Below are 243,793 nucleotides of genomic sequence, written 5' to 3' on the forward strand. Positions count from 1 at the left end.
TCACCCGAATTTCAATCTGTTCAGTAGACCAAGAAACTGTCCTAAGACCCTGGGCAACCATAAACACCTGTTCTTAACAACCTACTGTGTAGTCACAGCAGTCAAAACAGGTTGGTACGTGTGCGATCATAGACGCATAGATAGATGCAACAGAATTGAGAAGCCAGAAATAAATCCATCCACCTACAAATAGCTGGTTTTCAAAGAAGAGTAAAAATCCATTAAATGGGAAAGAGGTCACTCTTTCAATAAGTGGTACTTGCAAAATTGGATATCTGTTTGCAGAAAAAGTAAACCAGATACATATCTCACACCATGTACAAAATCCAACTCAAGGTAAAAAATCTGAACCTAAAACTATAAAAGATCATAGGATTAAAACAAAGAGAGAGCTCATCTGCTGCACAAAACCTCTTCAGAGTATTGAAAATAAGCGACGTTAGAGGAAAAAATATGGGCAACTTATAGGCATTAGCTTATGACATAAATAGATTTTCAGATACACAAAGGCAAAACTGCCCAAGATAAACTAAGTGACTATGACCTCCTACATATCAAACACTGTGGTCATCAGGAGATTTTTCCAAAAGAGTCCTAGGAGAACCTAATGTCTGAAATGTATAGAAAACATCCACAACCAAAAGACAATCAATTTCAAATAAGCAAATGACATGGACAGGCCCGTCTTCAAAGAAGGCATTCAAGGGGCCAAAACCCCATGAAAAGATGCCCACATCACTGTGTATAATATATAAAATATAATCACATCATTAGTCATTTTTTTACAAAGCCGCCATTGAGTAGGAAGTAAATTTTTATGGAAGCAGACTGCCTCATTTTTCTCTGGCAGAGTGACTGGTGGGGTCAAACTACTGACCCTGTGGTTAGCAGCCCAAATTGTAACTGACTAGGCCCCAGGGCTCCTTTCCTTGCTTAAAAAATGATGGTGGCCTGGGAAGGTACCAGGAGGAATGCAAGTGTTAAAGGCACAGTACACCTTTTGTTTGCATATGCACCTTGTGCTGTATATTGCCTTGTCCTTTAACTAAGTTACCGTGTGTCAGTTTACCAAACCTTCCCCTCCCATTTATTTTTTGTAACAAGGAATTGTTTGCTTGCAACATCAGTAAATATATATATGTATGCATGTATGTGTGTGTAAGTATGTATGTATATATATTCCTACAACAACAGTAATAACATGCAAGTGGCTGCACAGGTAGTTATGTAAGCTGCACTGGAGTAGAAGGGCATATGAAGGTATAGCATATACGGGTTAGCAGCGGATAGTCCTACATTCATATATGCACATGCCACGATTACGCAGAAGGCTGCAAACCACAAGGTCAGCAGGGCAAAGCCACCGGTGGTTCCTTGAGAGAAAGACGAGGCTCCTACTTCCCAAAAGAATTCGTCTCCATACTTTGTGGGGTACCAGCCCCCACAATCGAACAGGTCCAAAGGGCAATTGTACAACTGAGGGTAAAATTAAAGAGACACCAGACAAGATAAAGCACACAAGTACCCACCTGCAGGACAGCCATGACTGCAGGAGCCACATCCCCGCACAGAGAGAGAATAGATTTCCAACCAAGGCTTATATACAATCCAGGGGGTGCAAGTCCCCCTAATTATAGGTAACCACATGTGTTCCAGGAAGGGTTTGTACAATAGGCCTATGCCCAACAGGAAGGGGACGAGCGAGGGGTGTGCACACAATAGGAAGGGGAGGCACTAGAGGCATACATGTGACAGGAAGGTGTGCACGTAACAAGATGGACTCTAGAGTCAAGGTGGCAGCCTAACGCTGGTCGTCCCTGAGTTGGCTTGATCTTAGTGTCTTTGGGCTCTCCGTCAGGGGAACAATCCATCTTTACCAGAAGGAGTGGGCTCTGGTAGGGTAGGACAGACTATGGGTCTGATTGCTCTAGATCAATGGTTTTCAACCTTCCTAATGCCATGACCCTTTCATACAGTTCCTCATGTTGTGGTGACCCCCCCCCCAACCATAAAATTACTTTCGCTGCTACTTCATAATTGTAATTTTGCTACTGGGGTGAACCGGGTGACTCCTCTGAAAGGGTTATTCAACCCCAAAACGGGTCTCGCTCGACCCACAGGTTGAGAACTGCTGCTCTAGATGGCTGATACCCTTCAGGCAGATAACCTTTATGCAGTTGACATCCAAGTGTATAGTCATTGACCATGTCTTAGCAACAGCACATTAGGTTTGGCATATAATATGGGGGGACAACCTGGGGAATAACCTTTATGTTTCCCACAAAACTTGTTAGGAACAGGTAGTTATAGTTTCCCAGTTTTCATATGGGGTCACTATGAGTCCGAATCAATTGAATGGCAATGAGGTAACAATAGAACTGTGGTAGTTACATAATTTCATGTCAACTTGATATATAAAAATATAGGGGTGGAGTCTAGCCCATCAATCAGGTCGCAGCCTGATGGCACCTCCTTGTGGGCATGGCCTTCTCTTAAGAAGAGCCCTGGGAACCACTGGCGGGGGGCCACTCTGAGGCCTGCCAGAGACCTATGATGAACTGCACCATGGGAGCCACATGGCCTTGTACCCACCAGCCTGTCATCTTCCTGCATTCTGCATTATTGCACGTGGCTGCAGGAGCCTGAGTGGGGACTTAGGAACTAGTATCGGACTTATGGACTCGAGTTGGACTGAGCTGGGATGTTTTCCTGATATACAGTTACTTCTTGATATAAAGTTCTCTCTTACACATATATGAGTGTCACTGGATTTGTTTCTCTCGTCAACCCAGGCTAACACAGCAACAGGGTGCACAGAGGACACCATCATGAAAACCTCTTAGCCATAACCAAGCATTGAGAAACAGGGCTTGCAACCATAAGACCACAGTCTCTGAAGAAATATAAGTCGATTGATTTAACACAGTTCAGATAGAGACTGATGGAACCTCCAAGACATCCTTCTAAATTAGAATTGAAACTACTCCCAGGTCACCTTTCAGCCACAGAAAAGACAAGCCTATAAAGGGAACAATAACACACAGGAGGAACATGGTCTTCAGAACAATGGAAGACCACAAGGCAGCATTTGTCCCAAAGACAAGAAGGGGCAGGAAAACTTGTCAAATGGACAAGGGATCCAAGGTGGAAATGAAGGAGTACGTGCACTTAAGGGGATTGCAACCAATGTCACAGAACTATCTGTGTATAAATTGCTCAATGAGAAACTAATTTGCTCTGTATACTCTCACCTAAACAATGCTATTTTAAAAAGAAGAAAACGCAGAGATGGTGAGAATTTGGCTCCTCACTTTGGACATGTCATTGGGAAAGACCAGCTACTGAACAAGGACATGCTGTTTGTTAAGACTGAGGATCAGCAGAAAACAAGGAAAGCTCTCAATGAGACAGATTGACCCAAGAGGCAAAACAATTAATTCAAGAAAATAAAAAATATGGTGCAGGACCAAAGTTTCATTCTTTAAGCATTAACACTATGACTTGGAATCAGTGCACAAGAACAACAGCAATAGAAAAGGGGGGAAAACAGTATAATCATTTTGATTTATTAGAAAACTCATTTGAAAAAAATTAATAACTATTTATAATTAGATCTCACACTCACTGTCAACTCATATCAACTCTATAGCCCAGGGTACAACTATCCCTGAGATAGTGGTTCTTTTTGGGAGTAGAAAGCTCCATTTTTCTCCCAGGGCTGGTGGTTTCAAACTACTGACTTGCAGTTAGCAGCTCAAATCATAACCACTACTCCACCAGAGCACCTTTAATTCTCATGGCAAACTAGAAATGTAAGAGAATATTCTTAAATTAATAGAGTATCTATTGAAACAATTGGAGGGTAAGTTATATGGGCAATGAAGGCATTTTAAAGGCCTATAATAATGTATTCTCCTAGCATCCATCTGGGGTCTTAAAGGCTTGAAGGTAAACAAGTGGCCATCTAGCTCAGAAGCAACAAGGCCCACATGGAAGAAGCACACCAACCTGTGTGATCACGAGGTGCCGAAGGGATCAGTTATCAGGCACCAAAGAACAAAAAGTCATATCATTGTGTGCTCACCTCCATGATATGATCGCTGAAGACAAATGGGTGCATAAGCAAATGTAGTGAAGAAAGCTGATGGTGCCCAGCTATCAAAAGATATAGCGTCTGGGGTCTTAAAGGCTTAAGGTAAACAAGCGGTCATCTAGCTCAGAAGCAACAAAGCCCAGATGGAAGAAGCACACCAGCCTGTGTGATCACGAGGTGTCAAAGAGATCAGGTATTAGGCATCATCAGAACAAAAATTTTACCATCTTGAATGAGGGGAGGAGTGGGGAGTGGAGATCCAAAGCCCATTTGTAGGCCACTGGACATCCCCTTACTGAAGGGTTTCGGGGAGGAGACGAGCCAGTGAGGGTGGGATGTAGCAACAATGAAACATACAACTTTCCTCTAGTTCCTAAAGGCTTTCTCCCCCACCCTGCCCCACTATCAATATCCCAATTCTACCTTGCAAGTCTGGCTAGACCAGAGGATGTACACTGGTACAGATAGGAACTGGAAACACAGGGAATCAGGGCGGATGATCCCTTCAGGACCAGTGGTGTGAGTGGGGCTACTGGGAAGGTAGATGGAGGGTGGGTTGCAAAGTGGGAACCGATTACAAGGATCTACATGTGACCTCCTCCCTGGGGGACAGACAACAGAAAAGTGGGTGAAGGGAGACGTTGGACAGGGCAAGATATGACAAAATAATAATTTATAAATTATCAAGGGTTCATGAGGAAGTTGAGGAGTGGGGTGGAAAGGGGGAAATGAGGAGCTGACGCCAGGGGCTTAGGTGGAGAGCAAATGCTTTGAGAATGATGAGGGCAATGAATGTACAAAGGTGATTTAAACAATTGATGTATGTATGGATTGTGATAAGAGTTTTATGAGCCCCATAAAACAATTTTAAAAAACAAAAAAATGTATTATCTGTTTGCATTTGCTTTGAGTTGATAGCTTCTGCTTGTTTCTAGGACTCTTGATGGCACTGGGCCAGTTCTGCTCTTCTGTCATTTTTCCTCCCAGCCTTTTGCTCCCGTGTCTTCTCTGCTTGGGATTCTCGGACCCCAGACTTGCTGGATTATTGCAAACTTCTGATCATTGTTCAAAACCCAATTTAGCTTTTGCTTCCTTTTTGAAGTCTTCATTTTCCTGCAGATCCCATTAACCTTCCTCTGTATATTTTTTATCTTCACACTGTTTTAGCTTTACTAATTACATATCAATTAACCCTCTAATTTATATTTTAAGCACAGAAGAACAAATGAAAGCTGCAATAAATTTCAATATGTATCATGCTTTAGTACTATTAGGTTCTCATCACCCATACAAAAGATAACCGTTAATACTTCTAACTATTTATGAAAACAATTTCAAAAGATTGTCTAGATATACATTCTGTTACATTGGATATTTAGAAAATGGGATGTTTGGGATAAATATTGACTAAACTATTTATTTCAACATACTGTTGAACTATATGTCAAAAGTAAAATTCTTATAAGTAAAAATGTCCAGAAATGATCTCTATATTTCTCCAAGTCTACTAATTCTCTAATTCCTATTTAAGACAAGATATCCTATGGAGGGAAGATTTTCTTTCCAAGCATATAATAATGTATATGTAGATTCCAAATAGGATGATGCATGAAATGCATAAAGAATACAAGGAGCTTGTATATATGTACCACCAGCTTCAAATAAAACAATACCAATGTAGGAGAAGTCCCATGGAACCCCCTTCATTGATCATTTTCTCTCCCTCTCTAAGAGAGATAGCTACACTGTGATAGATTATTTGTTTCTTTAATTTCCATATTTTTTATTATATTACTACACATACATAGCTAGGTGGTACATGAATGCAGGCTGTTATCAAATAATAAAATAAATGCTCTTATGAAGCTGCTTTTCCAAAATCTTTCTTTACTGATTAAAAAAAAAATAAGAAGGATTTCCCGGTATCTGTTATGAACTCTAGACACTGAAATACTAGACAGCCTGGTAAAATGCTAGCTGGAAGTCTCAGATCTAATAGACAGCGTGCTTGTGTATTTATTCAACCAACCAGTTTTCTAATCCCTATTAGAGAATAATGAATTCTGTATGAGTTGATCATTTGTGTGTGCTGCCATTTCTAGGTGCTGTTGAGCTGGTGACTTCATGTACAAAAGGATGAGACCCTGCTTGGTCCTGGAGGAGCCTCTTACTCCACTATGTTTGAGCCGCTACTGTAGGCACCATGTATGCCAATCCATGGCATGGAGCATCTTCCTCCTTTTCACTGACTCTCTACTTGACCCACGCATGAGGTCTTCTCCCAGGAATTGGTCCCTTCTGTTACCGTGTCCTAAGACTGTGAGCAAAGTCTCACCACCCTCACTTGTAAGAACTAGTCTGTCTGTACTTCTTATGAGACCCTTTGTCAGGTGCCAGAAAAACCGAGGGGAACATGGCATGGTTGCCAGTCACAGAGAACTCACAGTGTGAGACGACACTGTAAACAATCATGACACAATATGACATAGTCAGGGCAAGGTTAGAGATCCCGAGAGACTGCATGGAGGAGACAAAGCGAAATCACGGACAGTCAGCATGTCTAGTTCCCTAAAGAAAGCACCATCTGAGTTGAGTCCTTGTTAGACATTTTTCAAATTTAATAATGAAGCATCTTGGGAAATGAGAATCATGCTAGTCTAATTGAAATTCAAGATTATTTAACCAACATAGCTGAAATTCATCTCCTGAATTTTTTTTCCTAAGCTGAGAAAACCTGAAGCTCATTCCAGTGTCTGCATTCATTTTAATTTCTCACTCACCTTTTCCCTCAGTACTTATGCATCAACAAGTTTGAGTTCTTATGTGAGTAGAGCCACATCCCTTATGTCAGCTACTTACTCTGAAATAGGCCTCAGTTCCCGTGGAGCTTGTGTGAATACCACACCCTCCTCTGCTCCCGCTTTGTCTTTAAGCACCTTGGACAGAGATTGTGCGTTAACAGCGGACCTCAATGCTCTGAGAGGGATTCTGTATATGTCGGTGCTCCGTCCACAGCCGGCAATTTCTCCATCTCAGACCCTGGTCCCTCTCATTTTGTTAGCTTTGCTTTGTAGCTCTCACAGCAGCGGGCCCTTTAATGGCTTGGACAGTTTTTGTTTGTTTGTTTGTTTGTTTGTTTGTTTGTTTGTTTGTTTGTTTCTGAGAACCAGGATGACCATTGAGTGCAACATGTCAAAATCATGAGCAATGGCATTCACAGACTCCCCACCTTCGTGCAGGCTAATAACCTTTGTTTCACTTCCACATCAATACTTCTCCCTTGCCTCTAGCTGCTGCATTTGGGAGCCATTATGAAATTCGTAGTCATTTTTTAAAAATTAAACAGAGAGAAAACACTGCAATTCCTAGAGATGTGCTTGGATAGAGTCTGTGAATCAAAAAAAAAACTGATAAATGGTAAATTTGTAGATAGAAAGTACACACATAATCGCCTAAGTAGGGCTTTAGTCGGACCATCGAAACATATGTTTTATAGGTTATATGTGTACTGTACCATTAAACATCTGGCAATACAATTTGCTCTGCATACAGGAAAAAATAGATACATGTTGCATGGTGGAAGCTATTGCAGTCAATAGGTCTTATTCTCCGATTGAGATTTCTGAATTCTGAACACCTATTCTATCAACATTGTTAGTTCCCAAACACCACATCAGTAGGCAAAAATCAATGCTATGTGAAAATGCTGACATGCGCTCACAAAGCGATGTGAAGAATGCAAGCTCACTGGCATCCAGTCAATTCCAACATGCATTAACCTGGCAAGTATGGCTGTGCAGTTGTGAGTGAATATTATTGAAAGTTATGCCCTATCACCAGCCCCCATTATTTATGTAAATAGTGTCCAGTCACTTAAGAGTTTAATATGTACAAGTCAACAACTCATGCATGGTGCTTCATAACTGGCCTAAGCTTAGATAATTCTCATTTCTCAACAGTGTGTTCAATTCGCTACCATTGGCTAAAGACACAGTCAGTGCATAGCTGTTACACATTGGGGTGCTAGCTACAAGGTCAACGTTTCAAAACCACTAGCCAGGTCAGCAGGGGAAGGATAACGCTTTCTACTCCTGTGAAGATTTGCAGTCGAGGAGATTCATAGCGCAGTTCTACCCTGTCCAGCTGGGTCTCTAGAAGTCAGAATTGACTCAATGGCAGTGGAAGTGACACCCCAGGGGGTGTTTGATCATGTTCTCTAATGTAAAATGATGTCTGTAAGGTGAACATATATAAACCATGTATAAACCATATAAACATATGATAACATATATAGCAGAGTGGCACCACTCACTATTACTCCTAGTGATCCCCTTGCAGCATTTTTGCTTCCTGTCCCAGCAACCCTGTGTTCCTCAGGCTTGGAGGTCCTGGTCCCAAAGAAAGGAACTCTCCCACCTGGAAACACAGCACGGATTCCACTGAACTGGCAGCTGAGAATGCCCCCTGGGCACTTTGGACTTCTCATGCCTTTGGATCAACAGGTCAGGAAGAGTGTCACCATACTGAATTGGGTGATTGATCCTGATTACCAAGGAGAAATTGGGCTGGTACTACATAATGGAGGTAAAGAAGAATATATCTGGAATCCAGGAGATCCCATAGGCCGACTCTTAGTGTTACCATGCTCTGTTATTAAAGTAAATGGTAAGTTGCAGCAACCCAATCCTAACAGGACTCATAATGACCCGGACCCCTCAGGAATGAAGGTCTGGGTCACCCCCCCAGGCCAAAAACCACAGCCAGCTGAGGTGCTTGCTGAGGGCAAAGGTAATACAGAATGGGTAGCAGTAGAAGGTAGTTCTACCTATCAATTACGACCATGTGATCAATTGCAAAAGCGAGGCTTGTAATTGTCAATGTATTTTCTTTGAATGTGATTATTGCATATATTTCCTTTGTTCAAGTATGTTATATCAGATATAATTTGACTCAGTGTGTTTTCATTTATATGCATGATAGATGATTGATGATAAGTATAAGTGTGATTTCATTAATATCTGGAAATTATATAAGTATGTATGGGTAAAGAATTGTGTACAGGTGCCAGATACATGAATGGATTTGGAGCTTGCCCCAATCAAAGAATAATTAGTTATTACTTCATGGCCTGACTTGAAGAGATCACTGAAGATATGAGTGCTATTGAAAAGGGTGGTGAACAAACTAGGTGGTGCCCAGATGTGATAGGTCATTTTGTGTCAACATGGCTCCTGTAGGAACATGTGTATGGGGTTTAGCCTGTCAATCAGGTAGCAGCTTGATGACCTCTTTTGGAAGCAAGACTGAACTAAATGGCTCTTTGAGGCCAGTCCCTTCTTCCTTCTCCCTGGTGGTCAGACCAGCATGCTGCCTCAGTTAGCTGCCCTGCACATGGACTGTGCTACCTGTGGGCCCAGCCAACCCATGGACTGTGGTGGACCATGTGGCTGTGCCATGCTGTTCCCACCTTGCCATGCCTGCTGCCTGTGGCCAGACTCTGCTTATCTTGCCCTATCTCCAGATGCCACTTCACCTCCTGCCAACCACTTCTCATCGCTACACCTTGGGGGTCCACTGTGACCCACTTCACTATGCTGCGCTCCTGGATTCTGTTGTGCCTTGACGTCTCATCTTCCTGCTGTCTACTTCCTTGGCCTTGGACGGGGGAGCTGGCATGAGTTGGAAGGGCCTTCAGTATATTAACTGTCCTACAAAAGTGAGGTGGACTGAAATCTTGGTACTGCTGTGTGGACTAAGTTGTGATTGTATTCCTTTAGGAATTTCTTTTTTTTTTTTTATAAGTGTCCCGGTTTTGTTCCTCTAGAGAACCCTGCCTAACACACCAGATAGCAGAAAGAATATTGTCTGGGATCTTAAAGGTTTGTCTTCAAACAAGTAGTGAGGGCTCAACTAAATCCACATGGAAGAAGCACATCAGCCTGTGTGATCCAAGCACTGTAAATAATATTAAAATCCAAAGGAGAGAATAGCATCAGAGCTGACATTGTGAACACCTGGTTTTCAGAAGGCCGTGGATGATAGCAGAAGGCCAAAATCCATTTGCAGGGTCCACACTGGGATCAAACCTTGAGTAATTCCCTTCTGATCAAAGTTGAGGTGTGTGACTAGCCTTGTTATCAGACAGAGGGCTGGGCAAAGCTCTAGTATGGCAGACGAAGGTAGGTTACAATGCAGTCACTCATTTGATATCTCTCTTGACTCATTTTAAAGTTGTTTCAGTTTTTTAAAAAATGAAAGGGAAATACCTGTAGATGAAACCTTTGTTTGATTGATATAATCTTCTGGAATCAAAAAATAAAACTAGAACATGGAACCTCTAGTGCATCCCCTCTGACCATAGACCAGGAGGTGACTAGCACAGCTATAGTGCAAACAACACTGGAGAGTGGATTTTTGCAGGTGCAGTTGGTCAAAATTTAGACCCTTCTCATTTGATCTGCCCAATGATCCAGTTAAGTTTGTTCTAGTTTTTAATATTTTCTGCTTTCTTTTCAATTGAAGTTTCTAATCTGCTGGTTTAGTTGTTTTTTGTTGGGGTTTTTTTTTAGTTGAATATTTTTAAATTCATTTTATTGGGGCTCATACAACTCTTATCACAATCCATACAGACATTCATTGTGTCAAGCACATTTGTACATTTGTTGCCCTCTTCATTCTCACAACATTTGCTCTCCACTTAAGCCCTTGGTATCAGCTCCTCATTTTTCCCCTCCCTTCCCACTCCCTCTTCCCTCCTGAACCCTTGATAATTTATAAATTATTATTATTTTGTCATGTCTTATACTGTCCAACATTTCCCTTCACCCACTTTTCTGTTGTCTGTACCCCAGAGAGGAAGTTATATGTAGATCCTTGTAATTTGTTCCCCCTTCCTACCCCACATTCCCTCTACCCTCCTAGAGGTTTTTAATCTGTTATCTTGTTAGTTTTTAAAATGTTTGTCTGTATATAAAATCTGTATAGCTAAATCTATAGAGATAGTAACTAGACTAATGGCTTGTTGGGGTATGGCAGGGGAGGTTGGGAGCTAATAATGATGAGTGCAAGAATGAAAGAAATTTTCTAAATTTAATTATGGTGATGATTTTACAGCTCTCTTTCATGTTTTTGAACACTTGAATTGTTTGATATATGAATTATTTGCCAATAAAATAAAAAAAGAAAGTTGAGTTCCTGGTGGCCTTTAAACTTTAAGTGATTGAGGTCAGATCTCCAACTGACTTTTATATAATTCACTGTCCAAAACCCAGAATAAGAAAACCAAACTGCCAACTTGTTCCAGAGCGTTGCCCTCCATCACAAACTCCTTATGGCATGCTACAAAACACATGTGTGCACACGTGTAATGCAGCCTAACACTGTCCTTAGATTGACTGATATAATCTTCTGGAATCCAAAAATAAAACTAGAACATGAAGTAAACTTAGCAAGTGAGCTCTTGATGGTCACTCCCAGTACAAAGATGAAAAATACATATTACAATCATCTCAAGCCATGGACCAACTGATCTATTGATAAAATCAACCTACATAAGAAATCAGAAAGAAAGTTAAAATTAAGTGCTCATCTGTCAATGAAAGAATGCTCTAATTTTAATAGATCCATCATTTTTGCATATGGCCTCTGTGGTCTAGTAGAATACATATTGAAAAATAAACTATAAGGTAACCGGCTGAAGCAGCCTGCTGTTCCATAGGAGAGATGAGACTTTCTACTCCCATAAAGGTGTAGTCTAGAAAACTCACAAGGTCCATCCTGTAGGGTGTCTACGAGTCAGAATCAAGTCAATGGCAGTGAGTTTACTTATCAAGTGTATATAAATCATGATAAAAAATGAAGTGTAATGTTAACTATTGATCCATGGATAAGCAGAAATTTCTCTTATCTCTAGCAGTGAATAATGCTACAGCTATGCATCCCCGTCTTCATTCTCACTCCTCTAGAACTTCTTATTTACCCTTCAGAATGAGTGTCTTCACTGTAAAACTTAAGTATGATCAAGTCTACCTTGTCTTAAAAGCCTTTCAGTAGCTTTCTGACCTTGAAATAAAGTCCCAAACCTATCACAACGCCTTTCGAAATCTGGCCTCTATTTAGTATTCCATCTCCATCCCTCTTCATTCATCACCATCTCATACCCCTGCCCCATCACAATTTCCCACCAAGGACCGAGATCTAAGCTGTTGCACTCTGTTCCCTTTGTCATAAAAATGCTTCATAAATTTTACATCCTTCGAAACCAACTTGTTTATTCCTCCAAGCAGCCTTTCCTGATCTCACAGATAGTAGTTAATTACCACTCCATTCTCTCCTGTATCTAACACATTTTATCACTGTAATAATTGTATTGTAATATAACTAATTTACATCTTTGCCTCCCATACTCTATTACAATCCTTACAGACAAGAATGAAAAATTCCATTCTACACATGTCATATCTTGTCCCATATTAGGAGGTCAAGGTCAATTGAATTGAACGAAAAGTGCTGTTCTATAGCCATGTCGGACTGACTCATGGTGCTGCAAAAGAATATTGAAAATACCATTAGCTGCTAATAGGGCAAACCAATCTACCTTGGAAGAAGCACAGTCTTTAGCGGCAAGGAGGGCAACGATTTCTCTTACAAACTTTGGACATGTTGTCAGGAGAGACCAGTCCCTGGAAGACATCGGGATTGTTAGATTTGAGAGGAGGCAAAAAGAGAAAGACCCTCAAAGTGATGGACTGACACCGTGGCCGCAACAGTGGGCTCCAGCCTCGGGACAATTGTGGGGCTGGCACACGACCGGGCAGTGTCTTTCTGTTGGACATCGGGTCACTCTGGGTCAGAACCAACTTGATGGCACCTAACAACAACAACGATGACGACAACAACGACAATGACAACAACGACAGAGCCATGAGGAATCTCTTCCTCAAGTAAATACAGTAAAACTGGCAAAAGTTCGAATATGTATAAGGTGGAAACTTGTCAGGAAAGAAAATCTGTCCATTAACATTTCAGGGTATGAAACATCGTAAGACCACACAAAGGTGAAAGGATTGCAAGACTGGGAGAAACAGAGCAGCCCAGCTCTCACAAATATCACCAGCTTGTTGGAGTTTATTCTGTTTCAGGCCCGTTTGGGTCTTGTTTGCTGATTCATAATGTACTACTTCCTGGATGGTGAAAGGGTTATGTACGTGGTGAGAAACCACTTTGTTGGTGGGTTACATCTACCCAGAACTATGTAAGACGAAAGGCCCAGGAAGCGTCACCGGAGAGTCCAGCCATCAAGAACGCGCTGCCGCACACTTCTGCTTGCGCACAGATGGGCTCACGGTGAGCTGGAGACCACTAGACAACAACTGATTTTAATTCCTGGTTTGCATTTACATCGTCATTTTAGTACTCAGCATCCCCATGGTGAAACCAATGAGAGCATGGTTATGCTTAATATAGGACCCCTTATAATTTATACTTTAAATTATAATATAATTATAATAGACCCGATTATATGTTCTTTCATATAATTGAGGTCGTGGCTAATAATCCTCATTATTATTCATATCTGCTATTGATTAGGTGTCTAGCATGGGTCTTTATTCTCCTATATGATTATCTAATTTGATCCCCCAAAACAAGTCTTCCACACTTGTTATTTAAGTATATGTTTTGATGTTGCCTCTGAGCCACTTAAGAAATAAATACTTTAATTGGTTATTTACTTTGCAGCAGCATTCACAAATTATTTTCAAAAACATGTGTCCACTATCCCCGAGGAGTGAAAGTCAGGATTCAGACATGAAAATATATTTAAGACTTTTCCCTGAAAATATTTGCTCCAAGGAAATTTAATGGCTTCGCCGAGTGAGTCTTCCTGGCAAGGTTTAATACGTGAGTGGATTAAAAGCGTGATCAAACGGCTGTGCTGAGAGCGTGGAGAGCTTCTTGACTGTTGTCATGTAGGAATAGCTATTGGAGGGGTCAGTTAGAAGCAGAAATGCCTAGCGTGGTAGCCTCTGCCTTGTTTGACATACTGATGCAAAAATGAGTATTATTGATTAATTTTTTAAAAAGACAATTTTCCAGAGACTAGATTAGAATCTGAAAATGCTATTAACCTCACAGCAATGGAAAAGACTCTAACTTCGTTTGATGGAGGCAGCTGAAGAGAAATTCAGGTTAGGGGCCAATCACCTCAAAGAAATTAGTTCACTTTACCAGTTGCAGTAGCAAGCAAATATGTCTGTGAACATCCTTTGATTGGATTTGATGCTTCTGGAAGCTCTGAAATGCCAATGGAGGAATATGTGCATAAAGGTTAAGTTCTTAAAGGCCCCTATTTCTCATCAGTGGGGTTTAGAGAAGAAAAGAGGGAGTATCCAATGAGAGCATGACCAAATGAGGAAAATCCTTTAATGATTCAAACATGTAACTTATGGATTTTTAGCAGAGGACCTTTTAATTTGTTCCTCCTCCAAAACCCCCCACACCCTCCACACCCCCGCCTACTCCATTGTACTTAGGTGGACGGTGGAGCAGAGAGGTTTCATGGGTTCTGACAATTTGAGGACCAGCATTATAAGTGTAAAAGTTTGAAATGAGAATTATCAGCAAGCTATTTGGTTTTAAAAAGATGAAAATGACTCGTAAAGGTAAACTAAATTAGCTGTGCATAAGATCTATTTTCTACGAGAAGAGCTAGAACAGAGTTTAAGAGATTTGAATTTTATGTTGGCTTTTGCTGTGATTTACTCAAACTACTCAGCTAAAAATTAATTCTGTCTTCATTAGCGAATGCAACCAATAATTCTATAATGAAAATTATGCTCTTCGTTCCATGAAAATAGTTCAGTTGCTAACAAGAGGGAAAGACAAGGCTTTCTACAGCCATCCCACTCCGTCCTGTAGGGTGTCCCGGAGTCAGGATGAATTCAATGACAGTGAAAACGACTTGCAGCCAAATACGGCCCCACAGTGAGTTCGGCATCCTAGTCGGCCAAAGTTACGCATTAAGAACAAATGGAATAGCAATTTGGGGGGGCCTTCTAAAATAATTAAATACTCCATAGTTTAGGTATAACGAGCAAAATATTTTAGAGTTAATAGCTTGGCCACTGATTGCCCTGGATTCCTAAAATCCAAGTAAAAAGCATAAAGCAAAACAAACAAATAAAACCATTCTCAAGACCTTTTGGGTTCTAACTTGGGTGGAAGCAAAGTAGGCTGACTTCTGATACTTAGGCTCACTTTAAAGTCCATAGACAGAGGTGAGAATACTAGCCTGAAATTGGATGCAGTTCGCCAAGTTGACCAAGGAAGACATTCTACAATAAGTATTTTCTCTCCTATCTTGTTTGAAATGCTGTCCATTACATCATGTCCCATGAATGAATTATGAGCAAGAAAACCAGGGGAAAAATACCCTCACTTTAGCAGAATATCCCATCCATTAAACTCCATATGCTCATTTGTGTAGCTAGTGCCTGCCCCCCACCGCCCCCCACGAATATACAAAGAATAAAAATTTAAAGGCTTAGAGAAAGGAAGCGAGACTAGGGAAAGCACGTTGTTGTCAGGTGCCATCAAACTGCAGGTTGCATGTCCTAGTAACCATATGCACAATAGAGCCAACACCGCTCGGCAGTGTTATGTCGGAGCCCAGAGCGGCAGCCTCTGCACCAGTCCATCTTGCTGAGCATCTTACTCTTTTTTTACTGACCTTCCACTTACCTAGCATGATGTCCTTTCGGAACAACTGGTATTTTCTGATGACATGTCCCAAATATATGGGACAATATCTTGCCATCCTTGCTTCTAAGGAGCATCTGGTTGTAATTCTTCCAAGACAGAAATTTTGTTCTTCTGCCAGTCTAGGGTACTTCCAATATTCTTCACCAACACCCTAATTCAAATGCAATGATTCTTCGGTCTTCCTTATTCAATGTCCTAGTTTCACATCCATTTGAGGTGATTGAAAATGCAATAGCTTGAGTCAGGTACATCTTAGTCCTCAAAGTAACATCCTTGCTTTCCAAGAATTGAAAGACGTCTTGTGCAGCAGATTGACCCAACGCATGCAGCAGAGCTGCCCAGTACTCTTCTCATTCAAGTCTAGAGCCTCCCTTGAAACTTCCTAGTGAGGACTTCTTGCTCTACCATATGTTCTAGGCAGACATTTGGCATTGACACTGACCTGCGGTAATTATTTTCTTTTTGTGAGTTTAAGTAATACCTTTGTAAATTGGTTATACTTTACTAGAGCTCACTGCCATCGAGTCGATACTGACTCACCGTGACCCTATAGGATAGGGTAGAACTGCCGCTGTGAGTTTCAGAAATTGTAACTATCTCAGAAACCCACAGGTGGTGGTGGTGTGCGTGTCGGCCAGGTGGGTGTCAATATGAGTCAGCATTGACCGAATGGCAGGGAGTTTGGTTTGGTTTACATGTTACAGGAATAGAAAGCCCCATCTTTCTCCCAAGGAGCAGTTGGTGGTTGCGGACTGCTGACCTTGGGGATTGCAGTCCAACGTGTAAGCACTATGCGATCATTGTAGATATTAATTCCATTGTCCACTCTACGTCTGCTGTGCCTCTCATCATCTGGGGAAATTATTTACTTCTTATTTTCCTCTGGAAAATCACTCTCTCCCCTTCTCTGAGATATGTGCTTATTATAGAAATGAATCTAATTTTAGTTACATAGAGGTGAGGAAAAGGCATGGAGGCCATATCTGATCTGCTTCAGCTCCCAAAGGTGATTGCCACAAGGCAGAAGTCATATATACATGCCTCCTCTTTCCATCCTGCTCTACCCAATTCTCACATCAACTGTTTCCCCCACAGCACTCTCCATCTGTGGTTGAGTTCATCAAAATGGCCACACCTAACTCACAGACAATTTTCACAAATAGATGATTTCGGGAAGTTAACAGATTACAATTCAGGTGAGAAATGCTCAGGATCTAGTTGTCCAATGTGGACACCTTCTCTGGCATGCTCAGCAACAAGCTTCTTTCTCTCTGGTCCTCAGTCTCTTCATTTATCTTCTGTCTTGCACTGTCAATGTTACAGAACTCTTCTAGGGCTACCAATGAATGCCCAAAGGGCATGTCAGTTCACTATAAGCCTCAACTCAAAGGCAGCCATCTCAAGATCCATGGATCAACAAACCCTGCTCCCCAAACTAATTTCCCAGAGTTACCCCATCATCCCACAAGTCAACCTCCTGCCAAAGTCACTCCACTTTAATTGCACTTGATCTGGGAAGTCCACCTCTCTGTCTCATGCTCTGCTTCCTGGTTCTACTGCTGCAAGCTCTCTGGTGTCAACGCCACTCCTGGATCAAAGAGGTTCAATGTGCAGGTATCTTGGGGTTCAAAGGATGGCCCTTCTATCTTAGTGGCAGCAAGATCACCCATTTCCTACTTCTGAGATGGCTGATTTTATAGCCAGCAGTATGGTAATCACAATGAACTTTTAACAACCATTCACAGCTTAAACATATGATCATATCAGTATCAACCCCAGCCCCCAAATCAAAGATCATGTGGTGGGAGTAACAAAAGCTTGGGCAAGGAGAGCCATATTAAATAGTAGTCTTGTGGCTCACACTAGATCTGTGCAAATAGCTTTTTTCCCTGGCTCAAGATTTCATGAGGTCCAAGAAGGCCCAGTCTGTTGACTTGATAGATATAGAATTTTTTTCCAGCTATACTTGAAACTTAAGAATATTGACCTGTAGGTACCTATTAATATATGGAATCTAAGAATAAATTATCATAAAGAAAGGTAGAGCCAAGATTCCACCACAGTAATTTATTAATGTTTTTTATTGTGAATTAGGTGGGGAGAGGTGTACATTTCAATAATTTTTATTTGAGGAAAGTAAAAATGCATTTTTTCCAGAAAAGTTATAGAATAGAGATTTGTTTAGTAGAATGACATCTTCCTCTCTCTGTAGTGTAACTTAGATGTTTTATTTGAAAATTTCTCCTCAAAACTATTTTGAAAATTAAGATTTCTTTGATACTAGATCATCCACTGTCTTGCATAAATTTAGAAGTGTTCTTGTCTTTATCCCATAAGCTTCAATCTAAGTAGAAGTTGTCAAAGATGATCTCACCTAACTAGAAAATAAAATCATATTAAAAAGCCTACATCATGCCTAAAATGGGTGATTGGTCAGTCTTTGGTACTCAGCAAATCAAACAGGCATGAAAAAAAGTCATGGGAAAGGTAATTGAAAGGTCATGAATTTTTTCCCCCACAAACATTTTGAAGACCTCCCATCCTCTCATAAAACCAACTACAAATATATCAGACATTTGCTTGTAAGCAAATACCAGAACTGAGTGAAGAGGGAAAAAAACCCCACAAGCTTTAATTCTCCTTTTTTCGGGGTCTGTACCTCAAGTATAAGAGTTCTTCAAAAGATTCATGGAAAATGAAATTAACAGATAAAAATAAAGATTTGCTTCCTCAAGTAAGTTCCATCAAGTTCAACGTAGTTCTGTACGTGATACCAGCCATTGAGTCATTCCTAGAGTATGGAGGGTTGGTGGCAAGAGCCAGAACTGCCTCCACTCTCCATTTTTAGTTCCCCTATTCTGACACCAACCATCCCTCCTCCAACACTCCACGTCTATTCTGGGTTTGATGAGGGCCACGAAAAATTCACACACAATATTCACAGTTAAGGGAGATTATTAGGCAAGTTAACAGATTATTGCAAATCAGGATCAGTAAATAGTAAGAATACAATCATTGATCAGTTTTCTCTCTGGCCCTCAGCCTTTCAGTCATGTGGTCCCTTGGCTTCTGACTCCTGGACCAGGAAGACTGGCACCTGTTGCTCTGTCTCACAGTCACATAGCCTCGGGCTAGGTGAGGAGAAGGCACATAGAGTCTGTGCTGTTCCTCTGAGTCTCCACACTAGGTCTCTGATGAATAATCATTAACTTAATTCCTCAATAAATTTCATGGCATTTAAATAGGAGATCTTGTAGAACTTTGGGAGGAAGATGAGGTTTTCTGCTCCCATAAAGATTTGCAGCCGAGGAAGGGCAGAGGGGCAGCTCTGAATTGTCCCATACAGTTGTGAGAAATAGTCAATGACTATAGTCCTTGTAACTATCACTCCGTATGTGATGTGGCTATCATCTCATTTTAGAGGGGGTTCTCCTTACAGTATGAAGTGTGTGTGTGTGTGTGTGTGTGTGTGTGTGTGTGTGTATCTTTAGCCTCTACAAGAGGGCAGGACTTAAGTCACCATCCTTTGCTTTCCAAGCTGAAGACCAAAACCACACCTCCAAATAAGAGCCATCTCAGAAGCAGGAACACAGAGGATTCCTAGGACCATTAGCAGACCACATTGGAGATCACGGTCTGAAGTAGTGGAGGCTGAGATCATAGGTAACCTACTCTCGTTTTAAATTCTGATATTGAGTTTCATCATTATGTCTTCCCACAGATACCATCTATTTGAGATAGATAGATAGATAGATAGATAGATAGATAGATAGATAGATAGATAGATAGATAGATATTTCATCTGATACTGTCCATGCAGACAGTTACCATTTGTGCTGTTGAGAATAGGTATTTGCAATGAAAAAAATCATTGGTCTTCAAAATTTTATCATGAATTCTCCTGTTTCTGTCACCAAGGCCTATTTTCCAACTACTGTCCTTTCCTCTTTGTTTCCAACTTTTGAATTCTAAAGGCCAACAATTATCCATTCATCTTGATCATAATAAGTAGAATTCTTCCATTTCTTCATCACTAGTTTGAGTAGTTGATGCATGAATTTAAATAATAGTTTACTAACTGGACTTCCTTAAAGACTTACTGATATTCTCCTATCACAGACAGCATTGTACTTCAAGTCAGTTCTTGAAATGTCCTTTTGAAATGTTTCCTTGAGTTTGTCACGACACATCTTGAATTTGTCATTGCAGGCATAATAAGCCATAAATTGTTCTGATACAGAATGGCCAATACAGGACATTTCTGCTCACTAATGGCATAGATCTTTATAGGCCCCATTTCATTTTTTATTAAATTTTCCTAGATTCATACTTCACACATTCCTAGTTCCGGTTATTAATGGATTTTTGCAGCTGTTCCTTCTCATTTTGAATTTCCCCCCCTCAGCAACTGAAGTTCCTGAAACCTTGTCTCGTCTACATAACTAGGCTTGACAAGACTTTGAGCAGCAAGCTCTTCCCAGTCCTATTTTGAGTGCCTCCAACCAGAAGGGTTCATCTCCCCTGACTGCTGGACCATGCCGCCTGACAATATCTGACAATGTTTTGCTCTGATTCAGAAGACTTGCAGTGGCTAATCCCACTAGTGGACAGGCCGTTCTTCTTTCTAGTCGTTTCTTCATCTAGAAGCTCCCCTGAGACCTGTTCACTTTGCATGATCTTGCTGGTATTTAGCATACAGGTAAAGTAGCTTCTAGCTTCCCTGAAGAAGGACATCATGCTTGTGGGTCAATGAAGAAATGGAAGTCAATGAAATGGGTAGACACAGGGGCAGTAAAATCAGCACAGAACAGGGCAGTGTATCACTCTGTGTACAGAAAGGTGCTATGAGTCGGAATCAGCTCCACCGCACCTAACAGCATCAACACAAACAGTGGATGCTGCCACTGGAGATCCTGCCTGATCTCTCCCCTATGGGCTTTAGAGCCAACATTCCCAAATGATGAACTGTGGAACCCTGATGAATAGCTAAAGGCCCACAGGTGTCTGTGGAGATGCTGATTCACTCCAGCATTAGGATGGGCATTTGACCTCACAAAGCATTTTCTAGAACTCCTCAGAGATGGATTGGAAATTAAGGTCAGGCACACCACATGAAATTCGCAGCTGGAACGCAACATAAAAATTGACAGCATCCAGCATTTACTGCTCCTTTGCAGCTACCTGAGCATCCCCAGGGAGGTGATCCACTCCCAGGAAAGCTGCGTTAATGACTTGGGGCAGACCACAGTACCAGTGGGCTTGCTCAAGAGGTTTGTGGAGCTAGAAGGGGTTACGCTCCAGAAATGCAGCCCACAGAGATGTTCCATTTTCCTTTTTTTTCTTTTTTTACATTTTATTAGGGGCTCATACAACTCTTATCACAATCCACACAAGATGTTCCATTTTCACAGGAGGTGCAGAGAAACTTCTGGCTGACACAGTTCCAAGCCTGGCTCTTAATTTCTGTCTCAACATATAGCCAAGGTTTAAAATGGCTACAGGGTATACACATCTGCAAATTCTGAAATTTTGACTTACTGTTTTGACATTTTGAAAAACAGGTATTAAGATAAACTCCAATGTATTTGAATTTACCAGAAGAAACTGTAGTACAACATTTGAAATTGAAAAACAAATTAGAGCTGTGGGATCCTTTAAATAGTTTAACTACTAAAAAATTTGAATTGCCATCAATATCGAGTTTTGAAATACACTTTTTACTTGTGACTCTGTCTGTGGGAAAAGACTATGGTGAAGCTCAGTATGAGCACCTAAAATGAGGCGAGAGGCCAACTGTGGAACAGACCATCAGTTGCTCAAATGTAAGTTTAGGCTGAAACTGAAGAAAGTGTTTTAACGTTCATGCATCTCAAAGTATGGCCTTGAGAATCTCCCACCTGAATTTCAAGTTTCTCAAGAACAGATTTGATACACTGAGCAATAATTTGATACACCGACAGAAGACTTGATGAGCTGTGGGATGACATTAAGAACATCGTACCTGTAGAAAAAAAAGTCATTGAAAATACAGGACAAAAAGAAAAGATCAGAGTCAAGGTTAGAAAGGACTCCAAAACTTGCTCATAATCGGTGAGTAACTGAGGCTCATGGAAGAAATGATTACGTAACACAGATGAACAAGAAATTTCAAAGGGCACCTTGAGAGGACAGAGTAGTATAATGAATGTGAAAAGACTTAGGATTAGAAAACTGAAAATGAAGCTCATGCTCAGAATATCCTAAACTGGAATAACTGAAGAAAAAAATTCAAGCCTTGAGCTACAGCAATATTGGAAGATTCTGAGTCGTGAAAAAGAGGAAGGTTCTCACAAGATGGATTGACACAGTAGTTGCAACGATGGGGCAAAGCACAAGAACAGCGGTCAGTGTTGTGCTCTGCGGTGCCTGGGATCACAATGCGTCAGAATAACTCGATGGCGCCTCACAACACCACGGGTGCTTCCAGCACTTCACCAGCTTGTTGCAACGTTTCATTTGGTATTCCGCCACCTCCTGGAGCCTCGTGTTTGCCTAAAGCCTTCAGATGTGTTTCTTCCATTCCATTGATTCTTTATCTTGCGCTACCTCTTGAAATGGTTGAAAGTCAACATGTTCCTTTAGGTACAGTGACTGCATTCTGTCCATCTTCCATTGCTTCCCGCATTGTTCAGTATTTTGCCCATGTTGTTGTTGAAGAAAGCAAAAGGACATTAAAATGGAAAGAAAGAAAGAAAGAAAGAAAGAAAGAAAGAAAGAAAGAAAGAAAGAAAGAAAGAAAGAAAGAAAAGGTCAATGTGGATGTCAGAAGAGACTCTGAAACCTGCTCTTTGTTGTAGAGAATCTAAAGCAAATGGGAGGAAGGAATAAGTCAAAGAGCAGAACAGAAAATTTCAAAGGACAGCTCAAGAAGACAAAGCCAAATATTATAATGAAATGTGCAAAGACCTAGGACTAGAAAACCAAATAAGAAGAACTCACACAGCATCTCTGTGTGAAAAAATTCAAGAAAAATTTCAAGCCCATAAAGATTTACCCCCTCAGAAATCCAAAGGGGCATATCTACTCTGTCCTGTAGGGTCAGGGTCACTATGAGTTGGAATTAACTTAATAGATGTGAGTTTGGTTTGGTTTTTGTACCATCCTTACATAACAAAGAAAACATTATTTATACCCTTCCAAAATACCTCTATTTTAACCCTTGATAGGAAAAAACTTTTTTTCTATCCATATCATTATGTAAAACATATGTAAAACATTATGTAAAACAGATTGGGAAAGACTTCTTTAGATAGACTTTGATTTATAACAGTTTGGCTTATATGTAAATGTTTATACGTTAATTGTAAAATTACAAGGTCCTTTTTTCACTATTAATTGTGGTTTTGCTGAATGTTTATAGAGCAAGTTAATTTCCATTTAAGCAATTGATATGTATTTTCTTTATGACATTGGTACATGAGTAATCCCCTCAAAATTTCTTCACTGTTCCCCCCTGAGTCCCCATTTCCATGAGACTTTCTTTCTTGCCCCTTACTGCCTTCAGCATCTTGGTTTGGGGGAAAGGCCTCAAATGGTTGATTGTATTAAAAAGTAGGTTTCTTTCTGGTGTAATGATTCACCTTATAAACCTGTTGTTTGGCTAGAGCCCCAGTGGTCCAGTGTGTTGAGCGTTGTCCTGCTAACCACCAAGTCAGCAGGTTGAAACCACTAGCTGTTCCTCAGGAGAAAATGAGGCTGTCTCCCTAAAGATTCTCCCTCCAGGAACCACATGAGGCAGTTCTACTCTGTCCTACAGAGTCACAGTGAGGTGACTCACGAGAGATGGATTTATTGATTCCCAGGGAGGCGTTGGGCTCCATGCTTGAAGGGCCATTGATACTGCAGTTTGCATTTGATAAGAGGGTGGTCTTGTGAGGAAGTAGCCCAATTATTCCAAGTCTTCACCAGTATAGTGTTCCGAATGAGATGATGCAAATATGCAACTTTGGTTTGCACACCTTTAGCATACCTTTCCTCTCTGCTAGTCTGTCGTACTATGGAGGCATGCATGTCGCTATGATGTCGTGAGCTATGCCACCTGCATTTCAAATACTAGCAGGGTCATGTGGGGTGAAAAGGTGTCAGAGAAGCTTTTAGGCTAAGACAGAATAGGAAGAAATACCTGGTGATTTACTTCCAAAACCAGCCAATGGAAACGTAATGCATCAAAGCAGACTACTGTCCAATGTAGTGCTGAGTCCCCTCTACATTGGAAGGCACTAGCCGATAAGTACAACGAAAGAGCCAAGCATACTAATGACCATGCATATGGCACAGGCCAGGCAATGTTTCATTTTGTTGTCTATAACAAAATGCTCTGACCATAAGTCATAGCAACTGGATGGCAGTTAGCATGATCTCAATTCTAAACAATGTCTACTATTGGCTGGTGTGAATCTGGAAACTGCACAGCTTTCTGTTAGATCTTTTTAAAATTGAAGTTTCATTCTGAGTAAATATGGATAAAGGATTGGCCCAATGAATGAATGAATGCAAAGTTTGGTTTAACTCAGTCATCAAACACGATCTGAAAAATGTAAGCCCCAGAAGAGTAAGCATTACATTTCATTTGCTTATCAGTTAATCCTTAGTATACATTAGACCTTTGACACAACACAAGTTATCCAAAAAGTCAGTTGAATAAAATGCATGCGCCACATGAAAGAGTTTCAGTTAGGCATCGGCTGTATAAAGTAATTATCAATAGCAATAGCATATTAAAAGTTTGGAATAAAAAATGTATGTGCAGATTAGCTTCATTATACATATCCAAAGGTAATATTTTAATAAAATTATTACTAGGTTCTTTTGGAATTAATTTTCCTGTACAATCACGTGCCGATTCTCAACATAGTTCCTGTTGGCACTAATTTAACAACTCCAGGCTTAGGGCCACCAAGTCCATCCTCACTCATAGAGACGCCATCGCACAAAATAGAAGCCCCCTGTGGGTTTTGGAGACTGCAGTTTTTTATGGAAGGAGAAAGCCAAGTCTTTCTCCCTTGGAAGACCCGGTGGATTTGAACTACTCACCTTGTTAGTAGTCCCAATGTGTAATCACTACACCACCATGACTCCTCCTTTAGTGCTAATAAGAACAACAAAAATCGCTGCCATGCAGTCCATGCTGACCCACAGCGACCCCTATGGGTTCCCAAGACAGTAATTGTTGTCAGCAGTGAACAGCCCGTCTTTCTTCCATGGAGCTGCTGCTGGCTTTGATGCTACCAAGCATACCGCAGCACGTAGTTGGCGTTAATTTAGACGTTGCAGAAGAAAGAAATAAGTATGTATAAATTCATCCCCTGATCCTTCCTATGGCCATCCAGGAATCTAAAATAAGAACAGACCCTGGGCAGGATTTAATTCAGAGCTTTCGACTCCAAATCACAACGCTCTTAGTCTAAACAATCCACAAAAGTCATGGTTTTCTTGTAAATGAATGCATATACATGTACACTTGCATACAATTCATGAATATTTATACAAACTGAGTACCTATTATTATAACCCTGCTTAGAGTCTGTTCTTAGAGTTTGTAATGTCATCTTGCCTTAAGTAAAGCCCCTTCTAATGAGACAATTCAGTATCTAAAGCCTGTAAGATAACATCCAGTAGTTAGCCTTAAATAGAATACTGTTCTTTAGCAAATATCATCATAATGAGATGCCTATGTATTTAATAAATGTTCACAAGAGGAACCAAAGGTTAAAATAAAAATCCATGTTTTTTTAAATAGTCTAATTGCTTGCAGAGAAGCTAAACCTTAAAGACCTTTACCTTCGACTGTAGTAGTAACTGTTTGATTTGGTTTTTAATGTTCACAAATATTCTATAGGGGATCCAAAGTGCTCCCTGTATAAACATGTCATCTTCCAAGAAGTCGAGAATAATGATATCTCCATTTCAAAATAAAATTAGGAAGAGAGGCGTATTTACAACTGCCACCTGAAATACTCAGCCAATTAAATAGCTCCAATGTCTATTATAAAGACACTCCTGTATACTTTATATTTTCCAACTGCATCTGTCTTTACAAACCCCACATATTAATTGATCCATTTATGTCCAATATTTCTCTCAATTTAAAGACATTAGTCTTCATCCTTGATCTTTTTGATCTGTCATAATGATATAATTGCATTTTTAAACAATGTGAATCTATTTTGTCTGCTATATCATAGAAACCCAAACATCACTTCCTATCATCATATCAAACACATTTAATCAAAATATTATGCTGAGTTGCTGGTAGTATATGTAATAATAAAATAACCATATCATATCCTTGCTAAACTCAAATATTTGATGTCAGAAATTACACAAATAATTTTCATTTCCTTTGAAACTAATCATTTGTTCAAAGAAACTGTCTACCAAGGTCTAGGAGTCTCAAATAAATATTTCAAAATATTTCATTTGACATACATAAATTATTATTCTTATTATTACTCTTGTTGTTGCTGTAAGCCACCAGGTCAATTCCATCTCATAGCTCTCCTACAGAGTAGAACTGCCCCAGGGTTGCAGAGGTTGGCCCTCCTATCTTTCACCTGTTCAGTTAGCAGACGGGTGCTTGACCCAGTCCACTGCCAGGGCTCCTTTTTCTCCAGGAACCCAATTAAACCCGGGACTTTACCCCTGATCGTTACAGCTGCTCTGTCTCTGTTCCTGGAGCATAACCTAGTTCTCCTGAGAGATGAATGAGGAGGGATCCATAAACAGACATGGTCTGGGGAACAGAAAAATAGTGATAAAAAGATGAGATGCCAGGTGACCTTCCCTGCAGAACCTCTCTCTGCCACTAGTTAACTGGGTACTTCTGAGCAAGGCTTACCCGTTCTTGGTTTGCATTTTCTTATTTTAAAATTCAACTATTTGAGGATTTCTGAAATTATAATTGTACTAATTAAGGCAGAACTCACTCTTCCATTCACTTCTCTTACTTCTCCATAATGCCAAGAAGCTCCAGTATGTGTGACTTTCAAGTCTGCAAAGCGACTCTATCCCTCCAACAACCTTGAGTCTACCTTGGAGGCCTACATGTGATCCAATCCAATCTCAAAGCTAGAGAGCCCATTCCAACTCAAAGTGACCCTGGATGACAGAGCGGAACTGCTGCATAGCATTTCTGAGACTGTACAACTTTATAGGAATAGTAGTCTCATCTTTCTTCTGCAAAGCTGGTGGATTTGAACCACCAACCAGGCAGTCGGCTGCCCAAAGCTTAACCCACTGAGCCATCAAGACCATCTCAACCATATATTATCCAAAGAGAGACTATGAACTCCAGAAGAGGTAATAGTGCAACCTCTCTTTGAATACTGAAACTAATACTTCTCTTTGTAGACTTCTGACCAGGAAGTACAAATGAAATGGCTTACATAGACAAATACTACAAGGTCACAAAATTCAAAACAACTTCATTAAGGAGCTTAAACCAATTCTACTACATGATTTTTAATTCACTAATTTTTTATCAGTTATGAACACTAGATAAAAATATCAACAAATTAAAAAACAATTAGGCGTATTTACATATGTTAATATAAAAAGTTTGCATGATTCAATAGGTTGTATAATTCCACTGGTGTAAAAATTCTATGTGTATAAAATGTATACGCACTGTGGGTACAAAATTAAAACACAGTAAGCTATGTGGAAATGCTGACATCAAAAGTAATGGTGATGGCTTCTCTGTGGTGAAATATAGAAAATTTTGCATTTATTTTTCATATTTTTCCACAGCATTTGAATCTCCTTCAAAAGTATGCCTTAGGTTGTGTTATCTTTTTTAAAGCTAATTTATTTGGGAGAAAGGTAACTTCTGATGAAGTTTCAATATTCTAGACTGATATTTTATGCAAATTGGTGAAACTGGCTACATGGTGCTTTACATATAGCACTCAGGTTAATTTTAAACAATTACATTCTTATTTCAGTGGAAATTAGCAATCAAAAAGCAAAGGAAAGGAAATATGTCAATACTGTTCCAAGATTTAATCCTAGTATGATTAAATCATAAGACAATAGCTGTGAAATAGTTGAACTTTTAAAAAATGAATATATGCAAGTATTATAGGTAAAAGAGATCATTTGTTGTGGAAGGATTTTGATGTTAATAGTTGTTTTTTAAAATAAATATGGGAGAGAAAGACAAATAACCATAGGGTTACTTATGTCTTTTTTTCCAATTGTGCATAAATTAGTGTCTTTAAGATTCAGCATATTCTCTGCATTTCAAGAATTATCTTTCTATCCTCAAATGATGTTATGATATTGAAAAAAACGGTTGTACCTAGCATATGGCTTATTTTAAAAGAGTTCAGTCATCAGACCAAAACAGATTGGACTCAAAATCTATTTCTGACATACCAGCAATGTAACTTCCCCAAAATTACTAAATCTCTGGACTTCAGTTTATTCATCGATCAAATATTCATGTGTACTTGGAGAGTGGTTGGGAGGGTTTCAGTTCTTATGTAAATCAAGCTCCTGACCCAGCACTCAACAATATGCACACATTATGTAAGCATTGCTGCATTGTCATGGTCACGCCCACCTACATAATCATGACAACACTCAGGTGGTACCAGGCCCTGTTCTAAGCACTTTACATAAATGAACCCATTTAATCCTCTCAAAGAGTCTCTTCAGCAGGTACTATTATTAAGCCCATTCTGTAAAACTAAAAACCAAACCTTCTGCTACCAGACACTGTTTTGTTTTCATTTTTTAATCATTTTATGGGGGACTCTTATAGCTCTTATAACCTTCCACACATCAATTGTATCAAGCATATTTGTACATATGTTGCCATCATCATTTCCAAAACACTTTTTACTTGAACCCTTGGTATAAGCTCCTCTTTTTACCCCTCCATCCCCCACTCTCACACCCACGTGAATCCTTGATCAATTATATATTGTTATTATTATTTTGTATCTTCAAATGTCCATTGTCTCCTGTCACCCACATGTCTGTTATTCATCCGTGTGTGTGCGCGCGCACTATATATCCAACCTTGTTATGGGTTCTCCCTTTCTCCCACTTCCCCCTCCCCGACTATGCCCCTATCCTCATGATCTCACTACTCCCACTACTATTCCTGAAGGGTTTGTCTGTCCTGAATTTGGTAGGTTGAGAGCTCTTACCTGAACCAATATATGTTCTCCATTCTAGCCAGATTTGTAAGGTAGAATTAGGTCATGGCGGGGGGCGGGGGGAGGAAGCATTCAGGAACTAGAGGAATGATGTGTGCTTTGTTGGTACAATACTGCACCTTGGTTGAATCATCCTTTCCTTATAACCCTTTCATGGGAGTATATCCAATTGTCTACAGATGGGCTTTGGGTCTCCACTCCAAACCTGCTCATTTTGGATCTTTTGATACCTGATACCTGATCCCGTCAACACCTCATTATCACACAGGTTGGTGTGCTTGGTGAGCATGATAGTGGGACAGGAGGAAGGTAAAAGGAAATAGAGGAACAAAATAGGAGGCAAAGGCTATTTACAGAAGTATAGCTATCCGCTTGTATATATGTAAATATATCATTTCTAATGAAAGGGACAGAGGCCAATGTACATATATGTATATGTTAACTATTAAGATAGACAGACTTTGGACCTCTACTCAAGACCTCCCTTAACATAAGAACACTTTGTTCTAATAACCTGGCACTCTTTGATACTCACCTTCCTGACAAGTTCACTGAAGACAAATTCAGTGCATAAGTAAATGTGGTGAAGAGAGTGGATGGTGCCCGGCTATCAAAAGATATAGCATCAGGTGTCTTAAATGCTTAAAGATAAACAACCGGCCATCCAGTAGGGAAGTAAATAAGCCCACAAGGAGTCTAAGTCTTAAAGAATACAGCAGCCTCAACTTTATCCTGTGGAATGGCAGGTGGGTTTGTACAACCCATCTTAGAGTTTGCGGCCCAATGTCTAGTCCAAAGAGTTGCTCACTCACTGCCTGTGCTAGTTAAATAATCTGGTGTCAATTTGGGACCTGCGAAGATTAAGAGTGAAGGGGTGGAGTTTAATCTGTCTATCAGATCATAGCCAGTGAGGTCTCTGTGTGGGCATGGTTTTCTCCTGAGAATTCTAGGAAATCTAGATTTTCTTCCTTGGAGGCAGAAGAGATTCTCTGCTCATTCTCTGGGAGACATTGCAGCTGACAAGACACATGGAAATACACTAGTGCCCTGAGTTGGAGAAGCCACATGGACCTACCTTGAAGCAGACAGAACCCTGGACTTGGAGAAGCCGTGTAGAGACCCCTGCTATCACTGAGATGCTTACAATGCCACTGGATCTACAAGACTTCCCACCCACTGGCCTGTGATCCTCCTGCATTCGGCATCATTGCATGTATTTTGTGAGTCTGACGAGGACTTTATAGATTGGTATCGGACATATGGGCTAATATCGGACTTATGGGCTTGGACTGGACTGGGTTGGGATGCTTTCTTAATGTACTGTTGTCTTTTATATAAAACTATGAGTATCTATGAATTTGTTTCTCTAGTCTACCCAGACTAACACACTGCCATCTAGTGAATTCAGACTCAGGGACACAGTCACTAGGGCTCCTTAATCCCCATTTTACAAATGAGGAAACTAAGGCCAAGACAGGAGTAGTCACTGGCTGAGTTCGCACATTCTGACTCTTTACCACAGATCTTTGCTGCCACAAACCCAATTCAATATGTGTCTTCTTATGGTCATACAATCAGGGTAAGGATGCTTTGCATGATTTATAAATACTGTTATAGCCTCTTAACAGGCTGTGATTTTATATTATAATAATTAATTCCACAGTTTGCTGATATATTTAGCAGATATATAGCCTGATATTTAAACATTTTCATGTAAGTGGCCTAATAAATCATTGTTCAAACCTATTAGTGCATAAAATACTTCCCAACATTCACCCCTTGTTTGACTGTATTTATAAAACAAACCATTGCCCAATACCTAGTTTATTTCTACATAAAAATTAATTTCCACACCTTTTATCAAAAACATTCATGGATGAAAATGGTAAGAGTGATCATTAAATGACCACCCATAAGCCTCACAATAAAATAATTTGTGCATTATCATAGTATATAATACCTCCAAATAAAAAAGTATTCAGGTTATAATTTTTACAAATTACAGTAAAAGTAAAATACAAGGATTCTCCAGAGCCACATCAATATGTAGGTAATACTTTTAAATATATACATACATATATTAATCACAAAATCTCAGTCGGGGTTTCATATAATATGGTAAGCATTTCTTTCAGAAACAGGAAAGTAGCATATCTGCAGATAATGGGAAGCAGAAAGCCGAAGGTCAGTGCTCCCCATCAACCGTGCTGCAGATAGGAAGAAAATGACCAACATCTTTAATCTCGAATTGAGTAAAATCTTCCTCTTTATATATCATTTAAATGAGAAAATGCTCATCTCTTTCCATTCTTTTGTGTTGGTCTTTTAAAAATAGAATTGTGAGGCTCATAGGGTCCTCTGTTTCTCAAGGCCTGGACCAAAATGAATTTATAAAAATAAATGGATAGATTATATGCCATTATCCTGTTCTCAGCAGAAATGGAAAACAAATTAGTCAAGAGGGTCCAATAATAAACAACTTCTTACCTATCAAGAAATCATCGGCTCACCTTTGGCAATGGGGCCGAAGGTGGCGCAGGAGCTTCAATGTCATGCAGAGCAAAAGTTCCTTCTAATGCTTTTTCCTAAAATGACATTTTTGTGCCATGTAAGAGCTGTGCTCCCCAAATTAAGTGCAAAAAGCAACCCAGTCACTATGAAATTGTGGTTAGGAGATTAAATTTTTAGCATATTGTATACCATTAGACATACTTTTAAAATTTTGTCCATAAACAGCGATTCCTCTATCTAAGCATTCTTCCCCATATCTAGGTGCATTGACTAGTAAATCACAGTTTAGTCTCAGTGCACACTGAGTAGCAGAAGGTGTCAAAGTCAAACAAAGACCCTAACTGCAGGTAGTCTAATCCATCTAGCTGGGCACTCTATGAATGCCTTATATTCTAGTTTGTACTAACATAATGTGATTGGTGCTTCTCTTCTATTGGGTACATTTTAAACCATGAACTGAAATCCTCTGAAATATATTCTATATGGTTTTAAAATGTGTGCGAATGTGTGAAACTGACACTGAGGGGAATATGACCAGAACTCGATTCCCTAACTTATAACAGAGGGAATCTGGAAAGCTAGTATCCCACGGTAGGAAAGCCACTACTTTGATAAGTTAGATATAAAGTTCAACTACGTTATCCTGCTTTAAATATCATTCCCACCAACTCCCCCCCTAACAGCTATGCTGCCTTAAAGTGAGCACGTGGTTGTTTCTCTCTGCCTGTAAATTATGGCATTTCTCAACCTGTGGGGGTCGAACAACCCTTTCACAGGGGTTGTCTAGATTCATAACAATAGCAAAATAACCATAATGAAGTAGCATCAAAAATAATTTTATGGTGGGGGGGTCACCACAACATGAGGAGCTGTATTCGAGGCTGGCGGCCTGAGGAAGGTGAAGAATCACCACTGTGGAAGCAGACATTCCTGTTATCTCCTCCCACCATGCATGCATCCCCCTCATGCCTCCCCTCAATGCAGGTATTAGGTTTCCTCCCCTGTGAGCTAAGGGACTTTACTGTGGTTACCACCCACCTTGTGACATATATAACTATTGAATATGCATGTCTCATGGATACCTACATATATCCCAAGACAGTAAAGACTCTCTCTCTGCACGGGCCAGGACAGATCATGGCTGTCCAAGAGGTAAGCATGTCACCATGAAATGAGTCTGATGCCTTGATTTTACTCCCTCTCCTATCTCTCCTTTTCTTTATGACTTTACTATGATCTGCATATATTATAACCGTACAATTGTGCCTATGGACCCTGCAGTCATTAGAGGCTGGTTTCTTCTGACAGGCGAACTAGGTGAAACAGAAGGAATCCTGGTGGCATGGATTCTCGTCAGAAGGTTGGTGCTTCGAACCCACTAGGTATTCTGTGGGAGAAAAGTCTACTTACATAAGAGATCCAGCCTTGGAAAACCTCTGAGACACTGATGGTGTCCCACAGAGTTACCATGAGTCAGGATCAATGTGATTGCAGCCAGCTGGGTTTTGAGGGGATGAACATAAGAGCTGATGAACACACACGTATGGGCTTTCACAGCAGAAGACACACTGCACTTAGAATAACACAGGAGTGAGGCAAATGGGATGCAACCGAAGGTGAAGTTTCACTTGGATATAAGTATAAAAGCCTTTTCTGTGCCTGCCCTAAAACCCACTTCTGTGTGACGTTTCATTTGGGCAAAGAGAAGTCAAAATCAGAACTCAGCACAACTGACTTCTAAATTGGTAAATCTATAAATAAAAAAAAATTTGCTTTTAGAGTATGATTCATGTTCTGCACTCAAGAAGCAGCTACTATTTCTCCTTTCAGCTCTTGCCTACAGTTGCTTTGTATAATCTTTTTTTTTCTTTAATCATTTTATTGGGGGCTCGGACAACTCTTATCACAGTCAATGCATCCATCCATTGTGTCAAGCACATTGTACATTTGTTGCCCTCATCATTCTCAAAACTGTTTCTTTCTACTTGAGCCCTTGATATTAACTTTTCATTTTTCCCTTCCCTCCCCTATCCTCCCTCCCTCGTGAACCCTTGATAATTTATAAATTATTATTTTTTCATGTCTTACACTGACCAATGTCTCCTTTCACCCCCTTTTCTGTTGCCTGTCCCCCTGGGAGGGGGTTATATATAGATCATATATAACACATAAATCATAGATCATACATATATCATGATGTAGATCAGTTCCCCCTTTATACCCATACCTTCCCCTTCCCCTCCTGGTATCTCTACTATCATTATTGGCCCTGAGGGGTTTATCTGTCCAGGATTCCCTGTGTTTCCAGCTCTGATCTGCACCAGTGTACATGCTCTGGTCTAGCCAGGTTTGTAAGGTAGAATTGGGGTCATGATAGTGGGGGGGGGGGAGGAAGCATTAAAGAAGTAGAGGAGAGTTGTGTGTTTCATTGGTGCTATACTGTATGCTGACTGGTTTGTTTCCTCCCCGCAACCTTTCTCTAAAGGGATGTTCAATTGTCTACAGATGAGCTTTGTTCTCCACTCTGCACTCCCCCTCATTCACATTGACATGATTTTTTGTTCTGCGTCTTTGATACCTGATACCTGATCACATCTACACCTCATGATCATGCAGCCTGGTGTGCTTCTTCAATGTAGGCTTTGATGCTTCTGAGCTAGATGGCTGCTTGTTCATCTTCAAGCCTTTAAGAATCCCAGATGTTATATATTTTGATAGCCGGGCACCATCAGCTTTCTTCACCACATTTGTTTATGCATCTGCTTTGTCTCCAGTGATTGTAGCAGGAAGATGAACATCATGAAATGCCAGGTTAATAGAACAAAGTGTTCTTGCATTGAGGGAGTACTTGAGTTGAGGCTCACTGTCCATCTGCTACCTTAATACTAAACCTATAAATATATGCACATAGATCAATCTCCCCATTGTCATGTATAAATATATTTACATATGTACACACTTGTATTTAGACCTCTATCATATTCAGCCTTCATTTGGGTTTCAGTAATTCCTCTTGGTTACATTGCCCTTGATCAAGCCCTACCAAGCCTCCTACACCCTCCTCACCATTGATTTTAGATCATTTGTTGTTCCTGTCTCTGGGTTTGTTAACACACACTTCCTTTCCCTTGCATCCCCCTCTCCCATGTCCCCTCGGAACCGTCAGTCCCATTGTTTTCTCCTCCAGATTGATGTATAATCTTAACATAGGTGCTAATTTCTCCAGGAACTATATCAGGAAATTAGAAATAAGGAAGCTGTAGGTAAATAAAGATGAATACATTAGAAATAAAAAGGAAATATAAGAAATAAATGACAATGGCGAAGTAGCAAGAAAGAGCTGAAAAATACAAAGCCGGCTCAAGAATTTTCACCAGAAGATTAAGAAATCCATTATCATGAGGAAAATAAAGGTCAATGGGCCTTGGAGGCAACATCACAATGCAATATATAAATTGATTAACCTGCTGTTTGTTTATATAAAGCAAGAAATGATAAAAGGTACTGTATATATTCGTGTATAAGCACATTTTTAATGCAGTTTTTGTGGTAAATTAGGTGCCTCAGCTGATATTCAGGTCGGCTTATACTCAAGTATATATGGTAATTCTGAAAACAGTTTATTCTTAGGAGACAATAATTCATGATTCAGAAAACCTATTTAAAATTATTCATTCCCCAAGAAGTCTGGATGGTTAGTCTTTGATATGAATTAGGGATTATATCAACTAGACAGTGTGAGTAAGGGTAGAGGCGGAGCTCAACTTAGTGGCACCCTGATGACACATCCTTGAGCAATAAGCCTTCTTGTAGAAGTGAGAGATTAGCAGAGTCAAATTCTCTTTGGCCCTTCACCTTCTGCTGGAACTGGAATTTGCACCTTGTTCCTCAAGCTGCTTTGCCTGCTGATTCCAGGAGTTGTCAGTGGACTACCAAGAGTGGATCCGTTTGGCTGGCTTCAGACCTGTGAATCCACTAACCTGTGTCCCCTGCTGCCTCTGTTTCATCATACTGCTTCCTGATCATCAGCTGCCTTGAGGCAGAAGAAGCCTGACTTAAACCCAACTGCATTTATCTATTTCTACAACTGTGTATGCCATTTCTTGCTATAAATCTTTCAAAATACAACACATACAAGCCTCAGTGGTGTTGCTTCTCTAGAGAACTCAACCTAGCACATACTAGTTGTAAATAATTGATCTATGTCAATACAAAAAAAACTTACAGGTTTTTTGTTTGTTTTTAAACAACGTGATGCACTTCAGTACTGAACTGGAAACTTCAGGGAGTTCGTTGAGATGGGAAAATATGTTGACAGTGAGTCAATTCTGATACATACTTAAATGCACTGCCACCGAGTTGATTCCGACTCGGAACAACCAGATAGGATGGAGTAGACTGTCCCTTATAGGTTTCTAAGATTGTAACTCTTTTGTGGGACTGTGAAGACTAATCTTTATCTTTTGGATTAGTGGGTGGTTTTGAATTGCTGACCTTGTGGTTAGTAGCCCATCACGTAACCCACTATGCCACAAGAACAAACCAACTCACTGCTTTCTAGTCTATTCTGACTTGTGGTGACTCTATAAGACAAGAAAAGAATTACTCCTTTTGGGTTTCCAAAGATGCAAACCCTCATGAGAGCTGAAAGTTTTGTCTTTCTCCCATAGAACTGCTGGTAGGTTCCAAATGTTGAACTAGAACAATCCAGGAATATGTAAAAATTTTACTGCCAGCAGCCCAAGTAACGCACTACACCACGAGGGCTTCTTAGCAACCCAACAGGACACAAAACAGCTCCACTGAGTTGCCAGGGCTGTGTCTTTGTGGAACCAGCCTGCCCCATCTTTCTCACAGAATTCTGTGCCTTTCTATTAGGAGCTGAGTGCTTTCACCATTGCACCCCCAGGACTTTTCCCTTGAGATTAGTAGGAGTGACTTTAGGACATGGAATCAAGCAGTTGATAACAATGAAAGGAAAGGTGATTTGAGTTAGCTAAGTTGAGTCGCTTAACTTCCATGAGGACAAAGTCATTAACTTCCAAAGCCGCTGCCATGAGTTGCTTCCAACCCATACAAACCCTATTGAACAAAGTAGAACTGTCCCCACAGGGTTCCAGGGCTGTCAATCTAAAGGAAACAGACTGTCATATAGTTCTCCCGAAGAGCAGCTGGTGGTGCAAGCTGCGTACCTTCTGTTTTGCAGGTGAACACTGAACCACAGCGCCCCAAGGGCTCCTTGAGCAATACCTTACAGGGATAAAAATCGGAAAGTGATCTTACTATTAAATAATGAACACTTCTAAATATAGGACGTTTCTAAGTAGCAAGACATCGTGATGTCAGATTTAAAAACAAATTTATATTAAGTCTTAAGAGAATCTTCCAGGAATATATAAAATTATATTACTTATTTATTGATATTCAATTTTATCTGTTATAGTTTCATTTAATATTCTTGAGGGGAGAATTCAAAAGCACAGTGGTATTGATCTCTTCTCAATTTATTTATAATTTAATCACAAGCATAATTGAACTTTATTACACTGATGATTTTATTTTGAGCTGAATAACATTTACCCTGACAAGAAAAGCAATTTGAGTCATAGGGTAAGATTTGGTATTATTCTCTCACACTGCTTGATGGGAGAATAATGATACAGGGTTTTTTTTTAGTGATAGAAATGCTTAGGTGCGCAACTTGATGATAGCTATCCAGCATTTTGAAGTCCAATCTAACCCAGGGAGTCATCCTAAGAAAAGGAAGAAATTAATAACAATGACTATAAAATAACATGCATTAAAGCAATGTTTTTCATAGAAAGAAAAGAAAAAAACTCAGGTGTAGTAGAACATGGAAATTTATTCAAAAACTGTGGCACATCCATAATCCATGCAATATTATATAATTATTTCAGATATTAACTTGTGCCTATTTGGGGAAATATTTTGTGATATATTATGCTAGATAGAAGAAATGGGATAAAAAGTCATATGCTTAGTACATGGTATGATTATATGCACAACATTATTCCATTTTTAAAAGGTATTTATGTGTTTTAAAAGGCTCTAGAAACATATACAAAATGGTAGCATTAATTACACCTGGATTATTTTCTTTATTTACACAATTTTTTATGAGTATATATATTTTTCACTATAGTGAGGCCGTCCAGTGGTGCAGTGGGTTGCACACTGGACTGCTACCCACAAAGTCATTCATTCAAAACCACCAGTCACTCCTTGGAAGAAAGATGAGGCTTTCTACTCTCGTAAGGATTTACAACCTTGGGAACTGACAGGGCCTGTTCTACCCTGCTCTGTCTCTATGAGTCAAAAATTGACTCGATGGCAGTGCATTTGGATTTTTGTTTGCTTTTATGGTAGAGAAAAATAAAATAAAAATTTAATGTTTTACTGCTGTTAAATATACAAAGGATTAAAAATGTAACTTAAGACAAAGGTATTTCATGCTAATCCAGGTTTTCCTATTTTCCCATAAAGCCACTGTCTAAAATAAATTTAATTTGCCCAATTTGCTGACTTTACCAAAACTAATGTTATTTCTTATCCAGCAATACAGTTTTGATCTTTTAGAGTGAGACTAAAGAAGTAAATTGACCCTTGCCCTCCATTCAGATTGGTCAAATGCTACATATCTCTGGAACCAGTTTAAGTATTTTCTCCTCCAAGTCACCGCTGCCCATCTTCCCAGCTGGGTGACTTACTGTCCTGTGAGCCCTGAATATCACGCACACTTGACTGCTGCGTACCCCACACAGGATTATAATGATGGGCTGACTCAGGTACCACTTCCCCAGACAGTGAGATCCTAACGACAAGAATCGGGTACACTAGCATTTAAGCCCCATTTGGCAAGAGGGCATACAATAAATATTCATTGAGTAAGTTAACTAATCTACTGAGCTCTTTCTCCATCATTCAGTTATGTAGGGGACTTTACGAAGAGAGACTGTGGAACAAACCCTTTTAAGAGGGTTGGCACACAGTTTAAAATATCTGTCTGATTCATGAACAACTATCATCAACTAGGAAAACATTAAGTATATCTTTTCTATGGAATTTGCCTTTTCAAAAATTATTCAAAGGAAATACATAAAAATACCAATGCACAGAAAAAAATGAGAAATGAATGTCTATACATTTCACTATTTTTACATTTGCACACTTTCCCAGGGTTCTTTTTCATTTATATTGAAATAATTACAAAAAGTTGAGAATTCTATATACCTTCCAAGGAAAATAGTCAGATGAGGGCCCCTCTTATCCTGCAGACATGACTTTACCAGCATGAATTAACTAGGCACATATGACCCTAATTCCTCTTTAGAGAACTGACATTAAGGATATAATGCAAAGTGCATGAAAAACTGCATTAATGTTCATAAAGCAGCATTGTTAATAAAGTTTATATCTATAAAAATACAAACTGCAAATAGCTCAATGGTCAAGTAACAGATTTTTCCACAAAAGGACTATTAAACAGCATTAAAAGTTAGAGTTCTTAATAGCGTAGGAAATTCTGGTACTGTAGTACTAAGGAATGGGCTTGAAATACAAAGCGGACTATTCAGCCTCAGACCAAATCATTCAGCTATATAGAAGGATAGACTAGAAGTAGTCCACAAGGGAACTGAGATGAGGGTTTGATTTTCTTCGTTTGTATTTGTCTACCATCTATCCTTTCAAAATGAGCATATGTTGTTGCTGGGGGTGTTGCAGTCCATTTGGGTTCACAGCGACCCCGTGTGACAAGGTGGCACTGCCCGAGCTGGTTCCCTCGGCAGTAATCTTTGTGGAAACAGACTGCCAGGTCTTCCCCTGAGGAGCCTCTGCTCCAGGTGAGCAGCCTTCAATGAGCCGCTGACACTGACCTATTGGGTCGTCAGGGCTCCTCAATACACACCTATTACTTTAAAATCAGGAAGGCGGCGACTATGTGAGGGCTTCACAAAGGTCATGGGAAAATTCCATGATCTTTTTATTCCATGTTTCTTCAAACATTCTGACACCCCTCCTACACAGAAGCATGTACCAGAAATGATAATATCCTTCTCTAGCTATTAAAAGGATGAGTAATTTTATTTCCTTCTTATGATTTTCTGTAATTTCAAAATAAATATTCTGAAAGTGAGACGGAACTATTATTTTGTAGCCATAAAAATAACAGCCTATCCAGAATGTGTGTGATGATTTAATTAGATTTTACTAGAATGTTGTTTATACTAAATATTAGACACATCTGAATACTTTAAATTCTCAAAAGAAAATAAAGTAAGTTTTACTACTTCCAAAATATGAGATATGTTAGCCCATCATATAGGATGATATTAGCTTAATATCATTAGGCTTTTTAAAATGGGTTACACAATGATATAAGTACCTGCCACTTTATCTATAAGCAAGAAAGAGAAAAAGGGGATTTTCGTGAAAAAGACAGACTGGAGAAAAAGATTAAAACCAAAATACTTTTAGTGACAATGGGATCAATCTTAATGCTGTGGGTAGAGTTGTGCTTTCAGCACCTTCATTTGCTAATGTAACGGAACACAAAATTGAAAGAAATAGCTTCAAACAGCCATTCATCATCAGGACATGAAAGGTACAAAGTATGAACCACGGAAAATTAGAATTGGACAAAGATGGCGTGGTTGTGCCCTATACAGTATGTGCCTTTTGTTGACTACCTTTACGCATATAAGTGTTCCCCAGGTCTATTCACATCATGAGGTGCTTCATGGTTTCACCATTGCTTTTTAGTGTTGCATAACATGCCACTTCATGCACGTTCCATATTTCTTTACTGAAGGGAGCAGACATGGGAGATAACCAAGCTCAGGAGAGCAAAGGGAGATGAAGCAATGGATGAGAGAGTTGACAGGTGTTGACTTGGGTGAAAGGGAGACTCCACAAAAGGGAGAAGAGAATTCGGGGAAGGAAGGGGTAGGAAACAGGGGTGGGTGTAGTTGATGTTCTACAATGTAAACCCTGGGCCTAATTAACAATATAAAAATAAATACATGAATCATAATAAGCCAATACTATTTTTTAATTAAATAAAATGCTTGACGACCAATATTATAGGCTTTCAGTAATGGGCTAGCATTAGCCATTTTGAATTGGACAATTGTCTGGTCTACTATAGCAGGAATGACAAATTGAAGAGGAATGGAGTCACATTAATCATCCAAAAGACCATTTCAAGACCTACACTGAAGGACAACACTGTCAGTGACAGGATAAAATCCATGAACTTAAAAGGAAGAACAGCTGGTATGGCTATTACTCATCCTTAGGCACAAACTACTAATGCCGAGGACAATTAAATCAACAACTTTTACCTACGGTTCTTCCCAAGATGGAAGTTGATCAAACACACCATCAAGATGCATTGATAGTTATTAGTGAGATGCAAAAATTGGAAACAATAAGGAAAGCTAACTGACAGTTTTGGCTTTGGTGATAGAAATGATAACTATGTATGGTTTAAAATCAGGGTTATATCCTTTTATAATACTATTCAAACTTTATGATCTGCAAGTAATCTACATAGACGGTACAAGGAGCGGGGAGAAGGTAGCATCAGGATCGGAGGAAGACTCCTAACATCCTGAGGTTTCGGATCCCTCAACTTTACTTGCTGAGAGTGAACAGGACTTGAAGCACTTAATGATGCAGATTAACGACTACACAGCCTTAGTCCTGGTCTTTAGAAACCCACTTCCCACACTGGACCAAGAAGCGACATCGTGATAAAGGAAGAAAAGATTGAAGTTTCCAAGGATTTATTTTACTTGGGTCCATAAACAACACCCAGTGGGCAAATCTGCTGCAAAAGTTCACTCTGAACTGTTAAAAAGTGGAGGAAACCTCTAACGTAGCTGAAGTGGTGATTGTATAATTCCCCATGAGATGATTAAATGATTGTACTATTCAATTGTATGATATGTAAATGCTGTACCAACAACACTGTTGGGGAAAGTAAATAAATAATACAACAGAAATAGTTAAAAAGCAAGGATGTGACTTTGAGATTGAAGGTGGGCCTGACCCAAGCCATGGTGTTTCAATCACCGCCTATGCATCTGAAAGCTCAATTGAAGAACTGATGTATCTGGATTATGATGTTGGCAAAGCACATGGACTGCATGAGTACCATGGACTGCCAGAAGATTGGTCTTAAATGAGGGCCCACCAGGTTACTCCTTAAAGGATGAAAAGACTTCAACCGAGTTAGTTTGAACATCTTATCAGGAAGGAGCAGTCCATGGAGCAGGACATCATTCTTAGTAACACAGCGTCAGGAAAAAGAGGAAGACCCACCACACGATGGCTTAACAAAGTGATTACAACAATTGGCGCAAACACAGTCATGATTGGGAGGATGGCATTGATTCTCATTGTCTCAAACTGAAGGTCAGACATAGAGACTTGTTCTCTGATTCTCCATGGTGTCTTCTGCCGTATTGTGAGGCTGATTTTACAATTTCAAAGCGTGCTGTTTACAATTCGGTGGTCTACATTTTATTTTTGGAGTAGTTGGTATATGGCTACAGTGATAGGTTTGTTGTGCCAACTAGGTCAGTAGGAACACGTGAGCCGAGTTTAATCAGGTTGCAGCTTGATTAGAAAACAACTCAAATAAATAAAGACAGCTGCTTCCATCCCATCTCGCTCTTGCTCCCTGGTGATCAGACCAGCTGCTTCGGCTACTTCTCTGCCTCAACCTGTCTGCTATACCACCTGTGGGCCAAGCCAAATCATGGATCAGGTCACTAGAGTTTAAGGCTCTTTCAAGACTTACCTCGTCATGCTGCTGGTGTGTACGTTGCTTGAGCTTGAGGCTGGTGGACCCTGTCCACGTGCTGGAACTCCAGATCTGAGCTTGAGGCTGGTGGATCCTGTCCACGTGCTGGCACTCCAGATCCCATCAGGCCCTGCTTTGCTAAGCTCCCAGCTTCTGAATGTTGCTGATCCACCCTGCAGTCTGCTGCTTGTGGGCAGACTCTGCCTGCCTTGCCGGAGAGAAGGCTCCGCTGTCTGCTTACTTATCTTGGACCTTATGTTGCAGCCAATGTGAGTTGAAGGACTTCCAGTATATTAACTGTCCATGAAAGTGAGTTGAACTGGGACCTCTGTACTGCCGTGTGGACTAATTCGCTGTTACATTCCTTCTTGCTGTATAAACCTATCTATCTAATCATAAGTGTCCTGGTTTTTTTCCCTAGAGAACCCTCCCTAACACAACTATCTACTTTTTTGTGGGTGCTGGGTTGGTTCTGACTGGCAGTGCCCGTATGCATAACAGTATGAAACACTGCCTAGGTCCCCAGGAGCTGGAGTCAACTCAACAGAAACTAACGATAGCATCTGTATTCATCTAAAATTGTAAAGATGCTGATCATGCTCTGATGAGACCTAACTTCGCTGGGCATTGGTGGACATAAGAAACATTTTTTTTAACGGAGCGCATAGTAGAGTTCCTGGCTGGTGGGGTCATTTTGGCTGTCCTTTTTCCTCCCCAGGAAGGATTCTGTCCCCCTACCTTTCAGCCTGGTGGTGTGGTGGCCTAGATTCGGGCTGCTACTGCAAGGTGGGTGGTTTGAAACCGCAAGCCGCTCCACAGGAGACAAAGCTGAGGCGTTCTGCTCCTGTAACGAGTTTCAGTGCTATAATCTGACAGGGTCCTCGAGGGTCCTAGGAGGGGTCTCAACTCCATGGCAGTGCGTTTGGCGTCCACCGTTCACTGGTGTATAGAATCTACGACCTATTCAGGCATGAGCTGCTAAACAGAGGAAGCCACTCCGTGACCTGGATCGGTCCAGTGGCTTTGACAATGCGCTCTAAGATAACAGTTGTGAGGATCGTGCTGGGCCAGGCAGTGTTTCCTCTGGTTGTACGTGGGTTCCCTATGAGCTATAGTCAACTCATCAGCACCCAACAACCCCCACTGTTCTATAGAGCATTGGTTCCCAACCTTCCTCGTGTCGTGACCCTTTCACACAGTTCCTCATGTGGTGGTAACCCCCAACCATAACATTACTTTCACTGCTACTTCATAACTGTCATTTTGCTACTGTTAGGAATCGTACCATAAATATCTGATATGTAGGATGTATTTTTATTGTTACAAATTGAATCAAACATAATTAAAGCATAGTAATTGATCACAAAACAATATGTAAGTATATATGGTGAAGTATTAGTGTTTTCCAATGGTCTTAGGTGACCCCTATGAAAGGGGTCGTGGCCCACAAATTGAGAACCGCTGCCCTAAGGGCACCCTAATGACAAACAGATTAAAGTACTAGGTTACCAATTCGAAGTTTGGTGGTTCCCCATGAGCCACTCTGCAGGGGAAAGGTGTGTCAGTCTGCTTCCGTAAAAACGTGTGGTTTGGAAACCCTAGGGAGTATCCTACACTGTCCTGCAGGGCCGCTGTCAGCCATAATTGATTCAACAATTGGATTTGGGTTTAACCTTTCTATTGAATGATGGGACGCGGGGGAATTAAGATCAAATTAGTGTTGCCTTCAAAAGATGTTAGGGGTCCCCTTCAGAAATGTTAGCATGTGGTTGGTCCAGCACTGGATATTTCTTATTATTATTTATTGGGGGGGGGGTGTCAAGCATCTGCTTTCCTTGGAGCACATAGAAGATTTCATCAATATGGTATTTAGTTTGTACCTTGCTTCATAATCAGTGCTTTTAAAAAGTCTCACTAAAATGTGGCCTATTTTACACAGCACTTGGTTTGTTGGTTTTTTAAAAGACACTTACATACTTTATTTTCCACCCTCTAGAACTTAAAGTAATTCAATATTTTCTCCAGTCTGAGAAAAATCTCACCTGTCAGATTTCTACTGTTTCATAATATTTTGCCAGGCTTGGAGTTATTACAATTATTTGATTGCTGTGAATGCAGCAGGAAGTAAGGAAACTGCTTATTTCAGTTTACACTATAGGCTGCAAGTGTCAGATTGCTGAGTAAGAGTGTCTAAATAGCTGTATGAAGCCTTTAAATCAGTCTGTTTGGCAGTTTTAGAGTTTCATCTATTATTAACTGTGTTTCCCTTCAGAGTCGTTCATTGGTATGTTTTTGTTTTGTTTTGCCTTTTTGGTGCCAACTCAATGGCATCATCTCCTTTAACCTACAGTTCCATCAAAAGGAACGGGCTGAGCAGCCTTAGTTAAATCAACTCAGAGAGCTTGTTCCTTTTCATCCCTTTCCCACGGAGAATACAGTGTCTATTGATTTCAAACGAACCCTTTGATTCAGATCAGCTCCGCAGGGTAGAGAGCAAGCGAGGAAATGAGTGGTCGTTAAGAGTGTGAAGCTATTTTATAGAAAGCATCTGAGGCAAATCCCATCTACTTGCTCTCTTCGCGTCAAGTCCACTCCTTAGTGCACCTGTTATCACTCAGCGGCTATGTGACCTTCCACATGTCCCACCTGCGAAAATACCACTAAACCAGCGGCTCGCAAGCTCAACACTAATGATATCTGGGTTGGATCATTTTTGGGGTGTGGGAGAGGTTTTGTAAATTACTCAGTAACATCCTGACGTCTAGCCACAAGATCCTAGTAGTTTCCATAGTGTGACAACCAGAAATGTCTGCAGGCATGACCAAATGTCCAACGGGCAGAACTGCGCCGTGTGGAAACCACTGGGATAGACCAGCGGTTCACAAAGAAGCGTGGTCCTCGAATCAGCAGAACTACCTAGGAATTTATTGGACGTTAAATTGCAAGGCCTGCTTCAGACCAATTGAATCTGAATTCTGAAGCTGGGCTCAGCAATTAGTCTCTGTCCAAACCCTCTAAAGAGTTTGATACATGTTCTAGTTCAGAGGTTCTCAGCCTGTGGTATGCTACCCCTGTGGGGTTCGAATGACCCTTTCACAGTGGTCACCTAACCGTCAGAAAACACATATTTCCGATGGTCTTAGGAACTGAAACACCCCTTCTCTCTCCTTCTCCAGGCGGGTTTCTTATGTCCACCAATGCCCAGGCATGCCCACACATGAGTACCCGGTGTGAAGACTGTTCCCCATGATACACGATGCTTCAAGACAAAATTTCATTTATTTGTCATTAGAAATAAATATTTCACAATATATAATGACATATGTTTTGTGATTAATAACTAGACTTGAATTATGTTCAATTTCTAGCAATGAAAATACATCCTGCATATCAGATATTTACATTACAAATCAGAACAATAGCAAAATTACAGTTATGAAGTAGCAGCGAAAATAGTTTTATGTGTCTCCAGCCTCCTGCCGGGTCTCTGCCCCACCTTGCCTCGGCCCATGCTGTGTGCAGACCTGGCTGGTAAGATCATGGTCATCCAGGAGCGGAGAGATGCAGAGTGAAGCCAACAAGGCGAAAATCAGCACACTGAGGTCAACACAGAGGGGACCCTCAAAAAGTTCAGAGACGGCTTTGAGAAAGTACACACGAAGTTATGCAGCTGATCAACTCTCTGCGTCACCCCATGAACGCCTCTCCCTCAGTAGGAAACGGCCCCTCTCCCCCGGCTCCCCCCGCAGCCATAGTTGCCATCCCTCTGTTCACGGCGTTTATCATAAGCATCACCACCAATGGCTTCTATCTCTGGGTGCTACATTTCAAAAGGAAAAGGACAGTCAACGTGCTCTTATTCTTTCAGCTCATTTTTTCCTATTTTATTTCCACGTTGATTCTCCCATTTCATGGCCACCAGCTACCTTCAGGACAACCACTGGAACTGCAGGACGGCCCTGTGCAAGATCTTCGATTGTACATCGTCTCTGGGAATGTACACCTCTGTCTTCTTCCTCTCCGCCATCAGCCCGGACGTTACCTTCTCACTCTGCACCCGGTGTGGTCGCATGAGCACCGCGCTCCCCGTTGGGCGTCCAGCGTCATCCTGGGAGTCTGCACCTTTGCGGCGCTCCTCGGCACTCCCTTTTTGCTTTTCAGAGAGACACATGGTAACCGTAGCGGAACCCTGATCTGTCCAAAGAACGACGCTGTGTCTCCTAACCGAGAGAGCGAAGAGATACGGACACTGAGGAAACGGGTTCATGTGGTCTGTTTCACCAGCCGCTCCTCGGTGGGCTTCCTTCTGCCGTTCTTCATCATCACCGTTTGGTATGGGAGAGTAGCCCACGAGATCAAAGAGAAGGGCCTGGTGAAGCCCAGCAAACCCTTCAAAGTCACTGCCATCGTCTCTTCGTGTGTGCTGGCTGCCCTACAGATCCTCCGGGGCTTAATTCTCACTCAGGACCGCTCCATATGCTTTCAGTTTGCTCTGATGCTTAGTGATAACCACTTCGTTCAATGCTGTCTTTTCCCCCACACGCTACCTCTTTATCAGGGAGAACTTCCAAAAGGTTTACAAGAAGCCCATTCTTGCCCTGTTTGAGTCATCATTCAGTGAGGATTCGTTTCCAGAAAGGACACAAAACTTAAATTCGGGAGCTATGTTTTAAACTGTGGATCCTTTGGCAAATATGGATGCTGTATTAATTCTTCCATGAGAGCAATCTATCTATCTATCTATCTAACCCCATACATGAGAGTGATGGCTAAGCTGTACTTTAGTTAGATCTATGAGTATTAAAGAGGGCTCTAAGAAAGCTAAATAAATAAATAAACAAACAAACAAATAAGTGATGCTGTAAATATAATTCTTCACCTTTGAATTATAAAGCTATACTACCAGCTCCTCAGCCCTCTTTTTAATTCATACCAGATCCAAGTGAGAAGGAAATCTCATTCTTACAGCTCCTTTATATTTAGGGGATAGCAATTCTTTTGTTTTTGTTTGTTTGTTTTTCCTGTCTAGTGAAAAAATTTTTGGATCATTTTACTGGGGGCTCATGCAGCTCTTGTCCACGCATACATCAATTGGGTGGGGCACATTTGTACATTCATTGCCCTCATCATTCTCAGAACATTTTCTCTCCACTTGGGATAGCAATTCTAAACAAGCCTTATTGCACCAAGGGCCACACATTTCGACCTTGTTATATGTCCGTCTAATATAACAATAAATGTCTTGAAAATAAAATTTTTAAAAAAGGATGGTCGAGAACCACTGCCTTAGGATAAGACGGGGAAGTGCTTTGACTGTGGCATTCACACGTGGTGCTTTTGATTGCATAACAACAGTTGCGGGAATGCTGCCGAGCTGGACATGCGTAGTTTTGTTCTGTTGTACGCAGAGTAGCAGGGAATTGGAATCTTGAATCCAACAGAACAGCACTGAACACTTTTCATTTACGCAGCCATGACGTTTGGGTGAGTGGATGAGGGCCAAGGCACTTAGTAATGCTTTATCTCGTCTCAACTTGAGCATAAAGCACTAGATCTGGCTCACACCGCTACCACAATAAATATTTGAAGAATTTGTCTCACAGCTCCCGTTAGGCAGGGCTCTCTAGAGAAACAAAGCCAGGGCTTTTTTACTGTAGGAGGAAAGATGGGCCACCTCAGCAGTCCCTGAGACTGAACCAATACTATCCCCACAATGACTTTAGCAAACCTGGTTCCCCTTGCTTCTGCAACATCATGAGGACATTTATGATTATAGAAGTTTATACAGCATGTAGGAATATAATAGCTAATTACTGCATATGCTCGAGTATAAGCTGGGTTTTTCAGCACATTTTTAATGCAGATTTTGTGGTAAAATTAGGTGCCTCAGCTGATATTCAGGTCAGCTTGTACTCAAGTATATATGGGTAGTCCACACAGCAGAACAGAAGGCTCAGTTAAACTCACTTCTGTGGAACAGTTAATATACTGGAAGTCTTTCAACTCAGGAGGACTGCCCAGTCCAAGGTCAAGGAAGCAGACAGCTATGTCTTCCCTGGGGCAATACAGGCACAGTCTGACCACAAGCAGAAAACAACAGGGCAGGCCACCAATAATCAGCAGTTCAGAAGCTTAGCAAACAAGGCCAGATGGGATATCAAACTCAAGCAATGCAAGACGATCAGATCCATCAGTCTCAAGCTCAAGCGATGTACACACCAGCAATATGGAGAAGCAGGTTTAAAGGAACCTCAAGCTCCAGAAACATAATCCACGGGTTGGCTTGTCCCACAGGTGGTGTAGCTCACAAGTTGAGGCAGAGCATTCTGGTCTAATCACCAGATAGCGAAAGAGAGGGGCAGGCCTTGCTGAGTCATTTATCTCTTTGCCCTCCAATCAAACTGCTACCTGATTAATCCTGCATGTTCCTATTGGCCAGGTGGGCACAATAAACATACCAATCACATCTCCTAAACATATATAAACATTATCCTGATAATTATTTTCTAACAGTGTCATTGGTATATAATTCACACATCATACCATTCAATAGTCCAATCATGTTTAGAATAGTTGTACAAATGGCAATTCTTAAAGATGTTTCAAAGCATCTGGTGTTGGCATTTCAATGGTTTGTTTCACTGTAGAGCCAGAGCAATAGTGGTCTCCAAAACAAACAGTCAAACCATTCCGTCAGAATGTACTATAACCAAGAGCGACTGATGTTCTTCTGCGTACTAGGTATTAAGATGGGTGCACTGAACAGGACTAGAAAGTAATGACACATGGAGAAGTGAGGTGGAAATAAAAGAAGTTGCTTCAATCATTCTGAGGCAAACAACCCTTCATTTGCTTTAAGAATGGTTATCTGATGGTTATGTTAACACTGCACATTAAAAGTAGCACCTGAATTAAAAGGCATTCTTTACAAGCCTAACTAAATGGAGCGAGGTGGTAAAGTCACTAACCTCAGTTACATCTTAGCCCCTGGAATATGATTAAATGATACTACTTGACGGGCTTAGTTAGTAAACAATTTTTTTTTACACAGGAACATCAGGGGATGCCCATGAGTGTGTTGTTTTGCTGATTGTGGTAGTTACACAATTTCATGCCAACCTCAAGACTATGTAAACGTGTAGGGGTGGTTTTCAACCTGTCCATCAAGTCACAGCTTGATGGTGTCTCCCTGTGGGTGTGGCTTTATCATAAGCAGGATCCTGGGAACCTCCCCTTCTCTGTCTACCTTCACCTTCCTGTTTCCAAGTCACTCAAACCTGCCAGAGCCACCATCACTGGATCCATAAAACTTTACACCCACCGGCCTGGGATAGTCCTGTGTTCTGCATCACTGTATGTGACTGTGTGAGTCTAAAGAGAGACTCATGGGCTAGTATTAGGCTTGTGGACTTGAGTTGAACTGGGCTCAGATATTTTCCTGATATGTAAGTCTTCTTGATAGCAACCTCTTTCTGACATATATGAGTCACCAAACTTGTTTCTCTAATCACTCTGGCCTAACACACCAATCTTCATTGCTGTCCAGCACATTCCAGTTCATGGATGACCACGTTAATATCAGTGGCAATGATCACAAATAGCATGCTAAGTTCTGGGTTTTGTATCATCATTTGAATGTTTTCCTTGCTTGAAGGTCTTTTTTAGAAATTAGTATCATATGTTTAGCAGCATTTTTACACACATATGTATTGCTGTAAATACTTTATATGCATGAAGAGTTATACTGTAATTACGTCTAGCTTAAAGCCTGAATCATTTGTATGAGGTCAATATCATATGACCACTTTTCATAGTAGAGTACTTCCAGTTCAATTAGGCTCCATAATGTTTCTTTTGCAATATTTTTTTCTATCCTCTGGCATTTATAGTACTAGTTCAAGAAAATTTAAAAGGTGAACAATATTGATTTTAAAATTTGGCTTTTTAGATACAAATATCTCCCTGGGTATTTTCCACATTAAACAACAGCATGTACCAAATTATATTTATAATTGACCTTAGCTCCTCGCTTTTAAGAAATCCATTTGTTTAGATTATTTACATGCTGAACTAATACACTATTGAATATGTGATGATGATATATCACAAAAAGATAAAAATGGTCAAATGAATTCATCCTTTAAGTGATTGTATACGGCATAATTAGCTAACCCGCTGACCTGCGATATTCCTGTATTCTGCATTATTGCATGTGACTGTGTGAGTCTAGAGAGGGACTTATCTGAAAGCTTTCCATAATTGGAAATATTAGACAATATAATTATATAAATTATGGTGTTCTTTCACTTTCCAACTAAGGTTAACTTCATTGGAACATAAGACACAGCAAATTTTTAAAGAATATACCCAGAAAGACTGATGGCACTCCGAAAGACAAGGAACATGTATGTGCAGGAAGTGTTTTAAGAAAAACCAGGGTGTGGGTCTGGTGAAACTATTTTCATGACATTGATGAAACTCAGATCTGTACACCTGTGACCTGGTTCTCTGCTCGACTCCCAGGAAACTCTCAGTGTCAGGCTGCTCTCTCAAGAGAAGGCAAGTCTTCTCAGTCAACAGTCATCCAACATGACTGGATACTTAGTGTTTCTGAGCATCATGACAGATAGATACCTCAGGGCGCTGCAGTAGAAATAAAAGATATGGTCCGTGACATCAAGGAACTATCCATTGTACTGATTAGCAACACAATAAAAATGGGCTGAAATTGAGTTTCCAAAGAAACCGAAATTCAAACAGTATAGATAACACATGCAGGCTGCGGTGGCTCAGTGGGAGGGAGGCGATCAGAATGTTCTGGATCATGTGTGAAAGGAGCAAAAAGATGCGGAAGCAATGAGCTACAGGAGGGTTTGTCAGAGGGCAGAAAGAAATCCTGAGGCAGTGTGGGTGGTGCTAGAATGCACAGTAAGCTATAGGCCCTATGCTGCTCACCTATCTTTTTACATTACTGCTCACTAATTGTTCATCTTGCTGGTGTCCACCAGAGCAGAAGCATGCATGCTTTTACTTCCATTAACTCCTTTCTTGTGGGGAAATGCCCTTCCATAAACTGTGCTTCTCAAATCATGGCTTTCTAGTAACACAAAATTAAGGATAAAAGATACTACTTTTAACTTCCATCTAACTTGAATGAACTGTCATAAATAAGTGTTCTTTGCCCTCCAAACACCATCCCCCCCAAAACTGAAGGCATTGTTGTTTTGCTCAGTCTAATATAAGAAAGACCACACTCTGAAGGGCAACAGGGATCTCCTAGTCCTCCATTCTCTCATTCCACACTTGGAGAATGAAAATCCTGAAATGAGAGTGAAGAAGCAAGACTGTTTTAGATGCACGTCCCTGAACTTGACTGATGTTGAATGTCTTTGGAGCAACAATAACAGTGTTTGTACGGTGGTGGAGGTGGTGGTGGCGGTGGTGGTGGAGAAGGAGGAGGAGGAGGAGGAGGAGGAGGAGGATTCAGGACAGAAGTGAACTGCACCTGTAGAGCTTTCTCAACTGTAGTCTTTATGGGACCAGGTGTTTCTCCCCTGAAGAGACAGGGCCGATTCTCACAGGTAGCCTTTGGTTAACAGCTGAGCACATAGCCATTGCACCACAAGAGCTCTCTATTGAGATTGTTCACTCTGTGGAAACACTATTAGAAGCTTTTGGTACATATCGTTTAATCCTTAAAACCACTAATAATTATGTTTTCATTTTATAGGTAAAATCATTGAAGCCAAATAAGTAACTTGTCCAGGTAAACACAATGCGTGGGCAGTGTGGTGGGAGAGCAGAAATGCAGGCCCTGCAATGGCAGAACATACCTCTTAGCCATGACCTTCCACTGCCTCTACATAGGTCAAGGTGCCTACCTCATAAACATTCATCTTCAAATTCTAAATGAGTATAGTACCTGTTCTCTCAGTTCCTTCTTAAAGCTACAATAAGGGTTCATTTGCTTATGCCTTCCATTCTAGTATCTCTTCGATTCTAGTAGGGAATCTTAGGGCCAAAGGACATTCCTTCTGTCCATCCATATCAGGTGCTAATCTACTGCTGTTCTAACTTAGAGACATCATTCCTGAAATTCGGTTGCTCTACTCTTATTTTTGATGCTTAAATCATCGTTAGTCTCTGCTATTGTCATCTCCCCAAAGTAGTTCATTTTACCTGGTGAAGAGAAATGTTCGTGAAAATTATGTCCTAATATCCATCCAGGGAAATGGAGAAGAAAAAGTTCATATATTAATCACAGAACAAATCATCTCATTCAAACAAATAATATGCACATTTTTAAAGTTGTTCACAGCTTTGAAATCTGCCTTAACTCTAATTCCACTAGGTACCTACTTACACAGGTTCCGTAGAGTCTATCTCTGCACTTTCACCCATAGCTATTTCTTTTAAAAGTCGAATTTGAGACCTAAAAGGAAATTTAAAGCTAATTGAAGGTAAATTCCATTTGAGAAATGAGAAAACTGAGGAGCACAGATGTTACAGAATTTGCCCAAGGCCCCTGAGCTACACTGAGAGGAGAGGGAGAGCCCAGCTCCGACATTCTGGTCTCAGGCATGTGCCCGACCTTCCATTGCCATGCATTGAGTTATGTCGCTCAAATAAATGTGTTGTAAATCCCAGCCCCTTTATGTGTGCTCATAATCCCCTCTGGGAATGGGATTTCTTTGTTATATTGCTGGAAACAATTTCTTTTATGTTACTACACCCATTTCTTCTTTGAGATTTAAAAGAGCGGGCTAAGCAAGGAAGAAAAGCCAGAATGGAAAAGGGAGAGGCCAAGTCCCGTGGTCATTAGCAAGGCGCAAAAGCTCCAGGAGACAGGGCCCTTCCTCCGTAGACTACAGAGATTCAAAACTGTTTCCTAGAACTACACCCTAACTCGCGATTTCTGATACTCCAAAATGTGAGAAAAAGTCATTTCTCTTTCTTAAAATCACTCATTTCTGCTATTTCTATTTCAGCAGCACTAGATGACTAAGACATCCATCTAGCCCTGACTTCAAATACCTATAGAGCAGATGGTTTCTGGATTTTGTTTTTCTACTCCTAACTTCTCTGCCCTAGGAACCATGGTGACTCTGTCAGCAAAGCATCGGGCTGCTGACCTCAGTTTCTGGGGGGCAAACCCACCAGCCACCCCAAAGGAGAAAGATGAGGCTAGCTGGAAAAGGGCTGCTGTTAGTCAGAACTGACTCCATGGCAGTGGCCTCGTTTGGTTTCTTCCATGATCCAATCTTGCATTTTCAGCTATGTATTTACGAGGATGTTACCATTGAAAACTTATTGTTAGCCCTACCAAAGATTCTCTCTTTTTACTGTTTCTCATTTGCCAATCTCAATGAAGGTACTGGGTTCAGTGACTGTAGTGGGCTACAGGAGGACGAAGGCATGCAAGAGATGGTTTAGCTGAGCTCTGTTTCCAACCAGAAAAATTAAATTATTTTACATTCTATTTAGAATTTTAATTTTCCAAAATTGATCATAAGACTCAAGGAGTCTTTTGCACTTTTTGTAGTTTTGCTTCAAACTAGAAGGGGAAGTCCTCTACTGGATTGCACGTGGTCCAAATAGTTTTGTTTGTAACTGAGATCCAAGCACCAATTATGGATAGTGTAGAGAATATTTGCCCGAAGGATTTTATCTGTGCTTGTGTATCTTGGCAAACCATGCAACAGTTCACCAAGAGGTTATAGAAATACTTAGGCATCTAAACTCAAATTCAATTCTTCCTTCATTGTAAATGATCTGGAATGACAGTAAACCCCGAGTTGCTAAATAATTGGAAAGACAGCTTAGTTCAAAACATCACACTCTAGCACCATGAGTCTGTTGTATGCTTAAATCCTTAGTAAAGCAAGGTTTATGCAGCAGAAAATCTGTGCCAAAAATCTGAGATTGCATGGATGGAGATTCAGTGGTATAGTCAGTCCAAGCTTTATAAGAATGCAGGTCTACATCATTTAATCTGTGCCAAAATCTGGTCCAGAAGGAGACAGGAATTTATTCAAAGACCCAAGAAAGATTAGCTTTAAATGGGTTAAACTGAAATTCAGTCCAGCTTTTTAGATTAGTAGATGAGATGGGTTTCATTACTCCAGCTCATTCTCTCTCTCTCAATCTCATTTTTAAGAGGAAGGAGAATAACAAGTTACTAGGCTTTTTAGTTGTCACTAACAATGAGACTAGGTTAAAGGATTCCTGGTGGCATCGTGGGCTAAGAATTGAGCTGCTAATCACAAGGTCATTTGTTTGAACTCACCAAGAGCTCCATGGGGGAAAAAAACCAAGACTGTCTACTCCTGTAAAGACTGAGAAGTTTCTGAAACCAAAGGGCTCAATTCTACTCTGTCCTACACGATCTCGATGAGTCAGTGGCAGTGAGTGAGAGCTTAGATTTATCCATTGTCAACGTCAATAAAGACTGAGAAAATAAGAATGAGTTCTTAAAGCAGCTAGAGGTGTGTCTTCTTGTACTAACTACATGAAATGCAATATTTCCAGGCTAAAACAGTATGATAATTCTTGTGAACTGAACCACTGACTCCAGGAACCGTATTTGTGTTACATTAACAGAAAACCAGATACAAGTAATCTTTTTAAAGAAAATTTAATATTGAATATGAAAATTGATACAATTGCTAGAGAGTTTTAGAAGGGAAGAGATACTTGGGTGGACCAATTTTTAAAACAAGGGTTTAAAGTTTGATCCCCTCCATCCCACCCCACCCCACCACCCCCTTTGAATGTGAAGCTCAGAGCTTAGCAGAGAAGATGAAAAGAGAAAGAGATGTCCACATCCAGCAGAGCCCTGGATCTGAGCAGGTAGAATGGAAACGGTCCCAGCAGTGTGCTCAATAAAACCCCAGATAAAAAGAGGGAAGAAATGTCCAATAGTATGAAAATGGAGTGGGGTTTGCTTCTGAATGAAATGAGGTTACAGAATATGTGGTTTCAATTCATTGAGAAGTAGTGAATGAACCTAAGGCCCCATGAATTTAGAAAGCAAAATAAAAATAAGGTTTAGGGTGGAGCACATAGAAAGGGCATAGTGCTTACTGGATTCCTGGAAGCACTCACGTGGGAAGCAGCAGCAGCAGCTCTCAGTTGTCTCCTGAAGGGAACTCAGGATCAGGGTGAAGCCTGTGTGTTCACGGGTGTGCTTAGGTGGGTGTGGTAGTTACAGAATCATCTGTCCATTTGAGAGGATTAAGAGTGAAGGGGTGGATCTAGCCTGTCAATCAGGTGATATCCAGTGAGGCCTCAGGATTCTGGGAAAGCCTGTATTGATATTCTCTCTCTCTCTCTCTCTCTCTCTCTCTCTCTGATCACTCCCTGCAAGGCATCCCTGAGGAACCACATGGACCTACCCTGATGCAGCCAGAGTCCTGGACCCGGAGAAGCCACATGGAGAACCTGGCCAGTGCTGAGATGCTTATAAGGCCACTAGATCCACAAGACTTCCCACTCTCTGACCTGTGAGCTTCCTGTATGTTGCATCATTGCATGTGTTTCATGAGTCTGGACTTTATAGATTGGTATAAGACATAAGGGCTAATATCAAATTTATGGACTTGATCTGGACTTGGCTGGGATGTTTTCTCAATATCCAATTGCTCTTGTATATAAAATTCTCTCTTACATACATGAGTGTCCTGTGAACTTGTTTCTCTAGGCTACCCAGACTAACACAGTGGGTGAGAAGCACCATTTCTAAGTTAAAGAGCTTTGGGGGCAATGTGCTTTAGGTCAAATATCAAATTCTGACTAAATGAGGTAGAACTGAGAATGCTGAGGCTCTTAGGAAGGTAGGGGGAAAGCAGAGGATTAGAAAGATGAGAAAGAATAAAGGAGAAAAACAGTAAAATATGCAACACTTTTGGTTCAAACCTTATTTTAAAATTGTTTCTGACTTTTACCTTTACATAATGCTTAGCACATGGAAAGATCCTACAAACCTTCATAATCTGAGGAGGCGTGGCAATCATTGAACTCCTTACCAGCCTGAAGAGAGCTCAAATGACTTCCCAAACCAGGAACCTCCTGCTTTCCCGGCAGGTCATAAACATAGGAAAGAGGTGTCAGAGGAGGGATAACAGCTGATGACAGTAATAAGACACCATCTTACTCTTTGTCTGCTGTGCACTCCGGTGTATTTCCCTGTGCTTGATTCAGGGGATAACGAGGTGAAAATGAAAATGGACAGCATAAACTTAAATAAAAATAGCAAGTTTTCCCAGGAATCTCCAGCAGGGCCTTGGAAAGCAACCAAAAGAAATAAAAAGGATTTTTTTTAAGGATACTTGGAAGGAAAAAAAGTGAACAATGACAAAATGTTGTTTATAATGTATGAAATTGGAAATTTTGAATAGATGATTATGTAGGATAAGAAGAATGAAAATTGATAAAATAAATGATAGATGAGATCAATCAATCCCAGTTTTAACCTCTGTATATAACACTTGGAAATCACAAGCCTTTTATGTTCAAAAGCAGCCCAATTTCATGCATTTTTGTTTATTTGATGGTTTATGGATAGACCACTAATAAGTATTAAGTTTATATAAACTCTATGTCTCACAAAAATAAATTCCCAAAGATTAATATTTTTAAATCCAACAGCAAGATATATGAGAGGACTTAAAAAGATGGACTTAAGAGACAATGCAGTATTCTCATGAACTTTTTGAACCTCCTTCTTAGGATGTGACAATATAGCCTACGTTTTTAATTTGTGAAAGAGCTTTTCAAGAATGAAGAAAAAGAAACTTTAAAGCACTTAATTACATGTCCTCACATAACTCTCTAGAATGTTTTACTTTATATAGTACTAGACAGTGTGGTACCCTCCTCTTTCTGTACTGATGTGCCCATCATCCAGCTTCTGGGCGAGGTGTGGCTAACAGCTCACAGCTGCCCCCCCCCCTTCTATGAATGGAGAACCACCCAAGAGAGCTACCTCACGTGGGAGGCTATGCCTTTCAACACCAGACCCAAACTCACTGCCACCCGTCAATTCTGATGGATTGGAAATCTATATGGGACCGAGTAGAAGTATACCATAGGAATATCAAGGTTGTAAATCTGTACAGAAACCGACTATCACATCTTTCTCCAGAGGAGTGGATGGTGGGTTCAAACCACAAACCTTTTGGTAAGCAGACGAGAGTTTTTACCACTGTACTACCAGGGCATCTCCTCCAACACTACCACCTTTGAAATCTTGGGCAATCGTTAACTGATCCAAGAGTTAAAAGGTTGCCCCTTTGTCTCAAGACAGGACTAGCTATTTATCACAATTTTTATTCAAAGCTTCCCTTGTGGGATAGAGTGAAGGCAATCTCTTCCTGAGACTCCCATCCCTGCTTAACTTATCCCCACCCTTATCTTGCCTCCCTCACTCTCACTCACAGGGGGGCACTTCAGGGAATCCCTATCTTGGGCGGTGCTTCTAAAGCAGTCAATATAGAATTAAATAAATTGAAATGAACCATGCACCTTTCATCCACCCTTCCTTAATTGAACCTAAACTTGCAAAAAAAATCACCTTATTGTTTCTCACAGTGCTTCCAGTTGATACAAAGCCAAGGAAAGCTGTATGTGTCTAAGAAGGGCCTTGACATTATGGCCCTAAATAAGGTGACATGGTTTCTGTAGCAGACATGTACTCTCTTAAAACAGAGACACTTATTTGTGCATTCCTTCATCATCTGTACCCAAAGGAGCAAATAGCTCCTGCTTCATTTCTACTTCTCTTTTTCCTTAAATTTCTGCTTATGTTTTGTCTCAAGTCTTTCCAAGTAAGATAAAGTTATTATAATCAAGCATCTTCCTCCATGGCCTGTTTCCTCCGGCCCTTAGCATAGCCTGCTTGTGACTCGGAGGCATATGCCACCTACTGGGTTAGACTGGGTTGTTCAGAGAAACAAAACCCATCACATCCATATATGTACAAGAAAGGAATTTATATCAAGCAGTGATTTTATAACAAGAAGGAATTCCACCTTAGTCCAACTCAAGTCCAAGGGTTCAATGTTAGCTGGAGCCCCCTTCAGACTCACATAGCCAATGAAGCTGAAGTGGGAAGCAGATCGCAGGCTGGTGGGTGCAGAATCCTGTGGATCCAAGGCTGGTCGGAACATGGCAAGGCGCTGACAGCTCTCTGAGTGGGGTGACCCATATAGGACCACCCCTGGAGGCATACACAGAATCCAGGCAAAGAGGGAGGTTAAGGGAAAGAGAGAGACAGGTTCCCAGTGTCTCTCTTATAAAAAGGCCACACTCCCAAGGAGGTATCATCAGGCTCTGACATGATTGATAGGATGGACTTCACCCCCACTTTCACACAGGTTCTCACACAAGTTTATGTAAAATCTACCCATCATACCCACCCACATTTCCCATTTGTCAGGCATTTGGGGAAGTTGCCATTGCACTGTGCTTCCACCTAGTGCAGACCTATTTAATTGTCTGCACTGAGAGAACTGTGCCTCAACTCACCAATTCCACCACCGGAATCCACATGGGACATTTGTGTCCCATGGAGTCATATAGAAATCCATATTGCCTAAAAAATCCCTTTCCATTATTTCAGTCTGCTTTTAGCTATTCAGACTCTGTGTGTGTGTGTGTGTGTGTGTGTATTAATCCAAAGTAAGTAATTCAACCATGAAAAGGGTAAGATAAAATTTATTCTGGGCAACTCTCATCGCTGCTTCCTACCAATTCACCGTGTTCCAAATCTACAGTGATTTTTCATTTAAATAGGATTATTTTGCATACTATGGAACTGTACAGGCCTGGCGGGCCATGCAATTTGGCAATTATAACCACCCCTGTGTAACCACAACCATAATCAAGCTCTAGAGCATTTCTGTTATTCCAAAGAGTTAGTTCCCTTCTCCTCTGCAGTTAGCCCGCCCCACTCACTTAGGGACATCCTCTGTTGTGCTTTCGCTCACCACCTGTCAGCTCTGCTGTGTCCTTTGTTTCTTTGGAATGGCTTCCTTGACGTTAAATATATATCAAGTCAGAACCTGGTTGACACAAGCAGTTGTGATCAGCTGATAATCTAAAGCTTGGGAGTTCAAACCCTGTCAGCAGCACAGCAGAAGAAAAGACCTGGAGATCTGACTCTGTTAATGTTACAACCCAAGAAAAAGTCTATGAAGCACTGTGTCCCATAGAAGGTCGGTATGAGGCAGGGGACAATTTAACATCAATGGACAATGGCATATGCCACTTAATGTCCATGATAAATTTGATAAAATAGCACATTACGTTATATGGATGTTGTGTGGACACATTAAAATCCTTGGGGAGCCTGCTTCTGCATATCCCCGTTGCACTGGTGCTGTTGCTGCGGAAGCTACCGGCAGAAGTCAGAGGATGGGCAGTAGCAGCAGTGGTGGCTGCAGGAACAGAGTGAGAAGAAGCCAATGGAGAGAAAGCAGAACAGGGCCAGCCGTACCTTCTTTTCCATCTACCTGCCTGCTGGATAAAGCCCAATAGCCTTTGCCCAGAGCCATGTCTTTTGCTTCACCAACCTGTACACCTCAATGTAAAGAAACCCAAAGTTTCACAACTAGACCAATAGCTAGCATCATGGTAAACTGAGAAAAGATTATAGTTGTCATGGATTTCACCTTGCTTGGATCCACAGTCAATGCTCCTGAAAGCAGCAGCCAAGAGCACAGGCAACTCAATGCACTGGGTAAATCTGCTGCACAAGATCCCTGTCGAGTGTTAAAAAAGGAGAAGTTTATTTTGAGGACTAAGGTACACCTGACCCAGCCATGGCATTTTCAGTCACCTCATACATATGTTAAAGTTGGACATGGAATAAAGAAGGCTGAAGAAGAACTGCATTGGAATTATGGTGTGGTGAAGAACATTGAAAGTACAATGGGCTGCCAAAAGGACAGACAGATCTGTCTTGGAAGAAGTCTGACCAGAGTGCACCTTAGAGGTAGGGATGGCAAAACTTCCTACATCTCATGTTCTTTAGATATGGTTGCCAGGAGCGACCAGTCACTGGAAAAGGACATCATGTTTGTGAATGTAGAATGCAGCGCAATAGGCTGACACCGTGGCTACAATGGGCTCAAGCATAAGAACAATTGTGAGGACGCACCAGGACCAGCAGTGCTTCATTCTTCTGTGGCTAGAGGGCTGCTCTGAGTCAGAACCGACCCAATGACACCTAGTGACATTTGATCCAATGCTTTAATTTCTTGGGAATTAAAAGATTTTTTAAAAGAGATATGTAGTATTTTCAAAATTATATTGCCCTCATCATTCTCAAAACATTTGCTCTCCACCCAAGCCCCTGGCATCAGGTCCTCATTTTTCCCCTCCCTCCACACTCCTTCCTCATGAACCCTTGATAATTTATAAATTATTATTTTGTCATATCTTGCTCTGTCCCACGTCTCCCTTTACCCGCTTTTTTGTTGTATGTCCCCTAGGGAGGAGGTCACATGTAGATCCTTGAAACAGGTTTCCTCTTAGTGGATATTTTTTATCTTTCACACAATTGAGTACTAATACCTTAGTCTCATTTTTTATGCTTACAAATCAGATACCCCATAAATATTCATCGGCACAGATGATTCCCTACAGAATTCTTTCCAAAACAATAATTATGCAAATTACTGATTGTCCAAAGGACTTAATTTCTTAGCTATATGCAATCTGAGCTAGCCTAAAGACAAGTTAATAAACAGTCTTTAAAATAAATGATGGAAGTGCCTTGTATCTATAATCAGTGATACTCTCTTAAAAACAGAATGAACAATCTGTGAGGCAATTTCTAATTTGGTAAATACATACCACACTCTGACTACCATAAAATAAATGCAATATTACAAACATTGCAAGAAATTCAGCATATCACAAATACTGTGGTATACTAATAGCTCCTTCGATTATAGCAGACGAGTAATTTTCTATTTCCTCTTCTTGGAAGACCATTGTTTATCTACTTATGCAGTTAACTCCACTAGTATTTTAATCCCACTAGGGTATTAAAATGCTTACTTGTATGCATTTCTTAACAAAAAGAAAAGATTTTCTACTTAAAGTATAATTCTTTCTTTGCAGACCAATTTCTTTCTTTTTTTTGCTAAGAGTCCTGGGAAGCCTTAAATTATATAAATTCACCAATTGTCAAGGCCATTTCATTGCTACCTGATAGCATATGTAATTGACCATAGGGCAGCTGAATTGTGATTTTTTTTTTAAAAAAAACACATAATTTAGAGATAACCTTTAAAAACTAAGTCGGTAGACAAAGAGTTACTATAAGTCACGAGAAAAAGAGAAGCAGAGAACCAATTGGAGCCCATGCCAAGAACGCAGTACTCTAGGACGGTACCACACCTAGTCAAAACTATTCAATAAACTTCTATTTGACACCGCTGTTTCCTTGGGAAATGGTGCCTGCCTTCACAGAACTTGAGAATAAGAAAGTGATATAATACAATATATAAATAAATCTTCTCTGTCAACTCTTGAAAATAGAGTGCCTAAGGCAAACAGTAACATCATAATAAATGGAGAAAAGTGTGCTCTTGACAAGGATTTTGTCTTGCTTAGATCCACCAATAATGCTCATGGAAACAGCAAGTAAGACATCAAAAGATGAGTTGCAGTCCTTCCTCGGCTCCGGCACGGCGCGGGGGACGCACTCGGCTGGACGCGCGTGACCATGTGGCCCAGGCAGCTGGCTCGCGCCGGCGCGCCACTCCTGCGGGTGCCCCTGTCAGGGTCGTAGGCAACCTCGTCCCCCAGTGCCGGCCTCAAGACGCTGCTCCCGGTGCCAACCTTCGAAGATGTCTCCATACCTGAGAAGCCTAAGCTCAAGTTTGTTGAAAGGGTACCACTTGTGCCGAAAGTGAGGAGAGAACCTAAAAATCTGAAAGACATTCGGGGACCTTCAACGGAAGCCACCGAGTTCACAGAAGGCAATTTTGGGATCTTGGCGCTGGGAGGTGGCTACCTCCGCTGGGGCCATTTTGAAATGATGCGCCTGACAATTAACCGCTCTATGGACCCCAAGAACATGTTTGCCATTTGGCGAATTCCAGCTCCCTTCAAGCCCATCACCCGCAAGGGTGTAGGGCAGCGCATGGGGGGAGGCAAAGGTGCCATTGATCACTACGTGACACCTGTAAAGGCTGGCCGCCTCATTGTAGAGATGGGTGGGCGTTGTGAATTCAAAGAGGTACAGAGTTTCCTCCACCAGGTTGCCCACAAGCTTCCCTTCGAGGCAAAGGCTGTGAGTCGCCAGATGCTAGAAGAGATGCGGAAGGAGCAAGAGGAACGGGAAAGGAACAACCAAAACCCTTGGACCTTTGAGCGCATTGCCACTGCCAACATGCTCGGGATACGGAAATTTCTGAGCCCATATGACCTGATGCAGAAGGGCCGGTACTGGGGCAAGTTCTACATGCCTGAGCGAGTATAGTGGCCGTGTGAGAAATAAATGGACATGGGTGATGGAGGGAAACGGAATCTGTGTGTCTCTTCCCATGAACTTATATGTCAGGGCTTTGGGGAACCCTTGAGCAGTAAAGCTATTACTTAGATCAGAAATTAAGGAGCAGCATATAATTACTGGTAGATGATTTGGGGAGGGGTATGTGTGTATTTATTGGGGTTTTTAAGTACCTATATTTATAATAAAGTTTGAGCATCATCAGGAAAAAAAATGATGAGTTGTAATAGGTAAAGACCCCTGTAGAGGATTGAAGAGCAAGGATGTTACTTGGAGGACTGAGGTGCACTTAATCCATGCCATGGTATTTTCTATTGCCTCATCGTCTGCGTGTGAAAGTTTAATAATGAAGACCAAAGAAGAAATGATGCCTTTGAATTGTGCTGGAGAAGACTATTGAACATATCATGGAATGCAAGAAGGACAAACATCTGTCTCAGAAAATGTCCAACCAGAGTGCTCCCAGAGTGCTCCTTAGAGGCAAGGATGATGAGAAGTCATCTGACATACTTTGGACACGTGAGAGACCAGGTGTCAAGAGAGACCAGTTCCTGGAGAAGAAAATTGTGTTTGGTAAAGTAGAGGGGCAGCAAAAAAGAAGGCCCTCAATAGATTGGCACGGTGGCTGCAACCACTGGCTCAAGTCTAGGAACCATTGTGAGATGGCTCAGGACCAGGCTGTGCTTTGTTTCACTGTATGTACAGTCACTATGGGTCAGAACCGGCAGGCAGGCACATAACAACCAAATAAACAAAAGAAACGATGACGTAAAAGAACTGAACAGAATGTTCCAAAGTGTACCGGATATCAGACAAGGGAGACGGCATCTAATAAGATTGGTAAGGGCTTACACCTTTCCCAGGAATTTGAAATGTTCCATCATTGGGTGGTCCCTTTCTCATTAGGACCAAACTGCTGATCTACCAGCACATAGCCCAGATTCCATCTCCATTTGGTCCTTACAGAGATTGCCATCCTACTTACATTAGTGAAAGCTTCCGTTCCAGGAGTCCCTTCAGGTCTAATACTTCAAAATGCCCAGACCTGAAGTATTGCACCCTAGAAAAGAAGACCCTGGGGCTTTCGTGATTCAAAGTACATTATAAGTTCATAAGGACACCCCTTGTTGTAACATGACCTTGGCACAGTGGGTTGTGCATTGGACTGCTAAACACTGCGCTGGGATAAGAGATAAGGCTTGCTGCCCCCATAGAGATGTACAGTTTCAGAAACCCTGGGGAGCAGTCTGTGTTGTCTTATAGGGCCATTGTAATCAAAATGACTTGATGGCTGTGGGTTTCCAACATATGTGATTTTTTGTGTGTGCTGATGTTGTTGGAATTAAACAATCAAATCCACGGACGTATTTCAATTCAGACTCAATCTCCAAACAAGTATATTTAGAAATCTCTGATCCAGTTGTTTGACCTAAATATGTTTTCAGTTTCTGAAATTGAGATCTCAGTTCTTCCAGCTTCAAGACTTTGGTATTGACTCATTTACCAAATGAAATTGGTTAGGAGGAAGCAGGGACTCCCTTGAACCCACGGTATTTAAAAGACCCCCTTTTACCAACCATTCAAAGCCATGTGAACTGTGTGAAGACCATTTAGAAGCTATTAAAACAATCAGCCTGGGGATTTCCGCTTCCAAGGCAGGCAGGGTCGGAGGAGCAGGATTTGCCTTCATGCCTAAAACGAAGAGATCCAATATCAAAGAGGCAGCACAATGGTGCACAATTCAGATGGCTGTTTTTAACGCCCATTGATTTGCCTTCTCTGGGGGTATTTGAGTTGTTGAAAATTCTATGGGTCTCAGCAAGTAGATACATTCAAATAATTCAAAATCAACCAACAGAATGCTTACTCTGAGAGTAATTGGTAGTGAAGCCATTTTCACAAATTACTTCCACATTTAAATTAAAAAGAAAGAACTTGAGAAATTAGGAGCATCTTATAATGGTGGCATTTCTCTTAGATATTATAGAAATACTTCTAAAAATCAAATACCTTTGTAATAAGAACTAAATCTACCTTCACTTTTACTAAGTAACATTCAGCTTAATGAGTGAACGTGAGCAGGCCCCCTCCCTTTTTCCTCTCTCATGAACATTTCTGTCATTCTACATTCGAAAATTCTATTTACAACTGTCAGGAAGAGCCGACATCTGCTCTCCATAAAACTTCCACATGCATATGAAGTGATTGAAATACCAGAACTTGGACCCGGCGCCCCTTACTCCCCACAATGATATCATTGCCTAACTGCCTCTACGGATGTGAAAGTTGGGTGTTGAATATGGAAGACCGAAGAGGCATCGATGTATGTGAATCAAGGTGCTGGTGAAGAACATTGAAAGTACCATGGACTGCTAAGAAAACACAGATTTGTCTTGGGGAAAAGACAGCCAGAATACTCCTTGAGAGTGAGGCTGGGGAGACTTCATCCCATACATTTCGGACATGTTATTAAGAGAGACCAAACCCTGGAGAGGAAATCATCCTTGGGAAAGAGCAGGAGCAGGAAAATGGATTTGCACAATGGCTGCAACAACGGGTTCCGACATCAGAGCAATTCGGAGGATTGCTGGCATTGCTTCACTCTGCTGCTCAGAGTCACCTGGGGTCAGAGCAGACTTGACAGCACTTCACAGTAGTGACATCACACCTCTGATGCAACCGACCATTTTATACTTGCCATAAGCAGTCGTTTGGCCTTTATCAGTAAACTATCATTTCTGGCTGCAAGAATCACATCACCCACTTTAAATTTCCCACAGTACCTGGGGTGGTGCTTGATTCATAATGTGTGCTCTATAATTATTAATACACCACGAAAAGCAAAGCAATTATGCCAATCAGTGAAGAAAGGCTGGATTGTTCAATAAATGTCATTGGGCTGTCATCTAAAAAATAACGTTGTAGCTGTACCTCGTATTCTATATCAGGATAAACTCCAAATGGATCAAAAACTTAATTGTAAAAGTGAAAGCATCAAAGTATTAGAAGAAACTGGGGAGATATGTTTTATAACCTTGGTGTCAAAGAAACCAATTTAAATATGGCACACAAGTTATACATCAAAGAACTGACAAATTATACAACATGAAAACATTTCAAAGTAATAATCTTTATCATAAAACCCACCACGAGCAATGGCAAATGAAAAATGATAGGCTGGGATAAATATCTGCAACTTGTATCACAAACCAATCAACAATGAAGAGTACCTACATTTTGATAATAAATCACCTAGCAAGCAACAGGCAAATAACACGCACAGGCAGTTCATGGAAAACACAAATAATTCTTTAACACATAAATAAAAGAGTAAAAGATAAAAATTAGGACCACACTAATAGACCATTCTTCAACTATCAAAGAGCAAAATTACAAAGGATTCATCATATTGATTGGCCAGGCACTAGAGAAACAGAAATTTTCCTAGGCTCCTAATCAAAGCGTACATTCACACAAACTCGGTGGAGGGCAATGCGACAACATTGATCAAAATTACAGGAGCACATACCCTTTAAAACACTTCCAAGAAATGTCTCGTTGAAAGTACCTATCTATAACAATAGGACTGCTTATAATAGCAAAATTGAAAACAATCTAAATATTCATGACAGATGATTAACTAAATCATGAAACATCCATAAAGGAAAATGTATGTGACCTTTTTTATTTTTCAAGAAAAAGAATAATTGAACTCTTTACTTGGGCTATCCTCTAATCACTCAGCGATACCCTTACTTGAAAAAGCCAGATTGAGAACTATAATTGGCCAGGCTATCATGTTTGTATACTTAAACCTGGGAAAGGATAGCAGAGGAGAGAATCGCCCTCTCTGTGCTGGCATAAGTACAGCTATCTATTTGATGGGACCCAGAAACAGGTAACAGTGGTTGACTCTGGGCAGGGAAGCAGGAAATATTTCCACAATATTTTCACTGTATATGCCTTTTGACTATGAAACTTGGGAATTATTTGATTATCTAAACTAAAAAATAATGTTATACATCTTCCACAATACCTAGCAATGCTTGATGTATAATGTGAATGTATCCCGGCTGAAAAGGTGGATTAAGATTAAGCTGGTGACCTCACCAGCTGCTCCATCAAGAAAGGGGAAGCTCTGGACTCTCACTCATCAAGACTGACAGCCTCAGAAACCCGAGATGGGGTCAGTATGAGTTGATTTGAAAGCAGTGGGCAGTAGGGGGAGTGTGCAGAAGGAGCCCTGGTGGCACAGCGGCAGGAGCGTGGCTGTTAATGGAAAGGCCAGCAGTTCAAACCCACCAGCATTTCCTGAGAAGGAAACACTTGGAGACCTGGCCCCTTAAAGACTAGAGCCTAGGAACTCCTATGGGGATGTTCTACTCTCACATATAGGTTCACTATGAATCTGAATGCATTTAACAACACACAACAACATGTTTAATTAGAAGATCCAAATACAACTTCAAATTCAGAAGAAGTTAGTGGAAATATTTTTTTAATCCCATTTTCCCACAGACTTAAAAAAATCATTTTATTGGGGGCTCATACAACTCTTATTACAATACATACATACATTAATTATGTCAGGCACATTTGTACATTCATTGGCCTCAACATTCTCAAAATATTTGCATTCCACTTAAGCCCTTGGTATCAGCTTCTCATTTTCCCCCTTCCTCCCCACTCCCCCCTATGAACCCTTGATAATCTATAAATTATTATTATTTTGTAATGTCTTACACTATCTGATGTCTCCCTTCACCCACTTTTCTGTTGTCCATCCCCACAGGGAGGAGGTTATATGTAATTCCTTATAATCGGTTCCTCCTTTCTACCCCACCTCCCCTCCACCCTCTGGTATCACAACTTTCACCACTGGTCTTGAAGGGATCATCTGTCCTGGATTCCCTGTGTTTCTGGTTCCTACCTGTACCAGTGTAGCCAGACCTACAAAGCAGAATTGGGATCATGAGAGTGGGGGCCGGCGGGGTGGAGAGGAAGTATTTAAGAATTAGAGGAAAGTTGTTTGTTTCATCTTTGCTACACTGCACGCTCACTAGCTCATCTCCCCGTGACCCTTCTGTAAGGGGGTGTCCCATTACCTACAGATAGGCATTGGGTCTCCACTCTGCACTGCCCCTCATTTACACTGATATGATTTTTTGTTCTTTGATGCCTGATACCTGATCCTGTCGACACCTCCTGGTCATACAGGTTGGTGTGCTTCTTCCATGTGGGCTTTGTTGCTTCTCAGCTAGGTGGTCGCTTGTTTACCTTCAAGCCATTAAGACCGCAGATGCTATATCTTTTGAAAGCCAGGCACCATTAGCTTTCATCACCACATTTGTCTATGTACACATTTGTCTTCAGCAATTGTGTTGGGAAGGTGTGCATCATGGAATGCCAATTTAATAGAACAAAGTGTTCTTGCATTGAGGAAGTACTTGAGTAGAGGTCCAATGTCCATCTGCTGCCTTGATACTAAACCTATAAATATATGCACATAGATCTGTTTCCTCATCATTCTATATATTTATATATGTATAATCCTGTATTTAGACCTCTATAAATGCCCTTTGCTTTCTAGTTCTTTCCTCTATTTACTTTTACTTTCTTCTTGTCCCACTATCATGCTCAGTCTTCATGTGGGTTTCAGTAATTTCTCTGTTATATTGCCCGTGATAAATCCCTACCAGGCCTCTCAAACCCTCCTTGCCATAATTTTGGATCACTTGTTGTTCCCTTGTCCCTGGGTTGGTCAACACCACCTCTTTACCCCTATCTCCCCATCTCCCATGTGCCACTAAAACCATCTGTCCCATTGTTTTCTCATCCAGACTGTTCATCCAGCCTATCTTATCTAGATAGACCTGCAGAGATCATAATATGCACTAAAAACAAGGCATAGCAAGACAAAGGGACAAAAGAGAACACAACAATGACAACAACAAAGAAAAGCAATGACCAAAAATAAATAAATAAATAGATAGATGAAACATTTTAAAGAAAAACCTGTAAATAGTTCAAGGTCTAGTTGTTAACCTCTAGGAGTGTCCTCCAGTCGAGTCCAATAGGGTGCCATGCTCTGGCCCCAAAGTCTATCCTTTGCACGCCCTCAGATCTCCCTTCTCTGCTCCCCCCGCTGCTCTGCCACACACCCTCAGTGATTTTCCTCCATGTGGTGGGGTCAGATCAGGCCAATCCCAACACTAAGTCTTCAGTGTTGTCTGCCATAGGGCCATGGTTCAGCGAGAGACGTCCTGTCTCATAGTGGGATCGGTCATATGGTCAACTCTGTGCATTGGCTGTTCATAGTGGGGTTATCGTCCTCCTGGCTTGATGGGCCAGGATGTGCTCCACTCCCTCTCCCTCCCCCTTCACTTGCTCCCATGTCCCATGGACTTTTTGAAACACCCTCAGATTATTTTCTAGTTATCGGGCGGGGTGTAGGATGGGGCAGGGGAGGTTTGGTTCTATCTTCTGAATAATAACCTGAGGCTTGTTTTGAAAATTGTATTATAGATAATATTGATCAAAAAGTCTAGTTGCCCCTCTCCAAAGAATTTTCAGAATATGGTTGTTTCCAAACAAAATGTAAGATATTATTTTCAAGCCCTCTGTGAACATTATTCTTTGTCACCTAAACTACAGTGTGTAAAATCTCTAAAACCCTCACCAATACAATTCTGACTCACAACAAAATTTTAATAAGTGATTTATTTGTCCATTAAATAAATTCCAGAAGAATGGACCTGATTTTTTATCCTCTATGTCTTAGAGTCTAAGAGGTCCATGGTTGGAGCCAACAATACATTATCTTGAGAACAATTACAACAGCTCTGCCCCTGATTTGTTAATTAATCATAAACAAAGCACAGACTTAACTTCTCCCCTCAGTCAACAAAGCCTTAAAATCAACATGAATTCCAGAGATAACCAATTGTAATAGAGATGGACTAGTGACATGGTAAGGTGATGATGTGGTCAAGTGAAGAACTTACACACTATTCTATATGAAAGCAGGGCTACTTCGTTTTAGCCCTTGTAACAGAACTTCCAGAGAAGCCACCAATTTGTACTTTTGTAATGGACAAGCTATGGACAGAAATAAGAAAATTAATTCAACAAACTCCTTATATATGGTAATATTATAGACATTCCTTTATAGGTATAACATAGTATTCTGTAACCCTGTAATGTCATGTGTTTTCAGTGAGAAAGTGATGGACATGGGCAACCAGGGAGAGCAGTGTTGGAATCCTGGCTCCAGCACTTAACAACACAGTGTGCTCCTTAGTCAAATGTGATCGCGCAGAGCACTGCATCTCAGTCACCTGATCTGAAAAATAGGGATTGGAAAATATCTACAGTTTTTTCTAATTGTAAGTGAAAAATATACAAGCTTAAATGCCAAGATACGCAAAATATAATCTAAATTTGCATTTATTACTTTACTCTCCAAACTCACTGCCATTGAGTCCATTTTGACTTTCAATGCCCCTATCAGTCAGACTGGAATTCTCCCACAGTGGGTTTCTAAGTTTACAACTCAAATTTCTCCCAAGGATGACCTGGTGGCTTCAAGGTCAGCAGCCAATATGTAACCCACTGAGCCAGAGGGCTCCTTCGACTTTAGCCTAATAAACCAAATAATAATGTCTTTCTGGAAATTTTTCCATTTGATCTTTAAATCTGCAGTTAATTGAGAAAATAATACCATTTATCACAGTCATCCATTCCTGTGAATGTGGCCAACAGAAATGACCAAATACCAGGTTACTAAATTGTACGTAAACATTGGGACTTAGAGTGGACTCTGATTGCTTCCAACTGTCACCATCTCTAATTCATTCAAGGAATTCTGGTTCCCTAGGAAGTTTATTTATTTAACCTCAGTATGTATCAATTTACTTATTATTTTATATGGTATATGTATACTTAATGTTTATATATTAAATATGTACATAAGTATGCATTTCTTGGGCGGAGGTGACGAGGGTAAAGGGAGGCTAATACTAAAGGCCAGTAATGCAAGTAGTACTGGCATTTTGATCATTGTTTGGCCTTGAGCATCAGGTGGAATGATGTCTGGGTGCTGGTGTTATTTATTCTTTTCTACTTATTAGACTCGGAAGAGTTGATTTTATTTGAAGTCTTTTTTTCCTTTAATCTTCAAAACAATATTGGAACATGAATCATCCCACCTTATGGGACTGTTCCTCCCACACAGGAAGAACGCGAGTGGGTTCGCTGTTCTTCCCCTTACTTGTGCGATTTCATTCACGGAAGAGAAATATTTAAGAACCAATTGTTCTTCATTAAATAATTGCAAAATAATTAAATATATTAAGAGATATTTAAATGTTGAGTATCAATTCATAAACATTAAGAAGTCACCAAAAGGAGTCACTGGCAATGAAGAGTTATTCAATCATCTAAACTTCTAGGAAGGCATGTATCAACACTGAGAGCATTGTGACTTGTGTATTTATAGTTAAATTATCTCTGATATTTAAAAATTCTCTCTAAGTCTTTGAAGTAAAGGAATATTGGAATCAACTCAGTGGCAGGGAGTAATCATTTCAGACCTTTCAAAATTAGTGTGAAATACTCAAAGTTCTCACACATCCATTATCCCATCTGACCTCAGAGTAAGTTGCATACTGTAAATACACTAAGTTAAAAGAAGGAGAATTGGGCCTGAAAAAGACAAAAGATTTAATCCATGGCACTTGGGTAGAAGATGTCATGCTGAAGCCACAATGTGCATCTTTCTCACATTAAATCCACTTTTTAGAATATTGCACTGAATTCAACAATTTAACACTTCTCTCCTTGTGTTAAAATGTACCATAATTTTTTTTTGTATTTCAAGTTGATCACTGCATACTCTGTAGGCGATAGTATGAATAACTTGAAAAAGTTCACTGTTGTCAGGTACAGAAGACAGGCCTGTGGTGAGAAAAAATTTTCCCCCACCCCTCCCTTTGTATGTATGTACTAAATTCTCCAATTCCACTACATTTAAGATTTAATAATTAGAATTATCAACAAAAAGGAGAAATCAGAACTCCTCTCAAATGGGTCACGCCTCCCATCTCAGGCCTCCGGATGAAATGTACGGTAACTATTTTATGCAGCAGAGCAAGAGTTCATGAAATATAATTGCTACATTTGTTACTCAATTCGTGAGGCTAACACTGTTCTAAGCTTCCGTTAAAACAATTATTCTAACAATTGTGATTAAACCAATCAGATAAATATTTTAATTTTTGTACAGCAGTCACACAGGGAGTTAAATTAATGTGGATTCACTTTCCCTTAGAAAACCCAATGAGGTGCCAAGGAAAAGGTCATTTTCATTAGCTGATGTATTACAAGTCAAACTTTTTTTCACTAAAGCAATTTCAATAATACATTTTTTAATAAAAAAGGTTAACATACCTCAGAAATTATCCAAGTAAGTAAAAACAATATTGTTACAAAGTTATAAAACCCTCTGCTATCAGGTCAATCCTGACTCACACTGACCTCTCTTGCGGGTTGCTGAGGCTGCAGATCGTCACAAGAGCAGACAGCCCCGTCTTTCGCTCTCAGATCAGCTGGTGGCTTTAAGCCAGCGGCCTTGCAGTTAGTAGTCCAGTGCTTACTCAACACCACCACCAGGAGCATGAATGTAAAGACAGGAAGCTATCGTTTCTCCACATGATCCTCCATCCAGGTTTCTGTGCTTCTGAAGGTGGTGTTTCCATCTCTATAACCCTTCCTGGGAGAATTTTTGCACTGGGGTTTTGTAACACATAGAAATGGCATTCAGGGCATCCCCGGGGGACTCAAAGTGTGTTCCGTGTCCGTGTTGTTTGAGTTTGGAATGCAAAAGAGAAGTCTGAAGGGGACAAAGCAGGGCTCTGGGATGGACGAGGTAAGGTTTCACAAAGGAACTCTCCTGGGAGAGACCATTGGACTTCCAGGGAATGAGCGGGTACATTGTCATCAGGGGGAAAAAACAACATTGGGAGTCAACATCCCTGGTCTTTTTCACATTGATGCAGTTTTCAATTTTCTTCAAACTTCTTCCTAATAAACCTTTGTAATTATCATGTGCCCTTTAAGACAATCTCTCAAGATTACCCTTTTGAAAGAAAGAAAACAATCACTGCCTCCCTCAGAGCTGACCTCTCTGCCTTAAATTTAACTGGACCAGCAGATCCCCTTGGAAACCGCCGGTTTGATTGGTCCTTTTTTGGAAGGCACATGAATGAGACCAAGACACGTGGATTACTTCTAGAAGCCACTCACTGTGTGTGGCCATCCACTGATTGCAGAGGCATGTTTAAAACACTGTATTTTGTGTGGAATAAACCTGCGTATCTGTGAAATGGAATTGTAGTAGCAATCATACATTACTTACCCTCATATCTGCAAAAATATGTGCTAAAGGGCTAACTTATTGGCATAGTTAGTTTCCAAGGACTAGGTTATTATGTGACAATCTGCAGTGTGCAAAAATGAAGAATGGTCACAGCAGATAACAAAATGGAGAATGACTATATCATTATTTAGTGCCAAATTAAGTCATTCCATAATTTCTCCATAATATGACTATAATAACTGCCAATGTACATCATTACATGACAGCCAAACCACTGAAGCTCATGGTCCAAAGAAGCTGACACATAACCTTAACCATCAGAGCCAGTAAGATGCTTATTTCACACCTCAACCTTTATGACTGCTAGACATATGACTTTAAATGTGCAAATAGTTGGATCTTTACTATGGTCATCTATATGAGATGCTGGCTAAAGAGCGAGTCCTTAGGTATGAAGTAGGCACAGTAGTGTTCTATGAACTCATATTATATCATAAATAAAAAAAAAGCATTCTTTAAGAACAGATACTTTTCTTTTATGAAAAGCCACACTGGGTCCATGGCCCTAACTTGGTAATATGCTAGTAAATGTTTGATAACTGAAAATAATCTCAAATTTGTGGCCTTTGACAATCTCCCTAATAAAGTCACTTTCTCTATGACCAATCAGGAAAAAAACAACAGGAAGTTAGGTACACAGAGTGGAGTTAGAAAGTCTCACCTTCAACTCTCAGAAGCCAGCAGAAGTCTGCTCCAGACCCAGACCGCAGACCTAACGCAGGCCTCCTGGAGTACAACTCAGAAATGTGTTTAAAACAGCGCGTGTTTCTAGGAACGAGTGGATTAGCTTATTGTACAACTCTGGGCGTTTCTCAGCTAAGTAAGCCATGCCATCTGACAAAACCAGGAGGTGGGGTATTGGCACAACTGTTAACCCAAGGGTCCTTCTAATTGTATTAAGAATATCTTGTTTTTGAATTAAAATAAACACCAAGGCATCCCTTTGGTATATAATTATTTATAAGACCAGATAAGCTCTGAGCCTATCTGATATCTTCATAAGCCAAAAACACAGTCTCCTTCATGAAATAGTCCCCAAAATGCTAAGAGATGGTATCTAGTCCAACTCCCTCTCTCGAGAAAGGGTAGCAATTTGGTATTATGGCGAGTCCTGTTACCCACTCTCACGAAGCACTCAGACCAAAACACAAACTCGTCCACTCTTCACAGGAGTAAAACGCCTCTGCTTTCTCCCACAGACAGGCTGGGGATTCCGAAGGCCGGCTGGGCAGTTAGCAGCCACCATGCGGCCCTACATCACCAGGGCTCCTTGGATCGCTGGCCGGTCATTTCAGGGTTTTCTGAATCGAACTGTGCATTAGAAGCCAAAAATAAAACAGCGCTCATTGTTTCCCCCAAACATTACTCTTTCACAAGATCTTATAACCTTAAATCTTTCCACCTGCATCTATCTTTGAAGACCAGGAAGGGGAACGGTTGTTAACTGTCTTTCCTGGGGTTCCAGCTTCCCTGGAAGCCTTAGGAAAAGGATCATCGGCAGCTGGTGTACGTGGGAAGTGATCTCCGGGTGCAGAAGTACCGGATGGAGGATGGAGGATGGAAAGTCCATACACAGATGTGTTCGCCAGTTGGCAACCTCTAGGAGAAATAAGGACTGAATTCCTAAAGTGCTCTGTAAATCCCTGGAGGTACAAACAATGTGCTGGGCTGCTGGCCGAAAGGCTGGGATTTGCATCCACCTAGAGGTGCCTCCACAGAAAGGCCTGGGGGGGATATCTGGCCTCTGGGGCATGCTGGGCTTGGGAGGGGGCTGCGTTTATGACCTTGTACAGCAAGGTCAAACAGAGAAGAGAGCCTCTGTTTCCGGATCCAAAACTCAGATTGGAAGACTGACACGTCCTGGACAACCCCCCCACCCCTTCCCAGTTCTATTTGAACCCATGTGAGGTTCTTCGGAAAGATCTAGAACGGGAGTTCTGCAGGTGTGGACATGGGTGCGTCCTGACAACATCCGAGAGGCTGCTGACCGAGCACTAAAGGCTTTCGAAGGTGTGGACAAAGTCACCAGTGGCTCCTGGATCAGGAGCCAAAGAGCAGGGCCTGGCAGGACAAGAGCAGCGTGGAGCCGACTGAGAAAGAGCGAAAGCAGCAGCAGAAGGAGGAGGGGACCCCACGATGGGAACGGGTGACCCCACGTGCTCACACAGACAGGGCCGCAGACACGACGCCCGGGCTGGACTGCGAAGTGAAAGGGAAGGAAGAGGCCAAAGAGATGCGTGCGAGACGGACGCTCAAGAAAAGGCCAAGCGAGAAGGGGAGCGACGGGACAGCTGGCGACATTTCCAAGCAGACCCAAAGGGGAAGAAAGAAGAAAACCCGGACCTTCCCGAGACCACCAGAAGTGACACTGGAGCAGCGGCTACAGCCACCACCGCTGGGGCAGCGGCCGCAGGAGCTTCCCCAGCCGCCTCCGGTCCTGCTTGGACGGGCTCTTCTCTCACCGGCCTCCACTTAGAGGAGCACTTGCTTTGCAGCCCACTTTGTTTATATCCATCAGAATAATTATTTTGTATATTTAGAGGCTCAGTTTAAAACAAACGAAAATGAAAAAGACCTTGCCCACTCGCTGCTCCCGGGGCAACCCATAGGAAGGTGCCGCCCTTGGGGCTCCTCCTGTCCCCTGGGCCTGGACTTCACGTTTGTACTTCACGGGCTGGTGCCGGCTGGAAACGTCCCGTCCAGTGGAGTTGGCGGCTTACAGTGGTGTTGCAGTCACTTCTGCAGAGACAAGCCTGGCCCGCCTCAGGGAGCCCTGGTCTTCCGTTGCTTGCTTCTGGGCGTGCTGGCCTCTGGACATGAATCAAACAGGGGCGGCCCCTCGGTGCCCTGACGCCCCTGGGTGTTCGCCATGTGCCCTCCTAACCTCGCCCGCGCCTCGGAGCCATCCAAACCTGTTCACGTTCCAGAGCTAGCTGTCCCCAACCCAGGTCCATTGCATCCTAGCCCATCTGTGTGCGTTTGCAAACTTCTGGAGGTGGAATACCTTTCTATAGCACGCCCGCACCCCAACAAAGAAGAAAGGCCTGGTGAGTCCTTCCTAAAGAGCAACCCACGAAACCCCATGGAGCACAGGGCTATAGACACATCTGAGTTTCCATGAGGCAATGTCAACTCAGCAGCCAACAGCACCGAGTCTTACTCTGGCAAGGGAGGGCGGGCTCTGGGCAGGAAGCAGGAAATAAGGGACCCTCACAGAAATCCAGGCTGCCCTATAGGAAGCCAGTCAAAGTCTGTGTGCCCCGGAGCCACAACCATAGCTGAAACATTGTACAAACGGGGTCCTGTTTAATAGGTAACAAGCCAGTAGTTCCCGCGTAGTTTGTGGCTTCCGTGATCTTACTCTTAGGATTTAGAGACCCCCCACAGGGGCTGCCGCAGAAACACTGGGTCAATCCTCAGACTTCTCTACACTTGGAAATGGCCAGAAGCCAGTCCAAGGAAAGGCAATCTTGATCACAGGGAAACGGCTCATCATAAGTGAAAGGATCTTTTCTTTTAGAACTCTGTCTCTATGAGCCACAGCACACAAAAGGGTTCCCCAAGCCAGTCAGAAAGGACCATAAACCCTGTGGTGACCTCTAGAGTAGGGAGATGATGGCTAGCCTGGAGTAGGGAAGTTGTTGATTGCAACTCATAGCCGTCCCCATAAGGCAGGGTGCAGGTGCCCCGGGGCTTCCCTGGACTGCAGTCTTCACTGGAGCTGATCGCCAGGTCATTTTACTACAGTCATGGGGGAGGGGTTGCAAGGCGCCCACTTTTCAGGCAGAGGCCAGAGACGGGACATGGCACAGCCCGTGCAGCTCCTTGGAGGGAGAGGGGCACATTTACCAACTCTTAGACGTCTACCTGCAAAACGACTCTTGAAAAATTTCAGAAATACCTAGAAAGATGAGTTTTAGAAAATGATACCAGGTCACTAGCAGCAGTTACTCAAGTACCAGGTCACTAGCAGCAGCTCTTACTTACTAGCACAGTGATCTTGTCAAAGTCACTCCCTGGCAGCCCCTTCACAGAGACAAGCTTTGGTAAGAAAAAGGAGAGCCTTCCGGCTAGAGCCCACAGCCAAGCAAAGTGGCCAGGCTTTGCACTCCGGAGCCAGATTGCTTTGGTTTAAACAGCAGTGACCTTGAACAAGCTCTTCAATATCTCTAACCCTCATTTTCTCATCTCAAAAATGAGGATAATAATAATGTCTACATCATAGGTTTGCTGTGAGAGTGAAATGAGATAATGTATAGGAAGCACTTAGCAAAGTGCCAGCCACTTAGCGAGTTTTTAATGGACATTACTATTGTTACCACATTCGTTCTCGAGAGAACACCGAGACACCTACAACACAGCGATGGGTTTAGAAAGCAAAGACATGTCTGAAGTGCAAGACACACGCCCAGTGCAATTGTTGATCTATTATTCCCTCTCTCCCTGTAAGGAAATATTGAACTATGTGTGTGTGCGCGCACGAGCATGCGTTTATGCAGGTATTTATGAATATGTATATATATGTGTTTATATATATATATGAAATCAGATGTGGTTAGAAAGAACATCTTCAATGGACAGGTCTCAGGAAGGGTGTGAGATGCGAAGAAACTGTTCTCAAGATCCCGACAGTGAATGCAAGTGTGCCTTCTTTCTACTAAGCAGCCCGGGACACAGGAATTGGGGAGAGCAATTTGGAAGCGTCTCTCCTATGCCACGAGTTGCTTCCTGACACGCAACAGGGTGAATGTGGGAGCTTCCCGTCTGGACTTAGAGGAAAGTAAGAAAGCTGCCCTTTCTTTGGAAAAGTGACTTCTTCAGACACAAAATATGGGAAAACTACAATAAAAATCCCTGCTGCCCTCAGCTTTCGGCCGGTACATGAGAATACCCTAAGGGTCAGTACTAACAGAGCAAATGGGATACATTTAATTATAGTATGCAATATTATGAAGTTAAAAATCTGAGAATAGCTTTTGGCCTGATTATCACTACTGATGACCACAAGATAAGAAATAAAATATGCTGAAGAAATAGCAATTTTGTTTAGAATGCTAAGTATTCTAAAATCTGTGAATACCAGGATTAATAAAGTTTGATTTAGTGATCATTGTCGTCATTAGAGATATACAAATGGAAAGAAGTACTGTATGATGTGGTAGCCCAGTATCACAATGTTACATTCAATATTATAGGAAGCAACTAGAGATGCTGATTTTGGTTGTTGCCAACAGGGGAATCTCCCTGAAAAGGCTCTCAGGATCAAGTTGAAAGTAAAGGAATTGGAAGAAATATGAAAAGCAATATACTAGTCAATATGAAAAGCAGTATATTAGTCAATATGAAAAGCAGTATATTAGTCAATATGAAAAGCAGTACATAAGTAAATGAACTGTAAAATTAGGCCTGAGAGTTATCACTAATGACTTTTGAAGTACTTAAATTCTTTCATTCTAGGTTTAAATTGAAGCCACAAAGCCTCCAGCATACATCAAAGCCAGACAAAGGAAAAGGAAGACAAAAAAATAGAGGCTTCATCATTGTGGTGTTGGCGACAAATATGTAATACACAATGTAGAAGAAACACACCAGAAGGCTCCTTAGAAGCAGGGACTTCCACTTACTTTGTTTGAACAGGTCATCAGGGAAAAAACAACTGCTAGAAAATGGCACCAAAATTTGTCAAGTGAGGAAGGAGTCAGTGAAAACACGGGAAACCATCACTAAGTAGGACTGACAGAGTGGCAGCCACAAGGGACTCAAATATACCAAAGACCTCGGAGACGGCTCAGGACGAGGCAACATTTCCTCCTGTCATACATCAAGGCACCATGAGTCAGGGCACATTTGAAGGCAACTAACCACACGTGCACTCTTAGAAGCAGACACAGCCCCCCAAATCACTCAAATCGTTCCTCCCAGGTCTATACACACCGTAGAGATTGTTTGGTGACAACATCATGTATGAGAGCTGCACACAATTTATGTCCAGACAGGTCTTTCTATTAACAGAATTTTGAACACTGGGAGCCTAATTGCAATGATAACAACCATTAAAATTCAGTGCAACTACAAGATTAGAATTTAAAGCTGTGTAATAAGAGATACCGGATTTTATTCTTTAAAAAAATCCTCAATGTAGGCTTATCTGTAAGATTTAAATATTTATGCACAAATTTGCATTTTGTTGAAAATCTATTAAGTAATCTAATAAAAATTCTCTAATAAGTAATCAGTGTATTAAGGGGAATTTAAATGGAAGAAAGTAATTTTTTTAAAGAAAGTAATTTTAAATGACCAAGCATTCTTAATGAAAATTATACCTTTTAACTACTTCTTTTCTAATTAATAAATGTTTTTCTGAAGTTCAAAAGAAGCCAGGTGTTCAAAATTAAAACAGAGTGCCTATGACGTCTACACATTGTTACAGTAACCTGACTCAGGGCTTCAGGACTCGAAGGGGGCTCCAAAGGTCGTCTGTTCAGCCTTCAGCATCCTATCTACCAAATGGCCATCCAGCATGAAGCTGCGGGTGTCCAACCCTTCACGTCTCAGAGAACTTTCTGCCTCTCATTTTATCATTGAAGAATTTGGATTATTAGAATTTTCTTCTAGTCAGCCAAAATCCAAACTAAATTTTTAACTTGGGGGGAAAAAAACACACCTAAAAGACCAAGTAATTTAATCACCATTGCTTGTATTTGGAGTAGCATTCTAATCGCGTAAACAACTTTTGGGTTTTAATTCAATTGTGATTGGAATGGACAAACTACACAACACACTTGGGGTCAATTCCCAGGAAATCCCTGTTTTCATCAGACCTCTGAGTCTCGCTGTGTTCTTCCTCATCCCCTAGAGCTGCCCTTCAGAGCCGACAGCCAGCCCTGCCTAGTATCGGGTCTTGAAGAACAACAGTCAGGAAGAGAAGCCCTGTCTGAGCCAGTGAGAATAAGCATACTAGTGGCAAGGTTTCAGAGGTCTGAAATCGATCTGTCAGCCAAGATCTAATGTTCCCAAGCCCCAGGTAGGACCTTTGCCCTGTTATTCATACCAAGTTTCTATTTCTGGGTTTCCAATTTATTTAAGCTCCCTGTCTTGAACCCAGTCCATACACCTGGAATCCCAACCATTCACTCTCTGTGGAGCCGCTCTCCTTCCACAGGGATTGGACTCCAGGTTTCTGTACATTCAGCTATTGGCTCTAGATAAGTCCTCACATGTTACCTTTAAAAAAAAGTCTACATTTTTTAAATAGCAATTTGCCTCAGAGTTGAGTTACTTCTTCATGGACATTGGAAAATACACTTCCAACCAGACCATGTGGTAATCCATCCTACTACCATGTTTATATCCCTTAGGAACAGCATAAAGTGTAAAAGGTCCAGGGCCAGCCTAATATTCTTGTCCTCACCTGGTCTGGGCTTATTCCATTATTGAGGTCCTACACTGCCTGGTACTAAAACCCCGACTAGGCTATCAAATCAGAACCAAAAGCCACTGCTACCCAGTCGATTACAACTCATGGCAGCCCTATATTGGGTTTCCAAGATTGCAAATCTTTATAGGAATAGAAATCCTGGTCTTTCCCCTTTGGAGCATCTGGTGGTTTTGAACTGATGATGTTGCAATCAACAGCCCAACAGGTAAGCCCTATGCCGCCAGGACTCCTTGGAAAGCTTTACAGGACTAGTTATCTGTGCCGACTTTTAAAAGAAAGGAGACCAGCTGCTGCTCCACAGGGGGCAAACCTAGAGGAAGAACCTGAGAAATCACACTGGGTCCAGGTGAATGGACAATGCAAAATCAGGGCCAAGGCAGTGCTTTCCAGAGTCCTGGCACCATTCTCTTACCACTGGCATTCCAACTGCTGCTCACTATCTGCCTTCAAGTTTTTCTTAGTCTGTCCTGTAAGATTTTGCTCCAAAATAATTACCTTAAGAACTCTAAGCAGCTCCCGAGGGAAGAAACCTAGAGTAAGCTGTCTTTTTTAAGAAGCGAGAAGAAGTGATGGCTCACAGAAGTTCTGAGCTCCCTGGGCTCCTGAGGTCCAAACGGCAGTGCCTTGCTATAAGGTGTAAGTCTGATGACGACACAGCATCAGGGTCAGAGGCACAGGAGGTTGGATGCAGGACTAGATGGCGGCTTGCAGGAAAAAAAACAAAACATCCTTTCCATTTTCACCTACTCTGCATTACCACAGTGACCTGTTTTCTGTGCCTTCAGGCTTGTCCCATTAAATGGATTTGCCACGATGCTCCCACATCATCTTTCTGAAGCACATCATGTCACTTTCCATCTTAACCACACATAATTCTCATTATTGGTAGAAGGATAAAATGCATACTCCGGTTTGACATCTAAAAGCCTAAACATGAGGCCTTACTCACCTTCGGCATGTTCCCTCTTATGCTGAGAAACCACTCAGGGACTGGAGGATGTGAAGAAGCAAGCGTTATCAGGGAGGGAGGGAGGCAATATGCAAATGACACCGCCTAGCTTGCTGACAGTGATTTGAAGAGGATTGAAGCACTTGCCGATAAAGATCAATGCTGATAGCCTTCAGTGTGCATTACAACTCAATATAAAGGGAGAATTCTCACAGCACACCAATAGGTAATATGATAAACAGAGAAAGAGTGACGGTTTCGATGATTCATCTTGCTTGGGTCCACAATCCACAATAAATGCTCATGGAAGCAGTAGTCAAGAGCTCAAGCGATGTATTGCATTAGGTAAATTTTTGGCATAAAACCTCTTTAGAGTGTTGTAAAGCAAGGAGGTTACTTGGAAGAGAGGTACACCTGACCAAAGCCATGGCATTTTCTATTGCCTCGTGCGTATGTGAAATTTGGATATTGAATAAGGAAGACCAAAAACAAATCAATTCATTTGCACTAAGATGTTGGCAACGAATATTGAAAGTGCCACAGGCTGCCAAAAGAACAAATAAATCTGTCTTGGAAGAAGTACAGTCAGAATGCTCCTTAGGCAAGGATGAGGAGACTTCTTCTCCCGTACTTTGGACATGTTGTCAGGAGAGGCAAGTCCCTGGAAAAGGACATCGTGCTTGGCACAGTAGAGGGACAGTGAAAAAGAGGAAGGCCTTGGACCAGATGGATTGACACAGTGGCTGCAACAATGGGCGCAAACACAAGAACAATTGTGAGGACGGCACAGGACCAGGAAGTATTTTGTTCTGTTGTTCATTCTGTTGTTCTGAGTCAGAATGACAGCAAAGCTCCTTCCCTCCTGTGTTAAATAAACACTTTTATCACTTTGTCTATTACACTCTTTGATACTGTTCTCAATCTTTTCTCCATGTCTTTGCCTGTGCGTGTCCTTTATATTGAAGAAAAGGACTATTTATTTATTCATTGGTTATCCAGTCATTCAGCACAGCCTTCCTGAAACTGGCACAGGAAGATGATGCTGTGGTCACCCTGCGAACATATAGACACAGAGAAAATACTCTCTCTGTCTGGGAACTTCAACTTGAACCCGGACAGCCGGGAGAGATGACCTAATAAGCAAACTAAACACAGGCTTTCTTGTGCTTGCTTACTTTCTAATCTACAGTGTAGAAAAATTTCAACATTTCTTTCACTACAGCAAAGATTCTGCTTTCAGAGTGACTGGCAACTGTCCCTCTCCCAACTTTCCCACAGACTGCTTTTCAAAGATCCCAAATGTGGGTTCTGACTCATTTATGCCTATTTACTCATCCATAGTGAGCCATTTCACATATTTTCATCCAGAGTGAACCATTTCACATATTTCCTACCAAGCACATGGTGAAGCCCAAGTAAAACAATTCACTACAGTTTAAGAAGCAAGATTAGACCCATGCACACCTTGCGTATTGGGTAATACACTCTGGCCAGCGTCACCTTCAAAAGGAAAATGCCTGCCTCCCCTGCCCGCCCCCCAGGACAATTTTTCTCAGCTTGTGTGGCCTAACAGAGTCAACTGTGAATATTTATTGGGGGGAAAATAAGAAGAACAAAACAAAAAAGTTCCCAGACTCACGAAATCAGAACCTTTCGGAATGGTGCTGAAAGAGCTTGAAGGTTGCCTAAGCTGATTTTGATGCAGAAAAGAGTTCAAAGACCTCAATCAGGCTGGTTTCACAAGCGGGGTTTGGTGCAGGATAATCCAATACTGCTGTCTGGGGTTGTGTATTCAGCCCCACAGGTGAGGGTCTAAACCAGAGCGAAGCAAGCATCCAGGGTTGCAGTTGTATGAATGAGACTCAGGCAGAACTTCAATTCAAATCAAGAAAACATCGGGATTGGAGGAAGACTAGACTCTACCCTAAGCACACGGGGCATTAAGCTTGGGGAAAGAAGATTATCTTGAGAATTCACTACCTGGAGATGCTCCTAAACAGCAGCATTAACTAAAAGAGTTTCTTCGGCCCCTTCCATACATACTGAATCAGAATCTGCATTTTAGCCTGATTCGTAGGAATTCAAAAGCACCCTAAAGTTTGAGATGCACGCGGGCTGGGTTCTGGATGTTGGTGCTGACGCTGGTCTAGACTATGAGGACCCAAGATCCTATCCCACAGCAGAACAGGGTGGATGGACAAAGTGTAAGCAGTGACACCGGGGTAATTGTCACGTGATGGCTGTGGAAGAAATCGAATCCAATGGACCTCCACTCTGTAATTAGCTTAGCGTCCTGGAAACTGACAACACAGTCTACTGGTTGAGCCCTAGACACTCAGGTCTCAACCAGAAGACTCTGCTGTTAATTCTGTCCCAGCTCTCCCTGCTGCCAAGTGTCTTAACTTCTTTCGGCTTCAGTTTCTTATCTGGGGTAGACGACATCTGCCTCATACTCATGAGGACATGGTAAAATATTATTTTTCCTTGCATTATGGGTATTCTATAAATACTAAGAAATAAAGTGTTTAATAGATTATACATCTAGTGATTGGTTTAATTATTAATTTGTTTATTTAAAAATTCTCGTGGTCACAAGTGATTTGAATCGGATTTCGATAATCTATTTTAAGGAAGACCAGTGTCGTGGTGGATTATGCATTGGTTGCCAACTGCAAAGTCAGCAGTTCAAAACCACCAGCCACTTTTACTCCTGTATAGAAGTACAGTTTGGTAAACTCTTTGTATAGTATCACTGTGAGGCAAAATCAACTTAAGTGCAGTGAATTTTTAAATAATTTATTTTGAGAAGTATGACTGAAATCTTAGTAGTTGGCATGCATTCCAAGTATAAGATTTAACAGAGTATTGACAAGTAGCTGTCTCCTATAGGATGCATGAACGGGCTGTACAAAGTACGGCATTCTTAACCTTTTTAGAAGTGATGACAAATTGGTGGCTATGAAATGTCAGTGTTCGTGTTGTCCCCAGACACTTTTGAACTATATTTTTCATGGATTATTTTCATTAAACTAAATATAAGTGAGTTCATGTAGCAATAATTTTGTGTTTTTCTATGCTGGAAGGTTGAAAATAAAATACCGAGGAAAACATCCGCCATGATGCACACTCCAAGTTCAGAGAAATGCATCAAGCTGGTGCTCGCCACCACACCTTACTTTAGTCTAGTGCTTTCTATTGTTCAAGATACTTTGCCATCTCTCACCTTATTTGTTCTCTGAAACAACACTACACAGACTAGAAAACTTTTGTTATTCCTATCACACAGATGGAGATTATAATCATTAATGCCACTCAACTGGTTTGTGGTAGAAATGGGATTAGAATTCAAGATTCCTAATTTCCAACCACCTTTTCTTTTTATTATCTCTGCTCTTTGAGCTACCTCCAACACTACTGTCCCCACTTTATTGCCCCCAAAATATCTGTCTGTGGAGGCCAACTTGAAAACAAACCTCATCCAACTAAGCCTAATTCCCAATCCTAACCCAGCCAAGCATCTTTTGCCCCATCCCCCACCCCCCAAAAAAATGTCCCAAGTATCACAAAGACAGTTAATTCCTAGTCATGAAAACCTTTATTTTGTTCAAGTAACTTGAAGTTAGTCTAGTCCCCTCTAGATTTTAGAAGTCACATTTGAAAGTATCACTGCATTCCAATCTTATGTGCAAATATTTTAAAGAGTATCGTACTTGAATTAAAGAAATAGCGCAGATCTTATATTGAAAAATACAAACACTGACAGCTTATTAAAAAGATTAATATTTAACCTCCTCCCAATAACCTACATGCTCTACCAAGAAACATGTCCTTTTTAAAAGCTCATAGCAGTTAAAGATTTGAGTCTGTCACCAAACTTAAAAATAACACCGTGAAATGTTTTTCTTAAATTAGTGTACGATCATAAGTAATCACAAGTGGCTCCGGATAGTCTAAAAAAGTTATACAATTTAGGAAAGGAAAGTTGTACAATTTAAGACAAAACAATCTTAGCATCATTCAAGAAAAACTGACAACCCCAAACTGACAAGCGTAAGCTCCAAAGTTGCACTGACAATCCACTTCCTTTCATGCCCAGATTCTCTTAATATCTCCTTTGATTTTCAAACCTTCCCTCAGAAGCAATTGGAACACAACCATAAACTAGCTCAATCTCCATTTGGGCATGTAACCCTTTTACAAACACAATTACAGCCAAACACTATTGTAACCTGATTTGCATTTGCACTAACTATGTTACAAAGCCCACTGAGAAAGCCTGCTATGCATACTAGACTTGTTCGGGGATATATTGCAGGGCTGCAGTGAGCACTAATTAGAAAAGTTCTGTCTTTCCCCTCTGGTTCATGGAAATGTTCAAATGCCTTGTCTGCTGCAACTTTATTCAAAAACAGTTTTCAAACATGTGATCAGAGCTAGGCAACTATTTCAGGTGGTATGATTCTGTTTCCAGAGGTGGACCAGGCCGGAGAAACAAAGTTTCAGTCTGAACTTCGAGCTGTCTTTCCTTTGTTATTGTGTGTTACAACCTTAGCTTTATCCAACTGCAGACTTTTATCTGTGAATATCTCAGTCCTGTCTTGTGGAAAACTAATTACTGAACCACTGAGAGCTTCATAATGTCCTGCATTTAAGTCCTGAGCATCATACATAATGCATAGGCAGCAGCCTCTGCACTCTGATTACAGAACACTGTCATTAAGTGAGCAAATTAAAGATGTGAATAATTCACTGGCTGAGCTTATTGTCAGTGCTGCATTGTGAAATTAGAATTTCTAATAAGTACTGCAATTTTTTTAACCCAATTAACACAGAGAACATCTTGAGACTGATTAGTACAATAAAAATTATTACCTTATTCTTTTGCTTCACAACAGCCAAATTAAATACTGTACTTAATTATGCAGCATTCAACCCTTCTCTGCTCAAAGGGGGGGAACCCTATCATTTTAATAAGAGTTCTAATATTTGTATGTGAGCTAAAAATACAACACATGCATCTCTAGCTGTCTTTTTGCAAAGTTTTTTTCGAGTCTAAACAGCAAGCAGTATTATCATCAATGGTGGATTCTAATGACATGAGTCTATTCCTAAACCAAATATTTTTTTCCTCAAAAACAAACAGAATACACAGAATTGAGAAAGTAACTAACCTACCCCCCAATTGAATGGAATAGATTATGCCTCCGCTTTTACTTGGTCCTGTAGATGCACATTAACACAGATTTGCCCCCATTAGACTGTTTATGATTGAGGCAGAAAACACACATTTTGCTTAGTAAATGAAAAGATTAGGAAAGAAACCCAGTAACTGAAAAAGTAGATCTTACCTCAGATGCTCATTTAGCACACAAGGATCTGCCTACTCCCGCCAGCAAGTAGCAAAGTCCAGTTTGGGCTCGGCATGGTGATCCTCCACAGACAGAGTGTCTGCTGCCATGTTCAATCAAGAAAATCATCACTTAAAACGGGGCTTTTGTCTCCCAATATTCCCTCCTGCTGCCCTGTTTGCATTGAAGCCCAGGGAAGCAAGCACATCTGGCTGTAGCCCCTGCCCCTGGCCGCAGCTGCCTCTGGAGAGCTACCTCCTCCTTTCCAGCCCCTCTTCCTGGGCAACTTCAGCCCCTAAAATGGGGGCGAGAAACGATGACATTGCAGGCAGATATGAGCCTGTTTGTTCAGCCTCTGCAGCCACCTCCTTCCTGTCTAGATATTTTACAGAAAGGGAATGAGAACAGAGGGAAACAGCGAAGGTGCTCTGAAAATCAGTCAGACACAATGCAATTGGGAGATGGAGAGGAGGCACAGGAGAGGGAGAGAGCTGGAGTGTGTGTGTTGGGGGGGGGGGCGGCTGTCAGTGCAGATAAATCTGCATATGGAAATTAAGGTTATCCTGGGTACAGTTTTATTTAACTAGGATCTACTGGTTTTTGTTTTGTTTGGGGTGTGTTTTTTAATTCAACCAGAAGGCTAGCAAAGGAAAGAGAGGGGAAAACAAGTCAGTCTTCAAATCAGAGTGTAACTTCTAATTCAATAGGCGATTAAGATCACCTAGCAGCTGCAAATAACAGCTTCAGAAGTTGTGGGAGAAAGAAAAGACACCATGAGAAGACAGGACATTTTTTTATCCCTGCTTTTGTTTAGTGAAGAACAACAAAAGAGAAAAGAAAAGAAATTAGGTGGAGATAGGACAGCCGTGAACAGGGAACAGGAGGAGGGGAAAAAAACGATTCTTTCATGGTCAGGGTAAAAATTGCCCCATAAAACAGTGCAGAACCACATAGGACATAGGCAGCATCAAAAGTCGTTAATTGGCGTGATAGGTGATAACCAGTAGCAAATCCTTGTGGTATTTTCATTCCAAGGTGTAGTGCTTTTTAATGTTTCTTTTCCTTTTTGTACCTTAAAAACATATCTTTTGGAACTATGACACATGGCAAAGTGCCACGGGCCACCATCAGTTCACGGGGGAGAGGGACACCAGTCACCTCTGCTTTCACCGTGTCCAGGGACGCCACCAAATGCTCCCCAGGTGCTGGCAGGACAGCCACTGGGTGAGGAGGAAGCCATAGCTCATGCAGGTACGCAGAAATCTGTGTCTGGGGAACTTGGCGGTAATGTTACTCCCCACCAAACATTATGTTGTTGTTGTTGTGACTCAAAACAACAACAGACCGAAACACTGCCCAGTCCAACATTATAGAGCAACTAAATGTGGCCAGCATTCTCCTGGAAAAGAGAAATAAGATGGCCAGGGCATGATCGTCTCCCCGCCGAATTTGTATTAAGATGTGTGGCTGTGATCGCTATCCGGGACGGTCAGGGTTTGAATAGAGGTAGATGCCCTTAGGACCCTTGGGATCATTCGCAGGGTTGGCTGAATCTTTAAAGACAAGCTGACCAGCTCTAAGCATTTTTTCCCTCCTTTTGGATCTTAATTCCCTTATCTGTAAAATGTCCATATTACATACTTTTTAAGCTTGGGGGTATATTGGAGACTAAAATGAAAACAATTCTTTTTTTTGTCTGGCTCATCGTCATCAATTGCTCAGTAAACACAGAAACTCACTTCTACTTCAAACGGCATCTCTTCTGTGAATCCTTCCTTCCTCAAGGTCTGCAAACAAACAGAGGCTACGTGTGCCAATCGGCTGCCCTCCCCTCTGCTCTGACCTGATGGCTCTATCCCAGTGGCTCTCAAACAGGACCCAGGCCTCCACCGTGCCCACAACCATTTCTACGTGAGAACTGCATGTGGCAGCCACTGTGTCCATTCATTTCATCTCATTTCTCATTTTTCACTCACCCTCTACTTCACTGAACAAAATGTCCTTCTCCATGGATCGGTCCATGCTGATAACTTGTCCAAAGCGCATGAGACAAAGTCTTGTCATCTTTGCCTATGGGAAGCAGCTCTAAGTCTTCCAAGACAGATTGGTTTGTTCTTTGGTCAGTCCATCCTATATTCAAGATCCTTCCCCACATAATTCAAATGCATCAATTAGTCAGCTTTCTTTATTCATTGTATATAGCTTTTGTATGCATAGAAGGCCGTGGAAATTACCACGACCTAGGTCAAATGCACCTCACTCCTCAGACTAACATCTTGCTTCTTTTTTTAACACTGTGAAGAGGTCTTTTGCTGTGATTTTCCCCAAGAAAATAAGTCATTTAATCTTTAACTTCTGCTTCCATGAGCATTGATTACATATCTAGATAAAATGCAATCCTTGAGCACTTCAGTTGTTTAGCCGTTTATCATGATGGTGTGAACCATCTATTGTCTTTTTGCTGAGCTGCAGACCGTACTAAGGGTGCAGTCTTTGGTCTTCATTATTAAGTGTTTCAGGTCTTCTTTAACTCGTTCCAAGCAAGGTAGCTTCCAGCCTGTCCTAGTTGTAAGTGAAGCTTCCTCCAACCCTAACGCTACATTCTGTTACATATAGTCCATTTTTCCTGTTATCTTTTAGTCCAGCTGTGAGGACTGTAATCTCCTTTACATTGAATCGTAATCCATACTGAAGGCTGTGTTCCTTGATCTTCATCATGAAGTACTTCAAGTCCTCCTAGCCTTCAGCAAGCAAGGTGGAGTAACATGCACATAGCAGATAATTCATAAGCCTTCCTTCAACCCTGATGCCACATTCTTCTTCCTCTACTCCAGCATCTAGTATTATCTATGAAGAATACAGCTTGAATAAGTATGGTGAAAGGATGCAGACTCAACCCACAACTTTCCTGATCTTAAAACACTCAGTATACCTTCGTTCTGTTTGAACAATTGCTGCTTGGTCCTTGAACAGGTGCTGCATAAATACCATGAAGTGCTCTGGAATTCCCGCTCTTCTCAATCCTTCCATAGCTTGTTGTGATACACATAGTTGAATGCTTTTGCATAGTGAATCCAGCACAAGTAAACATCTTTCTGGTTTTCCCTGCTTTTATCCAAGTTCCACCTGACATCAGAAATGCTAACCCTCTTACCACTTCCTCTTCTGGATCCAGCTTCAATTCTTGGAGCTCCCTGCTGATGGACTGCTACACTGTGGTTGAATGACTTTCAGCAAAACTTTATTTGCATGTGATATCAATGATGTGATTTAACAATCTTCACATCCTCTTGGGTCATATTTTTTTTTAATCTGTACAAATACGGATCTCTAAGTTAGTCAGCCAAGTAGATGTCTTCCAGATTTCTTGGCATAAAAAAGTGAGTGCTTCCAGTATGTCATCACTTTGAAACATTTCAGTTGGTATTCCAGCAATCCCTGGAGTCTTGTTTGTTTTTGCTAATGCCTTTCGTGCTGCCTGGTCATCTTCCTTCAGTACCACTGGAGCTTGATCATATGCCACCTCTTGAAACAGCTGGATGTCAACTAGACCACGTTGGGAGAGTGACTCCATGTATGCTTTCCATTTGCTCTTGATGCTTCCCGTGTCACTCAATAGTCTTAGCTGATGGATCTTTACATATTACCAGAATTTCCAAGAATTATATATCCAGAAACATTGTTATTAGGGCATTATCAAAGAAGTTAAAGGGACTTGTAAAGACCAGAACACCCTTTCAAGAAATACTTTGAGATGTGCTTTGGACAGAGACCAGCAACAGTAGACAACAACCTGAGATCAACAAACATGAGAATGTAAAAGCCCTCAATAAAATGATTTATTAATTTTAAAAAACCGTGACAATACCGCCCAGGAGTCAACACAGATATGGAAGTATCCAACATAATACAAAGCTTTAAGGCTGGAAAAGGGGAAATTTTTAAAAAGAAAAAAGGGAACCAGGGGCATCGATTTGTAAAAGACAATTGCCAAGTAAAGTAAATAGAGGGAACAGTATAACCACAGAGCTTTCAAAGAGAATGGAAGTCAACTAGATACCAAGATAAAAGAGGCTATTTGAACTTGGGAAGTTTAATTAATAAATTACAGGGTAACCTTAAAGAAAAGAAATAAATGTCATCAAAGCAAATAAGAGGAAAAGAATAAACTTTTGGTAAATACTAAGACAGCAATAATGAAGAATATCCCAAGAAAATTCTCAAATTGAATTCAGCACAGACTATTATGTGGACTAAAAAAACCCAGCCCCACCAACACACACACACACACACACACACAGAAAAAGGACAGCAATAAATTTACACCTATCAACAATTACATTGAATGTAAATGGATCAAATGCAGAAGTCAAGAGACAGAGTAGCAGAATTAGATCTTAAAAACACAAGATACATCAATATGTTTCCTATGAATGTAAGAAAATTAACCCCTTGATTAGACTGTTGCACAATCTTATCCAATGTGAAAATTATGTTCCATAGATTCACCTTTGGTCTTTCCACTATGGACCAGGGAATTCTGAGCCAAAGCAACTCAGTGGGACAGAATGGAAGTGCTCCTTCGATTTTCTGAGGCTGAAGACTTTATGGAAGCAAATAGCTTCAACGTTCTCTCACAGAGTGGCTCATGGTTTTGAACAACCAACCTTTCAGTTAGCAGCCATGTGCTTAGTCCAGTGCATCACCAAGGTTCCTTACCTATGATGTAGCTATTGCTAGAATGAAGGAGGCCCAACTACACTTAATTCCAACTAACCCTACTGGACTATTAAGTAAAACAGGTCCATGAAAATTCAGAAAAGCTGTGAATATGAAATGAAGATACTTGGCAGAGTAAGGAGCAACTGCTGACCTGGCCGTGAGCAGCCCGGTGTTTGACTAGAAGTGAGAAAGGAAGACTTGGACAAACAGTGTGTGCACACGGGGCAGAAGAGGGATTGCGGTCAGTGTCCCTCCCTTGCTTTGCCGCCATCACGTTGTCTGGAGATAGGGCTTGATAAAATGGAATTACATGAACAGTTTAAGGAAACCTCATCTGAAAGAAATCCATCGTTCTGTCCAGAGCAGTGGTTCTCAACCTTCCCAATGCCGTGACCCTTTAATACAGTTCCTCATGTTGTGATGACCCCCCAACTATAAAATTATTTTCTTTGCTACTTCATAACTGTAATTTTGCTACTGTTATGCATTGGGTGACACCTGTGAAAGGGTTGTTCGACTCCCAAAGTGGTGGTGCCCCACAGGTTGAGAACTGCTGGTCCAGAGGATCTGGAGAGAGGAGTTCTTGGACGTCAAAGTTGAGGGCAGAAATTCTGAGGCAAAAATTGGAGAAGAGTGTCATCTAATTCTGTGTATGAACCAATGAAAATGCCAGACTCATCCCTGAGGTGTGCATGTGTGAAATGTAAACCAAAAGCCTAGCAATAGCTTTGAGAATGGAGCATGTATATAAGGCCAGGCCAAATGAACTTTGTAGCGGTATTCAGAAGGGTGGGCCCAAGCAGTATAGTAAATAATGAAATAGAATTTATAGTCTCAATCTAACTGTATGAATAACACAAGACACCCCCAAATCCCTCACTATTTACTGGTGGATTTTCAGTTTTTCAACCCAAAATTTAAAATATAGGAGATAAAGTCCAAAATGATGGATTATAAAAAGAACTTGCAAAATCTGGCCAATGCTCAAAGGACTATGTAAACAACCGATGTCAACTCTAGTATGATACAGATGTTAAAATTATTAGAGGTCTTAAAGAAGTTATTACAACCACCCACCAAGAGAGAAAGCTGAGTACTCTTGAAAGAAGTAGAAATACAGATGCTTTCAGCAGAAAAGAATAGAAGATAAAAACAGAAACACATAGAACTTTTAGGACCAGAAAAGACAATATTTGAAATAAGATTTCCCTGAAGATGGGTTCAATATCAGAATGGAAATGAGAATAAAGAATCAGTGAACTTGAAGATTTCTCAATAGATATGACCCATTTTGAAGACTGCAGAGAAAAAATATATAATAAAGGGGAGGGGCTAATAAAAAAAAGGAGACTTGCAGACCTGTAAGCAATATCAAAAGAAAGAACATTTACTCCTGTCTCTGGACTCACTGAAGGAGATTGGAAAGAGATTTGCCACACACACACCAACTTTTTGAAACCATGGCCCAAAGAGTTCCAAGTTTAGTGAGAGAAATACTTACTGATTGAGAAAGCCAGTGAGATCGGATAGCAGCAAGGCCTCCCTCCAAGGGCACGTGATCATTGTGTGGCACTCCAGGCTGTTGCAAATGGCTATAAGGAGGCCCCTGAGTAGACTTTGTTCCTATTGTCAGCACTCTGTTTGCCTCCCTGTGCACACAACAGCCCAGGCCTATGAAAAAGTGCAGGACAGACCTCCCTGGAGATCAGTTTGGATTTGCCTGTCCCTTAAGCATTGGCACTGAAGACTACAAATGCCAGAAAGTAGGCTTCTTATTAGTTTGCTTGTTGGTTAACAGTTTGCCTGATATATAATTCACATAGCATACATTTCCAGATAGTTCAAATACATTCATAAGAGTTATGCAATCATCTCTAAATCAATCTTAAGACAGTCTTGCGTGTACGCATTGTTGTGAGCTCCCAATTCCCCATCAGCCTCCCCTGCCATGCCCCTTTGAATCGATTAACCCAGTGGTTGTCTCTATAGATTTACCTAATCTGGGTTCCACACAATACAGGGAAATAGACATCCAAAACATGTAATTGTGCTCATGCAGAACCTGTATGAAGAGCATAAGTGAAGGTGTGCACTACAGTGTGTCCTTTCACTGTATGTCTTCAATCTGTATACTGAGCACGTAAGCAGAGAAGTGGGTTTATATTGAACAGGAATGAGGCTCCAGGATTGGAAAAAGGCTTCTTAACAACCTGTGTTATGCAGATGGCACACTTTGCTTGCTGAAAGTGAAGAGGACAATTCACTGATGAAGACCCCAAATTTCAGCCTTCAGTTTGGATTACAACTCAATGTAAAGAAAACCAAAATCCTCACAACTCAACCAATAGGTAAGCAGATTTTTGTCTTGCTTAGATCCACAATCAAAACTCATGGAAGCAGCAGTCAAGAGCTCAACAATGTGTCAGTTGTATTGGGAAAATCTGCTACAGAAAACTTCTTTAGAGTGTTGAAAGCAAGATATTACTTTTAGGACTGAGGTATGCTAGACACAAGCTCTGGTATTTTCAATCACCGGAAAGCATGTGAAAGTTGGATGTTGAATGAGGAAAGGAGAAGAAGAATCAATGCATTTGAATTGTGGTACTAGTGAAAAATATTAAAAGCTCCAAGTACCAAGGGCAAATAAATCTGTCTCGGTGGGGCCAGCCCTATGGTCCTCTCAGCATTGACTGCTCTGAACAGGAATATCATGGTCAGGGCTTGGTGAGCCAGGATGTGTTCCGCACTCTCTTTTTCTCTCCTTCCCTCTTAGTTTGCTCCCGTGTACTCTGATCACCTGTGCCCCTCTCCCCAAGCTGTAGGTTCAGTGCTGACCTCTGTAGTGCCAAGGGTGTTTAAGCTAGAACCGTAATACAGCAAGACGATCTTCAGTCTAGTCCAGTGTAGAACTTGGAAGAGAATACGTGAAGATAGACAAGGCTGAGGAGTTTGTAAGCTAGATCATGGAAGATATCTTGATCAGAAATAGAAACGGAGCTCTGTAAGCTGGAAAGATGATGAGGGCAGAGGGAACCAGTCAAGTGAAGAAAAAGATGCAAGAAGTTGTCACTAGATTTGGGGCAGGGGGTGAGACCTCGGAGCCTGCTGCTGCTAACAGACTGACAGATGCTATGAACCAGTAAAGGTGATGGGATGTTTATGAAAATGTAAGAGAGACACTACATAGGATGCATTTTTCTTTGTATGGATTATATTCCATAGACAAAAGGGAAAAATAAAGCTATATAATATAAAACAAAAGAAAATAAAGTTGAAATGTTTAAATGATAGAGAGAGAGCCACAGCCTGAAAAAGTCCTCTTGATTCATGACTCATCAGACCTAAACATTGGTCTCAGTGGCTATATAAGGAGGAGAAATAAAGGTGAAAATGACATGGATTCTTTTGTGACATGCAGGTTACTTTCAAACATAAGGAGAGGGTAAGTTTTCCTGGATATGGAGGCGTTGTGGCCTGAAGTAATACGTATGGAGGTGGGCAATTCTCATCGGAGAGTGAGGTAGTTAGTTTATTGTTCCAACCTGGCCAATAAACACATGTGGGGTTAATTGAAGGGCAGAGGAGTAAATGATTCGGTGAGCCTTGCCTTTTGAATTCTTGGGTTTCTTTCTTTGTGTTGGTCGGACCAGGGTGCAGCTGCCTTAGCCAGTTCCCTGCTTCAGCTGGCAAGGCTCACTTCCTGCAAGAAGACACATGGAGAAGCCACATGGACCTATCCCAGTGCAGCCCTGGGTGCTGGAGCAGCTGTGTAGAGACCCCTGCCAGTGCTGAGATGCTTACACATTCACTGACTCGGCTTTCCTCCTGCAGTCAGCATCATTGTGTCTGTTTTGTGAAATGGAGGAGGACTTTGTGGATTGGTGTCAGACAAATGGGTCAATGGGTTAATGTTGGACTTGTGGGCTTGAGCAGCACTGGGTTGGGATGTTTTCTTGATGTGCACTTACTCTTTATATAAAACTCTCTCTTATACATGAGTTTCTGTGAATTTGTTTCTCTAAAGTACCCAGACTAACACAGAGAGGAGAGGGGCCTTGAGCGAGTGCATCTGTTGTGTTACCACCTCCGTATTTTGTCCTGCTTGGGGTAGCAGCACCTTGATTTCCCTTTGAAGAAATACCTCTCATTCACTCCCTTTTGTCTCAAAAGGGTTTTAACTCAGCCCTGTGCTAAGCCTACACTGATTGGTTCAAGTGTGTTAAGAAGCATGACTCATTGCCATGGAGTCAATCCTGACTCTGCCACCCTTTAGGACTGGGCAGAGCTGTTTCTTAGGGGTTTCGGACACTAACTCTTTACAGGAGTAGAAAGACTCTACTTTCTCCTGCCGAGTACCTGGTAGCTTTGAACCTACTAAGCTACCAGGGGTCCTAAAGGGCCTGATGGTTTTAGCTATTTACACAAAGCATTTACTGTGCCAATTCATCTTCACTGGCATAGATTGGTTCCTGGGGAAGGACATCATACTTGGTAAAGTAGAAGGGTAGCAAAAAAGAGCAAGGTCCTTGACAAGATGGCTCGATGGACACAGTGGCGGCGACAACGGGCTCAACCATAAAGGCAAGAGTGGGGACGGAGCAGAGGGGCAGCGGTTCATTCTGTGTGGAAGGCAGCTGTGAGTCCAAACCCACTCAGTGGCACCTAACACAACAACAAGATTCAAAGCAGCAGCCAGAGGGCTAGGTTCGCCCACAAATGGTTTTTCTTCATCAGTAAACATTCCATTTCTACCAATGGAGGTTCGAATACCATTCTTACAGGGTTTTAACATCCTGCAGATCACCCCGGGGCTCGATGCTACCTTCTGTCTCATCTCAAACCTTAACACATGGGGACATGAAAGAGGAAGAAGGGCCACTCATATTGCACTATTTGGGAGGTCGTCCTTGCCTTTTTAAGAGAATTACCATGACTAGCTTGTAAAGTACAAATCTAAAAAGAAGACTCCAAGAGCGGTGAAAGCAGCTTGCTTAGAGAAAGATTAAAACTAGGCTTTGAAGTCGGATGTCTGTGATGAAAACATCCTGGCTCTTTCTATCACACCTAAAACCAATTCAGCAGAACCTGTATCCAAGAAATATTTATGGAACAGCCTCAAGGCACAGTTGCTATGCTTTGAAGCTATGAAAGTAAGTAACAGCAGACATGGTCTTCTCTTGAAGCTTCGAGTATGGTGCACAATGTAGATCTTGTCAGAAAAGTACATAGCTGAATGTAAAATTGCACCTGGAGTAAGTGCTTCTGAAGTGAGGGAAAGGATGCCTAGAAGCGAGGGGCTTACCATAATTGAAGGTCAAGAACAGCTTCCCTGAGGAGGTGAGGTTTGAGTAGAAGGATGAAGGTTATCCCGTAGAGCTAAGAGTGACAACCTTAGTATGCTGCAGGCAGACAGAAGACTATGTACAAATGCCATGAAGGAGAGGAGGGGCTTAAGGGATACCATTATGGCGGCAGGACAATTACCTAAAAACCCATGGCTATCCAGTTGATTCTGACTCCTCATGACCCTAGATAGGTTTCCTAGGAATGTAAATCTTCACAGGAGTTACCAGTCTTTCTCCCAGAAGACCTTGCAAGCAGCCACTCAAAGTGAAGCCAGGGCTGCCCAGACAGTAGCAGGGAATTCCAATTCGACATGCTGCCAAGGAGGTAGCTAGGAGTCCGAACATTCAACAAAGTTCTGTCTGAATCGTAGAGTAATACGTTTAAGAATAGGGGAGATGTTGATGTTACCATCTTTGCATTTGGGACAAAATCATTTAGGAGGAGTGTGGAGAAGTCAGGGGAGCAGGGGCTGTGAGCATTGATTGAAAATTCAAGAAGTCATTGTAGTTCTGAGAGATATTTAAAGCTATTCATAGCTTTGGTTGGGAAGGTAATGAAGCAGATGGAAATAAGGATTTGAGAAGTATTTAAGTAAAATCGAAACATTCAGTAATTGAATATGGAGATGGGAAAGGCAAGATTGTCAAGGCAGACTACTCTTTAGGCTTTACATAAGGTGTGACTGTGTGCTGATTCATAAGCAAAGAAATTCCTGCGGAGGTACCTGGCTTGAAAGACAAAAATAGTATCTTCAATTCTTTAATATTAGAAGTCACATGTGAGTTTTACTTTATAAAATAAAATGTATTTTGAGACATCCATGAGAGATATCAAGTCTGAAATTAAATACACTGGTCTTAAGTTCAGCGGAGAGATTTCAGACAGAGAGATAAATTTTGGAATAATTTGCATCAAGTTAGTACTTAAAGCTGTGGTGGGGAATGAGACCGAACAGGGAAAAACGTAAAGTGGCATTTTAGATGGGCCTATCCCCATTTGGTTGGACTGACAATTAATGCGACTATGCAGATCCTTATGGAGCCCTGGTGGTGTAATGGTTACGCATGAAGCTGCAATCCGCATGTCACCAGTTCCAAACCACCGGCAACACTGTGGGAGAAAGACTGCGCTTTCTGATCCGATAAACAGTTATAGTCTCAGAAGCCCACAGGGGTCACTATGAGTCAGCATTGACTCAATGGCAGTGAGTTATATAGATACTGAAATCAAGGCTTGTTTTGTTTGCTTTTGTTAGTGTGTGGGTGGGTGTAGTTGTTATCTACTGTTTTACAGTAATTACACCTAAACTTAGTGACTGGAAACAGCAAAATTTATTCTCTCATGTGTTCTGTAGTTTGGTATTTCAGGTGCAGCATAATTGGGTGTTTCCATCTTTTATGGTTGCAACAAAGGTGTTGTCTGGGCTGCTCTTGGTGGTTACGGTCAGTAGTTAGCTATGCCTGGGCATTGTCATCTCGATGCTCTCCAGGGTAATAATCCACTTTCTGGCTCACTCAAGAGGTCAGTGAGATGGAAGTACATAGCTCCTCGGGCTGCTCACCAGAATTAGAACTTGGTTACTGGTCCTCGGAGTCTCTCTAACACCACAGTTTACTTCATCAAAACAAGCAAGTCAAAAAGGCGGGAAGGAGCACGGATGCCAGTGACAGCCAGTGCTAACAAGACAGAATCCACAGCCTTTTGCAATCTAGTCATGAAAGTTACACCCCATCATGAAGGCAGTGTTTTACTAACAAGAAACAAGTCCTTAGCTCTAGCCCACACTCAAAGGGAGGAGGTGAGCCAGGGGCATGCCCATCAAGATGTCGGGTTATTGGTATCCATGTTAGAAGCTGGCTACCACCTGTTTAAGGAAAGAAGTCCAACGCGAGGAAGAACGCAAAGGTCAAAGGTAAAATAACAAGATGTATAAGGGATCACATGCAGAAAAGGAAACTCATAAAGACACAGAAAATTGTGAACAAAAGGGGTCGACAACTCATTTTGTTGTTTTGCTCAAAATCGTTTCAGACCCAGGTGGTGTGTTACATCATCATTTATTCAATTCTGCGAACAGTGTTATGAAAATCCCATTAATTCTATAGGAAAGTTACTCCTTCCCAGCTAACTTAACTCCCGATAAGTATTGAATCAGTTGTCTAATCATGAGATCCATGCCAGCGAGCAGCAATTGGGATATTAGGAGTTGACAGGGTGTTGTGCAAAATTCATTCAAGAAATCCTGTGGGTCATAAGAAAGCCAGCTTAGATGGCTTCTATAATGCTTCAAATGTAGACCAAATAGATAACCTATGCAGGAATGACCAAATAATAGCATTAATAGCCCACGCAAGTATAATTTTGAAGATAAGTAAAAAAAGGTTGTAGCAGAGCAATAGGTTTGGCAGTTAGATTTTATGTCAACTTGAACTTATATAGGGATGATGTCCAACCTGTCAGTCAGGTCACAGCTTGGTGATTCCTCCTGGGAGTGACCTTTTTATGACAGGCACTAGGGACCCCTCCCTCTCTCTCTGCCCTTTGCCTTCCTGCTCACTGGGATTCTGTGCCTGCCTCCAGGGGAAGCCCCATGTGAGCTGTCAAACCCTGAGAGATGTCAGAACCCTGCCATATTTTCATTGACCTGTATCCACTTGACCGCAACACCCACCAGCCTATGATCTTCCTGAATTCCTCTTCACCTTCCTGCATCTTCAGCCTGCAGCTCCGTGAGTCTGAAGAAGGCCTCAGCTAGGGTCAAACCTGCGAACTTCAGTTGGACAGGGCTGGGGTGCCTTCTTCATATAAGCTTACTTCTTGATATAAAACTATTTCTTATTGATAGGTCTCACTGGTTTTGTTTCTCTAGACAACCAAGCCTAAAACAACAGGAAAATGCCAGATTCAGAAAAGTTTGTGGAGTTAGGAATATCATTACAGACATCAAATGGACCATTCCTGAAAGCAGAACCTACCTAAAGGATGTTTGCTGGGACTTATTGATTATGTAAAGGAATAGTCCACATATGTGTATCATAGCAAAATGATGGATACTATTATGAGGAATGGGAATTCCAGAACATTTAATTTGCGCTTCTGAGGAAACTGTACATAGATAAAAAGGCAGTAGTTCAAGGGGATATTATATCATTTAAAATAAGGAAAGATGTGCATCCATGCTAGGTCATTTCATCATATTTATTCAGTCTATATGAGTACAGATATCATTTTGAGGATGGAAATGCTCCTGACCCAAGTAATGGTATCTCAATCTCCTCATTTGCATGTGGAGTCTAGACAATGAATAAAGAAGAAAATTTGATGCCTTTCAATTATGGTATCTGGCCAAGAGTATTGATTATACTGTGGAATTGGCCAATATACCATGGAATATGGTGTTGGCCAAGAATATTGATTATACCATGGAATTGGCCAATATACCATGGAATATTGATTACACCATGGAATTGGCCAATATACCATGGAATGTTGATTATACCATGCCAGAAGAATGAACACATCTGATTTGGAAGAAGTGTAGTCACAATGCCCCTTAGACATGAGGATGGTGAGATTTCATCTCGTGTACTCAATACTCAATGGAAATCATATGGTAAAATTGAGGGTCAGCCAAAACGGGAAGACCATCCATGAAATGGATTGATGCACTGGCTACAGCAATGGCTCAACATGGGAATGATTGTCAGGTGTCCCGTCCCGCGGGACGTTCACCGTGGGTCCTGGAGGAGAGAGTGGGAATTGGGGGGGTACAAGAGGCACGGAGAATGAGGACAAGACAATATCCTGATCAAGTCCTGTTTTAATGAACAAAGAGTCACAGCTTATAAGGGCCAGCCAAGGAAGGGAGCCTCAGTGCACATGCAGATTAGGCTACCTTGGCAACAGGCCAATCAGGGAGTTCAGGGGAGCGTGCCCTGCCCATGAGTCAGTAAGGGCTTACAGTCTTCAATTAGGTACGCAGAGGAGTGGCATGTACATGCAAATCAAACATAGGGGAAGACGATCTTTTGCCCAATCAAGGGGATGCAGGACACGGGTGCATATCTAAAGAGCATTACCCCTTGTTTGCTCAAGCTTTACAGCTGCAGTGCTCTGTCACGTAGGCTGGGGTAGAAGAATGCCCAGAGCTCAGGCTAATAAATTCCAAGTAATGGCCGGGCCTCATGGCTCAGGACAGTCAGGATGTGACAAGACTAGTCAGTGTTTCATTCTGTTGTCCATAGGGTTGCTATGAGTTGGAACTGACTTGATGGCACCTTAATAAGAGATTAATTAATATTTTCAATGGTACAGAATAAAAAATATAACAGGTTAGCTACTTCAGTAGATCCTGAATAATGCCCAATTGGATAAGATAATAGAACTGGATTCAGTAGTGGTCAGATTTTACAAAATTCTGAATCTAATTCTAAGCTTAACCGAGGTAAATCGATCATGTTTCTTGGTTCTTCTTAAGATGTAAAAAGGAAATGATCTTAAACTTGAAAAGAGATATCACTTAAATTGGTTATAACTTTCTGAAGTGAAAGGATTTACCACTAGAATATATTCAGCAGCATTTTTTGAGCTTTACTCCTATAAACATGACATGCTTATAAAACATTTGACTTGGAATCTGATAGCTCAACACCTAAGAATAAACTAGCAAATTGATGGTTTGAGAATACATTTAAAAGGAAACAGCCAGATAAAATAGATTCGTTCCAATCCTATCACATACCCTCGTTGTTTTAACTTGGTAAGGGAATGTTGCTGGAGAATAAAAATCATATTGGTTGCACTCTCTCTAATAATCAAAAGAAAGAAATAGAGAAATTACCACAAATATCAAGTGGTCATTCATCCGTGAGGCAGTGTTCCCCAACTTTTCTATTACACTTCTCTAATAAATTTCCCGCCTTCCTCAGCAATATACTTATTTCACACAGTAGTCCTTTTCAAATATCTAACAACTCTGCTCACTTCCAGTTGAGGTATCATAGAGATGTTAGTTAAAAAGAGAGAAGTTTCTCAACTTGAATCAACCTAATTCATCAACTTTATCCATCTTTGTCTGCATACCTTGCACTTCTGCTGCTGCTGTGAAAAATTGTCCCTGATCCTATCAGAGGCTAATGCTGCCTTGTATGTGATGCATGCCATCCCCTCTTGTCTGCTCAATGTTGTGCTCTTACAGCCTCCCACCCCCTGTTGATAGCAATCTTCTCTTTCCTTTTATATCTAAGAATGGTCAAAACTTAGCAGATATCTCTGATAGATATCTATCTTCAAAATACCATATTTTTTCTTTTTTTTAACTGTCATATCTTTTTAAAATTTTAATAAATCATTTTATTGGGGGTTCCTAAAGCTCTTATAAGAATCCATATATCAATTGTTTCAAGCACATTTGTATATAAGTTGCCATTACCATTTCCAAAACATTTTCTTTCTACTTGAGTTTTTGGAAAATACCATAGCTGGATATAATTTACTTATCAGCTGTATTTGCAAGAAAACTTACATGTAAAATTTCTGTTTGCTGATTTTCTTCTCATTTTCTAGCTGAATAACTCCAATAAAATTAATGCACATCCACCACTAAACAACTCAGTATCAAAATTGACCTACAGCTTTCCAAGCCAATAATTAAATTGTGTTCTTATAACATGAAGGTAAGTCAAAAAGTGTTACAAAATTATAGAACCCTTATTAAACAAAAATACAAAACTATGAAGCTTTTGTTTCATGCATATTCTTGTGTATTCTCCATCTAGGTTTAAACACTCCTGAAGATGGCATTTCCTGCTCATTAAGCACAAGGTCAGCAATTCAAAACCACCAGTCACTCCGAGGGACAAAGATGAGGCTTTCTACTTCCATAAAGAGTTATAGTCTTGAAAACCCACAGAAGCAGGTCTGCTGTGCAGCAGGGTCGCTGTGAATAAGAATCAACAAGATGACACTGAGTTGCTTAGGTTCTTCCCTAAAGAATTCTGCAAGATGAATGTCTTCATCTTGTATGTGAGGCAAAGTCTCTCCATCCTTTCCTCTAGGGAGCATGCTGGCTGTACTTCTTCTAAGACAGTAAGTTGTTTATTCCTTCAGCAGTTTATGGTGCTTTCAATATTCTTCACCAGCACCATGATTCAAATGCATCAATTCTTCTTCAATCTTCTTTATTCGATGTCCAACTTTAAACGCCTATGAGGCCAAGACAGCCTTATTACTGAGAGAGGTTATCTGTAGTTGACTGATCACAAAGATATTTTTAAACACTTCTTACTTGGAATAAACTCATGCAAGTATAAATTGGAATGCTAGTAGCAGTACTTTTTCACTTACCCTCATAGCTCAGTTATCATCAACATATGGCATAGATTACCCATCCTGGCACGAAGTACATCTCTTGGCTTCAATGATAGATGCCACACTACATTGCATTTTCCTGAGGACTGGCCTCACCTATACCCTTTTAAATCTAATTTTTTTGTTAACATTTGATTGTAAATTAAGTGAATCTATAAATCAAATGTGGGAGTATTAAAATCTCAATTGACTTGAAATTATGTAACTTCCATAACTTTTTAAGGGAATACTTTTTAATTTCATTGAGAAGTGTGTGTAATTTTTACTGTAAAAAATCTTTTCTGTCTTTTGTTAAATTTTCTATAACATTAAAAATTAGGTATTTTAATGCTATTTAAACAGTATTGCTTTCTAAATTCTAATTTTAATTTGTTCACTGCTCAACTGCAAAAATATCATTGATTTTTAAAATATTGACCTTGAATCCTGCAATGGTGCTGAATTTATCTTAGTTCTAGTACATGTGTTTATAGATTCCTTAGGATATCCTACATAACTAATTATGCTGAGAATAAAGTGAGCTTTATTTCCTCTTTTCTAATACTTGTGACTTTTATTTCTTTATCATTTTGGCTAGTGGCTTTCAACGTGATGCCAAACAGAGGTGGAGAAAGCAAGCCATGTCTCAATCTCAGGGAGAAAGTATTAATTATTCATTATGAAGAATGATGTTAACTGTAAGTTTTACGTAGATCCCATTTGTCAGATTAGGGAAATTGTTTTCTAAGCTTGCTGAAAGTTTTTATTTTTAATGCATTTTAATTTTTTTGAAATAAGTTTTTATACATATACTGAGATAATTTATATTGTTTTTCATTACATTCATTTTTATACTTTCATTATTTTCCTCTTTTTTTTCATTAACTTTAATTTGCTAGGATTGTTTCCCTAGTTTCATACTTAGATGGAAGTTTAAATTAGTAAATTGATCTCATATTCTGAGCCATTTACTGATATCAATTTAAAATTTTAATAAATATATTAAAATTTTATTTTATATAAAATTTTATTTTATGTAAACATTACATATACAGATTTTATATGGATGTAAAATATATAAAACATGAGTCCACTTATGAAAGAGAGAGAGGGACCAGCCCCCATCCTGGAGCTCTAAGCCTTGAGGGCAGCATAGTGGCATGGAGCAGTGATACCAGAGAGCACGATGGGACTGGGGCCAAGCGGAGCTATGGCGACCCCTCCCCAGAAGAATGTAATGCAGAGGACAGTACTGTAGCTATAGCTTGGGGAGAGTGGCACCTCTGTCCAGAGCATACAGTGTGAACTCAGAGGGAAAGAGAGAGAACATCATCATGGCCCACCAAGCCTGGAGAAGATGTCCCTGTTCAGAGCATCCAATGAACAGAGAGGACCATTGGGCTGACTCAGACCCATGGCCTATAGGGTACAGAACTGCAGACACTGTGCAGAAGTGTGACCTGCCTGCCCCTTGCACAGTGGAGTGGGAACCATGTAGGGAGTGCAACAGGGCACCAAGAGGAGAAAAGTAACCAAGTCCCTGAGGAATCCTGAAAATAGATTTCTGACTCAGGGGACAGGGTTTGCTCCTCATCAGAACTGATTGGAAAACACTCATAAGGATCAGCAGACAGACCTGGAACTATCTATTGGTTTTGTTTGTTTGTTTGTATCACCCTGTGTCTAACTATATAAGATAGGTAGGACAAACGATCCTGAGAAGAAAACAACTGGGCCAGAGGTTCCAGGGGACATGGGAGAGGAGCGGGGTGGGAGGGGGAATGAGGAGCCAACAAACTCAGGGTTAAGGGAACAACAAGGGATCTAAAATTGATGGTGAGGAGGGTAATTAATGCCTGGTGGGGTTTGATCAAGTGCAATGTATCCCAGCAGAATTTCTGAGAGCTGAAATGGAGGGTGAGCATGATAGTGGGACAGGAGGAAGGTGAAAGGAAATAGAGGAAAGAAGTAGGAGGCAAAAGCTATTTATAGAGGTATAGCTATAGCCATGTATATATGTAAATATATTAATTTGTAATGAAAGGGACAGAGGCCAATGTACATATATTTATATGTTAAGTATTAAGATAGCAGACAGACTTTGGGCCTGTACTGCAGGCCTCCCTAAACACAAGAACACTATTATAATAACCTGGCTTCTTTGATAATGACCTTCCAGAAACAATTGTTGAAGACAAAAGGGGTGCATAAGCAAATGTGGTGAAGAAAGTGGATGGTGCCCAGCTATCAAAATATACAGCATCTGGGATGCTAAAGGCTTGAAGTTAAACAAGTGGACATGTAGCAGGGAAGCAACAAAGCCCACATGGAAGACGCACACTAGCCTGTGTGATCAAGAGGTGTTGACAGGATAAGGTATCAAAAGATGCAAAACAAACCATTATATCGATGTGAAAGAGGGGGATGGAGTGGAGACCCAAAGCCCATCCGTAAACAATTGGACATGCCCCACATAATGGTTACAAGGAAGGAACGATTCAACCAGGGTACAGTATAGTAGCGAGGAAACACACATCATTCCACAAGTTCCTGTATGCTTCCTTTCCCCCACTACCATGACCCAGAGTCTACCTTACCAATCTAACTAGACCAGAGTACACACATTGGCACAAATAAGAGCTCCCTGACACATGGCATTCAAGACAGATAAGACCCTCTGGAACAGTCATGGGAGTAGTGATATCATAAGGGTAGGGGGCTGGTAGGGGCAGGGGTAGGAGAAAGATATCACAAGGTTGGATATATCGCCCACGCTCCAGGGTGGGATGAATAACAGAAATGTGAGTTAAGAGAGACAACAAACAGCATAAGACAGGAAACAATAATAATAATAAATAATTGATCAAGGATTCACTAGGGTGGAAGGGGTGAGGGAGGGCGGAGGATCTGATACCAAGGGTTCAAATAGAAAGAAAATGGTTTCCAAATGTTGATGGCAACATATATACAAGTATGCTTAACACAATTGAATGATGGATTGTTATAAGATTTGTAAGAATCCCCCAATAAAATGATTAATAAAAACATTTTATTTTATGTAAACATTTAATATAAACATCCTATATTTAATATAAATATAATATATGTTTATATACATATTCTATACTTATATAAAATTTAATTAAGATATTAAAATATTTTGGTAAATGTATGTGAAACTATTATCATTTCATCAGTTTTCACATGTACAACTCAGTGGCATTATTTTTTGTTATCATGTTGGATTTTCTGTATTTTCCACCAGTTTTTCCCCTAAAAGGAAGCACTTACTCTAATAAATTTTGCTAAGTCATTTTTATTTTTAATGAACTCAAAATGCTGTTTAATTTCTCTAGGGACTTCTTCAATCACTGATTATTTAAAAGTGTGCTATTTGCAAACTTAGCACAGGAAAAGACATAGAAGACCCAAATATCAAGAAGAAGGGGTGACATCACAACAGATCCAAGCAAACAGAAAACAAGAAAACAAAATTACCATAAAAGACTGTACATCAACAAATTTGAAAAGCCAGGAGAAATGAACAAATTCCTAGAAACACACTATCTACCCAAATTAATACAGACGAATGTAGAAAACTTCAACAAACTCGTAACAAAAGAAAAAGTCCTGAGGCACCATCCATCAACTGCTATCCACTCTGGACTCAGAACATGCAGTGGTGGGTAACACTGCCCTGGGGCAAAAGTCCAAATTGGCCAAGCAATCCAAACGATATGATGGCGAGGCCAGCCTGTGGGAAGTGACTGAGCAGGGCACTGAATTAACCGAATAAGGAGAGGAATCTTTTTTTCTGTTGCTTATGAAAATGTTGTAAGGGCCTTTAGGCTATCTTGGAGGGTTATCTCATGCAGTGAGCAAAATTTGGAAGGTGCTGATAAAAACAAAAAAAGCCGATGTCTGGAAAAGAGAAAATTGAGACTGAGCGAACAGAGAGCTGCAATGTTGTAATGCTTCTTGTGAAAAAGTCTTGCTCCCTGCACTTCCCAAGCAGAAAATGAAAGATGACTACATTTAGGTGGCTGAGGTTGCTGATGGTGATGACAGGAAAAGTATTGTGGATGAGTCACAATCAACATACCGAGAAGCTTTTGAAACCAGTAAAAAGGAAATACAGTAAATGCTGCCTATCAGATTGGTTCTGACCCTTAACTTCTCTGTGTTCTAGTACGCGATTCTGAACTTCCCACAGGGAGCTGCTCTCTTGCAAAGACCGCTTTTGATAAAGCCATATCGGAACTTGAAATATTAAGTGCAGAGTCATACAAAAACAGCTGCTTTCTTCATGAATGATGTTCCTGATGTTCTTCTACAGTTCATCCGGTCTTCTCTGATTATTGTTCAATGCATCAAACCTGTTCTTCAGATGTTCTTGAAATTCAGGTGGGACAAACTGAAGGTTGTGTTTTGGCTCTTGTGGACTTGTTTTAATTTTCTTCAGCTTTATTGATGGTTCTGTTTCACAGTCAGCCTCTGGCATGGTTTTAGCTGCTAATATTGAGTTTCTTCACTGTTTTTTCCCACAAATGTAATGAATTTGATTTCTATGTATTGCAACTGGAGAAGTCCATATGGCTAGTCGCCTTTTGCATTGTTGAAAAAAGGTAATTGCTCTGAACAAATTGTTGGTCTTGCAAAATTCTTTCATGCGCTCTCCAGCTTTTTCCCTAACACCAAGAGCATATACAGTTCTACAACTACTGTTCCTTCCTCTTCGTTTCCAACTTTGACATTCCAATCACCAATAATTTTCAAGACATCTTGATTGCATGTTTGATCAATTTCTGAATGAAGATGTTGGTAGAATTCTTCAGTTTCCTCATTACTAGCTTTTGTGGTTGCTACAATAATGTGAACAATAGCTTTATTGATTGGATTTTCTTAAAGGGTGATAGGTATAATGTTATCATAGACAGTATTTTACTTCATGATCAACATTTTACAGTATCCTTTTGGACAATCAGTACCTTTCCTCTTGATTTTGTCATTCCTAGCATAGTAAATCATGTGCTTTTCTCATTCAAAGCAACCCAAACCAGTCCATTTCAGTTCACTAATGCCTAGGGCACTGATTTTTTCATTCCATTCATTTTCAAATGATTTTCTTAAATTCATACTTTATATTCCAAGTTCTGATTATTAGAAGAGTTTTGCAGCGGTTTCTTTTTCTTTGAATTGTGTCGTATCAGCAAATAAACACCCCAAAGATTCTACTCCCACAATCTTTACACCACTCGTGACCATGGTCAACTCTAATTTTGGCCAGCTACCCCTCCTCAGTCACATTTTGTGTGCTTTCCATGCTGAGGTGCCCATCCGCAGGCACTATCTCCTACAATGTTCTTCCATTCCTTAGGCCTGCAGTATCTGACAATGTTTCAAGGCTATGCATACGGGTTTCAGCCGTTACTTCCTCTGAAGTGGGCAGCGGAGTCCTTCTACATCGTCTGTTCTTAGTCTAGAAGCTCCATTGTTCACTTTGGGTGCCCCTGCTGGCATTTGAGATACCAGCAACATAGCCTAAATCATCACAGCAAACCACAAGCCACTCCAGTATGCAAATTGACAGACAAGTGGTGGTTGATGCAGTGTTGTTATCTTTAACTTTACTATTTTTCTATCTACCTTTTATGTCAGTTATAGAGAGGAGTACTGATATTCAACTATAATTACTGATTTATTTCATTTTCATCATGATTTGCTTTTTATGTATTTTGAAGTTATTAGATATGTGAGCAAACCTTGAAAGGGTCCTGTTCCATATCACCACAGGAAAGCTAAAATTCCAATAAAGCCAGTGAAGCAAACTTTTTGGTTTCTTACTGCATCTAAGTTATGGTTTACCAACTATTGGCACAGTCCTGGAGGTGTAGACGACACTTTGAGCTGCTAAATGCAAAGTCAGCAGTTTGAGCCTAACAGCTGCTGCAGAAGAAAGATGAGGCTTTCTGTAGCCCCACATCTGTTCCAAGAGTTACAGTCTTGGAAAACGAAAGGGGCAATGATAATCTACCCTATAGGGGCACTGAATCATAATTGGATTAATGACCGTGAGTTTTTCTTCTTTGGTTTGGTAGTTTATTAAGTGTATAATAACTTTGTTCGTTTTCAAGTTTTTATTTGTAGGGGTTAGAAAAAGAACCACATATATGGTTTAATAGGATATTGTTGTTGATTTTTGTTGTTGTTGATTTTATTTCTTGAGATGGACTGTGTAAATATTTACTGTGTAAATATGTTTCTTATCCCTCAAATCTACATAAATAGTGGTCTGAGTGGCAAGAGAGAAAGTAAAATTGAAATGGAACCTTTGGTGACAAACAAGTTCATCTTAAACAAACAAAAAAAGAAAGTTTGTAATATTCTGAGAATCACCAAAATGTAACAGACAGGAAGTGAATACATACTATAGTAAAAATGATACCAATAGACTTGCTCAAGAGAATTGTCACAAACTTTCCATTTGTAAAAAGTGAAGTGTATTCAGAGGGTCTTCAAACAGCAATGCCATCATCTTTTCATTTAATTTTCTCATAAAGTTTTAAAAGTTCCCTCACTTTTATAATTTTGTTTTGTTGTAAAAATTAACCCCTTAATGCCAGATCCACTCTCCATTATTATTCAACCTGGACTTTATGCTAGGTATCTGAACTTGATAGTCGGTATTTTTGCCTTTTTGATTTTGGCCAGGATGAGACACCAGCTGGAACTTGGAGAACAGAGGGGAAGGATGTTTGGGTACATAAGTACCTCCCTGCTGAGCTGCAGGTTGCCAGCAGGAGCATCTCTTAAACACACAGTTCTTTCAGGTGAAAGCCTACAGCAGTCTCAATGAACTCTGGTAATTCTTGCACTTCCTTAAATCAGGATGAAAATGGATCATTTATTAGCCCTTTAGGACTGTTAGCAGTAGTGGGTTATGCGCAGAGCTAACCAAAAAGTTACCGCTTCAAAGCCACCTGCTGTCCCACAGGAGAAAGATGTCTACGCTGGTAAAGACTTAGTGTCGGAAACCCACGGGGCAGTTGTTTGGTTTTAATTTGCCCTACGTGCTTCAGGATCACTCTTTGTTTTCAGTTTACGTTTCACGCCCCAATAACACACCTTTGTAAATTGCCCTTTCTTGGTACCTTTCAATCCATCACCTTTCGCATGCCATCTTAACAGACAAGGACATTGGCTCACCTAGCCCAATTGTCAATAGATGAGCTGTTATAACAAAGAGTTACGATAGATTCCCTAAGCAGTAATCGATGCAGAGGTACAGACAACTGCTGCCAAACTATGGTAGTGGTACAGGCAACTGAAAATGCAAACTGCAACAGGGTATTTGAACCCACAATCCGACGGAAGACACCCTCCACAAGTTTCAGGACGTTGAGAGGGAAGAGGTTGGCGTGGACCCGGAGCGTGAGCGAGACAACTGTTCTGGGCTAACTTCAGGGACTTGAGCAAAGCACTCCTACCCCAATGCAGGTGGCCTCTCCACTCCCAGAGAGCAGTTCCGCGTTTACAAAGAAAAACAAAAACCCCACGCGTATCCCGGCAGGCAGTCGCAGGCCGCCATTTCTCGCGAGAGCAGAGATTTCCCCAGCCTTCCCCGCAGAGTTCTCGCGAGCGTCCCGCCCCCGCCCCGCCCGTTCCGGCTAGTGGGCTGCGTCGTGGCTCCGCCCTACCGTGTGCGCGCGCACCGTGGCGGGAATTTTGCTCGTTTCAGGCTCGGATTCCGGAAGTGATATCTGGACCCCTGGGGGCGGCACCTGGGAGCGGGAAGAGCGGCTGGTGAGACCCGGCCGGTGGATTTGGGGGAGCCCGGGGAGTTCACCTGTGCGGGCCTCGGCTCCACGCCTCTCTCCCCCGGCGCGTCTCACCCGGGGGCCTGGGAGGCCTGGGGGCCGGCGCCCCGCATTGACCTCTAATCGCCCGCCGACCTGTGAGGGTGCCTTCTGCACCGGGCTGCGGGGAAACGGGCCCGTGGCGGCTTTGGGTGCCGAGGTTGCTGTTCGGCCTAGTCAGAACCTGGATCTGTGCTTGCAACCCCTTCCCCCCACCGCCCTGCGGCCCGAGGCTGCTCCGTGCGACCTACAGGACGGATTTTTAAGTCGCTGCCAGAGCTAATCGAGCGAGCATTTTGCCTTAATTTTGACAGCGTTAATTTCAGGTAATGGGAAGGTTGGGGATTTGGCTTCTCAATTTGGGAGCGGGGGAGTAGGGTGTTCTCAGTTGAGGTTGTAGCCCTCAGTCTCGGCTCTACCCACCTCTAGGAATCTCTTCAAAATCGGGAATGGTGATCCCAATAATCCCCTTGCATTTCAGGACATGAAGTAAACAATGGATAACTGTTCTGCTGGGTCGACGTTCCTGACCGACAGCTTGGAGTTGGAACTTGGGACCGAATGGTGCAAACCCCCATGCTTTTCTTGTGCTTTTGATGATAGAGGAGGAGGAAAAAGTTTTTCTGGAGAGTCTTACCTTTCTAGCGGCTCCCTTAAGCGGTAGGTAACGAAGAGAGACTTTGGGGTTTTCCCTTATCAGATTATATTTCATCAATTTGTTCGGAATGCTAATTAATATAATTTCTGTCAAACTTTGAGTTTCACCAAAAGTTGCTTTGAAATCAGTGGAGATCCCCTTGCAGAGGGATCTAGGGGAGGAGACGAGCCAGTCAAGGTGCGATGTAGCACCAATGAAAAATACAACTTTCCTCTAGTTCCTAAATGCTTCCTCCCACTCCCCCACCCCCACTATCATGATCCAAATTCTACCTTGCAAGTCTGGCTAGACCAGAGGATGTGCACTGGTGCAGATAGGAACTGGAAACACGGGGAATCCAGGGAGGATGATCCCCCTCAGGACCAGTGGTGTAGTGGGAGGGTAGAGGAAGGGTGGGTTGGAAAGGGGAACCGATTCTACATGTGACCTCCTCCCTGGGGGAAGGACAACAGAAAAGTGGGTGAAGGGAGACGTTGGACAGGACAAGACATGACAAAATGATAATTTATAAATTATCAAGGGTTCATGAGGGAAGGGGTAACCAGGAGGGAGGGGGAAAAAAAGGACCTGATGCCAGGGGCTGAAGTGAAGAGCAAATGTTTTGAGAATGATGAGGGCAATGAATGTACAAATGAGCTTTACACAATTGATGTATGTGTGAATTGTGATGAGTTGTATGAGCCCCTAATAAAACTATTAAAAATGTTTAAAAAAGAAAGTAAATGTTTAGAAAATAATGATGGCAACATATGTACAAATATGCTTGATACAATTGATAGCTGGATTGTTACAAGAGCTGTATGAGCCCAATAAAATGATCTTGAAAAATAAAAAAGAATCACATGGGTGGAAATTAATAGACTTTCTATTAGAGAGTATTCCAAAGTATTTGGGATACTGAGAACTTCTTCCTCATGGTAACATGCTGTCCTATCCCTTTACTACCTCAGTTTTGGTGTTGGGTTTGGGGCATTAATTTCCCATTTACGTCTAATGAATTCGGAACTGCCTCAGCTTTTTGATATCATGCATGGTTTTTGTTGCTTCAAACCAACCCCCTTGCCACCATTCAGAAAGTTCCTGTAGGGTTTCTGATACTTGATATCTTTCCAAGTGCAAACAGCCTCAGCCAGCCTTTGAATTGCTGACCTTGCCTAACCAACCTATGGCACCAGCAGGGCTCCTATGTGGGAGTCTACTTCCTTCTCCAAAAAACCAAACTGACTGCCACAGAGTGGATGCCTTTTCAGAGCGAATTTCTACTCTTTACAGGCCCAGCCTTTGAAGAAGACTTTCCAGTGCTCCAGATTGTGTAGGTTCACAAAAGTATTATTCTTCAAAGTTGATGTACTAGGCAGCTATGTACATATTGCAGTGAAGCTGATAATCTTGAAATGTGGTAGGAATACATATTTGAGATCTTTAAAGAGATTACCTAACTTGATTTTCCTGTATACCAGACATGGCACAGAATCACTTTTAGCTGGTGTTTTAAAAAGTTAAATGCCCTTACACAGGATGAAAGTCTACCAAACCAAAAGCAACAAATGAAGATAAACACAAATATGCTCCATAAGCTCTTTGTGTATTTTTCACCTTAAGTTATACATCGTTCTTTAGCTGTACTTTTATCACCATGTATGGCTACCTCTTTAATGTCCTCTCTGTAGTAATCATAGTTATGTAATATATGTAATGGATTTCTTGACTTCAGAACATTTTTGGTATGTCACATAATATAGATTCATGTAATATTAACACAGACAGCATACTATTTATGAGATTAAATTGGAATTTTCTTTTTCTTTTCAGGCTAATTTTGAATCTTGATCCTTTACCAACCAATTTTGAAGAAGATACAGTAGAAATATTTGGCATTCCGTGGGTTACTGAAACTGCATTAGTTAATTCATCTAGAGAGCTTTTTCATTTATTCAGGTATGTTTGCTTTCCAACAGTTTTGGCATGTAATGCACATACAATAAAATTCAGTAGTTCAATCACATCAAGAAGAGTTGTCCAATTACATCTCCACAATCAGTGTTAGTGTTTATTTTTATAACTGCCTTTAAGTGTAAAAGTCATTCCTTTTTTTGGTTAAGTTAGATGTCTGGGTAGTTTCTAAGGCAGAATGAGAAACCACCCAGTAAGGTAAGATGAAAGGGAGACATCCACACTTGCAAATGCATTTTTTTCCTTGTTTGCTCTGTAAACGTTAGGTCGAGCTATGCTTGTTGCTTACTTGATTATGCACCAATAGTAATAAATCAAGCAGCAGTGATGAAAGGTTTTGATGAGTTACCTTTTTAGTGATCTTTCAAAACCTTTATCTTCTATCTGATATGTATTATAGATAAATATTGAAGGCTTTTCAGTATGGTATCATTTTTTACAAAACTTTAAAGTGCTCTTGCTGTTTAATATCCATAGACTTAAACAATAGAGAATCAGCCGAGATTTTCCAAATATTTTTATTTTAGATTGTGAAGTAGAGATAGGATTTGTTTCCTATTTGAAGAACATGTAAAATATTTCAATGAAAGTTTTCAGGTACAGGAAAATAGTCCGGTATATTATATTTTCATTACCTACTTCCCTATCTTTTTAACTTAACTATTTAAAAGCAAATTCTAGGCATCATATTATCTCACTTTTGAAAACTCAATCATGCATCTCTTCAAAGCATGCACACACACACACACACATATAACATGGCATTGCCACAATTAATAAAACAGTATCATCATTTAAAACTGGTTCATATTTAAATTTTGATGACATTTTAGAGCCATTATTGAGGGAAAAGTATTCTCTAAAACCATATTAAGAATATATATATTTAGATGGAAATGGAAAGGTGGAAGGATTTCCCCTATATACTTCTGATGGCCTTTGTGAGAAGATATTACTGCGCCTGTATGAAGTTGCATCTACTCTACGATTGAGGAACTAGGCTAACAATATTCTGTAAAGCCAGTCAGTCAGGATCTAGGTTATAAGAAGACCCCGGAATTAAGATGGAATGTCATCTATATAGCTTTGGCTGAAAGCTCCAATCTACAGTACTTTAGTCCGTTTCTGAATTTTTGTATGATACAATTTAACATTTCATTTTAACTGTTAACCTTAGGTGTTTTATAAAACTATTTTAAGCTTGACAGTTTGGGAAGGTGAGACAGTGGCATATCTCATCGTGTCTTAAAGTTTTTGCTATTCAGTGCTGACCCTTCAGTAAACATTTAGTAAATATTAATTGTCATCCAGAAATGAGAATCATTAAAGCTAAGTATTCAATGTGGGAACAGTAACCATCTGGTAAATTCTTATTTCTTTAAATTAGGCAACAACTATACAACTTGGAAACATTATTACAAGCCAGCTGTGATTTTGGTAAGTTTTTGTAGAGTGTGTTTAAAGGCCAGAAGGAATGCTACTCTGCTGTGGTAAATTGCACACAGGGCCACGATGACTTCATTGGGGGCCCAGAAGTAACACGGTGGACATGTTCACTTGGCAGTTTAGTAGGCGTTGTATTTGGCTTTCAGAAAAAGTATGGTATTTTGTTGTAGCTTAGATTTACAATGGCTTTCCAAGTCTTTAGGTCTTAAGGCTAAACTTCCTGAAGTAAATTCATACTTACTTCAGGAGTAGAGAGTCATATAGAGAATTTATAGAGGGATGAAAAGAGCTAGACTTCCCTATCTCTCTGTTGTCTGCTTGTTTATTTGTTTGCTTTTGGCAGGTAATAGAGTGCTGCTTTTCCCGAGATTGGCATAATCGTGTAGTAAATGGAAGAGCAGTGTGTTTTGTGCTGGCTAACTGCTATTCTTCTGCATTTTTGGTAAAATGTACTTTAAATCATGGTGCTTGATATTTGTGGGTCTCACACCTGACAATAGTTCCCACCTCACCAAGTTCTTGTCAGGATTCCTAATGCGTGCCAAGTGATTAGACGAATGTCTATTATTAGTACTGATCAGGTGTCAGAGACCAACAGGACATAATTTTGGTCAAATACTTAGATGTGTTTGCTTCCTAAAGCAAGTTACACACCTTATGAGGGACAGATTGGCAGGATCTCAGTAAGAAAAGGCAAAAAGAAGGACTTGCACTTGCGTTTGGGTTGTATTGGCAAGTTTTGGGGGATGCTTAAAGGGACTAGCAGTCTGTGCTACATTGGATGCTGTCATTGAAGATTTGCTATGTTAATTTTTATCTAGGAAGTGGGATGAACAAAGGGCATGTAGGGAATTTATTAGTAAAGAAGTAACAAGTCATGTTAGCTGGAAGACTAGAATACTTGCTTTTGTTTGTGTTCGCATAGTGCCTATGTCTGTGTCAGATGCAATAGAAGAAATATCTATTTTTGGTCTTGTTTCACTTTAGACACAGAGTGGCTCTGTATGAAAATTGTTTATTTTCAGCAGAGAATAGCTTGTTCTGACATGCTGACAATCATCGGTCTGTGTATCAGTATATTTTAAGTGGTGTTTTCCACTGTCCCTGCTTCATGTCAAGTGCTAGGGAATAAGAGGAAAACTATGCAGTCGAAAAGTGTACAGTTGAGTAAGATGGACAAGCAAACATAGTAGAGCAGGACAAATGGAGAAGGGCCGTAGTGAAGGCATGAAACTGCTGAGTTCATCGCTGACTGATGCCAGTTCTGGGTCTTCAAGGATGAAGAGGAGTTAACTAGACAAAAGGTTTTGGGATAGGATGATTTCTGGGCAAAAGCAACTTTATGTGAAAAGACATTGAGGTGTGTAAAGTCAGTTAAATTAGGAAGCAAGGGAGTGGGTAGTAGTTCTTTAAGGTTGAATTAGTGTGTGGAAGTGATGAATTTGGGAGGGATAAAATCACATTTACCTCTTTGTTAATTTTAATCATGCCGAAGAGTTTGAATTTTATCTTGAGTCCTCGTGAAGTTTCTAAAAGATAGTTGTGGAAATCGCAAATCATGTTGACTATAAAGAATGGTTGAAGTAAATTGGGTTCATGAAAGCATTCTGCAAGACTCTTCTTGGAAAAGCACTGAATTTAATAACTATGACTGAGGACTATTTGTTGAAACAGTTACACTGAATTTTAGCTGTTTTTATTACTTTAAACTTTTTAATGACATCTGTTGAACAGGTTAGGAGTCTTTGACATTAATGCAATTTGGCTTGTCTCCACCACAAATCTATGTCAGGGCATTCTTTGTTAATAACGTGGGTAGCTAACTTGCCTGTCAACTTTCCCCAGAAAGCCATAACATTACTGTTACTTAATACCCCTGTGTGTAGTTCTTATTCTAGACATTAAGCTTTCAGAATTACTTTTCCAGTTGTGGCAGAATGACATAACATGCATATTTTGCTGGTGTCTGTTCTTAAATATAGCTGTTGGCATTACTGTTTCTCAGGTTGAGAACAGACTATACTTAGTTTTCTTTATGCTACCTTGTGAGGGAATCTCAAAGAATGTTTTCTATTTTAACTATCATAGGAAAACTATGCAAATAGTGCAGGTATTTAGAATGCATAAATCTTTTTTCAACAATTTATATATTTTTTCATAGTAACACATGTACATAATTTAAGAACTCAAATCTAATTACAAGACCTAAAAAAATTAGCAGTCTCCTGACCGCTCTAAGCAATGACTTCAAGCTCTTTTAAGCGTTGGCTGTTTCTTCTGGTATTTAATTCTATCTTTTGAAATAATGTGATTAAGCTGCTATTTCCTGACCTTGGGCCTTTACCTCACCTCCAATTTTAGACACTATCTGTTGACCTCCAGATGGAAGAATTTGACTTTTTGTTACCACCCCTTTAATCTTCCCCATCCTTGCATTATAGGTTGCTTTGCTTACTTATATATGATTAAATAATATTTAGTATTGACACTAATATGACTAAATTCTATACTCCTTTTTGTATATGATTTTTAAAATAGAGTTAATCATTTCTCATTTTCATTTGCTTTATATACCATAAATTTACCCATAAGTCTCTGATCAAGCAATAAAAGTACTTTTTATGTCAAATGTGTCAGGAAGTCTTAGGTTCTTTCTTTGGAAATATATATATTTTTCTTCATTTTATTAAACATTGTTGATTTTAATTGGAAATATTTTCTTCTTCATTCTGATCTAAAGTGGATCCTGGGACAATCCTTTACAATTAACTGTCATTTTGCTGTGCCTTATGCCCTTGACAAAATCTCTCTCTACCCTCATTTCTTTTAAAAGGATGAGCACAAAACTGGTGTCTGTGAGACACAGGTTAAGGATATCCCAAATGTTCAACTTTTTCAAATTGCATCATCTTAATCATCAAGTACCGCTCTTCCTCAGTCCTCTTCCCTCGGTCCCTGGGTTCTAGAATTCCGCAGTGCCGTGTAGAACTCATGAACTGTCGAGGAAATGGTAGACACTGTTCCGTAGGCAGACAAGTTCCAAATCTGAGAGTCGGGTCAGGCTGGAGACTTAACTTAAACTGTGACACATGAAACTATAAACACAGGCAGAGAGGCACATTATAAAATGAGGACTGGTTGCAGCAAACCACAGTGGAGTAAGATCACATCATTACACAACTGCCAAACCACTGGAAACCCATGGCCATGCCAAGTTGACACAACCTTTACAGGTCCATGCTCCCTGTTTACAATGGCAGCAATCTGTCCATTCCCCTTGTTGGGCCACAAGCATTTTCCTTGCACAGTCTTGTCCATTCATTATGTGGAAGCCACACAGCCCATGGGTTAAGAAAAACTCACTGCCCTCAAGCCAATGCCAACTCATAGCGACTTTATAAGACCGGGTAGAACTGCCCCTGTGAGTTCCCGAGATAGGCCCATCATTCTCCCAAGACAATGACTAGATAAACCACATTAAGTATTACATTGAAACAGTTTCTCTTTAACTGCGGATTTCCTCACTTTGGAGCCGCACATCCTTCAGCAGTTTACGGAAAAAGGGTCATTTAGAAGTCAATAAAGATAGTGTAAAACTTTGTGAATTTCATGTGATGCATGACTGTTAATTACACGTTTATCAGTTTTGAAATATACTGTGTAAGCCACGCTCCAAACACAGTATCTCCAATGAGACACAGCATTTCTGGCATTTCAGAAAGCCCCTTTTCCTCCCCATTCACTGAAGCAGCCATTGCTCTGATTCTGTGTACAGAATGTACACCACGAACATGTGTTTCTGGCTTTTTTCACTTGACACAATATTGTGATTAATCCATGCTTTCTGCATCCGTAATTTGCCCCCTTTAGTTGCTGAATGTTCTGTCCTATGAATATGTAACACCGCTTTTTCATTTACCTGTTGGGCTTGTTGACCGTTTCCGTTTTTGCCAACTCTGAATAAAGCAGCCAAGAGCATTCTGTGTTTGAAACTGATTGTGAGTTTGGTGAAGGGCTACAGCAGATCATCAGTTTTACCTCCCAGGGTTCGTACGTAGTGTATTTCCATTCATCCACTGCAGTTTCCTAATGCATCTGTGCGTATTCCTCATTTCCCTGCTTTTTCTGTTTCCATTCTTCTGTTCCTAACCCTTTGGAACTTTGCCCTTGGTGAAATGTTACTCTTGATTTTAAAGACGGCGTTGGTTTTTCTAACGTAGGAGGTGAGTTCAGGTCCAGGCGTGAAGGATGACTAAGGACCATAGTGCTGGGGACTCTGCCCATCTCGTTCTGACCAGTAAGCCTAGTGTCAGGATGTTGAGCTCTCTTCCACGTTCTCCCACTCTATTTGGAACCTTCTAATGCGACCCCTTTCATAGCAGTTGGCAGTGGCAGCTACTCTAGTTTTTCTGGAGACTGCTGTTTTGTGTGGTCCATTGGCTCATCAGACTAATTGTTTTCGCATATCTTTTATTTTTCACCAGTTTCCTATCCTCTGATGGAGAAAGTCCAGTAATTGGACCTTAGATGGCTGCTTTTGAGCATTCAGAGCATTTTTATTCAAAGATTTTTGTGGCCATTAGGTTTCATCAGATGATCAGGCCTGCATGCACTATGTTATATTTTATTATTTGCCTTTTCCATTTCAACCATTCTAAATCCATGTAATATCTATGGTGACCCACTGATGAGGGGTTTTTTTCTGCATTTTTCACAGTTGTTAGTATTTTGGGGGGATTGATGTGTTCCTTTTCTTTTTTTTATTAAGCATTTTATTAGGGGCTCATAACTCATCACAATCCATACATACATCAATTGTGTAAAGCACATCTGTACATTCTTTGCCTTCATTTCAAAGCATTTGCTCTCCACTTAAACCCTTTGCATCAGGCCCTCTTTTTTTCCCCTCCCTCTCCCTCCTCCCTCCCTCATGAGCCCTTGATAATTTATAAATTATTATTTTGTCATATCTTGCCCTGTCTGACGTCTCCCTTCGCCCCCTTTTCTGTTGTCCGTCCCCCAGGGAGGAGGTCACCTCTAGATCCTTGTAATCGGTTCCCTCTTTCCAACCCACTCACCCTCTACCCTCCCAGTATCGCCACTCACACCCCTGCTCCTGAAGGTATCATTCACCCTGGATTCCCTGTGCCTCCAGCTCCTATCTGCACCAGTGTCCATCCTCTGCTCTATCCAGACTTGCAAGGTAGAATTCGAATCATGATAGTTGGGCGGAGGAAGCATTTAGGAACTACAGGAAAGCTGTATTCTTTATGGGTGCAACATCACACCCTGACTGACTCATCTCTCCCCTAAACCCCTCTGTGAGGGGATCTCCAGTGGCCAACAAATGGGCTTTGGGTCTCCATTCTACACTTCCCCCTTCATTCACTATAGTAAGAATTTTTTTGTTCTGATGATGTCTTAAACCTGATCCCTTCGGTATCTTTTGATATCTGGGTACCATCAGCTTTCTTCGCCACAATTGGTTATGCACCCATTTGTCTTTAGCGATTGTATCCTGGAGGTGTGCACCCAATGATATGATTTTTGTTCTTTGATGCCTGATAACTGATCCCTTCGGAACCACATGATCACACAGACTGGTGTGTTCTTTCATGTGGGCTTTGTTGCTTCTGAGCTAGATGGCCGCTTGTTTACCTTCAAGCCTTTAAGACCCCAGACGCTATCTCTTTTGATAGCTGGGCACCATCAGCTTTCTTCACCACATTTGTTCACGTACCCACTTTGTCTTCAGCGGTTGTGTTGGGAGGGTGAGCACCACAGAATGCCAATTTAACAGAAGAAAGTATTCTTGCATTGAGGGAGTATTTGAGTGGAGGTCCAATGTCCTTCCACCACCTTAATACTAAACCTATAAATATAGGCACATAGATCTATTTCCCCAACCTCATTTATATTTGCATGTGTACATGTCTTTGTCTAGACCTGTATAAATGCCCTTTGCCTCCCTGCTTTTTCCTCTATTTCCCTTGACTTTCCTCCTGTCTCACTAACATGCTCCATCCCCACCTGGGTTTCAGCTATACCTCTTTGTTACATTACCCTTGATCATTCCCTACTAGGCCTGCCACACCCACCTCACCACCAATGTGGATCCCTTGTTCCTTTGTCCCTGTGTTTGTTAATACCACTTCTTTTCCCCCACCTCCTCCTATCCCATGTCTGCTCCCCCCACCCCCGTGTTCCTTTTCTAATTTACAAAATGAATTCTTTGTCTTTTTCTTACCTTGAATTGGAGGTGTCCATTCAGTGGTCTGTTAGATGTGTTCTGTGACTGTTTTCTCCCAACTGATGGCTTGTCACAATTGATGATCATAGTTTGATAAAGTTGAGTTCACTTCTTGTTTTGTTTTGTTTCGTGGTCTGTGTTTTGAGGTTCCTAAACCATCTTAGCGCTCACCATTTTATTTGGACTCCTAATCATACTGTTGTTCGGTGCCCTCAAGTCCATTTTGACTCAGAATGACCCACATGACAGAGTCGAACTGCCTCCGTAGGATTTCCTAGTCTGTAAAAGATAGCATCCTTGGTAAAGTAGAGGGTCCGTGTGAAAGAGAAGGACGCTCAATGAGATGGACTGACGCAGTGGCTGCAACAGTGAGCTCAAATGTAGGAACAATTGTGAGGATGGCGCCGGGGCAAGGAGAGGTTCACACTGCTGTCAGTAAGGTTGCTATACGTTGAAACTGCTTGGTAGAACTGAACAGCAATAGTCTTTATGGAAGCAGGCTGCCAGATATTTCTCCCACAGCTTCTGTGTGGGTTTAAACTACCCATCTTTCAATGAATCACAGAGTCATCAGCTGGCACAACCAGGATTCCTTGGATTCCATATTCAAACTAAAGCCAGACTCATCGCCATGAGTCAATTTTGACTGATATCAACCCTATAGGAGAGAATGGAACCACCCCTATGGGTTTCTGTGACTTTAAATATTTATGAGAACAGACAGCCTCATCTTTCTCCCATATTCCATAATAGACCAAACCCAATTCACTGTTATCCATATTGCTGACTCATGTGGACCACATAGGACAGGGTAGAACTGCCTCAGAGTTTCCAAGACTGTAACTCTTTATGGGAATAGAAAGCCCTGTCATTTTCCTGCAGAGTGGCTTATGGTGTTAGATTACAGACCTTGTGAGTAGCCTAATCACTATACCACTAGAGCGCCAATTCCATAATAGAAATCAGTAAATAGTATCTAATTATGCGTATAAAGAAAAGTCAGGAAATAAGAGTTAGTCCAATTACTTAGGTGGATACTAAATTTAATGAATTAGAATGCGATCAAATGATAGAAATAAAAATTTAATGAGTTAATTTAATATTTGCTTTGAAAAATGACTCTACCAAATTAACAAACTCATTGGAGAGAAGAGGTTCTTTTATTTTTTGTTGCTATATAGTCCAAGATACATATAGTGATGACAGAATGTTTTTCCATATTGTATTTGTTCTAGATAGACCTTTATTCAATATTGCTAACTGATGTCAGCCACTAATTATTTCCTCCCCATCAGTAAAATATATTAAAAAAAAGAAAGGTGGAATTAAATACCAGAAGAAACAACTAAGGGTTAAACAAATTGAAAGTCATTGCTTTTGGAAAAATGTTAAAAATCCAGTGTCTAATATGTAGGTATTTCCACAACAAATTCATACTTATTCTCATCTTGGTTTTGCCAGAGAAGTGCTGATATTTGCTCATTTGAATTTCAGTTTAGAAATGAGCTTGTTTTATATTTAGGAGAGATAAGAATTATTGCCTATAATTCTAATCGTCTTTTCTCTGATTTTGTTTAGTGATTGCTTCTAAACTCATTTTCCTTAGAATAGGTGTCAATGTTTTCAACATAGTAGTGACCAAAGTATGTGTTGTTGAAAAAGACGTTGAAGGAAGTGAGGGGAAAATGGCATGCAATGAGGTTGGGAGGGAGACAGAAACTACTCGTATTAATAGGTCATGCATGATCTTACAGACATTTTGAAAGAGTTAATGTTTCAAAAGTTTGATGAGTGGGATGGCAATTGATATGTGGCATAAGCAGATCATGTACTTAGTCTATAAAGGGGCAAAGAAGGAAATGGGGAGACCTCTTAGGAACCCTGTTTCTGCAGTTCAAGCACAAACATAATGTGGGCAATTTCAAAGTTTAATTTGGGGATAAGCTTAATACGACTGATGGATAGCGACAAGAAGTTCAAAGAAATGGAAGAATAAAAAATGGCATATGGGTAACGGTAACATCATTCGATGGAGATGGCCTCAGCAGTGTGAGTAGGTTTGGGGAGAAGTGAAAAGGTGACTTGTTTCCACTAGGAGCAAACCAAGTATTAATGCCAGTTAATGAAGTGCAAGGGAGAGGCCTGGGGTGTGGCTAAGTCTTTTGGAGTCGTTATTAGTTAGAGGAGGGGCTCAGGACTGAGTCCCGAGCAGATTGCATTTGCGTTTAGTGGCGTTGAGGATCCCTTGAAGGAGAGCGAGGCGAAAGGACAAGTGAGGAAGAAAGCAGGAGGTGGTGGCAGGAGAGTCAGTGTCACCAGTGCTACTTCAAGCAAGGGCAAGTGACTGCGTAAATGCTGCCCAGTAAATGTGGAATCACAGCGCTTTATGTGGGTTGGTGCGGGTCAGGAGCCAGATGGGAATCAATCGAGAAAGTTACACAGGACACAATTACTGCTGGAATGGCTTATGATTCTTTATCACTCACTGTCCATTGATTAATTATTTAATGATTAACATTGTTTGTTTTGATTTTAGGGCAGATATCAATCCTCCACAGCAAAGCAGATAATATTAGGCAACAGTGTGTAGTCTTTCTTCAGTATATTAAAGTTTTCATCTTCAGGTAGGATGTCAACTGAGACACTTGGAATATTGCTTGAATTTCTAACTGTCCTTGTACTCCAAGTATAGCTTAAATGTATTTAATGTATTGAATTTTTTGGTAGGTACCTGAAAGTACAAGACACCGAGAGTCATGTTCCTGTCCATCCCTATGAGGCTCTGGAGGCTCAGCTTCCCTCAGGGCTGGTGGATGAGCTTCATGGACTTCTCTTATATATTGGACATCTGTCTGAACTTCCCAGTGTCAATATAGGAGCATTTGTAAATCAAAACCAGACTAAGGTTTGATTTGTCTTTCTTACTTTTGAAATGATCAAAATTGCCCCCCACCCCAAGAATGCTTGAGAGTGAGCGGATTTAGTCCAGAGTGCAGCTTCTGAGTGTGGTTATTCTCCCATCTGTTCGGCCTGGTTCTCTTATCTGTGCAGCTCCTTGTAGGTTACCATTATTGCAGGGTTGTGTATATTTGGGGTTGATGTTTTAATCTTCACAAATATGTATCTGACTGTCTTGTGTGTTATTAAGAACATTTTCTTCCAACCACCCATTGGAAATTGTCTGTGCCTGCCAGTTTGCTGTCCTACTTGAACTTTGCTTGCAGAAATTCATAATGGTCGCACTGTTTCACTCAGCTGGCACGTCCCCAATTCGATGGCTTTGTTTTTGTTTAGCTTCTCCTGCTTGTTACTCAGTCCGTTTGTCTACCCTCATTCTCAGGGTTCCAGAATGACCACCTGTCACTTTTCATTTGTTCTCTTCAGTCTTTGTGGTAGGGGATTTGGGTAGCAAATTTGGTCTCTTAACTTGAACTTCTTTTTTAAAAGAATCATTTTATTGGGGGCTTGTACAGATCTTATCACAGTCCACACATATTTCCATCGTGTCAAGCACATTTGTACATATGTTGCCATCATCATTTTCAAACATTTTCTTTCTACGTGAGCCCATGGTATCAAACTCATTCCCCCCCACTTGCTCATGAACCCTTGATAATTAATTAACTTGAGCTTTTTAATGGTATGACAATAGCCCCTACTTTGTGGCCTTTCAATGATATTTAAATGTTTAATACATAGTAATCCAAAATTCTCCTTAAAATTATTTCGAGAACTTTTTAAACAGCAGACATTTTATGCACTAACTAAATGCTAAAAGAAAGTTAAGAAAATAAGTGTTTTTCAACTGTCATCCATTGCCTTGTAGCTTTAGCTGAATCAGAGATTGGTTAGAAGAAGGCACATTTTCTATGCAAGTCTTAACTGAAGCATCCGGAAATAGATCTTGCTTTCAGAGATCTTCAGTGAAGGAATCCTCTAAGAACAAAGACAAGAAATGTTCCCTGAACTTTGGTATCGTAGGCTAACTGGTTCTTTACCTGTGCTAATGGAAGAATGCTGCCATTCTCTGTAGAATACCTAATGAAGTATGAATTCTCACTGTCCCTTAACAATGTCCTTCACAGCTCTTTCCCCCGTCGTGGCATTTGTTACACCTCTACTTAGATATCCACTGGCTGGTGCTAGAAATCCTTCATATCTTGGGTGAAAAATTAAGTAAGTTTATGAATTTTTATTTATGCTTTTAAATCCAAAAGTTTATTTTAATGTTTTCTGAAGTTATGACAAGTACGAATGCATTCTGATGGTTGAAAAATAAAGACTCAAGTGGTAACCACAGTAAGAAAGTGAAAGTCCCATTCTCCTTTCCCAGAAATAACGCTGGGAGCAGCTAGGTGTCTCCGTTGTGCTCATTCTTATTCTCGGTGCATTTGTGTATATAAAACAGTGTTGGGGTTTGGCTTTTGTTTCCATCCACAAGTGGTACTGTGTTGCTGTTTTGGTCATTTTGAAGTTTTTTTGGTATCAGTTCAAGTTAGCACTCATAGTCCAAATTGATTCTGTTGATGGATTAGATATTGTAAATCTACCATACCTTATTTAGCCATAGCTTTTTTAACAGGGTTGCTATACTTTAGAATTGACTTATTGGCAGGAAGTTTGATTAGGTTTACTGTAAACTGGTAGTTTAATGGACTGGTGCTCTGAGGGAGAAAGCGCTGACAGTCGGCTTTCATAAAAGTTACAGCCTGTGTAGTAGGTAGTTCTACTCTGTCTATAGGGCCACTATGATTTGGAACTGATTCAATGGCAGTGGTTCTTTTTGTATTTTTGAGCTTTAATGTTTATCTTTTAGAAAAGTGAACTTTCCTGTGCATATACAAGTGAACTTCCTTGTATATGCATGTACATTTATACTTCTTCAAATAACATATACAAGCTTTTTTGTGAAACAGGTTCTTAGATGTGGAAAGTTTACATATTATCCTAATAATTTATAGACTTTCTTGTTCACTAAGTCTAACCAGCTTATATGAACTAACTGAATGTGTCTATGTATCATATTATTGTATTAGTAGATATTATCATTTTTTATCTAATAATCAAAATTAATATTGACTCATTTTTTACTTGGTAATTTTCTGATTACTAGTTAGCTGCTAACCACAAGGTCAGAAGTTCAAAACCACCAGATGTTCCCCAGGAGAAAGATGAGGCTTTCTACCCCTGTAAAGTTTTATAATTTTGAAAGCCATGTTAAGGTTGCTGTGAGTCATGTGACTTCATGGCAATTGGTATATGGATTTTATTTTAAATAGTATTTCCTCAGCTAAGTGCCTATGTAGACTTACTCAGCTAGCAGTACAACTTTTGATATCTTGGATTTCTGGATTTTTATGCCATAAAAATTATGTGTGATCAATTTATTCCTAATATTTTAAACACTTATCGTATATACTCGAGTATAAGCCGAGTTTTTCAGCACAAAAAATGTGCTAAAAAACGGGTTCAGCTTATGCACGGGTCACTGGTACCCCAGCGAGGTGTAACTGGGTCCCCCTTATCCCCCAGGTAACGGGAAAAGCGCCTGTTATCTCGTGGGTGATTGCGGTTTCTCCACTGTTCATTCAAAGCCCCGCTGACACTGCAGGGCTTTGAATGTTTGTTTACTCACATCTAACCAATCAGAACCGTCCTTTGACGTGTATCTTTGAATAAGCCTTTTAAAAACCGTGTGCGAAGGATGTGGCATGAATGGATGTCATCTGGTCAAGCCCGACTAACAAAAGGAGGAAATCTCATGAAGCCTGACATAGAGTTAATAGCAAAGTGGGTTCGAGAGGCATGGGAAGATATTCCAGAAGACATGGTGCGACGTGCCTTCCAGAAATGTAGTATTAGTAATGCTATGGATGGCAGTGAAGACTGCGCTTTGTATGAAAATGACAGCAGTGATGGTGATGACGGCAATCTCAGTGAGGACAGCATCTATGATGACCTCACACCAGCTGAAGCTCTGCATTGGGATACGGATGATGATGATGAATCCAGTTTTGAGGGATTTTAACTCTTTACCTTTTAGCTTGGTTGCTGATTGAGCTCAGGGAATAGTACTCTTTTTTTTTTTTAATAAACATTTTATTAGGGGCTCATACAACTCTTATCACAATCCATACATACACATACATCAATTGTATAAAGCACGTCTGTACATTCTTTGCCCTAATCATTTTCTTTTTTTTTTACATTTTACTAGGCGCTCATACAACTCTTATCACAATCCACACATATAATACATCAATTGTATAAAGCGCATCCACACATTCTTTGCCCTAATCATTTCTGAATAGTACTCTTAAGGTATCATTATTGATACCTTATTGTTTTTGTTGAACCTATTTTCCACTTACTGTGCTGGTTTACTAATGTTAAATGACTTGTCCTTTTATTTGTTTTTTTATTTAAAATAAATATTTAAATACATTACCCCACTAATGTCTCAATTTTTAGTAATTTTAGTTTCATTTGTTTTTATTATTGAAACTCACCAATAGCTTCTTCATTTTTCACCCTAGGCTTATACTTGAGTGAATCAGTTTTTCTGGTTTCCTAGGTAATAATTAGATACCTCAGCTTATACTCGAGTGGGCTTATCTTCAAGTATATATGGTAGTTATTTGAAAACATGCGTGGCGATTTTCTAATTGCTTTAAAGAAGTAACCACAATAAGAAAGGTTTATTAAATGGTACTTGGAGAGAGCCTGGAAACAAGACAGGTCACCAGCAGCTCTACTGGAGCCACCCACGAAACTTCTGCCAGGGTTCCCGTCCTTGCCGCGTGTGCTCAAACCTGCACAGCCTGATCCGTAGACACGGCCTCAACATGTGCCGTCAGTGTTCCCATCAGTATGCGAAGGACGTTGGCTTCATCCAGCTGGACGAAGTGATCTTTGAATGGGCTATCCAAGACAACTACCAACAGGAGGAACAATGCCAACTATTTGTATATAAAATAAAAAAAATTCAAGTCTGCGGAAAAAAATGGTACTTGGAAGAATTGGAAACTTTTATTTATTTATTTTTGTTTTGATAAATCATTTTATTTGGGGCTCTTACAACTCTTATAACAAACCATACGTCAGTTGTATCAAGCACATTTGTACATAGGTTGCCATCAACATTTCCAACACATTTTCATCCTACGTGAGCTCTTGGTATCAGTTCTTTTTGCCCCCTCCGTCCCCACCCTCCCGTCCTCGTGAACCATTGATAATTTATAAGTTATTTTAATTTTCATATTTTACACGATCTGCTCTCCATTCACCCACATTTCTGTTGTCTCCCTGGGCAGGCTGGAGGGGCGAGGATTGCATGTTGCATGTCGATCATTGCATCCCTTTTCCCCCACACCTTCTCCCTACCCTCATTGTATCACTACTCATTGGTCCTGAGGGGTTTGTCTGTCCTGCATTCTGTGTGTACCAGTGTACATGCTCTGGTCTAGCCAAATTTGTAAGGTAGAACCTGGGTCATGATAGTGGGGGTGGGGTTTGGTTGGGGTTGTACTAAAAAACTAAGAGTAAAGTTGTATGTTTCATTAGTATTATACTTCACCCTGGCGAGCTCCTCCCTTCCTTGTTGACCCTTCTCTGAGGGGATGTCCAGTTGTCTACAGATGGACTTTGGGTCTTCTCGCCGATACCCCTCGTTCACATCAAAGTGGTTGTTTGGGTCTTCTCATACCTGATCCCATCGACATCTCCTGATCACATGGATTGGTGTGCTTCTTCCATATGACTTTATTCCTTTCCTGCTAGATGGGCACGTGTTTAACTTCAAGCCTTTAAGACCCAGATGCTGTATCTTTTGATAGCCGGGCACTATAAGCTTTCTTCACCACATTAGCTTTTGCTCTCATTTTGTCTTCAGCGATTGTACCTGAAAGGTGGGAATCACACAATGCCATGTTATTAGAACAAAGTGTTCTAGCATTGAGGGAGGAATTGAGTAGAGGCCCAATGTTCATCTGCTACCTTAATACTTAACCTGTAAAATATGTACGGATAGATCTATATCCCTATTGTTATATATTATTATATATTAATATACTTACAGATGTGTGTGCCTATGTTTTTACCTCTATAAATACCTTTTGCCTCCTAGTTCTTTCCTCATTTCCTTTTATATTCCTCCTGTCCTTCTATCATGTTGCCCTTCATTCTGCTCTCTGTACTTCCTCTCGGCTACATTGCACTTGACACACCCCACCAGGCATTCTGTGCCCTCCTTGTCGTCGATATTAGATCTTTTGTTGTTCCCTTATCAATTGGGAACTCTGAAAGTGATGTTTGTATTTGTGTGAGAAAGGAGTTGTCCTCAAATTTGATGTTTTACTGCAAAAGAATGAATAGTTTCCCATTTTGCTCAATAGATGATATTTAAAGATACGCAATCAGTTTTCTTTTGAAATAGTAAATTCTACTTTAATTTAAAACACTTTTATTACTTTTTCAGAGCATGTTGTATATGGTCATCAGTTTCTGAATCTGTCAGGTGACAGTTTAACCAATGTCAGTTTGTTTGAAGAACAGTGTGAAAACCTCTTTTGTGATTTAATGCGCCTGTCGCTCAGCAGGTATGACAAGGTAATGCTTTAAGAGTTTATTTATATTTTTGACACTATGTGGCACTAGTCGGCCCTTAATGCATGTGGCTTAATCCAGAAGACGTCAATTTAAAATAAATCTCAATTTTAAATTAACTTACTAATGTCTGATTGCTGAATGGGAAAAGAATTTCAAATTAAACATTCAATACAGGCTATATAATTAGTATCATAAAGCTGTCTAAAAAAGGTTTTTGTTTTTTTTAAACTTTTCCCATGCTGTGGGAAAAAATGTGATCTTGCTTGAAAACTTAACTTTTTAATCGGTGAGTTCAAGTCTAATGACTTGTTGGTGTTATGTAAAGTTAATTGTAAAGTTAATGTAAAGTGTAAGGAAGTTTTTGTTTGCTTGTGTTTATTAATCTAGAACCATGAGGATCAGAACATTTTTACTACAATATGCTCCTCATAGGATGCTTAATACAGTGATGATTTAAAAGCGTCACAGAACCGGGGCTTTGGACCAGTTTGAACCAGTTCAATCATGGCTAATACAACAATAACCGAATAGACCCAAGTTGAAAAATCTGGGTGTCGCGAAATGACATCTAGAAAGACAAAGCTATGGGATGCAGCCCTAGAATAGCAGCCTCGGGAGAGGTACAGTAAGCCCTTCCAGGGGGTGACGGTCAGGCCTGTAGAGAGCCGGTCTTGGAACTGAAAGCAGCAGTTCTACTCTGTTCTCTCTCTCTCTTCTTTGTCCTAGAGCAGTGCTTCTCAACCTTCCTAATGCCACGACCCTTTAATACAGATCCTCATGTGGTGGTGACCCCCCAACCATAACATTGCTTTCGTTGCTACTTCATAACTGTTTCAACTTTGCTACTGTTATGAATTGGACCACCCCTATGAAAGGGTCATTTGACCCCAAAAGAGGTTGAGACCCACAGGTTGAGAACTGCTGAGAGTGGCGTATATTCAAAGTGGTGTGATGGGCCAGCATCTTTGAGTGGGGCCCCATTAACCTGACTTCCTGGCCAAGAGACTAAGTCACTAAGTATTTGTTGTGCTTATATTCTGAGAGCGAGGTTAAATTCTGATTCCCATTCCAGTTCACCTACATTTTACAAAATTGGAGTGGTTCGAGAATCTCTTCCTCCACCATGACTGAACAGAATATAAGCAGGTTGAAGCCCTGCATGGAACATAATCATTTTCAGGAGATGGGCATTTATATGCTGTTATCACTTGTTTGAGATTGACACCACGGAAACCAGGATGTACAGCTTTTTAAGATTCAGAGGCAGATGGTGGTTTATGCATTTACTAGCACCACCTTTTGAATGTTTAAAATAAATTAGTGGATTAAGGCAATATAATATCCAACAGTTAATATTTTACTACATATTAGAAATAGATATTTAACATCTGTGAAATACTGAATACATTGTGCCAGAAGTTTTGTTACACTTATAAATTCAGTACACAATCTGTATTATTTAGAAATGCCATTGAGAAAATTTTCATTAGAAAAAGTGGTAAATAATTTTGAAATTGCTTATCTTGATAAATATCTAAAATTTCTGTTTAACCTGTTTTTTGTTTGCTTTGCTTCACAAAAAATTAAAACTTTTAGAGCTTCTCATTAGCTGTCTCTCTATTGTAGTGATTGTTATTTTCAGTAAAGAGTTACTGGCATACAGCCTTGCTCATCCCTGTCTCCATTCCCCGTAACTGCTGTTGCTCAGCAGTGGCACAGTGTAACAGTTAGGGCAAACTTAGTGGCTTAGAAAGCTTAACGTATTTTCTCTCTAGCCTTTTAAAAAGAATTTTACTGAGCACTGGATTAGTAAATTAATTAATGATTAAAGGATAAATGTGTTTGAAGTTGAAAATAAAAATTCATTTTGTACTTTTTGATATAGAAAGGCTTTTTACAATTAAACAGTTTTTATGTAATTGAGCATCTAAATCATCACTTATGAACACCTCATTTTCTTACCACAGGTTAGACCTTCAGAAGTGTTAATGAGTCATCATTGCCCATGTCCATGCATTAAAGAATTATGGGTTCTGCTCATTCATCTTCTAGACCATAGAAGTAAATGGTCTCTCTCAGAAGTAAGTTTGGAAATTGACATATGATAGTTGTTATTCTCTATTGAATTTATTCAGTAATTATGGCGAAGGAAAACCTTTAAGTATGGGGGTCTTTTTTTTTTCTACTAAGGCAGCAGATAACAACTACCAAGAAGACAAACTGAATACTGTGTACCTATTACATTGTAAGGAGCCCTAGTGTAAGGGCAGTGAGTCATTTAATGTGGCTCTGCTAGCCACAGCCACTTTGCTTTTCCCACCAACGACTTTTTCCTGCCTGGACCTGGGAAGTAGGTGGAGGAAGAGACTGACAGGACTCCCTGGTGTGCCATCCAGCGGTGTATGATTTGAGCTTCTGAGAAGCAGGAGGAGGAAGCGCATCATTACCATCAGTGCATCCTCTGGACCCGAGATTCCTGCCCAGTGAATCTCCTGGGCACAGATAACAGCTATACCATCCGAGGAGCTGCCACAGAACATGCAATAGAATGATGGACTTACCAACCTATGGAGCTAGTAAAACTGGGTGCATTTGCACAAGAGGCTGGCTGTGGAGTGGGATGCCTCCGGGCACTAGCGGGAAGTTAGCCCTGCTGACCCAATGGAAGTACAGCCGTGTTTCTGGGCTGACACTTCCTGGGATGAGTTGGTACCTGCAGTGAGTATCCAGGAACTTAATTCAGGATGTTGGGCTTGCTGACCCAAAGCTAAAAATGCACAACTATTTTGAGCTCTAAATAATGTAGCTGAGATCCTTTGGTCTGCGAGTACTGGATTGGTGTGACTCTGGGCACTTAATTCAGGGAATTGTGTTTGCAGACCCAAGGAGTTTAAGCTGAATACCTTGGGGCTGAGGCTTATAGCAGAGTTGTATTCCCTTTGGGCATTTATTAGCAGACATAGCAGAAATTTGTAACAAGTCTTGATAAAAACCCTGAGCATTCCTTGTTGACATTACAACTTGTTAACTTCTCAATAAACCCTTTAATCCTGAAAATTTGTGAGTTCTGTGGAGTCAAGGCAATGGATATTAGAACCCTGGAAGGTAGAGAGTTTTAATTCAGACGGTACACCTGGAGAGTGCAAACAGTAAGCGCAGTGGATACTGAATGGAAGGGCGGTGATTCAAGTCCATCTAGATTTATCTTCAAAGAAAGACCTGGCAATGTATCTACAAAAAATCAGCCTTTGAAAACCCTGTGGAGCACAGTTGTATGCTGACACATATTGTGCTAGTTACATACTCTGGTGTCAATTTGAGACTTGAGAGGATTAAGAATGAAGGGGTGGAGTCTAGTCTGTCAGTCGGGTCACAGCCAATGAGGCCTCGGTGTGGGTATGGCCTTCTCCTGGGAATTCTGGAAACTCCTGGGTCTTTTCCTCCTTGGAGGCAGGAAACACACTTTATCTCCTCACTCCCCGAGAGACTTTTCTACTGACAAGACACATGGTGCTGCGCCTTGGGAGCCAGAGAAGCCACATTGACCTACCCTGATGGAACCAGAACTCTGGAGCCAGAGAACCATGGAGAGACCCCGTGCCCTGGGAACCAGATAAGCCACATGGGGATGATGTTTACAACTCCACTGGATCCAAAGACTTTCTACCTACTGGCCTGTGATTTTCCTGTGTTCTGCGTCTTTGCATGTGTTTCGTGAGTCTGAAGAGGACTTTATAGATTGGTGTCGGACATATAGGCTAATGTTGGACTTAAGGGCTTGGAATGGACTGGGTTGGGATGCTTTCTTAATGTACAATTACCCTTTATATAAAACTCATATGAGTTTCTATGGATTTGTTTCTCTGGTCTACCCGGACTAACACACATTTGGAGTAATGATGGGTTAAAATCAGTTTGTGAGCAACAGGTCAAAACCTTATATTTAAGCCTAAAATGAATAATGCATCTAGCAGAAATACAAAAGTTGACTCTTATTTTCCCAAGTACATTTTTTTCCTTCCCTCTGAAATCTTTTATACTGAAATGTGTAATATCCTTTAGCAATTAAGGAACTATATTAAAGGGTGTAGACTTCATAAGCAGAGGTTAATAGTATTCAGGTTTACAACATCTGAGGGAGGGAGGGAGGAAGAGAAGCACAAAGATGAGGCCTTCTTGCTCCCTCACCTGTCTTGAGTCAGATCTTCAGAATGAGACTATATTTTACTGCAAGTGTTTTGAGGTAGTTGTGTGCTGTTGACCCTGTTCTGACTTGCCATAACCCCGTGGCCCAACAGCTCCATAGGTTTTCCGTGGCTGTAATCTTTATGGGAGCTGATTGCTATTAGTAGAAGAAGAAAAACATCCTTAAGCTGATGTAAGCACATAAAATTTCTTGTGAAATATTATTAAAATTGGTTATAATATATGGAAACTACTTAGGCCTTTCATGGCATGTTTAATTTCCAAATTTTGTACAATTTGGAGTTTGGCTACTGACAAATCACAAATCTGAAGTTTTGCAGATTTGCAAATTATGTGTGTGTGTGTGTAATTTTTTTTGAAGACGCCTTCGAGGTACAATAAGTTAGGAATTGAGCTGCTATCCAAATGGTTGAACTCAGCAGCTGAGAGAAAGCAAAGTCAGTCTGCTTCTGTAAAGGTTTGCAATTTCCTAGGAAATCGTTTTACTCTGTCTTGTAAGGTTGCTATGAGTCAGAATCAACTCAGTGGTGGTAGGATATATATTTTGAGTTACTGTTTTAGCACTAAATTTAATTAAATAAAAGTTTATTTAATTTTATCTATTGTTGAATAAAAAGTTGGCAGTCATGGGCTAAAAGTCACCTTTGTGTTGGAGGTAAAAAGCCCAACTTGAAAGTGAGCAGGATAAAATATAAAGTAAGAGGAAAGAGATAACAATTTATGGAAATGAAAAATAAAATCATTAGAATTTGAAAGTCATTTGATAGGCTCAAATGTAGATAGGATTAATGAACTAGAAATTAACACGGGAAAAGTTATATGTAAGGTACAAAGACAAAGGTAGAATGGTTCAGGGAAGTAGAGGAGACAGAATGTTTTTTTATGTAGTTAGCATGTATATACATATGTGACAAATTTGAAAGAAGAAAGGGATAAATGTATCAGGGGATAATAATTACCCCTTGACAGAGAAGTAGATGGACTGTGGCCAGTTGCAGAGGTTATCTACAATATTAGTAATTTTCTGGTTCTCTTTCTAAATTTTGTTGGGTATTTTGTGTACATTAGGTACAGCATTGAATTTACTGTTTTAAACATTTTTTAACTGTTCGATTCAGTGTCTTTATACCTGATTTCTTTCATGTAGCTTAATGCTTTCAAAGCTCATCATGGCATCATGAAGTACTAGAACTTCGTTTTTTATTGCCTTATTCCACATTTTGTTTATTCATGCATCTTTTGATGGACACTTGGATTCTTTCCACCTTTTCTATTGTGAATAATGCTTCAATAAACAACTATCTGAATCTTTTTCTTAGACAAACAATTGTTTAATTGAAAAAGTATCTGAGTCTCTGAATTCAACCCCCCCCCCTTTTTTTTTTTGAATCTGCTTAAGACTTTCTGGGTCATATGGTACTTTTATGCTTAATTGTTTGAGGAATTAAACTTTCCCCTAGTAGGAGTATCATTTTATATTTCTGTTGGCAGTGCATGAAAGCTCTGATTTCTCTACATCCTCACCAACCCCTAAATTTTCTGGGTGTTTTTGTTTGTGTCTCTTTTATTGTTAATTGTGTTTTTCAATAATAGCCAGCCTAGTGGTTATGAAGTGCTCATTGCGTTTTAATGGAAGTTTCTTAATAATGTATGGTGTTGAACGTTTTTTCATGTGCTTATAGGCTATTTATATATCTTTAGAGAAATGTTTAAGTCATTTACCAATTTTTTTCTGTTGGTGTTGAATTGTTGGAATTTTTTACATATTAAGTCCTTACCAATTGTATTGTGCAGTCAGTGTTTTGTTTTACTTCTGTATTTTCTAATATACATTGAATGACAACAGGATTGAATTATCAGGATATGTTACAAAGTTCTGTCATATCTGCTAATAAATGCCCAAAAGGTATACCACTCTGCTATAAGCCAACCCAAAGGCATTCAGCTCAATATCCCTGGGTCAGGCCTAGCCCCCTGAATTAAGTGCCCAGAGGCATTACACCACAAAAAGCCTAAGCTCTAAGGGATTAAGCTCCATTCCCATGGGTCAGCAAGTCCAACTTGTCCAGTGAAGTGTCCAGAAGCAGCTCACTCCACAAATCGGCCTCCAGCACAAAAACACTCAGTTTTTTGTGCTCTCTGGGTTGGGAAATCCATCATTCTGTTCCGCTCTTTGACTCCTGGTTCTTCTGCTCCTCTGATATGTATAGCTATCTTCTGGACCCAGGGGTTCTCTGCCTAGGAATCTGGGGTCCCAAGGCTGTGCTCTGCTCCTGACTCTGCTGGTAATGAGATCTCTCCTCCTCCTTCTCAGAGGGCTCAAGCTAATACAGCTTGATGGCACTCGCTAGGGAATCTTTGAAATTATTCACAGGTTAATCCTATCAGTGGCTTCCCCCACCTTCTAACCACACCCATGTCGGAAACGTCCTTTTGTGGGAGTTGGAGACTGGCTAACAGAGCCACATCAAAGCATTCACTGTACTTGGAATGTAAGAGTTCCAGATATTTTCTATCATTCCACCTTCTTGGTAAGGTCTTAGCGGCACAAAAGTCTTTTAATATTGTAGATGTTCAACTTGTCTTTTAAAATTGACATAATTCACAAATAATGATTCAATAGTCTAATCATCTTAACAATTTGTCTTTTTCTTGTTTTACTCCTGGTTTTAGTGTCATATCTAAGAATCTATTGCTAAAACCAAGGCTCTAATGATTTATCTTTATGTTTATTTTTAAATTTTTTATAGTTTTACCTCTTATATTTATATCATTGGGTGTATTGTGAGTTAATTTTCATATGTAATATAGTCCAACTTTATTCTTTTGCATATGGCTGTATCTTTTAATAGAGATTATGTTCAATTTGTAGATTACTTTGTAGTAATGACACCTTAGCAACAGGCCACTTCCTAATTCATGAAATACATTTCCATTTATATAAGTCATCTTAATTTCTTTCAGCAATTTATTATGTTTTTCAGTGTGTTTGTTTTTTATCTCCCTGATTAAATATATTTGTAGATACTTTATTTTAGACAGCATGTTCTTAATCGCTTCTCGTCCTTTTGGCTAAGATCAAGTGTAGACATCATGTTCTTAATCCTTAAACTCATGGCTATTTTTATTCCATGTATCGTATATTATATGTTTTATATTCTCATATATATATCATACTTTGTTATAAACATAGATGGAAAGGCCGAAATTAAAGGTGCTAGGAATTAACTACATCTTACTTGAACTGAATCATTGCCTCTTTTTCAATAGTCATTTTGGAACTGGATGAATCAGCTTCTTAAAACACTCCTTGAAAAATCAAGTGACCGAAAACGACCTCTGCCTATAAACCAGTGCAGAGATCCATTAGGCTTTAGTTGGTGGATTATTACTCATGTAGCATCATTATACCAGTTTGATCGCCATGGAGTGCCAGATGAAATGGTAAGATCTTGTTTTTAACTTTTAATTATCACTAATACTTGTTTCCTTATACACTGATACGGAAGTGAGAGATCGGAAGCAATAAGAAAAACCGTAACACAATAGAAGAGATACATTCAGCCTTTACATCTAGAAGCTGCAGTCCTTATGGACATTTTGAAAAATGATGATAATCTTGTTTTCATTGTTAATTTTTTTAAAAGTGTCAAAGCTTTGGGCTACACTTGTGGCTCTGCTAATAGTTTTGTGGCTTTCAATAAATTAGACCTTTTGACCATCTGTTTTCTCATAAATTCTCCAGATTAAATCGGCTGATTATTACACAGGTTTCTAGAATCTGTAAGAAAGCCACAGGGAAAGCATATATCTCCAGAAATGTTCTTGTGAATAGTTATTGATAAACCATTTCCTTAGAATCACACTCACTTCTTTACAAGAGCTTTTTGCAAAGATAATTTATAAAGAAATGATGTGAAATTTGTTTCAAATAGAAGACAGATTTTAACTAGTATGTCAATTTCTAGTAGAAAACATGTTTTGGGTTTTTTTTTTTACAGTGTTAGGTAAAAATCTCCATGACTAAAACCATCTGGTGGATGTATTTATCTGACGCATGTTTTTATGTAATTTCTTCTGCATTAAAAATTAATAATGCTGTGTATTATTTCAACCCTCCATTTCCATAAACTAGTTATTTAGAATCTGGAGTCATTGTGCATAGTTACTTAAATTGGCCTTTTTTATGGATTAGGAGCCCTGCTGGCATAGTGGGTGCTCATAGAGCTGCTTAACTGCAAGGTTATCAGTTTGAAACCACCAGTCACTTCCCAGGAGACAGACCAGGCTTTCTACAACCATAAAGAGCGACAGTCTCAGAAACTCACGGGGCAATTCTACCCTGTCCTCTATGGCAGTTATGAGTTAAAACTGACTCGATGGCGGTGAGGGGTTTTTTGTTTAAATGGAAGTGTTTTCCCAAATAGCCTCGCAGTCAGACAGCTGTGAGCTTTTTTAAAATCTAGATCTCTAGATCTCAACTCTTGAGATTCTGATTTCATACATGTGATGTAGAATTTTTGATTCCTTACTTTTAGAAATTCCTTGGTCTTTATCCATTACCAGATATGAGAATCATTATTTCATGAAATTTTGGCTTTGACAAATTTTTTTTTAACATTTTATTAGGGGCTCATACAACTCTTATCAAATCCATACATATACATACATCAGTTGTATAAAGCACATCTGCACATTCTTTGCCCTCATTTCTGTCATCTCTAATCAAATCAGTCATGAAATTTGAGGGCCATTTTGTGCCCTCCACATGATCCTCTAGTAATAAAATGGAGTTGTGAAGTCAGATAACAAACCAGGAAGTGCTCTGAGAGAAGTTCACACACAGCTCTGTACCAGTGTATTTATGTATTCTACTCGCTTACTGAAAGGAATCAATGGAAAGAGCTTCTCACAGAAAAGCACAGCTCTTTATTTCTGTAGGTGAGTTCTTACTATACTTACACACAGTAAATAATCAACAAATGTTAAAAATGACCATTATTACTGTAAAATTTCTTTTACTAAGTATTTATGGATTTGAATATGATAATGTTTCAGTTATTCGTATACTGGAACGACATTAAAGGAATGAAAAAAATTTATAAGTCTTAAGGTCTTAGCATTCTTATTTCTTGTCCCATCTGACCATTCTTCCTCCAAGTACATTTCAGTTTGGTCAATGTCCGTGAATGTGGTAATTAGTTCAGTATTTCCGAGTTCTTATTGTGTGATGACGTCACCATAGTAAGTACGAACAAGAAGTCATGTGAAATAGATTCTACTGCACCTTGCTTCAGGGAACATTCTTTTAGGTCATTAATGCTTGTTGGAATTGCATTAACATTTACTTGAGTTAGTGGTATATTTCAATACTGATTGATAATTGATCCTCAAATAATTCCAGTTTGGTAGGTGGTTTGATCCCATTAATACAAGGAAGCTTCAAACTGTACAAAGTGCTCTGCTGAAATTACTCGCTTGTTTTTACGGATAATTTCAGGAGATTTCTGCTGCTATTATTATGTAAATTGTATTTATTATAGTATTAGAATAAAATGTGTATCTTATTTTAATATCATTTTATCAATTCTGACTCATGATGGTAAATGAACTGTGTTTAAAACATAACCTGGTTCTTGTAGGATTTCTAGCAGTTCCTGTGTGATTTTCTTTTGCCAGATTACATATATATCTTAAAATCTTAATTTTTAGAATTATATAGAAGACTTTAAGAAGAAAGATGATCATGATTTCAAAAAAGAACCTTTTGTACTTGTACGAGCCCCCAATAAAATGATTTAAAAAAAAGACTTTTAAGGGCCCCCCCCATAAAATGGTTAAATTTTTAAAAAAGAAAGTAAATGTCTAGAAAAGAATGAAGGTAACATATGTACAATTTTGCCTGATGCAAGTGATGTATGGATTGTAACGAGTTGTAAGAGTCCCCATTAAAATGATCTGTTAATTAAAAAAAATACAAGAGATGTATAATATGTCTTTGTATATGTAAAATAATTTTTGTCTTGTTCTATCCGCAAAAAGTCCCAATTTTAGACTTCTTAAAGAATTCTAAAGAAGAACTCAATCTGCCAAGTAATGGTTGCTTGTATTATGGAGTGTTGTCCTTGGTTGATAGCATTTACAAAGTATTTAACACTGCGCAGTAACAAATTTTATCTCATAGTGAGGTTTTCTGAAGTAGTTAAAGGGTGATAATTGTGTCCATTTTACAGGTGAGGAAAGCGAGGTGTACATTAGGTGCATCCTACCTTTGCCTTGTCACTTGAATAAAGTTCGTATCCGGTTCCCTCCAGGGTTGCCTTTTATGAATAGGTCCTTGGCAGGGTCACCTAAAGGAGCCCTGATGGCGCAGTGGGTCAGTTTGGCTGCTAACTGGAAGGCTGGTGGGCCAAACATACTAGCTGCTTCACAGATGTGGCCCTTTGCTTCCGTAAAGGTGTAGAACCAATTCTACTTCGTCCTGTCGGGTTAGTATGAGCCAGATTCAACTCCATGGTAATGGGTTTGCTTTGGGGGGACAAAGATAAAATTGTGTCCCAATTTTCCAGGCATGGTACCACATGCTGCCTGTTGCCTCATCCTACTTAAGTAGTTTCCCCTTTTAATTTCTAAAGTTCTCTCTGATTCGTTAATAATTTATGGAGTCATTCTGATCTGTGAACTTTGAGACATTTGCCTCATTCCTCTCAGATTATAAGGGATGTATTTGGATCTGAATTTGAAAATTGCCTGAATTGGTTTTTTCCCTTGATCTGATGTGTTAGCATCACCAACTCTAGTGCGAAAATAGTGATGCAGTGAGCATGCTTCATTCCATTAAAGGGGAAACTGGTGTGTGGGGATGACATGCAGGAATCAGGGATTTGTATGTTCTTCAGCAGAGAAGTGCCTCTAGTCGTGAGATAACCATGGAGGTAGTACAGGTTGTAAACATAAACTGTTTTGCCCTCAAGGTTAATGTGTAAAATCTTTACATTTTAAATGGCTTTCAGATGTGGTTAATTGTTTTTAGGTTGACAGTTTCTTAACATGGACTTCTGCTATAGGTAGGTTTAAAGTACAAAACTAGCCAATTTCGTATTAGAGGCCCATTAGGAAAAATGTTGGTGTCTCCCTTCTTGTACGAGAGGCTTTAGACTTCCATGCATTTCTGCTTAATGCTTTTCTCTCAGCCTGGATGAGGATGTGTTATCCTCTCACAATCCCATTTATCTAGTTGAAACAAATAGGGTTTAAAGAGTAAAGTCACTTTGGGGCTTTCCCTTCCCTGAACACAGTGCAATCAGTCACGCTAGCGGATGCTCATCTTTGAAACGGCAGAAATGACGCCGAGATCAAAATGTGAAATACAACCTTTGAATGCGAGTTGCACCCAGCTAGCTAGGCCGCCGGATGTGGGGGAGGGAGATTTATCGGATGTGGAAGATGTCACCTGCATAGTAAAGCTCAAGTGAATATCAGTTTTGATGGGGGCACAGAGACTGTGAGACATAGCACCAAACTGATGACTTACCTCAGTTTTATCTGCTTGGATTAAGTTAAATATAACTTAATAGGTAGACCAAAAAACCCTGTAATAACCGCTGATGAAGTTAATATTTCCTGTTAAAAAACCTGCTTCCCTTTGATACACATTTTCTTATTTGATTTTGACATGACATAATTGTCATTAGTCCCTTCAAAGTAAAGTTGGATTTGGTTTGAAAGGTCGCTCCATACTGACCCATATAGTTGAAATTCTTTGGGCAGGAGTGGTAAAGCTTTCTATAGTTCTTGTAGCTCGAATCCCTTAATAGAAGAGAGCAGCTGTACTCATTAGCAGAATCGAACTGTAAAACTAAAACTTTAATTGCATCAACCCTCTCCTGTTCTTTCTTACCTGGCAATAGGCATGACATTTAAACAATAAAGAATTACAGAAAACAGTGAGTTGCTGAAGCTGGAGGGAAAGCATCGCAGGGCAGAGAAAGAGCAGTTCCCGAGCCTGGAAGGACCCGCTGGCATTGGGGCCCCTCTAACTCAGATATGAGTCCGTGCTCAGACCGTGCATGTAACGTTTCTTGCATTGTCTGTGAAATGGAGAAGTGTCCCATGAGGAAATAGGTATAGAGCCTCACATGATGCCCATACATATTAATTGAACAAAATAATTTCTGAGAGTTTGAAGGCCATCGCCAAAATTTGAGGCCCTGCATCCCAAGATCTCCCAGAGTTGTGACACTAATTTCAGATTCAGGAGTTTCCCAAGGACCCACAGAACTCATTGGGAACTATTGTATTCATACTTATGGTTTCTTACTGGGAAAAGAGATTAAAGCCAGTCAAGTGACAATGTGCATAAAGTAGCGTTCCAGAGAAATGCCAAGTGCAGGATGTTGGTTGTCTTCTCCGTCTGGTATCAATAAGGTACTCTCGACATTGGTTTGTGACAATATACACAGCATGCTGCCAGCCAAGAACGCTCATCTTCGCTAAATATTCAGTTTTTATTAGGGATGCATGACCTAGAAATGGTTGGCTGATTGATTAACCACATGGTTGATTTTAATTTTGAGATGATTGAAATCATGTGATCCAACCCCTCGATCTTGTTTTAATTGCATTTCATGTCTTATTTTGCTTTCTGCACCTGTGGGGTGGGGGTAAAAAAAATGCTTATTTCTTGGTTTTTCTTGGAGGACCTCTAGTTTTTACTTAGGAACAGCTTGTATTTAGACCAGTAACTGATTATCAAGCAAACTGAGTATCTTATAAGAAGGTTCTCTGGGCTTTCTTGTTGGAAAAGTGGAATTATTCTGGTCTCTGTAAGGATATTTTGGCTCTGTGAAAGTCCCTTTTAGTGTTCTTCCTCACTGTAGAGACTCTTCCGGATCGTTGAGATACCCGAGAAGCGACTTGACTAACAAGGGTGGCACTCGCCAAGCTTTCCATTCTGTGGGCAAGGTTAAGGTGCCTTGTTGACTGGCCCAGGGCATATGGGGCTGTTGCTTTTTATATTCATGGTCCTTTAAGGTTATAATAGAATTCTGGAAATCCCTTTCACAGAACAGGATGTAGCAAACGCAACCTAATGTACATCGCACATGTATTTCATGTCTTTTGAAGAGAAAGTGTATGTTGCCAAATGTATAAGGGTTTAGTATATATTTGGATTTACCACACACATATCTTGATAGTTGTTACTGACTTAGGTATTGTCTGTTTAAAAAATTTACTGTATATAAGCGTGTGATTTCACTCATAGACAAAAGTGTCCAATCTATGTATCCCATGCTTTCATGTGTTGTGGAATTACCTCTAGAGTTTTTTTTTTAATATTTCTGTGAAATATATAATGACCTACTAATGCAGGAAACCAGTGATAGCAGTGAGAAGCAAAGGGGCAGTGTCAACTTGAAAGTAAAACTAAAGGTTACTCAACATCACAAATGTGGAATTAATGAATGCTATTGCTTACAATTTAGCAATTTCACACTGGACAATCATGATGATCCTCAGAAACAATGAAAAATTCTCTAAGTTCATCCCCTCACAGAAGGGTCACAAGGAAGGACAAGTCAGCCAGGGTGCACTATAGCACCGACGAAACACAACATTCCTCTAGTTCTTTAGTGCTTCCTCGCCACCACCCCTGCCCGCCCCCTCTACTATCATGACCCCAGTTCTGCCTTACCCATCTGGCTAGACCAGAGCATATATACTGCTACAGATAGAGGTAACAACACACAGAATCCAGGACAGATAACCCCCTCAGGACCAATAATGAGAATAATGATACCATGAGGGTAGGGGGAGAAGAGGGAGAAAGGGGAACTGATTGCAATGATTGACATGCTAACCCTCTCCCTCCACCCTCCCCAGGGGGACGAACAACTGAAATATAGGTGAGGGGAGATAGCAGATGGTGTCAAATATGAAAGTAAAAATAATTTTTAAATTATTAAGGGTTCACGAGGGTGGGGAAGGGAGAAGAAAAAGAGCTGATACCCAAGGGCTCAAGCAGACCAAAAATTGCTTTGAAAATGATGACAACATATGCACAAATGTGCTTGAGACAATTCATGTGTGGATTATTAGAAAAGCTGTGAGGGCCCCCAGTAAAGTGATCTATTAAAATTTAAAGGTGAACTTCTCCAGGTTGTTAAAAAATTGGCTCCAGTGAAAGCTACAAGACTAATGCAAATGCAAGAGGGCCCTGCGCTCGATATGGTGACATTGCTACTGATGTGGCGTGTGGGCCAAACACAAGAATGAATCTGAATCTCCCTCTTAGCATGTTGGTGATCAGTGCCAAGGCAGGAAGCTTGTTTGAGGTGCTTGTACAAAAAGTTGGCCCAGACCAAGGTGTTTGCCATGTCCAAATCATAAGCAGCCCTGTTTCTTAGAACGCATCATGAATGTTAAGCGATCCAGGCTACAGTAAATGTTTTTCTAAGAAGTATGTTGTAAAACTCTTTGCCATGGTATTAGACATTCAAGAAATTGCAGCTAATGCTTAATGATAGAGAAAACATTTGTACTTCACATCTCTCATTATGCTATACTTTTAAATATATGTAATAAACAGTGGATGTAACAGCACTACCTTCCCTTTCTAGAGACAATTGGAATCAAATTGGAACTTTGTGGAAGAGCTGCTGAAAAAGTCCATCAGTGTTCAGGTATGCATTGAAAAAAAAACTGCTGAATTTTAACTACAGATCTTATTTGGAAGAACCAAGCAATCTATTCAGATGATTTTAAAAAACAAATTAGTTTACCTTGTAAAAATGGGAGATAGAATCCTAATTTTGTGTCTGAAGAGTGAAGAGTCACTGAAAAGTTAGTGTCTTTTAAAAAAAAAATTACTATTAACAGTTAAAGGAAGGACAAAGATAGTTACTCAGGTTGGCAACATTGACAAAATGTGTTCAAAATAAGTGGTAGATACTTTGGAACTATAAACCAGGCATCGACTGGGAGATAGTGAGTCTAGCAGATATAGGGAGCTAGTCGGGGGCGTTGGAAATTCAGCTGTACCCCCATCACAGCAGGAAGGTGACTTGCCGAGCTGAGCAATTTGTCTTACAGGCTTGAGTCATGCTCTAACTGATAAGGTCCTGTTTCTGAGCACTCATTTCGTACCTTATCATTTTTCTTTCCGTAGTGTAGTTAAAGTAGTGCTTCAGGGCCCAGTGGGCAGACTTGACCTCTTTTTAAAATAATTTCAGATATGGTGTTCATCACATCTTTAAACATGTTGTATTGTAGCTCAATAGGTTTGTTCTTAAGGGCCACAGTGCACATTACCCTTTATATAAGTTTAAGAAAAATCAAGTCAAGAACATTTTTAAGTTTGGAAAATAAATTCCTATTCTGTTAATAGAAGTTGTTTAAAAATTACTTTTAAAGAGAAATAACTGAAATGTGCTAGTGTAAATTTGCATTTACATGACATGGGGTAGTAGTCATATCTCTGGAAATTAGTCTTAGTAACTTTTCGTTTACCTGCTATCTTTTAACACTTAATATTTTGCAGTAAAAGCAGGTGTGAATGCACTTAGTTATGACTGTTTGAATTCTGACTTAAAAATTCTAGCTTAGATTGTGGTCCACAGACATTGCAAAAAGAAACTATCAGAAACAACACAACCAGCACCCTTTTAAGAGTGCTTTATCCTACCACTTTGAAAGGTTTTGTATATTTTAACTTTTCCCTTTTTTCTCATTTCTCTCAAATGGCTTCCTTTTACTTTTTGGAAACATTGCTTTAGTAACTCAAGACGTTTCTCACATAGTTTATATTTAGAGAATGTAGAGACTCTGAAAACCAGTCACCATTTGCATCGTTTCTATTAGCTGTTGAACTGATCTTTCTTCCTTAGCCTAGTTCAGAAGCCTCTTTGTTAAAATGGAGTGAAATAAAATGTGCTGGTGTTTGGACGGTGTTACATTTTGCTGGCCAGTTGCTGCATCTATGAGCAGTTTTAAATTCTAAATGAAGTTGTTTAATTTTCTTTAAATTTCTCTCTGGCCCAGGTAGAAGCCAATAGTAAGATTCATCAGACAAGCAAAGACTTTTACTATTTGTCAAAGTCCTTGCAGTTCTACCAAACCTAGCCGACCTTGACTCACAGTGCCCGACGGGGTTTCCAAGCTTGTGACTCTTTACTGGAGCAGAAGTTTCAACGTTCTCCTTTGGAGCAGCTGGCGGGCTTGAACTGTTCTCCTTCCAGTTAGCATTGGGTGAATTTAGGGTTCCCTTCAGCTAAGTTTGAGTTAAGAGTATTAAGGAGCCTCTGGATATTTATATTAGCAAATACATATCCAGTAATGGTAAAAGATCAATAGGATGACACTTTGTCATTTATTTCTGTGGTATAGAAAAGTTTCTTTACTAAAAGTTTGAAAACTCCGTACAACCCTTTAATTGCTTGGAATGATAATATTTGCTTGCCTTTGGATTATGATTCCATATAATTTTGATTTAAAGGGAGGAAACTTGTTTCAGGAAAAAAATATTCTTAGTTCAGATGTCTTGCTCATAATGCTATAAAACTTATTTGCTATTAAAACTTACATTACTATGTTGCATAGTAAGCACTGCCAACACTAGTATTTCTAATGATAAAGGTTAAAACTACTTTGTAATAAATAATTCTGGAAATATATAGTGACCAACAATTTGGGTCTGTCTTGAGGCCTGAGGTTAGCACTAGGAAAATCCTGGGAAGGCAGATAGTCGTGCCAGAACAGTGAAAAGCTGTTGGGTTGCTTTATTGACTTGGGTTAAAGAAAGCGCCGTTAATCTAAGAAACTTTCCGTGTGAATATAAGTGCGGCATCAAGTAAAAGTAACCTCTTTTGTTTGGGAGAAAAGGTCATTATGATACTTAGAAGAAGTACTTCATTTTCTCAGGAATTCTCTGAAGTTGTCACATGCCTTGATTGTATCAAATTATATTCTTTAAGTAGTCTAAGACGATTTGCTGGGGTTCTTGAAACCAATTTAGTGGCTGCAGTAGGTGGTCATAAAGAATATGTTTAGACAGAGCTATCAGTTTGATTATGTCTGTTTTTCCCCTATTGAGGTAAGTGCAAAACTGACCGTGCTCATGCTGTGACTGCATCTCCAACAGAAACCCATTGCAATAATAACAATGAACGGCCCTGCCCCAAATAGATCGCAGTTCACATACCATTGTAGTTTTAACTAAGCAAATAATCTGTTTAACATAGTTTTCTGTCCACCTAAAGATGCTCTTTTAGGAAATAGATGCCTAGCTTTCCTTTAGTAAAGAAGAGGCTATGTTGTTCAGTCTTATTTCATAGATACAATGGAATAGATATTTGCTTTAGAAACAGAGACTGAAAATAGTAAACATTTATTTCTTTAAAGTAACACTATTGTTTTCATATGAAAAGGGACTCTCTTTTTAGGTTCATAGTATTTCTTTATAAAGACCAACTGATTTTCTGAGAGCATATGAAAAACAAAACAAAACTTGCAATCAAGTCAATGCTGACGCATAGCGACCCACGGTGGATTTTCCAAGATAGTCATTGTGTACAGGTGCAGAAAGCCCATTCTTCCTGAGAAGCTGCTGGCAGTTTTGAAGTGCCGACCATGCGGATGGATCACAGTCTAGAGTGCTTTACGGCCATAGAAGGGTATGTGAGGAGATCCTAAGCCAGCCTGAGAATTTTGAAAGGGTTAACTTAGTTGGTCAAAGACTCTTTAATTTGGAAATTCTAAGACCAGAAACCACTCAGAGAGTGATGAAATCAGAACATTATGTGGTAGTAATGTTCCAGTTACTAAGTGACAATCGTAATGTTTCATGAGCAGAGGGTCTTAAGTGGAAGATGGAAGTGCGGCACTCTGTAGTCTCTTTCGAGGTGGGCTGAAACATAACAGCCCAATCACTAGCTTGAAAACAGACCGTGTTCTCTTGGTGGTTTCTGGTAAGCTCTGGTGGGGCAGTGGCCGGTCCACAAGGTCAGCGATGGAAATCCGTGGGAGAGGGAGGGGCCTGGCCATCTCATAAACTGTTGCGTCTCAGAAACTCACTGGGGCAGTTTTACCCTGTCCCATAGAATCATGACGAGGCAAGCATCGACTGGATGGTAGTGAGGGCTTTTGTTTTTGAGAGTTTTACATAAAGGAATGTACCTACTTGTTAAAGAGTGTTTCTGCATAATGACTAGGCTAAAAGAGAAAATGTTTTCATTTTCACTTCAATGAAAGAATTTGACATGAAATATGTCCAAACTTGAATCTTTAAAGATGAAGATACCAAAACCAAACCCACTGCCAAGGAATCACTTCTGACTCATAGCTGGGATTAAAGAAAACTTTGCCTTTTAAAAAAGATAAAAGACACAAATTCCACGATGTGATACCCTCTTGCTTGGATGCAGTGGAAGAAGCATGGATCCTCACCAGGATCCTCACAGGGACCACAGCGATTCAGCTGGAGCACATCTGAAGCCATCTACCGTTACTGTTTATACACACACACACACACACACACACACACACACACACACACACCACTTATCAAAAACTTGAATTTTTCAGTGGATTTTCCACTAACGTTTTAAAGCGCGCACGTGTGTGTTGTGTGTGTGCTGCTGTTGTTGCTTGTTTGTTTGGTATCCTGGTTCAGGCTCAGGCTTACAGGTGACCCTACTGAGGACAGAATGAAACACTGCTTGGTCCTTGTCTCATCATGATGTTTGTGCTTAGTGTTGCGGCCCCTTTTGTCAATCCTTTCTTTTCCCTGACCCTCGGTTTTACCAAGCATGCTGTCCTTTTTCAAGGAGGAGTCTCTTCAGACAACGTGACCAAAGTATTGAGACAGAGTTTAACCATCCTCATTTCTAAGGAGCATCCTGACTGTCCTTCTCCCAAGACAGTTCCGCTTGTTCTTTTAGCAGTCATGCTACTGTTAATGTTCTTTACTTCCTCACTCATTGTTGGCCTTTTACATATATATGACATGATTGAAAAGACAGGGTCTACGTCAGGTGTCCCTTAGTCCCCAAAATAATATCTTTGCTCTTTAGCACTTTAAAGAGATGAAGATGTAGAACTAGGGATATTACTGCTGACCTTAGCTGAATCTTACTTGAAAGCAAGGTATTCCAGAACAAAACATTTCTTGTGTTTTATTAATGTTATAGGTTATAAAAAGCTATAGATAATATTGGGAAGAATGGAAATTCTAGAATACTTAATTATGGTCATGCAAAACCTGGACGTAGACCAAGAAGTAGAGTTATTCACTGCAGTGTGTCCTTTAATTTCTTGATTGCTGCTTCTGTGATCTTTGACTGTATGTCCAAGAAAATGAAGTTGTTGACAACTTCAGTCTTTTCTCCATTTATCATGTGTCTATTAATACAGTTGTGAGGATTTCGGTTTTCTTTGCATAAGCGTTATATTCCAAACTAAAGGCTGTAGTCTGATCTTTATCAGTCAATGCTACAAGTCCTTCTGGCTTTCAGCAAGCAAGGTTGTGTCATCTGGATGTTGCAGGTTGCTAAGGAGTATTTCTCTTATCCTGATGCCATGCTCTTTTTCATGTAGTCCATCTCCTAGATTTTTTTGGTCACCACGCAGATTGAGTAAGTATGGTGAATGACACAGCCCTGACGCACACCTCAGCAATGGTATCCTGATCGATGTATGGGCTTTGCATGAGCACAGTTAAGTGTTCTAGAATTTTTAGTCTTCACAGCCTTATCCATAATTTGTTATAATAAAACTCACTTCCATCGAGTTGATGCTTGATGTAATAGCAACCCCTGAGGGCAGGTAGAACTGCTCTTAAGATTTCCAAAACTGTAATTATTTATGGGAATTTAAAGGCCCCCTTTTCCCCCATGGCGTGGCTCATGGTTTTGAACTGCTGACCTTGAAGGTTGCTGTCCAACTTATAGTCACCAGGGCTCCTTTTAATTTTCTTCAGTTTCAGTCTGAACTTACATATAAACAACTGGTGGTCCTTTCCACCGTTTTCTGCTGGCCTAGTGTTGGATGAAATTCCCCACCGTCGGTTTTCTCATTTGCAGTCGGTTTGATTCAGGTGCATTCCATCTGTTGAGGTCCACATGGATAGTTACTGTTTTGCTGTTGAAAACAGGTATTTGAAATGAAGAAGTCATTCGTCTTGCAAAATTCTATCATGAAATCTTGAGTTAGGTGTTTTAAAATCACCAGAACCATATTTTCCAACTCCTCATCCTCCTCCTTCATCTCCAACTTTCACATTCCAATCCTCAATTATCAATGCATCTTGATTGTAAGTTTGATCAATTTCAGACTGATGAAGTTGGTTGTCTTCAATTTCTTAATACTCTTTTAGTCTGTGTGTGTAAATTTAATTAATAGTTTTATTGAGTTCCATAGGTATATAAATATTATCCTGTCACAGACAGCATTGTACTTCAAGATCTTGAAATATTCTTTCTGATAATAAATGTGAAGCTGTTTCTCTTGAATCTGACTTTCCTGGGACAGTGAACCGTGATTGTGCTTTTCAAAATCTTAGTTCCTTTTATCTCACGAAAACATAGGTATTGATCTTTATGCATTCCATTTCATTTTTAATGACGTCCAATTTCCTTGATTTTGTATTTCATAAATTTTGGGTCCTGATTGTTAATGGATGTTTGCACCTATTCCAGTTCATTTTGAATCATGCTTCATCAACACATGGCCCCTGCCCCCCCCCCCCTGCCATTTTTTTTCTGTATCATTGATGTTGACTTTACGTTGAGGACGTACTTCTTACCCAGTTGTATTTTGAGTGCCTACCAATGGAGGGGCTCATCTACTGGTGCTTGATCTGCAATGTTCTACTTGTAAGGTTTTCAGTGGCTAGTTCCTCAGACATGGTCACCATGGGTAAATTGCTGATATTTGAAGTACTGGGGTTCAGCTTCCAGCCTTGCAAGAATATACAACCCATACTACTACGCACTGGCAGGCAAGTGTGGTGTTTATGCGTGGTATGCAAATAGTAATAGCGTGCTTTAGTGCCAGCCCTGTGCCCTACAAATCGCTGTGAGCCTAGGTGTGGTTTAATGTTTTCAGAATAGCCTCAAAGAATGGTAGCGATGTAACCTGGCCTCGTTTTGGTTTGCTTAGTCTGTCTGAGAGAAGTTAGGTCCTGATGGCATAGGGGGCTCCGAGGTAAACTGGTAATGGAAGGTCAGCAGTTCAGACCCGACAGCCGTCCCCAGAGGGAGAAAGTTGAGGCGGCCAGCTCCTGCAAAGATGGGCAGTGTCAGAAAGCCAATGGACTAGTTACCTTCTGACCTGTCGGGTTGTGAGGAATTGGAATCAACTCTGAGACACCGGGTATGACTTTTAGAAGCCATGTAAGTTCTTGGTGAAAGGAGCCCCCCAAATCTGGCCTCAGCTGTGTTCATCAAACATCCGTGGAGGGCCTCTGACAAACGAAGTATTGCGTCAGTCCCTGGGTAGACGATAGAGATTATTATCCCAGCCCACCGAGAGAGCTCACGGACTCCTCAAGTAATCTGTGTCTCTGATGTGAGTACTAAGCCCGTTAGGTCAGAGGGGTTCTCAAGCCTGTACTCTGTAGAAGCAAACGGCCACATCTTCCTCCCATGGAGCGGCTTGTAGATGCGAGTCCAGTAGCTTCTGACTAACAGCTGATTGCTAAGTCACTGCACTACCATGACTCCTAGTGCTGTGGCTTACGGGGGCATGGTGTGCTTGAAGCACTTCAACATGAAGATCAAGGATGGTAGCCTTCAATATGGATTACTGTATATACTCATGCATAAGCTGGGTTTTTCATCACATTTTTAATGCAGTTTTTGTGGTAAAATTAGGTGCCTCAGCTTTATATTTGGGTCAGCTTAGACTTGAGTATATAAGTACATCTTAAGGTAAAACCGTGCACGCACACAAACACACCCACACACACACCCTCATGTATTCTGCCACCTCCTGCTGCCTTGTTATGTTATATATTTCTTAGCAGTTATAATTGCTTGAATTTTCTTGATGTCTCCTTTTTATTTCCTCTCCAGAAGTATAAACTCTCTTACTACATAAACCATGTCGGACTTATTCCTTGCATTATGTCCATTGGAGCCATGCCCGGTATATGCTGTGCTTTAAGTTCAGGGGTGTATTTTTAGCAAAGAACTCAGCTGGCGCTGTTAGGTAATTGTTGGACTGCTACCTGCAAGGACATTGGTTCAAACTCCCTGCTCTCAGAGAGAACAATCCTGCTGAAGATTTACAGCCTCGGATATCCTACATAGGTCACCATGATTTAGAATTGACTTAATGATGGCAGGTTTGGGTTTGGGGGTTTATTTTCCAACAAAATTGTTACTATTTTTAGTGATCATCCTGAAGTCATCTTGTTGATTAGGACTAATAGTGAACTGTGTGTGTCAGTCTGGGTGGACCAGAGAACTAAATCCAGAGGCACTCGTGTGTGTAAGAGAAAACTATATCAAAGAGCAATGTACTTTAAGGAAACATCCCAACCCAGTCCAGATCAAGTCCATAAGTCTGGTATTACCCCATATGGCGATACTAGTCTGTAAATTCCTCTTTAGACTCACACAGCCCTGCAATGACTCCTAATGCAGGAAGATCACAGGCCAGTGGATAGAAAGTCTTGTGCATCCGATGGTGGTGGAAGCATCTCAGTCCTGGCATGGGTCTCCTTGTGGCTCTTCCAGCTCCAGAGCTCTGGTGTATCAGCGTAGCTCCATGTGGCTTGTCATCAGGAATATGAAGCAGAGAGTGTATCTGGTCTCCAGGGAACTATTTATCTCCTTCATGCCTCCAGAGCAGGTCATCAAGCTGCGACCTGATTGACAGGCTACACGCCACCCCTTCGCAAGGTGACAGGAGATTATGTAACTACCACACCATGTGTGTTGAATTAAATATGGACAGGATTTCCCCCCTTCCTTTTCTTCCCACCACCCTTCTACTACAAAATAATTTGATAGTACATGTACTCTGTCAGTCATCTCCATTTTATTTTTAAAATCATTGGGTGCTCATAGAACTCTTATCACAATCCATACAGACATACATTGTGTCAAGCACATTTGTACGTTTGTTGCCATCATCATTCTCAAAACATTTGCTTTCTGCTTGAGACCTTGGTATCAGTTCCTCATTTTGTCCTCTCCCTTCCTACTCACCCCTTCCCCCTCCCTCATGGACCCTTGATAATTTATTAATTATTATTATTTTGTCATATCTTACACTTTTTGACATCTCCCTTCACCCACTTTTCTGTTGTCCATCCCCCAGGGAGGAGGTTATATATAGATCCTTGTAATCAGTTCCCCCTTTCTATCCCACCTTCCCTCTACCCTCCTGGTATCGCCACTCTCACTGGTCCTGAGGGGTTCATCACTCCTGGATTCTCTGTGTTTCCAGTTCCTATTTGTACCATCCTCTGGTCTAGCCAGATTTGTAGGGTAGAATTGGGATCATGATAGGTGGGGGTTGGGGAAGCATTTAGGAACTAAAGGAAAGTTGTGTGTTTCATCGTTGCTACACTGCACCCTGACTGGCTTGTCTCCTCTCCTCAACCCTTCTGTAAGGGGGTGTCCAATTGCCTACAGGCGGGCTTTGGGTCCCCAATTTGCACTCCCCTCATTCACAATGATTTGATCTTTTTTGTTCTTTGATGCCTGCTACCTGATCCCATCGACATCTTGTGATCACAATAAGAGCAATTTTTGTAATCTTGTTAGAAACATTGACCGTGTGCTTCAATAGGACTTAACCATTTAGATATGAATGCATCTTAATTATTTGATAATTTGTAGCACTTCTTTTATTCTGGTTCAGGTTTCCTATTCCATTCAAGTATGAAACACTTTAGAATTTTAAATAACTAATAACTTAAAAACTAGGCTATGTAATTTTTGTTTTAGAAATAGATAAATGGTATAAAAATTAGGATTTGGAAGTATGAGAATATGTCAAAATATATATTACTAGCAGGGTTCCAGCTTATACACGCACAGGTTTATTTCTAAGGAAACATGTTTAAACATGGTACAACATGGCTGCAAATGGGTCTTTCTTGCTCATCTTCGTTTTGGTCAGGTGCCTTCACAAAATGGTTCAATCAGAAGAGGGGCTTCCAAGGGGGTCTGCTGGGCCAATTAAATGCAAGGCAGAGCGGTCAGCTCAGAAAGTATGCCAACAGCTTTTTGGAATTCCCCAGGGGTAATCATGGTAAATTTGCTCAGTGAACACTGGAGGATCACATGGGCTTATTAGGAAGAAGTTCTACGAAATTTGAAAACTACTTGCATGAGGAAAAGACCAGGAAATTTGGTTGTGGGGAGGAAATTATTTTTTTAACAACAGTGCAAGGGCTGTCCTACAAGAATTTGACCGGGACTCTCTAACTTGTCCATCCCATGTAGTTCTGATCTTACTCCCTCAGACTTCTTTCTGTTCCCCAAGCTCAAAGAATGCTTAGAAGGAAAATGGTTTGTGTCCCCAAGGATTCTTAAGGCATCATGTTGACATGGTAAACAAAGAACACAGTAATCTTTGGGAGAAGGTTTGAAAGATGGAAATACCACCTTCAGAATTGTATTGACTTAGATGAAAGATATGTTGAGAAATAATAGCTTTAAGTCTTGATCATTTTGTTTGATAAAGGCTTTTATATCTTTGATTTACCCTTATATACTTTCTGCTGATTTAGCCCAAATCTAAAGATATGAATGGGTATGCTTTGGCAATTTTTACTCAAGTTCTTTTTAGCACAAAGTTTTCAGTATAATATTAAGTGATAATTTTCATGTTACCAGAGCCCATTTACTCTCTCATAACGTCAGTCTATTTTTTAGGATGGCGGTATACTAGAAGAACAATTGAGAATGCATCTTCTCTGTTGCTTGCAACTTTGTGATTCCTGGGAACCAGACATTTCAATAGTCACCATTCTTTGGGAGTATTATAGTAAGAATCTGGTGAGTAAGGTGGATTTTTTTTGTCCCCCAAATTTGGAGAGTTTGTACATGAGATTAGAGGAGTGATTTTTATGATTTAATTATGAATAGTTTTGGATTTTTGTGAGTTAAAATTTTTGGTCAGTATTGAAAAGGAATAACATCCCTCCCCCCACTCCCAATATTTGTTAATATTTGTTTAAGGGAGAGAAAATAGCCAAAATTGCAGCAAAAAGATATTTTTAAAATTCTCATTTATAAATGCTTTCTACATGATACTATCAGTTTCTGTGACATACTGAACAGGCACTGCTATTGTGAATAATGCACACTCTTGATACCTGCATAGCTGGCAGACTTTTGGACAGATACACATGTGAGGGAAAGAGGTTTCGTGAAAGCCCGAAAGAGGGGGCATCTAACCTAGTCTGTGAACTTGGAAAGACTTTAAGAGGCCTTCCCTTTGAACTTTGTCTTGGGGGAATTAGTAGATATTCAAGCATGAAAGAAGACCATCTGGGAAGGAGTAATAAACACAAATGCAGAGTAGAAAAGCATGGTCTGCTCCTGCCGTGTGAAGTAATTGTGAATGATGGGCTTGGGATGACTGGAGAGGGCAAGGAGATGGACTGACCCTAGCTTGTAATAGGTTGAAGACAATCAGCAGCTAAATTCTGATTTAATAAGTTATTCTTTTAAGCAATGAACAAAAGTGCCTTCAGAAAACTATAAATGAAAACATAAAGTATATATTAAACACATTGCTATCTAGTCAGTTCTGACTCATAGTGACTCTAGCACAGAGTAAAAGTGACCCAGCGGATTTTCAAATCTCCGATCTTTGTGGAAGCAGACAGTTACATCTTTGTCCCTCGGAGCCACTGGTGATTTTGAACTGATCTGGTTCACAGCCAAGTGCTAAACCACTGACCATCAGAGCTCCTTACAAACCAAATACCTGATGAGAAAGTAAATGTGAAAGGAATGATGGAAAAATGGCATTTTGTACATCCAGTTAAATAAAGCATCTGGGCTTCAGTTTATTAACCAACTCATGAATGACTACCAACAAGATGAACAGACTAATGAGAGTTCATTCAAATGGCTGACAACCTGATCAATTATTAACATTGGTAACACAAAAAAAAATCAGAACCGTAACCAGATGCAAGAGCAAAGTGAGGCTTGTTATTCTCGTAAAGAATGACAGTTTGGGAAACCCACTGGGGCAGTTCTCCATTGACTCGATGACAGTGGGTTTGGATTGTAGACTTTTAACTAGATACGATAGACGATACTCAGCACTATCAATGAAAGATTCTTGTGGTAAAACCTCATCAGGATTTGATCAAGTCAGTTTACAGAAAAGAGACTCTAAATATATAATTGACATAGGAACTGCAAGCAGTTAAATCCAGAACATGGGAGATTCTGGACAACAACTACTTGATTTCCCCCTCCTCATACCTAAACTGTAAGGGAAACGTAGGGAAGCTAGTATAGAGTAAAAGCTTTAAGGACATACCAACCAAATTCAGTGTATGTGCTTAGCAAGGTTTGCTTGGTTTTGATGGATTTCATCATAAACTTTTTAAAAAGAAAGAACTTCATGATGCTCACCTTTCCGACATGATCGCTGAAGACAAAAAGCGGGTGCATAAGTAAATGTGGTGAAGAAAGCTGATGGTGCCTGACTATCAAAAGATAAAGTACCTGGGGTCTTAAATGCTTGAAGATAATCCAGCGGCCATCTAGCTGAGAGGCAACAAGCTCACATGGAAGAAGCACACCATCCTGTGTGATCGTTAGGTGTTAGGTGTGATCAGACATAAAAAAAAATCATATCATTATGAATGAGGGGGGAGAGTGCAGAGTGGAGACCCAAAGTCCATCTGTAGGCAACTGGACATCCCCTTACAGAAGGGTCTCGGGGAGGAGACAAGCCAGTAAGGGTGCGATGTAGCAATGATGAAACATATAACTTTCCTCTAGTTCTTAAATGCTTCCTCCCTGCCACTATCATGATCCAAATTCTACCTTATAAATCCACCTAGACCAGAAAATGTACACTGGTATAGATAGAAACTGGAAACACAGGGAATTCAGGACAGATGAACCCCTCAGGACCAGTGGTGAGAGTGGCGATACTGGAAGGGCATAGGGAAGGTGGGGTAGAAAGGGGGAACTGATTACAAGGATCTACATATAATCTCTTCTCTGGGAGACGGACAACAGAAAAGTGGGTGAAGGGAGACATTGGACAGTGCAAGATATGACAAAACAATAATTTACAAATTATCTAGGGTTCATGAGGGAGCGGGGAGCGGGGAGGGAGGGGAGAAAATGAGTTGATGCCAGGGGCTTAAGTGGAGAGCAAATGTTTTGAGAATGATGAGGGCAACGAATGTACAAATGTGCTTTACACAATGCATGTATGTATGGATTATGATAAGAGTTGTACCAGCCCCCAATAAAATTATTTAAGAAAAAAAGTAAATCTAAAAAAAGAAGGAACTTGTTAATACTTTTCTTGACAAATATTATGCTAATGAAAATAATTATTTGGTCTACTGTCTTAAAATTGAGTTGTGAAAGTTTATTCTGGAAATATTAAGTAGTAGTAAAGTATTATTTTCTGCTAATTTTTAATTTTCCCAGTAGAGGAGGCTTAGTATCTCACCAAAAGGATGTTTTATGCGTTGTGTTATTCTTAATTATATTTTTCGTTTCTCTTATATGAAAGACCTAAAATTCTTTATGACTATCAACCTCTGGTCTTTCTATTTTTAATTGTTTTATTATAACATAGCTAACAGGAAGCTAAGCTCTAATCATTTTTGTTCCAACACACCTATGTGTGGTATCTTTATAATATGACTAGATCTCGATAGTTCAAAATTTTTTGTCTTCTCGCAAAAAAGCCCACATGGAAGAAGCACACCAGCTTGTGCGATCACGAGGTGTCAAAGGGATCAGGTATAAGGCATCATAAAATAAAAAAAATCTTACCATAGTGAATGAAGGGGGAAGTGCAGAGTGGAGACCCAAAGCCCATTTGTCGGCCACTGGAGATCCCCTCACAGAGGGGTCTAGAGGAGGAGATGAGTCAGTCAGGGTGCGACATAGCACGGATGAAGAATACAGCTTTCCTCCAGTTCCTAAATGCTTCCTCCCCCCTCCCCCTACTATCATGATCTGAATTCTACCTTGCAAGCCTGGATAGAGCAGAAGTTGTACACTGGTGCAGATAGAAGCTGGAGGCACAGGGAATCCAGGGCGGATGATACCTTCAGGAGCAGGGGTGTGAGGGGCAATGCTGGGAGAGTAGAGGGTGAGTGGGTTGGAAAGGGGGAACCGATTAAACAGATCTACATGTGACTTCCTCCCCGGGGGATGGACAACAGAAAAGGGGGTAAAGGGAGACGCTGGATAGGGCAAGATGTGACAAAATAACAATTTATAAAATAAATAGGGTTCATGAGGGAGGGGGGAGGGGAGGGAGGGGGATAAAAGAGGACTTGAGCAAAGGGCTTAAGTGGAGAGCAAATGCTTTGAAAATGATTAGGGCAAAGAATGTACAGATGTGCTTTATACAATTGATGTATGTACATGTATGGATTGTGATGAGTTGTATGAGTTCCTAATAAAAGGTTTAAAAAAAAAAAGACATTTGGGGAGAATACAGAAATTTGAATATTCTCTCATGTTAAATACTACCTTGGAATTTCTATTTTGAGGGAGATATGATAACAGCTGTGTCATTTTTTTATTAAGGTGGGTCAAATTTCTGTTGAGCTCAGTGGGATTTGTAGACATTCCTTTTTTATTAAGAGATTTAATATGCTTCTATCTTGTTTTGCCCCTAGAACAGTTCTTTCAGTGTTTCCTGGCTTCCTTTGAAAGGCCTTGCCAGTATTTTCAGATCGCCGTCGTCTATGCTTGCAATGGTGAAGACCTGCTGTGGTGAGACTCAGGACCACAGCCCATGTGCATGGAGCTGCAGTTACTCCATCTTCCTCTGCATTGTGGCGAAAGTTGTCAAGAAAGCAATGAAGAACAATGGCCCTCAGCCTTGGAAGCAAGTCAAAGGAAGGTGTGCTTTATCTCTTTTGTGGGATAACCAATGTACCCTGTTGTCTTTGAGAAGGTGTTACTATTTGTATTTTTTATGTTGACTTCTGCTTAGAGTGTTTGTGATTTACCCCTTTAAAATGTATTCCTGAATGTAGGATGGCAAAGCAGAGCTTTTTGATCCTGCTTGTTTTTGTGGTCAGGATTAAATCTAATAGCTATCACTTGTTGAAAGTTTTCATTGTTGGCCTTGTTACTGCTGAAGATTGAAAGTCCATATATTTAAAAGAATATTAGGGAGTCATTCGTTTTTTTGTCAAAATTTGGGTAATATTATTATGTAATCTGTTGTATGTCATTTTATTAAATAAAAGTAATAAGAACATTCCTAAAATGTGGAATGATAAGGTATCAATTCAATTTTATATTCTTTGAGTGTAGTACTCTCACAGTCATTGTTTCCATGAGTGAAAACTGATCAGAGTAGAAGAGACCCAGATAATTAACTCAAAGGTTCTAATTTGGGGCTTATGTTTTGTTTTCATTTTGAGAGTGGTGTAAAATAAGCCTCTGTTACAGTAGCCTGCCTCCGCATTGCCTCATGGGTTCTGAGTTTGAAGTGCCTTCTTGTCTTCTGTTCCCTTTGACTACTAGCCACTTCTCAAGAACTCTGCACAGGACACCACCATCTACCACTCCTCCAGCTCACATGGCAAGAGGAGGTCTCGGGGCAGAATATTTCTTGTTCTATTTGATCCTCACAAGGAGTGATTATTGCATAGTTATGGTGCTGAAGTTTGGGTTTTTTAGAGACTATGTACATTTTTTTAATGATAACCTTTCAGTTAAACTTTAGTAATGAAATATTAGGGTAGGTTTTTCCTTTTCTATCACTTCATTTTTTTTGTTTTAAATTCTTAATGCATTTTATGGAAGACATAGCAGAATATTCATAGACTTTATTACTAAAAGAAATCATGGAATGCATTCAATTGCAAGTCTTATTTATTAGATAATTTCTTTTCATTGAGTATTATAATGGGCATGGATATAAAGATAATTAAATAGGTCTTTACTTTCAGGAGCCTATCAGCTTGAGTAATTTTTTAATAAATGAGGGTTTAATCCTTCATGAACATTAATCATTCTGTCCCATATCCATTTTAGAAGTTACAAAATTTAACAACCCATAAATTGTAAATCAAAAGGAAGTATTTTTTTCTCTCTAAGGCCTTAATTGATGCAATAATACTGGAATCAACTATTCAATTATACAGAATAGTATTGACAAAAAATTTCTTAATGGCTTATCTTGGACATTTGAACACTAACAATTCTTCTTTACAAAAAGTCAAAATAATTCTATTAGCCTCTTTGAATTCGTTGACTTATGATATAAGTAAAGCAAAAACATTTTTTGGTGGCGAGGAAAGAAAATAGTATAAGAAAACTTGTTTTATGAAATTATCTTGTTAAGACTTCTATAAAGAATATCCAATGTTGCCTATTGTTTTTTGCCAATAAAAGTAAGTGTAAAAATTCAAATAAAAAGAAGTGGCATATGTGAAAAAGACGTTCCCACTGCCCTTGGGGAAAGCCACTAAATCCTTTCAGTTCCACAGTTTTGCTGCATTGTTGAGAAATTTGAAGGTGGAGTTAGATTGTGAATTTGTTATCTAAGAAAATGTGACATAGCAGCATCCAAATGAAAAGTTTTGTTAAAAACATCAAGTGATGAGGCTTGTAAATATTAAGGGACAGCTTTTAAAAAGATATATTTATGTGAGTGAAGCAATTGTGTTAAAGTAATTCTTTTTAAATGTTTTGCAGAATATATTCTAAATTCCATCAAAAAAGAATGGAAGAACTAACAGAAGTTGGTCTACAAAACTTTTTCAGCCTTTTTCTGTTGTTAGCAGCTGTTGCAGAGGTGGAAGACGTAGCAAGTCATGTGTTAGGTCTCCTAAACTTCCTCAGACCTGCCTCCATAACATCTTCTCAAAGGGCCCTCATCTGGAAAGGTCAGATGGCCTTCCTCTTGATGTATGTTCAGAAAGATCTGGACATTGGTGTTTTGGCTGAGAAGTTTTCAGGTGCTTTCCGAGAGAAAGCGAAGGAGTTCTTAGTATCTAAGAATGATGAAGTAGGGCAGAAACATACTCTCTGGACACTGCTTTCCATCTACATTGATGGCATCCAAGAAGTGTTCGAGACCAGCCGTTGCTTGCATCCTTCCCATGAAAAACTGCTAAATGATGGATTTAGTATGCTTTTGCCGGCTTGTCGAGAATCTGAACTTAGGACACTACTGAGCTTTCTACAAGCTGTTCTGGCCAGAGTCAGGTATGTTTTCCAGTAATGTGTTAACTTATGGATCTGGTTTATATCACCAAGTTTGTTGGTTTTTGCATTAAGTGGGCATGTTTCTGAAATGTTCCTGCAGTGAGTTTTATTGATACATTGGTATAAATCAGTAGTTCTCAAACAGTTCTTCAAAAAAAGCTTATGCAACACAAGAGGGGAAAACTAAACTCAGAGCAGTCCTGGTGTAGTCCTTGAGCACCTCATCTTCCTTTCCTCGTGTCTGGTCCTTGTTTTTGCTGTTTGCTTGCTGAGTCAGTTCTGCCTCAGGGCTATGTCAAGTGTGCCGAGTAGAAGAGTATTCCATAGGAATTCCATAGGATTTTTATGACCTCTCTGAAGAAGGCTTTACTCCCAAGACTCCTCTTGGTGGGTTTGAACTGCCAGCCTTGGAGTTAGTAGTTCAGTATTTAACCATTTGTGCTGCTCAGGACTCCATCTTCCTCTAGACTTCTGTAAGAGCATTGCATTATTTTCCTGATATTCTAAATAAGAATGTGAACTTAGATCTGAGGTTCTAGATTGCATGCCTAAAAGGAAAACGTGTTTAATGTGGGTAGTGCAGAGTTGCTTTAAACATTTTGTTACAAAGTTGTGGCCCCAGCTACAGGAAATACTTCTAGTTTAAAGGTATATCCCAAAATTTAATTTGATTGTTTTGCTACACAAGACTTACTGTCTTCACATCCACTGAATTATGCTCATGTTGAGACAGACACTTGAACTCAGAGTTAATGATAAGTAAAAGTAATGGTTGTGGTATTTATTGCCTTTAAGTTCCTTTTTCATCTCTCAGTTCTGTCATGATGTACATATGCTAATAAGTTAGACACTGTCACCGAGAGGTTGGTAAACACTGTAGTGATTTTACCTGAAATCATGTTTTAACTTAAAGGACCACCTCCCTCCTTCCCGATATCATATTGTAAAAGTGGCATCTGTTTTTCTGAGGTGTTATATTGGCAAGATTTCCACAATTTTATTCATTGCTAATTTCCTTTATGTTAGGCTGGTTTCATACTAATTTATCCAAGGTTTCCATTCTTTATTAGGCTTTATATTACTGTCTTTATTTGGATTTAGGTTGGGAAAATGGGACACATTAAGAAACACCCACAAGAAAACACTGCTATGGAGTCAATTTCAGCGAACAGTGGCCCTATACGGCAGAATAGAACTGCCCCTGTGGACTTCGCAGACTGTCAGTCTTTATGGGAAGAGAAAGCCTCATCTTTCTCCCATGGGTTTAAGCTGCTGACCTTGTGGGTAGTGACCCGACACATAAACCACTACTCCACCAGGGCTCTGCCTGGGCAACATAGATTAATGATGCCTATGCCTGGCTTCTTCTCTGACAAGGAAAAGATGGAAATATTTTATCTTAGCAAGCACATTGTTTTTCAAATTCATCTGGGAATAAGTTATCAGTCCTTGCATAAATGTGTGCATGTAGGATGTGGTACTAAGTTTATGACAGAAATTACAGGAAGGGAGGAAGTAGGTTTACTGATTAAAGGGAGAAGGAAGCCCTTCTAAGGGTTAAGAAATACACCCTCTGCTTACTTAAGATATGGCTAAGTTCCAAACACTAGATTGTTATATGAAAATTGGTGTAGGATGACCACATCAGAGCACAAAACAGAAGATGATGACATCATTACATGCAGCCCATTAGGTCTCAACATAACTGCCAAACCACATCATTATGTAACCGCCCGACCACTGAGAATTATGGCCCAGCCACCCTGACATGCCCTCACCATCACCACCAGCATTAGTCTAACCTTGCACCGCAGTCTTCATTACTGCCAGCTAGTAGAGTGTTTACTCTTGTCATAAATCCAAAATGTCAGGTTGCCAGGTGATGGATAGTCTGTTGATGACACTCATATCCCACTGTGCTAACTGGAGCCAGTGACTTACTAGAGCATTCCTCTTTTGCTGATTAAGTAGCATGATGAAAATTGCTGAGTTACAAACTATGTTCCTGTGTCTTTAAGAATTTCCAGGTGAGTCAGGACAGCTGCATATGGTTCTTTAGTCTTCCATTAGTACAGGAAGGAGCCCCGGTGATGCAGTCATTAAAGTGCTTGGCTGCTCACCAAAAGAATCAGTAGTTAGAAACCACCAGCTGCTCACCAGCAGAGTTGCAGCAAGCTGCTTCCTAAAGCCACAGCATTGGGAACCTTATAAAGCAGTGGCCTCTGTACTGCTGCTGGGTCACTATTAGTGTAAGAATTGACTGGCAGTGAGTTTCCTTTGTTTAGTGTCAGAAAAGGCTTAAGTCTTTGCTGTGACTTTAAAAGGTTTACTTGCTGCAAGTGAAGGTGATAGTGAATTTGTTGTGAGCTCTTTCAAAGCTTCAAAGAGGTAACAGAGGGCCTATTAGAGTTCTTTGATCAAAGGAGCAGGCAGTGACTGTTAGTATTGACTTGGTAATCTGGTAATGTGAACTAAATGTCTCCGTGTTTAAAACTTCCAGTGGCAAGCAGTTTTAGCAGTCATCTTTAACGTTTCCCATCACCTTTCTGGAATCACAATTCTAGTTCTCACTGGCTTTTTTTTTTTTTGAGGTTAATATAAAAATGGCAGTCTTTCATTTGTGGGGTTAGATGTAGCCAAAAGCTTTCTTTAATTATATCCATTTATGCTACTATAGTTAAGGGTTCGTCAGCATTTCCATTATAAACCTCCATTTTCACAGTTTTATAACACAGCTATGAAAAATAGCTTGGGGCAAACTCTTGACATACAAGGCCTCTTGAGATTCTCCCTCCTCCCCATCCCCCTTTTGCATTTTACTGAAGTAAGGGTGAGTGATTTCAAAATGCCTTTTGGCATCTGCAAATATCATTTGTAGTTTAAAGAGAAACAGTAAATTTTCAGGCTTTGTACCTGTTTGTTCTACCACTTAAGAGAGGTGAGGACTTATGAATTTAAGCCAAATGGATATTGATCAGCTGACATCGTATTTTGTATTAAGCGAGAGATCTTAGTTTTAAAGAAGTCTGTCGGCCACTGAGAATTTGCTTAAATGTTCAAAGTTGAGACTAAGAAATATATCAAAAGGGATGATTAACCTTTTTGGGAGACATTTTGTGATGAAGTACAACTCCCTAAAAGACGAAGACTTTTCCCCCTCTGGCTTCAACATATATTTTGGAAAAATGCGTAGAGCTTTAAACCAGGCTTTTTTACACGGCAAGAGACTAGCACAGTGGTTCTCAATCTGTGGGTCACGGCCCCTTTGGGGGTCAAACAACCCTTTCACAGGAGTCACCTTAGACCATCAGAAAATACATATTTCCAATGGTCTTAGGAACCGAGACACAGTTCTGTCTTGGGTCAGCCCACATGCAGATACGCCCACATACGAGCACGCAGAGTGAAGACTGTTACTCAGGCGACACCAGACTTCAAGACAAAATTTCATTTATTCCTCATTACAAATAAATATTTCAAAATATATAATTACACGTTTTCATGATTAATCACTATGCTTTAATTATGTTCAGTTCGTAACAATGAAAATACATCAGATATTTACATACCAGAAGCAAAATGACAGTTATGAAGTAGCAGTGAAAATGATTTTATGGTTGGGGGTCAGCACCGCATGAGGAACTGTCTGAAAGGGTCATGGCATGAGGAAGGTGGAGAACCCCTGGACTAGCAGAGGGAGCCGCGGTGATGTGGTGGATTGCTTAACACAAGATCAGCAGTATGAAACTACCAGCAGCTCCTAGTGAGAAACAGGAGGCTTTCTGCTCCTGCAGGAGCCCTGGTGACACAGTGGTTACGCTTTTAGTTTGCAACCATCCTCCACTGCCGTGTGAGAGAAAGACACGAATCACCCTGAGAGCGATGAGTTTGGTGGGAGATTTCTTTCTGCTCTCTCAAAAGCTGGACCCTTTGGAGACCCACAGAGGCCATTCCACTCTGTCTTGTAGGGCTGCCGTGAGTTGGAATCAACTCAGTGGTAATAGGCAGGTTAGTTGGAGGCTGTCAGATCGTCTTTTTATTAGACACAAAAGGATTTTAAAAACCCTTCATAGAAAAATGGAATCAAAGCTAAAAGAATTCTTCCGAAACTTTTGGAAGGCCCCCTTGCCCTCTGTATCTATTTTGCTACTTGGAATTTGTGCATGCTTCTTTGTAGAACTATGCTTATTTCCTTTAAATGTTTTGCATGTTTAGTAGTTATAGTTATTTTGAACTTTATTTATATAGTGTCACATATTTCAGTAAAATATCTTAAGAACTGGGATTTTCTTAGATAGGAAAAGAGGTATAGTGTAAGAGAAAGTATTGTCTAGGCCATTGGTTCTCAACCTTCCTAATGCCCATGACCCTTTCATACAGTTCCTTGTGTTGTGGTGCCTCCCCCACCCCCCCAACCATGAATCGGGCGACCCCTGTGAAAGGGTTGGTTGAGCCCCAAAGGGATTGCGACCCACAGGTTGAGAACCGCTGGTCTAGAGGGTCTGCTATGTGCCACACATTCCACTTAACTTCTCAGTTAAGTAATACAGAAAGAACATTCTTGAAAGCATACAAACGCTTCCCTTCCTTGGCTATTGGGTGTTTGTTGTAGATGGGTTTTGTGTCTAGTTGGCTTCGTTGGGCTAGGATTCTCTGGTTTGATAGTTGAGGCCTAGTAATCCCACACTATGTAACCTAACACAATGTAGTCAACTCCATGATGGAATTTGCTGTGAGCAGCCAAGCAGTTGTAAGAAGATTGGGATGGAGTATAACCCCCTTACTCATGCCATAGCCCCGATGCAATAGAAATGAGGTTTCCTTAGGATTCGGCCTACACCAATATAAATAAGTTTACTTGCTTTCTGTTTCATGTGCATCCTGCAGCTGGTTCATCCTCCTTCCATTCTGTGCAATTGAGCCATCAGATTGGCCATCTGACCTGCCGAACTTGGATTCATTTACCTTCATTTACCTCTCCAGTCACGGACTGACCTGCTGATCTTGGGTTCATCTACCCCTGCAACATGTGGTCTTGCTGATCCATGTTTCATTAGCAATTATGAATTGCTAGCCAGGAGAAGCTGGTCAGTCCGGAGAAGCCTCCAACATTACATCTAACCCACAGACTTGAAACCAGACTGGACTTGCCCCCTCCTGTAGTTGTGTTTGGAGCCCTGGTGGCATAGTGGTTACACGTTGGGCTTCAATCCACAAGGTCCTTCAATCCACAAGTTCGAAACCAGCCACTTCCCAGGAGAAAGACAGAGCTTTCTACTCCCCTAAAGATTATAGTCTCGGAAATTCACCAGAGTAGTTCTGTCCTTCCCTCTGTGGTTGCTATGAAAGAACCCCTTTGAGGGAGTCTAGTGTGTAGCTCCAGCATCACGTGGAAACTAGACTCGCAGGCAGGCAGGCGCCTTTGTGTAAAACTGAGAACAGTGATGACAGAGAAAAGATACTGGTTCTATGGCTTTTCTCTTCCCCTCTGTCTTCTCGATTGTTAATTTCCTAAACCCCAGTGTTGTGATCTTCTGTTATAAAGTAAATCAGATTCCTGTTAAATAACTACAACGTTAAGGAGAAGTAGAAGATGAGTAGATGTCTATGTTATTATTATTTCTCCCAAGATTACTCCAACTGTCAAGAGGTAAATGAATAGAGCTTTATGATTTCATTTCTGACTCACAGTTGTTTCCAGAATCCGTTACAGAAATCTGATTTTTCTGTGAGCAAACAGTCAATCTACCTTTCCTGATTAGAGAGAAGACAGGCATTGGGAAAACTTGGGGTGAGAACACTGGGATAAAAGGTGAGGACAAAAGCAGTCTGTGTGCTCCAGAAAGGAAGCATTTGGTTATTTTGAAAGTGGATCCGCTCAGTCCTTTAGGGAATCCAAGTGCCGTGATTATTTTCTGCACCAAGCACTGGAATATTTCTCTTTAGCAATTGGTAATAAATCAAAAGATGTTGAAGTAAGGCCGAAGCTACTTTCCCCAATCTTATTTATGTCACTATGGCTCCTTGTCGGAACCCCATGGTTCACTATAGGTATTGTGACCCCCCAGCTCTTTGAAGTTTTAGATGAAATTCAGCAATGAGTTTGTAGCAAGGCATGACTACTGTGCTCCCTCCTGGCACCACACAGTGCTATGTTTCTTAAACCAAAGTCATGTTGTCATCATAACTATATGTAAGACTTGTGAAGCCTATTTGTGGCAGAGTTGCTGAAGTTAACTCTTCTCCAGCCTTGGAATCAGTGAAAATTCCTGCAGCTGTGACTTCAGTATTCGGATTTCCTCTAAAGAAACTCAGGGAGACAAACCAGCACCTCGGCTTTGGGCTGTGAAAGGTGAAGCATTCAGAGAAAGCGAGAGATCCCATAAGCATTTGTCTCCAGTAGATTTATACAGTGAGCTTCCCAATGATGTGACTGTTGGTGAGATAAGGAAGCCAATCTCTTAATTATGCCTATAATTATTTTACGTTAACAAGTCCTCACAAGGCAGTGCAAATTATGAGAAAGGTAGATTACAGTTGGAAAACATTTCTAGCTGTCCCCACTGTCTTTCACATATTGCCCTAGTGCTGGTTTCTCTAAGACTTTTTTTTTTAAATGAAACATCAGCATACATTTTTGCCGTATGATAAGCTTTTACTTTTGCCAGTGGATTGCCTCTAAGGAACGCTTCCTTTCTCCATTTGCTTTGTGGAGAGGAGTGAGTAATTGCTTTCATTGAAATTTTATTTATATTTTAACGAAATTGAAAACAGACATGAAGGAAAACTAGCATTTGAAACTCTTAATTTCAATTGTTTCTTCTTTACCTTACAAGATATATATATATATATATATATTTTTCTCTCTTTAGGATAGCTCTTGTCAGATTTAAGGCTTATTTAAAATGAAAAGAAAGCTGGAGCAATTTTCTTTATTCCATTTCAGTCTCCTAAGGCCTATTTCCCCCTGGTGAGCTCATAGCAACAGGGGGGTTTAAGGGAATTCAGCTTTCTGCAAATTAATGTCTCACATCATGAAAATTCAGGACTTTTTTTTTATCTTGAAAAGTAATACAGCGAGTGCGAGTATTATTTCTTGCCAGCGGGTGGACGATGAATGATTTTGTCACAGTTTTACTGCTTGATGAGCAGTGTCCTGAGGGTCAGGCTTAAGTCTGTGTCACTGTGCTGCTCATTACTCTTGAGCTAAGTAAGGGCTGATTGGATCTAAATTGCCTACACATGGGCCACAGATGAGCTCAGTGAGCAGGGATGCCGTGCTATTCAGTCTGGGAGTAACCCCGGTGTGCAAATGCAGCATTCGAACACCGTGGGAGAATGAGAGGCTACCGGCTGCTGCCAGCAAAAGAAATCGAAATGTAAAAACTCTTTGATGCTGTGATGTTGGAATTTGAAATGTAGGAAGTGACAGGTTGATGGTGCTTATCAGCTTTGGCTGGATTAGAGGATGGTGTCATCTTGCTTATATAATGACAGAAGAACGAGGCCAGCAGCTAACTACTGTGCAGAGTGGAGCCACTGCTGTGGCCACAGCCAGTCCTTGCTGCCTCCTACCGGCGGCTTTCCTGGAAACCAGTGAAAGTTAATCAAGGAGAGCGCCTCCCTCTGAGGGTTCCCAGGAAGCTGGGGCTCCTTGGGCCTGAAGAACTGTCAGTGGAAGAATGCAAAGAAAAGGGTAATTTAGAGCATGCTTAATACTAAATTAGTTAAAAGCACCACTATTGGGAAATTGGTTGTTGCAGGATTTCCTGGTGAACCAAGGGTTAATCCACTTATGGTGTAGAACGACCCAAGGCCAGAAACCCCAGTGTCCCTTCTCTAGAATAGTGTTCATCCAGGGGGCCTCAGTTGGATTGGTTGATCTCTCAATTATGTATTTTTAGAAATAACAGTGTTTTACTAACAGCTGATCTACCCAGTCTAACAGCCAGCCAACCACAGTGTGAGCGCAGGTTGAAAGATCCCCGATATGGACACAGTAATGGCCATGCCCCCCGAGGATGCAGTTTATATTGCATACATATTTCGGTCTTAGGGAAGGGTGGAATGAAGAGAAGTGTTTCTCCCACAAGTAGTATCATTTTTTAAAAAAAATATCTAAACCTTGTGACACAAGATTTCACCTGTTTTATCTCACCCCTTTAAAAAAAAAATCAAGTTGGGCTATTATTATAAGCTTGTGCCAGAATCATAGAAAATTCAGATTGGTTTACAAAAATAAGTTACTTATCCCACTATGCTGAGAGAAGTACTATTAATATTTTGTTAACCTTGTAGGCCTTTTCTATCCCTATCGTTTTATTAATACCAAAAGTAGAGTCATGTGTTCTTTAGTGCGCGTCGTAACTTAGGAGCACTGTGGACAGCGTTGTCTGTAAATAAGACTTTGGTCTTAATCAACATTTGATGGCATGTGGAACATTTAAATCATTTGATGTGTACTATAGAACTATAGATGTGCTACAATAAGGCTATAAAATAGCCAGGTACACTGATTCCAGGATACATACACATGCAGAAGTGTAGCCATGAACTAGAAAAGTAACAACTTCCCTTTAGAACAAAACTCTAGTTTTATAGATTGAAAGCATAGAGAATAGAAAGCTTCTGTAGTTGCATAGGATATAGTAGGTAAAGGAACTAATGAATAAATTTTATCTCCCAGAATTAAAAAGAGAAAAATTCCCCTGCATTTTGTTAGTATAGGTTACCCACATAAGCCATTTTCCCCACTATTAATATCAAATAGAAAATAAAGCTTTCTTACAAATCTTCAAATACTTGAGAGCTCGAGGAAGTTTTCTTAATGCCCTTCCTTATTTTGTATTATCAAGGAGTCCTGGGGGTGGTGGATTAACTGTTGGCCTGCTAACTATAAGGTCAGTGGTGCAAGCCCACTAGCTGCTTCAGGGGAGCAAGATGGGGCTATCTGCTTCCATGAAGATTTAGTCTTGGAAACCCTAAACAGCAGTTCTACTCTGTCCCGTGGGGCTACTATGGGTTGGAATCAACTTGATGACAGTGGGTGGTAAAGAATTTAAATAGTACAGAGCTGTATACAGTAGAAAATAAAGTTATCCCCCTTAAAACTTTCGCCCCTGAATAGGGCGAACTCGGTTTTCCATGTTGAAAATATTCCAAGTTGCTACTACTACTCTTATCCATACTCTCTCTCCCTCCCATTTCCTGCTGTTTGGGGAGGCAGGAACATTTCAACAACTTCTTTGTTTTTTAACTGAATATCATAGAAATCCTCCTGTTTGCATATATACACGCTCATTTAAGCCTGTATTCTGTCCCCTATTAAAACAAACCCCCTCAATTTTTTAATTATTTAGCTCCACTAAGAACTTAGGAGCTGTACCTCATTTTAAGTTGACATGAGTTTTATGCTTAGTTATTTCAGTGTCCTGGTTGTGTGAAAATTTGGATTTCATAGCTTATTTTTAACCAGACTATTAACTATATTTTCATTCTGTGAATCTGTACTATGTCCTATGTCAAGACCGATAGAGCAAATTTCAACTTTACATGAATACCATACCAGGAATTCTGTGCAAATTGCTCTTTCGTTTAGTTTGTTTTCTTTTTATTTTCATGTTAGCATAATACCTTTGGGATAGAAACGATCTCAAAGGATGTGTGCTTCAGTTAGAGGAAGGATTAAGCCAGGATGGAAAATATTTTGTATTCAGCAAGTGGAGGATCCAACACAGAGCAACACTGAAGGGACGGGACAACCATGATTTCAGCTGTAGCACAAAGGCCTCCAGGAAAAAAGTGGAGTGGGGTGTGCATTGGGGGCGGGGGTAAGGGGTGTTGTAGTAGAGTAAAACAATGCGTGCTTGTTCCTTTGAGGATCTTTGAATGCAGTATTGCAAGTTTTCTAACAACATCTCACTAAATAGCCTTTTTAAAAATATATATAATTTTGGTACAGCAAGTTATATATTAAAAACACCAACCTTGTATACATATTATATGTTTCCAGTATATCTTTTTAGCTTATTATTTGCATTTTATCTTTTTTTCATTCATTTTATTAGGGGCTCATACAGCTATTATCACAATCCACACATACATGAATTATACTTTCATTGCTCTCATTTGTACATTCATGTAAACATTCACTGTCCTCATCATTCTCAAAACATTTGCTCTCCACTTAAGCCCCTGGCATCAGCTCCTCATTTTTCTCCCTGTCCCTTCCCGCTCCCCCCCACCTAGATAATTTATAAATTATTATTTTGTGATATCTTACACTGTCCGACATCTCCCTTCCTACTTTTCTGTTGTCTCTCCCCCAGGCAGGAGGTTATATGTAGATCCTTGTAATCAGTTTCCCCTTTCAACCCCACCCTCCTGGTATCACCACTCTCACCACTGGTCCTGAAGGGATCATCTGCCCTGGATTCCCTGTGTTTCCAGTTCCTATCTGTACCAGTGTACTTCCTCTGGTATAGCCAGACTTACAAGGTAGAATTTGGATCATGATAGTGGGGGAGTGGGGGGAGAGGAAGCATTTAGGAACTAGAGGAAAGTTATATGTTTCATTGTTGCTACACTTCACCCTGACTGACTCTCCTCCCTAGGACCCTTCCCTAAGGGGATGTCCAATTGCCTATAGATGGGATTTGGGTTTCCACTCTGCACTCCCCCTCATTCACGATGATATGATTTTTTGTTCTGATGATGCCTGATACCTGATCCCTTCAACACCTCGCGATCGCACAGGCTGGTGTGCTTCTTCCATGTGGATGATCTTTCGCTTTTAAAGTACAGAAGTTCTAAGTGTTTCATATCTAACCCTAGGGGCACAGTATGTGTACTGGCATGTATGAAAATGTTCCTGCTCTCCTAGCGCATAGTGTAAACCAGATATTCAGTGCCTCCAAGTTCTTAAACCCCAGTAGTCACTCTTGTCTGTAACTCCATGGTAAAGTATTAGGTGGTCCCTAGAATATAAGGAATTCTGTATATTGGATCGCACTATTGGTCCTGCCATTTCAGAATTGTGTGTCATTGGGAGTTTGGGGACAGGGTGTAACTGCGTTGTTAGTGGTGGCTGCTGTTGAGTTGATTCTTAGCCACAATGTGTCATAGACAGAAGCTTCATGGGGTTTTTAAAACTGTGACTTTTCAGAAGCAGGTCACCAGACCTTTCTGCTGAGACATGTTAGAATCTTATTGCTCGTAGTTGAGTGCTTACCTGTTTGCGCCACTCATATGTCTACTTTTTGGAAGACCAATGTGTTGCATAGTTCAGAGATAGTAAGTCTGGCTTTAATTTTTTCTTTCGTTCCAAATGGACTAATATCATCATGTCTTGTCTTTTGGGATGTTATTTTGCATTTATCATGTAGACTGTTAGTAGGCTATCAGTTTGTATAATTTAAAAAAGTGTATTTAAGTTCTGTACAAAGAGATATATTTATTCTTATTGGAATGGGAGGACTCGATAAATTTTTATATACAACTTTTTTTTAAATGGACTTTTATGGCTTTTGTTTTGAAGTTCCTGAAACATAGAGAATCCTTTTCCCCCCATTATTTAAATTCTACTTATATTCAATACAGAGCTTCTGAGTGGCTCTGAATCTCTATAGAGATAAAAATGGGCTAAAATTGCTGTTTATGTTGACTTAAGTTCCTGCATACGAAAAACTTTCTATTTCTCTTCAAAGTCAGCAAGTAAACTCACTCTCCTCAAGGTGACTTTAACTCATAGCCCTCCTCTTTAGGGTTTCAAGGCTTTAAATCTTGACAAGAGCTGATAGCTTTATCTTTCTCCTGAGGAGCGGCTGGGAGCTTTGATACACTGAACCTTGTGGTCACCAGTTCAGTGCTTGCTAGACATCGCCACTTGGGATCCTGTGTAAGTATTCATTTACAGAGTGTTTACATCATTTGTTGTTGTTAGGTGCCATCAAGTTGGTTCAAACTCATTGCAACCTTATGCGCACAGAATGAAACCAGGTCCTCCTCACAGTTACTGCTACGTTTGAGCCCATTATTGCAGCAGCCACTGTCCGTCCATCTCCTTAGGCCATCCTAGACCAGCATGATGTCATTATCTAGGGATCAGTCTCTCCTGACAACATGTTCCAAGTATGTCAGTTGAAGGCCTGTCATCCTTGCTTCCAAGGAGCACTTTGGCTGTCTTTCTTCCAAGACTTATTTGTTTGTTCTTTTGGCAGTCAATGGCACATTTCAGGAAGTAAAATTTAAGGATAAATTTAAGGTTTAAGGATACATTTTATGTGGAGAAGCAATTGAGGTGAAATGTGAAGTGGTGGAAAAGATTTTTATTCTTTCCCACTGACTCAAGTGGGACTTCAAGCTGACTCCCATATTTAAGTCCTTTCATCTGTAGGATGAGGAGCTGATTTAGGCAATGTTAGTGTTTGTAATTGCATAGATTATATTCTAAATGCTTTGATATTTTAAGTCAATTTGCTTTTCTTTTTAAAGTTGAAGTATGGAATGGGAATATGCTGTTAGGAGGATGACATTAAATTATACTCCATTAACTTGGTCTTCTGTCTGTATAGTTTCAAAATCCACTATTTCTATTATGTTTATATAATTATTTTTTTAAGTTTATGTAATTATTTCTTAATAAGTATATTAAGAAGGAATGCCATATAGAAATGACTCTTAAACACCAAATTCAATGCAACAAATACCATCCTTTTTTTTTTTACTTTGACAAGTGATTGGTAATTTTTAGCTATGTGGGTTTTTATTTATTTATTTAAACATTTTATTAGGGGCTCATACAACTCTTATCACAATCCATACATCAGTTGTATAAAGCACATCTGTACATTCTCTGCCCTAATCATTTTCAAAGCATTTGTTCTCCACTTAAGCCCTTTGCATCAGGTCCTCTTTTTCTCCCCTCCCTCCCCGTTTCCCCCTCCCTCATGAGCCCTTGATAATTTATAGATTATTATTTTGTCATATCTTGCCCTATCCGGAGTCTCCTTTCACCCCCTTCTCTGTTGTCTGTCTCCCAGGGAGGAGGTCATATGTAGCTCCTTGTAATCGGTTCCCCCTTTCCAACCCACGCACCCTCTACTTTCCCAGTAGTGCCCCTCACACTCCTGGTCCTGAAGGTAGCATCCACCCTGGATTTCCTGTGCCTCCAGCTCCTATATGCACCAGCGTACAACCTCTGCCCTATCCAGTCCTGCAAGGTAGAATTCGGATCATGGTAGTTGCGGGGAGGAAGCATCCAGGATCTGGGGGAAAGCTGTATTCTTCATCGGCACTACATCGCACCCTGACTGACTCATCTCCTCCCCTAAACCCCTCTGTGAGGGGATCTCCAGTGGCCGACAAATGGACTTTGGGTCTCCACTCTGCACTTCCCCCTTTATTCACTATGGTATTTTTTTTTTGATGATGCCTTATACCTGGTCCCTTTGGCACCTCATGATTGCACAGGCTGGTGTGCTTCTTCTATGTGGGCTTTGTTGCTTCTGAGCTAGATGGCCGCTTGTTTATCTTCAAGTCTTTAAGACCCCAGACACTATCTCTTTTGACAGCCAGACACCATGAGCTTTCTTCGCCAGGGATTTTATTTTTTAATTGCCAATAAACAGAGTTATGATCAGTGTGTGGTAGCTCAGAACTACACAGCATATTTGGCAGGCATTTATGCAGTTTTCCTTCTCAGCTCCCATGCTTAATGAGGGAGAGAAATGTGAAGCAACACACATAATCAAAATAAGTAGAATGGGATAGGTGAGGGGCCGAAGTGTAACCTTTTTACGGCCTTGCCATCTTACCTGGTGTGATATAAGACATGAAAGAGGCACTAGATGATCTTCGTTTAGAAAGAGAGGATGCCACACACAGTATAAAACAACTGATCATTTGGTAACATATTGAGCTCGCATATAAGATCCGGAGTCCTGGAGCAACAATTAAGCACTTGCTGCTGAGCCGAACTGTGGCCCGTTCCCGCCCATCAGTGTCCAGTGAAGAGTCCACCTAGGAAACTCTGTGGGGCAGTCCTACTTAATCCTGCGGGATTTCTATGAGCTGTAACCTGCTCAACAGCACACAACAAGAAAATGTATTTAAAACTTCTATTATTTGGGATAAAGATAAAAAATATCTACAGTTGACCCTGTTCTGCATCTTCAGATTCAGCCAACTGTGAGTCCAAAATATTCAGGGAAGCAACAGCAATTAAGTCATCAAAGCAATCCCTCCAAGGCTAAGAGGGAGCATAGAGTGCTGTTTATGTAACATTTACATTGTGTTGGATATTCTAAGTAATCTAGAGCTGATTTAAAGTATATGGGAGGAAGTGTATAGATTATATACAAATACATCATTTTTTAATATAAGGGACTTGAGCAACCATGAATTTGTATATCCTGGGGACCCTGAAACCCATCCTTCATGGATACAAAGGAACAAATGTTCGCTGTTATTAGGGAAATTATTTTCTAGTCAATTATTTTCTAACTGAAATTTGTAGTGAAAATTAAGTGTCAAATGCTGTGAAACAAGGTATCATGGGAATACATTAAAAGGAGGGAGAAGAAAGGAAAGACTTGTGGAGAGAGGATCAAGAAAGGTTTTGAAGTCGATGGCATTTGAGCTGTTTATTAAAGGAGAAGCATAATTTACACTTGTGATAAGGAAGGAGAAAGACTGCCAGGATAGGGGTTAGGAAAGACCTCTTGAAAGATGCGATATAAGAATGGCAGTTGTGTAACTTGTTGGAGAGAAGGGAGGGAACATGGCTGGAAAGGGAAGTACCCCTGTAGGGAGTGGACATGTTTGTTGAGTGATGAAGAAACGGAGGATGTATTCTATAGAAAGGTGGCACTGCGCTGTGAAGGCTTTAGAATTATAACAAAGGTGTGTAGACCCAGTAAGGAAGAAATGAAGAAGGAACTATAGGTTTTCAATGGAGCAACAGCATGATTAGAGCAGTTACATTAGCTGTCTTCTCCCCCTACTGAATCCTAAATTCCTTGTGAGAGAAAGGCCTCCTCTAGTGCATTCTTCTTAATTCCCTTACCTGAAATAGTCTTTGATCCCTTCTCTGCCTGAAATACTCATTTCCCTTTAGATGTAGGTGACGTGTATAGCTTCCCATGCAAAGAGTTTCCAGGCTCCCCGAGTGGCCTCCCTCCCCCTCTATTGCACCCTGTTCACATTTGTATACCCAGAACATTTATCACTTTAAATGTCATCTGTCTTTGTCCTTCTCCTTCACTAGACCAATACTTGTTGAGATATTGGTCACTCGGACCCAACGAAGTATCCGGCCTACGGGGTTGCTTAATAAGTCTTTGCTGGATGAATGAATTATAATAATTACATAGAAAACGCTACAAGTAATATATGCATGATGAATTGAAAGTCAACTTTGGGCACACAAACTACGTCGGAGGCCATTATAGTGATTAAGCAGAGTAATACAAATATATATGTACAAAATTGCAAGACTAAATTTTTAAGTAAAAAAAAAGTCAGAGAGACGTGGAGTTTTGAAGTGAAGGCTAGGTGAATGATTGATGGAGGGGATCAGGAAAGGGTGGTCTGATGGCCCAGCCTGGTGCTGTTTGAAGTAACAGTAATTTACAATTAGAGACACTCCAGGAATTCAGACTTCGTTATGGTGACCCAATTTCTCATATTTAAATACATCTGGTGTGTTTTACTAGTACTTCCAGATTTTAGAGGTATTTCTGTTGCCCTAGGGTTTACTTCATTGGTATTGTAGACCCTATTACCCTAAGGAGATATATATACACACACACATATATATATATGTACATTTATATACACATATAAAAGAATTAATGGAATAACATTCATATGCCAGCCCAGTTCCCTTTCGTGTGTAATGTGCAGAGATTTAGGAAGATCGAGTTTGAGTGTGGCTTTGGCAAGCTTTGTATCTTGTCTCTTCAGAAAGAGAAAGTCCTGTTTATCCAAGCAGGGTTAATTAAACCTTAGGGCCTTGCTTAGATGCTGAAAGAGCTTGCTGAAATTCTGCCCTGGACTGGAAGACTGGCGTGACCACTGTTTTGCTCCTAACCAAAGAGAGGGGGGAGCACCCCACTTTACAGCTTCCGAGAGTTCCCTTTTGATGTAGGGGATGCCCTCGAACAGATGGTGACATTTGTGTGATAATTGATCTTTTGTAGTTAATATTTTTCTCCTTATAAGCAGATAGTTAAAGTGAAATGATATTTTCAGGCCAGAAATGCATCTTGATTTGTGTATGTTTCATGTCGGTTGATCTGTTTGCATTTATATACTGTGTTTGTAACCATCCGGCATGGCATCAGACTGAGGACTTCTGTGCCACACTTGAAATGTAACATGATTATTCAGTGGAACACTTGATACCTGTGATGAGCACTCTGAGTCCAGGAATGATGTTTTCAAGGTATACTCCTCAAAAGTAAATTTGATAGAATCATTTGCTGTGCTATACTTATAGTTCTGGATAATTCAATTATGGAAAGATGGGTGGAATGTTTTTTCTTACCTTATTGAAGCCATTTGCCACAAAGTTATTGTGTATATGCCTAAAATAGAGTGTTCACAACAAAGCATTTAATTTGTTGGCTCGTTTAAAGTGCTGAGATTTCACTTGTAATTCGTATTACAATTTGAAAGGTACTGACTACATGACTTATTTTGACCTCAAATTTGCCTTTAACCTAGCTTAAGGTTTATACTGCAGTTCTCCATCAATGATGAGAATGTGGGGAGTAGGGGAGAAGGGCTCCAAGGAGAAGCTAGCATATTGCAAAACTCTTACTGTTATGTGCATTCATTAAGAACAGTAAATTTAGATTCTTGCTCTCATCAAAAATTTAAAAGTTAGGCAATATCTAGTCTCTTGTCATCTCTGTGTAAGTTCAGTGTGATCCTGATAATGGGTATTTGGTAGCCTCTTTTAGGGAGATTTAAGTCACATGGAAACTTTTTATCCCACCATTTCCCCATCCCCTTTACCAAATGCTTAATTTTCTTCTAAGGCAAACCATAGATGAAGTGTGTAGAGGGAATTTTTTTAACAAAGAGAGAAGCCACCCCGTCCCACCCTTCACAAAGCATACATTTTAGAAAGCATATAGTTTGACTCTTATGACCCAAATGTGGTAGAGGAAAACCCCCCTGAATTTGTCTTCTGTGAGACGATTCTACGGGCATGAGACAGAATTTTACTCTGTGATAGTTTATTGTACAAACTGTTAATGCAGCCCTGGTGTTTTGTAGATTTGGGTTTTGTAACCATTCGACGACTTTGTGGAGCATCTGGCAAGTTTCTCTTCTCTTTCCTGGAGGTAGAACTTGGACTCATATTATCAGGGGCGAGCCCAGTTTTGAAAGCTCTCCAGTCACCCTTTTGCTTTTTGTGTCTTTTTATTTCTTCCCACTTTTCTTGCTAAATATGTACTGTAAACTGTGCTTGTAGAAAGGTATGGGAATATTTGGTAAAAGAGAAGTAGAGGAATTAAAAATCATTCCACTAAAACGGTTTAATTTGTGCCTTTGCAGTTAAGCAGTGTTCCTGGTTAACAGAAATACCCTTCGGCTACTCGGGATTTTGGAAGGTTGGAGGGCACTCATTTGCACATAAATAGCCATTAACTGATAAGTTCCCAGAGGTCTCCTGTTGCATGTTAGTGGTTCTGACCTACTTAGCTAGTTTAAATTTGTTTTACAGAATTATTATCATTCTATCCTTGGCACTTAAACTTTGTGATTAATGCATGCCTCACAAGACAATTAAAGTATAATTACACCGTTGTAGCGGTTTCCTATCACGGTGCTATTCTTACAAAGATCTGGAATTTGCAAATATTAGAAGAATTAGGGTTTTGATATTTATCACTTTTGCTGTTATTAAGTGATTATGCTAAAGGGGACCCTTTTATGTCTGAAGAATAGATTTGAGAGCGGTGTGTCCTATTTATTATTAAACACTAGTATTTGTTAGTTGGAAATGATTGTGTTATTTGGGCTACTTTAGTATGTTTTCTAGATTGACACATCATAGGCCTCTTCACTCACCATCTCCCAATGTTTATGAAATACATTAGCACCATTTATCCTTACAGAAGTTGTGTTGGGTCAATGTTGAGAGACAGAAGGGCTGCAACTTATTGGGGACCCTGGCACATTAGTTGTGTTGCTTCTGCACAACAAGCCGTGCTCGCTCTAAAAAGGAGTACTTCGGACTAGAAGAGGTTGACACACTAAGGTGCGAGTGGTCCTGCATGAGCTGTCGTTGTGCTTCAAAAATCCTTTACATTTATTGAGGCCTGCAAAACCACACGAGTAGGCTGCAGACACCATACGTAGCGTGCCAAGCTTAAACGCAGATACTTTGCCCACTTCTTGATGTGATGTATCCTATAAATTCTCTCAACTGTTGACATCCAACATTCAATTATTTCTTGATTCTTTTAAAATGTTGATGTGTCTTATAACTCTAGGCACCTGTTTTGGATTTCATTTCTGCCATATTTACTATTAGATCTGTGGTGTGTTACCTTACACCTGCCTCTTCAGTGGCCCCTCTAGAGGCCTCATAATGGAAACCGTAGATTTCTATTGAAGGAAATTTCTACTTTGCTGAGGTGTTAAAATGGAGCCATAAAACAGTTCATTTTCCCAACATATATTCACAAAATTTGGAAAACAGAAGTTGTGTTCTGTTCTGTGGAATAGTTACAAATGAAGATATAAATCCGGTTCTTCAGGGAACTTCAGAAACCTTTTCTGTAATTATTTCTTGACATTAGTTTTTGTTTTCGGGATGGCAGGTCGCAGTGAGATCTGGCAGGAAGTCCCTCTGTGTAGAAAGTGCTGGCCATTCTTACAGCCTGGACACATTTGTGGCAGTCAGCTACCACTCCGTCTGGAGCCATTTAGTTTCCTATATTGTTTCCTTGTTATGTCCATTAAAAAAAAAACAAGCAATTCTAAACCATTTTTATTGAAGACTGAGGTCAAATGGACACTCTTTCAAAGGATGGGGGTCGGTAGGCGACAGAAATAGGGACTGCTTTGTGACGATGATGCGTTTTCACATTCTCCAAAGGGAAATGGTTACCCTGCAATAATCCCGTCTAATGAACTCCGAAAGCCATGGATCGTCCCAGCCCTGGGTAGATTAGGTGGAGACTTGCTTCAAGGAGTGGAATTTATGAAATGTTTGCTGCATCCAGCCAGCAGAGCCGCTATAATGCAGCTGCCTCCTCAGTGGTTTGCTTTGATCCTGTGGAATGAAAGGACAGGAGGATCAGCTCAGGTCTAAATGAGATTACAGCTGGTTCTGCAGCTTATCTGGTCTATTGCCAACTAGTGTGGCTTTGCACATCCTAAGGGGTTTACAACAGCAACTGTTTATTGAGTATCATCGGTTTACTCAACACAAGCAGGCTAATCCTTCCCAGGCTCAGCATGTTGTAGAATTGTGCACGAGCCAAACCCAAAGCTGGGGTAGCCAGACCCTCCAGAGCCCTTTGTCTCACTCTGTATTGATTTTTACCTGAGTTAAAATAGTAAGGGGGGGGGGGACAAAACACCCCAAACCAATAACCAATCCTATTGTGAACAAGAGGCTAATCTTCCCAACAGCATCTGTTAACCCTAGAAGGGACCACAGTCTTCTTTTTTAACCTTTTCTAGTCAAGTCAAGTCAAAGGATTTTCTAGTTTTGAATTTTGAAGACCAAGATCAGAAAAACAGCTTAAAAGATCTTATGAGGCATTCCGAGTTTAAATGCTCGAGTCCCTTTCAGTAGTGCTGCAACCAGTGCCTTTGTACGTAGTACATGAGGTGGCCCGTTTCTAAATACTAAAGCGCCTGCTCCTCACGAAGGACTCTCATTACCAGATGCTTTTCACTGACAAGGGTAGTAAGGAATCTACTCTCCCAACTACTTTGTGCATTAACGATGTTCTTTGACAGTAACCAGGGCTGAGGTGCAGTCCAAGAGTGACACCGGCGGTGATTGCTATGTGTCCGCTTGCCTGGGCTACAACTCTCATTGGCATGGCAGGTATGCAATGATGTGGTCATCTTACACTCTGTGATCTGATTAGATCATCCTGTTTTTGCATAATAATGCCATTATTCATATAACACCTTGGTCTTTGGGTCCTCATCATGCTGATAAGTAAGGACTGGGTATATTTTGTTTTATAGTCATTTTGCAAACTGAAATTATTATTTATACAGCAAACAAAATAGTTCAGATCATACCTGTAACCTCAAGGAAAAGAACTCAACGGGCAACGTGAATGGTGCTTTTGTCTTTTCCTTGGTGGTCCTTTGAACGGTGGTATGTTACTTAACAAATACAAGCTGCTTACTAGGAGGAAATAAACCTTTGAGGTGCTGTGGGTTGGGTGTTCAGCTGTTAACCTCAAGGTCAGTAGTTCAAACCCAACAGTTGTTCCAATGGAGAAAGATGAGACTGTCTTCACCTATAAAGATTTACAGTCTCAGAAACCCTAGATAAATCTTTGTGAATCAGAGATGATTCGAAGGCAGTAGAGTTTTACTTATTTTTATTATAAAGATATAAGTTATAACTAAATATATGTGTGCTTAAGCCTCAAGTTGATTTTGTATTAGGTACTTTTTCACCTTTATATATAGGACTTTAATGATTATGGTCTGATTTTGAGTACAAATCCTCAGTATGATTTGTAGTAGAAAATTGCTTTGGAGTCAGGCAAGCCTGAGTTAGAATACCATTCTCATTTTTTATAAGTCACATGATTTATCCTCCCTCGCCAGTTTTTGGTGATCAGTCTTGGTGATGATAATATTTACCTTGCAATAGCTAATTAACCCAAATTAAAAATAGTTGAAAGTAACAGTCTTCACTCAGGTTAGTTAGTCACTTAGGAACTCAAGGGCATTGAAAATCATGTGCACAGCATGCTTGTAATACTAGTGATGATATTTAAACGTTATGTTGTAGCAATCGTAACAGCTTTGCTCTGTATCTCTGGATCCCAAGCATCCTTTGCCATTTTGACAGGTGGGTCATCTGGGGGGGATGGGTCAACAGGCTGCCAGTGAAAGTATCCTTCTGTGAATGCACTGCAGAAGCTCCTAGGAAACACGGGAGTATGAAACTTAGACTAGCTTAAACTTCCTAAGATGGCCCCAAAAGTAAACTGTTACTCAGGGTTGGTGGCTAGGTTCTATTCCTTTCAGCTTGAATGATTTTTCAAATGCTTCATATTTAGTAATAGATGTGTTAATAGTGTCAGCTATCTTAATTGCTAAGTAAAAGACAAGGTGAACTGGTTAAGAAGAGTTTAGTGATCCCTCAGTGTACTTTCTCCTAATTGGGAAAGAACATGTATTTTCAGCTATATATAAGCACAAAAATGTTACCATGGAAACATTTGTAGGCTTTCTAAGTGTGGTATGATGGAATCAGCTATGACTGATGTTTATCTTAAACACATATCTTGTCCAATATTTAAACCTAATGGACAAGATGTGTCACGGTTGAAAATGTAATATTTATCCAATCATTTCTATTCTCTCAAGCCTGGCTCTAAAGCAACAGGTTGCACTCAGAGCAATAAATTTTAGTGCATTTGCAGATAGAGGCTATTGGTGGTGATTGCTTAAACTCTTTTTGCTCAGTCATCTGAATGGTGCAAATCAAAGCATTTTGTCACACTGTGAGAAGTTGCACCTAGATATTGCTTCCTGCACATGCGGGTCACCATATAAATTACACTCACAGTTTTACAGCGGAGCTGGTGTAGGAAGTTAAATTGATACTCAGTGGTGGAGCTCATAAAACATTTTCCTGTTAACAAGACTAGGCAGAGTTGACATTGTTGATGGTGGATTCCATCTAATAAACCACTGGTTCTAACCATGTTTTTACTGTATATCTTAGTTTTCTAGTGCTGCTATAGCAGAAATACCACAAGTGGATGGTTTTCACACAGAGAAATTCATACTCTGAACACATTAGAAGGCCAGATCCAAGGCGCCAGCTCTAGGTAAAGGCTTTCTCTGTTTTCTTTGGAGGAAAGTTTTGGCTCTAATAAGCTTCTGCTCCCGGCAGTCTCTCTCTTTGGCATCTCTCTTCCCTACCTCTGCTTCTCTTGGTTGTTTCATCTCTTTTATTCAGGCAGTTCCCCGAATGAGGACGAATTCCATTCCTAAATCTGGCTTTAAATCAAATTAGTATGTGGATCCTAACAGTACGGCACAGCTCCTGTGAAAGGTCTGTGGGCCAAATGTCTGTCTGAGTACGTAGCGTACCTGTGCGTTAAAAGGAGCCCGGTGGGATTGGGTTACAGGTTGGGTGACTAATGGCAGTCAACAGTTTGAATCCACCAGTTGCTCTGTGAAAAGAGATGAGACTTTCTGCTCCCATGAAGCTGACAACTTGGATGCTCTCAGGGGCAGTTCTGTTCTGTTTTCTCGGGTCACTGAATTGGAATGGACTCGATGGCAGTGAGTTCCGCTTTTACTTTCAGATACACTGAAAGAGCTTTAACGTGTTGGTAGAGTAATAATAATAATAATAATAATAATGTTTTGATGAACATCACAAAGTAATGCCCGTTTGTTCCTAGGAGCCATCATATGTACCTCGGCCTTTTTATATCATTGGTTTCACAGATATGGTTCCTAACTATGGATTATAAATAGATGAAGCTGCCCACTACCTGCATCTCAAAAGTGATTAAGACACACCCTACACTAGTCTTCCATCACATACATAACAAAGACTGCCCAGTTCCAAATGGGATTGTAATAGCAAGTATACCAACCCCCCCCAAAAAAAATCAAACGCACTGCCCTCCAGTTGATGCTGATTCATAGCCACTCAATAGGACAGGGTAGAATGTCCAAGACTAGAAAGGCCAACCCAATTTTTCTTCTAAGAGATGCTGGTGACTGCAAACTGCTGACATTTCAGTTAGCAGTCCATTGTGTAACCACCATGACACCAGGGTGCCTTAACTGCAGGTATAGAGGTTGGGATCCTTTACACTGTTTCAGAGGGGATGATGATACAAGTTTAGCGATTCAGCAGTTTTCTTGAATGACACAAAAGTCGCTCTACTCTCTATCGTACCTGATGCTGAGAAGCGTAGAAGTAGGAGGTAAAACTAGCAGAACATCACGTTCAGAAAGATGAAGAATTGCCAGAATAAAACTCTAGCTCCATGAGTACCTACTTTGTAAAGAAAAACACTTAAGTTTCTAAAAAAATCTTATATTCTGTATCACTGCTGGAAATGTGCAAATATCTTGCTATGAAAATATGCAAGCGACACCTTCCTTATGGAATCTTGTTTGCATAGTTTTAAGTAGATTACCCTTTCTGAAGGGAAAGCAGTTTTATACATAATTACCATGTTGTTTGTTTCCTTAATTCTAGGAAGTTGCATTCCTATGAAGACTATGCTTTATCAAGGGTTGCTCATTGTGAACCACAGTCATAGTCAATCTAAGTATTTTTCCACTGATGGTCATTCTCAGGGGCTGACTGTCTTCTAGGTGCTTCAATAGGCAATGAAGAAGACTATTTGAAATACATGTGTTTGCGTTGCAGAATGAGATGAAGCATCAGTTTCCTTGTTGGAAAGCAAATATGGTCCATATCCAGTTAAACTTCACAAGGTGCTCACAACAGAACACTACTTTGTTACTCTCAGCACAGGCCTGTACTGTATCCTGTGGTGCTGCGCACCTATCCTGCAGCAGTGGCCAAGCTCAGTGGGTGGCCCTCCTGCCTTTCTATATTATTCTGTGAGATTTTACACTTTGACATTGTTTTATTCCAGCATACCGTATATACTCATGTATAAGCTGAGTTTTTCCAGCACATTTTTTATCTTCCACTTTTTAAAATCATTTTATTGGGGGCTCGTGCAATTCTTATCACAATCCATACATACATATATTGTGTCAAGAACATATGTACATTTGTTGCCATCATCATTCTCAAAACATTTGCCTTCTACTTGAGCCCTTAATATCTGCTGTTCATTTCCCCCCTCCCTCCCACCTCACTCGTACCTCATGAACCCTTCATCATTCATAAATTATTATTATTTTGTCATATGTTACACTGTCCAATGTCTCCCCCTGCCTTCTTCTCTGCTGTCCATCCCCCAGGGAGGAGGTTATATGTAGATCCTTGTAATCAGTTACCCCTTTCTACCCCACATTCTCTCCACCCTCCAGGCATCGCCACTCTTACCACTGGTCCTGAAGGAGTCATCTGTCCTGGATTTCCTGTGTTTCCAGTTGTTATCTGTACCTGTGTACATGCTCTGGTCTAGCCAGATTTGTAAGGTAGAATTGGGATCGTGATAGTGGTGGGGGAGGAAGCATTTAAGAACTCGATGAAAGTTATATGTTTCATCGTTGCTACCCTGCACCCTGACAGGCTCATCTCCTCCCCACAACCCTTCAGTAAGGGAGTGTCCGGTTGGCTACCATTGGGCTTTGAGTCTCCACTCTGCACTCACCCACATTTACAATGATGTGATTTTTTTGGACCTTGATGCTTGTTACCTGATCCCTTCGACAGCTCGTGGTCACATAGGCTGGTGTGTCTCTTCCATGTGGGCTTTGTTGCTTCTGAACTAGATGACCACTTATTTATCTTCCAGATGCTGTATCTTTTGATAGCTGGGCACCATCAGCTTTCTTCACCACATTTGCTTATGCACACATTTTTCTTCAGCAATCGTGTCGGGAAGGTATGCATCCTGGAATGCCAATTTAATAGAACAACATGTTCTTGCATTGAGTAAGTGCTTGAGTGGAGGCCCAATGTCCAGCTACTGCCTTAATACTAAACCTATAAATATACGCACATAGATCTTTTCCCCCACACTCTTATATGCATATATTTACATATGTACATTCCAGTCTTTAGACCTCTATAAATATCCTTTGTCACCTAGTTCTTTCCTCTATTTCCTTTTACTTTCCTCTTGTCCCACTATCATACTCAGCCTTCATTTGGGTTTCAGTAATTTCTCTTGGTTACCTTGCCCTTGCTGAATCCCTACCAGACCACTCACACCCTTCTTGCTACTGATTTTGGATCACTTATTGCTCCCCTGTCCCTGGGTTGGTCAGCACCACCTCCTTGCCCCCTCCTCCCCCTCTCCCGTGTCCTCCTGGAATCATTGGTCCCATTGTTTTCTCCTCCAGACTATTCATCTGGTCTGTCTTATCTAGATAGCTCTGTAGAGATAATAATATACATCAAAAATCAGGCCATAGCAAGATAGACAATGAGTGAGAACACAGTTATGACAACAAAAATGGAAACCAATTACCCATAGAAGAATAAATTAATTAAAAGAAAAAAAATTTTAAAAGAAAGGAAAACCTGTAACTAGATCAAGGTCTGATTTTTGTTCTCTAGGCGTGTCCTTCAGTCAGGTCCAATGGGGAACCATGCTTTGCCCCAGAGTCTGTCCTTTGTACTCCCTCGTGAGCTCCCTGCTCTGCTCCCACGGTTGCTCTGCCACATACTTTTAGTGGTTTGCCTCGGTGTCAGTCTGGGACAATCCCAACACTGAGTCTCCAGTGTTGTCCCCCTTACGGCTCTGGGCCATCGAGGGACGGCGTGTCTCATAGTGGGATCAGCCATATTGTCCACTCTGCCCATTGGCTGTTCAAAGCGGGGATATCGTCCTCCAGGATTGATGGGTCAGGATGACTAGCACAATTTTTAATGTAATTTTTGCGGTGAAATTAGGTGCCGCGGCAGATATTTGGGTCGGCTTATTCTGAAATATAGACGATATATGTGAATTTTTTTAAATTATGATATGAAATGAACTTTTTGGATTTACAGATAATGTTACCAATGTATATATATGTATGTGTGTGTGTGCATATGGAAAAATATTAATGGTATAGGAAAAGCCTATGTGGCCCTCAGCACCAAAAAGGGAACTTAACCTAATAGCCATCATTATTCACTGGATAATCTTTTTAAAAAAAATCATTTTATTTATAAAACTCTTATCACAATCCATACATCCATCCAGTGTGTCAAGCCCATTTGTACATTTGTTGCCATCATCATTCTCAAAAAATTTGCTTTCTACTTGAACTTTTGGTATCAGCTCCTCATTTTCCCCCTCACTCCCCATTCTCCCCCCTCATGAACCCTTGATAATTTATAAATTATTATTATTTTGTCATGTCTTACACTGTCTGATGTCTCCGTTCACCTACTTTTTGTTGACTTCCCCCAGGGAAGAGGTTATATGTAGATACTTGTAATCGGTTCCCCCCTTTAACCCCAGCTTCCCTCCACCCTCCCAGTATCGCAACTGTCACCACTGGTCCTGAGGAGTTTATCTGTCCTGGATTCCCTGTGTTTTCAATTCCTATCTGTATCAGTGTACATCCTCTGGTCTAGCTAGATTTGTAAGGTAGAATTGGGATCATGATAGTGTGGGGGGTTGAAGGAGGGGGCAGCATTTAAGAACTAGAGGAAAGTTGTCTGTTTCATCATTGCTGCACTGCACCGTGACTGGCTCGTCTCCTCCCCATGACCATTCCGTAAGGGGGTGTCTAGTTGTCTACAGATGGGTAATCGTTTAGCAACTTTGCCCCACCCCCCTAAAGCATCCTTCCCTTTGAAGACCTAGAGTGTAAATGTAAGTAGCCTGTCTAAACTGTCTAAAATTAAGATGGTTTAAACAATATTAAATGCAGGTTTGTGCTAAGTAAGGTTGTACCTTACTCTTAAAAGATTGCTTCTTTTTTTAATGTTTGTGTGTGAATTAGGCAGGGGTGGGGGTGGGGTTACATGTCAGACCATCAATGTATTCAAGATGTATTCAAGAATTCAAACCAGTCAGGCACCCTACTCCCATACTATCCCATCCTCTCTCCCCTGATTTCTACTTAAGGACCTCCATCATTCCCAAGTCAATACTGTCAGCCATCTGGTCCCTTGCTCTCTCTTTCCACTCTCTTCCATGAGGACCTGCAAAGTCTGTTCCATTTGTATGCAAGTAAAAAAAAATATTTCTTGATACATGGACTAGCACATCTTTTTTCTAGGGAAAATTCTGATTAAGATTTTCTCTTCTGTTAGCTAGTAATTGGAAGGGTGAGAGCAGAGTAGATGGAAGAGAGGGAGAAAAGTGAGGATGAGAAACCAAGAAGGTGTGTTTAGCTTGTATTTAGTACAAAGTGATATTAAATGGGAGAAGATAGGAGAAAAGGCATGGACTCTAACTAATGTGTTTCATGCATGGAGGTTAGACCCTTGGAGACTCATGAAAACTTGTTTTCCTCCTCGTAAAAATATACACACGGTCACAAAAATTGACACATAAATCTGAAGGGTTTTCAGACACCTAAGCTTATTAAGCTGGGGCTCCAGCATACGAACAAGTAACTGTGGTGTAAGTGTGGCATGAGGCTGGGCCGTGCTTCCTCCTGTTAAACAGAAAGTCACGGTGAGGTGGAGCCAACTCTGCAGCAACTCACCAAAACTACAAGGCTTAAGGATGTTTCCCAGATTCACTGTTGCACTGTGATGGTGACTAAGTTTTTAATTATATGAGAGTGTGGTTATATGAGAACAAATCTAAAAATATTGCTTCTAAGGTTCCAGTTCATGCATTCACACCGGTTTATTCCATGCAAAACATGTTTCAACCTGTGCCTTCAATCAGTAGATGACTGTAGACAGTTGCCATTGTAATGCACTAGTCTCAGTCTTGTTAAGGTGCCTTTGAATAAGGGGTTTAATCAAAACTAGCTTCTGAGGGCATCTGCTGGGCCAGTTAAATTCAAGACAGAGAGGTCAGCCAGGAAGGGTACAGTGAGCGTTCCTTGGGACACGAACGGCACAACATTGATACATTTTCTTGAATGACAGACGGTCACAGGGACTTCGGAAGACATTTTAAGAAAATTGAAAACTGGATTGGTAAGGAAAAGGCTAGGAAAGTTGTTTCAAGGAAATTTTTCTATCATGTCAATGCATCTGCTTAATCTTGAAGTGCTGTCCAAAAAGTTCACTGGTGAACTGTACTCCCTCCTTCCTGCATGTCTGACCTTGCCCCTCCAGACTTTTGTCCCCCCAATACTGAGAACATTGAAAGGAACATGATTTGAATACCTCCTGAAAGCCAAGACTTCCCTCTTCACTTGAAGTAAATTGAAGAAGGCAAATATAAAGAGCTGGAAACATCACTTTCAGAAGTATATATAGACCTAAATGGAGTATAAGTCTAGAAACAATAGTTTCACATTTTGATGTTCTTGTTTAATAAAGGTTTCGCTGATTTTTATAGCGATACTTTTTGACTTACTGTCATATTTTTGACCATGAAATTTCTTTCGAAAGCCTTTATTTGTTTATTGATTTGAGTTTTGAAATCTGAAGGAAATAGTATTGGAGGTGTAATGAGATTTTTTTCTTTTGATGCATTATTGCAATTGTCATGGTCAGTAGTCTATTGTTACATAATTTTCTGTTTCTTGAGTATGAGAGAAATATTGAAGATCCTGATGCTTAAGAGGTTTAAGAAAAATTGTTTATCAAAGAATACTTTCCCTGATGCATTAGCTATTGTAATTATACATTGGTACAATCTGTTGACATAGAGTTGGATTTGATTTAAATGGAAGGGAGAAAGAGAGACACTGGACATTTTCAGTATTTATTGATATACCTAGTCCATTAAGGTAAATTATGGAGCAAATTCCACTGTGACAGGAACATTTGGGTTGCTGGAGTTAAGCATCAGTCATCATTACCATTAGACTCTTTTCAGGAATTATTACCACCAATTAGGAAAAAGTGCTCACAAATGGAATTTAGTCCTAGCTTACTTGTTGTGCAGTATTTGACCTCAAAAATGTTTTGAGTCTTTACAAATGACCCTTGTATTCTATGGAAGCAAAACACAAAGTAACAGAATGCATCTAGTAAGAGGAGATACAAGGAGCCCTGGTGCTGTAGTGGTTAAGCATTGGACTGCAATCCACATTGTGGGCAGCTCGAAACTGCCAGCAGCTCCTCGAGAAAAACTGGGCTTTTTACTCCTGTAAACAGTTACAGTCTCGTAAGCCCACAGGGGGTGGCCATGAGTCAGTATTGACCCGATGGAAATAATGATCTCAGCTGTAGTTAGAGAGAGGTGCCGTGGATTGTCAGAGACCCTGCTGAAGTGAGGGGGGTTAAGCTGTTTGGGAAGGTGATTTTATTACCTTAGCTTTAAAAGATGGTATTCTTAGTAGTGTCATCTTTAAAAACAGTAACTCTTAATTCAATTCTCTGTCATCAAGTTGATTCTGACGCATGATGACTCCATAGGACAGACTAGAACTGCCCCGGCGGGCTTCTAAAGCTGTACACCTTTATGGAAGCAGACAGCCTCATCTCTCTCCCTGGGAGCAGCTGGTGAGTTCCAACTGCTTACCTTGTGGTTGGCAGCTAACATGTCACTCATTATGCCACCAACGCTCCTTCAAAAACAAACAGAATCAAAACGCACTGCCATTGAGTCTGTGGCAACTCAGCGACCCCATTGACAGGGTAGAACTGTTCGTATGAGTTTGAGTCTGTCACTGTTTATGACATAGAAGGCCCTTCTCGCTCCCTGGAACAGCTGGTGAGTTTGAACCGCGGACCTTGCAGATCACAGCCTAACGTGTAACCACGACGTCACTAGGGCTCCTGATCATACCCAATGAAAATTAAAGTGAAGATCATTCCTAAGAATACCTGAACAATATTAGTGAACTATAAATGCAAAAGGAAGTGAACAAAATTTGATTACAGTAAATATGGTAATGCACGTAAAACTTCTTAATATATATATTTGATTTAGATGGCCTGTGCTGGACAGGTGATAAAATAACTAATGTTGTATTTCTACAGATGATCCTTACTTTTGCATTTTGCTCTTCTAAAAAATGAGAGTCTAGGAGTTCTATAAAGTTGTGGGGAGCTCCTAGGAAGTATAAAACAGCTATTTTGTCTGATAAGTTTGTCTTTCAGATACCAGTCCCCTTTAGAAAATAGCTCCATCTCCTTAACCGTTTGTGTCCTTCAAGAAGCAGCCAGGGCTCTTTTCCCTGGCAACCTGATTTTGACCCCTCCTCCCGTAGTGCCAACAATGTAGGGTGTCGGTGGCCGATGTTCTGCAAGTCCAACCCTGGCCACTCTCCTGAGGTGGACTGCGGCCTCCGGGGGAGACTGCACTGTGCAACCTTTGGGTTAGCAGCCAAGCATCTTAGCCTTCTGCACCATCTAGGAACTCTAGGCAGTATATACTGACGATGAAGAAGCTATTGTTTTTGTTAGTCTGGTTCTCATTTGCATGAAAGCCCTGTGTCTTCCAACCCCCACCAGAGTATCAATTCCTTTATGCTTACTCAAAGTGTTTTTCCTCATTGTGTATATGTGTACCATATAATGGCACCTTTTAGAAAAGTATAATAAGCGATGCCAAAAGTTGCAGTGTGAAAACCAGTCCTTTTATTATGCTCTTGGACTCTATAGGTCAGACATTTAGAGAGCACGAATCACTCATTTCTGCTGTAGCACAGCTGGGGCCTCATCTAGGGTGATTCAATACCTGGGGGTAATTTAGAAGGCTTGCTGGAAAAGCTGCGGCAAGAGGAACCTGGGTAACTTCTTCACTCACATGTTTGGACTGAACTAGAGTGGCCGAATGACAGACAGCTGGGAGCGTTGGCCCGAGTGCTATCTGCTACCTGTGATCCCTCCTGCAGGATGGGTTCAGGGTAATTGGACTTCATACATGATAGCTGCCCAAGGCTCCAAGTGTAAGTTTTCCCAGTGAATAAATCCAGAGCCCCATGGCTTTTAATTAGTAACCCTTGGATGTCACACAGTGGCACCTCTGTAGCACGCTATTGGTCAAAGCAGTTTAAATATGCCAAACTCAGGTGGAATGGAGATAGACCCTACATTTTGGGGGGAAGAGGGGAAGAGTATCCAAGAATTAGTGGCCAGGTTTTACAATTACCATAGTGTTCAATAAATGATGGAATGATGGAGAAAGAGAGAAGGAAGAGGAAAATGAGAGCAGAGGGGATTTAATTCCACCAATAATTGGCTCTGTTGCTACTAAATCAGATTGGAGATCTCTATTCTAAAATATTGGCTTAGATTGTGAATAAATGTATGCTGATTTCCCTTTTTTGGGGCCACTAAGCCTTAAGAACTGCCCCCACCTCCCACCTTCTTGTATGAGAATTCTATTCATAATTTAGCTTATGGATTTTAGGTATAAGATCTAGTACATATGTGCTTGCTCATGAGTTGGAATTGACTCCATGCCAATATTTTGTTAACTTGTCTTTTAATTTGCAGTTGAAGAGGAAGAGACCCATATTTAAAATCCAAAAAAAGCATTATGACCACATGGGATTATAAATTCCATTGAGAGACTACAAAGTCTCACCTATGTGTACCTTTAACGCCAAGGACAAAGATCCTGAATTGTGATCTGTGATCTTACCCATGCATAACTTACGATCTTGCAGCAGGCAACTCTGGAAACTGACTAATTTCATATTGAATCTATAATCTCTCCTCTCTCACTTTCATCCGTAACCGTGTACACATATATTTGCTATTGAATTTGGAGGATTAATTCCTTGAAATGAGAGCAGTAACAGAATATATGCAGTACAGGGGTGTTGTAGCATAACCCCTTTGGAAATGAGTCGTCATGGTTGGGTGGTGATTGCTATTGAAATGTACATGCTTTGAGAGCAAGGATAATATTTAGATGGTGGCATCTAAAACATTGACTTGAGTTCATATGCATGGAAATTTAACAGGTCCCTAAGTCATGACAACTGCCTGGCTGTAATTTCTTATGGAATGGCTGAACGACAGACTGAGCAGGGCTCATTGGCCCAAGTGCCGCCTGCTCCCTGTGGCCTCTCCTCCAGGATGGTTTTCAGTGTTATTGGACTTCAGACATGGCCACTGCTCACGGCTCCAGTCAAGCCTCGGTGGTAGTCTTTATCCTCAACCATATTTTTGAAGACATCTTGTGCTGTAAAACCTAAAACTTTCCATCCAGCATGATGCTTTCTCTTTGGTCCTTTGTTTTATGTTCAGAATGATTGTTTTGATTATAGGTTGAAACTGTTTCCCAAACACAAAATAAATTGCAAAAACAGAAGTGCAGAAAACCCTGTTCGACTAGGACAGTGCAGTAGAATGCTTATTTGCTGAGAAGTGTGGTGTGGTAATAACATTACTGCTTGTTGTTCAGACATGCTTAGATTGGTCTTCCCTGCTTACTCTGATTAGTTACGTGTGTAGGGTGGAATTCAGGCATTGGAAATGTGGGTGGGTGTGTCTCAACCATGCGTTGTCATGAGTAGCTTAGGTTATATGGTTATTCATACACTAAATCACATACATATACTCATATGCTAAATCACATACATTAAAAGGGGTACCCAAAAAAGCCAGAAACACCACCCCCAAGCTATATATTGAATTTTTTTAACAAAACAACCTTATCACCTTCAAAGTACTCTCCATTACATTTAATACATTTGTCAAATCTGCTATGCCATTCTTGGAAAGATTTTCAAACATAGCTGACATTTTGTTCCTCACCAAATTGCTGTGCTTTCGTGTCTCTCTTCGTTAATGGAAACAAAAAGAAGTCACATGGAGGGAGGTCAGGTGGGTAAGGTGCATGGGGTAAGAGAGGTATACTGTTTTCTGTCAAAAACTGGCACACTGAGATGGCTACATGAGTAGATGCATTGTGGTGGCAAAATTAGTCCCCATCTGCCACAAATCAGGCCTTTTTTGTGGCACAGTGTTACGCAGTCTTTTCAGAACCTCTAGATAGAAAGCTTGATTAACAGTGTGACCTGGTGGAACACACTCCAAATGTACTATCCCCCTCACATCAAAAAAACAAATGAGCTTCATTTTGGGGGCGTACCCCCTCATCCACATACTCACTGGTTTTGTAGTATTTGACTGTTTGGATATATTAGGACACCAGTCAGTCCTTAAAATTCTAGTGTATATTGGGAGCAAACAGTCGAGTTTATAAATTGTATTTTTGTCACTCCCATAGACATTCTTTACTTATGGATGGCACGACCCTTCATGACTTGTTCCTCATTAATACTCCAGTTACATTTCCCATGACTTGTGCCCTTGACCTCTGGTTAATGCTAACTTTGGGATTTTCCCTCAGTGTCATTCAAATTCCTTCTATGCTTTACTTGTTTCAACTTCCTGAAACTATTTTTGCATCGTTTTCCAATTAGGTAATACAACTTCCATAATTTGGCAATGATGTGTCTCCTCCAACAAGCCTGTGTTGAACCCCGATTTGTACTGTTACTTTTCTTATTCATTATAGCAGTCTGTACATCCTTCCATGTTAGCACTTAATGCATTTGGTGAATTCTTCTTGCCTGTTTCTATTGAACTGTGCATGCTTTAAGAGCAAGAACAATATTCAGACAGTGATACCCATCGTGACTCATGTTAATAGGCAGTGAAGTGTTCATGCAAATGAACGGAGGTATGAGGCAGACTAGTTCTTGAGAATAAATGTACTCTTGGACTCTAGGTCCTGATTTTAAAAAATTTCTTACACATTGGTACTTAAATTTCATGTTTCTAAAACAAATTATATTCTTCTATACCAATTAACTCTACCTCTTCACTTCCAGTTTCTTATCCCTACCTCCCTAAAAAACCAAACTTTATCAATGACAGCACTCTTTTTCATAAAATGCTAAATAATTTCTGTTGCTCTTATCTCATAAAACCTATCAAATTGCATATTAGCTCAACCACAGATGTTTATAGATTCTTAAATTTCTTACTAGTTCTTCTTTCTTTCCTGCATTACTGCTTTAATTGCATCACTCCCCAAGTCAAACTTTTTTAGTGGCTCCTTACTATTGTCAAACCGGTCTTTGGATGGGGGTGGGGTTTGTTTGTTTTTTGACAACAGAATCCACTTTAGTCATTTTTATGTTTCTGGCATCAGACACAGTGACTGACAACAAATTAACATCTAATAAAATTAAATGAAGAAAGTAACTGTAATTGAACAAATGATGTTCCATTTTTATTATTAATTTCATTATCCTCTAATGTTCCTGTCCAATTTTCACATGCATATGAGGTTATTAAAAAATACCATGGGGGGTGAGGAGGAGGGAGGGATAAAAAGAGGAGCTGATCCCAAAGGCTCGATGGAAACTAAATGTCTAGAAAAGAACAATGGAATATATGTACACATATGTCGGATACAATTGATATATGGATTTTAACAAGAGTTGTAAGAGCCCCTGATAAAAGGATTTCATATATATATATTACCATGGCCTGGGTCAGGTGCACCTCAGCCCACAAAGTATCATCCTTGCTTCTCAGAACTTTAAAGAGATCTTGTGCAGCCTAGGTAGAGGTAGACCTTAGAGGCAAGGATGCTGAGACTTGTTCTCACATCCTTTGGACCTGTTATTAGGAAGACCAGTCCCTGGAGAAGAACAGGAGGCTTTGTAAAGTGAAGGAGGCAACAGAAAAGAGGAAGGCACTCAACAAGATGGACGGACACAGTGGCTACAACACTGGGCTCAAACAGAAGAACAGTGGATGGTGAGGACGGTGCAGACCTGGGGGTGCTTGGTTCTGTGTTCACAGGGTCACTTTGAGTTGCAACTGACTCCAGCAGTTTCTCACAACAACACTTCTGTGGCGCGATCAGGTAAACTACAGACTTCTGACCACCAGGCTGGAGGTTCTGACCCACCAGCTGTCCTGCAGGAGAAAGATGAGGCTGTCTAGATTTACAGCTTCGGAACTGAAAGGTTCACAACCTTGGAAACCCTATGTAGGGGCATTATGAGTTGACATAGACATGATGTCAGTGGGTTTGGATTGTTGTTTTTAATGTTCATGTAAAAATGCCATTATAGCTAGAATGGTTGTTTTCATTTTCATTTCCAAACACCTTATTCTTTAATGTGTTAATTTTAAGATGTAAATTAAGGGATGCTCCTGCTTTCCTGGCTTGTCGCTCCATTTTGGTTTTATCCACAGTCTTTCCCATGGCTTCCAAGACTTTACATAACTGGCCTGCCAGAAATCAAACTGGGTTAAGAAGAGGATGTGGCCCGAGGGGTGTCAGGTAGATCTGGGCTGAAAGCAGAGAATACAAGAAAGAGGTTTACCTGAGCTTTCTGGACCATGCAAAAACATTCTACTGTATGGATCACAATGAATTATTGATAAAGTTGCAAAGCGTGGGAATTCCAGGGCACTTAAGTGTTCTCACGCGGAAACAATACAAACACCCAGAGGCAATTGCTCAAACGGAACCAGAGGATACTACGTACTTTTGAATCAGGAAAGGTTTGTGTATCTGGATCTTAGTGTTTCACCATACTTAGTACCCGCCATTATTATTGAGCAAATACTCCAAGAAGCTGGAAAACATAGCATCAAGGTTGGAAGAAGACTAATCTGCGGTATGCAGATGACACACCTTGTATGCTGAAAATGAATAGATTTTGAAGTGCTTATCGATGATGTAGCTCAAAGATTGCAGCCTTCAGAATGGATGACACCTTCACACTGAAGAAATAAAATATCCTCCCTACTGGACCAACAAGCAGTCTCATGAGACATGCAGAAAATGTTGACATTGTCAAGGAGTTCATCTGACATGGATCCACAGTAAAAAAAAAAAAAAATCAACTTACATGTTGCCTTTGGGGAAATCTGCAGCAAAGGTCTCTTTAAAGTGTGAAAAAACAAGTACGTCACTTTGATGACTAAAGTGGGCCTGCCCCAAACGACGGCATTGTCATTCCACTTGTGTAGATGTGAAAGCAGAAGGAGGAATAAGACCAAAGAAGAATCGATGCCTTGAAATTACTGTGTTGGTGAAGAGTATTGAATATACTGTGGGCTGGGAAAGAATGAAGAGGTATCTCTTGGGAAGCTCCTTAGGAGCCAGCATAGTGAAACTTCTTATTACGGGGGATATGCTATAGGGGAAGTGGTCCTGGAAAATGACACCAAGCTTGGTAAAATAGAGGGTCGGTGAAACAGACTCCCAAGAAGATGGCTTGACACGGAGGCTGTGCCAATAGATTCCAACGTAACAGCGATTTTGACGATGGTGTGGTGCAGGACCGGGTAGGGTTTGGTTCAGTTGTACATTGGGTGGCTCTGAGCTCGGACTGATTCGACACCACAGAACAACAGCAACACATGATCTGGGGCCCTACTGACTCATATACTCCATCTGCTGTGCTTCCGTCACAGTGGCCTGGCGTGCCAGCCCCACTGGCTTCATTCTTTGAACTCTGGAAAGGAGGGCAGCCTCAGTAACTTAGCACCTGCTGTTTGTGTCTTTTCTCCAGGAATGTCTTTTTCCTGAGATAAGCTTTCTTCTATTGCTTTATTTAGGTTTGCTCAAATATTATATTATCAAAGTATTTCCTGATCATCCTAGTTGAAATATTATCCCTTCTGACTCATCCCCTTACCTGGCTATTTATCCCTAAAGCTTACCAGTACCTCTTATGTCATACTTTATACGTTTATTTAAGAATGTAAGCCCAAAAAGGACCGAGATTTTATCTAGTTACTTTTATATATCTATCATCCATTGCACATGAAATTTACACATGTTGAATTGGGAGAAAATGAACCAAGGCTGTCATATACCTTTGTGGTCTTGCATTTTTCCTTTTTGCCTGGTGGCCAGCCATTACCTCTCCTTTGACACTCTAATCTGTCCATTTTCTTCTGCTTGCCTCAAGGATCTTTTATTCTCGGAATCATTGTAAAACCTGTAGTTTGTTTTACAGTTTTGCCTACAGGATTGAGAAGTAGTTCTCGGTGCTCTTCTAGAATTCCACATGAAATTGAAGTTGCTACTCCAAGTGCAGCTCAAAGTTCTATAGCTGATTTCCTATATATTACAAGAATTAAATGGGATACATTCAATAAATATAGCCATTACTGTTACTGAATAATCATGCCTATTCTTAACTTTGTTCATTTCATCCTAAACTTGTACCCACTTACATAAACTTGTTTCTGATTCATAGTGACCCTATAAGACATAAATCAGTGGCTCCTTCCAGGTTCAAAGGCTGTAATCTTTATGGAAGGAGCTGTGGTGGTACTGTGGTTAAGCTCCTGGCTGCTCACCACAAAGCTGGTACCCCACCAGCCACTCTGCATGAGAAATGTGGAGTGATCTACTCCCATCAGGATGTGCAGCCTGAGAGATGTTCTGGTACAGTTATGTGCTGTTATATAGGGGCACTCAGAATTGACTCCACTGGCAATGAGCTCATTTGATTTTGATTCATCTTTACAGAAGCCAACTGCCCTATCTGTCTTCCAGGACCAGCTGTTAGGATCCAACCATCGACCTTTCATTTATCAGCCAAGCGCTGTACCACTGCCCCTACCACCAGGCCTTCTTAGTCAACCCCATAGGGTTAATTCCAGGGGAGCACCTACTCCTCAGAGATGAACTAGCAGCAGCCTATAGAATCTTAGGCGATTGGGTTCAAATTTAAAACAGACAGTAGACTTGGGTCCCAACCCTAAAGGTGTACTAAGATCTTGAGTGCCACTAGGTCATTTGTTTTTTTAGAGAAGTCTTCAGAGGATTTTGATTGATGGTCAGAATTGAGAACTACTGAGGTGTAGGTCTGTGTTACAAGTGCACCATAAAATATAACTAAAAAAACCAAACTGATTAGAGATACATAACCAAAAAGCAAACCCATTGCTATCGAGTTGATTTCGACTCATAACAATCCTATATCTGCTTCCCGAAGCTTTGTAAATCTTTACAGGAGCAGTCAGCCTCAACTTTCTCCTGAAGAGTGGCTGGTGGGTATGAACTGCTGACCTCACAGTTAGCACTCCCACTGCTTCCCCAACATCACCACCAGTGCTCCTCTAAGAGATGCATAATCACCTGTAAATGTGAGCACAAGATTAACACAAGGGATATTTCTGTAAGTCATTGTTTTTATTGATATTACTTCCATACTAATGGTAACCATTGGTTTTGGGGTAAAGGCAAGAAACCTCATATTTAATTGTATAAAATCACAAGACTGCCTTGCTATAGCCATGCTTGGTTTGGTAGGTTTATTACTACATTCCTGATTTATTCTCATTCCCCATTCTTGAAAATTAATTCAACTGTGGGCTACCAGAACATATTAAATAATCACACATCATTGACCTTTGGAATCTCCATACAATGGCTGGCACTTCCCAGGAGTGTCAAATTTTTCATGTGTGTGCACCTGGATTGGCTGTTATACTGCTTTGTAGCACTCTGCCTTTATTAGGAATTTACCATGTGAATGAGAGAATATAGCATTGTGACATTTGAAACATGGATTATTTATTTGGTATTTGAAATGTCGCAGTTACATAATCTGTCAACTTGCAAAGAAGGTGGAGTCTAGCCTGTCAATCAGGTCATAGTCAATGAGACCTCTGTGTGAGCATGGCCTTCTCCTGAGGATTCTGGAAATCCTATCTTCCTCCCTGGAGGGGGGACATTCCTGTTGACAAGCCACATGGAGCTCTGCTGATAGAACCAGAGCCCTGGAGCTAGAGGAGCCACATGGATTCCCATGCCAGGGCTAAGATGCTTCCATCACCACTGGATCCACAAGACTTTCTACCTGCTGGTCTGATCTTCCTGTGTTCGGTGTCATTTCATGGCTGTGTGAGTCCAAAGAGGAATTTATGGAATGGTATTGACAAGTGGGTTAATATTGGACTTTGGGATTTGATCTGGAATCTATCGAGTAGTATCGGCATATTGGGTAATATTGGACTTAGAGGCTTGATCTGAACTGGGATCGTTTCTTAATGTATAATTGCTCTTTGATATAAATTTCTCCCTCACACACACACGCGTGTGTGAATTCGTTCTCTAGTCAGCCCAGGCTAACACATGAAACAACTGTGGCATGATGATTACTACTTTAGCCTTGGAAACTGGACTGACTTTCTGGGTTCAAATCCTGCCTCTACAACATGGCCTGGGAAATTCGCTCGTCTGTGTACATAAAATGCAGGCAATTCTAGGATTGAATTAGTTAATAACAGCTCAGAGCAAGAGCCTAGGCTAGGCTGGTGTACAGTTTCAGTAAATATGAGATTTTTGGTTGACTGTAATAATGCTTCCATTTACTGAATATCTCTAGCAACAAATGAAGAAATGGCCATTCTACTAGCGTTTAGGAGAGTGGAATTAATATGTGCAAGGGCAGTGAATTATTGTAACTCTTCTAACCAAAGTTTCGAACTACCACCAAATATGGGTCTGATGAGAACAGTGGTTTTCAACCTTTCTAATGCCATGACCCTTTAATAACAGTTCCTCCTGTTGTAGTGATCCCCCCCCCAAACCATAAAATTATTCTCGTTGCTACTGCTATGAATCGGGTGACCACTGTGAAAGGCTTGTGTGACACCCCACCCCCAAAGGGGTCATGATCCACAGGTTGAGAACCGCTGGATTAGACGGTAGGGGGAAAGATTGATAGGATTCACCAGTGAGTAATTGTTAACAGAATTCCCTGGAGTGCCATTCTACTGCATATAAAATAAGCCTTCGGAGAAGCAGGAGGAGGGAACTCTACCAGCAAGAGTCAGGAGTGAAGCACATCCTCTGGACCCAAGATCCATATACAGTGAACTTCCTGAATCCGAAAGATCGCTAAACCGTCAGAGGAGCAGCAGCAGAGCCAGGAGCCAGAGCATGGAATAGTGTGATGGACTTCCCAACCTAGGGAGCAAATAAAGCCGATTGCGTTTGTACGGAAGACTGGTTTGTGTGCCTCTGAGCACTTCATTGGGGGAAGTTGGACTAGCTGACCCACAGAAGTGGAGCTGAGTGCCTTTGGGCTGAGGCTTGCTGGTTTGACTCCCAACGGGCACCTGCATCAGGGAACTGTGTTTGCTGGCCCACAGAATCTGAGCTGAGTGCCTTTGGGTTGGTGCTTACAGCTGCTGTATTGGAGAAAGCTGTGGCAATCTGCTTCCATGAAGATATAGCTTTGGAAGCTACAGGCCAGGCCAGTTTTTCTCTGTTCGAGGTTGCTCTGGGCCAGAATCAACTCAGTAGCAACATGATGTTTCAGACATATTTTGTGTTTTCTTTTATCTTGCTATCTCTAGGACCATCTTTTAATATTTGCATTTTTGTAAATATACTTTAGGTGGTGATCATATGTAATGCGTTAATTTATTTTTCAGTTATGCTTGCATAATTTGTTTTCTGCTCCAGAAGAAATGGTTATGTCCCACTATTTTGGCTATAATACAAAAATTTTATTTTCTGTTCAGACTCCTACTTATCACCCTGACTTCTTCGTGTTTAGAGCAATTATTATAAGGTCTTCAACTGCCTTGTTTTGAGTTAAAAAAAGCAGATAATCCTTCTCATCCAAATAATAAAGAGCTTGAACATTTAAAATATCTAGCAGAAGTTCTGCATATTCACAGAAGATATAGCTTCTTCCAACTCCAAAATACTAAGTGGATGCACATTTCCAGAACAAGTCCGCCTTCATGTCAGTGTCTCAGACTTAATTGAAACTTGTTTTTTGCTGGGTTAATGGTACCTCTCTGAATTTCATCACTAGCTTATTTTTTTTTCTTTCTCTTTCTTTTTCCAGATAGGAACCCCCGTCCTGTGGTAGGTCCTAGTTATAATCCCTTGGTGCCTTAACTTGGCATTCTGGAGAGGTCTAGGGTGATGTGTATTTGTTGGCTGTTCTCCATATTGCCTTGAGTACACATTATCCTGGTGTCTTTTCTGATAGTCTTCCCTCCTATTCAATGCTGGTTTCACCCTTGGCTCTTCAAAAAGACTGTTACACGTGGTTCTTGTAGCTTTTTTGTGTTCTTAATTGTGCTAGAATGTCTTTAACCTAATAGGGGGAGCAAAGCTTGCACAGGGATCGATTAATCCTTTATATGGGTGTGTGCGTGTGTGTGTCTCTTGGTGCATAAGATGAAAGTATGGACACCAGAGTGCAATAGGGGTTCAGATAATGGGTGCAGACCTTCTAACCATGTGACCTTGGGGCATATGACTTAGCATCCATGTCATCAGCACTGCTGTCTAACAATGATACCTTGGTTGTCCAAAGGCTCTAAGTGCAAACTTTTCATTACCCGAACAGGAAAATTCAAATAAAAATCTGCTCCGTGTTTGCAACTGCTTGGTAGTCGAACCGAAAATCCAACTTGAAAAACCTGCATGGGAGAAGAGTGACAAGAGTGAGTCACACGTCACGTCTCCCCACGGACCTAGAGGGGTGTGACCCTTCCTTCAAAGTTCGACTCCTGCTCAGACAACATATAGCACTTGTGTTAAAACATTTGTCATTGGGCTTTTGTTACCCTTAATGTGTGTTGAATATTGTAATCATGGTTCCAAAGAAAGTTAGGGACACCAGCAGTAAAGCTAGGAGAACTGTAACAGAACGAAATCGTTGCCAGATTCGAATCGGGCGGCGGCTTCTCTGATTTGACGGCTGAATACAGCATGGCTAACTACGTCACCAACATTAAAAACAAAAAATGACCAAGCGACTAATGTGGCAGAAGGTGTGAAATCGTTATCCACAAAACAAAGCACCCAGACCATCCAAGAGGCCTATTGCTCACTTTGGATTAACCAGATGGTGATGTCATGACCGAGACAGGGATATCCAAGATGGTTAAACACCTCCACAGTGATTGAAAGTCCTGGAAAAATGACTTTATAAGTGTCGTTTGGGGCCCTCAGGACCAATTATTCAGTATGCCACTGTTATGGGAAAATAGATTCAGTTCTTGGACTTTGCGGGGTTCAAACAGAAATTTGGAGTGCACCATGTATTACAACCAAGTTCTACAACCAAGGTATCACTTTATATGGATGTTCCGATTTTTTTCTTATTTTGCTTCATGTACAAAAAGGGTTAGCGATACCCATCTCAGGGTTTTCTGATACTTAAATGAAAAGATCTACTGACACACCAGGACGAATCATAAATGTTACCCCTTCCCAGGGGACAGCTTTTACTTAGGTGAAGAAAATGGCTTATTTAGGAAGAGTGAGGTGCCAGATCTGTTCTTGCCACCCTACTGTATGTTGCATATCATCCGTCAAAACTAATATACTTTGAAAAAGCTATAAGGAATAAAGAGAATAGTGGTATTATTTTACTTGGACTTTGGTGTATCGAAATGTTCTGAGGAATTTTACTATGTTGATGTTGGTAGTTGAGTAAGTTTCCGTGGTTTGATATTAATCCTACTCAGAGCTGAAGCACCTGAGATGGTACTCCAGTTGCTAGTTCACGTTGAAAGTGTCTCAGGTATGTTTTTACACATGGGCCTTTGAGAGAAATCCTACTTAAGGGGAAAGCACATGAGATGGTGCTCTCGTTGCAAGTTGAAGTGTCTCAGGTATATTTTTACACAGGAGTCAGAGCAGACAACAGATGCTTGGTTAGCTTTTAGGAGAATTGCTTGCTAGTATTCTCTTTTCCTTGGCATGTGTACATTTTTTTTAATATTGGGTGATATTTATTATAGCCACATGATTATCCAAGAATTCCAATATAAAGGGCTGAGTCTTGAAGTTATCTAATTTATGCTTATAATGTTTACTCACCTATGCGTAGTCATGGGGCACATAAAAAACAAGCCGATCTTTCCGTAGGGTTGCTCTAGGTGCATGCGCTAGGGAGCACACTGTTCTGTCCATTCCTGCGACACATAAACTGGAAAACACAAGGTCTTTGGAGTAAATGTAACCCTTCCTTCTCATTGTAACCACTAATGATTTTCCTTAACGGAATACTATTACTGTTGAAAGAAATAATTTTCCTGCTTTTGATAAAGTTGGAAAAACTTAAGGTAAAGATGATACTCTTACATTTATGTCCATTTTCATTTGAGGCACTAATTTTTTTTTAATGAGAACAGTAACATGATCGTACATTTGGTTTTAAGTAGTCAGGTGATTGATTCTGGGTTCGTTGCATACATGTTCTCTATTCCAGATTACTGGGAAAATCGCTTGGCACTTTCCTCTTTTACGCCGCGTTGTTGCTAGGGGCCATTGGAGTCGGTTCCAACCCTCAGTGAGTGGCCTGACGCACAACAGAATGAAGCACTGCTGCGTCTTACACATCCTCACCATTGTTCCTATGCCTGCCTTGTCGTTGCTGCAGCCACTGGGTCAGTCCATCTCACGAGGGCCTTCCTCTTTCTCGCTGCCCTCCACTTCGCCGCACATGGTGGCCTCTTCTAGGAACTGCTGCTCTCTCCTGACAGGATGTCCAGCGTGTGGCGGACCAGTCTTGCCACGCTCGCCTCTAAAGAGCACCGTGGTTAGCTTCTACTCTTGGAACCTCAGTGTTCTGCAGTCATGTTTCTGTTAACAGCTAGAAATGTCGAGGTTTTCAGTTGGATGAAGCAAAGGAGAATAGCAAATGATGAATCACAATTTGGAGCAGTATATTGCTTTCATGGATTATTTTATGGGGACAAGTAACTTGTTAACTGTTTATTGTTGTCTATGATGTGAAAATGAGTGTGCTTGTTTTGGGCAGGCATTTTGTATGCTAGCACTATTCCTGTATGGTTTTCTAAACACAGAAAAGACTTTAATTTGAAATACCACACTAGGCCAGATGTACTTATTTTCCTCTTGTTATAATTCATGACCGACACCTCTCAGTTGAAAATGGTTTAAAAAATTATTTTCATGTCTACATTGTAAGTAAAATCACTTGTCATACTAATGTTGCAAAATGCAGACCTTCATTCTGAAGCTGCCTGTTTCTCATTTAGATCTGACATATTAAAAAGCATATAATTAATGGTTGACATTAGTAATTAACATTAACTTTATGGTGCTTAATATGCCATCATTCATCCATCAAATAACCGAGATGCATAATGTGTTGGCATAAAGGTTTCAATTATGTAAAGTTGCCCTCAGTTTTCATATTGTACAAAATTTGAAAAAGCCCAAAATGTATCCAAAGAAGGTTTCCCTAAGCATTTGTTGGATGTTAACTGTGTTTTTATTTCTTTTTAGGAGTATGCATCAACAATTGTGTCAGGAACTTCAAGCGGAGAGTGTGGAGTTAATTGTACAGTCTTCATTATCAGCTAAAGAACGCCACCTAGCTGCTGTTGCTAATGCTCTGTGGAGACACTTCTTTTCATTTTTGAAGAGCCAGAGAATGTCGCAGATCGTGCCACTTTCACAACTGGCAGATGCAGCTGCAGGTAGCATAGTGGCTAATGTACTGTTCAGTAACTGTTTCTGATGACTCTCTATGTCATTGTCACCTCTCCTTGCCTGGTAGCAAATTCTTGTTTTAAAGGGCTAATATAATAAACATTTTAACAACCAGAGCTATCAAAAGGGTAATCTGTTTCTTCATTATAGCTCTTTGGCTATCTTCTTGTTTTCCTAACAAAAGCAAAAAAATTACATGATTTTGTGCTAGAAAGAAAAAATACAGTTCAGCTTTAAAAATACTGACTGTATATATACTTCAAATAAGGTTTCTTATGGGTATAAATTTAGAAAGTAAAGTTTCATTTGAATATTCCGGTTCACTTAGCTTATTTTTAAGCTGTATGAGCATATATTGAGGTATACAATCAAGTTTTTGGCTAAATTGCAAAAGAATATAACATGATCATCACATCAACACCCAGAGGATGAGATCAGAATGACATTGCATATAGAGTGTTCGTGTTCTGACTCATGCTTTACTCTATTTTAAGATACAATTTTACTTAATTTGATTATTGACCTAAGGATATATCCGTAGGCTTTCAAAGCACAAACTCACTACCGTCAAGTCAATTCTGTCTTATAGCAGCCCTCTGACAGAGTAGAACTGCTCCGTGGCTTTCAGAGACTTTAAATCTTTCGGGGAGCAGGCAGCCTCATATTTTTCCCATGGAACAGCTGGAGAGTTCCAACTGCTGACCTTGTGGCTACCAGTTTACTGTGTAGACCACTATGCCATCAATTTTAGGTGACTTTGAATACTCCGACATTGTAGGCAAGAGTTTGAATGTAGGTGCATTAAATATATATGCCATTTCCTGAGAAGAGGTTGTGTTAGGCAGGGTTCCATAGAGAAACAAAACCAGGACATTTATGATTATACATATATGAGGCTAAGTTTATACAGCAAGAAGGACTATAACATCTAATTGGTCCACACAGCAGTACAGAGGGTTCAATTTAACTCACTTCCTTGGAGCAGTTAATATACTGGAAGTCCTTCAACTCATATTGGCTGCAGGGTCCAAGGTCAAGGAAGCAGACAGCAGAGTCTTCCCTCAAGCAAGGCAGGCAGAATCTGCCCGCAGACAGCAGAGGGGTCAGCAATAGCCAGTCGCACAGGAGCTTAGTGAAGCAGACCTGTTGGCGATTTCGAGCTCAAGCAACGCATGGGGACAGGATCTACCAGCCTCAAGCTCCAGTGATGCACGAACCAGCAGCGTGGTGAAGCAGATCTCGAAGGAGCATCAAGCTCTAGCAACACGATCTAGGGGTTGGCATGGCCCACAGGTAGTGTAGCACACAGGTTTAGGCAAGGAACTAACTAAAGCAGCAGCACACTGGTCTCATCACCAGGGAGCAAGAGAGAGATGGGAGGCCAGCAGTCTTCATTCATTCATTTCGATCACCCTCCAATGAAGCTGCGACCTGAGCAGACTCCGCCCACGTATTCCTCTTGGCCTAGTTGGCACAATAAACCTAACTCACCGAGGTCAGTATCTTTCTCAAAGTAGTGATTTCCAGAAAAATGTTAACTCAGAATAGTAGAAATCAAACATGGTGACTCCTTGAATTTGGATGCACCTCAGGGTCAACAGTAGTTCAGAGTAGCAGCTCCTCAGGAGAAAGGTGACACTGTGGACTTTTGTATAGAGTTAGTCTCAGAAACTCTCCGAGTCACTGCTGCTTTGTTCACATCGGAATGAACTCGGTGGCAGTGAGGTTGGTTTGGGTGCGGTACATGGGGAGCCCTTGCTCCTCGGTAGTCTGAGTATTTGGCTGATGACTGCCGGCTGCTCTGAGGGAGAAAGGTCTGGCAGCGTGCTTCTGTAAAGATCTGCAGCCTTGGGAACCCTCCAGGACTGCTGTCCTGTGTCCTGGTGTAGCTTTCTATTGGAATCCCCGGGACAACATGGAGTTTGGTGTTAGGGTAGTGCACTTGAGATGCTGGGCCGTGTGAACAGTTAAGTATTTAATGCTAACAGAAACATGGGTCACTCAAAAGTCCCAGAGTGGTGGTGAAAGACAGACCTGGCCATTTGCTTCCCAAAAGTCACAGCCTCACCACCCTGAGAATTAATTCTGCTCTGTTTCACACTGAGGTCACCGTGGGGAAGCTATTCATTTGCTAACAACCAGCAACAGCAACATATCTAAATGTAGAGCTTAGATTTATTTTCTCCTGGTGTGAATGAGGAAAGTTGAGCTAAAAGCACCACGTAAAATGTCCGAAGAGCCAAGGTTTTCGAAGATCTTAGATTCGAGTCCACTGACCTGTTCCTATGCAGATGGCTCTGATTGAAGGTAACCTCATAGGACAGAGTAGAACTGCTCCTGAAGGCTCTCTGATTCTCTTGGTTACAGATGACCACATCTGTCTCCTGTGGAGCAGCTGCTGATTCCAAACCAATGACCTTATGTCTAGCAGCTGAGCACTTACTCACTGTGTTACCAGGGTTCCTTTGAATCTGGGAGCACGCCTCAATAACCAAGACTGTATACAGTAGTAGATTGACAAATCATGGCAGGGTGGCAGCTTTTCAAGGACTCTAGTGTTTGAGAAGATAAATATTGATTTACCAAAAAAGCAGTGACCGTTTAACAAAGCGGTCTTTATTAATTAGGCTGTGTTACTTATTTATTTTTCCTTCATCCTAACTCCCAAACACCACAGATAGCTCCTCAGTTTGGCCAGTGCTGTCTTAGGCACTGACAGTAGATTATCTATAAATAGTAATGCAAAATGTACGGGCTTGGGGCTTGTTTTGAAATAGCCGTGATCATTTTATTTAAGAAACCCTCGGGACACCTGTGTTTACTGGCCCTGAGGATACACTAGTGTACAAAAGGAGAGGAATGCCTGTGTGCGTGAGTGTTATCTTCGGTGTGGGGGATGAGAGACACGAAACAGGTCAAATGCATGGTCAGTTGTTCTATGTGCAGTGGAGATCATTGGAAACAGGGAAGAGGATGAAATTAGAGAAGCCAGGGGCAAGGTGTAGTTCTGAATAGAGTGATGTTTAGGTAGAGGCTTCTCCCATGGAGTAGCACTGGAGCAGAGGTCTGAAGCGGTTGAGAGACCAAGCACTATGGAGAGCAGTGGGTCTCAACCTGCCTCATGCCGTGACCCTTTCATACAGTTCCTCGTGTTGTGGTGTCCCCCAACTATAAAATTATTTTCGTGGCTACTTCGTAACCGTCATTTTGCTACTCTTATGACTCATAATGTAAATATCTGATATGCAGGATATATTTTGATTGTTACAAATTGAACATAATTAAAGCATATTGATGAATCACAAAACTATGTAATTACATATTGTGAAATACTTAGTTTTTATCATTTTATTAGGGACTGAAATATTTCTCATGACAAATAAATATAATTTTGTCTTGAAGCATGGTGTGGCATGGGCAACAGTCTTCTCGCCCGGTACTCGTCTGTGGGCGTATCTGCATGTGGGCAGATCCGCCTGGAGACGGAGAGAGGAGCAGTGTCTCGGGTCCTAAGACCATCGGAAATATGTGTTTTCCCATGGTCGTAGGTGACCCCTGTGAGAGGGTTGTTCAACCCCCCCCCCCCCCCCCCCCCCCCGCAAAGGGGTCATTTCCCACAGGTTGAGAAGTGCTGATGTAGAGGATGCTGACAGGAAATTGCCTGATGTGTCCATCAGAATAAGTATCCGGAGGCCATAATGACCCATGGAATGAGAAAAGGAGAGAGTGCTCGCATATGTGGCCAGAAGAGAATGGAGAACGAGTCATCGGGCCAGTTTATAAGCAGTTGTAGGATTTTGCTTTACTCTGAGATAGAAGCTCTGCAGAAGATCTGAGCAGAGGGGTGGTTACGGTCCCTGTGACTTGCGAGGTTGAGCATAGACTAGAGGCAGGTGAGGGCAATTAGGAATCTATTATAGCAGTCTAGAAATGAGTGTCTTGGGCTCATCAGTAGCAGTGGTGGTAAGGTGTACGCAGAAACACGATCTAAAGGTAGAGAAGGTCTTTTGAAAGGAGGGATGGCAGAATTTGCTGAGCGGGTGAGGTCTGGTGAGCAGAATAGATGAAGAGGGCAGCTGGGTGACCCCAGTCGGGGGTTTCAGCAGTTAAAGACGGAGGTCATCGCTGAGGTAGGAAAGATTGCAGTAGGAGCAGATTTTACAAGGAAAGGCTAGCAGTTTGGTTTGGGACATAATTTTTTAAATACCCAAGTAGAGAAATAGGCCCTTGGATACTGATACTGTACAGTAAAGAGGTCAGGTTCAAGCTTGAAATTTAAATTTGGAACCTGTCCACATAGATGTCCTGCTCAAAGCCATGAAACTGGATGGGGTCCTCGACAATATAAATGAAGACACTTGGTTGACGGGCGTCTAGAAGAAAGCTGATGTTCACACTTGTAGAAGGAGGAGGAACCAGGAACAGAGACTGAAAATGCCAGTGAGAAGAACTAGGAAAGTGTGTTGTTGTTATAATTGTGCACCATGAAGCTGGTTTTGACTCATAGGAACCCCGTGTGGCAGAACAGAGCTGCCACACAGTGTTTTCTTGGCTGTAAACTTTACAAAAATAGATCTTTGTCTTTTGCAGAGCTATTGGGTGGATTTAAACTACAAGCCTTTCAATTAAGTAGCCAAGTGTTTAATTGTTCTAGCCCCATGGCACTGTGGAAACCAAGTGGCAGAGCATTTTACAGAATGGGAAGTAATTTAGTTTCTGCTAATAGGTCAATTACAGTGAGGCAAAGAAAGGCCTAACTGAAGTTAGTTCAAGAGAAACTTTGAAAAGAATTGTAGGCTGCAAACACAGAGCCTTTAAACAGTGTTGCCACATAAAGAAGAAAGATGGGGAAATTAGAAAAAGTTGGGTCAGAGTATAAATTTTGACTTTCTTGGTTTTTAGGGACATGTGAACAATATTTATAAATCAGAATGTCTATCATTCTGATAGGATTGATCCAGGGTGAGGGAAGATTTTAAGAAATCAGAGATTCTGTGTGTTTTTAATCCTAGAAAAGATGGGATGTTGTTAAAAAAAAAAAAAAAAGATAGCCTCAATTCATCTATAGAAGCCAGAAAGAAAGCTGAGTGAATGGGCCCAGATGGAGCCAGCTGAGTATTTGTGGTGCAAACTTGTGGTGGTTGTCATTTCTCTGTGAAGAAGTTCAGTACCGCCTTTAGCTGAATGTAAGGCTGAAAGAGGAGGTGCTGACTGTGGAGAGAGGAGAGCAGCTATTTTAGCAGTCCTCGAGAAGAGGAAGACTGAATGAACTGAGGCCATGTAGTAGGAACGCGGGCCAGCTCCAAGAACGCTCCTGAAGTTTGTGCTCGTGAATCTGAATCAAGGCCAGCTGTTTACATGCTGCTGGACTATGTGAAGAAGAACGTGGCATCAAGATTTGAGGAAGATTCATTAACAACCTGTTGTATGTGAGTGATACAGTTTTGCTTGCTGAAAACAAAGAGGACTGGAAGCATTCACTGATGAGTAAATCCTCAACAGGAAGCAGAGTTCTCCCAGTGGGGACAATCAGCAGCACTGCGATAAATGGAGACAATCCCTGCAATTGGCAAGAATTTCATTTTACTTAGATTCACAATCCAAGTTCGTGGAAGCAGCAGTCAAGGAATCAAAGGTTGGATTGATGGCATTGGGCAAATCGAGCAGGGTTGGGCTGTGTGTCTTTCTATTGCATGGAATTGCTGTGAGTCTGAACCAACTTGATGGCATGTAACAAAACAGCAACAGCAAATTGACAGTGCCAAATGCACAACTTATCGACGAGCATAAGATAGTTTGCATGGAGTTGGTGAACTAGGAAATGACAAAATAAAGTCAATTTGTTTAGCACGGTTAGTCAAGGCAGGCTTATTCCTAGACTCAGTGGATTTTGAAGGAGGTGGGCGCAGTTGCTTGTAGGAGAGCACTCTTTAATGAAGAGAATGCCCGTGTCTGAGGCAAGAGTGAGCAGCGGGGCAGGTGACAAGCAAAACTGAGCGTACTCGGAGAAGAGTGAATGCTCTCTTGAAAGAGAGAAGCAGAGCAGCAAAAACGCCAGGCTTGGGAGGGAGTCATCATAGACTCATAATGATAATCCTATGATAGATCATTCTAGACCTTTTCTTGGAGAATTAGGTGATGCTACAGAAATTTCTTTGACAAGATGAATTCAGTTTTCAGAATTTGTTCTACATTTCTAAATGTGACATTATGTTATTTAAAACTGTTTTTATTCCATCATATGGATACAATTTTGAGAAAGAAAAAAGTGAAAAATGTTTTCCCATCATCAAATAAGCTTCTCTCATTTTTAATCTAGATTTTACTTTATTAGCAATGGACATGCCCAGCACAGCTCCCTCGGATCTTCAGCCTCAGCCAGTTATAGCAATACTTCGACTTTTTGGTTGGGATGACATCATCTGGCCCCAAGTTGTAGCAAGATATTTAAATCATGTCCTACAAAATAGGTAAGTGTTTTTGTTTCAGGAATGCACATTACTGTCACAGAGGGCCAGAAGAACAAACAGATTTGTCTTGAAAGAAATGTAGCCAAATACTCTTTACAAGAGAAAAAAGTTAGGCTTGACCTCACATACTCTGCACAGATCAGTAGGGACCCTTTACTGAGCATACTTGAAAACTAGAGGTTCACCCCACAAAGAAGACCCTTTAGGGGATGGGTTGACACAGTGACTGAAAAATAAACTGCAACAATTGTAAGGATGGTGCAGGACTGGGCAGTGTTCCCTTATGCTGTCTATAGGGTCGCTCTAAGTCAGTACTGACTCAACAGCACCTATAGCCACAGCAGTAATATAAGCCCATGATAGATCAGTACTGTAGGAAAGTAAGAACCATTACAAATGAGAATTCCACTGTACTACGTATATTTCTCACTATCGCTGGTTTTCTTTTTGTTTGAAAATAGCAGCACTTGGACACTACTAGTAGTATGAAAGTAGTGTGAACGTTTATGAAAGCTAACTTGTTTTTTAAGTGTTGCTGATTAAGGCCTTTCTCAGAAATTTTTGCATGACTGCCCTCATGTCTTCTAAAAATGCCTTTTCTACACTAAGCATTATAAAAAATTATACAGCTAATATTGTAACACACACATTGGTATTGTGGTTTTAAACTTACTGGTAACTATTCTCTTTGACAAGGTGTCTGTGGCACTGTGGGTTAGGCATTGGGCTACTGGCTTCAAGGCCCATGGTTCAAACCCACCAGCCACTGCATTAGAAAGATGGGGCTGTCTGCTCCCTTACCAAGATTTATAAGTCTTGGAAACCCTAAGGAGGTATATCACTGTGAGTCAGAATCATTTTGATGGCTCTGAGTTTTGTTTTTCATTTCCTTTGGCAACTAGATCTTTATATTTTAACTCTTAACTTGTGTGATCATGCGCATGGCACAGTACTGCTGAGAACTGAACCTTGGTTTTCCTCAGCCACAATTGTCTCCTGCCACATTACACAAGAGATTTGCATAACCTCAAAAGGAAAAAAAATCTACAAGAAAAATGTAAAATAGAAATTGTGTGTCGTGGTCAAGAAGATTTAAATAAGGATATCTAAGTAAGGGAAATATAGTAAATACACAAATCTAAGGCTAATTCGTTCTTGTCTGCACTACCAATCTTTGAATGTGGAAGATACAATTGCTGAGGTAGTTCTTATAAGAAAGCTTAATAAGTCAAGTCATTCAGTACCTGTTTACTCCTTGGGTAAATAAAGTTCACTTTCAATTACATTAAAGATTTTTCTAGCTTGAGAATTCTATAATGAGGAGATTTACATTATTACAATTGGGTTGAAGTAGTTTAAAATAATTTATTTTTGAAATAATGCTAGTCATAGGCTTTCTACTCCTGGAAAGAGGTGCTGTCTCAGAAGCTCACAAAGGCAGGTGTGCCCTGCCCTTTATGGCTGCTGTGAGTTGGATTTAACTTGTTAGCAGGGAGTTTGTTGGGGTTTTCCTTGAGTATAATTAATAATTGAAGAAAGTGAAATTCAGTGGTGTTCATAAGTAATTTTGCTAAGCTTATGTAGGCATAAATGGTCATTCTGAGTTCTTTCATGTCAGTGGTAGATTTGGTTACATTCAGAGGAGCTAAGATGTAATGCTTAAGGACTTAGCTATGAACTAGAAGGTTGGCAGTTCAGACCCACTTTAGCAGCTTCATAGCAGAAAGTCTTGGCTATATGCTCCATGAATGTTACAGCTTAGAAGACTCTAGGGGGCGGCTCCCCTATTTGACATGAGTCACTAAGTTTGAAATTGACTGGACAGCACCTAACAACAACCACAGCATATTCAAAGACTTTAAAAGTAACATTTTTAGAATTATTTCATAAATGTAATTTCTGGAGCCCGGGTGGTGGAGGGAGTTAAATGTTGGACAACTGCTTGAAAAGACAGCAGTTCAAACCCCCAACTGCCCTGCAGGAGAAAGATGAGGCTGTCTGCATTCTTCAAAATTCGCAGTGTGAAAACCCTCTGGAGCAGTTCTAGTCGATACAGTCATGACGAGCCAGAATGCGCCTGACGGCAACAGGTGTATATGATTGCTAACCAGGTGTCCTGGAATTTGCGTGAACGCTTTTTAATAATGAAATCTTTTTCTGTATATCTGTGGTGTTCATTTTCAACAATGCGTGCCTGCATTGTGCTTGTCTGAAAAATAAATGAAACTTAGGAGTGAGGGATGTTGGACTAATTTTCTTATAAATTTCTACTTGGGGATGTATTACTGTATATATGTCTAATGATCTTCCATTTATTTTTACAGCCTGTTATGTGACATGTTCTCTCATTCAGACTGTGTGTCTTTTCAAGCCTTCACTATAAGATCATGGATCCGTTGTGTTTTGCAAATGTATATAAACAATTTCTCTGTGCCTGATGATGTGTTCATTGATGGAAATCCTGAGCAAGAAGTAGGTGAGTGTTCTTGGGTTTGGTTTTCTGGTAAGTTGGAGGGGGTGCCTTTGAAGGTTTAAAGAGCCCCCGTAACGCTGTGGGTGACACTGAGCACCAGTAACTCCCCGGTTCAACCCCGCCAGCCTCTGGCTAGGGAAAAGGCGGAGCTGTCTGCTGCTGTACATCTTCCTTGTCAGGAAACCCTGTGTGGCTGCTGAGGGGAAAATCCACTCAATGGAAGTGCATCTTCTTCTTTGTGACACTTTTCCCATTCTGTGTGGTCACCTTGTGTTTAAATTGTCTTACACAAATTAATAGAAAATGTGTGAAGTAAATTTATAATTAGGCATGAATGTAAGCGGGTGTTTTTTTTCCTTTTGCAACCCATTTCTTTTCCTATTTTCCTGTCCCGGGATGAGATGCATTTCTCTCTTGTAAAGAAAAAGGAACTTGTCTCCTTGGAAGCAAAGAACCCAAACTTGCTCCTGCGATGACAAGCTGCTTTTCACCCCGGAAAAAACACAAAATAAGTAGAACTTGGAAATGAATAGCCAGGCATCACACTGTGATCACTCTAAAGAGAATAAATAAAATTTAAAAATAAGAAAATAAATAAATAGAATAAATAATCCCATTGTGAAATTTGCCCTTTTTTATGCTCTACTCTTATTCACTGAGTGATATTTGTACTTAATAATTTTTCATTGTTATGCATGCAGTCTGGTTGTCTATACACTATAGTTTATGGCCATTTTTTAAGTTGCATAAATGCTATACTGGAAAATGTCCAAATTTATTTTGAAAACTTATATCAATTGACTACATGAATAACATTTGGGGCTAACAGAGTACACTTTTATTTAGTTCTGTTTTCCATGAAACTTTTGCTTAGTAGGGGAAAGTTAATTCACAGTCTTTGAGGTTTATGGGAATTTAATTTTAAAAGAATTCATGTCATAAATGAAGAATGGACCTTCCCTGTTTTTTCATCTCTATATGTGTGTATATATGTATGCATATATGTGTCTATGTAGATGTGTGTACACGAAGGGATAGAAAAATGAGATGGAAGGAGAATGGACTTTTTCCATAAATATTTTGATCTCTCTCTGTATGTGTGTGTATTTTTAAATTTAATTTTAATTTAACTTTATTTGACTTATTATTTAAAAAAATTTTCTTAACAGAGAGAGAATACATGGAACAGTTGACTGAGCTGACAAGGTTGCTGTTTAAACTACCAGAAGTAAAGAGCATTTTTTCGGCGGCTCAAGTTGAATATTTAACCATCTCAGAAGACCCTAAAAAAGCACTTGTCCAATTCTTTGAGGTATTTTTTATTTATTAGCATAAATGCCTAGATCATTTACAATTATTGTTTAGAAAAACATAAAGTGTTCCTGAAAAGTTTTTGTATAAAAATGAATTATTTTAAATTGAATCATTACTGGTTGCCTTCCACTATAAAATGCTAGAAGAAGGGAATCTAAGGTGTAGTACAATTTACTCTTAAGGGCAACAAAATTACCTTTAATGGAAAATAATTTTTAAAATACTACATAAGAGCCTTACTGTAGGGTTGATCTAAATTGTAGAATACCCTGTTGCTGAAACTGCTGGATAGCCCTGTCCTTCAGGTAGTTAGGAACTAAATTTCTCTGTATAGTGTCTGGACATAGTTGCAGCCTGTAAATGTCTGACCACCCTGTAGCAAACAATTGTATGGTTAATTTTGGTGTATTCAGCATCAGTGTGTGTATTCAGCCCAGTATTTCTTATGATACTATGGTAAATTCCATTTATGGTGTATATTCTATTTTGTATAATAAATAGCTCCATTCAAATTTTTACTTTTTAATTACTAAGGACATATGAACTTTGTTTTACATCTTAGTCGAAGTGGCTTTCGTGAGCTAAACGTGATTTATTTTTCCACGGAGCATTTGGTGGACACTGTAATGAAAATTGTCATCAATAAGCTTTTTACATAAATGTAGATTTCTCCTTTGATTTCCATTAAAGTAGAATTAGAAATGGCACGTGAATCCTAAAACTTTTGTAATAGTTGTCAATTGGCTTATAAACTATAATTAATTAAGCACCCCTGGTATGCTAGGAACCATATCAGCAGAAAAGAGGGTAGATAGTTTCCAGAGAATCCCCTAATTTGATTCATTTTAATTGATGATTCTTCATCATTCAATAAATTATTATTATTTTCTAAGAAATTTGAATAGCAAAATGTAGTCTTTGACCTTTCACTTCTTTAATTCTATAGACACACATAAAGATTATAGTAATAATAAAACCAAATTCAAACCAACGGCCATCAAGGCAACTAAGACTCATAGTGACCATGTAGGATAGAGTAGATCTGTCCCATAGGACTTCTAAAGCCATAAACTTTTATTGAAGCAAACTGCCACATCCTTTTCCTGCCAAGCAGCTGGTGAGTTCAAACCCCTGACCTCTATGTTTGTAGCTGGGCGCTTTACCTGCTGTGCCACCAGGGCTCCTTACAATAATGACACGAGGCAGTCTATGCTAATGAGCTGCTAAGTCACTCATTTCTGTACAGGCATCTGAGTAGGGAGAGTCAATGTACTGAAAATACATATGTGGTAGTGTAGAGAGGGAGGAATGCTAGCCCGTAAAGATTTCGTCTCAGACACCCACAGGGATACGTGTACCCTGCCTGGAGGGTTGCTCTCAGTTGGAATCCCCTGGGTGGCAGTGAGCTTGGTTGAGTAGTCTGGAGCGGATGCTCGGCTATATCACGAGAAGGCCTGAGTGGGGCCCAGGTCACTGGTTTTCAAAGTGTGTTTCATGGACCATTGGGAGTTATTTCAAGTTTTTCAGCAGATGCTGTGAGATCAGAACTCTATTGGCGGTTACATAAGTAGTGCAAAAGCTTTCGCACAAAGCAACACGGCAGCCCCAAATTGTGCTAGTAGTCATTGTATTTTCCACTGTCGTGCACCCATCAGGAGGGAAGAAAGAAGCCAATTTCACGTAATATCTAATGAAATAGGTGATTATTAATCCTGTTGAAATCTGATCCTTGAATACATGTTTTCTTGACGCCTTGTGGGCAACCTTGGAAAGCAAGCGCGCACTGGTGTGATCGCACTGGTGTGAACCTTTGGGTTGCACGCGGCCCTGGCTTTGTCTGTCTTGACAAACACTGACAAAACGTGATTATTCATACTGGCTATCTGGTGGCACGTTCAAAAAATAAATGGAGGAAAAGCAATTGGCAGCATTTGTTGCCAAAATAGAATTTGAAGTTTATAAAAGCAAGAATTTGGGGAGCTGGTGTAGCTCTCCTCATGGTGCTGGGCACTTAGCAGTACTTCGTGATTTCTTATGAGATTGGTGGTAGCGTTAAAGAACATGATTGTGAACAAAAATGTTAATAATATGATCAAAATGATTAAGATAGCTGATGTAGGTGTTTGCAAAAGCATGCATGCATTAAGAGATCCATTCAAAGTCAAAGATTGAAAACGTCATTTATTGTAACAGAACAAAGTGTTTATTGGCATGTTTTGGATTCCATATTATCACCAATATTCAAGAAATACAACTTCTCAAGTTTGGGTGTAACATCAAAAAAGAATACCACACTTACCTACAGAAGCTATTTAAATATTTTCTCCTCTTCCAAGTACATGTATGTGGAAGGCTAGGTTTTCTTCTTCTGCAACATACTGCAACAGATTGTGTGCAAAGCAGGTCTGATAATCCAGCTATTTCCTATTCAGCCAGATATGAATGAGGCTTACAAAAAATGTAAAGAAAATAAAAAGGCCCTCTCCTAACTAATGTTTTTGTAAAATAATTATTCTTCAATAAAAATGTTATCTATGTTAGCATGTCATTTTTATGATTTCTTTTTTAAATGGTTTTTAAAAAGATTAAAATATTTATTTTTAGCCATTAGCTCTGGAAGAGTATCAATTTTTCACTGTAGAGAAGGGATTTAAGATGAAAAGTTTGAGAATTTCTGGTGTAGGGAAAGAAGTATGAAGAACCAAGGGCAGAGAACTATTCGACTTGTTATTTTCACCTACCCACCTCAAGTTTGTTAGGCATATATTCCTTATGTTTTTATTCATTCCACATTTTATTATCGACATGACCAGCTCTAATAATAAGATGAATAAAAGATTTGGAAGCCTCTCCAGTCATATTAGGCGAGCTCGGCTTCTGCTCGACTGTAGCCGTTCACTCCCACGACCACACCATCAACCAACGGGGCCATCACTGGGAACAGCGGGCAGCGTTTTGCCTGCCACCACTTGGCCCTCCAGCTCTCTGAACAGCCTGGTTGTGAACGTCTGCCTTTTCAAACACGTCTTTTTCGCTAAGTGCAGCATCCTCTTACGGCCTATTTAATTTGTCCTCTGGAGGGCTTCGTTTCCACTGCTCTGACTGTGTCTTTTGGTCCTCCTCAGCCTTGCTCAGTGCAAGTACCCCGCTTTTTCTCCTTTTTCCCTGCTGAGAGCTATAGAAACAATAGGTAAATTGGTCTTTGAAATTTATTGCAAGTCCCCCCAAATTATTTGCAAACATAGCATCTCCTCAAACCTCTAGCCTGGTCTTCTCTTGCTTCCTTATTTAGCATGTCACCTCTTCTTGCTGATCACTACCTCATCTCAATTTATTTCCTTTCCTATCCCCTGACCTCATTATTCTTTGATAGACTCACTTCACAGCTCTCTCCCCTTCACACACCTCCTTTTTGCCCTTCTCTGTTCCTCCCCACGTTTCTATCCCTGTCCCCGCAGCCTCATCACTTTTGTCTGCTTGTGTGGTTTGCCTCCAAGTAGTCAAAGTAACTCATAAAGAAAATTAATTCTGAAGGGGAAGATCAATCACATTACAGAGCTGAACTAAAAGGTCTTCCTTGTAGGAGTTTGGTAACCTTACTCGTAGGTTTTCCCATGGGGATTTGGGGGGTTTACATTCCAACAACAATCTAGAAGTATGGGGAGCCAGGCCATTTGGAAGTCTTAATCTGATTTGTTTATAAGCTTCTCATGTCGTCAGTGCTCTGTTTCTTTTCGGTAGTACTTTTCTAAATCACTCCTCCTTAATATTGAAAGCTGATTTTCTTTTAACTATCCTTTTTATTATAAAAGGCAGGGCTTTTTATTTTATTGTACGGAAACCTTTATTGGCAAAGAATGAAGACGTGTAAGAAAATGTGTGTGTGTGTGTGTGTGTGCGCGCGCGCGCGCGTGGGTGTATGTGTGTAAGAAGAGGGAGAAAGTATCTTTATTTTGCAAAATCTGTTGTGTTAAGTTTGGAAAGCTAAACCCTGTTTCCCTTTATTTATAGGCTGTTGGTATAACTTACAGGAACCTGCAGACACTGTCTGATAAATCTGCCATGGTCACAAAATCCTTAGAATACCTTGGTGAAGTATTAAAATATATCAAACCCTACTTGGGGAAAAAAAAATCCAGTGCTGGCCTGCAGCTGACTTATGGGATGATGGGTAAGTATTCCTGACATCATTTTGCTTATAACACCTCTTAGGTTGAACCTACAAGATCATGGTGTGGAAGTGGCTGAAGAACCATGCTGATCTGTCACCACTATTTATTCAGCTCCTAAGAAGAGTTTCAAGTGACTTACTTGGAAATAATTCACACTTTCAACTTTTTCTCTGCCAAATCCCATCTCCTACATTACTTTTCTTGTTATATTGTGTGTTAATATTTATTATGATCAATATAGGGAAATATGCCAATACCAAGTTGCTGTCAATAGTCTGTTGTAAATCATTCATATTGTGAACATCTGGATAACTAAGATAGACCTTTTCTGTTGCATCCCTGTAGTTTAAGTATTAGAATAAAAATATCAGAGAATCGGCATACTCTTCTGTTTTGTCCTCTGCTCTGTATGAAGGAGATCAGGAGGGATGTACTGCGACGCTGAAGATATTTATGCTTCAATGCTTATTTCTCACAAAACTGTTTTCTCCTTTCAGAAAAAAAAATCCTTTTTTCGTTCTATGCCTGTTGTGTAACAACTGAGTTCATCCAGCTTAAGGAAATCAGTAATTTGAATGTCTTTGTTCGCTGAAACCTTTTTGCTCACCAAAACTAGGGACTAGATAAAGGGAAATGAGAAGAGTGTCCTCGGAAGTTTTTATACATCATTTAAGTTTCTTAGGTGGTTTTTGTTTTTTTATTTCTCTGTGGCCAACACCTTATATCTGTTTCCTTTGACCTTGTGAGCATGTGACTATACCTGATTTGGACTGTCTGAAACCTTTTACCTTTGCTGTGAAAGCTAAAGAAGAATGTGAAAATGTGTAAATATGGGTGATGTAAGTGTAATGAAAGCTATTACAGAAATTCAGCCATCTTAACTTTAGAGAAAACTGTAAATGGGAATTTATTTTAAATTTAATTTAATAAAATGTAAACTAGTGGATATTTTAGCATTTAAGTTTATAAATTATGAGTCTCTGAAAAGTTTTCTCTAGTATGCATTTAGATTTTCGCCAAGCTAAATGTATGGTGTGTTTGTTAAGTATGCCTTTATTTATTTTTTAATTTATTAAACCCACTGCTGTGAAGTTGATTCCGAATCATAGCAACCCTGCACAGGGGATGTGAGGCTGTTAGACATCTTGAAGAGAGCAGACAGCCTTGTCTTTTGCCTACCGAGCAGCTGATGATTTTAACCACTGACCTTGTGGTTAGCAGTCCAGTGCTTACTGATAGTGCCACCCCACCGGGCTTCCTGTGACAGTCTTCTAAAGGACTGCAAGAGCATTTTTGGATTGGTGACTTGTAGACCTGGAAAGGGTGGGTAAAATTCTCCTTATGAAGAATTGAGGGATTTCCTTGTTTTACTCCCTTGTGGATTTTTTTTACTTCCTGGGAGGCGGTTCTGTATTCTCTTTTTATGTCTGAGAGATTAAGAATAGAGTGTACACTCACTCCTTACTTGGTTAATTTCTAAAACATTTACACAAAAATATGTGAAAATGAAGGATGACCATATCCAGTCACAAAATGGAGGCTGGACTCTTTATTACATAGCTAATCACCACACCTCTGAGACTCAGGGCCCAGCCAAGTCAGCATCTCCACCTAACCATAGCCAGCTTAAACCTCAGCATTGTCCGGATGCACATCATTCCTCTCTAACACAGTGGGGTGAAGTAGGTGGTTTACACTGTTGTAAACGCGACAATGTTGTCAAGTAAGAAGGATCCCTGGCGGGACCGTTGGTTTGTGTGGGGCTGTTATTTGTGACACCAGCCGCTCTGCTGGGGAAAGGTGGGACTTTCCACTCCTGTAACGAGTTAAAGTCGGACAAGCCCACAGCAGCAGGTCGGGTCCCCCTGAGTCAGAATTGACTCCTGGCAGTGAGTTTAGTTTTAGAGGTGGACTGCTACAATGGGGTCCATTTATTTATTAGAAATTAAGGATGGCTGACTGAAAAGGTTTAGAACAAAATGGAGATCGAACAATTAAAAGGCTTTGAGAGTTGGAGATTTCATATCCACTTGCGGACGAGAGTAGCCACTGAAACTATGCCTTAGTTACGGTGCCGGTTCCTAACAGGCCTGCCTCTGCGGCTTCCTCGTCCCGTCGTAGGACTGGGGCTGAGAGAGAGGCTCCGAACTCTGATGATGAAAACCCCCTGAAGGCTGAAACAGACTCCAGTCACTCCTGGCCCTGTGGCTTTCTGCTTCTGTGCCTTGCCTTTTGGTCATGCGCTCTGTCTTCTGCCCGCCTGTTTCTGTAATTACAATTCGAGCCATGATCCTTCAGTGAAAAGTCCGAAAGCTTCTCATTCTGAAGTAGACTTGGTCTCCCTCATTGGCCTCCGTCGGCTTCTTTGGGGTGTTTTTTCATCACTTCTCATTGCTGAGTCATGATCGTGGCCATATCTTTTGAGCTTCTTATCCCCTCCTGATGTTGTCCTTTGACTAGAACTACACTGACCGAGTACCTACCAAAACTGGAGTAGTCAATGGGAGAAGTAGATCAAAGAGCTTCTTCAGTGTAGGAGATGGCTTATGCTAAATAAACATTTCTGGGATTTAATCACTTTATTAGCCTACCTAATAGTATGTAATACTTTTTAAATGATCCTAAATGAGAAGAGTTGCTTTCTAAGTGTAACAAATATATTATGATAATCTCTACCTCCTTTCCCGTTTAAACACATAATATGAGGGGGATTTCAAAAAGCTTGTGTAATATTCCATTACCTTTTAATTCTGTTTTTTCATGAACTTTTTGAAACCCCATTGCATAGGTGTGTGTGTGTGTGTGTGTGTGTGTGTGTGTGTGTGTGTACAGAGAGAGAGAGAGATATGAAAGAAGGAACAAGAAGTTTTGCAATGGTTATCTTTAGATGGTGGGATTAGTGCTATATTGCTTTGTTTTTTTAATGTATTTCCCAGGTATCAGTCAATATGTAAAATGTTCATTGTCAAGCAAAAATGGTTTTTCTGTAAAGCAATGGTATATATTTAAATCAGGCCCAAGATTTTTACTTTAAAAACTCCCTCTTCGCATTCCCTGTTTGCATTTTTAACATGCACACAGCAATGTTCTCTACTGAACCTTAAGAAAGCACGGTTTCATATGGCAGTAAAATAAATGTTTCACATCTGCCTTCGGTGAACTCATAAAAACTTGAGGTATTCCAGCAAAGGGTTTGAACCACCGCACCAGATGAAATAAGGATAGATGATGCATTTCGGGTTGGTAGGCCCCTGCTCGGTCTAAGTCATCGCTGTGTGGTACCCGAGAGTGGTGTGGAGCATTCCCAGCGTCAGTGGCGGTGGCAGTTCCTCATTCGGCTGTGAGTGCTGCTAAGTCGGCTCGCCTCCCATTGCTGTCCGACTGCAGCTTTCCACCTGCTGGAGAAACTACAGCAAGACAGCATTATTTAAAATACTGCTAAGTGAACATTGTGTTTCTTTATGATTGATTATTATATTTTCTTTTACAACAGAAGATTAATGTTGCTGTTTGTTGTTCTTGGAAGTGATTATTGGTTAGTTGGTATTTTTAACATACTCTTCTGCAAGCATATTTTTGTTTTCTTTCAGAGCTTGAATTGTTAACTTTTTGTTATGTGGGAATGACAGAATTTTCCAATTTATTACTATTTTTTGCATTTTGTGTTTTTTTTTATTTTTAAAATCAAATGAAATATAACAGTATATGCAGTAGCTGTGTTTTCACTAGGTTATTATGTGGTCTCCTTTTGAATTTGTTTTTTTGGGATAGGGAACCTCAGTAGCCTTAATAAAGCCTAAGGGGAATTATATACCTGCTCTTAGTTGCTTTATTAAACAAAGAGTGTTTGTTTGACAAACTCCTAATATCAAAACACCATCGTTTATTACAAGTAGTAAGGGAGTTCTTTTCTTGTTGTCAAGAACCAAAAGGTAAACTCATGTTGTTGTGTTTGGAGTCCCGGCAGCTCACTAAAACATGAGCTGTTCCGATCCACTCAGATCCACTTCGGAAGAAAGACTTGGCAACCTTAATTCCCAAAAAGTTAGAAACTAGGACTGCTCTTGAAAGGAAAACTAACAAACAATAGCTTCTGAGGCCGCCTGTGTGCAGGCGAGACTTCACGTGATTGGGTCCCTTGGTTTGGAAGTGAGGGGTACAGTTTCATAGGGCATCTCAGTTAATGGGCTAATAATGTGTGCCCTGGCCCTGTTCTCCCTCCTAGTGCTATGTGCAGTGCCTGGCGTCGCGGGAGCTTGCAGGTAGTGTGAGGCACACCAAATGGCCTCTATTTGCCTGGACCAATTGAGGAAGAAGGGGAACTCAGGAAGGAAATGGATTGTGTGACTAATTGCATCCAGGTGCACCTGCCGTCTTTGTTGGGAGACCGGAAGAACTAGATGGTGCCTAGCTACCGTCACAAAACATCTAAAGAAAAACTTCCATAAAAGGGCTATGATTAGAAAGGGGGTAGTTGGAGAACATACTTTGAAATGCCCGTGGAGGCTATGAAACCTCTGAAACATAATGACTTGGGATTGTCTTTAAAACTTAAACAAGAAAATAAGCCTGAAGTCTACGTAAAACCCAAGATTATTTAGCTTAACTAATAAAAAAATCAACTTTTGCCTTGAGCGTTATGCTACTTTAAGTACTATGCATATCAGATCAAAGTTGACAGTCACAGCTTAGGAGACGAGGCGGGCGCCAAGTGCGGCATTAGTTTACATTCACAGGGTGGCACCGTCGGGAAAGACAGGTGAGAACGGCCACGCAGCTCTGCACGCTGATGCGTGTCTCATTGGGTGCGTTCCCAGCAACAAGGGCAACACAGTTTTTGTTTGCCACCCTGTGGAGCAGCTCCACTCTCACACACCTAGACCATCTGTGAATCGGAATCAACCCAGGAGCAACCGGGTGTGTTTGTGTATATTAAGTGGTAGAAAGGAAACGTCCACGTATTCTCCTGCGGGTTTATTTTGTTGTTGCCATTCATTGAGAGGTGTGAAAATTGACGTTTTGGGGAGTTAAATATACTCCAAAATATGCAGCAAATCTAATTTTTTGTTTTAGTTACTCTAATTTTCGTTATAAACTAAATTGAGACCATCTAAACATTTATGTAGATAATAAATGTATAGAGAAACCGAGTCAAGAAAATAAAAATAGAGCAGCGTGATGAGGGTCAGACGAGTGTAGACACAAAAGCACAGTGTACAATCTTACCCTGTTCTGAAGATGGATGGGATATTTGCCCCTGAACTTCCTAGCAGCCAAAGCAAAAAAAAGAAAAATTCATTAATTTCAGCTTTCGATCTATACATTCACATAATGTATCTGTGAGGATGAGTCTATAGCTATATAATTATAGATGTGTGTGTGTGTGTGGTTACATACCATGTGTACTCGTGTATAAACTGAGTTTCCAGCACATTTTTAATGCCGACTTTGTGTAAAATTAGGTGCCTGGGCTGATATTCGGGTCGGCGTATACTCAAGTATACACAGTCCACAAGTACCAGCTGCTTAGGAAAGTTTGCTTCTCTTGGCCAAGTCTCAGGAGAAAGAGGGAGCATTCTGCTCCTGTGAACAGTCTTGGAAACCCGCGGGGGCAGTTCCACCCTGTCCTCCAGGTTCACTCCATGTTGGCATGGACTCCGTGGCAGTGAGTGGGTGAGCGTGGCCCAGAGTGGTGAGAGCTATTGAGAAGTAGAGGTGCCTTCCTTTGTTAACCTAGGTCTTCTGGCTCCTAACCATGTCTTTCCTCCTAGTGTCTGTCTACTTTAACGTGGCCCTGTGCGCTTTCATTCTATGTGGTTTTATTGGATGAACCCATGTTCTGATGAGAAGAAAGCAATAACTGCTGTTTCTGCCTTCCTCTGTTAGGAATTCTGGTTAAATCATGGGCACAGATCTTTGCCACCTCTAAAGCCCAGAAATTACTCTTCCGGATCATAGATTGCTTGCTGCTCCCACATACGGTGTTACAGCAGGAAAAGGAGCTGCCTGCAGCTATGTTGACTGCGATTCAGAAGAGTCTTCCATCGTATCTCCAGGTATAGTAAATGGGACTGCTTAAAGTAAACCTATTTCTTTGAAATTCTGCCTTGAAAACATAGTTTACTAAAGCAGATATCAAAGTTACATGGTAAATTCAAATGGCACTTCCACCTAACAGGCTTTAGATTCTTTTGTGTTTGGTTCTGAAAGCAATATGGCAAAGGTTAAAAGTCTCTGCCCTGAAGGAGTTATGGTCAAGAGGAAGCTGCCCTGCACAGATGCTGAGAGCAGAGACCTCAGCTATCTGCCAGCCTCACCTGTGAAGGAAGACACCAGAGCAGTGGTTCCCAACCTTCCTCAGGCCGCCACCCTTTCATACAGTTCCTCATGTTGTGGTGACCCTCCCAACCACAAAATTATCTTCGTGGCTACTTCGTAACTGTCATTTTGTCACTGTTAAGAATTGGGTGACTCTTGTGGAAGGGTCGTTTGATTACCAAAGGGGTCGTGACCCACAGGTCGAGAACCGCTGCAGTAGAGGCTATTACGTGTCAAGGAAACAGGGTGGGTGGGGGTTGGAAGGAAATTCCTATCGGAGGGAACAGGTACAGTGTATTGACAACAGCAGGAGTGTTAAGAGAATAAGATACACTAGAGGGAACAAATCATTCTGGTGTAAGTGGAGATTTGCTGGGAAAGAATTATGTAATGGGAGGCCTTTACATGCCATGCTAAGAATTTACACCTCTTTCTGCAGGAGGACTGTGGCTGCATTTTGAGCAAAATTTGAGTGATATAATCACGTTTGCATTTTAAAAAGGTGATTCTGGTGGTGTCTAAACTAATTGGGGTGGAGGTTAGATTGAGGGCCCGAGGGGTGTGAGCAAGTAACTTACTGCAATAACCCATACAGTGGCTGAAAGTTTCAAACTTAGAACGTTTTGAACTTAGGCACGTTCAAGAGCTTGAATCAAAAAAAAATTTCTGAGCAACAGGAGGACATGGAATACTTCTGAGATGTCAGAATGATTGACTCATTGGGAGTTTGATAGCTCAAGAGTTAAGCACTTCACTACCAACTGAAAATTTGGTAGTTCAAACCTGCCCGTGGCTCCGTGAGAGAAAGCTGTGGCAGTTTGCTTCCAGGAAGATGTGTAGCCTTCAAAGTCCATTGGGTACATTCCACTCTGTCCTACTGGCTCCTTAGGAGTCACAATCAATTCGACCCCAGTAGGGTTTTTTGTGTGACTTGTGAATGGTGCTGATTTCTGAAATGAACAATTCCCGAGAGGCAGGGGTGAAGGGAAGAATTCATTTCTGAACAGTTTTGGTTTCACATGGTGTAGAATACCTAATGAACTATGTCTAGTAGGCAGTTAGAATGGGGATGGCAACGTGCTTTATTATTCATTAGTGTGTGATACTGAAACTTGGGATTCAAGAAATTTTTTGTCAACTCCCTACCTTTGCAATCATAGAGGCCTTTTCAAGTATCCACTGATGGCTTCATTTTTCTTTGCCTTCATGTGCTCTTCCTTCCCAAACTGAGAACAATACTCACTGCGTGGAGGCCGTCCAACTCTGAGCAGCAACCCATGGGACAAGGCAGAACTGCCTGAGTGGGTTGTGAGACAGTAACTCTTTGCAGACATAGAAAGCCTCATCTTTCCCCCAGGGAGGGAGCAGCTGATGGTTTCAAACTGCTGACCTTGCAGTTAGCAGCCCCGCTTGTAACCCACTGTGCTACTAAGTCTCCTTGCTATTCCTTAAGCAACAGCAAAACAAGAAACTGAGTCAGGGAGGCAGAAATCCATTATTTATTTAGTCAGTTATGTATTTGTTCCAGTTTTGCTGTTTTAGTTACTAGCATTTTATAGCTCTGTACTATTTTTAATTTAAAACAAACTCAGAACTTTTTTCGGAGGTAAATATTTAAAATGGAATGATAGCCAACATTTTTCATTATTTCTCTGGGAAAGCACAGTGTGAATCACAAAGTGCCAAATTGTAAATGAATTTATAGAACATAATTTGTCGCTGTGTTAGTGATAATCTGTATTTAGACTCACGGGATATTTCATAATATTGGCAGGAAAACATTCCTCATTCTCAAGGTATTCACTTAATCATTTAAGTATTAAGTTGTATAATCCATATGAAGGTATTTTGGTAACTGTAAATGGGAGGGATTAAATCTACAGGCTTACAACAAGGCCCTGTGACTTCAGTGTGACCTTGAGGAAACTCATAGCTTCACTAATCCTCAGTCTCCCCAGCTATACAATGGAGATGCAGTAATGCGAATTTACTGAGTTTTCAAGTTTTGAATGAAATAGTAAATAAGGACTATGCGGCCCACTGCCTGGCACATACAATTTTCTAATAAATTACCATTATTCCAAACTTGATCTTCTGAATTTCTCTCCCTCTGTTATATTTCAATCATCACATTTCTTTTTTTTAAATCGTTTTGTTAGGGACTCATACAACTCTTATCACAATCCATACATACATCAGTTGTGTAAAGCACATTTGTACATTCATTGCTCTCATCATTCTTAAGACATTTGCTCTCCACCTAAGCCCCTGGCATCAGCTCCTCATTTTATCCCTCCATTCCCGCTTCCCCTCCCTGATGAACCCTTGATAATTTATAAATTATTATTTTGTCATATCTTGCCCTGTTCGACGTCTCCCTTCACCCACTTTTCTGTTGTCCATCCCCCAGAGAGGAGGTCACATGTAGATCCTTGTAATCAGTTCCCCCTTTCCAACCCACCCTCTCTCTACCCTCCCAGTGTCGCCACCCACACTACTGATCCTGAAGGGATCATCCACCCTGGATTCCCTGCATTTCCAGTTCCTATCTGTACCAGTGTACATCCTCAAGTCTAGCAAGATTTGTAAGGTAGAATTGGGATTATGATAGTGGGGGAAGAGTAAGCATTTAGGAACTAGAGGAAAGTTCTATGTTTCATCGTTGCTACATTGCACTTTGACTGGCTCGTCTCCTCCCTGAGACCTTTCTGTAAGAGGATGTCCAGTGGCCTACAAATGGGTTTTGGGTCTCCATTCTGCACTCTTCCCTCCCCTTCCCCCCCCCACCGATTCACTATGATAAGATTTTTTGTTCTGATGATGCCTGATACCTGATCCCTTCAACACCTCATGATCACACAGACTGGTGTGCTTCTTCCATGTGGGCTTTGTTGCTTCTGAGCTAGATGGCTGCTTGTTTACCTTTGAGTCTTTAAGACCCCAGATGCTATATCTTTTGATATCCGGGCACCATCAACTTTCTTCACCACATTTACTTATTTACCCGCTTTGTCTTCAGCAGTTGTGTCAGGAAGGTGAGCATCATAAAATGCCAATTTAACAGAAGAAAGTATTCTTGCTTTGAGGGAGTACTTGAGTGGAGGCCAAATGTCCTTCTGCTACCTTAATACTAAACCTATAAATATATGCACATAGAGCCCCATCCTCATATATAAATATATTTGTATATGTACATGCGTTTATTTAGACCTCTATAAATGCCCTTTGCCTCCTACCTCTTTCCTCTATTTCCTTTGACTTTCCTCTTGTTCCACTATCATGCTGAGTCTTCATTTGGGTTTCAGTAATTCCTCTTGTTACATTATGCTTGATCATGCCCTATCAGGCCTCCTACACCCTCCTCACCACCAATTTGTATCACTTGTTGTTCCTTGTCCCTGGGTTTGATAACAATGTAAGATTGTTAGCATAAATTGTGTTGTCTTATTCAGACCAATATTCTACATAATATACTTTGTACTTTACAGTGTATGTTATAACATCATAATTACATTGATAAGTGGTTGATGAGTGTGGATAAAAGTTACTGAGTACAAAAGGGAAAATTTTTTTTCTAATATATAACATGTGTCATCTTCCTAACAACGTACTTCACCTCTACTTCCCTATGCTGAGGACACCCACTTGGTTAGATGCCACAGCATGAGTGTAGGATCCAAGCCCAGCACTCCGTGGGGTTCACAGGCGTGCACTTGGAAGATGTGAAGTGCCCTTTTTGCCTGAGAAGCTATCAATTCTGACACGAACATGGGTGCTGGGACTATGCTGCTAAGTTCCTAAATATTGTTTATGTTTTAAAACTCTATAAGTATTTTTTCCCTTTTTCTCCTGTAGGGCATATGTATTGTGTGTTGCCAGTCTCAAAATTCAAATACCTATTTGTATCAATTGCTTGGAAATGTTATTGAGCAATATATTGGGCGTTTTCTTCCGGCTTCACCGCATGGTTTAGGTGTCGGGCAGCATCCAGTTTTGCTGGCACTGAGAAAGTCATCCGTCCCACTGACGTCATTCCTAAAGAAGTGCATTGCGCAAGTCTTAAGGTACTTCTACATCTGAAAAATGAGTAGTACGTATGCTTTAGTGATCTACTTTAAAAGGGCAATCAGTGTTTCAAAAATATTGACAATCTTTGTGATATTGGAAATGTTAGAAATATATTTTTTTCCTGCTAAATCTTACCTCAGGACTGAGACGGTTGGTATCTGCTCCTGACAGTTGGAGCTCTTGAAATGGCTTCTCTCTCACTGACTAGCTATTGTGTGTATGTGTATGTCCCAACGACATCTTTTTGTTTAAAATTTGTTTTAATTTAAAATTTAAAAACATTTTCATTTCAATGTAGTTTTAATGGTACAAAATACAAGAATGCTACCCTGTAAGGTAAAAAGTGAATGCTCATGTGAAAAAGAAGCATTGAGAACTCCTATTTTGCTCACTTACTTTTTGTCACGATAACTTGGTTTTGCTGTTAGGCAAATGAGTGAATGAAACTCCGAAGTCTTCCACTGACTCTATACTCTTCAACTGTAACCTTAAAGATTCAAAAATAGAAACGATCTTTTTTTTTGGTCACAGTATTTAACTTCAAATGAAATTGCTTTTTAAACTTTCAGATGTTGTGAGGCTATCGTTATATTGGCTTTCCCCCCCCCCCCCCCCCTTGTTAGTGCCATGGTCATTAATGGCCTGGTGGTGGGCATCTCATCCTATGACAGAGCCCCACATCCAGACTCTCCGCTCCCCTCTGCCTCTCCGTGTCTCCACAGTCTGGCTACTGCCTCTGCAGGGCTTTCTGTTCTTTGCTCCCTTTCCCCATTTCCACCCCTTTCTCTATCACATGACCCTCTCAGACACATGCAGAAAAAGCAAATACACAAATTAACAGGGAAGTTTTTCATGTCTGTCTTGGTAATATTACTTTTAAACCACGTTGCTTTACATTTGGGTTGTTTCTGTTGTGTTTGCCCTTGGTAGCGCACCAAAAGTACGTGCAGTGGTATGTTTGAAGGGACCGTGGCAAATAGAACCTACACGTTTTCCTCTTTAAACTGTCCTGATACCTGAGTAAACGTTTTCATTATCTTTAAAGATTAGAACTTCAAACAGAATGTAAAGAACATTGTGCTTGCTTTCAGGAAGTCCTATATCCACTTTAAAGGCACCTCGCCGCCTCCTCGCCTCGCATCCGTCTTGGCCTTTATCCTCCAGCTCTGCCGGGAAACGAAGCCAGACGCGGGTGAGGTTGAAGCCCTCCTCCCTGGAGTCCTACAGTGCTTGGTGTTGGTCAATGAACCCCAAGGTTAGTTTGTATCTAAGCTGCTGTTTGTCATCATTTTCTCTTCACAAACTTAGAATCTGCTCTCTCCCATCCGCTTAGAAAAGTGTGTGGTTATTTGACTATACCGTTCTGTATATAGCGTAACGAACAATGGCGGAGGTTGGGCATAAGGAAAGATAAGGTTAAAAATTGTTTGTCTCAGTTGTTTCACTTGTTTTGTGTTTTGCCTGAGAGTGACTCGTTTCAGGGCCATTTCTTTTTATTAGTAGATTTGTTCATCTTTCAAAACCATGTGCTTTCGCTCTAACCCTTGGTGTTGAATAGCACGTGGTTGAAGGATCAATGTACTTTGCTCTATTCCGGTTTCTGTTGAAATATCTAAGTTGATTTTGGGGAGGAAAACGTGTTAGAATACTTTGATCCTACTTTTGATTTCAGTCTCATCCCTTGATCTCTTTAAGAATATCATTTATTTTCAAAGCACATGAGCAACGCGCTTTATATAAGCTTAGAGGAAATTCACTAAATAACCATGAAAGAATTTTTCATGTGAATGAGGTGTTCTGTCTTCGTCTCTCTTCGTGTGTGTGTGTGTGTGTGTGTGTGTGTGTGAGAGAGAGAGAGAGAGAGAGAGAGAGAGAGAGAGTGATTATACTGTGATTCTCGAAAGCAGGCTCCTCAAACTTTTCCAGCACAAAGACTCTAACTGTGCTGAGATGTGAATACAGTATGCACCACGAAGAATCTGAGAGCCGGCATCTAAGCACGGGATCTGAAAGCTTATGTAGCTACATAAAAGGCTGTTTATGCTAAAGTACAGCATATTTCTAATTCTTATATATTTCAGTTCTTAAAGTGGCCCTCTCCTCTTGATCCTAATTTTTTGAGGAAACCGTCTTCTTTTGGAAACTGTCTTAATGTCTAATGCCCATAGTTGGGGGGAGCATTCTTCTCCTTGAAGACTGTCCAGAGATGGGCCTTAGACTTCTCTTAAGCGAGCTTGCCCTTTTGAAGCCCTCTATAGACTTTGAACCCCAGTGAGAGCGTTCTCCTTGCTCTAGTGTTGCTGTGCCTGAAATACACGCAGGTAACAGTTATTCTCAAAGTCGAGGGGCTCAAAGTTTAAATTCAGGACACTAGTTCTAGAGCAGGGTTCTCCACTTTCCTAATGCCACCACCCTTTAATACAGTTCCTCAGGTTGTGGTGACCCCCCCCCCCAATCATAACATTATTTTTGTTGCTACTTCATCACTGTAATTTTGCTACTGTTATGAATCGGGCGACCCCTGTGAAAGGGTCGTTCCACCCCCAAAGGGGTCGTGACCCACAGGTTGAGAACCGCTGTTCTAGGGGAAGGCTTTCTCCTAGTGGCTCTAGGACAGCGGTTTCACAGGGGTTGCTCAATTCATAACAGTAGCAAAATTACAGTTATGAAGTAGCAACGGTGGTGTAATGGTTACTAGTTGGGTTGCTAACTGCAGGGTCCGCAGTTGGAAGCCACCAGCCTCCCCGTAGGGGGAAAGATGGCTTTTCTACTTCTATAAACAGCTGCAGTCACAGAAACATTCAGGGGGAGTTGTACCCTGTCCTACGGGGTCACTATTAATCAGTATCGACTCGATGGCAGTGAGTTTGATTTTGGTTTTTTATCTCCTCGAAGATAAAAGGTGATACAGGATACCCCCCAGGGGTGCGCTCCATACTGGGGTCAAACTCTGCCCCTGGTAAGAGTGCTGGCGTGAGGGTTACACACTGAGCAGCTAACCGCAAGGTGAGCGGGGTGGAACCACCTGGGGCATCGCAGGAGAAAGACGAACCTTTCTACTCCTGTCTGCAGAACGCACAGAGACAGTTCTGTGCTGGCTTCAGCATTGCTGTGAGTTGGCCTTGACTATCCTGCAGTGAGATCCCACCTTAATCCTCTTAGAACCGACGGGCTCATCATCTCAGACCACATCACGGCAGAACTGCCAAGCAACATTACATACCGTATATACTCGCGAATGAGCGGAGATTGTCAGCATATTTTCTATGCACTTTTTGTGGTAAAATTAGGTGCCTCGGCTGATGTTTAGGTCGGCTTATCCTCGAGTATATTTGACTATTGCCAAACCACTGAGAATAGTGGTTAACATACATTTTGCGGGCCGCAATTCAATCCATGCTTCAGACTTGTTGGGATAGAGGACGCAGTTTAACTTTCTGGCCACTCTCGATGAAAGTAAGACTTTCTCATGAAGGGAATCAGGGCCTGGAAGACAGATTTTGCTGGTCACATTCAGCCAGTAAGTGCACCACGTGTGAATTCTCTGCCTCGGCATTGCTGGTTTGGCAGAGGAAGGAGTAATATTAAACGCAGTGTGTCCTTGGTGCAGAGAACAGCTCTCGGACTCTCCCATTGCTCTCAGTCTTGCTGTGTAAGTTAGCACTGACACTCCTAGGTACACACCCAAGAGTAATGAAAACCTGGCCAGTCAAAAGTTCAAACATGAGCAGCCGAAGAGCCCCTCCTCAGCATAGCAGGAGAGTCTGTTGGACCTGGGCCCCAGTGAAACTGGTGAAGAATCTGTACCAAAAACACCCACTTACAAATTCTCTTGAAATTGTCCTAAGGGCATACAGCAGATGAGAGACCATTTCGTCAAGAAACTCTATTAAAACCCAGTAGGAACAGCAAGAATCAAGACTGCTACCTCTTTGCTCATCCAAACTTAGCAAGACAAGACTTCTACATACAGGGGTCCATCTGCTCCGTCTCCATTCAGTTTGAGGACTGTTGTCCCAGGAGTGGGCAGATGCCAGCATTTCTCATCTCCACCCCGACTCTCAGGTGCAGAATTTACTTTCCAAGAGATGGTGGTGGGGTGGACCTTCTCTGTCCAGTCTCCACACACGGGACAGAATCTGTACCTTAGGTGCATTGCTGCTGGGAATGCTGGGGGCTTAACAGGCACAGTGCGGCTGGCAAACCTCACACCTGGGCTGTTACTGCGCCTTTTACCAAGTACTCAGCTTCTGAAGAAAAAAGCACACTGTTGACTCCAAACCTAGCACCAGAGCAGTGCGTGAGCTTTTGCCTGGACCACAAAAGCAGACTCCTTTGAGGACCTCTGATTCGCTCCCCAAGGAACTGACTTTTAGCAACAGCAGATGAAGAAGTTCAAGCCTAAGGTGCTCTTAAAAACAAACAGTGGGGATGGTGGTATAAAGGGAATTGGGAAGCAATTGGTAGACTCATTGGAGCTACAGGCTAAATCGAGGCTGCCTAGTTTACGTGAAAGAAGTAGCTGGACAGAGCCTTCCAGGAGTCCAAAGAGACCTCAGACATGGACCTCAGTCTCTGAAGGCATTTATGCTCCAACGCATCATTAAAAAGCGCCAGAGCAGTCACTCAGCAGTTCGGGACGTAACAGCTGGATGTGGTCAATGGAAGATGGTGAAAGAGAGCTCTGGCCAAGTCACTGTCATCCCAGGGAGAATGTGAGTATCCCGAGGAATATGTAAAGCAGTCACATGGAAAGTGGGTGACAGGGGAAGTAGGTAAGCGTTACCTTTCTATAGCTCACTGAATTAAGTTCTTGTAAACCTGAAGCGGACTGAGACGAGTGTAATGTACACAATCAACCGTAGGGTAATCACTCTGCGGTACAGTTAACCTGCTCGGCTGCTGACTTATGGTTGGAGGAAAGAAAGGCCTGGCAAGCTCTTTTGGAAACCGTCAGCCATTGACAGCTCTCTGGAGCACTGTTGTGCTCTGACACACCTGGGGTCGCCAGGAGTGGGCATCCACTTGATGGCAACTGACTCCGGCAACTACAAGGAAAAACTTCAAAAAACACATAGTGAGGAAAAAAATTACTGTTGATTTGAAAGTGCTATATTACAAAATATTTCATCTAAAAGAAAATGGAAAAGCTAGATGAGAGGGGTGAAAAGATGAAACATAATAGCGAAAAGTAAAATAGCTGGTCCAAATGTAGCTATCAATACAGTAAGTACCTGTGTTACAAATGTCTGGCAGACAAGTCATATTTGCCCTTTAATGTTACATACATTTTCTCCCAGTTTTAAACCCTTGAACCAACCCCCACACATAGCAATTTGTATCACAATCATCTTCACTGGCTTGTATGGATTTTAATTCATGGAAAAAAGTTGAACTTTTTCTTCTTCTCAAGTAAGGCTAAATAGCAATCATATACACTTGTTCCAACTTATCCACAAAGTCAATTCAAAGACACGTAGGAATGGGTCTTGTTCAGTAATGGAGTGCTAGTAATAACTTTAAATGTGAAATAAACCGTTAAAAGACAGACAATAAGAATGGACAAAAAGGGAATAATCGAAATATATACTGTCTACTGAAATACAAGGGGGCATTAAAAAATTAAAGGAAAAAATTGAATTAAAAGAGAGATGTTAGCAGCAGACTGCTGACTGACGTGCATGAAGAAATTAACAAATGGAAAGAAATAGACAATATAGCAATACTAGTTGGAGGACTGACCTTTTTCACTCCAATGTCACAAGATGTAAAAAGCCCTCTACTGTCTTCACAACAAGGAAAAAGCTGAACAAACTGAAAGATAACATGTCTTAGATCTATCCTAGAATTGAGGTCATAGGGCAATCTGCGCCAAAGCTAGGAAAAACAGATACCGAGACTGATGGACGCTTCTGCCCACTGCTGGAGCTAATACTGGTAGGAACACTTATGGTACATTGTTATTGAGAAAGTGCTTGAAATTGTTGAGTAGCTTGAGAGTGAAAAGTCGAGAGGGCACAGTTTTACTTCAGGATCCTCAGAGGGAAATTGGGGCAGGGGGGTCCCCTTTTGCTTCTGGTAGTAAAAGAGACTGGAATAACATTTTGTTGAAAGGAAGACCATTAACCCAGAATTTGAAATCATTCTTCAAAAGTGAAGGAGAAATAAAAATCTCAGACAAACAAAAACTGGGCTGTTCTGTCTTAAAAGAAATGTTAAAGAGCTTCTTCAGAGAAAAGGAAAATGGCATTGATTGGAGACTTGGCTATGGATAAAAAAAAGGGAAGAAAGAATAAATAAAGATAAAAACCTTTTCTTTTACCCCTAGCTGACTGTGTTAGACAAGGTTCTCTAGAGAAATAAAACCAGGACACTATGATTTTACATAGATAGATTGATAGATAGATAGATAGATAGATAGACAACATAAGAAATAAATAGCTAATTAGTCCACAGAGCAGTAAGAATGGCTCGGTTCAACTCAATTCCATGAGACAGTTAATATATTGGCAGTCCTTCAATTCAGGAGGGCTGCTGGGTACAAGTCAAGGAAGTAGACAGCTGAGTCTTCTGTAGTACAATACAGGCAATCCGGCTACAGGATGCAAACATTAGGGCAGGTCACCAACAGTCAGTCAGCCAGATGACAGGGTCCAACAGTCCTCAGCTCAAGTAATGTATGCACCAGCAGTGTGGTGAAGCAGGTTTCAAAGCTATAGTGACACAATCCACGGGTTGGGTGTCCCATGGGTAATGTAGCTCCCAAGTTGAGCCAGAAAACTAGCTAAGGTAGCCACATACTGGTCTGATCATCAGAGAGCAAGAAACAGAAAGATGAAGCTTGCCAAGCCATTTATCTCTTTGCCCTTCAATTACACTGCAACCTTATTAATCCCAGGTGTGTTTATTGGCCAGGTTGGCACAATAATCCTACCTATCACACTGAGCTAACAGTGGTTCAAAGTAATATGTGAATGCTTCATTGGCTAGGTTATACCTTTGGATGATTGAAATGAATTAGCAGTATGTTAGAAGGGAAAAGATGGAGGCAGGGAATACTCTAATATAAGCTACCTGCAATGTGGAAAGAAATAATCATTTCACCTATGATAGATATTACTCTGTCAATTACTTTAAATGTGAGTCATCTAAATATTATTAAAAGACTGGCAAAGTGAATTTTTTTGAAAGATGAAAAGTAGAAGGTAGGAAAAACTGAAAGAAAGCTGGAGTAACTCATTAGTTTCAGACAGAACAAACTTTCAAGCAATAATTCCTTACATAATATCAATGCGGAATGGGAGAGAGTATGCAGGGCAGTGGTGCAGCACCTCTATCGTGACTTCCGAGCCAAGATGGGCTTTGTGTAGGGTTGGCAGGGCCCCGTGCCTGGTGGTAGGTGCTGGTTCCTCACCATCCAGCTGGGTGTCATTTCAGCATTGTCTGCAGTCAATCGTGGTGTGGCAGTCCTGGACCCAAGTGCAGCCTAACCTCAGCAGCCTCCGAGGCCCACACTGTGCAGCCCCATCTGGGACCAGGCTCCCCGGTCTGGCGAGGAGGGGGCATCTGAACATGAGAGTGAGGAGGTCCCCCCTGGTATCAGCTACCAGAAGAGGCAGAATGCTAGGTGTGTGCCTGCCACCAGGATCTGTCAGCAGCCTACTACCACCACTTACACTGCTGCCGCTGAGTAGATTCTGACTTATAGCAACCCTGTAGGACAGAGTACAACTACCTTTTTCGGTTTCTGGAGCTAGAAATCTGCATGGGAGCAGAGAGCTTCATCTTTTTCCCATGGAGGAACTCGTGGGTTTGAACTCTTCATTTATTTAAAGACTTTCTTTGTCCTTCATAATAGTGTTTGCAGGATAGTGCTTTGGGTTACAGTATTTTAAAATATGTATTTCTAAGAAAAACACTAGCTTCACATGTATTATATCTGTTTTATGCTGTCACAGGGCATTTCCACATTTCCTTTAAATGCAAGTTAGGCAGGCTTTAAAACAAAACAAAAACAGGTAAATGTTTCATTTTGAAAACTAACAAAACTGCATGTACATAACTTTTACGAAAACATCTTTTTCCCCCCTAAATCAAGAATGCTCCTGAAAATGAGGATCCAGATGGTCAATTCAGACATGATGTGTAATGCTGTAATTTCTCCTCCTAGTTAAAAGGCTGGCCACAGAGATCCTGCACCACATGGTAAAGACCTGCCGAGTCGGGTCAGAAGGAGAACCTGCAGCCCCGCTGACTCCGGTGTTTAGGTAACTGGAAAATGTGCCAACTGGCAGAGAGACGGTTGCCAGCCATTTGACAGCCAACATGTTTTTAAATAACTAATTATCCAAAACATAATGTGCTACTACTGGTTTATAATATTTCAATTTATTGCACTTTTGGCACAGATTTGTTGCATGGTGTTCTTTTAGTAACAGATTACGGTGCCTGCCGGGGAGAAAGTACGTTAGGGCGCAGTAAGGCCGGCCCTGGCATGTAGTTGAGAGGAAAAGTGGGCACCGTGAGTTGGGCCTCCAGGTGGCCAGGCCTCTAGCCGCTTGCACAGAGGGTTAGGCTGGACCCAGTAGACTGTACATCAGTGGTTTCCATTCATGCTTTCAAGGCTCTGCTCCGTTGGGGTTTGCCTGTGAAGCACAGACTTCGTACAAGTCTCTTGTCTGTACGATTTACAGGACAACTTTAGGGACATTTTTTGTTTGTTTTTTTTTTAATGTCCCTGACCATGTTTCTACCTGACCCTGTTTTTGATGCACATTTCTGCCTTAGCATTACCATGATAAAATAATTGTGGTCAGTTCCCTTCGTTTTGGTTGATCGCTCACTCCTTTGTCGTTATCTGATGCTGGTTCCCAGCTTATTTCATTGTCATCACTCGCTCATAGTGCACTTGTGAATGTAGAAAGACCTAGGAGGGAAGAAAAGGATGTTATAGAACAAAGGTTATTCATTTGCTACCTACAGTTTATTAAGCTAAATTGGGTTTGGTTTTGTTGATTGGGGGCAGGATGGAGATTGTGAAGTAAAAGATAACATTCTCTTTCTTTATACTGCAAATGCATTTTATTTAGAAGCCCCTGGGAGGAAGAAAACCACCCAACCAGCATGGCCAGACATAGTATTTCTTACCTCAGCATGCGCATCGAGCTTTTAAAAAGGTTGCTGCACTCCTGCAAGACTCTCAGGAACTTCCACTGCCATAGCAAGGGGTTCTGGGAAATGTAGTCTCCAGGACTAGATATTCTCCTGGGCTCCACACATCCTTACTCCAGATTTCACATTTGTTCTCTCCCCGTCCTATTTTCCCCCTGAGAGATTTCATGCACGTAATTCTTTCTGCGACAGGGGGTGGAGTTCTCACCTTCCGTAGCTGCTTCTTGCTTACCTGGGGCAAAGTATTTCACCCTGACTAAATATATCTTTCTTTATATATAAAGCCCTTCTAGAAGACAGCAGTAATTTGCTTAGTTAAAAAGATAAAAATATATTCTATGTACACCTTTTCTTAATATAACTGAACTATTGAATTATGTAACATTATTAATTATATGCCAATAAAGTTGTTCAAAGAGAGAAATTAACAAAAAACAAATAATATATATGTATATATATTCTTATAAATTGCTTTCCTTATGAAAATAATCTTTGTTTTAACTAGCTGGACAAAGGTTGATTTATGTAGTTGGATAAATGATGAAGCTTGATCCCGCTCCCCCTCACCACCACCCTTTTATAGTCTTCTCCAGATCCCATATCACCTAGATTTGGAGACCAAGAGGATAGCAAACGTGTCCCGGGGCTTAGATTATTTTCTTCTATTTCCCCCTGACTTGGGGTTCAAACTCATCTCCCTTCACCCTCACGGCCACCTCTTTGGTCACACCGACATAAATCACTTCTGCTTTTTAGAAGTGATGCAGATCATCTTCACATCTCACCAGGTGTGTTGTAGCAATCTTTCCTGAGATGACCTTTCTGTGTTCAGGTTCCTGCTGGTAGTCGTGTAGATTACCAGCTCCAGGAATGGCCCACAAGTAACCCTTCATAACCTGTTTTATCTTCAGGCAGTTTATCCAGGACTTCAGTGTGAGATACAGCTACCAGGTTTATAGCATCTTGGAAACAGTAGCAGCGTTGGACCAGCAGCTTGTCATCCACTTGGTTTCTACCCTCACACAATCTCTGAAGGATTCAGAGTTGAAATACGGCCTCGGTAGAAATATTGCACAAAGGTTTGTTTATCAATGGATTTGAACAGTGATGATAACATCTAGCATCATTTTATAAAGGTGGCTTAGTTTTCTCCTTCGAATGTGGTGTTAATTTGCGTGTGAAAATACTGGTTCAGTAGTTTGATTACACACAGTTTTATAAAGTCTGATCAGGAAGTAATGGAGCTTATCAACAAACCTAGCCACCCGACACCATTCACATATTGTTCCTTCCAAAGGGGCATGTCGGAAGGTGGCTTATTTACTTCTGTTGTGCTTGCTAGCGCTCCAAGCACAGTCAGCGTTCCTTGTTGGGAAGCGGCTTCCGAACCTTGTGTGTGGTCTTTTGCTGGAAAGTCCACAGGAGCACATTATAGCCCTTGGAGGCACGCTCAGTTTATTGAATCAAGGGCAGCGTGTGTACCTGGTGAATGCGACTAGATTCTGTGGTTTGGATCTAAAATATGTAATGAGGCTTTACTCTCCTGACAAACTTTTATACCCAACTGAACAGCACCCTAGGTTACTTATAATTGTGGCATTGTGGGAATAAAAATTGCTTGAGAATGAGGCCAGTATTCACACTAAAGTTCCCAAGTCCCAAGGTTTGCTAAAGAAAGTATTTTAATCACAGCGTGTGTATGCATGTGCACGTATGTGTGATTAACTCCTCTGAGTGTCCTTCATGCATAACTGGGAAACCTGGCTGGGCTCTGTGTGAGCCACCCTGATGTATAGCCAGCTACCTTGTCACCTTAGGTGGCAGAAGTACACAGGGGAGGGTTAGTTGTAAAGATTCTGCATAGCAGAGTCTGCCAGGCACAATAAATCTGTGTTCCCTTCCAAATACAGGCAACTACTGCAGAATCAAGGGGGGAAATGTTTTCTATTCTAACTTTATTTCTAAGAAGTTAACTAATAGAATACATACTGACTATATGTAGGTCAGTTGTACAGCTACAGAATTTTTGTTGTATCACATCTGTGATAGAAATCCTTCCATTTTAATAATGTTCTGATTGGCAATGCCCATGAACTTACTTCATTATTAGTAATTTATTATCTCAGGTGGTTAGTGAAATTTTCTATATCCTAAATTTTACCCATATTTTCTATACAAAACATTCATTTATACATATAAAAATACACTTTATAAAATGTTTTCCAATAGATTCCAACTAGGTTTTCCCCCCACAGTAGCCATAAAACGTTTGTTTAAAGTGGTATATAATTCTGCTGCTTATCGGTAGCAACCAGATAATTTACACTTAGAAACAAGAGGTAATACACATATTTGCTTTGTTTTTTTTCCGTAAACAGGGAAGCCTATGGGAAACTTTTATCTCAACTTGGACAGGTGGGGCAGGACGAGATGCAGAGACTGGAAAATGAGAGAGCTGACCCGTGTGGTGGTTTCCCTCCTTGTGGATCACAATCTCCAGCCACTGTGCACCACTCCAAGGCCTCTTTGTAATTAATTGTACAAGCTTCTTTATTAAAAGCCTTCCTATGACTTTTTTACCTCACATACCTGTAGGGTATACAAATAAGTAAATAAAGGCTAATTAGCTCTGTTATAGGATCCTTGGAATTGAAACTTCCTCACCAGAGTGTTTACTTGGTTTGTACCAGTTGCTGCACCTCTTTTACTATGTTGTGATTTCCTGCCTTGAGACTTAATTTGCATGTGTTTACTTTTTTTCTTCTTCCTAATTTTGTGTTTTTTTTCTTTCAATAACATGTTTTAATCTAATGCTTTTTTTTACTCAAATTACCTGGTTTCTCACTGCTGCTTGTGTGTGTGTGTGTGTGTGTGTGTGTCTCAAATAGACTGCATTTGTTTCTCTTTTGATTTCTCATGTGTGAGGTAAGTTCATTTTTAAAAAGTGTTAAAAACACACAGCTCTGTAAGGAACCAATCATAATTTTGCTAATTTAATTGTCTATATACTACCTTAAAAAATGGTAATGGAAGCCTACTACTTTGTTTGGGATCCAACAGCTGTCAGATTTTTTCCTATGCTCTTCATTTTAAAAAGAATTTATTAAAAGGAAGCGACACCGCCTTTAAGAAAATGGAACGAATGATCAATTCAGGCATGTTTTAAGCTGATACATCAGTGAGCCGCCTCCTTGCTCTTGAGCCAGGGCATCCTGCGCGCTCTAGGGAACTGGGTTACTTCTTTTCGCATCTGTCCTCCCATACTCTACCCGGGACTGCTCAGCTGCCAACTAGGCCCCGTCCTTATGCCTGTGGGTGATAGGCATCATCTCGTACAGCAAGCATCCTTGCTCACCTGGGGCACACCTGGATTTCAGCATTGCGCTTCTCTGTGACTTCGAGCAAGTTGCTGAACCTCTCGGAGTCTCACTTTCTACCCAGATATGAGAGAATAGCAATTTCTGTTTTATAATATTATTAGACGAATCAAGGGGATCCTGTATGGGAAATATTTGGTG

The 243,793-nt window shown here is 40.6% G+C and overlaps 1 protein-coding gene, 1 non-coding gene and 2 pseudogenes across 2 annotated transcripts; 3 read left to right on the plus strand and 1 right to left on the minus strand.

Moving 5' to 3' along the window:
- The first annotated feature begins 46,058 nt into the window (after nucleotides 1–46,058).
- Nucleotides 46,059–47,067, plus strand: LOC142452399 (putative G-protein coupled receptor 33; annotated as a pseudogene).
- Nucleotides 47,068–48,043: 976 nt separating this feature from the next.
- Nucleotides 48,044–48,180, minus strand: LOC142454005 (small nucleolar RNA SNORA66). The gene has a single exon (XR_012785544.1). It is a non-coding gene; the product is annotated as a small nucleolar RNA SNORA66 (small nucleolar RNA).
- Nucleotides 48,181–62,126: 13,946 nt separating this feature from the next.
- On the plus strand, nucleotides 62,127–62,885 carry LOC142452812 (large ribosomal subunit protein uL16m pseudogene; annotated as a pseudogene).
- Nucleotides 62,886–111,224: 48,339 nt separating this feature from the next.
- On the plus strand, nucleotides 111,225–242,930 carry MMS22L (MMS22 like, DNA repair protein). Its single transcript, XM_075554749.1, has 25 exons — nucleotides 111,225–111,683; nucleotides 111,839–112,017; nucleotides 113,828–113,953; nucleotides 115,356–115,405; nucleotides 124,201–124,288; nucleotides 124,392–124,569; nucleotides 125,750–125,840; nucleotides 130,141–130,271; nucleotides 132,239–132,352; nucleotides 137,748–137,921; nucleotides 145,097–145,159; nucleotides 155,363–155,485; nucleotides 159,331–159,557; nucleotides 161,366–161,878; nucleotides 206,083–206,276; nucleotides 212,609–212,759; nucleotides 215,084–215,235; nucleotides 216,402–216,544; nucleotides 220,558–220,717; nucleotides 226,605–226,774; nucleotides 230,892–231,100; nucleotides 232,196–232,359; nucleotides 239,275–239,371; nucleotides 241,187–241,354; nucleotides 242,654–242,930. The coding sequence occupies exons 2-25, from the start codon at nucleotides 111,854–111,856 to the stop codon at nucleotides 242,805–242,807; spliced, it is 3,804 nt and encodes a 1,267-aa protein (XP_075410864.1). The 5' UTR covers nucleotides 111,225–111,683; nucleotides 111,839–111,853; the 3' UTR covers nucleotides 242,808–242,930.
- The last annotated feature ends 863 nt before the right edge of the window (nucleotides 242,931–243,793 follow it).

The sequence above is a fragment of the Tenrec ecaudatus genome, chromosome 7 (assembly GCF_050624435.1).
Source record: "Tenrec ecaudatus isolate mTenEca1 chromosome 7, mTenEca1.hap1, whole genome shotgun sequence".
NCBI lineage: Eukaryota > Metazoa > Chordata > Mammalia > Afrosoricida > Tenrecidae > Tenrec > Tenrec ecaudatus.

Excerpts from the sequence above, each read along its gene's own strand:
- MMS22L (XM_075554749.1), top strand. The coding sequence starts at position 111,854 with ATGGATAACTGTTCTGCTGGGTCGACGTTCCTGACCGACAGCTTGGAG. Across the intron at positions 231,101-232,195 it reads TGCATTGCGCAAGTCTTAAG|GAAGTCCTATATCCACTTTA; the intron begins GTACTTCTACAT and ends GCTTGCTTTCAG. Across the intron at positions 241,355-242,653 it reads GGTAGAAATATTGCACAAAG|GGAAGCCTATGGGAAACTTT; the intron begins GTTTGTTTATCA and ends TTCCGTAAACAG.